This window comes from Quercus robur, chromosome 7, assembly GCF_932294415.1.
Source record: "Quercus robur chromosome 7, dhQueRobu3.1, whole genome shotgun sequence".
Lineage (NCBI taxonomy): Eukaryota > Viridiplantae > Streptophyta > Magnoliopsida > Fagales > Fagaceae > Quercus > Quercus robur.
In genome coordinates this window covers 33,856,425-34,144,782 of record NC_065540.1, presented here as the reverse complement: position 1 = coordinate 34,144,782, position 288,358 = coordinate 33,856,425, and the positions used below count along the sequence as shown (strand labels likewise).

At 36.4% G+C, this 288,358-nt stretch overlaps 7 protein-coding genes and 2 long non-coding RNA genes across 19 annotated transcripts; 4 read left to right on the top strand and 5 right to left on the bottom strand.

The window, feature by feature from the left end:
- Positions 1-1,879: 1,879 nt before the first annotated feature.
- Positions 1,880-4,842, bottom strand: LOC126693166 (uncharacterized). 2 transcript variants are annotated; one of them, XR_007645223.1, is made up of 2 exons: positions 4,514-4,842; positions 1,880-3,440 (listed from the first exon to the last, which is right to left on the bottom strand). It is a non-coding gene; the product is annotated as an uncharacterized LOC126693166 (long non-coding RNA). The 2 variants fall into 2 exon arrangements; XR_007645222.1 differs by having other exon boundaries at positions 1,880-2,104.
- A 3,898-nt stretch (positions 4,843-8,740) lies between these two features.
- LOC126693164 (uncharacterized) lies at positions 8,741-16,721 on the top strand. Of its 3 annotated transcripts, none has more exons than XM_050389052.1 (7): positions 8,741-8,887; positions 9,114-9,175; positions 10,187-10,285; positions 11,834-12,010; positions 13,984-14,082; positions 14,223-14,465; positions 16,044-16,721. In XM_050389052.1, the coding sequence occupies exons 3-7, from the start codon at positions 10,217-10,219 to the stop codon at positions 16,476-16,478; spliced, it is 1,023 nt and encodes a 340-aa protein (XP_050245009.1). In that variant the 5' UTR covers positions 8,741-8,887; positions 9,114-9,175; positions 10,187-10,216; the 3' UTR covers positions 16,479-16,721. The 3 variants fall into 3 exon arrangements, with proteins under 3 accessions (XP_050245009.1, XP_050245011.1, XP_050245010.1); XM_050389053.1 differs by lacking the exon at positions 8,741-8,887 and adding an exon at positions 8,915-9,012; XM_050389054.1 differs by lacking the exon at positions 9,114-9,175 and having other exon boundaries at positions 8,764-8,887.
- A 14,439-nt stretch (positions 16,722-31,160) lies between these two features.
- Positions 31,161-37,482, top strand: LOC126693163 (uncharacterized). 3 transcript variants are annotated; one of them, XM_050389050.1, is made up of 4 exons: positions 31,162-31,306; positions 31,411-31,462; positions 31,664-35,099; positions 35,931-37,482. In XM_050389050.1, the coding sequence occupies exons 3-4, from the start codon at positions 31,710-31,712 to the stop codon at positions 37,095-37,097; spliced, it is 4,557 nt and encodes a 1,518-aa protein (XP_050245007.1). In that variant the 5' UTR covers positions 31,162-31,306; positions 31,411-31,462; positions 31,664-31,709; the 3' UTR covers positions 37,098-37,482. The 3 variants fall into 3 exon arrangements, with proteins under 3 accessions (XP_050245006.1, XP_050245007.1, XP_050245008.1); XM_050389051.1 differs by having other exon boundaries at positions 31,162-31,462; positions 31,664-33,906; positions 34,021-35,099; XM_050389049.1 differs by having other exon boundaries at positions 31,161-31,462.
- A 19,901-nt stretch (positions 37,483-57,383) lies between these two features.
- On the bottom strand, positions 57,384-69,348 carry LOC126693160 (uncharacterized). 4 transcript variants are annotated; one of them, XM_050389045.1, is made up of 6 exons: positions 69,074-69,348; positions 68,636-68,806; positions 68,285-68,506; positions 67,697-67,786; positions 64,672-64,791; positions 57,384-57,794 (listed from the first exon to the last, which is right to left on the bottom strand). In XM_050389045.1, the coding sequence occupies exons 1-6, from the start codon at positions 69,251-69,253 to the stop codon at positions 57,399-57,401; spliced, it is 1,179 nt and encodes a 392-aa protein (XP_050245002.1). In that variant the 5' UTR covers positions 69,254-69,348; the 3' UTR covers positions 57,384-57,398. The 4 variants fall into 4 exon arrangements, with proteins under 4 accessions (XP_050245002.1, XP_050245003.1, XP_050245005.1 ...); XM_050389046.1 differs by lacking the exon at positions 57,384-57,794 and adding an exon at positions 58,977-59,329 and having other exon boundaries at positions 69,074-69,338; XM_050389047.1 differs by lacking the exon at positions 57,384-57,794 and adding an exon at positions 61,026-63,515 and having other exon boundaries at positions 69,074-69,339.
- Positions 69,349-85,721: 16,373 nt separating this feature from the next.
- LOC126693159 (uncharacterized) lies at positions 85,722-120,779 on the top strand. 2 transcript variants are annotated; one of them, XM_050389043.1, is made up of 9 exons: positions 85,722-85,900; positions 88,648-88,728; positions 89,781-89,899; positions 102,290-102,537; positions 105,708-105,863; positions 105,955-106,111; positions 113,508-113,647; positions 113,748-113,783; positions 119,278-120,779. In XM_050389043.1, the coding sequence occupies exons 3-9, from the start codon at positions 89,821-89,823 to the stop codon at positions 120,091-120,093; spliced, it is 1,632 nt and encodes a 543-aa protein (XP_050245000.1). In that variant the 5' UTR covers positions 85,722-85,900; positions 88,648-88,728; positions 89,781-89,820; the 3' UTR covers positions 120,094-120,779. The 2 variants fall into 2 exon arrangements, with proteins under 2 accessions (XP_050245000.1, XP_050245001.1); XM_050389044.1 differs by having other exon boundaries at positions 89,775-89,899.
- A 3,015-nt stretch (positions 120,780-123,794) lies between these two features.
- LOC126693158 (uncharacterized) lies at positions 123,795-137,865 on the top strand. 2 transcript variants are annotated; one of them, XM_050389042.1, is made up of 10 exons: positions 123,795-124,011; positions 124,734-124,898; positions 124,992-125,094; positions 125,894-126,006; positions 131,773-131,841; positions 132,595-132,710; positions 132,824-132,878; positions 136,815-136,935; positions 137,269-137,411; positions 137,521-137,865. In XM_050389042.1, exons 2-10 carry the CDS (start codon positions 124,755-124,757, stop codon positions 137,620-137,622), a joined length of 966 nt encoding a protein of 321 aa, XP_050244999.1. In that variant the 5' UTR covers positions 123,795-124,011; positions 124,734-124,754; the 3' UTR covers positions 137,623-137,865. The 2 variants fall into 2 exon arrangements, with proteins under 2 accessions (XP_050244999.1, XP_050244998.1); XM_050389041.1 differs by having other exon boundaries at positions 124,713-124,898.
- Positions 137,866-138,142: 277 nt separating this feature from the next.
- Positions 138,143-145,310, bottom strand: LOC126693156 (protein DETOXIFICATION 24-like). The gene is made up of 9 exons (XM_050389039.1): positions 145,048-145,310; positions 141,597-141,845; positions 139,865-140,406; positions 139,477-139,563; positions 139,334-139,390; positions 138,996-139,234; positions 138,730-138,848; positions 138,447-138,533; positions 138,143-138,322 (listed from the first exon to the last, which is right to left on the bottom strand). Exons 2-9 carry the CDS (start codon positions 141,828-141,830, stop codon positions 138,239-138,241), a joined length of 1,449 nt encoding a protein of 482 aa, XP_050244996.1. The 5' UTR covers positions 141,831-141,845; positions 145,048-145,310; the 3' UTR covers positions 138,143-138,238.
- Positions 145,311-150,516: 5,206 nt separating this feature from the next.
- On the bottom strand, positions 150,517-189,478 carry LOC126693157 (protein DETOXIFICATION 24-like). The gene is made up of 10 exons (XM_050389040.1): positions 189,262-189,478; positions 189,026-189,124; positions 163,432-163,681; positions 162,746-163,287; positions 153,513-153,599; positions 153,367-153,423; positions 153,021-153,259; positions 152,753-152,871; positions 151,648-151,734; positions 150,517-150,687 (listed from the first exon to the last, which is right to left on the bottom strand). Exons 3-10 carry the CDS (start codon positions 163,675-163,677, stop codon positions 150,625-150,627), a joined length of 1,440 nt encoding a protein of 479 aa, XP_050244997.1. The 5' UTR covers positions 163,678-163,681; positions 189,026-189,124; positions 189,262-189,478; the 3' UTR covers positions 150,517-150,624.
- A 59,637-nt stretch (positions 189,479-249,115) lies between these two features.
- Positions 249,116-249,856, bottom strand: LOC126690898 (uncharacterized). Its single transcript, XR_007644766.1, has 2 exons — positions 249,536-249,856; positions 249,116-249,352 (listed from the first exon to the last, which is right to left on the bottom strand). It is a non-coding gene; the product is annotated as an uncharacterized LOC126690898 (long non-coding RNA).
- Between the last annotated feature and the right edge of the window lie 38,502 nt (positions 249,857-288,358).

Sequence of the window (288,358 nt, the reverse complement as noted above, 5' to 3'; positions counted from 1 at the left end):
GATTTCATCCTCACATTATGTAGTTCCAATATCACATGTGACTTTTCTTTTGTCACATTTGGTGGTTCCCTTCTTTTTTTTTTTTTTTCTCACATTCGATGGTTCCATTATCACATTCGACAATCCAACATCACATTTGATAGTACTTTTATCACATTTAATGGTTCCCTTTTTTTTTTTTTTTTCTCACATTTGACTATTCCATCATCACATTAGGTAATACCAATATCATATCTGACCGTACTTTTACATTTGGGCCCACCATTGAAGTCACTTTTTTACTTACTTATTTCTTTTTATATATGTTTGTAGCAAAAAATAAGGATAAAGATGACAATCCCACATTGAAATGGTTTAAAATACATATAGGGACGATGACAAGTATATGTCAAAATTGATGGTTCCTTTTTTTTTTCACTGATTACCATAATACCCTGGAAACCTTAAAAAAAATTATCATAATACCTTTAGAACCTAAAAAATAACCGAAATAACCACGAAACCTAAAAAATGACCAATATACCCTTTAGAACAAAAAAAAAAATGACTGAATGACCTTGAAACTTAAAAAAAGACCAAAATTACCATAAAACCTAAAAAATGACCGAATTAACGATGAAATCTAAAAATGACCAAAATACCCTTAAGACAAAAAAAAATGACCACATGACCTTGAAACTTAAAAAATTACCAAAATTACCATAAAACCTAAAAAATGACTAAAATAACCATGAAACCTAAAACATGACCAAAATGCCCTTAGAAAAGAAAATGACCTTAATGCCCCCTATACCTAGAGAATATCTAAAAATACCCTTAGAAACTTAAAAAAGACTGAAATACCCTTAGTACCTAAAAAATGACCAAAATGACCCCAAAAACCTTAGAAATGATTGAAATTCCCTCAAAACCTAAAAAATGACCGAAATTCCCCCAATTCCCTCTAAAATTATCAAAATACCCTTAGAACCTATAAAATGATCAAAATACCCTTAAAACCTATAAAATGACTATAATGCCCCTGAAACCTAAGAATGACCAAAATACCATTGAAAGTCTATCGAAAGTGACAGGGGTGAACCAACCAAGAACTCTCCGACGGTTAAGCCAGTATTTCTTCCAATGACTTAAGTATGAAAAGTGGATGAATACCCTCCTTAGCTTGGTGAAACTTGGTCCCTTTTTATAGAAAGTTTAGAGTGGGTTTACTTGTTAGGTGCCACTAATATAATGGGAGATGGGTGGACTTAGTGGGGAGAATGGAGCGAATTTCGGGGAATTCACCCCATATCTCGGAATAATGGATGGTGCAACCGTTCTTGTTTTGTAAAAAACATCTTAGAACTTACTAAGTGCTGATCATCCATGGTCTTTTTGTCCATCGATGACTTGTCTCTTATCCTAGACGACATTCCTCCTTTTTGGTGTTACTTCTTTCCTATTTCCTTTCTGGACGTGGATATTTGGACCGACTCCTATGGACAATATATGTACTTTTTAATTACCCATCATCCTTAAAACCTAAAAAATAACTGAAATACTCTCTAAACCTAAAAAATAACTGAAATACCTTTAGAACATAAAAAATGATTGAAATGACAACTGAGAAAGTGACTGAAATACCCATAGAACACCTTGGTGAACTCTAGTTTTATAGGCTCAGGTTCTACTGATTTGTATATATTTTTATTTTTATCCTAGTGGAATTGGAATTTATAGACTCAAGTTCTTTTTTCTTTTTCTTTTTTTTAAGTTTTTGTTTAAACAACTAACATCTTAGTAAATCTCCTATAGCAGCATTTTAAGATATAATATAGACCAAAAATTAATTGTTTCAATGGAAATGTCATTCTTTTAACACACGGATAAAGTCTATGCATAAATGAATTAAGTTTCGCCTAATAACTTTTTTTTGGCTAAAACTCTATAATATCACATTAGAATCAATACCATTGTAGCTACATTTTTCCAACAACTAATACTTTATAACAACTAAAAGTAATTTGCTCTTTCACAAGTTGTATATGCTTAACAACAGTCCGCAAATATCTTGCCGATGGATGGCATCCACCTTTTCCTTAAACGTTCCAGCTTTGGCAGATGACTGGCTTCATTGTCTATTTACAAGTGTAGAAAATGTATTAGAAATCAATAATATGCCAATTAACATAATAGTTCAAAAACTAAGGCGCTAAAAAGCCAAGATTTTCAGGTGTACAACATATGGAGCAGTAAGATTCTGAGGGGGTAATATATTTAGCAGATTATAAAATTGGGGGTGAAAAATATTTGATGAATTAACTCTCCCAAGACTACAAATCTAAAATAATGAACCATGAACCAAGTGCTCCGTGTATGACAAATTACAATTACAAGGAAAAAAGAATTCATTTGTAGATAGGACCATCAAAGCACATAATAAGCTCATGAAAGGCTCTATTCCAGACCTTCACTCATCTGACCATTCCCTCATCCTACTCATTAGCTCTTAACAACTTAATAAGTTTATTAGAAAGGGGAAGAATGGTAAAATAAGAATTTAAGTTTATATAACATTGTACTGTACTTAATCAGCTTGACTACTCAATCTAAAAAAAATCTCAAGTGTCAACAAATAAATATAGAAGGAAAGGCTTTCCACTGATAACTTTATTTTTATTTTTTTGAGAAAGCACTAATAACTAAGTAAATACTAACTGAAATGTGGTCTTACAAATTTCTTTAACCTTGATATCCTTGAATATAGTTGATTCCCAATATCTCGTATTAGTTCAAAACATCACCAGTATTCATCATACCAATTTAGTGTAGATGTCACCTGACTATATTGGAAATAGAGCAACTATAAAGAGGTTTGAGTATATTTTCTTAAAAGTTTAAATGAATCAGACCTAATTATATTAAGGTAAACAGTAAACTACTGAATATAAAATTAGAGACATTAACATATCTATTTAGCAAGTCATTCTATTGGCAAACAAAGCAACTAGGTTACCCACTTGAAAACACAGCTTAAAGTGTTTCCTGCTATAGCTTTCTCAGTTTGGATGGTACAGTTTGAAGCATAGAACCCACTCTGATGACAATGACTGCCAAGCCAACATAGTATTGCAAATTACCTACTAATTGACAATTATTCAAAGAGCACCTAGCTTTAAAACCTTGAAAATGATTTCATCCAGAATAGTTCATCTGAGAAAGGCTTTGCAAAAATAATAACTTTGTCACCATGATCCTCATACAGCATATGCTCACCCTTAAATCTTGAATCAATGGTAGCAACTAATCCTCTCCAAATGCTATTAAACATTTAGGAGCATGCCAAGAACTTGCAAATAGACTTCAAATTCATAACCCCAGTTGACACACAAGTTCCATACAAGCTAGTCAAATAAACAAGTAGGCTGCCCGTGTGCATCCCTAAACATTTTTTAGGGTACCTATCACAACAAAAAATACTATTTGTTGAAATTGTAATTGCCTCATTTTGCATCTCCATTTAAAGAAGTCCATTGTGAATATACATGCCTATTCTACTACTGAACTGTTCACATGCATACTGAAGACCCTTCAAACAGATCAAATAGCAACACAGTGAATGTACACAAATCTTGTGACTTAATTGGACGTGTCCTTATTCCAATTACTAGTCAAAAATAAAAATAAAAATAAAAATTGAAGTTTGGCATACAAAAATTGTATATCACATTTAAGTAATTTTCTTTTTCTTTTACAGTATATCAAGTACCATAAAATGATTGGGTTATGAATATGTATGTTAATGACATAAGATCAATAATACAAATTAAAAGCAAGAAACATTATGTGATAAAAAAGTTTAAGATTGCTACTCCTGTTTCTTTATTGCAATAATCAAGCAGAATCTTTATTAAGAAATACACTCATTGGTTGTTGATCCTATAAATAACACAACAAACAAAATTTCTCTACAACTTGTAATTGTTCCATGGAGGAATATAAACAAAAAAATTTAGTTCACAGCAACATAAAGAGACGATAGAACAAGAGAGATCAATAGAAAAATCCCAGACCCAATGAAAACCCACTGACCCACAGAAAATAGAAAGACCCATTGAATAACCACGGCTCATCAGAAAAATCAGATACCCAAAGACCCACTGAAAAGCCCTCTAAAATTCATAACCACAAAAACCCAGGATAACACCCAAAGAACTCATTGAAATTGAACCCACAAACCGAAACAACACAAACATAGGGCAATAGAACCGGAGTGAATGAAATACAGAGAAAATACAATAAAACAACACAAACTGCATGAAGAAGATTGAGGATTCCACCTCACCCAGCCCATACACAATACCCACAAGAAAATCAATGAAATAAAGAGTTCATGTATCTACATTTTCAAATGGGTAATCCTAAAAATAAAGAAAAAAGGAAACAAAACAACGACATTGAAATTAGAATTTTATTGTTTTGATCCTTGCCTTTAAGATATCAAAACGATTTTCATCTTTGAAGAAACCTTCACCTGAGAATGCAAGAAGAAACAATCTGAGAGGAATGGAGAACATGAGAGAGAAACAAAGATGCAAAGAACGCGAGAGAAACTAGAGAGCGGCGCTGACGAGTTGGATTGGATGAGAAGAAGCACCGCCAATTTGAGGTTGTGGGTGTGCGGCTACGGCTGTCTGGTTCCTGTATGGTTTTAGCTGTGATTTGAGGGTTTTGTTTAGAGAGGCAAACTGAGACAGAGCAAGCAGACGAAAGAGAAGCAAACGTGAGAGAGAAAAGTTTGATGAATGTTATAATTTTTGGTTTATATATAAAACCTGTTTAACCGGTAACCAAAACCCATTAAAATTACATCAACGGTCAAGATTAAAACAACACTAAATGGAGGGTGCAGATTTAGGGGGTACCGTACCCCCCTTTTTTTTGGAGGGGTACGGTAGAACGACCCGTGTTGAAATGTCAAATATCGCCACTCTTGCAATGAACTTCATCTGCTTCATCTCTATAGAAATAATAAAGAACCAGTTGTCTTATTTCCTAATATAGATGCAAAATACAAAGCACACGAGGTAGAAATTTATGTGAACAGTTATGATTTGCTACATAATTGGCCAACTCTATTTTATTATGGAGGATAACATGAGAGAGACAATTAGAAGTAAAATTCTTCAATGAAAATAGAACAATTTTTTAGACTTCCTTTTTCTTTTTTGGGATAGAACACAGAATGGAGAATCAGACACTACTACTTTTGAGTCTGATAGCGGCTAGACCATATGGGTGGTAGAAGTTCAGTAGTGAATGAACTGAGATCGAGCTAGTGTCCTTTCTAAGATCTTTCACTCTGAATTATTTTCGCATATTTGAAACTTATTGAGTCTTATTCATAATTTTTTTTTTTATCAATAAGTAATGGTATTTAATTAATGGTAAAACTTAGATATAATACCCTCTATTTCTTAATTAAAGTCAAACACTAAACCCTATTGAGTACGTGCATTGTTCTTTTCTGTGTGAATATCAAAGAAGGTGATTGAGAGAAAATCTTTCAGAGAAACACTTACCCTTCTTCACAAAGAGATAAACTGAATTGGCCTGGGAGAATTTATAGTTATCATAACAGCATCAACACATAAGTTGTGTAATTGTCCAATGGTTGAATAACGTGTGCAAAATAATTTGCGTTTGTTTTGGCTTTTAGAAGGCAAAATGCGCTTTTTGAGGCCAAAAATATAAAATAATCGTTTGGTAATGGTTTCAAAAAGTGCTTTCCCAAAAAAGTTGCATTTTGAAATGTAAATGATGAATCGCTATCGTGTGGACAATCAGGGACTGCTTTTGCAAAAGTCAAAGTACTTTAATAAATATTACCGTTGTAATGATAGGATCAATTACCAAATTGTCCACATATTTTATTTAAAACCTAATTTAATCCTTTGATAAATCAACTGATAACACCATCTCTGTAGCTCACGCCAGAACAAATCTCATCTTAATCAGTGATCTGAAACAATCAAAATTATCTCTACCATAAGTTCTTGTTACAGCTTGTTGGGGCTTTATTTTGAAATGTAAATGATGAATCGCTATCGTGTGGACAATCAGGGACTGCTTTTGCAAAAGTCAAAGTACTTTAATAAATATTACCGTTGTAATGATAGGATCAATTACCAAATTGTCCACATATTTTATTTAAAACCTAATTTAATCCTTTGATAAATCAACTGATAACACCATCTCTGTAGCTCACGCCAGAACAAATCTCATCTTAATCAGTGATCTGAAACAATCAAAATTATCTCTACCATAAGTTCTTGTTACAGCTTGTTGGGGCTTTGATAGAGTGAAGTCATGAGCTTTCAAAACTTGATCCGTGAACTGAAAGAGGTTTGGGCATTTGGACCCAATTTGTGGAGTGATCGATTATGGGCTTTTCAACCTATTTGGTGTAGTGTAGGTTCTCCCAAAAAAGCAATAACAACACTTGTGGGCTATGGGCCCAATCAGTTTGGTGAGGACGTTTGGGCTTTTGGACCCAACCTGTAAGCATAAAATACAAAATACAAAGCACAACGAATCCAGGAAACTTATTTGAATAAGTTATGATTTGCTACATAACTACCTCACTCTATTATATTATGGAGGATAACGTGAGAGACAATCAGAAGTTGATTTCTTCAATAAAAATAGAACAGTGTTTTTAGATTTCATTTTATATTTTTGGGATAGATAGGATAGGATATGAAATTTATGGAATCTAGGTCATAACAATTTTTTCAATAAGTAATGATATTTTCCTTCAGTGGTGGTGGAGCAGTATGATGAGATTCAAATCACAGACATTAACTTAGTTAATTTTTATCTTTTTATCATCTCAAAAAACCATTGGTGTCCTTTTATTAGTAGATCTTGGTCTATTATTCTACCATATGACATTTTAGCCATTGAACGGTATAAATGAGTTAATTTTGGCAAATCGAGTTCGGGTTAAAAATAAGTTGTTCTAAATAGGTTGCAAGAAAGTTGGGTCAATCAAGTTACAAGTTAGATTGATCGGGTATATTTTCACAAGGATTAAAAATTAAAAATTAAAAATATATATCTATGACGACAATGACAATGACGACAACAACAACAAGGTATTTTTTTGCAAGCATAACAAATTAAAAAAAAAAAATATATATATATATATATATATATATACAACAACAACAACAATAACAATAATAATAAGGGTAAACTATATATTTAGTATCTATCATTTATATCATATTTTAATTTAGTCTCTAAACTTTTAATCGTGTCAATTTGGTCTCTAAATTTTCAGTGTTATGTCAATTTAGTCTCTGCCGTTATCTCATTGGCAGAAATTGATATGGCTAATGGCCAAAATTAAAAATTAGTTTATTGCCACATCAATGGAAACTAATTTTTTATTTTGGCCGTTAGCCACATCAGCAATTTTCATCCAAGAGATAACGATAAGAGCTAAATTAGCACGACACTAAAAGGTCAGAAATAGAATTAACACAATTAAAAGTTTAGAGACCAAATTGAAATATGCTGTGAAGGATAGAGATTAAATATGTAATTTACCTTAACAACAACAACAACAACAATAATTATAATAATAATAAAAGTATTACTTGTCTTTGTCTTTTTTTCAATACAAATAAAAGAAAAAGATTACAAATTACTCAAAAATAAAGACTTAAATAATACATAAATTCTTAAGTTGCACAATCCATTGTATACTTGTTTAAAATTTTGCCTATCTTGTCCATAGCTAAAATAGCCGTCATTTTGTCTAAAATTATGTCTATCTTGTCCACAGTTAAAGTAGCCATGTAAATGACTAAATGCATGTAAATTTACATGAGTATTGTTTATGTGTAAAGACATATTTTATTTTCTTCTCAATTGACTTTTTTGATTGGTGTTTGTATGAGTTTTAAAAAAGTGATGCGAAATTGCAAATAAAGAATACACACTTTATTGAAATAATTTTTAGAAAAAATAATGTCATGTATTTTAAAAAAGTAATTGTGCAAAATAAAAAAATAATAATAAATTTTTATACTAAAATAAACAAAAATAATTTTTCATGCCAATGCTCTAATTAATTAAAAAAACAAAAAAAATGTGCTAGAAAAACCATGAGGCAGAGACGAAATCCAAATAATTTGTGTTTTGCTTATATCATTCTTTCCTTAATTGAATGTGGGTATTCTTTTATAGTCAAGTCCTATTAGAGTAATGGTTAACAAACTAAAAAATAGAAAAAATTGTCAAATTATTAATTTTTTTTTCATTTTCATAAAAAAAAAAAAAAAAAAATTGTTTACTAACAAATGCCCTTACATAATTTGTTAACATTTCCCCTATTTTATAAAAGTTAGGACATTTTTAGCCGTTAGAGGAAAAAAAAAATGTTAAGACCCGGACAAAGTTCACAACTTTTATGACAAGTTGCCACTTGAATGTGCATCTACACCTTGACCTCTTACAACGTTCTAGGTTGTTACCAAAATATATGTAAATAGTGGTGGTAGTAGTAGCGTAGGGAAAAGTATGGATAATTGGATTGGAGGGAAGTAATTTACGTGTAAAACAAGAAACAAATAAATTACTCTACCCATCAAAAATAAAAAAATAAATTACTCTACTGTGATTGGTAGAGTAATAGCTGCCACAGCCACACGTGTCCCTCTCCCGTACCCGCTTTTTGGTCTAAGCCCACCCTTATTTTTCCTAGACTTCTGGTAAAAAAAAACTCCACAATCAAGATCACGATCAAAATCATAATCAACATAAAATAAAATTAAAAAAATTTTGAGGCTCTGAAATTTTTTTTTTTTCTGGATTCAAATAACTCAGCGGCAGATTTTGGGTATTCCCTCCTTAACTTTTAGATATTTTTCGATTGATTATTTATTATTATTCCACTCACCTCTCTCTTTCTACTAACTACACACACGGTCTACAATTATAACTCTCTTAATTCTAATTCTTCACGTAACCATTTTTATTAACATCTCTCCCTCTGTTTTTTCAATTTTATTTATGTTGTTTATTTTTAGAATCTAAAATTCTGTGTATATGTGTTTTTTATTTAGAAAATAAACGGTGTTCGTGGCAAATTGTCGTTGTGCAAAAGAGCAAGAGATAACACTGAAAAGTAAGTCAGTTATTAGAATGAATGAATTATGGTTTATATGCTTTTTTTCCTAAAATTTGATATAGAACAGAACAGAACAGAATAAATTACATTGAGAAGGTCTCTTGTTGTTTTGGTGTAAACAATCGCCTGAGGTTCTAAGAAGCATGTAGAGAATAGAAGACCCTTTTGCATCTTGAATTGATGCAAGTCAGGAGTCTAGTGTAGAGCTAGAAGGATTGGATACATCGAACAAAGAATGATTCCCATTATTAATTAATTTGATATATATACTATAGTTTTGTGATTCTCAGAAAAATGCAGTTTTGGTACTTTGTTTTAGAGTATTTTGTTACTGTATGCAAAATTTATAAGTAATCGCGCTTCCTTGTTATAAAGAATCTCTTTTAATTTGATGATATTTATTTTAAGATTTTTCAAGTTTTTCCTATCTATAACCCAGCCACCTTGCACTTTAATCTTTACATTTTGCTGGTAAAATTGAGACTGATGAATCTTTAGCTTTTCCTTTCTCTTTGAGTCCAAGTCTTGAATGAAATGGCCCTACGAATCTATTCTGTCAACAGAACATAAAACCTGGGAGAAATTTTTTTAAATACGTTGAGATCATTTTTTTGGTATGTATACTGGAAATGTTATTAGTTTCATCCCATTGTATTTTATTTCTGAAGAACCAGGCATGCTTGCTAATTGTCTTGTATTAAATCTATTTAGTGAGGACAAATAATTTGGTGGTGATCCATGATTACCGATGCTGAATTTCTTAACAATTATGGATTTTTTTTTTTTTTTTTTTTTTTTTTTTCATATGGTAATAGGTCTATTTAATGAGGAAAATTAGTTTGGTGATGCATTCCATCATCACTGAAGTGATATTGAATTTTGTAAATTACAAGTTTTGTTCACTTCAGTCTATGAACATGATATATATTATGCTATTAACCTTGCCATTACAAGCCATCAAAAATAAAACAGATGTGCAATTGATTTGATTCTCTAAAATTCTTTCAGCCTCCTGTGGACTCATTGAAATTTGAAAAGATGTCTTCCAAAAAGTGGCGGGGAAGTTTAACTGAGAAAACGTTGTCTCCCGAAGAACAGCATGCCAAGGTATTATTTGACTTTAATTTTCAATTTATTGTTGTTTACTCTGCTGTAGTACTCATGAATTGGAAACCTGCTGTTGAAGCAGTGAATAGTGGATATCACTGCAAAAATGCAAACCTCTCCATTTATCTTTTACATATCACACTTGGGAATCAAAATAAAAAATTGGGGCAGTTTAATAACAGTGTTGCTTCTTGGGTGTCTTATGGATTTGGCCATAACTATGTCTCAACTGGTTTTCCATATTAAACTATCGTCATTAGATTAAGCCCTCCTTAGTTCAGGATTAGACAATATGGCTGAGTTTCATGTTGTCATGGCCATGCATGTTTATCTTGTTCCACGAGTGTTTCATTTGTGATTAGCTTCTTGGTCTGCGGTTTTCTTCCTAATGTGATTATTTGGTTTGTGAGAGTTGGCCATTCAGTATCCCTCTACCTCTTGTCACTTCCAACTTGAAATTCTCATAAGTGCTCTAATTGGTCTCCATTGCACATCGCCAACCATCTTAAGCAACTCTCCCTTATCGTTTCACCAATAAGAGGCACCCTTATCTTTGAACAAAGAACTTCATTCTTTATGTTATCTTTCCTAGTATTCCCACCCAACCGTTTAATCTTCTCATTTCAGCTACATTCATCTTGTGCTTATGTTGCTTCCTAACAACCCAACATTTTGTATCATAGAACATAGTTTTATAGCAACCCCATAGAATTTTCCTTCTTAGCAGGTATTCCACAATCACTCAATACTTCTTATGCACTTCTCCACTTTACCCATTCTATTCTTTTCTATAAGCTACATCTTCCATATCCCTATCCTTATGGATTATTGATATTAAAAGAAAATAATATATATGTATATACACACACCCCAAAAGTAGTCATTCTTTGACCTCTCTTGACTATCATGTTTTACTAACCCTCCATTCCTAGTTTTTATTTTATCAAACATTCACTCTCCATAAACTCATTTTTAGTCCTACTTAGTATAAAACTTCTAAAGTCTAAAAATTCCCTCCAAACTTCCAACTTAGCCTGAACTCCCATTTTAGTATCATCTACTAAAATGATATCATTTGCAAAAGGCATACAACAGTCAACATGGGACCTCATCCTGAATTGATCTTGTAATTTCACACATAGATAACCTTTCTTCATTTAGAAATGTTAAACAATTCAGACACAAAAACCATTACCTTGCATATCTGGTAGGCTGTCAACGGCTGCTGGAGGCAAGGCATTCTAGTTTTCCCAAGACTGACTCCTATGCAAGGAATAATGATTGCCTAGACCATCTAGGTTTTTGTGCTATAGATTGAAGCTTGTTTTCAAGAATTTTTTTATTATGCCTCCTTCCTTATAATTAGCTCATATATGTTTGTTTATGCTTAAATTGAATTTCAAACGTTGCATCATGGACTTCAATTTCTCTTTCACCATGGAGGAAGGTAGAAATAATATCTTAGCATGATAAATGAATTAGTGAGAAAAAAATATTTTGTGAGGGAATAGGTGAAGTCAGAAATAATTGTTTCTCTTTCTCCTTCAGATCAATGAAATCAGAAAAATGATTGGTCCAATTGCCGATAAGCTTCCAACTCTGTGTTCGGATGCATCAATATTGAGGTTTCTTAGAGCTCGAAACTGGAATACAAAGAAGGCAGTGAAGATGTTGAAAGAAGCCTTGAAATGGAGGCTCGAGTACAAGCCAGAGAAGATCCGATGGGTATTCATGTGTTCTATAATTTTCTGTTTTGGTTTAAAGGGTACATTTATGTATCATCCACTCTATCTTAAAAACTTATGCATCGTCTTTAAACACTAAAACAGATTATTATACATCCAAAAAAATGCTATAAGATCCAACTGAGTATTATAAATGTGTCATGAGGAGACTCTTCATGCACATATCTTGCAGAGCTGCTACTTGTCATAACAAAACTAGTAGGATCAGTTCAGTAGGGTTGCCCCTTCCCTGTCCTTCCCTCCCTCTCATTTTTCATTCTGGTGTATAAGTAAATGGTTTTGGATGATGTATGGCATTGCATGTGGAGCGTCGGGGGGAGGTGGCTTGGGGACTAGCACTTAGGGATAGCAGCTTGGGTTTCCTGATGGGGATTTCACAATTGAGCTTATGATGCTGCTATTGGGTGGATTTGGTGGACTGGTCATGGGGGTTTTGTGCAATTTGAGTGTTGGCTGACTGTAGGGGTGTGTGGATTTTGGTGCGGCAATGCTTGGGCTGGAAATTGGGACCTGGTGGCTGTGGGGTATTGTTTGTGGTTTTTTATGACTGAATTCACATGGGGGCTGTGCACACTGAATCTATCCTCAATGATGATGACAGTCTTTTTCCCTTTTTCCTGGATTGTTCTATTCACATTCAAGGTGGAATGTGGTGGTTTGATTGTTGTTGTGGTTGAGGTTTGGGGCTGAAAGGGTGACCCGGGTGGTGAGATCTGGGTAGCTTGGGGTGATTTCAGGTTTTTGGGCATGGGTTCAAATTGGTTTATATCATATCATTGTTGTTGGTGATGTTGTCCTGGTTGGTGGTGTTGGAGAGAGGTGAGTAATGGATCAATGTTTGATTTGATACCAAATTTGATGCAGGACAATAAACTCTAAATTGGCTGATGTCATATTTTTTTGGTAACAATGTCTTCATTGTTGGTGTTGGAGAGAGGTGGCTAATGGATTGATGTAGAACAAGAAGATTGGTATTGGATTTGATGCAGGACAATAAGTTCTAGAGGAGACTTACATTTGAAAAAATAAAGGAAGAATAAAACAAAGGGATGGAAGTTACGAATCAACACCTAGGGTTTGCTTGAAAAAGAAAAATAGAACCTAGAAATCAGTATCTAGGGCTGTTTGGAATTAGCACTAAGCATGATAGAAACCCAGGAATCAACACCTAAGCTTGCTTGGAATCAATTGAATGGAAATGCAACTCCCAAATTGGACACCTTTTACTCCATGTCTCCATCCCCTACAGCTTTGCTCCTCTAAATGTTGATGAGTTATGACCTAAGAAGCACTAACACTCCAAAATCTCCATTGTGTTTATATTAAACATGTGTACGCATCTGACACACCAAGGACACTCCTACATGCGTGTCCTCATTGTGTTGGGAGAAAAAAAAAAATTTCAAAAAATTTCTTTGATTTTGGATATGTTTTGTAAGATTATGATATTTATTTTTGAAATTTTAAAATAAACATAAAATATGCATATAAATAAACAAACTATACCCAAAAATATATTTATTAATGGTTGTGTCTCCACACAGTGTTGTGTCCTAATTTCTTAAGAATTGCCATATCCATGTCGTGTTGTGTCTATGTCAATATCACATTTTCATGCTTCTTAGGTTATGACCACATCAAGGGGTAGATGGTATGATTTGGAATTGGACAAATTGCTGAAAGAATTGTTTTTATTTATTTATTTAGGGGGGGGGAGGGGGGGGTGATTTTGGCATGTATTTTAAGTAAGAATTTGTAACTCCGTATTTTTTTTCTTCGTTTTTGTGCTTCATCCATTTTAGAGTTTGATTTTACCTAATATGTTGTGAGTGATTGGGCGATGCCACTTATGCACTAGTGTTACTCTCCCAGATGCACTTGCAAATTAGAATAGTATATAAGCTTTGTTGCCCATTATGTGCTTATTGGAGGTGGTATTATTAATGCTTTTAGGAGGATGTTGCTCATGAAGCTGAGACAGGAAAAATATACAGAGCTAATTACTTTGACAAGCTTGGGAGGACTGTTCTTGTCATGCGACCTGGTTGTCAGGTAGTTTAAATAGCATGACAGGAATTCTCGGACATCTGTGTTAGTGTTATTGTTGTTTCTCTTTTTCTTTCTCATTTTGGCCTCTACAGTTGAATGTATCTTGTTCTATTTGATTGCACCTTTTTCTTTTACCATGTCAGAATACAAACTCAACAAGTGGGCAGATCAGGTACCTGGTTTATTGTATGGAAAATGCCATACTAAGCCTGAACTCAGATCAGGAGCAGATGGTGTGGCTAATTGATTTTCAAGGGTGGAAAACATCAAGCATATCAATTAAGGTGACTCGGGAAACAGCTCATATCCTGCAGGATTTTTACCCCGAGAGACTGGGACTTGGAATTCTCTATAATCCACCAAAAGTATTTGAGTCTTTTTGGACGGTATGTCATGATGTACCTCCTTTTTTTTTTATCATTTCAATTGCTTCTAAGCTGTCGGTCTTAGCTATATGTTTATATTGAAAGCTGAACATCTGACTCTTTTCGTCTATTTACCATGCAAAAAGGGAAAGTTCTAGACTCTTTATGTATTTATTATTTGGATGAGTTTGTTTTTAACTTCAACTTTTGTGCTTCTTAATGATTCTCAAGCTTAAGAGAAATCCCTTACCATATCAGAAATAAAGCAATGGGTTAGTTTTCATGTATATGCACATACTCTAATTTTTTTTATTTAAGAAACAATACTGAAATAAGTACCAGATTGTTAGAGGAAAGTCTTCTGATTTATAAGCTAAAAGATAATATGTGAGTATGGCATTAGCATGAGCATTTGTAGGAAAGAATAGTTTTATTTATTCAGTGGAAAAGTGAAAAGATATTATAGTTTGCAACTGGTTGGTGGACGATCTTATTTCTAGTAATGCGATGATGAAATCAGGAAAATAACTTTCAAGTAGGGATGGCATGCTTTATTATGGTTCTCAACTTTTTGGTTGGGAGGATTGTCAGGTTTGTTTATAACATTTTGTTTAACATTTGAAGAGGATAAGGATCTACTGTTTGAAATTTACATGGAATGGTCAGGAAAGAAGAGACTTTGAATCCAAGGTTTACTTGAGCTTTCAATGATAGAGAGTTGAGAATATGATTTCTTTGCTTAGCTGTGTTAGGAGCTTTTTCCCACATTATTGCTAAGAGAAACTGTAAAGATGCTCCTTGTGTGCAAATTGGTGCATCATGGTAAAGTTTATCAAGGGGACAATGATCCTTGTGCAAAACATTTAAAGCATTACAGACAGGCTATCAGTTTTTTGCTGGTTTGTTTATTTGAATATTTTAAAAAATTGTAGAAGTCAAGGATTTGTTGGTAATTTTTTATTTGATGACTCAAGCTATTGTAGTGGTCCACAGGTCTTTTCTCTAGTTGCATTTGATTGCTTATGGTTGGTTGTTAGAACTTAGAACCTATAAGCTTGAATTTAGTGAACTGGTGTTGTATGTGTAACTTCAGTGAGGAAACAGCTGATATATTCCATTTCATTGGTTAGATGCTCATGAGTTGCAACTTTTGTCTTCTATAATTAATTTGTACTTTGGTTGGAAAGGATCGTTTGGGCAATTTAAAGCATAGCTTGGTGTATCACAACTTTCTCTTTCTAATGTGGATCAATAGGGGGGGAGGAATATCTATTTCAATGCTGTTGAGCTTTATACTCTTGAGGTTAAAAAAAATATGTTATGGAACTTGTATGACTGGATGTGAGCTTATAGTGGTGTCCATGATTTTTTTTTTTTTTTTTTTTTCCCCTTGAAATTCTAGACCATGAATTCCTTTTTACATTTTCAAATGTACTATTTGTATGCTTCTTGTATTTATAATGATTTAATAAATTTTTTACTTCTTCGTTTCCTATGCTTAACTTGATTTCTAAAGAAAGCCATCATTTGGATTTCAATATCATCAACTTACTTTACTGCATGAAATTTAAAAAACTAATGAATTTCCCTTTGAAATAGATGGTAAAACCTTTTATTGAGCCCAAAACCTTCAAGAAAGTGAAGTTTGTCTACTCCAACCCTGAGAGCCTGAAGATAATGGAAGAGTTCTTTGACCTTGACAAGTTGGAATCAGCATTTGGTGGGCGAAACTCAGATGGCTTTAACTACCAAGCTTATGCTCAAAGAATGAGGGAAGACGACAAGAAAATTTCCGACTTGATTAACCCTAGTTCATCATTTCCTTCTTTATCATCTGTTTTGACCGAATCACTGCAATCAGACTCGTTGGTTTCTGATCATGGTTGTGAGGCCTCTGATGAAGTGGGTTCATCATCTGCTGATGAAGCAGCTTCTTCGAACTTGGAGGATGTTGATGAGAAAATACAAGGCCAGCCATCTAGCTGCAAAGATGTTGCAAATGATGATGCCTTGAAGCAGCCAATTAGTAATTAAAATTTGCAATTTTTTTTCTATTAAATTCCAACTTATATGGTTACTCCTAAATAGAATGGTAGCATGAATCCAAAATTCAGTGATATTTTTCATTTTCTCAGTCCGAAAGCAAATACTGCAGTTAGGACATTTCACTTTTTTCTTTTTTTTCTTTTTTTTTAATATTCTTGTACAGTTACAAGCGGCTATGTAAGGCTAAGAATAATGATGTTTTTATAATCCATATTCAATTTTTGAAGTGTATTCTAGCTTGCTCTATACTAATTTGATATGCAGGAAGTATTGATTAACATTGAGATAATTGCTAAACGGGTATAAATCATGAGGTCTTGCACAAAAATCTATCTTTATTGAATGTTCCTTCATCCTGCCTTGCAAAGATTATTACGAGGAGGGGGGAAGAAAATTGGTCTCTTTAATGAAATTGTTAGGTTCTAAATATTTAGGAATAAATGTTTAGGTTATAATTTTATGTAAGTTGGCAAACCGAGAACAAAAACATGTCTAGTTTAAATGTTAAACATTGCTCATGATGATTTAAATCAAGATTCAAGAATAGTTAAGCTGTAAAAAGAAGAATTGAAAATTTGCAAGGCTCAATCGATCCAAAGATAGGCTTGACCGATCGAAGATCATATTTTGCATAATTTTATTTAGGCCCAAAGCCTGCGAAAACACTTAGGATTTGTGTCCAACACTACCTAGTATAAAAGGAAAACCCTAAGTATGTTTCAGTAGTTCTTGGAAGTCTTGTGAGTTATTCTTGGGAGATTTGTGAGGTTTTTGTTGCCTTCTAACTCAATAAGCCTCTATTGGAAAGAAGATCCATATACAAGAATTGGTGGAGATAAGTTGTTGCATACAAGATCATACATAGCTGATAATTTAAAGCTTTGAGTGGGATCTCAAAGTCACAAACATGGGTGTTTGTGTTCAGCAAAATTAGATAGAAGAGTTCGTGGATTCGAAACTATGTGTTGTCACATGAGTAAGTACTACTAAAGATAGTTTTAAATTTACGGGAAAATCTGTTATAAAACTTCCATTTTATCATAATGAATTTTTTGCCTTAAGAATAGTTTAGATTAAATCCTCTCCAGGTTTTTTACCTTAAAACTGTTGGTTTCATTGGTTTTCTCGAGTCATCATATCGCTATCTTCTTTACTTTTCTGCACTTAGTAAAATGATTGTATGTGTTTAACCCATATCTGAGTAATAAACCTAAGTAACAACTTGGTTAATTAATTAAGTTAAACAATCTAAGTATACAAGGGTCTAAATGAACTAACAAGTGGTATCAGAGCAGGTTAGCTCTTGATTAGGTAGTTTTACCTTAAGTTGATCCTTGACCCCTACTGTCATGGAACATGGTCACTCACTAGTGATCCCTCTCCACTTTGATGGGAATAACTATGCCTACTAGAAGGTGAGGATGAAAGCCTTCCTAAAATATCTGGATGAAAGGGTGTGGATGCCTGTGGAAAGTAGTTGGGAAAGACCTGCCACTCCTATGGCTCAATGAACTGATGCTCAAAAGGAAGCAACTAGCTTTAATAGAAAGGCTATGAATGTGATATTCAATGTTGTTTCTATAGAAGAATTCAAAAGGATTTCTAATGTGGAGATAGCCTATACTGCTTGGAATATCCTGCAAACTGTGCATGAAGGTACCAAGGCAATAAAAATTAATAAACTGCAATAGTTGACTTCTAGGTTTAGAAGCATTAGAATGGCAGATGATAAGACTTTTGATGAGTTCTATGCCAAACTGAATGACATAGTAAACTCAGCTTTTAATCTAGGTGAAGTATATAAGTAGCTTAAGATAGTCAGGAAAATCTTAAGATCTTTAATTGAAGACTTTAGACCCAAAGTTACTGCCATAACTGAGAACAAGGATGTGGACACCAGCCCTGTTGATGAATTTGTAGGATCCCTTCAATCTTATGAGTCTAGCCTACCTAAGACTAACAAGTCAAAATTCATGGCCTTGAAATCTATAGATGATGTAGATGATTGTGAGTTTGATAATGAGATCACATCTACAGAGATTGCTTACCTTGCCAAAAATTTTCAAAATTTTTTGAGAAACAATCATAGAAGGGCAAGAAATCGAAATAGTGCTGACCCTAAGAATGTGAAGAAGAATGAACCAACTAAAAACAACTTTTCTGAAAAATCCAAAGATAAAGTTGTTCAATCTTGTAACAATTTTTTAGGCCAACAATGTTTTGGTTGTCAAGGGTATGGACATGTAAGGTCTGAATGTCCCGCATACTTGAAATCAAAGGGTAAAGTTATGACTGTTACTCTTAGTGATGATGAAGAATCTGGTTACAAGTCTGAAAGTGATTAAGAAGGAAATTTCATAACTTTCACTGCTACTGCTGTAGTTGGTGAACCTAAAATTGTTAAGGAGAACCCTTTTAATGGGGAACTTTTTGAGAATGCTGACTTGAAAGAAACTTACAACAAGCTATACTAGATTGCAGCAAAAGATGCAATGAATGTTGACCTAGGATTGAAAAAGATAGACACTCTTGAACATGAAAAGAAAAATCTTTTGGTCAAACTGTATGATGCTAATGAACTTTTAATTGTTGTTAAGATTGAGAACATGTCCTTGATTGAAAAAAATTAAATGTTTAGAATGTGAATTACTTGTTGCTAGAGAACAAATTGGTAGGACTTCTAGTTCTAAACTTGATAACATGCTGAGTGTTTAAAAATCTGTATCTAATAAGACTAGGTTAGGCTATGTTGAGAGTGGTTTGTCTTCTGTGGTGACTCCCACCAAGTTTGTTCCTTCTATGTATATGCCTAAACTTGAAGTTAGGATTCATAAGGAAGAGGTCCTAGCTACTAGGAAAGTTAGGGTAGATCTAAGTGACACCAAACTCAAGAAATCTACTCATCCTGTAGGTAAGAAATAGCACAAGCCTCAATGGTTTTGTCACTTCTGTGGTAGAGCAGGGCATACTCACCCAAACTGCTTCAAGTTGCAAGCTAGCAAGCAAGCAACTAAACCAAAAATGTCTATGCCAAAAGCACAAGATCTCATGACATTTATTCATGAATTGGTAAAAGCTCTTAACCTCTATGCCAATACTAGAGTAAATCAAAAATCTCATTTGTGTAGAAACTCCAACTTCAGGTCTGCATCTAAGAAAGTGTGGATGCAAAAGACTCACCATAAATGAGTCTATTTGACATGGTCCTCATGCTTAAACTCTCGATCCTTTGGACAAAATATTTTTGCTTAGGATTTTATTTTCTACATTTCATTCATACATTTCATTCTAAGGTTGTTTGGGATGTCTTTAAGTTTTTTTTTTTTTTTAATTTAAAAAAATAGAAAATTCAAAAAAGAAAATCTAAAAAAAATTGTATTGCACATCACCAAGTGTGTAATTAAGGTTGACCAATAAAATTTACATTTCATTTTTGTGTACCTTAGCATTGATGAGCTACCTTTTGCACTTTGGTAGTTTGCGTTATGTAGTGCTTAATTGTATGAGTTATTTATAGACTTTGAACAAACAATCTTGATTTTGATGTCACATATTTTGATCGTAAGAACTAGAAAATTCTAGGAGAAATGCATAAATAATCATCTCGCCACTGTTACTCACCAATCATGAACACTAGTGTGCAAATCATAAAAGCCGTACTCAGTAAGGTGTAGTACTTACACAGTAAGATAAAACGAGGTGTTATTAAAAAAATGTGTGTAACAATGGTATTTCTTTTCTATCTTCTATATGCCCATGTATGATTTCTTTGATTGTGCTTAAGAGAGAAAAAAAGGAAATCAAAAGAAAAGGAAAAGGCAAAAAGAATCAAAATTCTTTTACATGATTGCAAGCATGTTTTCTAGGAGATGTGAGAGTTATATGATGTAACTCTTTAGGTGATAGTCACTTTCAAACTTATGTAATTGATGATGTAGAAAAATTGTTCAATTGCTATCTATACATCACATTTTCCACACTATGTACACGTACTAGTTGCACACACTACATGCAAATCAATGCTAAATTATGTACAAATGATTGTGTGTTGACTAATTTGGCCATCTCTGATAACTCATAAAGTGATGTATAATAATTTGGCGTAAATGCACTTTTAGTCCCTACATTTTGACTTTTTTTCCATTTTAGTCCCTACATTTTATTTTTAGGTGATAGTCACTTTCAAACTTATGTAATTGATGATGTAGAAAAATTGTTCAATTGCTATCTATACATCACATTTTCCACACTATGTACACGTACTAGTTGCACACACTACACGCAAATCAATGCTAAATTCTGTACAAATGATTGTGTGTTGACTAATTTGGCCATCTCTGATTACTCATAAAGTGATGTATAATAATTTGGCGTAAATGCACTTTTAGTCCCTACATTTTGACTTTTTTTCCATTTTAGTCCCTACATTTTATTTTTACTACTTTTAGTCCCTAAACCAATTAACGCAGGACATTTAAGTCCTTGAAACACCATTCCGTCACCAAACTAACGCAGAAAGCTGATGTGGCTGATAGATCAATAAAATAATGATTTTTTTTACACATAGATCAATAAAAAAAGGACTTAATTAAAAAAATGAAGTGATATGAGAAAAAAAAAAACGTTTTGACTGGCTTAAAAAACACTCTGTTTCAAGACCAAGAAACAGAGAATAGCTCCTAACATGAAAGGCAATTTACCCCACCCTTTAAAACAGTAGGTAGATGATAAATTAATTGACCTTTTTAACATGTAGATCAATTTAAAAGCCAACTTACTAAACGAAAAAGGTTGATTGACTATTTTGTGAGTTTACTGATCAAGTCCAATGATTGAAATAAATAGTTAAAACGCTTAATAGTAATAAACGTCAAGTACAACAAAACACAAGTTCGTCTACAAATATAAATGGATAGTAATTAATATAACCAACAAATATTTGGAAAATAACAAAATAACTATAGGTATTTTTTGGGCAGGCCGGGGGGGAGGAGGGGGGGACTGCCCCCCCTCGACCCCCTGGCTCCGCCCCTGCTCTACATATAAGGTCGACATAACTCTTCCCTCTTTGTCTACCCAAATTTCAGTCTCAGACAGGTCCAAAACTAGGAAAAGTAAGGACTTCAATCTTGTAGCGTGCAAGAAAAATCAATCAGATGTGAAACTAAAAAACTAGAGGTTTTAATCTTATCATCTTCCATTGTTCAATAACTAAGCTAGCCACAAAAGAAAATGTGTTCTTGCAAATAGAAAGGGATACCTGAGAAGCCATATTGTCCTCATTAGGCAATGACATGATTCTTAAAAGCAGAGCTACTAGTTCCAATATGATGCCCACGAAGAACTTCAATTAAAGCCAAAAACACTTCGCCATATTGCAGCAAATAGAAGACAATATTAACAATGCAATCAATTATTTGACACAAGCAGCTGATATTGAAGGTTAGAAAGATAAGTAAAAGATTCTACTGTTTTGCTAAATGTAATACTAAGATTTTATTAAGTACGAAAGAGATTTTAGCCCAAGTGCAAGGATGATGTATACAAGATATAATAAGTAGAAAGAAAGACTAATATCAAAATTGCACATAGAACTCAGAATTATCCAGAGATATAAACAAAGAAAAGCAAAGTCACCAAATCCAAATCATTAGGTAAAAGCCTTTGCCATAAATCATTAGGTAAAACTTCACCCCCTGTTTCATATATTCCAAAACAGAGTTCAACCATTCACCCAAATGGCCCCCTCATCTGACCAAGATTCCACGACACCCACGCCAACCGACCCGGACCTCTAGCTCTCACTATCACCAATGAGAAGTCCTCATCACCCATCCCTCAATCCCATGCCCATGCAACTCTCCCCTCCCCACAACCACCTACTCCCTCTGGACCATCTCAACCAATTGATGAGTTGCCTCTCCATCAAAACTACCAACGACGAGGAAGTGACCTATGTCCGAATTCCTATCCATCCACGGACTTTGGTTGCTTGGAACCAAATGACCAAAACTCCCAGTTTACCATTTCAGCTAGACTCATCCACTCACTGCCGTCACAAGAGGAATTTCAAGGGACATGCACAAGCCTGACGAGCTTCATGCCAAATTGCTTGGTAAGTGCTTCACATGAGCTTTTCCCATTATTTTATTGATCCATATGTTAAAAAAAAAAAAAAAAAAAAAAAAAAAATCATTATTTTATTGATCCATTAGCCACATTAGCTTTTCCCGTTAGTTTGGTGACGGAATAGTGCTTCAAGGACTTAAATGTCCCGCGTTAATTGGTGTTAGGAACTAAAAGTGGTAAAAATAAAATGTAGGTACTAAAATGGACAAAAGTCAAAATGTAGAGACTAAAAGTGCATTTACGCCTAATAATTTTTCTTTGGTTTGAGTTGAATTTGAAGAAAAGAGTTTTAAAAGTTATTGAATCAATTGAGTTTTGCCTCTTTTGTGTGAAAATTTGAGAGAAAAATGCTTTTAAAAACTTCTGGAAGTGCTCATGTGCATTACATATCATAAAAACTGGTTTTCAGCAAAATTTCTAGGTGTTTAAAATCTTAAAATTTTTTCATTGGTTCGATCGATCAAAGTTGATCCTCAACCGATCAAAAATGTTCAGTTTTTAGGCCAAAAGTCTCTATCTCTCTCGATTCCTATTCGATTACTCTTCGATTAGTTGAAAATTTTTAAAACACCCTTTCAATTGCTGCTCAATTCCTCTCAATCGATAAAAATTTGAAATTTCAAATTTTTAAGAGTTTGACAGATAAGTTTTTGCCTTATTCTCTTCTTTTCTTCGATTCCTCTCAATCCCATCTTAGAAAAAAAAAATGTCTTTTTTGAGTTAAAACTTCAAGGGTTTTCTTCTACATATTAGGTATGACTCTTTTACCCTTTTCTTTTTGATGAAATTACATACATTTCATGCATAAATCTTTCAAATTTATGAAATTTTCAAGCTTGAGAAATTTTGGGTTTTTGAGTGTTCTTTTTAAATGATCATTGGGTTTTTGTCTAAGCATGATATATACATGATTCCTCTACTTTAATTTGAAAATATTCATGGATTGTGAAAAGTTTCGAAGTTAGGGTTCATGCGTTTTCGAGAAATTTGGGGATTTTGTTCAATTGAGTAAAATTGGGTAAAACTGACCATTGCTATTGATTAATTGTTTGATTATAACATTTTTTTTAACTTGTTGTGATAATCAATTTGTCAATTTGTGTGTTTTTGAAAAATTAGGGTTTATGTTCTTCATAAATTGGGGATTTTTCATAAAATTTGATTTTTTTGGATTAATTTTTCAAAATTGTGAAAATTTGAACACCTCAATGCATTAGTTCATGCATCATTTGAGTCTGTGTTTCATGCATTATGTAGATTTTAAATATTGCATATATATCTTGTTCATCTCTCTTTCTAATGCAGTCTGCCCTTAGTTTTGTGTTTCTATTTTGTTTTCCCCTCTCTTTAGATCTTAGCAATGGCCCAAAAGAGTTGTAAGGTCCACTTCTACCTCTAATGAGGGTTTTGATCGAATTAGGTTTTGTACTCTCCAAAATGCTCAAAATTTTGGGACATTGGTAAAATATAGGTCTATCTGTGGTGAAAAGCAGATTAACCTAGATATGTTAGACTCTTCTGTCAAACACAATCTAGAGTTTAGAAATTAGTTACCTTTGTGTTCCAATCTTATACCCCCTCATGCTGCCTTGATTAGAGAAGTCTACTCAAATCTCTCTACCCATTCTACTTCATCTGGTGGTCATTACTTGACTACTTGGATTTAAGGTGAAGAATTTTAGATTACGAAACAGATAGTATCTAAAACTCTTTCAATGCCTCTTGTTCAGAGACCTACTTACCCATACACTGAGTCTCCTTCCTTGGATGATGTCATGTCTTTTCTCTGTGGAAGAGCTGTCACTTGGGGATCTGAGCCTAGACTCCATTCTTGTGAGTTAGCTGAGGTTAACTATTTGTTGTTTAGGATAGCATGCCATAACATCTTTTCTATTTCTCATGTGCATACCATTCCTATAGATAGGTGTATCTTTTTGTACGCTCTCATCATTGGTGATTCCATTTGCTTTCCATCTCTCTTTATTCAAACCATTGATGAGGTACATAGGATCAAATCTAGGAAACAACATCTATTCTTTCTAGTATTTATCCTTAGGATCTTAGACTACTTAGATTTAGAGCATTTTCCTTCCCTAGATTTGGTTCATCTCACTACACCTATAGGAGCTACCTTTCTCAAACACCGTTTTGCACAGAAGAAGACTATTGAACCAAGTGCTGGTACAACAAAGAGACCGAGAGTAGAGTCTACAACTGAGGATGTTCCTACTGATCCTCCTACTGAGGAAGTACCTATTGACCCCACAATTGCTATTCTTAAAGATGATGATGAGGATGATGCTAATTTGGATGCTGATGTTGGCAGTCCTTCTAGCACCCCTCATTCTCTTTATGAAATGATGGAGACATTTATGATGACTTAGGTAGCTCAAGCACAATTATTAGATGACCTTATATCAGATGTAGCTGCCTTAAAAGTTGATTTTGCTGAGTATAGGAGATCTTTTCCACCTCCTCCACTCTCGGATTCTTGATGGTTGCCTATGGCAAGGTGTAACGAAAAGGGAGAGTAGATTTGTGAGCTCTTATACTTAGGGGAAAGAAGTTTTTGTATCTAGGGGGAGTTGTTTCTGTTTTTTTTTTTTTTTTTTGGTTATGTACTTGTTTCACAAACTGTGATTATTCTTATTGATACTATGATTATTCTCTTGGATATCTTGTGTTTAATTTGCTTTGTGAAATCAAGTTTAAATTATTTTTCATACTGTATTTTCTACACATGCATTTATGGTTTCTTTTCAGTATTTCAGGAATTTACAGGTTAATTCTTTCATTATGCTGCTACCTATTCTTGCAACTTATAGATAGTAGATTTTGATTGAATTGTAGTAGGACAATAACAGGTATTGAGTTAGTTCTTGAATTGAGCAATTCATGTTTATGTATGTTTTATCATGGATTGCCAAGGGGGGAGATTATTAGGTTCTAAATATTCAAGAATAAATGTTTAGGTTCTAATTTTATGTAAGTTGGCAAATCGAGAACAAAAACATGTCTAGTTTAAGTGTTAGACATTGTTCATGATGATTCAAGTCAAGATTTAAGAACAATCAAGCTGCAGGAAGAAGAATTCAAAATCTGCAAGGCTAAACCAATTGAAGATCGTATTCTATAGAATTTTATTCAAGCCCAAAGCCTGCAAAATTTTTTAGGGTTTGTGTCTAACACTACCTAGTATAAAAGGAAAACCCTAAATACGTTTCAATAATTCTTGATAGTCTTGTGAGTTACTCTTGTGAGATTTGTGAGGTTTATGTAGCATTTTAACTCAACAAGCCTCTATCAAAAAGAAGATCCATATACAAGAACTTGTGGAGATAAGTTGCTGCATACAAGATCATACATAGCTGATGATTTAAAGTTTTGAGTGGGATCTTAAAGTCACAAATGTGGATGTTTCTGTTCAGCAAATTCAAATAGAAGAGTTCGTGGATTTAGAGTTGCGTGTGGCCACGTAAGTAAGTACTACAAGAGGTAGCTTTAGATTTAGGGAAAAATCTATTGTAAAACTTGCATTTTATCATAGTGAATTTGTTCTCTTGAGGATAATTTAGGTTAAATCCTCCCCAAGTTTTTTACCTTAAAGATGTTGATTTTATTAGTTTTCTTGAGTCATCATATTACTGTCTTCTTTACTTTTTCGCATTTAGTGATATGATTTATGTGTTTAACCTAGATCTAAATAATAAACCTAAGTAACAACTTGGTTAATTAATTAGGTTAAACAATCTAAGTATACATGGGTCTATATGAACTAACAGAAATAGAACATAACATAGTGATGCTTAAATCCTCTTTGTAGAGAATGTTGATGGTGGGTATAAGAAGCAGTTCTTCAAATTGAATGAGCTTTAGATTGTAAAATTCATTAAGGAATCTATTGCACATTATTATACCCAATGTCCATGACCTTAGCTTATGATCTAGGGTTGTGAGAGCTATGTTGTGCCATTGTGTAACTGTGTTTTGAATTGTGATAATTATATATGTTGCTAGCTATGAGAGCCTAGCTTAAGTCTATGCATTTTAGATTTTCATAATAAATTCTATTGCCTTCGCCATTGTTAACATTACTCATATGCTTACCCCCTTTTTTTCAAGCAAAACCTACTACCTTATTTTTATGTCTATGTCTAAGAAGTAGATCATTAGCAACTTCAAATATATATGTTGATGAATATATGGCAACAGAAAGGATCATTAAATCAAAATATACATTATGATAGAATAATAGAGGGAAAAAAATAGTGATATATTGATTTTAAAGTTTATAAATTGACATGTCAACAATCACTAAAATATCGAAATAAATTTATTTCTTTGGTTTTTATTCTTCACCATGTATGGCAAGTTAATATTGTAACTAAATTAGTTATATTCACTTCATAAATTTCTCATTTAAATTTCAATGTATTTATTGTGGGTACCCGAGAATCAAGGATGAAGTTGAAAAGTTGCAGTATAAGTGTGGGGATGCCGTGGTCCACGGGCCCAAGGAGGGAAGTCACCCGAGGAGAGGAAGGAATGAGTCAAAGGACTCTGAGGCATTCCAAGTGGAAAGAAGGATATGAAGAGAAAGAATCAGTGATCATAAGGGAAGTTTCTAGTTTGCAGTAGCCTATTGCCTCCGCATTAAATGGAGGGTAACAGTTTTATCAACTACATTGACGAGGAAGTGACCTAAACAGTGTAAGTCACAGCTAAGCAGACTCCTTCCGCCACCTTCTTTAGATGTAGAAAGAGACAAGTATCATGAGACGAGGTTTGTTAGGTAATGATGGATGGTTGAGATATAAGGGAAGGAGAAGTATATAAGAAAATGAAGGTTTACAGAGAAAATGTCGAGACACAAGTACCAAGATATAGAGAAGAAACGAGAAGAACACTGAGAGGAAAGAGAGTGGACAATAACGTTTCTTAGGTAAATGTGGCCTCCTCGGGCCAGCTTGTAGTAAGAAAGTGGTTCATCCTGTTGATGCCCCATTTTGCAACCCTCATTTAACCTCACATGGAGGGTAAAAGGGTAATTTTACCTTGAAAATATGCATCTTGATTCTGATCATTAGATCCTTAATCTCGTTTCACCAAAATGATCTTAATGTTGTAACGATCAAATTGACTGGTCGTTAACCCTAATCGGACCACCAGATTGAAAGTTATCATCAAATCAAGTTTTAATGGTTGAAATACACTATCACAAATTGAGTCCGATTATATGTGATTATGAATAATTGATTTCAATTGATTATAAGTATAATCAATTTAAGATCGATGATGTATCATAATGATTGGTTAGGAATACATTTTATGGTAGAGTTGCACACATCTAATTAACTAGATAGTTAAACATTAATCATTCAATGAGTAATTTGTGCAATTATCTTTTAATTATGGTAAATTTGGAACTAATTTGGTCTGAAATGGGAGTAATTGGAGCCTATTAGTGTTAATTGGAAACTAATTTGGGACCTATTAATGCTAATTGTGCTGAAATTGTTTTCTAACAAATGACCTATGCTCACCATTTCGTTGATATCTCTCAGGCTATTTTGAATCTGTGAATGAGGTTAATTTTCCCAGAAACTAGACATCTGAAGCTTCAATTTGAGCACAAGAACGAGATAATTTCAATCAAAATTGAGTCAGATATGATTTTTCGAAATTGGCTCTACAGGCTGTTACAGCAGCTATAGGAAAACTGAATTTTGGATTGCTCCTCACTCCTACCAATCTTTCCATTTAATGCACCAGATTTCCCCAAATGCTAAAATGAGGTCTAGATTCATGATTCTTTATCAACCCTCATTAAATGACCTTCCATTCATATTTCCTCAACCACTACTATATAAACCCCCATCTCCTCCATTCCAAGACAAAAAAAAAAAAAAAAAAAAAAAAAAAAAAAAAACCCTCTCTTCTCCTCTCTTGAGTTCTAATGAAGTTGAGTAATCTTATCATATCTTGGTTTTCTTGAAACTCAAGGTACTGAGTGAGACTCACTTTCCCTTTCCAAACTCTTATTTTCCTCCACCCTTAGGACCTCCCTCAATAGTCTCCTCCTCCACCATATGAATCTTACATGAAGGTATAATCCCTTTCCCTAATTGTTTTTTGTGTTGACATGATGAGAGTTTAAGATTAAAACATGATAATAATTATTTAAATTCTCTTGAATATGTTTAAATGTTCTTAATTGTTCTTATATGTTCTTCACATATTCTTGGTTGTTCATCACATGTTCATGTATAACACTAATTTTAATCTTAAATCTACATAAAAAAATATGAAAAACATGTTTGTTTAATAATTCTTTCAAATCCTTGAATCTAGGATATCACCATCCACACACATTCACTAGAATTTATTTTTCAATCCAAATATCATGCTTAATAAATGGAATTAGGGTTTATCACATGCACACACGATGAATTCAACATGCAAATTGATGGATGACATATTGGATGATGTGATATGAATGTTGGCCACCATAGTCGAGAAGACCGGTTTCACCGAGTAAGGTGGGTGCCTAACACCTTCCCACCTTGTAACATAGCCTCCAAACTTAGATCAAGAGTTGATAGACCAATGCTTATCATTGTAATTTTCAATTTATAAATTGTAACTAGGAAACAAAACTATGTACTTTATATTAGATTATATCTAGGACCAAAGCCATGTAATTTTCTTATAATCAATGTAAATTCAATTGAAAATTAATAAAATGAGGAATTTTTCAATTTTGGTTTTCTTATTTATCCCAATAATTAAATAAGTGGTGACTCCATTGTAAAACCCTTAATCTAAAGGGGAAAACATAACTAGTCAAACCTCCATTTTGAGAGGCAATAACACGACTCCACCCATTCACGTGGGTTTGGCCCAATATCTTATAAAACGGGTCGGGGGCGTGGTCTCTTACACATCCATTTAATAATATCTGCCTTTTATTCCTTATTTTCCTCCTCGGGCGGAGCCCCCCTTTAGTTGTTTGTTACCTTCTCTTACAAATTCATTGTTTTGGGCCACGGTTGGACTGATCCAGCCACTATTTTAAATGGGTTTGGGCTGCTAGTTTTTCTAGTCCCTACATTTATTATATTGACATAAAGGGCTTACAAATACATGTTTACCTTTTTTATTACAAAAGCTCGTGACTTAACAATTTAAACTTAAGATTTTTTTTTTTCTTTAGGATAATTTGATAATTACAATTTAAGATTTTTTTTTTATTATTATTCACCTGTTATTTTCATGTAAATTTTGATTAAGGACTTAACATTATTAAAAGAAAGGGTCTCCCATTGTGAAAACGTAGATGCTCAGTAGCCATGAGGAGGAACCCATCTAGTGCCAAAACTCCAACCTTGAGATCCAAACATTTTGGTACAACGTAGCTTAGATTCGAACTTGTTCAAGCTAGATCTGGACTGATCCAACCCAAAATGGTTTTTAAGGGTAGCATGACTGTCACCCACACGGGGGACATAGCCCTACAACACCGACTTGAGATCCAATCCACATAGGGATTTTGAGAGCAGCATGATTGTCACCGACATGGGATACATAGCCCTACAAAGTCAACTTGAGATCTACATAGGGGACAAGGAAAAAACCCATAAGAGAGGTAGAAAAACCTTCATATACGGTGGAAAGAGGCTCATGTCTAGCAAATAGATGTTGACATGCATCGAGAGTTTATTTATTTATTAATTCAATAGTTACAATGGGGGAAGGAGGTGTTTAATTTTAGATATCTTGAAAACACTAGAATGTATCAATCAATTGAGTTATAAAGCTCTTAATACATGAAGAGAGAAAAAGAGAGAAGAAGAGAGAGGAGGGTTCAAAAATTATATGATTCGATATGAATATATAATTATATAGTATGAAATATGGTGTGAGTGGCTTACTGCTGGATTAGATTAGATCAAATTATAAAGCTTCCTACTTGGGATGGCCAGCCATAAAGGTGAGAGACAATAATCTGTAGTTTACAACCGCCAACTTGTGAAGAAAGCAAAGTTGAGAATAAATGTCCTTGCCCGAGGAAGTCATCATCATTCCCACGCCATACCAGTCACCACCCCCCATATATATAATTAACTATTTTAAGTTTTAACTAATAACTAAACCATCCCCATTGAGACTAATGTGCTCCATCATGCACACGTGTCATTCTTATCTCACTTCCATCTTTAAGCATTCCAACATTGACACACAATCATGTGGCTAATATTAAAGTTAATAACGAACAAATATCATAAAGTATGAAATTTAATGGCATTGATTGAGTGAGTAGGAGACTTACTAAATTATGATTTTTTTTTTGCTAAATACTAAATTATGATGATAGCATGGTCAAAAAAAAAAAAAAAAAAAAAATTATGATGATAGCAAAGCATTGCATGTTAATATCGACGAGTCTCTGTCTGCCAACAGGAAAAGTAGTTAAATAAAGTCGGACGATGATATAAAAAATACATAGAAATAGTAAAGTGAAAACATGCCTTTCTCAATCTCTTTCTCACTCATTCCAACTTCTTTTCGTGCCGTCCCTATATTTATCTCTCAAACACACGATCAAATATCATAACATATATGCACACATACACCTCTCCATACCAAATTCTTTGTTGTTGTAAAGTCATTGAGAAGAAAAAAAAAAGGTAAAGGAAAAGGAGAAAAGATCAAAGATCAAAAAAAAGCAGAGGATTCCCATTGCCTTTGCTTCCTAAATCTCCAAGCTGCTCACTCTTTTCCTCTTTTACAGATTCAAACCTCTAACTAACGCGTCACTTTCTCTGAATTTCTGGCTCTCTCAGGTATTGAATTTGATCTTCATCTAACTCCTATGAATTTTTCATTTACTTTAACAATGTCAGGTGGGGTTATGCTTTAGATTGTTTCCCAAGTTTTTTTTTTTTTTTTTTTTTTTTTTTTTTTTTTTTGTGGGGGCGGGGGGTGGGGGGGGCGCCTTGGTTTTCATGATCTAATGAATGCCCATTTGTTTGTTTATGGTATAGTTTGTGCAGAAACAGATTGGAATTGGAAAGAACATCAGAGAGAGAAATGAGATCAAAATTGGAAATTCCAGTTCAAATGAGGAAAATTGTGATCATGTCAATCAAAACATGTTATAGATCAGTTTGTAATCATCCATTCCTTGTGGGTTTGCTTTGTTTCTTGTTATTTCTGTATAGATCTTTTCCTTTTGTATTTTCCATTTTGGTCTCTGCATCCCCTGTTTTGTTCTGCACTGCTGTTCTCCTTGGAACCCTTTTGAGTTTTGGGCAACCCCACATACCTGAAATTGAAAAAGATGATTACTTTAGCCATGCCCATGATAATATTTCATCTCTTAAGGCTGGGGTTTCTGGGGATACCAGTGTTGTTGTTGATAATAAAAATGAGAGCTTTGTTGTAGAGAGATACACAGGAAAAGGGAGGGATATAGTAGAGGAGGAGGCTATTGAGGGTGCTTGCTCTGTGGAAGATAAAGTTGGTAAAGCTGAATTTGATGATGGTTTTGTTGATTATGTGCCATTGCTTGATGATAATGGTTCGTTGGGAATTCAGTCAGAGAAGCAAGTAATCGAGGGAGTTGATAGAGAGTTTCATGGTTTGGAGTTGGGAAAGAAGAGGGAAATATATGAGAAGTCGGAGGTTGAAGGTTTGTTAAGCGAGGGGGAATCTCTTGAGAATCAGTATTTTGTGGTTCCAAATGTGGGTGACGAGATTCTTGAATTGGGAGGTGATAAGACTCAGGAAGAGTTAGTTGATGCTCATAAGCGAGGTCATTTGGACTTATCTCCTAATGATGGTGATGGTGATGGTGATGATGATGATGATGATGGTGATGATGGATCTTCGGATTTAGGGTCTGATCTAGCGGAGAGTTCATCGCCAGATGCTTCAATGGCTGATTTCATGCCAATGCTTGATGAGCTCCACCCACTTTTGGATTTGGAAGCTCCACAACCCATTCATACATCCCATGATGAGTCAGATGTTGCCTCGGAGAGGTCTCATAAGAATAATAATGTCAGTGTTGAGTCAGAGGAAGAATTGGAAAATCATGGAGAAGTAGAAGATGGTGTTGATGAAAACGAAGATGAGGAGGAAGAAGAAGCACAGGGAGGCAAAGAGGATGAGAGTAAATCAGCGATCAAGTGGACAGAGGATGATGAAAAGAATCTCATGGATCTGGGGACTTCAGAGCTTGAGAGGAACCAACGCTTGGAGAATCTCATTTCAAGGAGGAGAGCACGGAAAAATACGAGATTGGTAGCTGAGAAGAATTTGATAGACTTAGATGGTGCTGATCTTCCCTTTAATGTTCCACATATTTCGACAGTAAGAAGCAATCCTTTTGATCTCCCTTACGATTCCTATACCCCACCTGGTTCTGCACCATCAAGATTGGTGCCAAGACGAAATCCTTTTGATCTTCCTTATGACCCAAATGAAGAAAAACCTGATCTCAAGGGAGACAGTTTTCAACATGAGTTTATGACATTTCACCAGAAAGATACTCTGTTCTTCCGTAGGCATGAAAGTTTCAGTTTGGGGCCATCAGTCTTAGGGAGTCACAGGCAAGAGAGGCATGATATTAGGTTCAGACCCTATTTTGTACCGGAACATTTTGCTTCAGAGGGAACAAGCTATCCCTTATTCGAGAGACAGTCAAGTGAAATCAGTGAATCAAAGTTGAGTTCCATTCCTGATACTGAATCTGTAATTTCTGCTGCTGATCAAGATGACAAGAAGATTAATGAAAAAGACTTTGGCCAAGAAACAGAACTCATATACAGCATGGCCCATGTTTCTGATCATGCTGAACGTGGAAGTCAATCCTCTGAAGATGTTGATTCTCTGGAGATTGATCCAGTTGAGCAGAGAAACCATGATGAGGTTGAGATTATATTAGGACAGGTGGAAAATCATTCTGAAATGGATCCCAGCTCAGTTGAAACAGGAGGGACAGCTACTCCTCTGGAACTCAATATTGATGAAATTCATTTCAAAACAGAACCAGCTGGAGAGGCATACAGCAGCAGATCAAGTCTTTCATCATTGTCAGAAATAGATGAGAAAATACCTGATGTGATAAGAGAAGCATCGACAAATTTTGAGCCTAGAAGTGATGATATTGAAGAATCTGGCAGTTCAATGCAACCTTCACTGGAGGTGCCAGATTTCCGCTTTATGAGTGGGGAGGTAGATGAAAATCAACATGAGCCCGTTTATGATTCAAGCCCCCCTGCAGGTGAAAAAAATAAAAAGATCCTCTCTTTTTCATCCATTTCTTCTGATTTGCAACTCGAGATATCTGAAATGGGTTCACCTCCAGCATGCATTGAAACAACTGTTCCTATTGCAGATAAGGAACCTGAATTGCACAGTGCAAGCATAGGGAATGATGTTCCTAATCATGAAGACATGCATGCAGCTTCCTCTCAAGCACATCCATTGGATGAAAAGGAACCAAGGTCAAGTGAATTACAAGAGTTAGGTAAGGATGATGTTTTGCAGGTTGAGTCTTCAGGAGTTAACGTAAGTGATCAAAATGGATCTGTGGTGCCTCAATCTGTGGTTAAGCATGTTCCTGTTGATTCAAGTTCATCTTTGCCTGATATTGGATCAATAGAGGAGGAGGGTATGGCGTATGAGAAAGAAAGTTTGCCTCGTGAACAGGATCAAGTAAGCTCCTTGAGTGTTGATTCCGAGATTCCTGTTGGGTTCCATCAAGATGTGCATGAGAGCTATGTGGCTTCTGAAAATTTAATTTCATCTAGAATAGAAAAACAACAGCCTCAGCCGTCAGTGGTGGTTGAGCATGTGTCAGTGATTTTGACAGAAACTGAACCTGCTGAGCGACATGCAATAGGTAAGGAAGAAACTCTGCAGCTTGAGCAGGATCAAATTTACTCATCAAGTTCATTAGATTATGAATCTGTAGGGGAAGGCTCTATGCATAAAGATGTAGTCCTTCAGCCTGAACAGGATCAAGTTCAGTCATCAAGTTTTGATGATGCAGAGATCCACATTGGGGGACAGAGAGATGGGGGTGAGAAGTTGGATTCAGTGGTTGCTCCTTCCCAACATATTCCTTTCAATTATTTATCTTCCTCTGTCTCAGAGGAACAGCCTTCTTTGGCAACCGAGCAAGTAACAGTTTCACGGGCTCTTTCCAATCATTCTACTTCAGAAACTGAGTGTGTGAAGGACCATTCTTCTAATGAGGAAATTATTCAGTTCAAACAGGACAAAGTCCAGTCCTTAAGTCCTGTTTCAGATATTGATGCTGGTCCCCACCAAGATTTGGATGTGAAGTTTTCTTTGGGTTGCAGTGCTCAGTATGTGCCTTCTGAAGAGAATCCTCAATCTGAGCTGGAGAAACATTTACCTTATTCAGATAAATCTATGGTTGAGGCTTTTGTTGATCGTGATGAGTGCAGGGTAAGTCATCCTAATAATATGCTTCTTGTTATTTTGCCGTTCAATTCTTTTTTCCTTATATTTCTTGTGATGCTTCGTCTGGAATGATTGGTATTGTTGATTGAAATTTTAAATCTTCACTTCAGTAATGAATTGAAAATTTGAAATATTTATTATTATGTTTATCAATTTGCCATTATTAAGTGTGTTTTACTTTGTAACTTGCTGTAGTATGGAATAGTTAGATTTGTTACCTGACTTGCTCAAGTCATTTAGACACACCCAACGTTACAAAAATAAAATGACCTTCCTATCTATTCAGGCCTTGGTGCCTTTTTTTAAAAAGTTGTTTCCTACTTATTTGATGGTTCTGCAGAAGGGTATATTTGTACCAGATAAACTACCATAAGGGACACGGCAAGTGGAAAAGAAAGGTGCTCATTTTTAAAATCAGAAGCAGGAATGTTTAATTGATTTATTGGACATATGGGTGCACAATGCTTATATATCTATGCCAAACTTTTGTGTGCAGTTAATATACCCTTACAGGAGAGATTCTTGTTATACCTGGTGCCAACTTGGAACATTTTTTTCCCCTTAAAATTTCTCTCGTGCTTAATTCTGATGATCTATCTACATTTCTTGCATTGTAATACTTGCATGTTTGTTTGAACTATACATGTGTGATACATGGCACTTTGATTGTCTCCATTTTATTCGTCCTCTTCATCTCATATTAGTCAGAAAACCAAGTTCGTTTGATCAGTTGATCTCAATGCTACGGTCATCGCTAGAGCACAATTATACAGAGTAGTTGATATATGAAACTAGGGCTGCTTTGACATCTTGCAGGAGTCATCTAGCATCCTGGCAAAATCTATTGAGGTTGTGAGAATCATAGACAATGGAGATGTGCCAGAAGTCCATGATACTGAGGATAAATCTCTGCCAGATATGTCTCCCTTGGTTTCTGATTCCACCCAAATGCATATCCCAGCTGAGAGTCCTGATTCTAATTCACACACTGGTGGAGTGGATTTGAAAGCTGATATCCTTGAGGGAATTGTAAATGAGGACCAGATTAAGGTCTCAGAAGACTTCAGCTATTTGGCAGAAGCTTATGGTTCTCTCGTTTCCGAGCACAAAATCAATGAAGAGGCTGATGAAATAAAAGAGATTGATGAAGGATTGTTGTCAGAATTGGATACAGTTGGAGACTTTAGTGTCAAAGAAGTTGTTGGTGAATCCCTCCATTCTAAGCTGATACCAGAGGAAACTAACGTTGGGAGTACGGACTTTGATTTGTTGCCCAAAGATTCAAAATCAACTTTGACTGAGCTGGACCCCCCTGTTCTTGAAGCAAGATCACTTCTAGATATTGACTTGGCTTTTAAGCAACTTCGTGAAGGAGTAGATGTTGAGGAAGTTATCCTTCCCAGCATGATTGATGATTGGCTAGTTGTGGAAGAATCCAATGATCTTGTGGAAACAAATTCGAACTTGAAAGTTGTTGATGCAAGATCTCTGGAAGATATTGATATTGCTCTCAAGCAAGTCTCAGATGTTAATCTTCATGAGCTGCCAGAAGTGTCAAATTCAAAGGATCAATCAGCATCAGTTGAAACATATGAAGTGGGTTCTGCCAAGGAGACTAAATTAAGTGATACAGGATTTGGTGTGGAAGAAACTAGTGCAGTTGCTGCTGATAATGATCATGTGGAAACAAATTCAAACTTGAAAGTTGTTGACGCAAAATCCCTGGAAGATATTCATATTGCGCTCAAGCAAGTCTCTGAAATTAATCTTCGTGAGCTGCCTGAGGTCTCAGATTCAAAGGATCAATCGGCATCTGTAGAAACATTTGAAGTGGGTTCTGCCAAGGAGATTGAATCAAGCGATGTAGGATCTGGTGTTGAAGAAATTAGTGCAGTTGCTGCTGATAAACTAGAACTTGGATCTGATGAAACCCCTCAGAATTCCAGTTCGAACATACACAATATATTGAATACAAAAAAATGAGGCCAAATCTCATAGATCAAGATCAAGTTCCGATTCCAGCTCTAGCTCGAGCAATTCTGATTGAAAATGAGGATTTAAGAAGAGAAAGACAAGGAAAGAGTTTTGTGGTTTTCCTCATGGTTTCCTTTTGTGATAATGGACTTTTGATTGTGTAGCTTGGTACCATCCTGGTTTGGTTAGTCGTAGTTGCGTTCTCTGTTTTTATATTTTGTTGATGCATTGCTTTCTTCAAGAATGAGTTTTGGCTTGAGTGTTCTTGAAGTGTGAAGTCCTACCTTCTGAGATTGAGTAGTTTGAGGCTTATTGTGAGGGAGATTGTTTTAAGAATTGCATACTGTAAATTATTTTTTGGATGTAAAATTAATGATGTGATGGTTTTTAGATATATATAGATTCTGCTATGTTTTTTTTCCCCCATTTTTCCTTTCCATACTCCCCAGCTTTGATCAGCACTAAGTCCTAATTACCTTGAACCCTAGTAAATGATTTGATTTTATTTGGGGTTTGTGTTTCATTTTTCTTTATTGTTTTATGCTAAAAGAGAATGCTGTGTTTTTGTAGTTGAAAGTGAGCTTTGCTATTTTTTTCTTTTGTCAAATTACTAACAGCTGGTTATATATGGTTTGTGAATTGTGATTTTGAATCGGAGAAATTACATTTTCTAAGCTTCCACATCGTATAAAATTTTCCCCAAACTATCAATTTTCATGATGACCATCCCAATTTGAAATAATTATATCAATGTGCCCCCTGCACTTAAACTTACACCAACTTTTTAAACAGTTGTGAACAATGTATACCCATTGTTGGAGAAAATATTCACTTGTTCCTCCCATTACCGGCTTTAACATTATTCCTTTTATCTGTAGTATTATTCAATGTAACGTAAAATTTAACCAGGTAAATTATATTTTTTCACCCTATACTTTTAGTCTTCTACCACATTTAGAATACCCCAAATTATCAATTTGCTTGATAGACACCCTAATTTGAGAGGGTTGTATCAATATACCACTTATTGTCTAAATTAAAAGTAATATTAGACAATAAAAATCATGAATATTCATTGTAACCATTGAGGATAATTTTGAAATGAGACAAAATTTGGTATAATTATTTTGTAGGTGATTTGAATCCGAATATTGATTTGACACAACTTACCTGTGATAGTCATAGCACCAACAAAATTATCCTCAATGGATACAATGAATATTCATAATTTTTTTGTCTAATATTACTTTTAATTTAGACAATAAGTGGTATATTGATACAACCCTCTCAAATTAGGGTGTCTATCAAGCAAATTGATAATTTGGGGTATTCTAAATATGGTAGAAGACTAAAAGTATAGGGTGAAAAAATATAATTTACCTGGTTAAATTTTAAGTTACATTGAGGAATACTGTAGATAAAAGGAATAATTGTTAATGCCGGTAATGGGAGGAACAAGTGAATATTTTCTCCAACAATGGGTATACATTGCTCACAACTGTTTAAAAAGTTGGTCTAAGTTTAAGTGATAAAGGGAATATGAAATGGTAGAATCTAAGGCTTGTCATTAATGGTTACTGTAGGGACGGGATTTGTAACGACCCGTGAATGACGTTGGGCTCGTATGCAAAAGGCCCCAACAATATGATTTGTAGAGAGTGGGCTTCAAAGACATGACCTTGGGCACAGGTGGGCGGTTTAATCGTGGCTTTTATGGAAGCTCTTATATGGGTGGGCTTGGCTTGACTAGCTAAGCCCTCCATTAGTGCGGGTTGTAGGACTTGAGTCCTCGAACGTCATCCGAGGAGCCTTGCGTCCTCCCTTTTCTCCCTTTTGCAGGGCCTCCTTTCTTCTAGGGGTTTTTTTCCTTTTATACTAGTGTTTGTTTCCCCCTTTAGAGTCCACGCGTAAGTTTTACTTTCTGGGTTGCAGACTTGTCCTATCAACCCATACCTAGAGTGGGTTGGGGTCGTTGAGAAAGTTAAAGGGCATGGTTTAGAGGATAGGCTTGTCAGATACAGGATTTGGTATTATGATGTTGGCAACTTTTTCCCTTGCCTTGCCTCTACACCCAGTTTGCCCCTTTCTTCAAGCATTTCGTGAGGTGCTGAGCATGAGGCCGTCCTCGGCAAAGACTCTCTTCGGCTTGGGCCTTGGGCCCTAATGTAGAATGGGCCTGGGTCGTGAATTCCTTGGCCCCACAATAGCCCCTCAAAATCCTGTTGCCCGACTTTTAGTTGGAGAGGAGGGTTTTGGTAATATTGGGCCTACATCATAGCTTGCTCAGATTCTGTACTCTATCAATATTTGTGCTTTTCCACTTACATGGGAGGCGTGCCAAATTAAGAGGCACTCCTTTACCCACTCACCTGGAGTCCTTTGACGCCACAATACTCGAGGCGCGCCTTCATGAGGATCTTCAGATCCTACGGTTGCGAATGGCGTTGGAAATTGAGCCAACTCTTCCTTGTCAGTAGCATTCCTTGGAAACTTGCATGGATTAAATGCCACCGGTTCGCTCTCTGTATGAATAGGATAGGGGGTCACTCCCCTTGCATATAAACCCTTTTGCTTCCTTCAGAATCACAAACCTTCCGCCATACCCACTATCTCCATTTCCAGTGCCATTCTGCCTCAGAGCAATATGTTTGAGGCATGGGTGGGGGTGAAAGGTTTTCACCCGCTTCAGAGGCACCGAATCCTTCCGATACTCAAGGTGATGTGGTCCGGACAAGGGAGGCACAGATTCAAAACAATCCTTAGTTTGACAAGGGGGAGATGGTATTTCTCCCTCTTTCAGTCAAAATCCGAAGCAGGTACTGGTCGCACCAGATTCTTGGTGCGTCAGAAGCAAGATTTTCCGCCATCAGCGCCGTCTGCTTTATCGCAGGCGTGATTACGTGGAGGCTCATCAACTTCCGGCTCTTGGCACCTTTTCTTCAACGGTGCTGGCCGCAAGTTGGGTTCCCTGCACCTTTTCTTCAGCAGCACTAGCCCGAAGTCGAGCTCTCTGCACCTTTTCTTCAACAGTACAAACCCCGAGTTGGGCTCTTTGGCTGCCTGAGTTACAGGCATGTAAAAGTATTGAGGAATGGCTCCCTTAGACGAGATTTTGAAACGGCAGCACGTCTCTTCTCTGCACCTCCTCTTCGGCTTTTTTCTTCATTCCCTTGTATCTTTTCTTTTCGCTTGTGTAGTTAGTTTCAGTATGAGCTTATTTAAGCTCTTTCATTGTACGCTGTACTGTTTCTTTGTCTTAATAAAAGATGAATTCATTTCTTTTTAAATACTTTTCTTTTCTGCAACAATTATATTGTGAATGGGTGTGTTGCATGTGTGTTTCCTTCAATGACACTTAGAGTAGGAAACCTTGAAACAGAACCCTACTAATTCTAATTTATCGGCATTACCAAGCATCATAATGATAATTCCCAGTAGACTAAACTCATGAAACTAACCGAGATAACAGCTGAATACTCCGTAATGCATGCGAGGAGTCCGTCCGAGAACGATAAACTCTAGAGAATTCACCCGAGAGGGTAGCCGAGCAGTGAGGGACTCTGACTGTGTTTTTGACAACGTATGGCTCGATATTGCAGTTGCACCAATTCCCTTGGCCCTTAGAATCCGAGGGTAGGCTGGGGAATCCATGCAGTTTTGGGATTAGCACAACTATCAAATGAGGAACTCTTTCTCGGGATAGATTCTAAGCGCCATATAACGTCCATGTTGTGTCCAAAACTTGTATTTTTCTTCTAAGTAGTTGGTTTCCCCATAGGCTTGAGTCCGAGGACCATACAAGGCCTTGGTTCTGTCCAAAACTTGTATTTTTCTTCCAAGTAGTTGGTTTCCCCATAGGCTTGAGTCCGAGGACTATACAAGGCCTTGGTTCTGTCCAAAACTTGTATTTTTCTTCTAAGTAGTTGGTTTCCCCATAGGCTTGAGTCTGAGGACCATACAAGGCCTTGGTTCTGTCCAAAACTTGTATTTTTCTTATAAGTAGTTGGTTTCCCCATAGGCTTGAGTCCGAGGACCATACAAGGCCTTGGTTCTGTCCAAAACTTGTATTTCTCTTCTAAGTAGTTGGTTTCCCCACAGGCTTGAGTTCGAGGACCATACAAGGCCTTGGTTCTGTCCAAAACTTGTATTTTTCTTCTAAGTAGTTGGTTTCCCCATAGACTTGAGTCCGAGGACCATACAAGGCCTTCGTTCTGTCCAAAACTTGTATTTTTCTTCTAAGTAGTTGGTTTCCCCATAGGCTTGAGTCCGAAGACCATACAAGGCCTTGGTTCTATCCAAAACTTGTATTTTTCTTCTACGTAGTTGGTTTCCCCATAGGCTTGAGTCCGAGGACCATACAAGGCCTTGGTTCTGTCCAAAGCTTGTATTTTTCTTCTAAGTAGTTGGTTTCCCCATAGGCTTGAGTCCGAGGACCATACAAGACCTTGGTTCTGTCCAAAACTTGTATTTTTTATTGATTTATTTTCCAAGAGTTAGCCCCTTGACCAAGGTGGGTAGGGGTTAGCTTGATGTTGGAAGCCCCTAGAATTGCCCGTGCCCTTGGCACTGCCAGACATAGCTCCTAGTGGAAACTTATGTTGGAACAACAACAACATGTCGCTGGAAATGAAGGCACCCTCGCAGACTTTTGCTTGACAAAGGCTTAACTTAGCCGCCGCCGCCTGAGCCAACGCGCAAGCCTTTCCCACAGACGGCGCCAATTGTAGGGACGGGATTTGTAACGACTCGTGAATGACGTTGGGCTCGTATGCAAAAGGCCCCAACAATATGATTTGTAGAAAGTGGGCTTGAAAGGCATGACCTTGGGCACAGGTGGGCGGTTTAATCGTGGCTTTTATGGAAGCTCTTATATGGGCGGGCTTGGCTTGACTAGCTAAGCCCTCCATTAGTGCGGGTTGTAGGACTTGAGTCCTCGGACGTCATCCGAGGAGCCTTGCGTCCTCCCTTTTCTCCCTTTTGCAGGGCCTCCTTTCTTCTAGGGGGGGTTTTCCTTTTATACTAGTGTTCATTTCCCCCTTTAAAGTCCACGTGTAAGTTTTACTTTCTGGGGTGCAGACTTGTCCTGTTAACCCATACCTAGAGTGGGTTGGGGTCGTTGAGAAAGTTAAAGGGTTTAGAGCATGGGCTTGCCAGATACAGGGTTTGGTATTACGATGTTGGCAGCTTTTTCCCTTGCCTTGCCCTTACACTCGGTTTGCCCCTTTCTTTAGGCATTTCGTGAGGTGCCGAGCATGAGGCCGTCCTCGGCAAAGGCTCTCTTCGGCTTGGGCCTTGGGCCCTAATGTAGAATGGGCCTGGGCCGTGAATTCCTTGGCCCCACAGTTACAAAATTACAATGTTCATTAATAATTTAATGGGTCAATAATGGTTACAATGTTCCTATTCTAGGTTTTTTTTTTTTTTAATAATAATTTCAGTAATTAGGGTGGGTGATTTGAATTTTGAATGACTATTAAAAACATTAGAGAAGCCAACCAATTGAGTTACAAAACTTTTGACAATGTTTCTATTTCAGTTGCTAAAAACTCTTTGGTCACCATACCCTTATTTCCATTGAACTTGATTTTTAAACATTTGGGTTACTATTTGGTCATTGCTTTATATATATATATATATATATATATATGGGGGGACAATTTTTGCCTAGACCAAGTGTTGCACTTGTAGTCATTTTTCGCTTGGAGAGTCCCACATTGGAAGGAAAGCCTTCCTCTTCATGCCATATAAGGGATGACCAATGATGATAGAGTACCACTAGTTTGGTTTTGGCTTGGAGAGTCTCACATTGGAAGGAAAGTCTTCCTCTTTATGCCATATAAGGGATGACCAATGATGATAGAGTACCACTACTCTTTCTCATTGGTTCATGCCTTATAAGGTAGAAGGAGGAAAGTCATCTTTCCAATGTGAGACAAAAGAATTCAAGGCAAGGCAATCAAGCCAAAAAGCCAAAGCCAAAGCCAAAAATTCTTGAGTACCTACAATAAAAGGATCCTTTTATTGTAGGTACTCAAGAATTTTTGGCTTTGGCTTTTTGGCTTGATTGCCTTGTTAACCAAACTAGTGGTACTCTTTCTCATTGGTTCATGCCTTATAAAGTAGAATGAGGAAAGTCATCTTTCCAATTTGGGACAAAAGAATTCAAGGCAAGGCAATCAAGCCAAAAAGCCAAAGCCAAAGCCAAAGCCAAAAATTCTTGAGTACCTACAATATATATATATATATATATATATATAATTACAATAAGGAAGGCCAAATTTGAAACATAGATGTTTTGTTGGAAGCATCAGCAAATATCAGTTGAGTTACATGACTCTTTAACTCTATTTGATCATTCTTACGACAATATTTAGAAGTGTAATTTTTTTTTTTTAAATCATTGGTAAATCCAAATTCAACCAAGCTTGCCAAAAATCTATCCAACTCTACTTACCAAAAAGATACATAGAACATTGTGCAAATGGAATGTCAACAAGTACTTATTTTATCCATTTTTTAAAATATTGCTTTTAGTGGAGACTCATATCATGAAATTATTCATTGGACACATCAATACAATTTGGCTAATTATTTTACACTTCAAATAACAATAATTTCAATTTTGGGAAAATTACAAATACCACACATAGTATGCATACTTTAGAATTGAAACTGATGGTACTTAAATTTTCACTCTTATTGTCAAATTTGTTTTTATGAAAAGGGATGGTGTCCTAAAGTTCGTTTGGCTGGGAGATGGAAAATGAGAGGATAAAAAATGGTAATAGAATAAAAAAAAATTAGTTTTCTCTTATGTGTGTTTGGTTTGAGAGATGAAAAACTCTTTTGTTTGTTTAAGGAGAAAACTTGGACGATAGAAAATAGAGTTTGTATAAATTTACTCTCATGCCCTTATTAGATTAAAAATAAATAAAAAACTGCACATTATATTTTTATTAAAAATTTGTATATAGATACACTTCATTAAAAAAAAAAAAAAAAAAAAAAAAAAAAAAAAAAAAAAGAAGAAGAAGAAGAAGAGAGAGAGAGAGTTGAGCACAAGAACTCAAAAAAAAAAAAAAAAGTAATGAATGAGAATTCTTTTTTTAAAAAAATGTGAAGGAAAAAATGATGAACGCTAAAAATAAAAACTAAACTGAACGATAAGAAGAAACAAAGCAAAAAAAAAAAAATGTATGAGAAAAAAGAGGAGAAAAAGACAAAAACCAAAACACTTTGAAATTTGAAGACATTTTTGTCTAAAATGATCGATCCTTTTTATTCCCACTTTGCTCTCCATTTTGGAGGGTTCAATTTTTAGTTGGATAGGAGAGAAAATACTTGAATCCCACCAAAAACCTCTCACTTTTCCCTAATTATCAAACAACCTCAAAACCTATTTTATCTTATTTCTTTTCTATCTTTCCTATTTCACCTCCAACCAAATACAACCTTAGCATCAAATTCCTTAAATAATGAATCACAATAGTCTTACTAGAGTTTATGATTATTACACTCAACAGTGCACATCTTCGAACACTAGACACACAATCAATGTGAGATAAACATCCTTTTTTTTTTTTTGAGTAAACAAGCACGAAAATAGTAATATTAGTGTTTTAAACCGGGTTTATAATACATTACATAACCAGAGTATAACTACAAAAGAATCTAACCTTTGTAGTTGTAAACTGGAATTATAAACAGCGGACACTAAACACACACAACCAATGTGAGATAAACATCCCTATTTTTTTTTTTTTTTTTAGTAAACAGTAATACTTATTAGAACACATATGAAAATAATAATATTATTGTTTTAAACCGGGTTTATAATACATTACATAACCAGAGTACAACTACAAAATGGTCTAACCTTTATAATTTATAACCCTAGTTTATAACTACAAATGTTAGGCCCTTTTATGATTGTACTCTGGTTATGTAATGTATTATAAACCCGGTTTAAAACACTAATATTATTATTTTCGTGTGTGTTCTAATAAGTATTACTATTTACTAAAAAATAAAAATAAAATAAAATAGTGCACATCTTGAACCATGCTTTTAAATGAAAATGATTAGACTTACAGGGATTAAAAAAAAAGGGTTGTATCTCTATTAACTCTTTTGGGGCTGTATTAATGTGATGTTCACTCCCATCTTTCTTGGATCCTCAGGAAACTTAAAATGATGGTTGTGGGGGCCGGTTAAACAATAAATATTAAAACCGTGTTAAACTGGGCCTGGGGCCCATCCGAGGACGTTAAACCATCCGAGGAGGCCCATATAAGATTATAAGGGGAACCAAATGAAAAGAGGAGTAGATATCACATGAGATGGGTCTAGTATGCATCCGAGGACAAAATCCTTCTCAGCAATATGTGTCCGAGGACGACCTGGAGGCCATATTGTTGCAAACACACTTCGAAACTACATTACCACTAAAGGTGGGACATGGGACCAAGGGTAAGAAAGAAAAGATAAACAAATATCTTTAACAACTGCTGCCACCGTATTAATTGCCTCTCAACCAACTCTCTGGCCGCATTAATATGGAGGTGATGCCTGAACAGTGATGAAGCAGCCTTACAGCTGCTGGTTGAAGGTTCTAGGAAGTGTTAGATGGGACAGGAAGGGATCCCCCGAATCCAACCTACACGTGTGTGGTGAAGATGACACCAAGAGGGCAGTATATAACATGGAAGAATGCATTGAGAGAGGGATCGGAACTTCTAAACGAGTAGTGTCTAGAAGAAAATATTATGAAATAAAGAACTTAGCTTGTTTCAAGGAAAAATTGATCGTAATATTTGTGTTAATCCATCTAGAAACGTTAAGTTTAATCATTTTTCTTTTGAATTTAATCTAGTTCTTTTATATCCACACTCTACAAATTTATTGTTTGGGCCTTTAGCGATCGAACCCAATACGAGTTTGGGATCGTTACAAATTGAGTCCTTACAATTGGCGCCGTCTGTGGGAAGAGCTTGATCTAAATTAAAAGAAATCTGGTTCAACGTTCATGATGGAAGAAGCAGGTCCACATCACTACGCAGCAGGACCACACCAGGTAGATGCCAATCCACACCAAGTAGAGTCAAGAGGTTCTCAGCATGGTAATCCGCACCGGAGTCTCGAACGGAGAGAAGGCCATGAGGAGAGTATGCACACAACTCATACCACCAAAAATCACTCTCGTGGGAAGAGTCATGTTTCCCATGCAAAAAATGACAAGAACCTGCAACGTGAAATTGACGAGTTGAAAAGAGAGTTGCGCCATGCCCGGCGAGAACGTTCCCCACCTTGCTCTGAACCATCATCCGAGGAGACAGATGGAGCTAGTTATAGGCGGAGATCCAGAACTCCGCCTAGTGAGACTTTTTCCTATGAAGAGGAGCACAGCCATCAACATAGGTACAAAAGCCCAGCTTGCAGGGGCTTGGGGAACAACGCCATGAACAAAGCGTTAAGCCAAGTCTCCAAATCACCCTTCACAAGGAATATAGAAGACGCGATTCTTCCTCGGCAATTCCATCAGCCTACATTTACCCTATATGACGGTCGGACAGACCCAGTAGAACACGTTAGCCATTTTAGCCAAAAGATAGCTATCTACTCCAGAGATGAGGCCTTGATGTGCAAGGTCTTTCCATCAAGTTTGGGTTCGGTGGCGATAAGATGGTTTAACGGTTTAAAAGCAAACTCTATTGAATCCTTCAAAAAGCTTACCAGGGCTTTTGGCGCTCGCTTTATCACTGGCAGTAGGGTTCCTCGGCCTTTCAGATCCTTGCTGTCTATGTCCATGCGAGAAGGCGAAACTCTCAAAACTTATTCAAATAGATACTGGGAAATGTTTAATGAAATAGAGGGAAAGCATGATGATGTGGCTATAAGTACTTTCAAGGCTGGTCTTCCAGCCGAGCATGATTTAAGGAAATCTCTAACTGGTAAACCTGTTACCAGTGTACACCAATTGATGGATAGGATTGACAAGTACAGAAGAGTAGAAGAAGACCAACTTCAGGGAAAAGGAAAGGCTAAGGTAATCCCTCAAGAGAGGAGGGATTTCAGGTCGAATCGTTACAATAGTAACCGACCTTGGAAAGACTTCGTTGGGTAATCAGGTTCTGCTGACACCTAGGTGGTTAATGTAGTGTTTCAGGAGCCAGTGCAGTAGGTATTGGAGAAGATAAAGAATGAGCCCTTTTTAAAATGGCCAAACAAAATGGCAGGAGAGCCTAAGAGACGCAACCCGAACCTTTATTGCCACTATCATCAGGATCATGGGCACACAACAGAGGATTGCAGGAATTTATGGGACCATTTGGAGCAGCTGGTATGAGAGGGGAAATTGAAGCAACTCTTGCATCATTCCAGTGGTAGGGTAGGCCAGGCAGGCTCAGAGATGCGTGGGGACGCTTCTTCAAGACTCCCCCTTGGCACAATAAACATTATTTTTGCCGCCCTAGGAAGGACTGGATCTTGCCCTTCCAGGGTACTGTTGGTGTTCCGACCTCCGGCCAAGGAGTATTGCCAAGCGTCAAAAAGAGCCAGGGCAGACATCCCCCTGATTTTGGGCTTTTCGGATGAGGACAAGGTTGGAACCATACAGCCCCATGATGATGCTCTGGTGGTCACGCTGAGAATTGGTAGGTATGATGCAAGAAAAGGTGATGATTGATCAAGGTAGTGTTGTTGATATAATGTACCCAAATTTGTATAAAGGGCTAGGTTTGAAGCCTGAAGACTTGGCAGCCTACAATTCCCCTCTGGTGAGTTTTGAGGGAAGGATGGTCGTTCCAAAAGGACAGATCAAACTACCTGTGCAAACCGGTATGAATGTGGTGGAGGTGGACTTCATTGTTGTAGATGTTTTCTCTCCATATATGGCTATTATGGGCAGACCTTGGCTTCATACCCTGAGAGCAGTCTCATCTACTCTACATCAGAAAGTAAAGTACCCATCTGGGGGCCAAGTATTGGAGATAGTAGGAAGCCAGGTTGTAGCTCGGCAATGCCTGGTAGCTGCTATACAACATCGGCCAGAGGCAGAGACCTCGGCTACTGCCGATAATGGATTATAGCAATTAAAACCCCCAGCATTACCCTTAGACGGACCAGCCGACAAGGTAAAGTGTGAAGATTTGGAAAGGGTAATTGTTGCTGATGATCCGGAAAGATTTTTCCAGGTTGAGGCTAAACTGCCTTTGCAAGAGAAGAAGCGATTGCTGGGATTCCTTAAAGAAAATGTAGATGTGTTCGCATGGAGCCTATATGAAGCCCTAGGTGTAGATTCGAATTTCATTTGTCATCGACTCAATGTGAATCCTTCCGTTATTCCCAAAAGACAGCCACCTCGGCGACCATTAAAAGAGCACGCCAAAGCTGTCAGAAGTGAGGTGGCCAAGCTCAAGCAGGCTGGGGCTATCAAAGAAGTTTTTTACCCTCAATGGTTAGCCAATACGGTGGTGGTAAAGAAGAAGACAGGAAAGTGGCGAGTGTGCGTGAACTTCACGGACCTCAATAAGGCATGTCCCAAGGATCCTTTTCCCATGCCGAAGATAGACCAGCTGGTGGATGCAACCGTTGGTCATCCTCGGATGAGTTTTTTGGATGCCTTTCAAGGATATCACCAAATACCGCTAGCATTGGACAATCAAGAGAAGACAACTTTCGTCACCCCTATTGGAAACTATCATTATAAAGTGATGCCCTTTAGTTTGAAAAATGCAGGATCTACCTATCAACGGATGATGACTAAAATGTTCGAACCACAACTGGGCAAGAACATTGAAGTCTATATCGATGACATGGTAGTGAAGAGTAAAGTGGTGTCCGAGCATGTGGAAGATCTTATGAACATCTTTGGAATACTGAGAAAGCATAAGCTACGTCTGAATGCTTCAAAGTGTTCCTTTGGCGTAGGCTCCAGGAGGTTCTTGGGATACATGGTGACTCATAGAGGAATTGAAGTGAACCCAGATCAGATTAAGGCCATCAACGATTTACAAGCACCTCGAAATCCAAAAGAGGTGCAAAAACTGATTGGAATGACTTCTACTTTAAACCAATTTATCTCCAGGTCGGCCGAGAGGTGTCGTCCCTTTTTCCTTCTACTGCATAAGTGGAAAGGATTTGAATAGACCGAGGAGTGTGCTGTGGCGTTTCAGCAGTTGAAGGAGTACCTGTCCAGGCCGCCTATCATGTCTAGTCCTGAGGTGGATGAGGTCCTGTTTGATTATCTAGTAGTTGCCCCTCATGCAGTTAGTTTTGTCTTAATACGAGAGGATAGTGGCATCCAAAGACCAGTTTATTACGTAAGTAAGTCCCTTCATGAAGCCGAGGTGAGATACTTATCATTGGAAAAGGCCATCTTAGCGGTGGTCCATGCAATATGCAAACTTCCACATTACTTTCAGGCTCATACTGTGGTTGTCTTAACTCAGTTACCTCTCAAGTCCATACTTAGAAGTGCAGATTATACTGGGAGAATTGCTAAGTGGGGCACAATCCTAGGTGCTTTCGACATCAAGTATATGTCTCGCACCTCTGTGAAAGGCCAAGTTCTTGCCGATCTAGTAGCTGAGTTCGCCGAGTGTCCAAAAGAAGCTAATATGAAGCAAAGTGACATGGATGAAAAATCGGTTGGTCTGATCTCCACACGAGGCGGTTCCTCCTAGAGAGTATATGTGGTCGGAGCAGCAAACCAACGGGAGGCAAGATTGGGGCTAGTTTTGATATCCCCTAAAGAGATCATCATTGAGAAATCCTTGTGGTTGGGATTCTCGGCTACTAACAACGAAGCAGAATACGAAACTTTGTTGATGGGAATGAGTATGGTCCAGAAAATGGGTGGAAAGGTAGCAGAATTATTCTCGGATTCAAGATTGGTAGTCGACCAAGTGAAAGGAGAACTGGAAGCCCGAGATCTCAGAATGCAGGGATATTTGAATCAAGTTAGGCGTATGCAAACGAAATTTGAATCTTTCGACTTGTCGCATATCCCCCAAGGTGAGAATACCCACGCTGATTCCCTGGCAACTCTTGCCACCTATTCAACACGGAGTTTTCCTCGGGTGATAATCATCGAAGATTTGTATACCCCCACCCCATCAGAAACGGACGTACGTCAAGTTCATCAAGTCAATCTAGCGCCGAGCTGCATGGACCCCATATTGAAATTCCTCGAAAGTGACATCTTGCCCAGAGAGAAAATAGAAGCTGAGAAAATACGGAAGAAAGCTCCTCGGTTTTGGTTATTTGAGGACAAAAAGTTATACAAACGGTCATTTTCTGGGCCGTACCTACTTTGTATACATCCCGAGATGTCAGAGTCACTCCTAGAGGAGCTGCATGAAGGCATTTGTGGAAGTCATACAGGGGGAAGGTCCCTGTCACACCGGGCCATTACTCAAGGATATTGGTGCCCAGATATGCAGAAGGAAGCGCAGGAGTATGTTAGAAAATGTGACCAATGTCAAAAGTTCGCTCCAAACATCCACCAGCCTGGAGGAATTCTTAACCCTCTATCCAAGCCCTTGGCTTTTTGCTCAATGGGGGCTAGATATTGTCGGCCATTTTCCTAAAGCCTTAGGAAACAAAAAGTATCTGCTGGTCGGCACGGATTATTTTACTAAATGGGTCGAAGCTGAACCTTTGGCTAACATCAGAGACGTAGATGTTAAGAGGTTTATTTGGAAGAATATTGTTACGCAATTTGGAACTCCGCGCACTCTTGTCTCGGATAATGGCCTTCAATTTGATAGTAAGGCCTTCAGGCAATACTGTTCAGACTTAGGTATAAAGAATAGATATTCCACTCCGGCCTATTCTCAAGGGAATGGGCAAGCTGAAGGTGTTAACAAAGTAATAGTCAATGGACTTAAGAAGAGACTGGATGATGCAAAAGAAAAATAGGTGGAGGAATTGCCACATGTTCTTTGGACCTATCGAACCACGCCTCGACGATCAACAGGAGAGACTCCTTTTTCCATGACCTATGGAGCCGAGGTCGTCATCCCTCTAGAAACTGGATTCCCAACGTTAAGGACTAGTACATTTTCCTCGGACAGTAACGATGGGCTGTTGGGAAAAAGTTTAGATTTGATTGAAAAGTGAAGGGAGAGTGCAATGGTCCAATTGGCTTACTTCCAGCATAAACTCAAGTAAGGATATGATACTAATGTAAAGCTGAGACCGTTAGCGGTAGGAGATCTGGTGCTGAGGAAAGTTCTAGGAACCACCAAGAATCCAACTTGGGGTAAATTGGGGCCCAATTGGGAAGGGCCTTATTGGATTACTTCAGTAGCCGGAATAGGAGCCTATTATCTGGAAGACCTGGATGAGAGAGCTGTACTCCATCCTTGGAATGTAAATAATTTTAAGAGGTATTATTATTAATAAAAGTAATCTAGTTTGGGTTTTCTTTTAATTTATGCTGATCATGCATCTTGTGTTTCCACATCTAATGGCATCTTATGAAGTATTAAACAGAAATTAAGTTATGTCAGGTCCTCGGACCACAAGTTTAGTGGAAATTAATACCCTATGACATCTATTGAAGTATTAAACAGAAACTAAGTTATGTCAGGTTCTCGGACCACGAGCTTAGTGGAAATTAATACCCTATGACATCTATTGAAGTATTAAACAGAAACTAAGTTATGTCAGGTCCTCGGACTACGAGCTTAGTGGAAATTAATACCCTATGACATCTATTGAAGTATTAAACAAAAACTAAGTTATGTCAGGTCCTCGGACCACAAGCTTAGAAACTAAGTTATGTTAGGTCCTCGAACCACAAACTTAGTGGAAATTAATACCCTGTGAAATCTATTGGGTCACTAAGTGGGTTCCTTGGAAACTAATACAGCCTCTTGCTATTAAAATGCTAGTGCCAATTGGGCTTATGCATTCCAGAATAAAAATTCTCAAATATCGTCCTAAGATCACAGGATTTTTAATTATCTGTTGAAGATATAAACCCCAATAAGCCTATGAACATCATCTAATGTATAACTGAAGTACTATAGACCCAACTCTATCCAACTTTTGAACATTCCCTTAAGTTTCAATTTATTAGAAAGAATACATATGTATCCAAAATGTCTCCCTGAGACCTCATAGTATTAATGTTTATCACCCATTTTTAATCGCCAACAGTTAATGTTTATAAGTAATTTTTTCTCTTGCAAACGAAAGATAGTCAAAATGAATCCATACAAGTTAAGATAACACAATGAACAAGTACAAAAATAAGATAAAACGGCAACAACAATAAGCAAATAGATATAAATATCCTTACAAAAGTCCTAATCAAATTGTAAAATAAATCCTATTTTTTCAACTTAATTTGGAGCTTGGGAGCTTGGTTGGCTGATTTATCTGCCTCCGAGGTAGTGACTACCTCTTTGTCCTCGGACGCATACTGGACCCATCTCATGTGATATCTACTCCTCTTTTCATTTGGTTCCCCTTATAATCTTATATGGGCCTCTTCGGATGGTTTAACGTCCTCGGATGGGCCCCAGGCCTAGTATAACACGATTTTAATATTTATTGATTAACCAGCCCCCACAATAGCCCCTCAAAATCTTGCTTTTCAACTCCTCGGGCGAAAATGCTGATTTTGATATCACAAGCCCATATCCTTTTATGTTTTGGCATGCTCCTGACGTTTCAGCGTCCCAAGCACGACAGCATAAAATTTTGGCGACGCCCTTGTCTCCTACGTTCAATGGTAAGATGTAAATCGAACAGTGGGGGGTCTGTCTCGTTTTGCGAGTGGGAACTTTCCCGCTCATAACTTCTGCACGACTATAAAGGAATTCTCAAATCAATTCTCTTTCTTACCTTTAGCGATCACACAATTCTAAAGCTCATACATTGAACCTGTCTTTCTCCTTTTTCGTCGTTTTCCTGGGCATCTACAAATACTAAAATCTTGTCCGAGGACCATCTTTCAAACTTGTAAGTCTTCTTAAAACCTTTACAGCTTTCATCTCAAACTCGTTAATTTCTCTACTAAACCCTTTAGGAAAATGGGGAAAGAGAGTAAGTTCCGATGTCTGGTTGAGTCCGAGGAGGGTATGAGAAATTTCCGCACTAAGTACAGGATCCCCTCAACAGTGGGTGTGAGGTACGCAGCTCAAGGGGAATGGGCCGGTGCTAGAAGAACCGGGGAAGTGGTTATTCCCATGATTGTCTACATAGAAGGCGAGATGACCATCCCCATGGGTAAGATTACTAGGAACTACCTTAGGTTCTTTAAGTCATCTCCAACTCAGTGTGCCCCAAACATGTTTAGGGTCCTGGGAAGTATAGAAGTCTTGAATGAGAGAATGGAGCTAAACCTGACCCATCATGACGTGAATTGGGTGTACAACCTCCACCATTTGAAGGGGCAAGGATATTATCTCAAGTCGAGGTATCCCGTGGTGAGGCTAATTCAGTGCCTTCCCACTTCAAACAAGAACTTAAAAGAGGATTTCCTTATCTTTTCTAGGGAATGGCATGATGGTCTGCCATGCCGCACGGAGGAAGGAGAACCAGGTGGGAATGCAGTCATAGATTCATAACGTTCGGTTTATACATATATATTTTCCCCTTTCTTTTTTTTGTTTTGTTTTGAGTCTCAGTATTCTTATCCTTAATGACGCTTCATTTCAATTCAATGATTCTGCAGATAGACGTTCTACTAAGCCCAGACTTAGTTTAGTCAACAAAGCAAGTTTGGACAGGGTATTGAAAGCCGAGATATACGTGAACGAAGCTGACGGCCAACTCCGGGCAGCCCATTTAATCCTCGGATACACCCCCCTCTCGTTTGCTTTCCAAGCGCCGAGGTGCGTGATCAGAGCCCGCGATCCTCAGCTTCACCATATTAGCGTTGTCTACAAGGGGTTCGTCGTTCCAGAAGGTATTCCACTTCCTAAGAATACCTCCCGCACTAAGCCCCTTTTTGTGGCCGCTATCTCAACAGGAGCCTCTTCATCCCAACCTGTCCTCAGGGAAGAGGAAGTAGAAGAGAAAGAGGAAGAAGAAGAAGAAGAGGAAGAATAAGAAGAAGTTGTAGAACTCTCAGACTCCTCGGACGATTTTGGGATTTTTAATCAGCCTATACGCTCCGAGGAAGATTTTGACGAGATGGGAATACAAAGGAAGCCCTAAAAAAGTCTAATGGAGCTGATAGAGAATCAACCTGGGAAGAGTGCGCCAGGAAAATCAACGCAATCCCAGATTCCTCTTTTTCCCACCAAGTCTCCTTCTCCTGCTCCTCCTCAACCTTCTCATCAACCTCCCCAGCCAGTCAGAGCTGATGCTGCCGAATTGAAAAGGCGTAGGGAGCAGAAAGGGAAAGATGTGGTAGATACAGGAAAGACCCGTCCGACCCGCGAAGAAGATGCCCAACGAGCTGCAAAGCAGCAGAAGATCAGCCATACTCTTCAGTGGGGCCAGGAGAGGTCTGACACTCAACCTCTTGAGCCTCAAGCCTGGCTACCAGCACCCATGCATGGTGGGGAGCCCCTACGAGATGATGCATCTATTAGGGACTTCAACGGTGGCATTGGGTGTCACATAGCCTCGGCTATAGAGGAGGCTTTGTTACTCCCAAAGGACATGGCCGAAATAAAGAATGCAAGGAAGAATGAACTCACCCTCAACAATAAAAGATATTTGGGAATGGTATAGTGCTAACTCTCTTCTTTTTCCTTTTGCGATCATTACTCACTGATGTGTACTCTTTACTGACTACAGTGTTAATTTCTTCCTTTTAGGTTATCCAAAACACTTTTAGGCTGGATGAGATGCTCAATAACTGCTACAATCAGCTAGACGATGAAAGGAAGAGACGGGCGTCAGCTGTACAAACTTTGACAATATCCGAGCAAGACTTGGCGGATACGAAGAAGAAATTAATTGCTGAGGAGCAAGCTTGCAAAAGCTCTGACTCGACCTTGGAGGGCTTCCAAAAGCAAGCCGAGGACCAGAGAAAGCGCTTGCGCGAAGCAAATGAAGAATTAAAGGCTGCCCGGGAGCAAGTGGTAGTCTTTAAAAAGCACTTGGAGGAAAACCCAAAAATTGAGGGAGCAAGCTAAAAAATCCAAGGAGAAAGCCGAGAGGGCTAAAGTTGAGGTCGAACAGGCAACGAACGATGCCGAACAGAGAGGTTACGACCTCAGGGTGGCTGAGACGGAGGGGAACCTAAGGGCAGAGGTGCCAATGGTGTGCCGCATTTACTGCGCCCAAACCTGGAATGAAGCCCTTAACCGAGCTGGGGTTGAGGCTTCATCCAAGTTAAGGAAGGCAGAAAATGTGTTCTATCCTACAGCAATCCGCGCTTCAGATCCTCCATCCAGTTAAGCCGAAGACACTCCCTCAACCACTAATCCTAATCAGGAGGTTTTGCCTCAAAATCTTCCTTTCCCTGGCCCCCCAGAAACAGCTAAAGAGACTAATGCCCCTCCAGAAGCCTCCTTAGACAAGACTACAGCAGCTTCTAAGGCAGAGGTAGCCTCTCAAGGCTTTGAACGTAGGAGACAGGGGCGTCGCCAAAATTTAATGCTGTCGCACTCGGGACGCTGAAGCGTCAGGAGCATGCCCAAAACATAAAAGGATATGGGCTTGTGATATCAAAATCAGCCTTTTCTCCCGAGGAGTCGAAAATTAAGATTTTGAGGGGCTATTGTGGGGGCCGGTTAATCAATAAATATTAAAACCGTGTTAAACTGGGCCTGGGGCCCATCCGAGGACGTTAAACCATCCGAGGAGGCCCATATAAGATTATAAGGGGAACCAAATGAAAAGAGGAGTAGATATCACATGAGATGGGTCCAGTATGCGTCCGAGGACAAAATCCTTCTTGGCAATATGTGTCCGAGGACGACCTGGAGGTCATATTGTTGCAAACATACTTCGAAACTACATTACCACTAAAGGTGGGACATGGGACCAAAGGTAAGAAAGAAAAGATAAACAAATATCTTTAACAGCTGCTGCCTCCGCATTAATTGCCTCTCAACCAACTCTCTGGCCGCATTAATATGGAGGCGATGCCTGAACAGTGATGAAGCAGCCTTACAGCTGCTGGTTGAAGGTTCCAGGAAGGGATCCCCCGAATTCAACCTACACGTGTGTGGTAAAGATGACACCAAGAGGGCAGTATATAACATGGAAGAATGCATTGAGAGAGGGATCGGAACTTCTAAACGAGTAGTGCCTAGAAGAAAATCTTATGAAATAAAGAACTTAGCTTGTTTCAAGGAGAAATTGATCGTAATATTTGTGTTAATCCATCTAGAAACGTTAAGTTTAATCGTTTTTCTTTTGAATTTAATCTAGTTCTTTTATATCCACGCTCTACAAATTTATTGTTTAAGCCTTTAGCGATCGAACCCAATACAAGTTTGGGATCGTTACAAATTGAGTCCTTACAATGGTTGATTACCATTTGTCATTATGTTTAATTATTAATTAAAATGTACATTGTTAGCAAATGGAGGCAAACGCTTCTAGATCCCTCCCCATCGTTTTGACATAAATAATTGAAATCATGTAAGACAATTTAAGTATCTTTAACATTCTTAATAAATTGTTTATCAAAAATTAAAAAAACATTCATAAGATGCACTAGTAATTCTGAAGGTACAAAATGATAAAATTACCTGATCATTTTGTAGTTGTTTCTTTGGTGTAAATTACCATAAAACTCACCATTATAAACAAGGATGAGATTACATCAACTTTAATGGGATGCTGTCATATCATAGTTACTCAATTGAACAAATAATTCTTGAAAAGAGTAAGAAATAAAAGCATGCATCTGACTTTCTTCTTCTTCTTGGGCATTGTTAGTAGCTCATGGCTTTAATAAATGCATAAAAACAAACAATAATGATAAAGCCCACATGGTTTCCCGCATCCCAAAGTTAATGTCCAAGTATAACTGAAATATGAAAGCCCATTTGGTACATATGTTTAAAAACTTAAAATTGTTGTTTGAAAACATAGGGCTGTAATCGGTTCGATTCTGTCGGTTTTTTTTATCCGGCCAACCGAAATCGAAATTTTCGGTTTGTAAAAGTCTCAACCAAAATAGTTGAAAAACTGTCGGTTTCGGTTTGTATCGGTTTTGGTCGGTTCCGGTTTTTGGGCCCGGAGTTTGGGCCTTTGGTTTTTTCCTACCAATTTTTCACATTTTTCCGCATTTTTCTAGCCATTTTCTCAACTCCCAAACAAATTTTATAACAGAAAAATTCAAAATATACCCTTAACACAACCAAAAATCAAAATAAAAACATCTTTTATTCACAAACTCAATGAGAGGAGGAAGAAAGGGTGAGAGATTGAGGGAAAGCGAGGATCCAAGTGGATGGAGCGGCGGCGGCTAAATCGGTTTCCCTGCATGTGGCTCGTCCGTGCTTTCTGAGGCACTGCCTGTGACTCAGTATGGGAGAAGCGCGGCCAGATCGACGATCGGTGGTGGTGGCCTGGGTCGGTTGTCAAGATCGGAGCTCGTCCATGCATGGCTGGCGATCGGAGAGGTGGATCGGTGATGAGGGAAGGGTGGGCTAAGATCTGGGTGGACCGGTGTTTGTGGGTCTTGGGTGTTTGGCCGACGCTTGATCTGGGCGATCGGCGATGTGTGGAGGCAGCGACAGAGGGAGATTCGGCGTGAGACTGTGGAGTGAGGTTGTCTGAAGCCTGAACGTGAGAAAGAGGAAAGTGTGAGACCGTGAGAGTGAAATCTGAAAAATGTGGTAATGTAGGGTTGGGTTTTCTAACCTTTGATTTTATACTCTAATTAGTTTTAGTTTAATTACAAGTGATTAATTTAATGGATTTTAAAATGCTATATTTACTTAGTTTACTTGGCCGGATGATTTGAATTTTGAAATGAAATGAGGAAAGCCACTGTCAGTTGTGAATCATTGAGTTGTATTAAAATGAAAGGATGGTTGATGGAAAGGTCCACTGCCCAACACAAAGCTGCCAGCCAATATTTACAAAATATTATATATTTAATATAAAATATAATATAATATAATATAATAATAAATTTCGGTTCGGTGTATTAAAATTGCAACCAAAAACTGAACCAAACTTTTCGGTTTTTTACATAATAAAACCAAAACCGAACCGAACCAAAACAAAGTCGAAATTTCGGTTCGATTTCGATCGGTTTGAAGCAGTTTTTTCGGTTCTTCGGTTTTTTGCACACCCCTATAAAAACATTTGTGAAAATACGTGTGGGTGAAAAAGTAAATCATTGAGTTGTGAAATGAGGGAAGCCACTATCAGTTGTGAATCATTGAGTTGTATTAAAATGAAAGGATGGTTGATGGAAAGGTCTATTGCCCAACACAAAGCTGCCAACCAATATTTACAAAATATTATATATTTAATATAAAATATAATATAATATAATAATATATTTCGGTTCGGTGTATTAAAATTGCAACCAAAAACTGAACTGAACTTTTTGGTTTTTTACATAATAAAACCAAAACCGAACCGAACCGAAACAAAATCGAAATTTCGGTTCGGTTTCAGTCGGTTTGAAGCAGTTTTTTCGGTTCTTCGGTTTTTTGCACACCCCTATGAAAACATTTGTGAAAATACGTGTTGATGAAAAGTGTACGAAAATACGTGTAATGTTGTTTTAAAACTGAAAATTGTTATTTGAAACCACAAACTAAACACCCCCAAAACTTCTCTTTTTGATTAGTAAATTTGCAAAGGTGCTGAAGTGAGAAAAATAAAACTTTTTAGGATGCATAAGAGAAGCCTCATCACTCATCAGTTCATTACAAGGATGACCAAGATCCTCCACATATTAACTTGCCAAAGGAGAAGGAAAAGGGGGGGGGGGGGGGGGGGAACCAATAAATTAAATATAGCACCAAAATAAACAAATATCAAGTATAAAGTAATTCCATCACCTATACTTTTGCAATGCCAGCCCCCAACCACCAAAATAATAATAAAGGTAATAAGAGTGCACGAGCAAGGTGGAGGGGATTCTGGCTGACTTGAATCAGATTTGGTATTTGCTAATCTAAGACATGGATGGCATTATAAATTAGAAAGTCATTAGAAAACTATTAAGTACAGATAGGGCATGGATGGCATTGCCAATTAAGGAAAAATAAAAAGGGGGGGGGGGGGAGATGAGAGTCAGGAGACAACGTAATTTATTGCCTTTGCTTCTTATGTGCTGGCATTGATGAACTCCCAACCTGCCAAAGACATTTGTCCACAAGACAAGCTCAGACTTACTGCTTTCGACTTTAAAATGGGTACAAAACAGAACAATTAAGCAGACCTTGATGCATGTGCCTTAAATAATCCATTTTTCAATAACTAAATCAAAGAATCCCTTAGTCTTACTATCTATCATTATAATAGAAGTTTAACCAATGATGTCGCTTCAATACTAAAATAATTTCCACAAGAACCTTGAGAAAAATCAGTACAATAGAAGTACGAAAAACAAAGTTTGAAAAAAACAAAGTTTGAATTAATCAAGTGTTGCACCCACATAAGATATATGCAAAGCATGCAAGAACTTTGCATGCATTGTTTACCGTCAACATCAGACGACTAAAAATATATGTTACAAGACATCAAGACCGGATTAGAAGGCTCCCAGGCTGGAAACAAAAACCACTTATCAACCTTGAAGCCAATACCAATATTTCCATAATAAAGTAAAAATGTTCTACTCAGAGTAAAGTCTCACCAAAAAGAGGATTTAAACATCAACAGTTTTACTTGGCAACCTAATAGGGTATAAAAGCTTTACATATTATATATCCAACTGTCACCACCCCTCAAATTAGCATGGCTGAACTTTAATCCAACTATGTTGTTTTCAGTTGGTACCCCTTGAAAACTCATAATCAAAAAATCTAATGAATATCTCAACAGTAAAATCAAGGAGTCGGTTCCAAGAGTCATTAGTATTGAAAAGACATGACCATGTGAATTGGTATTGTGTTATTTACTTATTGGGAAAATTTTTCTTTGGAGATAAAAGGAAGAGATAGATAGTTTCTCATATTTCCATAGTTAGATTCTTAGTTCTAGTTAATGGCACCCTTCTAGATTTTTTAATAGCTTTAGGATTGAGGCAGGGGGACCTATTCCCTCCCCAATTGTTCAATGTGGTTATGGAGATCTTTAGCCAGATTCTTTCTGGTTTCCAAGTGAAGGGCAGTACTAGAGGCGTATTGACAATTTCTCACCTCTTTCTTACAGATAAGACCATCTTGTTGAGGAGTGGCGGCATTATTGTGCTATAAGGTGGGATCTCTACCCATGACCTCTCTCAATTTGCTCTTGGGCTCTCCTTCAAGGCTACTTGAGTATGGATCACAGCTTTAGAAAGGATAGAAACAATATAAGTTGGATGGAAGAAATTTTACTTGTATAATGGTGGTAGGCTCACACTTCTTTAGAGTACTTTGTCTAGTCAACCCACCTGTTTTCCATCTCTATTCATCATTTCCTACTCGTGTGAATAATACAGTCAAGAAGCTCCACAATAATTTTTATGGGGTGAATCCAATGAAGAATTTAAGTTTCATTTGTTGGATTGGAATACAGTTGGGTATTCTATGAAATATGAGGGGTTGGGGATTAGGAAATCCTCCTCTTTCTAATCAAGTTATGTTGGGTGAAAGGTTCTAGTGCTTTTTTAAGAACGAATTGTTTTCGAAGACAGCTTGTTGCTGTAGAATATTGAGAGGCACATGATAATTGGAATTATAACTTATAAGTGCAGAGGCCTCATGGGTGTTGTCTCCGAAGAAGTATCATAGGTGGTTAGGATAGACTAACTTTTTTTGTTTCATTTTTTTTTTTTTTTTTTGATAAATAACGGAATTGTATTAAAAAGAAGCCCGGGTACACCGGGGGTGAACAAGGAAAACAGTACATCAAACACATAAATTACAAAGATCAAGCATTTCTAAAAAATTAGAACAAGGGAAAAGATTAAAGGAAGAACTCCACTCTAGCAAGGTATGAAGAAGAAGAGATTTAAGATCTGAAGTAGACCACTCCTTCCCTTCGAAACATCTTGAGTTTCGCTCTCGCCAAATACACCATAGGACACAATGAGGGACAGCCCTCCATACATCAATGCTCCGATGCCCACCGAAGGAACCTTGCCAACTTGAAAATAAATCAGAGACACCATGCAGCATAACCCATTGAAGACCAAAAAGAGCCCACACCATAGACCATAAATCATAAGCAATAGTACAATGAAGGAGAAGGTGATTCACCGATTCCCCACTCTTTTTACACATAAAGCACCAATCGACAACTACAACACCCTTATACCATAAATTTTCAGTAGTCAAAATCTTACCTAATGAGGCAGTCCATGAGAAGAAAACAGCTCTAGGAGGGACCTCTGAACACCACACAGGCTTCCAAGGGAAAGAAATGTCAAGAGTAGAGGAAAGGGAGAGATAGAACTCACTCACTTTAAAATTCTTATTCCCTTTTGGTTTCCAACAAATTTTGTCCTAACTTTCACCATTAATGAGCAAAGAATTGATTAGATCTAAAAAAGTGTAGAAATGTTCAGATTCCCAATCTTGGGGAGCTCTAGAAAAAAGAAGATCCCAATAAAGCCTCTGGTTAGGAAAGTGCATAACATCTGCAATGGAAGACTCCTTATTACAACTAATATTATAGAGTTCTGGAAAAGCCTCCCGGAGAGTACAGCTTCCACACCACACATGATGCCAAAATTTAATTTTGTCGCCAACGCCAACCTCGAACTAAATGGACCTTTAGAACTTGACTTAAGCTCTCTCTTCTGAGAGCATTCTACCTGCATTTTAGCTTTCTTCCTAGCCTTCAAAGCTAAAAAAATCCCAGTAATTTTCGCTTTGAAGCCTTCCAAGGAAGTACCCACAGATTTCCTAAAGGCTTTAATACGTTTCTCAACCCAAGGAGATAATTGAGAGGAGGCAACTGCCACTTCTACAAGTGGAGCAACTGGGTTAGCCATGACCAAAGGTTGCACAACCAGTGGTTCTTTAAAATTTTCCCAGTTTACAAGACCCTCATCAGAGTCCCCCAACTCACAATCTGACCTAGAAACATTATTCAAAGCACCAACACAATCATCCGCCCAACTAACAAGATGCCCTTCTTCCTTAAAAGTGTTGTTACCCTGTCCCATAGCTCCCTCGAGATCAGAAAAATCCGACATGCTCCCAGGTGAGTGGTATAGCGAGAGAGGAATAGTAATCTGCCTCCCCCACGAAGCTCTAAGACCCATTTCTCTGAATTACCACAGGTGTGCTCCAAATCTTCAACGAAATTCTTAATGGAGGGGTGAGGCTCAACAAGACAATCCTCAGCAATAACTAGCACCGGAGCAACAGGAGTGCTCGACTGAGAAATGCCGTTGGACAACAGTGGAGGATTAATGCCTGACACAAACCCAAATTCTAAAGAATCAGCCCGTGGCAGAGAAGAGCTGCTGCAGATGGAGGTGGGGCTGTTCTTCACTGGTAGGGAGATAACGTTGCCGATCACCAGTTGGGAAGAGGTGTCGTTAAAGATGGTGGTCATCAATGGAGGAGTGAGACTGTTCATCACTGGAGGGGAGATGACGATGTTAGACAACAGAAGGGAAGTGGCGTCTTTGATGATGGTGGGTGTCAAAGGCAAGTCGGTATCGTTACTAGTGGTGCTCCTCAGTGGGTTAGAAGTGCCGTTGGTGGTGATGATAGATGGAGGATGCATGGAGGGGGAGATGAGCTTCATCGGCAATGAGTTGGTGGTCTGATGAGAGTGGGTGGCTTTTGAATTAGAACTAATGAGTTGCTGAGAGACGGTTTGGGCTTTAGGCTTAGGTTTGGGAGTCCAGTTTTGGGTGTGCTTGTTACGGCCCTTGAAAGTGTTGGGCCTCATTCCATGGCTATTTTGATTGGAGCTCACATCTTTAATAAAAGAAGAAACTACAGCCCACTGCCCCTCTATCCCACGCTCCACACATAAAGAGATCTCTAGAGTCAGCAAATCTCTTTTGGCAATCACATCAATATTAGACAAAAAATCTGCCCCAAGTTGTGCCATATCTTTCCCAGAAAAACTGCTGCCATGATCATGGTATGGGTTTTTGGGAGTTGAAGAATTCAAATTTTGAGTAGGAGATGCAAGGAGGATCCAATTTGGGTAGGAGATGCAAGGAGGATCCAATTTGGCATGATGTCTGGCGTGGGGAACAAACTTAAAGGAAATGTTCCTTGGTTTGTGTTCAATTGCTGAGAGGACTGAGAATAAGGAGATGCTTCCTTGTTCTCTTATTAGGAATCCTACGGGGTTGATGGGCTTCATGTGTGGAACCCACCCCTAGCTTATTCATGCATTTCATGATTGAGAGTTGCACCTTGTTACCTATAAAAAGAAAAGAGCTGCACCTTGTTGATACTCTTATAAACATGTTGTATTCTAAGTACTATGTTGGCTAATGAAGCTTGTTGTATGAAATGGAAGCTTAAACCATAACAAAAAAATTCAGTGTTCACTCTTACTACGAAGCATTAAAATTTTATAATAAAGTGCAGTTTCCAGGGACAAGTATTTGGTGTAACAAAGTTTCAAAAAAATTGTGTAGAAAGTCAATGTGTGTCTTAGCTGTAGATAATATTAGATGGAATTTTATTATTGTCAAGGTGTTGCTTATGTAAATGTAGTGGTGAATTTGTTGATCATCTATTGCTACATTGCTTTTAGCAAGAGAGTTATGGTTCCTTGTTTCTTCTATCTTTGGAGTTCAATGGGTGATGTTGAACAAGGTAGCTGACAGTTTATTTTAGCTAGAAAGGTTTATTTCGTTGACATAAGTATAATTTTATCTGGAATGTAGCTCTTCTATACCTCATGTGGATCATATGGAAAGAACACACACACACATATTAAAAAAAATATTAATTTTACATTAATATTTTAAAAATACATATATATTAATTTTATCATACTTTTGAGGGTGTTGAGAAGACTATTTGTTAAGATTAAACCTCACACAATCTGCTTACAAATGGTAAATTGTGATTGGTGAGGCTTCTCATCCTTCTTTTACTAATTTTCTAGATCAAATTTATATTGGATTGAAATTCTTGAGGGGAATGCATATTCATCATGTAATTGAGGGTTTTTTTTTTTTCATTTTTAATAATTAATTACTTATTTAAAATAAATAATAAAAATAAAATAAAAAACTATTTGAACTCAAATAGGGAGTCAAAAGAATGAGATCTTGAATTTCCTTGACATTATTATTATTATTATTATTATTTTATTTTTTTATTTTTTGGGAGGGGGTTGTTCAACACCTCAAACATACTAGAGGTCCCCCAAAAAAGAACAACTTAATTACCCTGATTTCTACATATTGATGGTTAAATTTTATGGGCTAAACTACATTTTTTGTCCAAGAAGTTGTTCTTAATTCCAAAGTGTTTCATATAGTTACAATTTCAGCAATCAAGTCCTTTCGTGTGTCAATGTGATCCAATTACGATTTTAATTCTATGATAAAGAAAATGCTTACCATGTTTGAGAGTTGTTCACTAATGTAGGTCATTGATCTCAACATAGCTTCAAGTGTGTCTCTAGTTAGCTGAAACTTCACCTCCATTTCACCTAAAGGAGACTTGCTGAAGTCTTGCAACTGCAAACAATTTGAAAATAAAATTACAAAAAAAAAAAAAAAAAATGTGGGCCCTTGAATTTAACAACTTGAAAAATATTGTAATGCTTCTCTCAAATGTAGCCCCAATCCTTTCTTCAATAAATGGGGTCCAACATGTGGAATATTTAACTTAATGAGAACTATTGAGTGAAAGACAAGCTTTTTTAATAATTTAATAGTTGAGGGTGGAAGGATTTGAACCTTGGATGTCTCCATTGGAAACACCAGGAGATGCCAACCAGTTGAGCTACAAGGCTCTTGGCTGAGTGAAAGACAAGTTTTGAACTCAAAACCTCTTATTTTGATACAACACCTCTTATTTTGATACAATGATAATTTACTAGTTACCCTAAAAGCCTTAACTAATTGGAAAATGTGAATTTAATCACTTAATATATGAATTTGAATAATGTGATTTAAGGAGGCTAGGTTTAAAGAACCTTTTAATCTAAGTTTTTAATTTACAAGTTATGGTTAGTTTTTTAGAAACTGAGGAGAAGATTTGCAATTTTTTACAACTCCTACCAATTTAGGAATTTTTTTTTTTTTTGGGGATAAATAATTAAATTTTATTGAACCAAAAAAATCAGTCACCCAAGTATACAAAATGTATACAGCTAAGATCTAAAAACAATCAAACACTCAAATTACAAACATCTATCAAATCACAAATCCAAAATAAAGAGTGACTTCCTATAACTGACATCCAATCTATTAAAGTTCTAAAGAAAAGCAGTTTCAAATCCAATAAACTGATAAAGTCCTTTCCAAATCCTGATCTGGTTATTCCTCTCCCACCAAACATTCCATATCAAACAATGAGAGATAGCCTTCCAAATAACACCATTATAATAACACCCAAACTTTCCTTACCAACAAGCCAATAGGTCAACTACAATCCCAGGCATCACCAAATGGATTCCAAACAAGAACCATTGACCATAACTCAATAGCAATAGGACAATGAAGTAATAGATGGTCTACGGATTCCCCACTACCTTTACACATATAGCACCAGTCCAAAATCCAAACAATCCTTTTTTATAAATTATCAATCGTCAATATATTCCGCAAAGCTACAGTCCAGACAAAGAAGCAACTCTAGACAGGACCTTTGGCTTTCAAAATTTTAAACGCTCTTCCAAGGGAAGGAGTGATCACTAACACAATTCAAAACCCAGTAAAATGTACTAACCTCAAAACCCCTTCTCTTAATGGGCTACCAACACATCCTATCCTCCCCACCTACCAATTTAGGATATTTTGGCAATTGAGTCGAATATAGAACTTTTTAATAATTTTTAAATGTTTTGGATTTATTTTCCCCAATTCCAAGTTAGTCTTCTGTTGGCATTTTATTAGATCTTTTTCTCTCTTTTTTTTCTTTTTTTCTTTTTTTTAATGTGCTGAATAAAGCATTTTATTAGAAGAAACAAAAGTTGGACAAGGACCAGCCCATCTCTGATTACACAGCCATACACCAAACTAGGAATATAACAGATGGGCAGGGTTCAATAAAATTTAATTATTTATCCCAAAAAAAAAAAAAAATCCTAAATTGGTAGGAGTTGTAAAAAATTGCAAATCTTCTCCTCAGTTTCTAAAAAACTAACCATAACTTGTAAATTAAAAACTTAGATTAAAAGGTTCTTTAAACCTAGCCTCCTTAAATCACATTATTCAAATTCATATATTAAGTGATTAAATTCACATTTTCCAATTAGTTAAGGCTTTTAGGGTAACTAGTAAATTATCATTGTATCAAAATAAGAGGTGTTGTATCAAAATAAGAGGTTTTGAGTTCAAAACTTGTCTTTCACTCAGCCAAGAGCCTTGTAGCTCAACTGGTTGGCATCTCCTGGTGTTTCCAATGGAGACATCCAAGGTTCAAATCCTTCCACCCTCAACTATTAAATTATTAAAAAAGCTTGTCTTTCACTCAATAGTTCTTGTTAAGTTAAATATTCCAGTTATTGGCCTCTTTCAGTGGCTCTCTGTTTGACTGATCTAGGGCCTGGGGACTCACCTCTAGTGATTCCCTCCCTTTGTTCCTTAGTTCTCTCCTGTATAATTAGTCTCCTCTCCTTTCTCTCTTTTTTCTTTTTTCTCTATCTGTCCAATTGTACTTTTCTATTTGCCTTATGTTTTTCTGCATAAGGTAGTTTCTTCAATATATATCTTTATTACTTATCAAAAAAAAACGAAAGGCCAAAAATATAGGCTGTGAAAGGCTACATTTAACTCTCTTTTGACAAAATACATTCCAAAATGAAAAAAGACTCCCATGCTTTAGCATGTCCTCCACTATTGCCCTGATAGCCAAGGAATAGAAGCTTTTGTATACTTTAGTGCATTAATGACAATCAAACACCTTTTTATCTCTAAAACCCTGATAACTTGACAAAGATAAGTGCAAATAGGCTACCTTTGCCTCCCCACCCACTCCAGGCTGTCTACTTTCCCCACCGACTACCTGCCTACCTCAAAAGCACCTCCTTGTGGCAAGTACAGGCCTCTCTACACACACACAACCACACACTACAAATATAGGACATATAGGATCTTCCTTACATGAATAGGATAAATTCATATATTTTTCAAGTAATCCTATAGTATATGATGATAGAGAAAAGTTTAGATTTCTTAAATAGTAGCACAAGCTTCAATGAGAGGCATGTTTTTTCATTCTTTTAACAAACTTCCACATTCTAGTGAAAATAAACACTTCAATCAGTTGAAGCAAAATTAGAATTTTGATGGTATAATTTGCTACTACCAAACGACAAACTAAGGTATGATGGAATTCAAAAGTCAATGGGTGCACCCACCATAATCTCACTTGGCTTCTAGATCAAAGAAAGAATGCTACTTTTGATCTGCATACCTTAAGGCTGATGACAGCTATTCTATTAGCTGGTGCTGAGCTGCAATTCTGCATCGTCCAAGTCATTGACTTAAGGCGGGGTAGAGTTCCCTAGAAATCAATAACCAGTTATAAAAGGAATGAGACAAACCAACATTAACATTTTAATAGAATTACAATTTTCACTCAACTCTCTATGTATGCTGATTGCTTTCTGAACATGCATATTTTCATTGCAGCCCTTAAAAGTACGAATCAAGTCATGCATGTTTATCACAACAACAAATCAAATTACAAATGTCATTAAGAAATTTAGCTTTTACATTACTTTGGAAATTTGTAATCTACAAGACTACGCCAATATGTCGAAGTTTTACAACAAAAACTCGATGAAAAAGTTCTTCCCTATCTCTCATTATGATATCAATCTTTTCTAGACTGATTTTGACCACATGCGCACATATACTCAAGCTCTAATACATTTTCCTATTGCAATTCTTCTATGATATCCTTTCAAAGAACACTTGCACAAATTATGACATTAACAAGAAAACCACATACAAGAATTGAATGTCAAACAAAACAACCCGAAAAATTCAAAATACACACCAGGTTGTCCAGAAGAGTGGCAGAGGCATTCGTGTCAACAACAAGTGGTGCCAAAGCCCCAAGATCATCCCGATTGAGTCGAGCAACGGGATCATCTTGCCGAGGCCATAGTGAAGTAACAGTAGAAGTAGTAGAAATCTCCGAAGATGGCAAGCAAGCGAAAGAAGGAGGAACACTTGTTCTCACTTGATAGGAAACACTATTATTCCTTGGCAACGGATCCTAGGAATTGCAAAACACAAACTGAGAAAAAAAAATTATAAAACCAAACCAAAAGAGAACATAAATTAAGTACACTTTTTGGCTCTTAAAATTTGGATGATTGTTTTCATATTGTAAAAAAGAAACAACCTGCTGAGTGGATAAATCCTGTTTCCACTGATTGTGAAACTTCTGGAAAGACAAGACAAGAGTGGTTTGGAGATCAATAGGAAGGTCCGGTGGGAACAGCTTCAGAAGTTCGTCGCCAGTTACGTTGTCATGTGCACATTTTCTGATAAGTGAACGAAGACACGCCAACAACTGAAATTTATTCATTCAATTCAAAACTACTATATTATATCAAATAAAATAATAATAATCTTCTACACTAGAAGATAACTTTTCTTTTGCCTGAACACAATCCCAATATATATATTTTTTTTTTCCAATCATTCACATTCTACCAGTTCAGCAAGTGATCATTCACAGTGACCACTTCAGCAAGAAGTCTCAAAAGTTGTGTCCTAGGCTATATAAAAAGAAATTGAGTAGTGGGTATTTTAATTTTGGGTACAAAACAAAACATACTGGATCGAGTTCGGGGAGAGAAGGAAGATTGAGGAGAGAGTGAAGGTGGGACTTTTCGGAAGGGCGGAGACCGGTTCGTCTGCTGTTCCAAAGAGTGGAAAGTAAGTGATGAAGTGCTTCTTCTGATTTTATCCCACTTAGCTTGTGCAATTGTTGGTATAGTGTTGTGTCTTCCACCATTTCTTTCTATCTGCTTCTGCTTCTGCTTCGGGCTTTTTTCTTCGAGGGTTTTGTAGCATTATTTATGAAATGAAATTAGGAGGGCGTTTGGCTACTGTGTTTTCCTGCGTCTACGTTTCCGTTCTGCGTTTTCTTTTTTTTTTCTTTTTTTTTTTTCTTTTGCCCGCATATGTTGACTTTGGTGCACAAAAATTACTGTTTTGCAATATAGCAGTACTATTCATGTACTGTAGCAACACTGTTTATGTATTAAAAAATATTAAAAATGGGTCCTACGGTATTTTTCACATATTTAAAAATTATTTTGCTACAGTGTTTTTAGTTTTCAGTTTTCAGTTTCAGCAACAATAAGCTCAATCCAAACGGACCCTAGGGGTGTCACTGTGTCAGTGTCAGACTAGGGGTGTCAATTCGGATTAGCGTGTCGGGTTCGTGTCGTGTCGAGGTAGGGGTATTCGACTAAATGGCTCAACCCTAACCCGACCCATTTAATAATCGTGTCATGATCCTTCAACCCTAACCCGACCTGTTAATAAAGCGAGTTGACCTGACCCAACTCATTTGACACGCTTAATAAACGAGTCGTGTTGGGTTAAACAAATGTAACACAACCTATTTCAACTTACATAATATTAAATATAACATCCATCTATAAATAATTTTTTTTACATCCCAAAAAGCAGTGTATGCACTTCAAGTTTTCAACCCATATTCAAAATAATATAATTCAATAAAAATATAATATTCATCTAGAATATAAGTTCTTTACACTCCAAAATAAGTGCATACACTTTAACCCAAATTCAAAATAACAAAGTTTAATAAAAATAAAATAATATAGTTCAACAAAAATATAATATCCTTGAAACTCGCCAAATGCTAAGAATCAATATTGAAAGAATTTGAGCAAACAGTAGACTAATCCTGACTATGACCATGATTATCATCCATAGATTCCTTGTTGATGTCCAAATTCACAACATCTTCCACAAGCTCATCCATTTTTATTTGTGCAAGTTTTATGCCCAAAAAAAAAAAAGTATTAGTAGCTCTAGGGTCTATAAAGTTTCAATTTCAAATTATATCCCTTGTAAATTTTTGTAATTACTCACTTTTCTTTTTAAATTTAAAATATATGTTGGATATAAAAGGTATTTGACAAATTTAAAATAAAATAAATATTATTTGTTATACGAGTTAAATAGATTGTGTTAAGTGAGTTATTTCGAGTTGACACAAATAAATTGACGGGTCAAACGTGTCTATTGTGGGTTATGCGGGTTGACCCGCTTATGGCACGTTTCTTATTATGTCGCTTTCAGGTCGACCCGTTTATGACCCAAACCCATTAAGGTCCAACCCTAACCCGAAAAAACCCGTGTCGGGTTCGTGTCGTGTTCGTGGGTTGGGTCGAACATTGACACCCCTACTGTCAGACCCTGTGTAATGTTTATGCTTTGCATCAGACTTAAAGTCGATTTTCTTGGCCCAATACCATGTCTAGCCCCATTATATATGTTTTCTTTTTAATATCTTTCTCTTTTGAGAAAAATAAAAATAAATGTATCTGTTTGTTTTTTTTTTAATTATACCTTAAAAAATATGAAGTTTAGAAATAAAAAAAAAAATTAATTTAAAATAGTATTTTGAAAAATTGGCAGTTTGAAACTACTTTACCAAATGTTTAAAACTTTTTACCGGTTATTAAAATATTTATTAAAAAAAAATAAAACATTTTTGAGCTTAAGTAAGAAGATCTCTTAAATCTAACATATGCATTCTCTCTCTCGAATTGCGTGGATAGCATAGCTATGGGTTGCACACAATATAGAAAAAGATAATGCATGTATTTGATTCATGAAATAATTATTGCTACATGAGAGCTTTTGTTGTATGTACTATATATAAGTACATATACATGTGTAAGTTGCAATATGTGTTTGTGATATTACTTTGAAAGTAAAATAATGAAGAGAAAATTTGAGGAGGGGGGAGGGGGGAGGGAGGACAAAGTTTTAAGCTCGCTCAAGTGAGACCATTGGGCAAGCAACAATACGGTCAATGAACAAGAAGATCGTATTGGAACTCAGCCAAGCCCACTTGAACAAAATTTAAGCAAAGCATGAGCATCATACAAGCAAGGATAAGTGGGTACAAGTGAGGTCAAGCGAACTCTCGCTTGATGCTCACCTTAGATCCATCTGCGCAATTTCGTAAAGTTCGCTCAAATGAGAGAGTTACAAAATGCCCAATAACTATTTAAGTACTCCTTTGGTTCGGTGTTTTGGACAAAATTTCATGATGACGTTTTCAAATAGGGTTTTTTTTTTGGGATGGCAATTCGTGTTTACGGGTCGGGTTTGTGTCGTGTCAAGCCATGAGTATTCGACTATATGGGTTGACCCGAACCCAACCTGTTTAATAAACGTGTCTAAAATTCTCAACCCCAACACGACCTGCTTATTAAACAAATCAATCCGATACAACACGTTTAACTCATTTAATTAACAAGTCGTGTAAAGGTGAATACAAATGACTCGTTTAATAACATGTTTGATTAATAGGTCATACCTAACCTGAATAACTTGTATCAATTCTCATATATTTAAAATTAAAATACAATTACAACCATAAAATAGTGATAAAAATATAATTACAAGCAACAATAACAAAAGTTAATACCTTTACAAACTAAACGGGTTTGCCTGTTGAACACAAACTCGACCCATTTATTAAACGGGTTAGCCGTGTCGTCTTGGATATGACCCAAATCCCTTTAACCTCAGCCCATAACCTGTTTATAAACAGGTTAGTCGTATCAGGTTCGCAGGTCATGTCAAATTTTGCCACCCTTAATTTTTTGGCGTTTGTCGTGACTTTCGAATTGTGCATTTTGGGTTCCTAAGTGAGTTTCACTGCATTTTCACATTGGACCTTTGGAACTATAATACCAAAATGCATAAAAACACAACATGGTTACCGTTGGAAAGTTTCTATCTTCTTCTTTTATTACCTTTACATATTTTCTAAAAACCCAACAATAAAACACAAAATTCTATAATTTTAATACGTCATTGTCGGCCGCAAATCTTACAATCAGTGCATTAAAACCCTTAGTTCCTCCAAGTACAAACAACAAATTAATTTAAAGAAATTCCAAATGATCACAATTATAAAAATAAAAATTTAAAATTAAAAAAAAAAAACTCTTCTAAATCAATACTCCTTTAAAATCAAAATTCCTTAACAAGATAAAAATAAATAAATAAATAAATAAAATAAAATAAAAAATCTTTGATATGTATATATAAATTGACTATAGGAATATTTTTTTGGTTAAGAGAGGTACTTATATTAAAAAAACAACACAAAAGTTACAGAGCCATATTAGGCATTGTACTGGCACAGCGCCTTACATAATACATTCCAGCAGCATCAAGGTTAACAAAAGAAGAAATTTCAGGCATTGGGGGATTGTTAAAAACTACAAAATTATCCTGCTGCAAGCACCGATTCTTGCCATAGCATCAGCACAACTATTCACTTCCCGATAGGAATGGTTCACTTTGATTTGCTGAAATCTAGTGAGAACGGACCTGCAGTCAAGTAACAGGGGAGTATAAGTTCTGTTAGGCAGCAAGTTAGAGAGCAATAGGTCTATTACTATCTTGGCATCACACTCAATTTCAAGGAGATGAATGCCCATTTGGGCAGCTAAGAGAAGGCCATCTCATATAGCCCAAAACTCAGCAACTACACTGGTGGTACTACCAATTCCCCTGCTAAATCCTTTCAGCCATTCTCCCCTATGATCATGGATTACTCCTCCACCGCCTGCTTTTCCCGGATTCCCTAACGATGCTCCATCTGTGTTTAGTTTACACCAACCCGCGCCTGGTTTAGTCTATTGAACCTGAATTGAACTCCATCTTTTGGCATAAATAGACTTCCCAATACAGTAATAATAATCAACAGCTTGCTTGATGCAAGTATAGTGCAGCCTAGGATTTATATAGTTGTCATTTACTCCCCAAAAAATTTGAATATAATATATATATATATATATATAAATAAAAATAAATTGCCCTTACGCCCTCAGGCCTCAGCCTTAATACTTCAACTGCTACTTCAATTTAAATTCATATCCTCAATGAACTCCACTCCAATGAACGATCAAAACTAGATTCTACTGAACAACCAGTCTCTCTCTCTCTCTCTCCATGTAAATGATTGGCAGTGAATTTTTTGGACAACAACAATGAGGTGTTACTTAATGTTTGATAAAATATCTTGTTTTAAACAATATTATTTTAATACCTGGTTATGTATTTTTCTACATAAATGAGTGGTTGTAGTTTGAATTTTTTTTTTTTTTTAGAGAGTTTCAATCTATGGGTTTCTGATGATAAATCTTTATCATTAGACCAAAACACTAATTGGTTTTTGGTGTAGGCGATTATTAAACTTCAGATCTTTTATTCAACCATCAGAGATGTTACCAATTGTCGTTTGATATAAATTGTACATTGCATGAGTGGTTTACAACACTTCAATTCTTTTTCCTCTTAAAAAAATTATGATATCTTTTTGAGATAAATATTATATTTTATATTTAAATTTGATAAGAATAATGCTTAGGACACACCAAAATCCACGACATGTTTAAGTGTCATATTATGATTGGTACATCTATTTTTTTCCTAGTAAGTATTAGCGGTAGGAGTGTGTGTGGTTCGGTCGGCTCGATTTTTTCTCAAATTTGTTACCGAACCAAAGGGATCGGTTTTTTCATAATAAAAACCGATGCATACCGCTTAGGGTCAGTTTTTCGACCTATAGCGATGCGGTTTCTTGCAGTCGGTCTAATTGGTTTGGTCGGTTTGAAACATTAAAAATTCTATTTGTTTTTTTTCTTATAAAAAAAATCTATTCAACCTGTTTACACATAAAATCTCTTCAAAAATCTGTTTAATCTATTCAAAAAATAGCAACAAAATCTGTTCAGATTTCATAGAAATTTCATAAAAAAATATGTTCAACTTGTTCACACAAAATCTATTCAATTTGTTCACACATAAAATTTATTCAAAAAGCTGTTCAATCTATTCAAAATCTGTTCAATATGTTCAAACTATTCAAATCTGTTCACACATAAACAAACTTCCTAAATTTCATCATTTCATTCACACATAAACAATTTATCCAAACTTTATCATAAACTTGTCCAACCTATTCACAGTTTTACAGATGACAAACTATCCAAATTTTTTCATTTCATTCACCATGCAAAAATGTTTTGAAATTGCCTCAATAAGAGTTCAACTCCCAAAACACTACCATGTAGCATATAATATCATTAGTGTCACTGTGTGTGTTAGTATCAATAACAATAAGCGTTAATGTATCCACTTAATAACGTATTACGAAACCATTTGTTGTTGTCCACAAATGCCAAAATAAAGATATACATATTAAATTAGCATTTAGGCAAAAGAATATTAATTGCTTGTACCCCCAATGATAATCCCACCAATGAGTAACTAAATAACTACCATTAGTGAAAAGTCCACCACCAATAACATATACAAATATAATTAGCATATAGACAAAAAAATTGCTAATTCCCATAATACTAAAAAAAAAAAAAAAGTGTTAATAACAATAAAACGTTTATGAGCAATCAAATATTTAAAATTAGCACAAACAAATGATAATAATAAGTATACTTACATAGTACTAACTACTAACTAACTCTAAGTAAAGAGTAGCACATCACTCATCATCATCCAACACAACGATGTTTGGATCCTGTTGGGAAATTTAGACCCCGGTTGATAGAATTAATAAGTTTTAAACTCAAGTTGTTAATTAGATTTACTATGAATAAAACTCGTTAAAACAAACAAACAAACATCAATATCATGTCAAAATCATGCAGCGGAAAAATAAATAAGACAAGATATGATGACCCATGAAAACTAATAAAACAAACTAGTTTCACAATTAAAAAACCTAGGGGGAAACCTTCCCAAAAAGCAATCCACTATAGAAAAAAGAAGTTTCAGATCTAGTACAAAACTTTTGTCCCTAGACTCTACAATCCCCATAGATGAACTTATAGCAGAAACCTTCAACCGCTTCAAAACCTTTGAACTCTTCAATATATGACCGTCACCCTTTTTGTTGCACGGATCCCAGTATATGATTAACCAATGATGTACGGCTCCCAATACGTGACTAACACACTAACTAGAAGAAGATGTTGGCTACAAAATTCTTCACTTCATCAACAATGAAGATCAAGAAGCACTTGGTTACAAAACCCTAAGGCACAAAAATACAGTAGCTTCTGTCAGAGAGAATAAGGCATCGATCACCTTTTGCATATGTTCTCCTTGTATTCTCTTACGTAACAACCTCTAAAATAAGCCTTATATAGGTATAGGGTTGTGAGAAAAGAAACCCTACACATACATGTCAGCATTGGTCGAAAATCAAATTTGAAAATCTGAATTCCCATAACCTCGATCGATCGAGAGATGTCGAAGAGGTGTCGAGCTTTAAACTTCGACAAATACAGCTATTAAGGAGACAGGAGATTTCTCAATCGATCCACCTAACTATCGAAAGGTGTCGAGATTGCGATAAGAAGTAATTGAAGAGCTTGACAGATAAGCCAGGTGTTGAGAGGCGTTGAGCAGCTATCGAGCTTTAAAATTCAGCACTTTCTCACTTGATTCTTGGACAAACTTGCATGACTTTAACACTTGAACTTGAAACAAGGTTTCTTAAAGTATTAAACATATCCTAAATCTACCAAAATACAAGTAAAATGCGTTTTGTCAAAGATCAGTCAATTACATAAAATAGTGATATATGTTTCTAACAAGTGAATCACATATGTCCTAACAGATCCTCCTCCATAGGCATTGGGCAAACCGATGCAATTTCTACAATCTCATTCAAAACAAAATTATTCTTTAGCATTGAGCAAATAAATAAACAATTGATGCATATAACAAACAAAATGAACATATATATTTCTACCAGTGTTAATCTTAAAACCATCAATATCATTTACATTATCCATGCACTCCCGAAACTTTTTGGTCTTTTCTTCTTTGCATCCTTCACCCAATTCTTGGTACAAATAAGGGTTTCAACTATGTTAGAAGATAGTGAACTACGGAACGAATCCAAAACACACCCCCTGTACTAAAAGCAGACTCGGATGCAACTGTAGAGACAAGAATAGCCAACACATCAAAGGCAATTTGGGAAATAACTCGATATCTAGAAGAATTCATTTTCCACCACATCAAAATGTCAAAATCTTCCACATCAAGGTCCTTAGTAGATTCCAACAAATACCTTTCCAACTCAAATTTGCATTCCACACTGTCCTCATCCGTTAAGTGTTGCTTAAACCTATTATTATAGCTTCTAATGTGATTAGACAATGAAGCATTACCAATACTTGGCCTGGAGTCTCTAGACAATGAAGCATTACTACTGTAAGGTTGAATTTTATCAACCATCTTATTGGTTTTATTCCGAGCCAAATTTACTTGTATTTTAGCAATTAGTAACCCTGTATTTAGGTGTGAATCATATAAGGGTAGTGAGTGAGAGAGTATGAAGAAATGCTCAAGATTGTGCAAAGATGCAGAGACTCGCGGCTAACTTGCGACTGACAAGCCGCCAAGGCTGGCACACATGTGAAGCATGCAGGGGAGCTGAAGAGTCATACCAGCTGTTGCACTACAGAATAAAAGTCCCAAGCTGGCCAGGCCGTTAGCTCGCGACTTGAACTAGCGACTCAGTCCAATCGCGAGGCCAAGTCGCCAGACCACCCTGTTTGGGAAAAACTAACTCTTCGCATTCCTTTCTCACTTCACTATATATAGACCATTATACCCACGAAATATAGAGAGCTTCCAGAGAGAATTTTGAGAGAGAAATTCTAGAGAAAAACGAGATTGACTCATTCACAATTTTCACATAGAAACTCTTCAAATTCCTTTACTCTCTTCCTCTCCATTGTTATATCTTTGAGATGTACATTACCAAAACATTTTCTCACTATACCCATATTTGTGAGAAGACCATTTGGTGCTTTGGGAAGCAGTTAAATAGGGACCAATTTCATATTGGTTGATGCTATGGTCAAGTAGCGGAATTTGGTAAGCTAAAAAAGAAATAGGTTCAGCGTAACCTCGTTGGAGTAGGAGCTTGGAGGGCTTAGATACACTGGGTAGATTAGGTTTGGAGGGTCTTCTACTATTCATGTATCTCAATTACATTCTTTAGTGGATTATTTACCGCTTGGAGGGCGGCGGAGAGGTTTTACGCCGAGAGCTTCGGTTTCCTCTTCGATAACACATAATTGTGTTATCCTTGTATTTGCATCTCTCTTCCCTCGATCTTTGTCATTTAATTTCTGTTGTGGATGTGTTTTTATTTGATTTAGATTGTTTATCAATTTTGTATTAAGCTTATGTTCATATTCCACATATTAATTGTTTGATATTAAGTTTGAATTGGTAATTTGTTAATTGGGGGTCTAAATGTTCATAGTGTTTTATACACTAATTGAACTTTCAACTACCACTACCACTAGAACTCGAAACTCCATTTTGACCCACTCTCTCCATATATAATCTCTTCAATGCATCCCGAATCTTAGAGCTCATCACATCCCCCTTGTCCCTTTCATACCATTCCCTGAACCAAAACTTGACATACTTCAATCTATATCTTGGGTCAAAAAAACAGCAACAAAAAATATTAAATTGATATTATCTATACTTCCCCAATACTTATCATTTTTTTTTTCATATTTATCGTCACACTCCTCAAAAGTGAATCCTCATCAACATTACACAATTGTTGCAATTGATCTTCAATGCTAATTAGCTTATGGAAGTATGTATTAAAAATGACAAACAATGACCCAAAAAATCTAAATGTTGTCTTATAAATATGCCAAGAAATTTCACAAAGGTCTTAATATTTTCTCAATCAAGATAGTTAGGAGGACCAATGAGGTTTTCCCCTTTTCCATCTACTTCACAAAAATAAAATTTGTAATGCTCAGCCTCCTCTTCCAACCTATTAAATGCTCTCATGAATTTCAAAGCACAATACAACATGAGATAAGTCGAATTCCACCTTGTTGGCACATTAAGGGACAACAAACATTTGACTTTAATTTTCTCATTTTCAACACATTCTTAAAACTTCTCAAACCTTGCAAGAGAAACTCTCACATATCATACCGCATTCTGAACCTTGACAATTAATTTATGAATAGACTTCAACCCACTTTACACTATTAAATTCAAGATATACGCACAACAACGCATATGCATGAACTTACCATCCAATATACTACTATCTCTTTCTTTTATTTTCTTTTTCACATAATTAATTGTCACATCATTAGAATTAGCATTGTTTGCTGTAATTGTAAACAACCGGTTTATATCCCATTTCAACAAACATGACTCAATCGCTCTACCTATGGTGTCCCCTTTGTGATTAGCTATAGGGTAAAAGTTCAAGATTTTCTTTTAGTAAATCCAATTCCCATCAATGAAATGTGCGGTGACTACCATGTAGTTCAATTTTTGTATGAACGTCCAAATATCCATTATCACACAAACCCGTTACCCAACAAAAACCTTTCTCAAAATATCCACCTCACTAGAATAAATCTCCATAGAAGCCCTTGCAATGGTAGTGCGATGGGGAATAGGAAACCTAGGCTAAACTATTTTCATAAATTCTTGAAAGTCTTGACGCTTCACAAATTTAAAAGGTAATTCATCGATAATGATCATCCTTGCCAACGCCAACCTTATCATCTCTTCACTATAGTTTGCAACCATTAACACATTTGAACCACTTTCCCCTTTCCTCTTAGCTTGGAAAGACAAAGTTTTTTGCTTATCATCATAGGAAAAAGGCCACTTCTTACACACCTTCATGTGTTGTAACATGCCCGAAGTACCATTTTTCTTACCATGACAATTATATTGATTTTTACAATTCTTGCATTCAGACCTTGGCTTCTTGAGATCAGGACCAGCCAACTTAATGAAGTACTGCTATACTATAGATGGATCCTTACTACCTTGTTTAGGGGACAGTGGGAGAAGTGATGCACCAAGTCCAATTGGTGCTACAGGTTTAAGTGGGTTAGGGTTAGCACTACTAGGAGGAGGTGGGTTAGGGTCCCCAAGGGCACCAAATCTAGGTAGAGCATCAACATCCATCTAATAAAAAAATTTCCAACCAACCAAAAAACAAAGTTTCCATAACAATGTCAAATTATAATTTTTCTAGCAAATACAATATCAAATAGCTCACTCTCAATCAATGAATGTCACAACCAGATTCAATAATAGCAATAACTAATTAGTTTAGTTACAACAAGGCAACAATAACAGATTAACAATCATTAGTCATTACTTAACAATTCATGTCACTAAAAAGTCATTATAAATTCAGTCAATAAGTTTCTTCTCAAGAGCAAATTTATTTTTTCATAATCAGCCAACTAATGTATCATCCCAAATTCAATAATTAAATAAAACAATTAAAAAAATCAAAAGCAGAGTAAAACTGAATATTAAAATCCCTATAAAATTTTCTTAATATTAACAAGGAATTCATTATCTTATTCTCAATATAAATATAAAATAAAAACTAATTATATATATATATATATATATATAAACTTAAAGTAGTTGTTACTAAATACTACAAATTTAAAATCAAAATGTTGAATATAGTGAGTGATTAGTGATTACCTCTTGGTGAAGGATTGAAAGCGAGAACTTTCTCAATCTCTATATCCCTCAAAAATTGAAATGCTAAAGAAAAAAAAAAGGTTAGTACTTAGTACTTAGTAGACTATAACACATCGAGTCACTGATTAGCTAGCTCATACAATGCAACTATGAAAGTAAGTTACTTAAAGAATTAAGTGGGACTAAAGTAACAATGTAACACTCCAAAGTCCAAACAAGTGCTGAACAAATGATAAAAAAGATGATAAATATTACTAACTTTATAGTTTATACTATTACTATTACCACCAAGTCCAAACAACTTAAACAAGTGCTGAAAAATGATAAAAAAAAAACATAATAAGTTTTACTCAATGATCATCAATTTCGTAGTAATAGTATAAACTATAAGCTTAATTTGGACTTTTTGCTGAGAGGTGAGAAAGGAGAGGGGCTTAATGGCTTACTAGTGGTTTGCCGCGATGACTGGTGAGTGCCGGTTGCAAAGGCCAGCTGAGCCGAGCTGAGCGGCGAGAGCTTAGAGGCGAGGCATCAAGCGAGAGGCGAGAGCAAGAGAGAGAGAGTTAAGGGTTATGAGAGAGAATAGAATGAATTTATACTAGGGTAGAAATCTGAAAACCTAGCATAAAACGGCACCGTTTTGTTGTTGTTTTTTTTTTTTTTTAATAACACCCAATATGACGATGTTTTATTAAAAAAAATTAAAATGAATACCCGGTAAAACAACGTCATATCAAAACATCTCAAAACTATATACAAGTATCAGTTTGGTTCAACTGTCTCGGTTTCAGATTTTCTGCTCCTGTGACTGCACCGCACCGGCATCGAAACTCCCTTTGCTCTTCGATTGTTGAGATTGGCTCCGTCGGTCGGTTGCAGTGGCGGTGTGGGAAGATCGGCGTCGATCAATTGGATCGGTGACGGTGACTTTCTGCACACCTCTAATTAGCAGTTGTCCCTTATGTAACTATTGAAATCTAATCACAAGTAGACACTCAAACATGTTATGAAACTATCTCATTTTCTAGAAATTGAGTCATAAGTATTTTCCATAAAACTATCTCATTTTGCTATGTTTGGAAATTACTTTAAATGATTTGAAAAACAATCATTTAACTTCCCTTATTTAGCTTGCTGTAAGACAGAGTTGTTTTCCCAAAAAAATTAATGGAAAATAATCACTAAAAATAAGTCATACTTTTTCTGTTGACCAAAGATAGTTTTCCTTTGATTTTTTTTTTTAATAAAATTTTTTATATCACCAAACACTGGAAAATACGAAAAACTATCTTTATAGAAGGTTTTTCATTAGACAAAAATATTTTCTAGAAAATGAGTAATTTTCTAAAAAGTATTTTCCGTAAAATTATCTCATTTTCCTATGTTTGGTAATTACTTTAAATGAGTTGAAAAACAATATTTTAACTTCTCTTATTTAGCATGTTGTAAGATAGAGTTGTTTTTCAAAAAAAATTAATGGAAAACAATCACTAAAAATAAGTTATACTTTTTTTTTCTTTGTTGACCAAAGATAATTTCCTTTGACTCATTTTATTTTATACTACCAAATACTGAAAAATATGAAAAACTATCTTTACAAAAGGTTTTCTATCGAAACAAACATAGCATAAGCAAATTGATTAAAGTATTGTTATATACATATTTATTATCTAGTCTTTTATGATAGTATTCAATAGACTCCAACGTTTTATTTTTTTGAGGGGGTAATAGACTCCAATGGTGGTTCTTCATGATTGCATTGTTGATTCCATTTTGGAAAATGATCATTGGTAGTTATATTTTTTGTTTTGTTTTGTATTTTGTTTTAAATATTATGTAGTTCAAATCAAACTTAGATTATTGGTATGTATTTTTTATCATCTTTTTTGCATTATTATTTTGTGCTCCATGATCACGAAAAAAAAAATATTATCAATAAGAAGCCATTAATAGTAATGACAAATAATTATGACACTAATAAAAATAATAAACAATACAAAAACTATAACAATAACAATAACTAGGCGCGTGTTAGGTCCTTTACAAGTTGTTTTAATAAATTGCTTTACTCTCATGGAAAGAGAGAAGGCAATAAGTTTGCCCATAATCTAGCTAGACATGCTATTTACAGTTCAGATTATGTAGTGTGGATGAAATTTGTTTCTCTGCCTTCTTTTATTGTCTTTTCAAGTTGATTTAGTCAGTATTTCTTAATGCAAAGCTTCATAGGATGGTTTAAAAAAAAAAAAAAAAACTAAGCGTGCTTGCATGGGTTTTTTTTTTTTTTTTTTTTTTTTAGTGTCATAATTTTCTATTCATCATAATTTAAGGTTTAAGTGTTTATATTCAATTGTGGGTTCCAGTTAGCTCAATTGGTAAAATCTTTGATGATTGAATAAGAAATTTGAGATTTAACCCCTGCCTACACAAAAAACTGATTGATATCTTGGTCCAATGATAAATAGCATAATCATTAGAAGCGGACGTCATAGGTTAAAAATCTATAAAAAAAAATGTGAGTTCAATAATTTTATGCATTTGAGAACTAATGATACAATTCAATTTAACACCACTTTGAGTGATTTTACTTATTTTTACAGGAATTGAAAGAAGTTCAACAAGTGAGCAAAGGAGGAGTTAAAGACTAAGAAAATAAAATGACTTTGGTTTCGATTTGATTTCATATTGAGCTCTTGGTTACATTGTGGAAGATAATATAGATGTAATTGTGAATAAAATACTCATAGCGGTTAATGCGGAGAGTGATCCTAAAATGTTTGGTGAAGTTATGGTTTTAATATATGATTTTTTTTTTTTTTTGGAAAAATGTTGTGGATGATGAAATTGACTTGATATTATCTAAAAATACCCTTAGGTTAAAATCAATGTGTTGTAAATGGGTGTTTAGATGGAAGGATAACACCAATGGGTCTAAATACTGAAATCTTTAAAGTAACGTAAGTGGCACATATGGCTATGGTCACATATAATGATATAAATAAATGTCATTTTTAGCTAACATAAATTTGAATTATAAATACAATGGAGAAGTTAAAAGAATTTTATTAGTTATATTGATTAATTATTCATAAAAAGTTGAAGTCCTTAACATTTTTACCCAAAACAAGGGAAAAAATCAACTCTATTTTTACTTTATTTTTCTTAGATTGTCTATTGAATGAGTTGAAATGGATCATGTCATGTATTGCTTAGGGTTAAAGGGATTTGAAACGATGATTAAATAAGATGGGTTTGTGTTAAACTATGTATTCAAATACCCTTATCTCAACACGATATAAACATGAAAACTATGTACGCTATAGATTGAAATTATCTCAAAAATATTATATATATATATATAAACACGAACATGGCATACTAACACGAATTGTCACTCCTAAATCTAGCTACTCTATCCCAATTCTATACAAAAGCAGACTCATAGGAATTGTTAATGGTAATTGGATGTTTTCAATAAAGTGACCACATGGGAACCATTGGACAATGACCAATTATGACTCAAACAAACTCAGCCTCATCACACTTAGCATTTGGATTGCGTCTAACAGCCCTACGTTTTGTGTTTTAGCCTTTTTTTTTGGACCAGCGCTTGGTGCACTATTCATGGAACATGAATAGTATATCAAGACATATGAACAGTGTTTTTTAGTGTGAACAGTAACCGAAAAATATTTTTTAATTGTTTTCAATTTTCAGCAAAATAAATAGTATTCAAACGTACTCTTAAAAAAAGAAAAATAGATATAAAGGGAAAGAAAAGAAAAACAAATTTGAAGGATAATAGAATAAAGCAAGGAATTAATCATAAAGAAAAATAGATCTGAAAGAAAAAAGAAAAAATAAAACCACATAGACGAGTAGGAAAAAAAAAGGAATATAAAAGAAAAAAGAAAACAAATAACAAAATTCTTTACTTGTCAAATAAGCATGGAAAGCTATTTTTTTTTCCTCTCTTTTTAATTAGAGATCTACAAAGAGTCGAACTCTATTTTTTTGGATTTTGAAGAGATGACTTTGATGAAAATTATTGGTAGAGATACCCGAGTATTGAAGTTGAGAGAGGATTGGTTATGGGATGCTTAGTGCAGTTTCAGAGATGTAACCACTATTAATCACCATTAAACAACCACATAAAGAGATAAATAGCCTTAAATGTTTCATATTACAAGAAAATTAAAGTGTTATTATTATTTTTTTAAAAGGGGAAATTACACATTTATATCCCTAAATTATACTTTATTTTACACTTTGCATTGTAAACTATCGAAATGCACAGTTGACCCCCTAAAGTTATAAATTTGTAACATACATTAACCCACCTTCGTCTTTTTTGGGTTAAGTCTAATGAAATTTAACATTAAAAAACTAATATACCCATTCCTCCACAACCGATGTATTGATATTTTAAAATTTAATGTTACATTTTGTTATACTTAATTGAGAAAGTGACAAGGCTGAGTAAATTGTTATATGAGTTTTAGTTTAAGGGGTTGATTGTGCATTCTTGTAGTTTAAGGGGCAATTGTAAAATATGGTATGGTTTGGGGTGGAAAAATAAAATTTTCCATAATTTTTAAAATAGAGATAAAACTTAGATATAATACTTTTTTTTTAGGGAATATGTATAATACCTTAAGTGCTATACTTAGTTTCACCAATTCAATTCAACCAATAAGACACAAATAACATTGTACATAAATTTTACTAAGTAGATAGTGAGGATGGGTTTGAGTGTGTGTTTGACATGAATTAATTTGCCAACTTATTTTACTATTTAGCTTATTTTTGCTACTATTTATGGGTTCCATTGCACTTTTTGGTACTAATCATGGGTCCCACTATACTATTTCAGTTAATTTTTACCTTTATTTATAGTAGTTTCAGCAAAAAAGTTCCAAAACGGACACTTTAATCACTACAAATATTGAACACCACAGTTAATGATGATACATTGTCTTTCTTCTAAAAAAAAAAACAAAAAAATCTACAAATATTAAACACCAATACCATTTCTACTTTAGCTCTAAAAAAAAAAAAATACCATTACTACCGGACATCATTTGAAACTAAAAAAAAATTGAATTATTTATTTTATTGTAATGAACGAAGTATTTAAAAAAAAAAAGTATTTCAAAAAAAAATTAATTATAAAAAAGGTTTTTTTTTTTTTTTTTTTTTTTTTCCAAAATAACTATAAAAGCCAAATTATTTTATTAGTTAACCAAGATTTTGAAACTATTTTAGTATCTAACAAATCGAGTGCAGAGAACTCGATTTTGCTCTATGAAATTGCACTTGGAATCGAGTGTCCAAGTGCAATTTCATAGAGCAAAATCGAGTTCTCTACACTCGATTTGTTAGATACCAAAATAGTTTCAAAACTTTGACACTCGATTCCAAGTGTAATTTCATAGAGCAAAATCGAGTTTTCTGCACTCGATTTGTTAGATACCAAAATAGTTTCAAAATCTTGGCTAACTAATAAAATAGTTCGAGAGATTTGATTATTTTGGGAAAAAAATCATAAAAGAAGCCCAAACAGTGCCAAGCCCTACTTGTGTCTCTGCTTACATCATGTGCCACGTTTGCACCTCTTATTTCTCAAAATTCATTTTCCTGAACACTATCGATTCAATATATATTTTTTCCACTTTCAAAAACAAAAACCAAAACCAAAAGAAAAGTAATTGGGTTTTCTTCTCTTCTCTAGGGTTTTTGGTTCGAACAGGTCTGTGTATTCAAATTCAATCTCAAAGTTGGAGGAGCTCAAAGCTTAGCTTTTCAATTCATCTCTCTCGCACCTCTTTCATTGGTATAACTCTCTCTAAATTTCTTTAATTATTTATTCGCTTTTTCAAAGCCCTAAGCTAAAGCCTCTGTTTTTATTTATAGTGGGAAATTTAAATTTACGAAAAAGATATGAATTTGAACTACTCGTTTCAGGCAGAGTTGGTTGCGTTATTTTTCTTTTTCTAAAGTTATTTCCTTTTAGTTTAGATAATTAAGAATTTACGATTATAGTTCAATTTTTAAATTTTTTTTCCTCATTTTTTTTTGAAATTTTATAAAAAAATTTGTTTTTATGCTGCTGTGGTTCATTGAAAAAAACTGTATTTCATTATTAATTATTAATCATAATAATCACTATGTTTTAGTCGTTTTTTATTTTATTTTTTATCATATATATATATATTATTGTTATTATTATTATTATTAGTGTTGGATTCGGTGGTCTCATTATTTGATTTGTCAAAAACAGTTCTCATTAAATAGCTAAAACCAGAAGAAGAGAATTTAAAGTACAGGTTAAAAGAATAGTGATCATGGGGAAATGGGTATCTTTTAAAATTTAACTACAAGTATAATTACATTGCAATAATTTGACAAAGTAGAAACCCTCTTTCTGAGTACATGCAAAAGGGCTTGTAATTTATATTTAACTCTCAATGTCAGGTTTCTATGAGAATTGATACCATTATTATAACCAAATAATAATAATAATAATAATCTATATTATTATTATTATTTTATTATAATGGGTGTTGGATTTGGTGGTGTTATTATTTGATTTGTCAAAGAAGTCCGCATTAAATGGCTAAAACCAAAAAACTGAATTTAAATTACAGGTTAAAATTGACTTGTCAAAAATAAAATAAAATTACAGGTTAAAATTAGGAAATTGAGAGAGAAAAAAGAAAAGAAAAGAGATAATGGGGAAGTGGTTATCTTTTAAAATCTAACCATCTATAGCTACAAGTATGATGACGGTTGCAATAATTAGAAAATAGAGACTCTCTTTCTGAGTACATACAAAAAGGCTTGTAATTTATATTTAAGTTTCAAATGTTGGGTTTCTATGGGAAATGTAGTGAAGTTTTTTGATTTGAGTTGAAATACAAAGTTACTGGCATTCTGTCTTTTTTGATGTGAAAAAGAACGTGCATTGCGCTTGGTTTGTCATAGTTTGCGTGTCGATAATGTTTACACGTGTAAGATGATGGACATGTGAGAACGTTGTTTTTCTGTCTCAATGCCTCTGCCTTCATTCTCTCCTCAAGCTAGTACTTCATAACATGTCTTGATTTGTATTAGAACAATTGCCAATCACGTATATTGAAAGCACCCACCTTTTTCTCGTGTCTTGCATCAAGATAACTACTTCTTTCTATGTTTCTCCTCAATTAGTTTGAATACAAGTTTTTATATGCTCGCATTACTTTGAGTTCTCTTGTTTGACATTTGCAACTGTTTCAAACCCCTACTTTTGGTGTCTGCATTCCTCGAGAGTTGAGACATTCCTTCCCCCACCTCCGTCTCCCATTAATTTTTAGAGTTAGATGCAATCTAGAATTAATTATGGTTATGGAGTCTTACTTATCAAAAAAAAAAAAAAATTATGTTTATGGAGTCTTGTTGCTCAAGTTTAATAATGCTAAAATATGGGGTGAAGGGGGGTGGCTAGGTAATGAAGCTGGTGTGTAGCACTCATGGTTGTAGTCTCTGGAAGGTATTTGGGTAGGGTGGGACTGTTTTACCAATAATGTATACTTCAAGGTGGGGGCTGGAGATAGGGTTCGCTTTTGGCATTATAGTTGGTTTGGGGAGCAGTTTTTGGAAGAGCAGTACCACGCCTTGTATTCAATAGCAGCTGATTTAGATGCTTTTGTTGCTTTTGTTTTTTCTCATTTGATATATGTGGTTGAGGTGTGGGTGAGTGACATTAGACTGTCCAGTTCAATTAATCTTTCAATGATTGGGAATTAGAGTCTATTGAGTCCTTGCTAGGACCTCTGTATTCTTATATGCCAAGAATTTTACAGGCCTTGGTAGATTGAGATGGTGTGGTGTTTGCTTGGAAATGGGTTGTTTCTTGTTTGATGTTAGGTATTATTATAGGACGTTGTGTGCCCCTAGGGTTGCCAGTTTTGTGTGGAGAGGCATTTGGTGCGTCAATGCCCTGAAAAGGGTTGCTTTCTTTGTGTAGACGACAACATGGTGGATGATCTTGACTAATGATAATCAAAGAAAAAGAGGAATCATTTTAGTAGATTGGTGCTGTTTGTGTAGGCAAAGGGGAGAGACAATGGATCACTTGCTACTACATTACAATTATGCTCATGCAATGTGGGGCTGTGTTTGGGTTCTTTGGGTGATGCCAAAAACAGTGATGTACCTACTGGTTGGTTGGTGAAACTGGTTTGGTAAATGGTCTTTTGCTGTGTGGAATGGCACCCTTGTGTCTAATGTGGACTTTGTGGAGGGATTGAAATTGTTGCATTTTTTAAGATGTGAAAGTATCGGAGATTCATTAGAGTGTAATGGGTCTTAGTGTTAGTAGCACTGTTCCAGAGTTCTTTCGTTTGCATGTAATTCTTGATGTATTTTTTAGGCTACCTTGTGTTCTTTTATACTTGAGGTAGACACACACACACACACACACACATGTATAAGCATACACAAGAAATTTCTGTTATATTAATGGACTATTTGTAATTGCAATTTGGAATTAATTGCCTACCTCTGGGATTTCTCATAATTTGTTTTTATGCTTTTGTCAAGGTGTGGGACATCTCTGTCAGGCAGCTCAGGCTATTCAGAGGGAAGAAAAAGCTAAGACGGGTTAAGGAATGTTTTTTAGAAGTATGTTTGGGCTATCATATTGAAAGCACTTGTCTAACGCTTTGCTTTTTTTCCCTTCTTAGTGTGTGTTTGGATTAGTCCTTTAGTTTATTAACTTCTGTAAAGCTTTATGGAACCTTACTTTTTTCTAGGAACCGCTGTACTTTTACCAAATTTCAGCAAATGAACAAATAAGCTTTCAATAAAAAGCTTATCCAATTGCACACTTAGTTTAAGAACATAGAATTCTGATGCAAAACACTAGTAGGAAATTAGGAAATAAAGAGTGACAACATGAACAACAGTACAAACCCTAGGCTTCACCACCTAGAATCTACCTGCAAACCATAGGCATCAGTCACCACCTAAGGGCATTTGGCGTCACCACCAACCAAAGAGAACAAAGGAGGAGACATATTCTTAACTCATCATAAAATTCTATTTATCTTTCACCATTACAAAAGTACCAATTAAATGGGTTTTAGGGATTATACTAACATGGAAAATGCCTAATCAAATCCCTTAAAACCCTCAACATTAAAAACTAAATTCAAAAATAATTTCAAATTTAGAAACAAAATCTTAAATGGATTTGGTGCTCCCTGCATCAAATTCTTTTGTTGTATGATGGAGACGGTTATCCTGAACTTGATCTGGATTATAATATAAACTTGGTGTACACTATATGGCAAGATCTGGATTCTACATAACAACTTTGTATTTTCAGTCAATTATGATTTTCATTCTTCAATTTTAGTTCGTAAGATGGTACCTTATGCATGTACAATAAACTTTTTTTTTTTTTTTTTTAATTCATATAAAAAAGGAAGTATGTGTGCTTTCAATTTGACATGGTAGGTTCTGAAACATATGTAACTCATTCTGGGTTAAACAATTAGTTTTCTAGTATTGTAAAGATTTGTACCTGTATCCATTTGGAAAGATGAGGAAATCCCTGTGGCATTTTCATAAGTTAAAATTTAACCTTTTTTTGTTTCTGCCTTTATTTTTTGCTAAAGCCTTGATTACTCTGTCATTTCAGAATACTAATATTTTCTTCTTGTAAGATATAGGGCTTCCTGCGTGGCATGTAAAATCTCGTTAAATAGCAGGATGAGCAACGACGAATTTAATGGACAGATATTAGCTGAGAAATTATCGAAACTCAACAATTCGCAACAAAGCATTGAGTGTATCCTGCAATGAAATTCTGATGTTTGTATCTGATTCATGCTCATAACAACTTTAATGGTTGATGGCTTTTTGTTTGTTGTATGCTGTTTGGTTATAGATTCTCCATATATATGGAATTCTAATGTAATTCCAAATTTTATTTGAGGAAGCGTGACCTTTTTTTGTGTGGCAGAGTTAGCAATACCACACTTTTGAAACTGTTTTCATGCATGATTATGAAATAATAAATATCTTGTTTTACTCACTGGAATTGCTTGTCTCCTTGCTATTAGATGCACCTGATACATTTCCCTTCTTTGTTGGGGTTTAGGGTTTAGATGAGTATTGTGTTTTGGTTGTTACCTCTGACCTGGATCTATGTTTCAGCTAATTTCTGTTTTCTTTTTCTTCTAAAGCATGCTGCATTTAAATTTGTTGTGATTTCCTATTTAATATCTTGAGTATGGTTTGTTTTTGGTCTATTGGAGGCCCATAGAGTCTATGGGCTTCACTATGAGAAGTAACCCTTTCATCTCTCTTAAATCCCCATTCCCCAAAGTAGGCGGATCCCATGTCTTTTAAAACCCATGTTTCATGGGCATTGTTTTTGTTGAGAATATTGTAATATTATTTTAACATGCAATAATTCCTCATGTCAAGCCACTTCTTTTATTTTTATGGGAAGCATGAATTTGTCTCACAAGATGCTTGAAAATGCTCCAAGACTACTCTATGTTTATAGCTCATGGAGATATTTCTTGAACCCTTTAGCTAACATTATGAATGGTTTTTTTACTTAACATTAGAAAAAATAAAGTTATGATCAATTAGTTATATTATTCCTGCTAGTGCTGATCATCTAATGGAGTTTCTAACTCTCAGTCCCTTCATCATTGTCATAACTTACATAAGCTTATAGTATATTTTGTACTATTAGGCTTACATTTTTGATAAATTGCTGCACCCTGTCGTAGCGCATGAATATAATGTTTACAACCCACTGGGCTTTGTTTGTTTGATTGGAAATGAAGGTGTTACAACCTGAGGAAGCACTAGACACATCTATGCTATACCCTAAAAGGACTAGTCAAGTTACAATTGGGCCTTGAATCGCTTATAGAGCCTAGTTCGCCCAGTAAACATCTAATGTGGGACTCAACATATGCCTGCCCAACACATTTATCCAATTCAATCCACATAATCTGGGGTATCTCAATTTTCCCCACTTAAATTCTTGATGACTTTGTCAGGTCCTATGTTGTGTTGTAGATTCTCGTGCTACTAGGAATTACTAGGTTGGGTCTGATACCATTTGTTACGATCCAAGGAAGTGCAAGCCACGTGTGACCTATACTTTGTTGTAAGATACAAGGAAATAAGTTTTATGTTTTTATTGAGCCTTTTAAAATATATATAAATTAACACAATTTCTTTTGTTTCTATAAGATCTTTTAAAATATGCTGATTTTTAATACTACTCTTTTCTGCCATTTCTTGGCCTTTGTTGTGGGATAAAAGAACTATAGCAAAAGTGGAGGAAGCAGTGGGAATTTCTTTGTTTCCTGCAAATTCAAAGACGTGTCTTATGGTTTTGAATGAGTGTTCATTGGGGTGTATGGGCTGAATAATGATAGTATTAGGACATTGCTCTGGGAGGAGTTATCGGGGATGATCGGCTGGTGGGAATTGCCGTGGTGGGAGGCGATTTTAATGTGGTACAATATCTTGAATAAAGGTTGGGAGTGGAGAACATGACCATACTAAGCTAGAATTTTCGGGCTTCATTTATGCTAATGGCTTGTTGGATGATCAAATGGAGGGAGTTATTTTCACATGGTCTAACAATCTATCATGATCCAAGATAGATTTTTGTTCACTCCGTCTATGGAGGAGCATCACTCCTAGATTGTGCAAAGATGCCTCTTGAGGTTGTTATCAATCACTTTTCCATTCTTTGGAGTGTGGGTTTATGTGAAGGAGATTAAGCCCATTTAGGTTTGGAAATGTGGTTAAAAGCTAATGGGTTCATTGAAAGGGTGAGCTCGTGGTGGGATTCTTATTAGTTCCTCCGTTCGCCTAGCTTTTTATGTTCACCAAAAGCTAAAAGCATTCAAGGGGTGACGTAGGACAAGGGGGAACAACAAAATCTGATTTAGAACACCAGGGGCTGATCTGATATAGCTTGGGTTTTGAAGAATTAGGGTTAGGTTTTGGTGGGGAATAGGCTAGAAAATAATAGGGATTATAGGGTTTCCAAAGGGGACAAGGATTAGTAGGGTTTGGGAATGAAAACAAAGGTGAAAATGAAGATTTGGGTTGCTGTGAACAGTGATATGAATAGTAACCGTGAATAGTAAAATTAAAGAAAATAGATAAATTCTACGCATCACACCTAGATTTCCTAAGCATCACACCTAGGGTTCCTTGGCATCACACCTCGGAGAAGGTTGCATCACACAAACCATAAAGAAAGCTTCATAGCTATTAAATTTTGAAAACATTCACCGTCTCAATAGAAAGCATTGCAACTCTTTAAATTGAAGTCTAATACCTATTCCTATTTGAACTAGGATTTCTTAATAGTTAAAACTCTAATAAGACATGGATTTGGACTCCTTAGGTTTTTACTACTAAGCCCAACTAAATAACCAAACTTAAATAAAACGCAAAAGAATATCTAATGGACTGTTAGCACGGCCCATTCCAGAATATTATGAAATTTCAAAATTGCCCTTGATGCATAAAATAAAATAAAATATAATAAATCTGTCTTCCCATTGCCTCTTGCATCAAGGGGGATTTGAAACAGAGGAATGAAGAGGAGTTTGGCAATGTGACTAGAAGGAAGAACACATTGATGGCTACTATTCATTTTTTTGATGAGATTGGGGAGACTAGAGCTCTTGCAGATGAGGAGAGGGTGCAACGAGAGCAGGTTACTTCAAAACTTGAAATGGCCATGTTGTTGGAGGAAATAAGCTTGAGGCAAAAGTCTTGCTCTTGCATGCTCTGGCTTAAAGGAGTGGACAAGAATGCAAAGTTCTTTCACAATTTGGCAAACTCACATCATTGAAGCAGTACTATAGGTCGGTTATATGTGAATGACAAAAGCATAATAGCTTTCTATTAGCAATTATTCACCAAAGATGGAGTTTGGCGTCCCTTGCTGGATGAATTGCCTTTCTTTGATATTGAGGGAGAGAAGGTCAGTTGGCTGGACATATGCTTCATTGAGGATGAGGTTTTTGATGAGGTAAACAACACGAGTGATGATAAAGCCCTAAGACTAGATGATTTCTCAATGGCCTTCTTCCAGGCTTGATGGAGCATTTTAAAGGACTTTACAAAGATATTTTGCTATTTCCATGAGTATTGTACGTTGGAGAAAGCATCAATGCCACATTTATTACTCTCATTCCAAGAAAACCTAGGGCCTTGGAGATTTAAGGATTCTTGAGATATTAGTCTAATCTTGGGGTCTACATGGTCTTAGCCAAATTATTAGCAAATAGGTTGAAGATGCTGTTGGAGAAAGTGGTGTGTAACTCTCAGAACCCTTTTGTTAAAGGAAGCCAGATCTTGGATTCAGTACTTATTGTTAATGAATGTTTAGATAGTAGATTGAAATCTAGTTTTGGGGGGGGGGGGGGTGTGTAAGCTGAGTTTGGAGAAAGATTATGATTACATGCATTGGAGTTTTCTTATTTATATGTTAAGATGATTGCCTTCCACCAAAAGCAATAGGTTGCAGGTTCGATTTCGGGAATCAACCTCTTCAAAAAAAAGAAAGGGTTATGGCTGCCTACCATGACCTCTCTAGAATATGCAAAAGTGGGAATTTTGTGCATTGGGTATGACATTTTTTTATATGTTAAGATAATGTGGGCTTAATCCTTGGGGGAGGAAGTGGATTTATGCATGCATCTCCATTGTTTGGTTTTGAGTTTTGGTGAATGGTAGTCCAAGTGGTTTCTTTCAAATCTCTAGGGATTGAGATGGGCATTTGTTGTCCCCGTTGTTGTTTATCATCGTGATGGAGGCCTTGAGTAGGTTGTTAGAGAGGGCTGTTGGAGGGGCTTTTCGGGGTTTACAATTGGGCATTATGCAATTACGTTATCTAATCTACTTTTTTTAGATGATATGCTGAATTTTTGTGCGGCCAACTCAGAACAAATGTGGTACTAGATAGGTGTTTTCTTTTTTTTGGTGGTTTCAGGTATTTCTAGTCTTAAGATTAACTTGGGAAAATCCAAGATAGTTTTGGTAGGTTATGTGTTAAATGTAGAAACATTGGTGTGTATTTTGGGCTGTAAGGTATCTAAGCTTCCGATGACTTATTTTGGTCTTCCTTTAGGGCCAGCCTTCAAAGAGAAAATTTTGTGGAATTCAGTGATAGAGAAAGAAAACTGTGGAATTCAGTGATAGAGAAAATGGAATGACAACTGGCTGGTTGGAAGTGCATGTACTTCTCCAAGGGAGACCAAATGACGCTTATAAAGAGCAACTTATCCAACCCTTCAACCTATTATTTATCCTTGTTTCCCATTCCCAAGGGGGTTGCTAATCGTCTAGAGAAGCTACAAAGGGATTTCTTGTGGGGCATACTTAATAATGGTTAGTTGGAGATGTGTGTGAGCCTCTTTGAATTGATGGTTTGGGGATCGAAAACTTAGTCTTGTTCAATCTGGCTCTGTTGGGGATGTAGCTTTGGAGGTTTGCATTTGAGAGAGAGGCTCTTTGGAGGAGGGTGGGGGAGCTTAGATATGGAAGCTTGTGAGGAGGATGGTGCTCAAACGTATCTCATGGTCTGTATGGGGTACTTTGAAGATCATCAGGAAGGGTTGGAAGGGTTTTCACTGGTTTACAAGCTTCAAGGTAGGTGATGGCTCATTGATTAAGTTTTGTCATGACTTGTGGTGTGACGGACCACCACTGCGAAATGGGTTATGCCTTTTCTTTTGTTGTTACATTGTGGGAAGGCTTATCGGCTGCAGTGTTTTGTTTTTAGGATTTTTGGGATCTCTTGGGTTCCCTCTTGTACGGTGAGAGATTTTCTATTTAGTTGGTGGAATTGGCTGGGGAAGCATTCATCCTCCATTTGGAACCTAGTTCCGCTGTGTTTGATGTGGTGTATTTGGAGGGAACGAAATCGGCGGATGTTTGAGGATTTAGATAGATTTGAGTACCAATTGCTTGCTCTCTTCTCTAGTTCCCTTTTTGATTGGGCTAGGGCTTGGGGACTCACAACTAGTGACTCTATTCCTTTATTCCTTAGCTCTCTTCTTCTTTGTATTTTTTGACTTTTTATGTTTTTGCTTTTTCTTCTCTTTTGTAATTCTGTTCTGCTGGTGCTTTTTTGCATCTAGTAGTTTTTTTAATATACTTTTTCTTACCTATCAAAAAAAAAAAAAAATAATGAAATATTAACGTATTCCAAAAAAAAGGAAATCTGAAGTGATATTTAAATGCCAAGTGAAAGGTGTCACAAAGTGTTGGAAAAATTTAATAAAATGATATTTTAGGTGATAATAGCATTAGTTTTTATCATAGACGTCTAAATTCTTTGGAAGTTATGTTTGATTTTTTTTTTTTTTTTTTTCATTTTAATAAAGGGTAGAAAAAATTGTTGACAAGAAATTAAAGGTAAAGAATCAGCGACATAGAATACCTTTTTATTTTTAGAAACAAAATGAGTAGTGCTTAGGATGGATAATAAGGTGTGAAATAAATTATCTGAGTAATTTTATTTTCTGAGAAATTGCACCACCTGACACATCTGACAGAACTGTCAGATGTGTCAGGTGGTGCAATTTTATTTGTCCTTGTATCAAGAAACATAGAGTTAGAGACCTTTGATTTGATGGATTAGATTTTGCTACTATTGGAGAGAATGAAAGATATTTGCTTGAGAGGAGGTTTGAGAAGGAGGAAGATTATTAAGGTGTTGAAGGAGTTACAAAGAGATAAAGCCCCATGGTTGGATGTTTTCACAATGTCTTTCTTTTAACAGTGTTGGCAGGTGGTTGAAGTGGATGTTATGACATTTTTTTGAGGAGTTGCATGAGCACGGTAATTTTGAAAAAAATTCCCCCCATACATCTTTTGTTACCTTAATTCCAAAGAAATGCCACAAATGATAAGAATTTTTAAGCTATTAGTTTGGTTGGGAGTTTATATAAGCTATTGGCAAAGGTGTTGGATAGATCATGGAAGTCAAAGGCGAGGCGCCTTTATTGGGGGGCTTGGCGGCTTGCCTTTAGAACCTAGGCGAGCAAGGCTAGCGCCTTAAACCATAAAAAAGGCACTAAGGCGAACACCTTGTTTTATTTTATTATTATCAGTATTATTTTTAACATTTTAAAAATGAATTATTTATTTAGGAAGCTTGTTGTAAAACCTATTGTTAGATTATTAATTTACAAAAGCTTATTGTAAAACCTATTGTTAGATTATTTAGTCTATAGAAGCTTGTTGTAGTACCTTGTTTCCTCATGCAACATATAAAAAAAAGCACTATAATATTTCAATACATTCTACTCATATGATTTAAGTTTAGTATGTATAATAATTATATTTAAAATTCACCTCCCCACTCTAATTGGGCTAGCGCCTTTTTGTTGCCTCACGCCTTGGTCGATACAAGGCTTTGGCACCTTAAGGTTACACTCTTTCCTTTGACCACCGTGGGATAGATTGAAAGTGATATTTGTTTAGCTAATATTTGAGTCACAAATTGCATTTGTGGGAGTAGGAAAATTTTGGAATTGGTTTTTATTATTAATGAGTGTTTAGGTAGTAGAGTGAAAAGTCATATCCCATGTGTAATTTGAAATTTGGACTTTGAGAAAGCTTATGACCATATGAACTAGGAGACCGTACATTATCCAAAGGAAAGGTTGGATTTGAATGTGTATCTCTATGGCTTACTTCTCAATCTTAGTGAATGGTTCCCCTTCTGGTTTATTTAGTAGCTCAAGAGGACTGAGACAAGGTGATCTGTTGTTCTCATTGCTGTATAAACTGGTAATGGAGGTATTGAGTAGGTTGTTGAGGAGAGAGGCTTCACTAGGGGTTTTACGGTGGGCTCTTGTGCATGAAATGGGTTGTGTGTCTCTCATATCTTATTTGCTGATGATACAATTTTCTTTAGCAATGCAATGTTGAATAAGTTCTTTATATTAGAATGATGCTGACTTGTTTTGAAGCTGTGACAACACTAAAAGTAAATATGAGTAAGAGTGAAATGATTCTAGTCGGAGTGGTTGGTATTGGTAACATGACAGAGCTTGCAATCCTCTGTTGTAAGATTGGGTGTTTTCCTATGACCTATCTTGGTATGCCATTGGGGGCATTTCTGGCAGACAAAATTGAGAGATTACGAAGGAATATTTTGGGTGTTATGGGTGTTGAGTTCAAATATTGCCAAATGTGACCTGGGTGTTATGAACTAGGAAGCACAGACATGGATACAGTTACGGATATGACACAATGACGAGTGATTTTTGAAAAATTATAACATGAAATGGCCGGTACGACATCGGTATGACATGGATACGATATGGATATGACACCCTAAATGAAGTGTCCATGCTTCCTAGGTTATGAATATAGGAACCTTTAACCAAGCTCTATTGGGAAAATGATTGGCACTTTGGGATGGAAGGTACACATTATAGAGGAGGGTAGTAGTTGCAAAGTATGATGAGGAATGGCGGGGATTGAGATCGAAATCTGGTCAAGGGACTCATGGTTGGGGCTTATGGAAAAACATTAGTATGGGGTGGGACAAATTTTTACATTATATGCACTTCGATGTAAGAGACTATTGTTGTATTCTGTTTTGGCATGACATGTGGTGTGGGGATCTTTGAAGGAGGTATTTCCCTATCTTGAATGAGTGAGAGGTTTAAAGGGAGTGAAAACTTTGATGAACGTTCTTTTAATATGCCTTAAGGGGTCTAGCGTTGCATCTTTCCCATGAAGAGTGTTTGGTGCGTTAAGGCCCGAGGGAGGGTCTCCTTTGTATGGGCAGTAAGATGGAGGAATATCTTCCTCACGGGACAATCTCATTAAGAGAGACTATAGTCTACACACTAATAAGTTGGTGTTGTATGTGTTGGTGTAGCGAAGAGATGGTGGATCATCTATTGTTAAACTGCATTGTTGCATTTGATTTGTGGAATTTCACCTTTAGATCTTTTGGGATGAATGGGTGCTACTGAGAAAGGTCATTTGTCTGTTGCTTGGCTAGAAGAATTGGATTGGTAAACACTCCTTGGAAATTTGGAACATGGTTTGAACAATATACCCATTATGTTTAATGTGGATAGTGTGGGAAACAAAATTGTTGTACGTTTGAGGATATAGGAGGTTTCAGTGTTGTTAAAAGCACGCTTAAGCTCGAAGCCCCAAGCTCTCAATGCTTTGCTAGGCCAAAAAAAACTTATTTAATGAAGCGCACTTTAGGCCCACTTTTTTGAAGCTTTTTGAAGAAGCACAAAGCACTCCTAGGTGCGCCTTTTAATTTTATTGCTAAAAAAATATATGAATCATCAAAACTAATTGCTTGATCTTGAAAGAATGGACATGGACCAAAGATTTACTATACAACCACTATCCATAGGGTTTTGTGTTACGTATACTATTTTTTTATTTATGTGTCATAAGATACGAACAAGGTTAATTTACATTTCTTGTGCTTTTATGTTTAAACGTTCTATGACTAGATTATTATGATATTGACCATTGATAATTGTTTTCAATTTACTATTATAAAAATTTTAAGAATTGAAATAACTTAGGTAGAATTGAACTTACAAACATTATAAAATTGACTTTTGGGAATCGAGGCCCGGAGAAGTTGGAAGGTTCTCCTTCTTAGAAATCCGAATGATTGGGAGTCGGGTGTTGTGGATGATTTCCTTCATTCCCTGGATTCTAATTTACCTCTTTCTGAGCAAAGAGACCGTATGATTTGGAATCTGTCAAAGAAGGGGGTTTTTGATGTTCGATCGTTCTATGGTAAGCTTCGATGTCCCTTGCCTATTATGTTTCCTTGGAAAGGTGTTTGGAAGGTTAAGGCTCCTATGCATGTCTCCTTCTTTGTATGGTCTGCAGCTTGGGAAAAGATTCTTACAGGGGACATTCTGCGGTGTAGAGGCTTCGATTTTGTTGATTGGTGTATTTTGTGCCGTAGTAATGGGGAGACGGCGAATCACTTGCTTCTTCATTGTGGAAAAGCTTTTCAGTTGTGGAGCCTGGTGTATAGATCTTTTGGGATTTCTTGGGTCTTGCCAAAATCGATTGCAGATACGCTTTTCGGCTGGTGGAACTGGCTCGGAAAGCACTCTTCTAGAGTTTGGAATCTAGCTCCGTTGTGCCTAATGTGGTGCATTTGGAGGGAGCGAAACTGGCGTACTTTTGAGGACAGGGACAAGACTGATGACCAACTGCTCGCTTACTTTAGTAGCTCGCTTTTTGATTGGTCTAGGGCTTGGGGACTCACCTCTAGTGATTCTATCCCTATGTTTCTTAGTTCTCTTCTTTGTAATTAGTTCTTTGTTGGCTTTGCTTGTTTTCTTGTTTTCTACTTTTCTTTTCTTTTGTTTCCTCCTCTGTATTCTCTGTTTGTCCTTTTGTTTCCCTGAGGTTTTAATATAATTCTCTTACTTATCAAAAAAAAAAAAAAAAATTGACTTCGCTAATAGGTAAAATATAGAAATTTTGAATTATTATTATTTTTATTATTATATGTTATGAATATTTCTATTAGAAGTTATGAGATATTATATTTGAAAATTATGCGCTTTACTTCAATCAGGCGTGCGCTTTACTTCCCTAATAGGTAAAATATAGAAATTTTGAGTTATTATTATTTTTATTATTATATGTTACAAATATTCTTATTAGATATTATATTTGAAAACTATGTGCTTTACTTCAATATGGTGCGCGCTTTGTGCCCAGGCTCCAAGAGGCCTATGTGCTTTAAGTGCATTTGACGCTTTTACCAATACTGGGAGGTTTGGTGACTTAATTTATAGCATTGTTTTCGAGATCTTTGTTTGACTAGTCTTGTGATTGGGGCTTTACTAATAGAAATTTCATCATTGAATTTATAGGGTATAGGGTCGTTACCCCTCTGTACATAATACCTTTCTTTATAATTCTTTGGACTCCTTCTGTGCCATCACACATGTACATGAAGTAGTCTTCTTTCAATAAAATATTTCTTCTCAAAAAAGAAAAAAAAATCATTAATATTTTGGAGCTGGAAGTTGTATTTCATTGTGTTATCAATCAGTGTTTTAAAATCGGATTTGACTGGCTAGTTAAATTGATTTGTGAACTGGCCTCATTACTGGAAAATGGTTCAGCTTATTAAACTGTTCTTCAGTTGAACTGGTTTGAACAGGTTGGTTCAGTGGCTGAACTGTATTTAAACTGATCAAAGAACTAGCGATATGGTAAACTTTTTATCAAATTGGTAATTAATATATATTTTTTTGCTAGATTAAAGCCTTTTTAGGTGATTCAATTCTGGGATGTGAACCACCACTGGGATGGATGTGCTGGTTGGCGCAAAGGTTGTTGGTCTTTTGCTTTTTTGGCTGAATAACATGAATATCATTAACAGAAGGTAGAGAACAAAAATCCTGAGGGGTCCAACCCATCTCACTCCTTATCCAAGACAGCCTAGCTAGCCTAATCAGGGATGGAGACGGGGGTTGCTCCCTATGAAGTACAATTGGCTCCCCAAGTTTCTTGTACTTCGTTAATCCAAAATATTTATTATTTAATATGCACATCAAGTTAATAAATATGTTTGATGTGGATGTAAGTTGCAAAGTTATGAACCAAATAATTGGCCTGCCTTGGGTATAACAGAAATCCCACCCATAAATCTTGTACTTTGTTAATCCAAAATTTTATTATTTAATATGCACATCAAGTTAATAAATATGTTTGATGTGGATGTTGTGGAAGGAATCAAATAGCTGCACTTATGAAGATGCAGATAAATCAATAGCTCAGTTGGAGTAATTTTTGTTTTTTGAATAAATAGCAGCTCAGTTGGAATCATTGTTGATTCAAATTCTGTTTAATTGGTCTCGTGCGTGGGGTCTTACAAATAGTAATTCTCTTTTAGACTTCAAATAATCACTTTACTTTTGTGCATTTTTTTTTCGTAATTATTTTAAGTTACTTTATGTTCATTATTGTGTGCATGAAGTAATATTCTCATAATAAATACCATTACTTGTAAAAAAGAGATAAATAATATAAATTACATTATACCATTATCTTTATAGTATACACACACACACACACATATATATATATTGTTTTAGTTAATTATGGTAAATGTATTTTTTGATAAGTATATATGGCAAAATGTATTTCTCATCAAAACAGGTTGAACCGGTGAACAGACTCCTTTCTGGTTCACGCAGAGGCTCGGATTTTAAATATTGATATAAAATATGTAATGAGATATATCTGCAATATCTTTACTATGCTGATTAACATATTGATGATGAGTTATCTTGTGATTTATTTGTTAGATATTTTGGTCAAATTTATGTTTATTTTAAGACATCATTTAAAATGTGTATTGTAACCATGAGTAGAATACATGTGGTAGATCCTGAGTAGTTTGGAAAAGGACTTGTTCATTTGGGATTATGTCAGCTGCGTATTCATACCCATGAGTTTGTGATTTATCTACTAGTTAATGGATATCAGAATACTTGCTACTAAATTGAATGGGTCTTTGCCTGCCCATGACCTCTATCTTAATAGTAGGGGTGGCTCTTGTTCATCCACCCAAACGGACATTGTTTGTCTGCTGCTCAAATACAAATCCAAGATCTCTTTTCTTAGATAGAGAGCCTGCAGAGAGCATGTTGAAAAAAAGCAGCCTTATCATTTAGTATAAGCCAGGAAATGGGTTTTGAGTCCCCGTGAGTTAATTGTTTATCATTTTTCACACAAACCTACAAGCTTTCATGATAGCTCCAATGTATTGTATAAGGCCCTTTTGAGTTTGAATGTGCATTTGCACACTTTTGTGTTAAATACACGTTTTTCCCTTCTTAACACTAGATATGTGTTTCTTTGAAATAACAAGAAACCTATTATCTTTTCAAGAGCCACTGTAGAGCAATTTTGGTTTATGTCTTATCAAACACTAGGTTGTAGGTACTTAATGTTGCGTACACTGCAGATTTCTCTATTCAGCAATTGAATACTTTCATTGCAAATGTTCAATATTTTATGATAAATGGTTTATAAATTGATTTGCATTGAAATGATTAGTTGTATTTTTTTCTAAAAATAGAGTTTTGTTTTCCTCTTTGATACCGTAACTTGGACATCGTGGTATGTTTCCCTTAAAAGATTTGATCAGCTTTGTCCCGTTGGTGTGTTACTCACCGGAAGAAGGCAAAACAAATTGTTGAAACATGGGATAAGCTTTTCAACTCTTCTCAGAGAGAGCAGCGTGTTTCTTTTCTGTATTTGGCTAATGACATTTTGCAAAATAGTAGGCGAAAGGGCAGTGAGTTTGTGAATGAATTTTGGAAAGTTCTTCCTGCCGCTCTCAAGCTTGTTTACGAAAATGGTGATGAGCATGGAAAGAAAGTGGTAACCAGACTGGTAAATCCTTTATTCATTATATGAATTGTCATCTCGTAATTTCTTGTCTTACATATTGCATTAGGTAATAATTGAGAAGTCAGAAGTTACTATTTATATGCGTGCTCAGGAAAAAAAGTGTTAAGATCTCAATTGATCTTACTGAATTAAGGGATGGTTGTATAATGTGTAAGTGGGTAGGTCACATCGAGGGGACCTGAACCTCCTAAGAAACGAGAGGGAAGAAGATAGAACTTGAACAAATTAGACTTAGCCCTTTTTAATCCCATTACTCAACCCTCTAAATACCAGATTACTCAGTTGGTTAACAACCTAACAACCTAAGCAACTCAATCTAACCAACTTGTAATTAATCCATGTGATGAATTCCAATTTGTCACATGGTTAATCCAGTTGGCACAATGACTAACTCTAGTGTACATACTACAGATAGTACAGTCAGCTACTGCACAATGCCTACAGCACCATTATCTTGCTTGCTACACATTCAGCTAGATACATACTGATACACAGGATTCAAGCCTTGCAGTAACTCATATTGCCACTATAGCAGTGTAGCTGCCCTTGACAATGCAGCTTAACATTCCTTATGAACTTAAGCACAATACAGCTAACTCATAGCATTAGGGTCTTAGCAGTGTGTGTGTGTGTGTATTATTTATGTATGTGCATGCATGCCTATGTAATTAACTTGGGGCTCAGGTAATTAATTTTACTTGGTCTGTTATGGATGGTGCTTTTCTTTCTTTTTGTTATGGTGGCGTTCAACCACTTGTGGTTTGTATGTGAACTATTTCTGTTTTCCACTGAATGCCTAGGGGCTTGTTTGGTTAGAGAGTTTAAACAACAGTTTTTAGTGTTTAAACGTTGAAAACTGTGGGCAAAAAAAAAAAAAAAAACATATTTGGTAGGAGAGTTTAACAAAGAGTGTTTGAGTCATAGTTCTCAATTTAGAGTGTTTAAACACTGTATTTTGAGAAAACCTCGAGGAGTTTTCAGTTTTCACATCATTTTGAAAACCAATACCAACTCTCTTACCAAACGGGCCCCAGTCCTCTTTATCCTATTTCTTCTTCTTTTAAGAGTATTATTTTTATCATCTAGTTTCCATATATGAGATCTTCTTTCACTTGCACTGAAATAGAACCAGATATTTCCTGGTAGAAGTTGTTAGGTCTCGGATCAGTCTTTCTAAAGGTCAACTGATATCCTGAAATTTGGTCTGTGGTTGTCAGTTTTTAATATGAATTGATTCTATCAAAATGGTGCCAAAAAATGGTATGCAACTGATATCTTTGACATTGATTCACACTTTGCCCTAGAGTGCTTGTGACACGGTAGCCAGAACCCTGTCCATAATAAAATTAAAGGGATATATATTATATTATTATAATTATGAGTGTATTCATAAAATGAGTAGCTGAAACGAGAATATTAAGATGGTTAAGTTGAAATACACTGAAAGATAGGATTTGAAATGGGGAAATTTGCTTAAAGATAGGGGTCACCCCTATCGATTAAAAGGTGAGGGAGAGTCGCGTGAGATGATTAGATCATGTTTAGAGGAGGGTGATTAATGCACCTATGAGAAAGAGTGAGTTAATTCATTGAGGGAATTGAAAAAGGTAAAGGAAGTCCAAAAATAACATTAGTAAGTAAAAAAGTACATGTCAATTAACTGAATTAAGGAAATAATAGAGAATGACTTTGGATAAGAATAAAATGGTGGAAAATAATACATGTGGCCGACCCTGACTCATCTATTGAGGATCCATATGTGGGCCAAAAAAATTTAGGATCAACGCTTGGTTGTTGCTACTGTTATTGTGTGGGCACACACATATAATGTGTATATGATATGTATATTTTTATACATTCAATATATATGGGGTTAGTCCCATTATGTTTGATGTGTACAATCTGGCAGGACTGAAATTTTCGTACATTTGAGGATACGGAGACAACAGGAACCCGATTGTTAGCTTTGTTCAGTGGTTATTTATTTGATTGGTCTCGAGCATGGGGATTCACTCATACCAGTTCCCTTCCTGAATTTATGGAGTCAATTGTCTCTCTATTTAAAATTTTCCTTTTGTATTCTTTAGACTGGTCCATTGTACATTGAGTAGTCTTTTTGCTATAAAACATATCTTACTTTTATATATTTATATAAATGGGTTGAGAAACTGTGACATAGCCTAAGTTCTGTCAAAAAGACCTTAGATGTAATGGGGCCCGTAGCTGTTGTCTGCTACATCACATTGCAGTTGGTGCCAGCTAAGTCTGAATTTTCCTCTTTTTTTTTTTTTTTTTTTTTTTTAAAATTTTTTTTAAAATGTTTTTAATCTATTTGATGTAAGGATATTATAAAGTGAAAATTCGGGTTCTTTGACTTTTACAAAAGTACACTCTTTTTGGGATGCACAGAAACAGAAAGAGCATCTCTCCATTTAGGATGGATGGAGTAATATTTACACACACACACACACATATATAGACACAAACCCATGCATACACCCCTCCCAGCTTTTGCTAACATTTTCAGTTGATTAATTTCACTCTTATAGTTGATGTTATTATGCTGGACTTCAGATTTTAACCTGTAAAAAGATTCTAGCCAAAAGAGTATTTTGATCAGGATGCCACAATCTATGGTATCCATCATGATAGGGTATCATGCTGATGTGATTTAGATTTGAATCCCTTAATTTTTTTTTTTTTTTTAATTTCTTATTTTTCTTAAATTTTGAGTTAAGACACCATCACAACAGGGTATCATGCTGATGTGATTTAGATCTGAATCCCTTAAAATTTTTATTCTTATTTTTCTTAAATTTTTAATCAGACACCAGATCCTTGAACCCACCCGAGCCACCCACAATTGCAAGACTTATTTTTCAGTTTAATAGTTTTAGGAGAGAAGCTCTTTTGGCTGCACATTTTCTTTCATAAATGCTGCTCTAATTGCACCCTAACAACTGTCTTGTAGTCATGCCAAAATGTTTGGCAAGTATTGATGTCGTACAACGGAATATCTCAGTTAAGCATCCATTCATCTATATTTATGCTGCTTCATATTTGTGTATGTTACTTTCATTATGCTTTTAGTCCCATTACTTTGTTCATTCGCCAATTTTCTTTTTCTGTTGGGGTTTGGTTTCTTTGTTCAGGTTGACATATGGGAAGAAAGGAAGGTTTTTGGTTCTCGAGGGCGGAGTCTTAAAGATGAAATGCTGGCTAAGAACCCTCCTCCTCTGTCTGTGAGCAATGGAAAGAGTTCAAATCTTATCAAGATAGTGAAGAGGGATGCAAACTCTGTTAGAATTGTAAGCACTTAGTAGACAATCCTAATTTGTTGACTTTTCTTTTGTATTTGTATTTTGATATTGGGTATGCCTTTTTGGTATTTAACTTCAGAAATTGGCTGTTGGAGGTCTTCCAGAGAAAATACTGACCGCATTTCAATCTGTACTTGATGAACATTCAACTGAAGAAGCTACGTTTAGCAAGTGTAGTGCTTCTATACGTCATGTGGGTAAAATTGAGGAAGTTGTTGAAAGTAACTTAATACAAGGTAAGAGTTCTACTCTGGTGTTTGATGTTTTCTATATGCAACTTCTGTCTAGAATGAAACTCTAACTTCCTTATCTTACATAACGATGATTGACATCAACCTATGTTGTACGGATACCGACATGATATGGAGTACGACATGATACATAGTACAGTGAACACAACATTTCTTGAAAATCTATGACACGACACAGTGGGGTTATGACAATTAATTAATTCATATTTTCAGTTCTCAGGCTTCTCTGTAGGTAATACGGCTGATAACTCGGTGATGGTGTCTCATCTTTTATTTGCTGATGATACTCTTATTTTTTGTGATGCTGATCCTACGCAAATAGCGAGTTTGAGAGCAATTCTGGCTAGATTTGAGGAGGTCTCAGGTTTAAGGATTAACTTGGGGAAATCTGAGTTGGTTCCTATAGGGGTGGTGCACAATATGGATGTTCTGGTGGAGATGTTGGGGTGTAGGCAATCATCTCTTCCATTGAGATATTTGGGGTTACCATTAGGAGCTAAATATAAGGAGTTATCAATTTGGAATCCTATTTTGGAGAAGATGGAAAGGAGATTAGCAGGGTGGAAGAGGTTGTATCTATCTAAGGGGGGTAAGGTAACTCTTATCAAAAGTACTCTTTCCTCCTTACCTACATACTTCCTTTCCCTATTGCCTTTACCTGGGAAGGTGGCAAATCGTATGGAGAAGTTACAACGTGATTTTCTGTGGAGTGGTATAAATGGTGACTCTAAATTACATTTAGTCAGCTGGGCTCAGGTTTGTAAGCCGCTTTAGGTTGGAGGGTTGGGTATTAGACGATTGAGGAGTTTTAATTCTACTTTGTTAGGAAAATGGTTATGGAGGTATGGCATGGAGACCGATGCTCTTTGGAGGAGGGTTATTGAGGTGAAATATGGGAATGATTGGGGTGGTTGGTGCACGAAAAAGGTGACTAGTGCTTATGGTGTTAGTTTGTGGAGACATATTAGGAGTGGTTGGATGAGTTTTTCTAAACTACTTCTGTATGATGTGGGGGATGGTACTAGAGTGAAGTTTTGGAAGCATGTGCGGTGTGGAGATTGTACTCTCCAAGAGGCTTTTCCGGAACTCTATTGTATTAGTAGAAGAAAGGATTCTTCAGTGGCGGAGGTTATGTGTTGGTCTGGAGGGAGGATTCATTGGGATGCCAAATTTCGTCGTCCTCCACAAGATTGGGAACAAGAATCCTTTGATCTGTTCATGGATATGGTCTACTCTTTGATGGTACAGGGTTTGGGTCCGGATCGGGTGTGTTGGAAGCCAGCAAGGAGTAGAGGTTTTGAGGTTAGAGGATTCTATCTTTCCTTCTACCCTCCTACCATCTTATCCTTCCCTTGGAAGATGATTTGGAAATTGAAGATTCCTCCAAGGGTAGCTTTCTTTTCATGGTCTGCTTCCTTAGGTAAGATTTTAACAACAGATAACCTTCGCAAATGACGTGTGCTAGTTCTTGATTGGTGTTATATGTGCAAGAATTGTGGGGAGTCTGTGGATCATCTTCTTCTTCATTGCCCCATTGCTTGTGAGTTGTGGTCGTTGGTGTTTTGTTTGTTTGGAATTCATTGGGTTATGCCTCAGAAGGTTATTGGGTTGTTTGAATCTTGGCAGGGTAAGTTTGGACGACATAGAAATATAGAGTTGTGGAGAATTGTGCCTCATTGCTTGTTATGGTGTATTTGGCACGAAAGGAATGCTAGAAGCTTTGAGGGATGTGAACGCTCTACGTTAGAGATTAAGTCTTTTTTTCTACACACTCTCCTTGATTGGAGTGTGGTCTTTTGTCATTTTTATTGTTCTTCCCTTCCTGTTTTACTTGATTGTTGTAATCTTGGTTTTTGATTTTTGCCCCCATAGTACATTCCCAATGTACTCGGGTTGGCTGTTTTTAGTTTTTTAATAAAATTTTCGTTACTTATCAAAAAAAAAAAAAAATTTCATAATATTTAAGTATAATTCAGGTTTATTTAAGTTTTAAAAAGTATTATTTTATTTTAGTTTTTCTTTCTCGTGACTAACATATGTTTATTTTAGTTTTTCTTTCTCGTGGAGATAGGGTTCGAATTCAGGACCACTTGCAATATTAAATGAGGACTACTATTGATTTGACTAAAGTACACATTAAAAAAAATAAGGTTGTAAATTTTTTTTTGATAAATAATGTAAGAAATTTTATTAGAAAGAAAGCCAAACCTAGACCTAGTACATTGGAAATGTACTATAGTGGCAAAAATCAAGGGCCCAGATATATGGTTTCAAATTTTAAACCATTATTAATGGACAATACGACAATGAAGTGATCAACTTTCATATAATATTTAAATATAGCATCTTATATAGTTGTCTTGTGCTTTACAAAATATACACAAATATGATATTTGATAGCCATGACAAAATGAAGTACATGGACAAATAAAGAGCTAGAATGTTGAGTAGTGACTTCCATGCCCAATTTAAGCAGTAAAATGCAATCCTCAAGCATATCATTATCATCCTCATTAAGCTGAGGAGCATCATTATTGTCATCATAAAATTTGTAACCCAATCCTATTCGTCATCTAAATTGGTCTTTATATAATAAATTTAAGGTTCCATGTCAGTATCATTAATTTCTAACACTTCAATTTAATAATTGATTTTTTTTAAATACAAAAGCTTAAAGAAGTGAGTTTTGCGCTTATTGAAAAAGCTCAAAGAAGCATGCAACTTTAGGTGCAAAAAAAATCTCAAATGCGCTCTAGTTCAAATGACACCTCCTCTTGTTAGACCAAGGTGGAGGGTGAAGTCGTGGTGTGTAATAATAATAATAACAGTAATAATAACTCTACATTTACTGACATGACTGTAGTTGAGAAAGGAAGAGAGCATAATTTATGTTAAATTTTTTATTCTACCCTATTTGGATTCATCAAATACTTCTGCATGTGCTGACATACTAATCAAAAAAGAAATGAACTTTTACATTTACTGACTTGACAATTGAGTTGTGCTCTAACTTTATTTGTTTGGTCAACATGAAAAACACTGTGGTTAGTGTGAGTGAGTGTGTGTGTGTGTGTATTATTTACTTTTGGGACTCAATAGTGCTAATCATGAATATCCAACTCTCTTGACTTGTGCAAATGTAAGTGTTTTCTAAGTCTGATTAAATGGTTGGGTCACACTTTTTTGTATAGTTAGTTACAGATTTACGTTTGGATCTGTCATAGTGAACTAGCCAATGTGCACACGTGTCTTGTATCAATTAATATATGTGGTTTCAATTTGTACTATGTTTTTCTTTCTGACAGTCCATTTAGCAGCACACAATTTGTGGTTAATCATTTCTACTGAATTTCCTTTTCTACTTCCATAGCCTAAGATCATAATTTGTTGTTGACACTCCTTTCAAATCTATTATGTGGAATGTTTGAAGTATTGGATATTGAGAGGTTATATTTATGAGATGAGGGCAAGAAAGGGTGTGGACTGTGGAGTAGACTTGTGGTTTTGTTGTTATGTTTACAAGTTGTCGTTATGGGAACATGAACTTTGTTGGACTCTAAAAGTATGGTTTAAAGATATTGTTGAGGCCATTACTGTTAATGGCTAAATATATGCATGGTGTTGTGAGGAAATTATTGTTGACTTGCTTTTAGTGTTAATGGATGTTTAACAGTCAACACTAGGGATGGCAATTTAAATCCGACCCGCGGACACCCGGTCCGATCCGACCCTAATGGGTCGGATTTTATCCGGCCCGATAAAGAATAGGGTCGGGTATGGGTTTTTTTAAAAAAACCCGAAGTGGGTCCGGGTCGGGTTTGGATTTTATTAAAAAAACCTGGAACCCGACCCAAAACCCGGCCCGAAACCCGGTTATATATAATTACTAAAATACCCTCATATATATATATATATATATATATACATAGTTATAAACCCTAATATTTCCCATTCCTCATTTCATTTCAGCATTCAGCTCCCTCGCCTCTCTTCTCTTCAGCTCACACCTCCGCCTCTCATTTCTTCAGCTCACAATCTCACTCACTCCCAATCTCACCGCCGGCCCAACTGCCCTACCTCTCTCCGCCGCTCTAGCTCTCACCGCCGTCCCAAGCTGTCTTAGCTCTCTCATTCACCGTCTCACACGGCCGCTTCTCCCTCTTCATCTCTCAGTTCTCTCACTCACACGGCCACAAGCCCACAAGCAGTCAAGCACAGGCACAGCTCCGTTTCGTCCTCGCCGTTGCTGATCTCACTCCACCTCGTTCTCCATTTTTTTTCTTTTTTTTTCCTTTTTTTTTTTTCTAGGTTCAGTTCGTCTCAAATTCTCAATCTTGTGAGTTTGTGTTTGTGATTATGGCAGGGAAAATCATAGATCTAAAATTTGTGTTTGATTTGTGATTTTGAAAGGGAAAATCGAAGCTTCTCGCCGCAATTTTGTGGTTTTTGATCATTGGCTTCATTGGTGGGTCTCTCTCATAATTTTTTTTTTTTTTTTGATTAAAATATGTGAAACCCATTTTGTATTTGGGGACCTTCAGATTTGTGTTTGTATTTTTTTTTTTAATTAAAATATGTGAGTTCTCACCGCAGTTTTTGGTTGTTGATGGTTGCAAGGAAACGTTTTTCTCGGCTTTGTTTGTTTATTTATTCTTTTGTTTAGCTGTTGGGTTAAGGATCTTTTGTTCAGATCATTTTGGTTGATTGCCATTTGTTTTGGTTTTTGGGTAGTTTCTATTTTTTGGGTTACATGTTTTGCAAAAGAATCCCATTATTCCATTCCATTTTGGTTAGGAATGAACAGTCTATAATGAGGAAAACCATTTCATTCTTTTCCGGGTTGTTTTGAATCTTTTGATTGTCCATATGATTCAGAATCTTGCCTCCAATATTTTGTTGCAAGCATATGCATTGATTCTTTTTTCTCAGGAAAACAATTTTTTTTTTAATTGATTGGGCCACGGATTGGGCCACTGTTAGGGGCTGAAGATTGGGCCATGAAGTGGCCTGGCTGAGCGGGGCCCGGCGGGGGCGGGTCCAGGCCCCGGGACAAAAATCCGTTTAGTAAACGGGTCGGGTTTGGGCTGCAGGTTAAGACCTGTGGGTTGGGTCCGGTTATGGAAAAACCCGGCCCGAACCCGACCTGTTGCCATTCCTAGTCAACACTAGGCTAAATTGTTATCTTGGATCGTTACAGACAGCCTACACTATGCTAAATTGTTGTCTTAGATCATTACAGCTGTTAATTTACTTAGCTTTGATGTCTGGTTTTTGGCTCCTCTCAACAATATGTGAAATTGAAGGTTCTTAGGGACATCTCTTGCGTGTGAAGCATGACTTTCTTTTTATTTTTCTCTCTAGAGGATGGTAATGGAGAATAATTATTTGGTATGCATAAGATAAGTTTTTCTCGTTGCTTTTATGTGTGTGCTATTTCCTGAATGTGCATGTAATCTATGCACATTTTTTAAGGCTGCCAAGTTTGAGCTCTGAATCGGCTATATAAAAAAATAAATAAATCTTGTGAACAGAATCTTGAGTTCAGAAGATTTGAGACTGTTTTGATTGAATTCTTCTCCAACAATTTGGCATCTGAACTGCTTATTTGTACTGGGAGTTTCATGCTTCTAAATATTTTAGAAGGATCATAAGTTAACATCAAGATCAACACATGTCATTAGCATGGTATGGTGAGATCTTGCTTATATATATACCACCTCAATGTTCTAAATCATTTGGCTCTTTTTTTTAGGTTGTTATTTTTAGTTTTCTTATTCTATATTCTATATTTATGTTTTTGAAGTTATTAGTAAGTTTTATTTATCTATTTATTAGTAAGTTATTAGCAAGGTGGAAGAAAATGTATCTTTCTAAGGGGGGTTGTCTAACTTTGCTTAAGAGTATGCTTTTGAGCATTCCCACTTATTTCTTATCTTTGTTTACTATTCCTACTAGGGTGGCTAATAGGATTGAGAAGCTATAGTGGGATTTTCTTTGGGGTGGTTTGGCGGGGGGGGGTGGGGTGCGGGTAGGGGTTCACACGGGTGTGGTTTATGATGGGGCATATGGAAAGGTTGAGAGATTTTTAGCAAGTTTATTTACTTTTAGATTGGAATGGGGAGTATAGTCTGGTTCTGGCATGATCATTGTTGTGGAGATCAGCCATTGGAAGGAACATTACTGGATTTATTTGAGTTGGCTACTTATAGGGGGCATCTGTGGCGGATATGGTAGTGAGCCACACTCTGGAGGAAGGGTGGAGTTGGGATATACGGTTCCAACGTGGTTTTAATGATTGGGAATTGGAGTTGGTGGGGACCTTTTTTCATACTTTGGAGTCACTATGTCCTCCTATTGAGGATGGAGATAAGATGAGGTGGTGTTTGGGGTCGAAGGGGGAGTTTATATAAAATCCTTCTATGGTGCATTTAGGGGATCTAGTTCTATTACTTTTCCTAGGAAGAGTATTTGGGGTGTGAAGGCTCCACATCGTGTATTTTTTTTGTTTGGACAGCTGCATGGGGGAAAATTCTCACAATTGACCATTTGAGGAGAAGAGGCTTCATAGTATGGATTGGTGTGTGGTGTTGCCTTTGTAGATGTAGTGGGGAGAGTGTTGATCATCTGCTATTACATTGTGGTGAGGTATCTTGGTTATGGTGCTTTGCTTTTAGATTGTTTGGTATTTGTTGGGTTTAACCTAAGAGGGTTATCGATATTTTGGCCAGTTGGAGGAATTGGTTGGGGGGAAGCATTCTTCAAATATTTGGAATTTGGTCTGACATTGTGTGATGTGGATTATTTGGAGGGGAGAAATAATTGCATATTTGAAGATTTAGTGCTTTTTTGGGGATAAGCTCGTGGCTTTATTTGTGACAACTTTGTTTGATTGGTCATGCTTGTGGGGATTTACTTCTAGGGAATCCATTCAGCTGTTTTTAGATTCCCTTTCTTCTTGTTCGTAGTTTTTTTTTTCTTTGTTTCTTGTACATATCTTCTTTGTCTACTTCATTTCTTTGATGGAGTAGTTTTTTTTAATACAACTTTTCTTACCTATCAAAAAAAAAAATATATATGTATTTTTGATGGTTCATGCTTCTTGAGGAACATGGGTCACCTGAAATAGTTGGGTGCTTGAGTTTTATGGAGGATATTTAAAAATTTGACGTGTGGTAGATTTTATTAAATTGGTAAAAGAAGGGCCAATACATCAATATCTTCTTGATTTATTAAATGCTATAAAAGGTGTTTTGGTACAACACCTGGTACTCTATATGGTTTGTGACAGGCTGCTTGTAGTTCCACATTCACGACAGTGATGAATTCATTTATAATGGTTTGTTGATCTTTTTTTTGGTCCTTTTCTGGTTAATGAAATCAGGAAATCAGCAAGGAGCTTCTGTGGTGGATGAGCTGCAAGAACAGGAAAATATACTTCAGCAATGTGTTGGACAACTTGAGAGTGCAGAGGCAACTAGGACTGCCTTGATTTCCCAACTTAAAGAAGCACTTCAGGACCAAGTATGGCCCTGTTATTTTATACATATAATCTTAATTTTGCAAGTATAGTTAAAGTCTGCATCATTTATAAGTGCTTACTAATCTATATATATTTTTTCAGGAATCAATGCTGGAGTATATTCGCAGTCAGTTGCAAGTAAGAATAAGCATCATCTCTCTTTCTGCTCCTCAGAATTATTTGCTGCTACAAAATGCTTCTTGGCAAACAAATATTTGATGTTGAATTGCTATTTTATTTGCTATGGCACTTATAATCATCTTGTCAAAGATGATGGGCGCGTTGAACTAGTCTGTGGAATTTGGTTCTTAACTTCTGTCAGCCATGTGGTGCTGGAGGATTATTAAGAATCTCTCTCTCCAAGCAAACAATTTGCTTATAGGTCCCCATTATTCGAAAAATTATCTTCAGAAAATTCATACTCTTTTGATAAGTGTTTTCCATAATATTTTAACTTCTTATTTGTATATTCTTAAATAAAGTATATATTTTTAGTTTATGTAATACTTATAATATTTAAAGCGCTGGAAATTTATAATTATACCGAGTGAAAGATATAATATGTTATATTAATTTTTATGTTATTTATTAATCTATAATATACATTGCCAATGGTTTACAACAATGAGATCTAGCTCAAACACTAGGAAGCATGGACATGGACAAGACATGACACGTGACAACAATTTTTGATAAGTAAGACATGATATGGTGGGATACGACAATTAATTATATATATAAACTTTAGGTGTACTTTGGTTTAAGTTTTCAAAATAAATAACAACTATCAAAATCTTTAAAAAAATGTACCTAAAATAAAGAATTTTATATTTGGCGTAATTCTTTGTGATGTTGCACCAAACCACAATGTTTTAAAGGCATAATATTCTAAAAATCTATTGAAATTCTGATTGTTGGATTACATATTTTTGGTACTCTTAATATGCACATCAAATTTTGTGTTAATCGGATGGTTTTTACTCTTTGATCCACAAACTCATGATGTTTTGTATTAAAAACTGAAATTTAAACATTCTATGATGAGATAGTTATTGATTTCCCATCATCTTGATACTTTGCAAGTATTGATGGAGGGTATGGGGAGAGAGTGTAATTCAAGGTTGATTTGTCAAAATATTCTTTCAATGAAAGTTATGAAGTGATGTAGCATCACATAGACTTCACATTGGATGTCTGGTAATATTTTTGTGTGTATATATTATTTATTAATTAATGGCTGATAACTTTAAGTAATCTGTAGAAAGTCAAATACTTTTGTAGTTCTAAGGGTAGGAATTTTTGATAGGGTGTGACACTAGTAGACTCCTAGAAAAGGCTCTTTCCAACCATTCTTCTCTTGGAAACTACAAGCCAAAAAATGCCTGTTGCCCTTTTTGTTTATTTTCTGAACAATAATTCACCCTCAACCCTTTTCTTTTTTTTGATGAACTGTTCACCCTCTGTTCCACAATGAGTCCGTTTTCTCCATTTTTGTTTGTACCATTATAAAAGCTAAAAAGTTTTTCTACAAAGGGAAAAAAAAGTTAATATTCTAATGAGCCTCTAGGAGCTAAGAATTTTTCTCAAACTATGCATGAGTTTTCTGACTTCATTTCAGCTCATTTTTTGATGGATTTACCCTTGGAAGTGGGCTCTTTTACAGATTTAGAATAATTTCTTGGAATGTTAGGGGGTTGAATGATAATGACAAATAAATTTGGGTAAGGAATATGATCAAGTCTTGGATGCATGCATTGTTTTCTTATTGGAAACTAAAATGGATATAATAAACAGAAGTGTGATTCGGAGTTTGTGGGGCTGCCAGCATTTGGACTGGTTATTTCTAGGGTCTATTGGGTTCTTTTGGTGGTGTCTTAGTGATGTGGGATAGAAGGGTAGCAGACAAAATGGAGGAAGCAGTAGGTCGTTTTTCTATGTCCTGTAAGTTCAAGAATGTGGTTGACAATTTTGAGTGGGCCTAATTCTGATAGAGGCAAAGACTTCTGTGGGATGCATTGGCTGGAATTAGAAGTTGGTAGAATGTGCCATGGTCCTTGGTGATGAGTATTTTACCCTGCTATGCATGAGTTTTCAGACTTCATTGCAAATCTTTGCTTAATAGATTTACCTATGGAAGGGGGTGCTTTCACTTGGTCTAATTCATGTGAGAATGCTTCGAGATCTAGGCTCGATAGATTTCTCGTCACATGATTGGGAGGAGAAATTTCTGAATGTATGACAATGCCAAATGGCAAGGCTACTCTCGGATCATTTCCTGGCTATGTTAGAAGAAGGGTGTAATTTTCAAAGGGGTAGTAGGCCATTAAAATTTGAGAACGCGTGGCTGAAGGCAGAGGGGTTGGTGGAGAAAGTGAGTTCTTGGTGGGAATCTGATGGAGTCATGGAAGATTAATTGCTCTTGCTTTGCAAATTCGCCTATTCAAGAATTATTTTATTCGGTCCTTGTGTGAAGTCCAATTGAAGTGAAAGTCGTGCCATTTTAATGGTCTAAGTACGAGTCCTTTTTGGGTTAAAACAGTTTTTAATTTGGGTTTTTATTTTATTAGTTATGGTCAGTTTCATATTGAGTGGCAAATCTGTAATTTCTGCAATTCCTGTGAATTAAGGGTATTTTGGTAATTTAGTTGTGTCTAGAATCTTCTAAGGTATTCTAAATATCTTAGGTTTATTTACTTTGGGTTCAAGTTAATATTTATTAGTAGGAATCCTATTACTACTAGTACAAGTAAGAGTCTTTATATATATTGTGCTCAATGTATTCAAAGAAAAGATAATGGGTTGATTAATAAAATTGAGTATTTTGAGCAATAGGCACGTTGGCCTTTGTTGTTCATTTCTCCTTCCCTCTTCTCTTTCTTTTGTCTTCTTTCTTTCTTTTGTCTTCTTTCATTCTTTCTCTCTAATTCTTCTTCTTTCCTAACCCTAAACCCACCACAACTGAATGTAGGGAAATCCCTAATTTGTCCTACATCAGAATCCTATCAATTTCAGGGATCTCCTAGTTATAGAATTGCTAACCAACTGAGAGCCCTGAAAAATGATATGAAGAAATGGAATGAGGAAGAAATTGGAAATGTGGAGAGAAAAAAATTTATTGAAGGCCCTTAGTGAGTTGGATTCTGCTGAGGAAACTTGTTCTCTATCTGATTAGGAGAAATTAGAAAAGGACTGACTCAGAAGTGAGCTGGAAAAGACAATCCTTATGGAGGAAATTTGTTGGAGGATGGCAGAAATGCTAAAATTTTCCATCACATTGTGAATTCTCATAGAAGGTTTAACACCATAGATAATCTTTTGGTGGATGGTGTATTGACTTTATAGTGCATTTCTCAGTTCTATGAGGAGGTGTACACTGAAAATGGAGTGTGACGACTTGTGCTAGAAGATGTGGAGTTCTATAGGATAGCAGTGGAGGAAGCAGCTTGGTTGGATAGGCCATTTGACGATGACGAGGTGCTTGGAGTGATTCAAGGTTATAATGGTGATAAGCTTCCATGCCCAGATGGTTTGTCTATGGCTTTCTTTTAGTCTTGCTGGCATATCTTAAAAGTGGATATTATGGAGTTATTTCAAAATTTCCATACACATGCTGTTTTTGAGAAGAGTGTGAATGTGTATTTCCTTACTCTCATTCCCAAGAAAGTTAATGCTTTGGATGTGAGAGATTTCAAACTTCTTAGTCTGGTGGGTGTATTTTATAAAATCATTGCTAAGGTGTTGGCTAATAGGCTTAGGAGGGTGTTGCTTAGAATTATTTTGGAGTCCCAAAATGCCTTTGTGATAGATAGGCAGATCTTTGACTCGGTCTTATTGCAAATGAATGTTTAGACAGTAGGCTGAAGGTAGGGTTCCCAGGAGTGCTGTGTAAATTGGATGTAGAGAAAGCCTTTAATCCTGTGTGGTGGGATTTCCTTATTATATGCTTCAGCAGTGTGGATTTTCTGAAAAATGGAGGAAGTGGATCATGTTTTGTATATCCACTATGCGCTTTTCCATATTGATTAATGGTAGTCCTAGCGGTTTCTTTAGGAGCTATATAGGGCTATGTCAAGGAGACTTTCTTTCCCCTCTTTCCCCGATGTTATTTGGCATAGTGATGGAGGCTTGTAGTCGCATGTTGGATGCAGCTGTTAGAGATGGGCTTATATCGGGCTTTTCAATAGGCACTGCAGCTAATACCTCTATGATGGTGTCTCATCTTTTTTTTGCAGATGACACCTTAATTTTTTGTGATGCCAACTTGAGTCGATTAGTAAAATTGCATGGCATTCTATCAATGTTTGAGGTAGTATCAGGGTTGAAGATTAATTTGGGCAAATCAGAGTTGGTTCTAGTTGGGGACGTGAACAATATGGGAGAGCTAGTAGCTTTGCCGGGATGTAGACAAGCATTGCTTCCGGTGAAATATTTGGGTCTTCCCTTGGGAGCTAAATTCAAGGAGAGGACGATTAGGAACCCCTTACTTGAGAAACTGGAGTGAAGATTAGCAGGTTGGAAGCTGTCATACTTGTCTAAGGGGTTAGTTAACACTAATTAAAAGTACTCTCTCAAGTTTACCTACTTATTTCCTCTCTCTTTCCTATTCCGGTGGAGGTGGCTAATCGCATTGAAAAGCTACAGAGAGACTTCTTATGGAGTGGGATTGGTGAGGATCCTAAACTCCATTTAGTTAATTTCTCAAATTTGTGAGCCTGTTCAGAATGGGGGAAAGAGAAAAGGGGGGGGGGGGGGATATGGTTGGGTATAGAAACTTGAGAAGATTCAATTTAGGGAAATGGTTGTGGAGATATGGGACTGAGAGGGAGTTGCTTTGGAGGAGAGTTATAGAGGTGAAGTATGGGAGTGATTGGGGTTGGGGGGGGGGGGATGATGCACTAAAGGTGTGTCAGGTCCTTGTGGTATTAGTCTTTGGAAATCCATAAGACAGGAATGGTTTACTTCTTCTCATTTTCTACAGTTTGACGTGGGGGATGGTACTAGAGTGAAGTTCTGGCAAGATCTGTGGTGTGGAGATTGCCCACTTAAAGTGGCTTTCTTGGAGTTATATAGTATCAGTTGTGATAAAGATTCCTTAGTAGCAGAGGTTATGCAACACTCTACTGGGGTGATTCATTGGGATGCCCACTTCTCTAGACCCATCCATGATTGGGAGTTGGAATCGTTGGTTGGTTTTATGGAACTAATCTATTCCAGGCCTGTGAGGGATGCAGGGTTTGATAAACTTTGTTTTACTTTTTTAGATATGTTGGAACATTGTAATTTGAGGTCTTGATTGTATTGCTTCCTAAGTACACACCAGGTGCACTTCAGTTTATTTTCTTTCAATAAAATTTTTGTTATCTGTCCCAAAAAAAAAAAAAAAAAAAAAAAAAGGGATTGGGAAAATCACTTCCCAAATATTTTTTAACAAAGGCTTGCCTAGACTACTTTTGGACCACTTTCAGAACTTAAAGGGTGCAATCTATAGTTTAGACAAGTTGTTATATAATTTATTTGAGTTTAATATTGTGCAGCATTTAAATGTTTCTTCTATATATTTAGTAGATACATCATAAATTTATATTTAGCAACTACTTTGCTGCTATGAAATTGACTGTTTCTAGCTCTGCAGGTTGCCCGGGGCCAGATTGAGCAGGCAAGTAATGTGAGGAAGAGGCTAGCATCACCCCCTATTCCTAGTACTCTGACCAGCACCATGAACGCTACAACAGAGGCAACAAGGGTTGTAGAGCACAATATGCCTCAGCCTGTGGCTCCTTTTGTGCCACTCAGAAATTCTGAAGATGAGAACAAGAAAGCAGCTGCTGCCGCTGTTGCTGCTAAGCTTGCTGCCTCTGCATCCTCTGCACAGATGCTTACATCTGTTCTTTCTTCCCTTGTTGCAGAAGAAGCTGCCTCCATGAATGGAAGCATAATTTCAACTGGATTTAGTTCAGGGCTACCAATGTTCTCTCCAGAAAAACGGCCCAAACTTGAGAAATCACTGCCTGTTTCTGATGTTAGCAGTTCTGATGTCAGCAGCACAACCTATTTTACCCCTCTACAACAACAATCTCTGACTAATGTGCCACCAGCACCATCTACTAGCATGCAACCCATTTCCCAAGCCAACCAGATGCAAAGTCCCTTTGCTGCTCTACCACCACCGCCACCTCCACCACCACCTTTATCTCCTGCAACACCACCTACGAGTCAGTATGTCCAATCTGCTGGTATGGTTGTGATGCCTTATGGGTATGGAGCAAATACTCTACCACCTCCACCTCCTCTTCCTCCACATGTTTCAATGAGTATGGCAAGGCCTGGTCCCCAGCCATCAGGACAGCAACAGCAACAGTCAGCTACTGGAGGATTTTATCGGCCACCAGGTATTGGGTTCTATGGGCAAGGTCATCAGCCAACAACACCTCCAGTTCATCGACAGTGAGTTTCCATTAAAATCATTGGACTAGAGGTATGGTATTCTGTGGGGCCTCTGGAAACGTGTATTATGGGCACAGGCATCAGTGCCAAAACCTTGGCTGTAAGTTCCTCCTGAAATCACATAGGCTATAGTGTCTTTGCAGAGGCACTGTGTTATTATGTAAAGTATTAGAAATTTAGTGATTTTTCTAGATTTTATTTGAATGCCTGCTGAACTCATTTCCCCAATCCCATTAGTGCATGGGATCCTTTGATGCCTCCCATACTGGTAAAGAAGTTATGTGACAGCGATACTTCAATTGTAGATGTTTTCTAGTACTTGCTGCAGTGTACCTTCTCTGACTGCATAAGCAGCGAGGCTATGAGCAACAAAGAACCTGACTGGAGTTTCACTAATGTGTGCATGCTAAACAAAATTGCATGGGCTTTTGTACTCTTATTGGGATGGGACCTATTTAAGCTGCGTCCAGGAAGCTGTGACTAATTAAATGTTCCTATCGACCCTTGTCAGTCATCAGCTTTCTTGGATGGAGCCTCTGGGAAATTATCTTGTAGACTTCATCTTTGATATGAGCATGCTCAGTTTGGCTGCATCAAGAGAAATTGATATGAGTAAAATGGTAGCTACTGTAATTATAATGCTAAATTTTCTCTTAAAAGGGGAAGAAAAACTATACTTTTTTTAGTGCATTTGATCTCAACTAATGTCTCCTAGTAGAGAAAGTACTATGATTCTACTGTCCCCACTTCAGTTATCAGAAGATTCTTATGAATCTCTCAGTTAAGTTGTATTTCTGGTAATTCGTTCCTTAAAAGAGGCGCAAGTTAATCTTTGTCTATCACTGTTTTCGGCCTCTCTGTTGCCAAAAAAAAAAAGAAAAAAAAAAAAACTAATTCCTCAGCACATCAGCACGATCAAAAAATAGAAAGGGAGGTACTTTGCCCCCCACAAAAAAAGTGGTAGACCAAAGAAACTTGGCCTTGTGATCTTTCAAAGGGTTTTGAATTCATCTTCTACTGTCCGATTCTCAAAATGCTGGAATAGGATTAAATGAAACAATTTGCATGAAGTTGACAAAGTAGGACACCTTTAATTTTAGGCGAATATTGGTCCTTCAAGTTTATCATGTGTACGCAATCGGTCCCTCAAGTTTGAAACGTGCGCAATTGGTCCCTCAAGTTTTTAAAATAAGCAATATAAGTCATTTTACTAATTGTCATTAACGGTATTTATTATATGGCTAACAGACAATGACTTGGCATTTTATTTAAATGATATGGCATATTTTAATTAAAAAATTACAAATTAAAAATACAGAAACAAGTCTTAGCATTTTTTTTTTTGGCATAAACTAGGATTATATTAAATATAAACAGAAACACACTTTAAAAAGTCTTACAACACCACATACTTCACAGCCCAACTGGGCTGATAAAGATACACACACTAACAAGACATATATTAACACAACAACTACATAAAACTGCAACAAAATACAGAAACAGAGTAAACTAAAATAACTAAACATTTGCAGACACTCCACAGAATGAAACAAAATCCATGGAATCTCAGTAGAGGCATAACAGCAAAAAAGCAGGGCATGTATCATATAGCACTTCGTAGCATCTTTGCTTCTCTTTTGTTGTTTCTTTCTTTTATTTTCTCTAAATGTTTGATTTGGTTTGTGTTTTGTGGGTGAGGGTTAAACTCAAATGGGTTTTGTTTTCTGGGTTTGAGATTCTATTTTTATGAATTTTGTTTTGTTAGTGGGGTTAAATTCAACTAGGTTTTATTTTATTTGAAACAAGAAGACCACCAAAACAGCAAAACAGTAAACACCAAAACAAAAAAAAAAAAAAAATGAAGAAGAAGACCTTAGACCACCAGTGTATGGGTTCGTGCAAGAGAGATAGGAAATAAAAAGAAAAAGAAGAAAGAAGAAGACAATCAATGGGTTTCGTGCAAGAGCCGGAAGAAAAAAAATGTCATTTAGAAGAGAAGAAGAAGTTGTATTTGTTCACATAAGTGGGTCCCATGAATTTTGATATATTTACATTTGGGTAAAAAAAAGTTTTTTTATTTTTTTTTATTTTTTTATTTTTTTTTTTAATTTGGCACCATTGTAAAAAAGGTTTCTCATGTGTACTTTTAATTTGTAATTTTTTAATTAAAATATGTCACATCATTAAAATAAAATATCAAGTCATTGTCCGTTAGCTACATAAGTAATACCATTAATGGCAATTAGTAAAATGACTTATATTGCTTATTTTACAAACTTGAGGGACCAATTGCGCACGCTTCAAACTTGAAGGACCAATTGCGTACATAGGGTAAACTTGAGGGACCAATATTGTAGTTTCACCTTAATTTTACTAGGACAAGTCTCGTGGTCCAGTAGGTCTTAAATTTAAACATTATTGGGGACTGATATGATATTTGTTCAGCTCAAGGACTATGAGTAATGGTTATTTGCTCAAGTGAATCTTATGATCCGTTTGTTTCAGTAGAAAACATAAGTCAATGGACAATGTTTCTATGTTCCATGGAAAACAAGCTCAATGTAATGGAAAATGTAATTCAAATTTTAAAAGCAGAAAGCGTTTATTTATTTATAAACGTCACATAATATATTCCATAGATCACCCACAAATAAACTTCACAACAGAATCTGATAAAAAAAAAAAAAAAAAAATTCACACCACAAAAAAGTTCTCCCAATGGTAATTTCTCACTCTTAGCCTTAACTCTCTTCACGAACCAATCAATGATAAATTATTGACTATTTTTCAACGATCCCTTTTACTTGATTTATTTTTATTCACACATTCTTTTGTGAGGATTTTGAATTTTGGGTATATTTTGCCATTATTCTCCTCAAATATTTAGCTAAATTAATTCAAAAAACCTTACTTTTTCTAGTTTAGCAATCTATTATTTTCATACACATACATTAGCTTCAATACTTTATCAATATTAAAATTATATATTATTTCCTCCCATTCACATTTGCTCTATGTACTTATGGGTTGGAGTAGTCAACAGTCCTGTATAGAATTTAATATGTTAGTATTTTGGGTCATATACTTAACTCAATAGGATGTAACATTAATGTTATGTACACTACCTTAATTGCAACCTTACTAAGATCTTAATTTTTTTAATAATTATTTAATATTTTAAGGGTGTAAATTATAATTTAGTCTAAATAATATTTGACGTGTCTTTAATAAAGTTCAAAACAACATAATATATTTTGAACAAAAAAAGAAGGTATTTTTTCAACTTAATTTTAAGTGACAACGCATTAATATTAACAGAAGACTTAATTCGAAATAATATGTAACATATCTGCATCAAAACTACCTTAAATTTTAATTTTAAACGTGTAATTGTAATTTAGTAAAATATAAAAAAATATTGTATAGTTTATAAAAATATAAAACAAAGACATATATATATATATATATATATATATAAAATTTAAAAATTGGGGACTTCCTTACAGTTGAAAAAAAAAAAAAAAATCATTGAACGGGTGAAATTTTTTATGATTAATTAAGTGATTTGAAGTTCAACCATAATCTACGCTAAAAATTGGTCCGTGTCCTAATTTGATTTGATGGTAGATAGTTATTATCTGAAGTCGGCATAGAAAAGACGTGAGCTCGAACTTGGAGTCTCGACCTGAGAGGGTGGGAGGGAGGGAAGAGAAGTATTTTGTTTTCTGAAACAAAAAGTCCTTAAAAAGGAAGCGAGAGAGAGAGAGAGAGAGGTTTCTTTCTCTTTCTTTATTTAGTACTACTCCCATTCTCATATTTGCTTAATAATTAAGATATATATAAAGACGAAAAAGAAAACTGATCCTCTGAAATTGGCGGTTGCTCTAGTTTTGGCATTTCTCACAAATCCCATTCTCAGGTAACCTAAATTTCCATTTACTTCATTTGAATGAAATACTAATAGTCGTCCCTCCCTCTTTTTCTTGGATCCCGACCCTAATTCTTTTATCTTTTTTACGTTTTCAATTTTGGCTTTAATTTCACAATTTGTTTTGCTTACAACTACGAATACGAACTGGGTTTTTTTTTTTTTTTTTTTTTTTTTTTTGAATTATTAATGTTTGATTAGTCAATTGTAAATGAACGTTCGTATGCTTTTAGTTTCATATGTATTGATCGTTAAACACAAGCTGATTTGTATTGTATGAGCTAATTTTGCTTATCTAACTAACTATATGCTGAATAATTTAAAAAAGTTGATAAATATCTGGGACAAGATAATACCCACTTTTTTTTTTTTTTCCTTGTTTTTGATGGGCAGCAAAATGTCATGATTTGACCTTATTTAGCTGATTTATAAAGGTCTTACTTGTACCCAGTCCACAAAACTCCCACTTTTTTGGAGAGGTTGATTCTTGGATCAGAACCTGTGACTTGTTATTTTTTGGTGGAAGGCACTTGCCATCATACCAAGGCTACCTTATTTAGCCGATTTATCTATTGAAACTTTACATGGGTGTGTTCAGTTCAGGTTTACTTTAAAATGTTGCTGATGTTTTGTATCAATGTTGTTGGATGATCTGTATTTATGTTGTTTTATGCTGTTTGGGCCCTTGGAAGTGAATGTGTTTAGATATTCAGGCTCGCGTAATTCGTACGTTAATGACGTCAAGAACTTTGAGGAGAAGGCTTCATCATGGGGATGTTGATGGAAAAAAGCAGGAGCATATGGAGGCATCATCGGGGTTGGATGGTTTGGATGAGCCTCTGCTAGGATATTATGAGCACGATGATAGGCATTCCGAGGTGACGCATTGTTAGTCATTTTAGTTATCTTCCATTCTGGTGGTTCATTTTAGCTATCTTGTGTTATGTGATCAATATTTGGCTTTATTGTAGGGAGACACTAATGAAGATCTTTGGGAAGAGGAAAGGAGGAAGGAACACCTCCATTGGACGCGTCTATTCTCACAGTTGATTGCCCAATGGGCTCAATGGTTTGGTATGCTGTTTTTCTGTTTTTGGAATTGCTTTGTAGTTATATGCTTCATGCTTTTCAGATGCTATCAGTGTCAATTAAGCTTGTTTATTTGATTGGGTGGCTTTGTTGGTATGTCTGGCCTATTATCCATCAAGATTTTTATCAACTGATGAATTTTCCACCCTTTTTCCTTCTTATTGCTAGTTGTTAAAGTTAGATATATTAACATGGTCACCAAGAGCCTTGTAACTCAACTGACACCTGCTAAAGTATGCTTGAAGTTTGTTTTTCGTCCCTAAGCTATTGAAAACATTACACTCTATGTTCTTCTGTCTACTCTTGTTAACTTTTAATCTACTTGTCTAATTAGGTGGCACTATTTTTTGTATTAGAGAATTTGACATGTTTGACCTGAACCATTAAATCTAATGAAAATATAAAACACACACATCAGGTGAACAAGTGGCATGAAACTATTAGTCATATATGTAGAATGAATAACCTTTTTAAAGTTGAGGGATGAAAAAAGATTTTTTGAATTTTAAGGACAGAAAGTGTAAAGTTTCAATAGTTTAGGGACGAAAGAACTTTTTAAAGTTTGGGGACAAAAATAGAACTTCATGTGAACTTTAGGGACAAAACAATATTTTAATCTACCTTCTACATTTAACTGATTTCTTTTCCCAGTTAACTACCTCAAAAATCATGCTATAAGCCTGAAGATGTCTCGTTCTTTGTGTGCATTGACTATTTGACTTCATCCTAGATGTTGGGAATATTATTGGTTCATTGACTGATAATTTCATCTTGGTTTTTCTAGCAAATATTGTCCTTGGATCCGGATCTCTAATTGGACGCCTTTTACCCTTTTCATCCTACACACAAAGAGGACAAAGCAATAAGCTGCTTCCACTTTCCCTTAGTCCTTTGCAGGTATGTCTAGTGACATAATATATTTAAATTATAGCAATTTATTGAACTTTCTACATCCTCTGAGTAAAGGAAGGTTTTCAATATAATTGTTGTCATCTCAAACTTTTTGATAAGGATTGAACAGTATTGATTTATTTTCCGCAGTTTTTATACTCCCTGTATAATTTCTATCTTGTTGAGTAGTCATGTTTTCTTATTCTTTGAGGCAATTTTAACTGATGCTCAAATTGGTCTGAAGAATGATATTCTTGCTAGTTGGAGTCTAGGATTGAGAACATGTTTCAGGAAGGTGATTTGCAGGTCCTCTCCCTTGTTCTTACCATTGTTAAAGGATCGAATTCTAATTTAAATTTTGGCTTAGGGAGAAAGGTTTTGTAGGACAAATTGTTATGCGTGGTTGTCGTTGGTTTAAGGTTAGGAATTGCGAATCTTAAGGTTTAGAATTGTTTTGAAGAAAGAGTTATGGGGCTGTGACAGGCATTAAATTTGGTTTGATGAATTATTTGATGCCTATTTGGTACTAAGTAGTTTTGGATATGTAAAAGAAAGGGTTTGACTTGGGGTATGTAAGGAAGAAGAAAATAGAGAATTTTTATAGTGTTTAGAGTTTGTATGTATAGCACCCGTGATTAGTTAACATAAAAGAGAAGAAGGAAAGAGAGAATAGAAAGGTTGAAAGAACACACAAAGGGGATCCCCGGCTTGTATTACTTCTGTCCGTTTTTCAGTCCTGGTAAATGGTTCCCTGAAAGGTTTCTTTGGTAGTTCTCGTGGATTGAGACAAGGGGATCCACTATCCCCGCTTCTGTTTCTTTTGATAATGGAGGTTTTGAATAGACTTTTGAAGAAGACAGAGGAGTGTAATTTTATTCGGGGGTTTCATGTGGGCTCTGTGAACTTTGTTGGTGTGCGTATCTCCCATCTATTATTTGCTGATAACACTATCTTATTTTGTGATGCCTCTAGGGAATAGCTACTGTCCATTAGGTTGGTGTTGTCTTGTTTTCAAGTTTTTACTGGTTTGATGGTCAATGTTAGGAAAAGTGAGATTGTCCCTGTAGGGGAGGTGAATAATCTAGATGCATTGGCTAATATTCTTCAATGTAGAGAGGGAAGTTTGCCTATGAAATATTTGGGGATGCCGTTGGGGACTTCTTTTAAGACTGCTTCGATTTGGAATCCTATTTTGGAGAAAATGGAGAAGAAGCTATTTGGGTGGAAGCGTCTCTATTTATCTAAGGGTGGTAGGCTTATGTTAATAAAGAGTACGCTCTCAAGCTTTCCAACGTACTTTTTATCTCTTTTTACTATTCCTAATCTGTGGCTGCTAGAATAGAATGTATTTAGAGGAATTTTCTTTGGGGATCTTCTGAGGGGAGTTTCAAATATCCTTTGGTGACTTGGGAAAAAGTGTGTTTACCTGTCGAGATGGGTGGTTTGGGGATAAGAAGTGTGGTGTCTTTTAATCAAGCTTTATTAGGAAAATGGTTGTGGAGATATGGTCATGAACAAGGTAGTCAAAGGCGAAAGGCGACCTTAAGGCGCCAAGGCCTTGTATCGCCCGAGGCGTGAGGCGACAAAAAGGCGCTAGCCCGAGTAAAGCGAGGCGCCAAATTCTTAATATATTTATTATACATATAGAACTTAAATCATATGTACCTAGTGCATTATAATATTATAATGAAGTGTTTTTCAATGTGTAGCATGAAGAAATTAGGTCTATCAAATTATTTCAATATAGGATTAACATGGTTTAGGCTCTATTAGTTAGTTCTAACAATACGTTTTACAATAAGCTTCTATATAACAATAAGTCTTACAAAACAAATTTGTAAATTAATTTAACTAACAATAGGTTTTATAACATGCCTTTTGAAATTAATAGTCTAAAAATAGGTTTCACAACAAACATCTATAAAAAAAATTTAAAAAAAAAAAAAAAAAACTTGAGGCTCTCGCCTTAGCGCCTTTTTCAGGGCTTAAGGCGCTCGCCTTGCTCGCCTAGGCTCTAAAGGCGAGCGCCTCACTAAAGGCGCCTCGCCTTAGAGCCTTTGAGGCGCTTTAGTGGCGCCTCGCCTCGCCCAGGCGCCTAGGCGAGCGCTCGGCTCGCCTTTGACTACACTGGTCATGAAATTACCCACCTTTGGCGGCGAGTTATCTCCACAAAATATGGTGTGGGTCAAGGGGGGTAGTGTACTAAAGTGTGCAGGAGGACTCATGGGTGTGGCCTGTGGAGAAGCATCAATGAAGGGTGGGTGAGCTTCTCTAAGCATCTGTCTTTTGTAGTAGGTGAAGGCACTCGTATCTGCTTTTGACATGATAGGTGGATTGGTGATAATACTCTAAAAGATCTCTATCCTGAGCTTTTTGTGTGTTCAGCAGCTAAGGATGCTTGTATCTCTGAGGTTTTGTGGTTTCTAGAAGGGGGTACTGTTAGAGTTTGGGATTTAAGGTTTTATAGAGCTTTTGAAGATTGGGAGTTAACTGCATCTTATTCTCTTCTCCAGCTTATCCAATCTCGTATTCCTCGGGGTGATAGGAGGGATACCCTTTGTTGGCAGCTAAAAGGTGATGGTAAGTTTGACACCCGGTCTTATTACCATGCAATTCGGGGTGCTTCAAATTCTTTGTTTCCTTGGAAGGGTGTTTGGAAACCGAAGATTCCTAGGCGAGTGGCGTTCTTTTTGTGGACAGCTGCTCATAGTCGGATCCTCACTTTGGATAATCTAATGCTTAGGGGTCGCCCTTTGGCTTCTTGGTGTTGTATGTGTTGTTGTGATGGGGAGTCAGTAGACCACCTTCTCCTTCATTGTCCTGTTACTCATTCCCTATGGACTTTTATGATTCAGGCTTTTGGTATTCATTGGATTATGCCAGGATCAGTGGCGGGTTTGTTATCTTGTTGGCATCAGTGGCTTGGGAATCTTAATTCGGACATTTGGAATTTGGTTCTAGGATGCTTAATGTGGATTATGTGGTTGGAACAAAATCGTCATTCCGTTGAGGATAATGAGAAGATGTTGGATGAGCTAAAGGTGTTATGCCAATGTAGTCTATTTGAGCGGTCTCGTTGTTGGGGTTTTACGGATTGCTCTACTCTCTTTGAGTTTATGGCTTCCCTTAGCTTAGTTTCCTAATTTCTCTTTTTGTTGTGCTGTTTGCTCTTTTATTTCTTGTTGTTCATCATCATGAACAACTTGTACTTTTCCTTTTTTACTCATTTATAATAGATTTCTGTTTACCTATCAAAAAAAAAAAAAAAAAAAAAAGAACACACAAAGGCCAATATGCACCAAAACACTCATTGCTCAAAACACTCATTATTTTAATTAATCAACCCCATCTCCTCCTTGAATATATATATATATATATATATATATATATATAAAAGGACTCTTTCTTGTGCTAGGAGTATTAGGTCTCCTAGTTTTACTAGTAAACTAAAAACCTAATAAAAGACTAACTTGTACTTAAAGAAAATAAAACCAAAGATACTTAGGATCTCCTAGAAAATTCTAGATTCAACTAAACTACCAAAATACCTTTAATTCACAAGAATTGCAGACTTTATAGATTTGCTTGTGATTACAACATTGATCATAAGTAATTAAAAAAAAAAAGCTAGTAAAAGACTATTTTAACCCTAGAACACACATAACTAGACCTTTAAGACCACACAATTTTCACTTCAATTGGATTTCACATAGGTATCCCATAAAATATATTGAATCGATGAATTTTTTAAGTTCTTATAAATAAAAAAATAAAAGAAAAAGGAATTTGTGAAGTAGTAACAACTTAATCTTCCATGGCGGCATCAAAATGTCTTGCTGGGGTGAGATTCAATTTCCAAATTTAGGTGTGTAGTTTTGTAGATATGGGACAGGAGTGCCACTTTTAGATTATAAGTACCCAAAGATTCACTCACTCGCAACCGCATTTACTTGAGGTAAAGTCCACGGGTTAGTACAAGTAAATTATTATCATGACTAACAATGGGGAGTAATTATCATTGGTAAATTATTACTTGTCCCAAAAGTGTAACCTATTAGGAAAGGGAGAATTCAATCATTTAAGGGGAAATTGCAAATTACACCCCTAAAGTTTGGGGGTGTTTGGATTTTTTTTTTTTTTTTTTTGATAAGTAATAAGAGAATATTATTAAAAAAAGGAAAACAAGAGAAACACAAAGAGTTGACGGTAGTGAACAATGGAAAAAAATAAACAACAAGACAAAAGCAGCCCCTATTCTATTCTAATAGAAGAAATAAAATCCGTAAGGGTAGAACAATCTGAGAAACTCCAACATCGAGACCAATCAATGAGGGTTCTCTAGCAAAACTCTAATAACTGAACCACAGTTTACACCCTAAAGTTTTAAAATTTGGATTTTACCCCATGAAGTTTGGGGTGTTTGGATTTTATATCTTGACGTTTCAAAATATGGTATAAAATCCAAATACCCTCAAACTTCAGGCGGTAAAATCCAAATTTTGAAACTTTAGGGTATAAAATTTAAACACTCCCAAACTTTAGGGGTGTAATTTGCAATTTACCCATCATTTAACCATTATTGTAACACTACCCTTATGCATGGCCCAAGCCTCCTCCGTAATAAGTGGAACCTAACACATAGGATATTTAACTTTGTTAAGTGATAGGTAGAGTGAAGATAGATTTCGACCTTCAGACTATTTGCTCTGAGACAATGATAAATTTTGGATTGTCCCCAAAACTTAATTTGTTTAGGAAATGGTGAATTTAGATTGTGTTTGGGAAAAGCTAAAAAAGGTAGCTTTTTTTTATTAATCAGTTTATTTTTGCTACTATTCATGGGTCCCATTACACTTTTTGGTATTATTAATTAGTTTTTCTGTACTATTTCAGCTACTTTTAGCTTTATCTACAGTACTTTCAGCAAAATAAGCTGTTCCCAAATGAACTCTTAATCATTATTCTAAAAATCATCAAAGAAATCTGAACCAAGATTATCAATAAACCAATGTATATTGTTGTTCATTTTTGGAAATATGAAGTGAACTTGTTTCCCTAAGAAGCAAATGAACTCTAGCTCATTTGGCAACTCCTTACAACCTTTTAATTTATAGGGGGAGGGTGAGGTCGTGGTGTATATGGAGGGAGAGGAACATTTAGAGCTTTGAGGACGCAAAGAGAACTATGCCAACCCTCAAATTCATTTTCTTTAGAACTTTGTTGGATTGGATGTCAGTTTTGCATAGTTTGTCTTTATGTTCTATTATTGATTTGATAGATTTATGTAATTTGCGTAATCGATTGTTTGATCCCCAGTTGTATACTCCTTATGTATTTAGGTGACTCTATTTTTTGATATCAATTAGAATTTTTTTACTTATTAAAAAAGAAGGGGTGGGGGGTGGGGGGAAGTTTGAGGTCGTGGGTTCAAGACGTATGGGGTGCATGCATTATTATTATTCTCCCTCCTTCTAGGTTGAAATTGAAAGTAAGTTGATGGAATTTCCTTTTGAAATAGTCAATCTAATATTTTTTAACAAAAATCTATGTAAGTATACATTTTTGGTCTTTCTAGGACGATTAATCACAGGAATTGTTTACTCATTATGCTCTATAATCTGATGTGGAAAGTTTTATTTTTATTTTTAAACTGTTCATTTTATAAAATATTCATTAATTTACTTCAGTATTTTTATTATTTTTTTAATATATGAGGGTACTTGTTATTGTTACTTTACTTATCTTTGCTGCTTAAAATTTGTTTCATTTTAGGAAGAAAGACTCCAGAATCTACGGCAAAGGCTTGAAGTCCCCTTTGATGGTTCTCGTGTTGAGCATCAAGTAGGCTTCTTTTTTTGGTTTTGTTTTGCTTCTTTCTATTTGTTTTATTTTATTTTATGTTTTAGTAACATTTGTTACCTGTCCTTGTTTTTTATTTTCTTTGAGATTTTATTGTTGGATGCCTTCAATCAACTTGTAGAATCCAGACTTTATCGTATATTTATTTCTTTAGTATCTATTTTTCATTGATATGTAGTACTTTTGAGTCTGTGTATTATAGTAATCATATAATTATTGTGTCTGGTTCATGTTGCCTTATTATACTTTATTGTAATGACAATTCACTCACTGTTGCATGCAAGACATGGATGCTAAACATTCATCATCTCAAACTATGGGCTGACCAACCTACTTGTCTAGGAAATTATTCCAATAGAAAGTCATTTCAATTTTTTGTGTTCTCTATGATTATGTCTCAACATATAGTTTCATGCTTTTTTTAAAGGGAAGGTAATTTGGATTACCTGGATTTAGAGACATGTCAATTTATTGAAAACAAGTCAAAACATAATTCTCAAGTTTATGTTGTTCAATTAAAAGACATCTATGCACATATCTTAATTGTAATCCAGTACAAATTTGATACTCAAATAGAGATGGGTTTATGAACTGAGAGCCACAAAAGCAGAAGACTTGCTAGAGAAAGAAGGATCTTTTATTTAAAATATAATTTTTTAAAGTAAATATAAACTGAATATTACTTATAAAAAAAAAAGTAAATATAAACTGAATATTTGGGACTTTGGGTTGCAGGATGCACTTAAACAATTATGGAGGTTGGCTTACCCTGAAAGGGAGCTCCCATCTCTTAAATCTGAGCTTTGGAAGGAAATGGGTTGGCAGGGTTCTGACCCTTCAACAGATTTTAGGTAAATAGGAGAACTTATATGAGGACTAATTTTTAGACAATGAAATTTGGTTTTCATTGTGATTTCTCCTTCATAAAAATACTTCAACATGAAGTTTTCAATGCAATTTGCAGGGGTGGGGGATTTATATCATTGGAGAATCTTATCTTTTTTGCTCAGAGATATCCGGTATGTTTACTTCGCTATATTTATATATGTACTACTTGCATAAATCTCAACTGTCATTGTAATCAGCTGTATTGTTGCCTTCAATGTACATTAAATATTTATTTCATTCTTTTGGTTGAGTAAGTTTATACTGCCCCCTTTTTCTTAAGCCTCATTGTTCATTTGTTTGTATGATTTATTTAATTATATCTTGTCTTGGAAATGCATTCTCCATATGTAAGGAAGATGATTTTGATAAAATTCTAGCTTTATGCTTTGAGAATGTGTTTTGTGTTTCCTTCTCCTACCTAAGTGTAATTGCTTCTTGTTCTATTCAATGTCCAACACCAAACAACCATCAAAATTATTCAAGATCCCATGAAGTTACTTAACTTTCTAAACCTTTTTAATGAAGCTTGTTAGGAAAATGGTTCTGGTGGTATGGTTTGGAGAGAGATGCTCTTTAAAGAAGAGTGATAATGACATTAGTGGCTTGGGAAACATAATTCAGACATTTGGAATTTGGTTCCAGGGTGCTTAATGTGGATTGTGTAGTTGGAACGTAATCATCGTTCCTTTGAGGATAATGAGAAGACATTGGATGAGTTAAAGGTTTTCTGCCAACATAGTCTTTTGGAGTGGTCTCATTGTTGGGGTTTTACTGATTGTTTCTCTCTCTCTGAATTTATGCTTTCCCTTAGCTTAGTTTCTTGATTACTCTTTTTGTTGTGTTGTTGTTGTTGTTGTTGTTGTTGTTGTTGTTGTTTTTTTTTTTTTTTTTTTTTTTTTTTTTTTTTTTTTCTGGATTGTTCATCATCATGAACAACTTGTACTTTTCCTTATTTTCTCATTAATAATTACCTATCAAAAAAAGAAAAAGAAAAGAAGAGTGATAGAGGTGAAATATGGTAGTGATTTGTTTTTTTTTTTTTTTTTTGGGGGGGGGTGTGGGGGGTGTACAGTACATATGGTGTTAGTCTATGGAGAACTATTAGACAGGGCTGGCCGTCTTTGTCTTCTTACATTCACTATGAGGTTGGGGATGGAACACTGATCAAATTTTGGCAAGACCAATGGTGTGGCCAGACTTCTCTTTCTGTTTGTTACCCCGAGTTATTTAGACTTAGCAGTAATAAGGATGCCAGTGTGGCAGATTTTATGCATTTCACTAATGTGGTTCTTCACTGGGATCTCCACTTTGTGCGGGCAATACAAGATTGGGAATTACAGTCCTTGATGACTTTCATGGGTGCCATTTATGATTCGGAAATTAGGGGGATTGGAAAGGATAAGATGTACTAGCAACTGAATAATAAAAAGGGCTTTAAGGTAGGTGTTTTTACCTACTTTTGGACTCTAATACTGATGTTGCTACTATTGATCTCTTTTGCCTTGGAAAATCATTTGGAGATTCAAGGTCCCTTTGAGAGTAGCTTTATTTTTATGGACTACAGCTTTGGGTAATATTTTGACTATTGACAATTTAAGGAAGAGAAAGGTAAAGATCATAGATTGGTGTTATATGTGCAAATGTAATGGTGAATTTGCTGACCACCTTTTGCTACATTGCCCCATCATTTCAGATTTGTAGTCCATTATTTTTGATTTGTTTGGGAAGTTTTTTGGGTGATGCCAAAATTTGTAGTTGAGCTTCTAGTTTGCTGGCAAGGTCAATTTGGTTGTCATCGAAATGGTCACATTTGGATGATTATCCCACATTGTTGGATGTGGTGCATTTGGAGGGAAAGGAATAGCAAAAGTTTTGAAGATACTGAGCATTTTATTCCTGATCTCAAGTTTTTCTTTTTCTGAACTTTATTGGACTGGCTGACTGCCTTGAGAAACCTTTCTTTCTTTTCTATTGTTGATTTATTAGACTTATGCAATTTTTGTAATTGATTGTTTCACCCTGGTATCATTCCGGTATACTTGGGTGACTCTTGATATATATATTTTTATTACTTATCAAAAAGAAAAAAGAAAAAAAAAAATCAAACCATATACAAGACTCCCTCAAAATCTTGTCAAGAACCCTCATTAAGTGCTGAATTCCTAAAGAATCTACCTCAAAACAGGAAAATTTGGATCTTCTTCGTTCATATTGTACTTTGTTTTTCCTGATATCAGTAGTATTTATATTTTATTTTGCGTTTCATCACATGACACAGTTCCAGTTACCTTCTCTATTTGGGTGTAGCGTTCTGTTAAGGCAGATCTTGGCATTACTTTGTTTGGAATTAACCTTTAGTTTATACCAAAACTTGTGATTTTGGAAGTATGGTGGTCTATGGTGTATCCGTCATTTTCATATCTTAGCGAACATTTATTGGTATTTTTTTTATTGGTAAGTTGAACATGCACTTAGTAGGTCTTGAACTCTTAACCTCACAGACCTAGCACTTACAAGGGGAGGAGGTGTTAGTTGAGCTAGATCTCATTCACCCGAATGAAATATGCAGTGTATGGCACAAATATGCATTCAAAGTTCTTGTTTATAGGGAATCCTAAAGGAATAAGAGTTTTACTGGACATGGTCTATAGATTGATCCTTCTACTTATTGGTTCTGTGCGTCCCCTGCTTTGAAGTTTGGCATTAAAGGGCATCTTTACTTGTATTTGTCTACTTAATGTTGGTTTTTGTTTTTATCAGACTAGTCTCCCGCACATACTGTAAGATGCTCTATAAATAGTAGGCACACAAACAAGAGAAATCATTTCAAAAGCAAAAAAGGAAAAATTATGCAAAACTTTAGAGAAAAAAGAAAAGGAGAGCTGGCACACTGGGACATGACTACAAATGCTCAATGCTCCCAAAACTAAAGAATCCTGCATCTTGGATTGAAAAGATAGCATAGAAAACTACTCTCTTAGTCATAATTTTTTTGTTGATCTTCCATACACTTGAAGTTGTAGGAGTGTAAAACCCAAACTTCAATTTAGAGAGGTCAAGAGAAGAGAGTTTATTGTGGAATAAATTTTGTGGGTTTAATTTAGTAATTGATCCAGAAAAGAGTAAGAAAGATGAAATGGTTTAGAAGTTGGAATTTCACTGGGGAAAAGTGGGTGCTAACGTGTATGAATTCTAGGAATCTTACTTTGATCCTAGCAGCAAAAGAAGCCTGAGAAGCAGTTAAGAGTTGTAGAAAGAATTGTGCTAATATTAAGGGAGTAAAAGGGTTATCAGTTTTCTATTTTAACATCATATACCACTGTTTCAATATTGCTTTGGGATCTATGTATCAGGCGTATTTTTGGACAATTACGAAGGGCAATGCCTTTCACATAGTTGCTTTGGTGCTTTTAACAATAATAATCACTTTGCTTGCTTATGTGTCTGCATGAGAACTGAGAACATTTCTCTGTGTACATTTATATTTTGGGGAGTAGTGTACTTTCTGTATGAATTCATATGTACATATAGATGGTGATTTTGGTTAATGCAAAAATATATGTAAAGGCTTAACTGAAAACAGAGGGGCTTGTGAAGGCTATTAGAGATGATGTTAGAGCATGTGTTGGAAGTCCTCGGAACATTCCTAATACTATTATATAGAATTTTATGTAGTAGATGGAGAGTTTCTGTGTGTGTTGGAGTTATCTCCTTTGTTTCTGTATTGCGTGTGCAACTCATCAGCTGCTTGCGTCTGGAGGTTGTTTGAACTGATTGTAATCTCTTTTTGTTGGCTATGAAATTATTTCGATCATAAAAAATTAGGCCAAATGGCACAGCTGGTTTCTAAACTTAAGCTTATGAGAAATTGTAGTCCTTGAAGTTTAAAGTGATAATTTTTAGTCCCTAAAAACTTAAAGTGATCGCTATTAATCCGTATGGAGTGATGATCTAAGGGACTAAAAGTGATCGCTTTAAATTTCAGAGACTAAAATTGCTCATGGGTTAAACTTTAGGGACCAACAATGGAATTAAGCTAAAAAATATCACGATATTTCCTTCTACAGGAATCGTTCCAAAGATTGTTACACAAACAAGATGGAACTAGAGCTGAGTGGGAATATCCCTTTGCTGTAGCTGGGATCAATATTTCTTTTATGTTGGCACAAATGTTGGATCTTCAATCAGGTAATATGCATTTCTCAAATGAAGAATATTCACATGTTGTCTAACAGCTGTGCTCCTCTCATGACTGACCAGATGCTGAAAAAATGTTTCAGCTGCAATAGGTTATTTATTACAAAGCCTACCCCAAACACATTTTGTTGTTGAGCATGACACTTATTTTTAGTTGTCTGATGCCAAACAGACTTAACATCTTAGATTAGGAATTCTTCTAAACACTTGATTTGAAAGCTCCATTTATGAAAAATTAACATCTTAGATTAGGAATTCTTCAAAACATTTGATTCTAATGCTCCATTTATGAAGTATTTGGGGTTATGTTTTTTTCTTTTGCAGGAAAGCCAACTTCTCTAGCAGGAATTCGCTTTTTGGAACTGCTTGGGGAAGATGAAATGGCATTTGATAATCTCTATTGTGTAGCCTTTTATATGATGGATGCTCAGTGGCTTGCAAAGCGTGCTTCTTATATGGAATTCAATGTAAATCATTTTAGCAAGTTATATCCTGTCCATTTGATTTGATGTATGAATTGTGTTCTCCCCCTAATCAAATCTACTGTTGGTTGTAAATTTTATTTTGGATTTCCAGGACGTTTTGAAGTCTACAAGAACTCAGTTAGAGCGTGAGCTTGCACTTGAAGATGTCATCAACGTGAGAGATTTACCAGCATACAACCTTTTGAAAAGATAGTGTACTTTAGTTTCATTAGTTCACTGACCCTTCCCATTTTTTTCTATTTTCTGCTTTTTTTTTTAATTATTTTTTTTATACATAAGTTGTTCTATCATATTTCCAAAAACCACACCGAAGATTCTGTTCTTCAAATAGCCATGGCATATAAAAACATTGCCATCTTAATAGTGCAAATGTCAAATGTTAAAAAGAGTACAAGCTTTAAGTGCCTCAGATTCATATGCGGCTGCATTTTGTGTATATTTTTTCCAGCCCTTTCCTTTTGCTTACCTTTTATGTTTTTTGATAGCTCCTTTCCAGTCTGTATTGTATTGTATTGTATTATTTTATTTTTGTGTTGGTTTTTGTTTTTAAAGCAGCAAGAAGTCATATGAATAGGGTTTTGAAGAGCAATTTCTTTAATCACTCTTTGTTACAATTAAGAATGTTATTTTCCAGAGGTTTATGTCAAGGGAAAACACAGGGCAAAAAGATGATTGGTTTGCTAATGCAGTTAAATGTTGTATCAGCTGGCAGGGATGAAAAATCAAGATTTTATCAAATACTTTCAAATGAACTACTTTCAGTGGTTCAATCTCAATCAACCGATTACAATTTAGAGAAATTGAACTGTTCATCCATTTAGTGGTTCTTCAATAGAACTTTCTTCGGTAGGTTTCAAGAACAACTTATTCAAACGTTCTGATGCTTTATTCACCTAGAAGAACACCAAAAAAAAAAAAAAGGGGGTTACGAAATGCATTCGTCATTCTGATGATATTCATTTAAATCAAAATAATTGATGCTGATCATGGCTCCTGCAATATATACATTTGAATTACCTGGTCATTCCAATCAGTGTTAAAGGTTATGTAACCAAGCACGAGTGATTGCATTACCACACCGAGGATCATTCCAATCCATAGGCCCTGCATAATTTATTAAGAACAGATAAGAATATATTCCTCCATCAATTAGCTAAGAATAATTCAAAATGATTATGTAAACTGACATTATTAAAATCCCATATTATAAAACTAAGCTCAATTTTCACGAGGGAAAAGAATCTCATGGGAACTGATGGTTGATGACTCGGAGTTTGAAAACTAGATACAGGTTTCTTACCTCTACTTCTAGTTTGGCCACATATCCAAGAATAGCTCCTACTGGGATCCCAATCAGATAATAGCAACCTATGTTAATATATGCAACCACAGCTTGCCGACCGGCACCCACAGCCACCCCTGCAAAACAGAAGTTATAGATTAAAAAAAAATTGGAGTGGAAGGAGCACCCATGTTTACACTTATAAAGAACTTGCCAGTCTATAAGGTGTATAAACAATAGTTTGACCTTTCACTATCATCATAGTAATAAATTGAAATACATGCCTGAAAGTACTGCCTGGACACAGTTGAGTAAGATTGACAAACTTAGCAGGATATAGAGGCTCGACACATATGCTACAACTTCCTCATCACTTGTGAACAAGTAAGCGAGTTTATGACCAAAAATTAAACATAGAATCCAAAAGAACACTCCAAGAATAACTGAAGTACTGGAGATGATTTTAACGGAGAACTCTGCAGCTTTAGCATCTCCTTTCCCTAGTTCATTTGAAACCCGGACGCTATACAAAGGAAATATATTTATCTATCAGTTAAAGAGAAACTGGATTACAATGTCAGTCATCAAACAAGAAAAAAGGGTAATAAAAGCAAAGCAATACCTTGCAGCAGTTAGGAAGCCAAGGAAAACCATAAATTCCCAAGCAATGATATTGAGGCTGCAACAATGTCGGTTCAATTAAGGACATTTCTAGTATACCAAAATCTAGTAAGAAACTTAAAATGAGAATCAATGTGGCCTTACCAAATGGAAAATGCAGATATTGCAACCGTAGCGTTTTGCACATATCCCGCCAATAAGATTAAAACAGCATTGTACCAAAACTCCAAGCTATTGGAAAGTGAAGAAAAAGAAAAGAAAAGAGAAAGGGGATGATTATAACAGTATGATAAAAGAGTTACAAAGGAAAATGTGAAAGGAATGAGAAAGGAACTAGCATAGAGTGAATATAAAAATGCTCAAGAATGTTAAAATTTTGTTGTGCCATACAAGGAATGATGCAATAAAATGCATTCCTCTTAACATTGTCTGCTCCTCTATTGTTCTAACTATTGAATTTAAAAATTAAAAAAAAAAAGGTGGGCAAAAAAAGAATTGAGATGAAGTAATTTAGTGAAGGACATGGAGTTACCAAAGCATGACACCTGAGGATAGTGAGAGCTTCAATACTGGTAGTAAATCTCGAAAAGCAGCTAGTGAGAAACCTGTCCATGTGTTGGGACACCAACCTCCAAAGACATACACGAATGTTCCAATTAACACTAACCAATAAGATATAATCATCGCACTCATTGCACCAGGAATCCCCCAGTTCAGTTTGCTCACAAAAATCCATGACAAAAGAACATGAAGTACAAATGTAATAGCAGATAGCCATCCGACAATTCTGTTTTTGAGCTGCGTTTGTAAATACTTCTGGACGCTAAAGCCAAAAGCGAAATAGTAGAGAATTGGAATGAACCATAAAGAGATATATCCAGCAACTTCTGATGTTTCATCTTCCTCTCCTAGTAGCTTGAAGATGGAAGCTGAGTAGATAAAGACAGGGAGCAAGATAGTTGCAATAACGATATTGATAAGCCATGACCTTTGCAAGTAGATGCTCATCATGTGGTATTGCCTTGCTCCAAATGCTTGCCCACAAAGAGTCTCAGTTGCACTTGACATGCCCAACTAAAATATGAAAATTAAAATGGAGGCAAAATTGTGTTACAGATTGATAGAATCATTCTTTCATAAATCCATCGGCAAATAATAAAGCCTTAATTCCAAAATTTTAGAGTTGGTTCTAGAAATTCTCAATTGACTATTACAAAGAAATTAAAAAAAAAAAAAAAATTTCAAAAAAGCATATTCCATATTTTAGAAACATGTCTCTATTGGTCTAATTTTATTTGTATGTGAGGCAAGAATGAATATGTCTGGTTACTCTTCTTTCTCCTTTTACTAGTAGTATGCTCGAGTCATGCACGGATTGATTAATTAAAATTTATTTGTATTGAAGAAAATATTTGACTAATAATATCCTGAAATTGAAAATTAAAAAAAAAAAAAAAATCTTAAGTTATATGATGGAAAGATATCGTGTAAGACCAAATTTTTTATTAGAACCACCCTCAACATTTTTTTTTTATTAGAACCAAAAATTATGGTAGATGATTGAATAATTAAAAATAATTCACGAAAATTCCTTTAAATCTTTAGATTTTAGTAATATAATTTAAATTGGAGCAGCATCTTAATTTTTTGAATAATGTTGAGAACAGAATTAAAATTTCACTTATGGTAAACTGTCTCAATATTATGAAAGTATAATATTCATGATGCAACGGTCAAAAAAAGAAGAAGAAAAGAGTACCCGTCACTATGTTATGAAAGTATTGAATAATTAATCTTATAGTATCATTTTAGGAGATATGATTTAAAATTTTGAGAAAAGATTGGTGCCAAAAATATATTAGGGTGATATATATATATATATATTTTGAAAGTTTTTTTTTTTTGACTGAAAAATTAGACTCTAATTTTTTTTTTTTTTGAAAAAATTTCAACTTATGTGTCCACTACTGATGATATATATATATATATTTATATATCATTAGATCAAGACATCAATCGGCTTTTGGCGTAGGCATTGGTGTAGGCGTGGATTGAACTCCAAATCTCTTATTTAACTATCAGAGACTTTACCAGTTGAGTTAATATATAAAAGCTATATAGTTTGAAAATTAGTTAAAAGTATACTGATACCAAAAAAAAAAAAAAAAAAAAAAGTTGGTACAAATATAATCTTTCCAAATATCAAACAAAAGATGAAAAAAAAAAGAAAAAAGAAAAAAAGAAAGTATGATAAAGATACTCACCAGTATCCCATTTACAAATCGTACAGTTAGAATTTGAATGAGTGCATAAGCCGCAAGATCCACTTCACCAAGATGCCCTATAAATGCCTGTGTTACCACAAACATTCCAAATTGAGTAACCCTGGCTAACATAGCAGGAAATGCAACCCTCCATATTTTTTTCGATTCCACCCAAATTCTCCTTGGCAGATTTCTAATATTTTCTGGTTCTGCTCCAAGTAATCTCTCATCCATCCTGTTGTTAATCACCTGTAAGAGGAATATATATTATACATAAATATTTGGTTAGACTATGATTTTCAAGTTGGATTCACCACTTTGCTCATTTATACATATAAATCGATATGGCCAATATCCAAAACAAGTTTGCACCATTTGGACATTATAATTAATGTCCAAATGTTAAATATATGTGGAAACAATATTGTACCAAGTCTAATCTGTCTACGGCTCTACATTCTAAATTTATAATACATCATGAATATGTAATGGGTATATGTTAAAATATTAACCCCCATAAAATCAAGCTAGATATGATAAAATCATTTTAATTATTAATTTTTTTTTCTAGAGCTCCAACCTTGTGGTAAATTTTTGTATTTATATAGTATTTTAGAGCTCCAAACTTGTAGTAAAAATTTTCATTGGAAACATTAGAAAATGCCAATCAATTAAGTTACACAATTCCAAACTTACATGTTTCGTTGTAAACAAAACATGGGAATTGATATTCACTTTAACCTTTTACTTTAGTCATTCAAAAGTCTTTTTTATTCTTTATGTAATATGAATAACCAATATGTATAACATTTTTATAATAAATCTTAAATAACAAGTTGTTTGCGGTAAGTAAATAAAAAAAATAGCAACATTGCCCAAATTAATAATTTCTGGTCAAGGCTTTGTTGTGAAACTTTGGTGTATCTATGTTGTATGAGATTCCTATCTTTCCCAACAAACTAGTTTCTGGTCAATGCACAACTTTAATTGTTAAGATCCTGAACTAAATTGACAAAAGCATGCACCTAGACTGACAGTTGAGGGGTTCTCCACATATCCACATGCCAACAAATCCTGGTAAAATGATTGTTTTTTAAAGCATGCACTTGGACTCTATCACATATCCGATTCGATCTCTGAAATATGGAACTGATTTTCCCTAAAAGCAACCTTTTTGTTTCTTTTATATTGCATGGATTCTACTTTTTCGAATATTGTCGTACATCCTCTAAAACTGCTGACCTTAATAATGATTCACCACCATACATTCCTGTCAAGTACAACACTTCGGAGGCTGCAAAGGCTCACCCAAAATAGCATATATTTTATTTTGTTTTGTTTTGTTTTGTTTTTTTTTTTTTTAAATTTTTTATTTTTAAAAGTAAGCTTTCATAATTTTAGCATAATTTTAAGCTTTCATAATTTTAGCATAATTTTGTTATAAAATGACTCATGAGAGGTGAAATTATAGACTTATTTAAGCTCATCATTTATTTTCACTACTTACAAATCACTATATAGGTAAATTGTGGTAAAAATTGTGAAAATTGTTGTGATAGTAGATTGTAATTTTTATTTATTTATTTTAGAGTTGAGAATATTTTTATTTTACTTTCCCAGGAGCTAATGAAATATAAAATAAATTTTATATATATAGAAAGAGAGATGATTATCTTATAATATAATAAAAGTTATGCCTTACCCTTTAAAGTTCATTGAGTAGACGCTCAGAACTTATCAAAAAAAAAAGTAGACGTTCGCAATATGGTTTTTTCCCCTTCTACTAGTAATTTGCTTGCACGTGCAATATGCACAAATCAATTGAATTGAAAACAAATATAATGAAGAATAAGATAGTTAATAAAAAAGGGTTACCTTATAAGTTATATAATGGAAGCATGTTATGGACCAAATCTTTGTGTAAATAGATAGAGAGAAAAAAAAATAAAAAACCCTATCCATGTGGTTTATCGAGAAAAAAAAAAAATGGAGAGGACGATTACTTGACACAATCACATGTAGGATACTACTTTTATTATATATTATATATTTTTGTTTAATATTTTTTTTTCCTTTTTTCATGTGGGACATCAAAACTGCTTAAAATTATTAAGAATAATTTGGTCTAATTATGGTTTCGACAAACACTATTTTTTTTTTTTCCTTGAGAATCGACAAACACAAGATTTACACCATGTGAATTCGTCACATAACTCACAAGTATTTTTTTTTGAAACAAACTCACAAGTATTTTTATTTAAATAGAACTTCATTATAAATATTACAGTACTACAATTAAAATTCAAATACCAAAATTTTTAAAGAAGCTAGAACAAGTTTTATTATTAATTTTAAATATTTTTTAGTTACTTATTATAATGTTTGGTTTCAACAAAACCCCTAATTTTGCACATTTTATTTTCGTAACAGAACTTAAAAGTAATTTTTGTTTCTTTATTTATACTATCTATATGGCACGGTTATGCATTATCTTATCCACTTCTTATCCAAAAAAAAAAAAAAAAAAATTATCTACTTCTTATCTATTCTATTGACTGGTAATTCCAATTTACAAAGAGGAACCACGGTTAGCACCCACCTTGAGTGAGGAGTTCATGATTTGTCCACGTGATGATTCTTTTAACTTTGTGTTTTATCACTATAATTAATCTTTTTACATATTGCAAATGCACATTCTTACATGAGTCAGATCTTTTTATTGTGTGATTGCCTATTTCAAAAGGGTTCACTTTTTAAATTCTAAATATTTTGACAACCATCCGTTACAACTGGTAGTCTATTTATCTTCCTTTCTTAGTTAGACAGGTAGGTGTACGAACCACAATAATTTTTTATGATATCTTCACCATTCATAGAATTCTAGAATAAGAAGAAGAAGAAAAAAAAAAAAAAAAAAAAACTAGTAGGTATCTAGTCTATTTTTCAGCAGTAGACTTTGACCATCATCAAGAGGTTGTGTTTCTAGCTAGCTTAGTATTCGTATTACTTGTATGTGTGTGTTTTTTTATTCAGATGGAAGAAATTGAAAGGAAAAAACAAAGGGTTAGACAATAAGCAAGTCAGTAAAAACTTTATACCAGAGATCAGAAAGCAAAAAAAGAAAAAGAAAAAGAAAAAGAATCAGAATATAAGATAAGACCCTGCAGTATCATGTTCAACTGTATAGTCTCTGTGATGCTATTTGACCTTATTAGAATGGATGTATACGTGGTCTTCCGCGTGCCATTATAGATTTGTAGATTTGTGCGTTCTATTTGCTAATATGACAGCTAGTAGAGTGTTAGATTACAGAGTTACTCCTAGTTCTATCTATCTCTGTGGCTTAAGGATATTATTATTCATATTGTGCAAACACACGGAAGTTTTGTAAACACACATACAGATAACATCAAAGCTAAAACAGGTAACAGTGAGGATAGACTTTACTTACTTGGTCTTACAGTTGCTCTTAGGCTATATGGATCGCCTTGGGGTTACTCTTACTTTGATTATATATGACTCGTCTCTTCTAGCAGCAGACACCAATAATAGGGAGAGAGAGAGAGAGAGAGCGAGAAAAAGGGGAGATTCTATATTGAAGAGAGAGAGAGAGAGAGAGAGAGAGAGAGAGAGAGAAGGCTTTCTCCACTTTGCGTTCCTTTCCATTAGATTTGCCTCCTATAAATACCTCAATATTATAACTACGAGACATTCCGAAAAAGAAAAGAACCTCCCCCCACCCAAATTAACAAATTGAACTACGAGTTTTAATGGAGACAGACGAGGATATACATTATTTTAATTTATAAAGTATATGATTTAAAATGTTGAAGTTAAACTACTTAAGTACTTTTCAAGTGAAAGATTTCAAAAATTAATATGAGGGAAGTCTAAGGGCCCGTTTGGATTAAGGAATGAAGGAGGGAGAGTGCAAGGGAGTAGAATAGAATTGACTGAAAATATACTAGTTTTGGTCCACATCTACTTTACGCTCCCTCATTTCCTCTCAATCTAAATGGACTATAATTATTTTCTGCTAGCAATATGCAAATGAGAGATGTTAGAAATATTAGGCCAATCTAAACCTAAAGAATGCATGCACAATCCAACTCATTGCTAAAGAGTTGCATCTCTTAGTCGAATTAAATTGTTGGATATACTTCAACAATTAATTTATTTTTGTGATTATGTAAACAATAATAACACACAAATCTAATTATAAATAATAAGACTCAATACATAAGAAGAAATTTGTACAATAATTAAATAACTCACAGACCAAAAGCGTGAAGAATGAATGATGCAGAACTGATTAAGTCTTATGTTTAGCATAATCTCCTTAAAACAAATTTCGCCTCTCACACATTCAGTGGTGTTTAGAGATTTGCAGACTTTTGTCTTGTAGGATAAAATGATCAACAACATGAAGAAGAAGTACTGCAAGGTTTGTGCTCAATGAACTAAACTATCTTTCTCTCTCTCTTTGATTCTATGTTTATGCACAAAAACATTTTCTCTTTGAAAGTTTTCTTAGTCAAAAGTTGTTTTTACGATTGAGGGATTATGAATATATACATTAGTAAATAGATACATTGTTTAGGAAAAACTACCATACACAAACTTACTGACTCGAAAAAAAAAAAAAAAAAAATTATTTGGACAAGAGGGCTTAGTCCACACATGCCTAAGCCGAACCCAATGTTTAGCCCATGAGCATATAAACTTATATTATCTCTTTTCTTTCTTTTGTGGACTCAATGAGTTTCACTACTTAAATCTGTGTTCAAGTGGACACATTATGAATCAATTTCTCATTTACTCAACATTTTTCTAATAGCATATATTTTACTTATCTATATAAAGGGAGCAAGTGCTCATTTGTGTAATGATTGAACAAATTTATTAATGTATGATGTAATCACATAAAGAAAAATCACTCTTTTCTCATTAATTTTATTGTAGCATTTAGATAGTGAATATTGTGTATTTTGTTCTTGTAACAAATACCACTGTTTAAGCTTCAATTTGTAAGAGACATTTTTTTTCAACACCTCCTTTGTCTTATGTGGCTTGGATGGTAAAATTGGAGTGCAACTTTTCAAACATGAGTAGTTCTAGGACCACGAACTTTATCACGCAACTTCTTGTTACAACTCTAACGTGGTAGATTGAGAGTAGTTTGCCTATCACTAACATATGGCCCACCAATTTTGCTCTGCCACTCACACTTTGCCACATGACAGTTGTGGCAAGAAGTTATGAAAAAATTTGTGGTTATAGATTTTTTCTTCAAACATTGTGAAATACCTCACCTGGTCTAATTTGTCCAAACTTGGTGTCATTGCTAATATAATTTCACAAGTATTTCAAACCTGATATGTTGAATTTTGAGTCCTAGAAGGCCTCCAAAACATACTTCAAAGTTAGAGATAGTGTTTGTCGATATCGTATTTTGTCCGTTCTCATTTTGCATGTCAAGGTCCCAATTTTTGCACAAAAATTGCAAAATTATCGTTTTGACTCTAGGATTAAAGGAATTCTAAAGATAATTCAATTTATCCAAATTTTGGAAGTGGGAGGTCAAAATGACTAGAATGCCCCTGTTGACCAAATCTTGACCAAGTTGACGTGTAGTCAAACGAAGTAAAAAATTCACCCAAATGATAAATTTCTTACTTTTAAGTCAAAATAAACATTTCCGAAATTTTTTCAAAAGTTTGATTGCAATCAACTCATATAAAACTACAATTTGACCAAAAAATCTAACCATCTGATCTGGATAAATTTTAGCCCCCATGATAATTAAATTCCCTTTAATTTGATAGCTCATGATCCCTGATCGTATTTTAAACAAGCAAGCCATCACAAAATATAAAAAACAAAAAAACAGTGCGTGATGATTAAATTTTCAGACATGTCATTAAAGTTTGATTGTAACTTAATTTTATTGAACTATAATCAAATGATCACATATTGGCCCAAATAAGAATTCGTTGGAAATGTCTTGTGACGAGTTTCAATTTAAAGAGCTTAATTTGCTAAAATTTATTCTAATTAAAATGAAATTATTAAAAAAGAAAGTATTTTTCCAATTAAAGTTTGTTTTTCATCTCATTTTCTAAAGCATCAAGCTTCCTCAATTTGAAAATTGGAGACAAAAAGCAAGGATATTTATAAAGTAAACCCCAAAAACTTTCCGAGGACACCTCGTTTGATCAAAATGGAGGTTGGAAAGTCCAAAAAGATTTAATGGAAAAATATGCCAAAATCATGAAAACCCTTAAAATTCAGTTTTGGCACTCACTTTGCCCATGAGAATTGGACGCAAAACCACGTGGTTTTTTGAACTAGAAGTATTCCTCAACATCTTGGAACAAACGGCTCGACAAAAGGATCTTCAGATTGAGAGAAATCAAATTGGGAAAATTGAAAAAATGGCTCGACAAAAATCTTCAAATTGAGAGAATCAAATCAGGAAAATTGACAAAAACATGACAAATAGTGTGGACTAGCCTACTTTGGAGGCTAATAACTTTCAGCACGGTGCTCCAAATGACGCGAGACCAGATCCAGTGGAAAGTATGCTGCGAGATCTTTCTGTGAACAGAAAGAACAATAAAGCTGGATTCAAGCAAGGCCTCCAAATCAACGTGCAAATTCAGTGCATCAAAATAGGGAAAGCGAGCGAAGGAACAGCCAAAACTGGCCTAGAATAACTAGGCTCAGCTTAAAGCTGCATTTGTTCCTCCAGAAAACATTTTCCTAAAATCATCCTTTGATTTTACGATATCTTACATATTTGTGGTCTAATTTTAGTCCATAAACTATTGATTCCGTGCTCTTAATTTGCTTCAATCAAACAATTGGATTTTTGGTTAAAATTCGGTCAAATTTACTCCACTTTAAGGCTTGGCCATAAATTGATCGAGTTTGTCATTTACAAGTGTTCTTCACAAAAACGGATGTGTTTTGAACTTGGTTTACCTTGGTTGATTGTGAACTTGAATATGGGTTTCATCTATGAATTTATTGAAACAAATTAGTCTTTGGTTAACTCTTGAAATCTGATTGATTTAGAAAAGGCATTTTTAGGCGTCTCAATTTTTACAAAAGAATTCTAAAAAATTCTAGAGGGTCAAAATTGGACGATGATACAAAGTATATAAATAGGTAAACAAGCTTTTTTATTTTATAGTTTTTACTCTAAAATGGAACAATAAATAATAAACAATTTGCATACTCTATCAAATGATACACTAACAAGATTTTTTCAAGAGAGTTGACAAAAATTTAAAAACAAGTATTGGTAGTTATAATTTAGGAATAAATGTTCAAAATGTATCTTACTGTATGTATTCTTAAATAAGCATGTGTCTATGTAGTGGTTACAAACTAATTTGTAATGGCATGTATGTTAATAATATTTTTAAAATCAATTCACCAGATAAGGAGAAGTGGGGTAAATATACAATATTCTCAGAGTATCATAAATGCATACTCCTTCCTTTCACATAATTGTGGATTTCACTAATTAAATTCATGGTGAGATTTACAATTCTTATGAGAGGGGATAATACGCATTTATAATATAGTACTTTCAGAGTATACAATAATTTTATGAAGAAGTAGTATAAGGAAATGCCAGCTAACACTACAAGAAATGTGAAGATGAGGTGACGGCTATAACATTGTAATTGTAGTAATAAAACAGAATAGGAGCATTTATTAATTAAGAAGATTGGTACGGTTGAGAAAGGAGTAGCATGCATGCATGCATGTGGCAACAATAAATCACCGTCGAGGATGTGAGAATTTGATGAAAATTGTATTGCATTAATTGAATGAAAATGTACAATAAGAGGTATATATAAAAGCTCAAGATGTAACTGACTTTCTAACTAACTCCAACTTATACGGATCTATTCCCTCGAAAACAAACAATATGAAATACACCTATCAGTTACTTACACGTGTCCATAAATATCACTACCACTTACTACTAACACTAAACTACTAGTAGCATAAGAAACTAGAGGACTGAACTGCAGGTCGTTTATGTAGAATTAATAATACTCTTGTGTTACTACCGCTGCTCTTTGTGCTTGTTCTGTTCAATTCAATTCTTCAGACAAGGACCTTGATTCATCCTCAAGTTGAAGCTTGTAGCTGACCCTTCTGATAGAGGAGGACTCAAACACACATCAAAGACAGTAGACAAAATCTACTTGTTATTTAACTTGTCAATTCATTTTAGCTCTATATATGCTTTAGGATTCATTATTTTGATTTTATTACTGATTAGTTAGTGGAGTAGTTGATTATCAGTGGCGTCCTTTTTTGTAGCCTAGCTAGCTCCAACTTGTATTGGAGCTAGCCTAGAGAAGCTAATATAGTAGCTCATCAGCTAGCTTTTAAAATATTAATGCTTTACAGTTTTTTTTATTATTTTATTTTAAACTTCGTGTCCTTTATGGTGATTTTCTCGCATGTAATTAGATATGGTGTTAGAGTTGTTATTTATGTTTGAAAAAAAAAATTCATGTAATTTGTGTGGTAGAGAATCAAATGAACGAGAAGAAGAAGAAAATTACATCCCTATTCTCTTTCACTTGTTCAGAAAATACTTGCTGCCCTCTTAGAAAAAATTTCTCTTTGATATCAAATCTTAGAGAAACTTGTAAAAAATCATTGTTCCCTACTATTGCAAAACCAACACTAGCCAGATATGCTCAACATGTTTATGAACTAACAGTGCGGATAAAGGAAGTTCCTTCTTTTGTTCACTTCTATATGCCTAATTTGGCTTATGATATTAAATGAAATTTTGTTCAATAAAAAAAAAAAAAATTTGAGTGTAAGGCATTAATGCAATTAAGTATTTCAATTCATGTTAGTTGTTACTCCTTGATTAATTCACTACTGTTATTAAAAAGTACTTTTCATTAAGGCAAAACGAATAGATATCCTTGTCAAAACAAAATCAAATTACAAGATAAAAAGCCTTTAAAAAGGCCATCGACGCTTTACTCTAATTAGTTTCCTCAGGCGAATCCAAATACCACCGATTCAGACGTTCAGATGCCTTTTTAACCTATTGAAAAGATGGCAAAAATAAATTGTTGATCACATATTATAGCATATATATATATATATATATAATAGACCTTAAATTAACACCAGATATGCATTGAACAGTTACTGTTAGAATTCATACAACAATGATAATTGGAAACTACTGTTGACTTCAAGCTATGAAGCACGGTGCAGATTCGGATTCGGATGTGAGTGTAGGACTTGGCAATTTTCGAAAAAATAGGGTGCGGGTGTGGTGGGATACGTTTTTAATAAATTATTATATATATTTTTATATAGTGAATTTAATATTTTTTATATAAAAAAATTCAAATAAAGGGGTAAGTTTATTATTAAAAAACAATTATTTATGATTTGTTTTTAATAAAGTCAATATTTTTGGTAATTGTAAATAAAAAACCACCTTCCAAGAAGGTTCCTTTGCTCATTTTTCAATTCCCAAGCCCACCCACGTGAAACAATTGACTTTCTCACCTACTTAATTTATATTCTTTTGTTATAAACTTTTATTCTTTTTCCTCACCTCTTCTAAGTTCTAACAATTTCTTTGTGTCTTCTCATCTTCTTCTTCCTTCTCTCTCTCTCTCTCTCTCTCTCTTTTTCACAAGGCCACATGAAGCTGAAGAATGGCAGGCTTGGCAGCCAGCAGCCCATTTTGGCCTGTTTTAGCGGCCGTATTGGTTGGAATCAGGCCGTATCGGTCTGATTTGATGGCTGTTTTGGCCTGAATTGGACCATATCGACTGTTTCAGCTCTCGTTTCTGCTGGAATTGGCCCGAATCGGAGCGAATCGGTCAATTTTGGCCCGAATTGAAAAGAAAAGGCGAATTGGCGCGTCGCACGCCACATCAGGGCGAGTCTGGTACGGGTGCAGCGGCCCTGGAGCCGCACCCGTGCTTTCTAGACTTCAAGTCTTAATTAGTATAACTTTATTTAATACTTTCACAGTTTAACTTACCTCGTTGTCCCAGTTTGTTCTCCATATAATGAAGGAAAGAACAATTGTCTGCATCAGCTCTCCACATAACAACCCAATCCATAGACCCTATAAATTAAACAAAGAAAAGTGAACTTTAAGCATAGGAAATAGAAAGTAGAAAAAACAAATTGTATTTATTATTTTGTTCTCTAATTTCCGAAAAAAAAGAAAAAAGAAAATTTTATCTTAGTTTTAAATCATAGTATTTATTAAATTCTGTTTAAAATGTGACATCATTAGGATTTAGTCGAAAAAACCTTAACCACTTCATTTTAATCTAAACGTTAGGAGGAAAATTTTAATAATTTATAAAAAGTTTATTAAACTAAATTATGATAGGGTAAACTCACAAAAGGGTAAATTGTAATTGAAAGTTTGTTAGCAAAATGTAAAATCTGTCATCTTAGGTGTGTCAAGGGCGGTTTTGTGACAAAGGCCGAAATACAAAAAGGGCCAAATCTACTCTCGAAGTTTTTAAAAATGTGATTATTTTAAGGGTTCAAGTCCAAAATTCCAAATATATAATAAATAAAGGATAAGGGTGCTTCAAAAAGACAAAAATCAAAATGAGAATAACAAAAATGCAGAAATAGTGACTGGAACACTAGGAAGGTAGATTGTAATTTTCTTTAAATCAAATATTGAAATATTTTAGCATATAACTAAAGAGAAATTAAGGGGAAACATTAAACATGTTAATAAAAATGAAATAAATAAATAAATAAATAAATAAATGTAGAGAGATTAATTAAAAGATGATGAGAAACCATTGTCGTTGTTCTTTTCAAATTTCAATCGATCAACAATTAATGGTGTTTCAGTTACTATACATTTTATGTTCTTTTCTCATGGTTTAATAATACAGATAGAATAAGTTTTTATCTCTAAGATTAATTTCCTTTTTTCCATTAAGCAAGCATATACAATTATAATTTACAATATATCTACCATTGACACGATTAATTAATATTTGTAAAAATATATTGTGCTTTTTGATATATGAAAATTACTAAATCAGTTGAGGAAAATTATTTTACGTCATGTGATGATCTAACATTCTCTAGGTGCACTAATCACTTCTTACCTGCACTTCAAGATCGGCCACATAAGCAAGCAGAATTCCAATTGGCACGCCAACCACATAATAGCTGCAAATGTTAGCAATTGCAACAATACCTTGTAAACCAGCACCCACGGCCACACCTGATGACAAGAACCTAAACGTGAGTAAAAGTTGAAAACATGTTTACATATATCAATGTATATATGTATATATGCTTGCTAAAAGTTCAATATGATGAAACAATAGAAAACGCTATTGCTCTCAGCTAATCAGAAGACGAAACACTCACCTGAAAGTACTGGTTGAACACTGTTTAGTAAGACTGAGAAAGCAAGTAGAGTAGAGAGACTTGACACAGCTTCGGCAACCTCTTCATCACTTGTAAACCAGTAAGAAATTTTATTCCCAAAAGCTAAAAACAAGGCCCAAAAAGTCACTCCAATAGTTATTGAAGTACAAAGAATAACTTTAATGGAAAATTTTGCAGCTTTAGCATTTCCTTTGCCAATCTCGTTTGATACGCGCACACTGTACAAGTTACATAACAAGAGGATTGAGTTTGGAGACAAAAAGTGGCAGCTTCACAATTGAGAGAGAGAGAGAGAGAGAGAGAGATGAAATCATGAAAGCCTTACCAAGCAGCACCTAAGAATCCAAGGTACATCATGAATTCCCATGCAACGATATTAACGCTACAAAAAGGAGTTAAAAGTTGAATTCTATTTTTCAAGTAAATTGAATAGAAAAAGAAGATCAATATGGAAAATGAGATAAATCTTACCAGATAGAGAAAGCTGATATGCTTACAGTTGCATTTGTCAGATATCCAGCCAACAAAACCAAGACAGCATTGTACCAAAGCTCTAAGCTGTTGAAGATAAAATAAAAATCATTGAAAGGCATTAGATATTACTGCCTGAACCACACAACTGTGTGTTTGTTTGCACAGCAACCTCATAATCTGTTGGTTCCCAAAAGTCCTCAATAATTGAGGCCCAATACATGAAATTTTCAAATTTTAAATGGGATAGAGTAGAGATGTGGAGGTTTGATCTGAGAATCACCTACTATGATATGATAAACTATATTTATTTTAAAATTTTAAACTATTAAAACAGATGTAATATTTAATCATTAACCATTATTTGAGTATTTTATATACTTGGAAGGCAAGAATTTTAGATTAACTTTTGAGTATGGGACAACATTGTATATGATCCCATTGTTATTGCGTTTCCTGATTGTTATGCCTTGTTTTATTGTTTAAAGATGATTGATGCATTGGATATCGCTTAAGTGAAATGCAAGCCAATTTGATCGCGGATAAGAGTTTCAGTTCTAGATATGATTAGGTCTTGGTCATGACATTAATAATTGTTAAAAAAGTGATGTAAAATCCAGAAAACCCCCCAAATGAAGTGGAGAAAATATACTCATTTTGTATAAGTATGTGTAATAGTACAAGTAATATAGGTAAAAGACGAGTACGTTATAGTGGGCCTAAAACTGAGGCTTATACATCAACAGTCTCTCTCAAACTCAAGGATGATGAGAGAATAGCTTAAATTTGGAAACAATAGATCACGAAAATTTTCTATAAGATGTCACTTAGTAAAGATGTCGACAAGCTGATCTTGAGAGGAAGTAGAGACCATTCAGAGAGAACCTTGAAGGGGTGATGCCAGACAAAATGACAATCAATTTCAATGTGCGTAGTATGTTCGTGAAAGACATCATTATGAGCAATCTAAATGGCATTTCAGTTGTCACAATAGATAGAAGTGGTAAAAGAAGTAGTGACACCTAAATCCTTGAGTAAGCAACATAACCAAAGGAGTTCATATGTGGTATTAGTTAAGGCATGATATTCTTCCTTGATACTGGAATGGGCCACAACATAATGTTCCTTACTTTGCCAATGAGATTAGAGAGGAGCCAAGGAGAAAGTAATAACCAATTATGGACCATCCCTTGTCCAATCAACATTAAAGTTGACTCATAGAGCGAAAGGAGATTGGACAAAGAAGTATAGACCATGGAAAAGAGCGCCTTTGAAATATCAAAGAATGCACAAGACTGCAACATAGTGATTTAATTGTGGAGTAGACAAGAACTAGCTCACTTGGTGTACAACATAGAAGATGCTTGGACGAGTGACTAAGATATAATAGACTACAAACCAATTGCTGATAAAGGGTGAAATTAGGCAGTGGTTCTCCAATGGAAAGTTGCGCATTAAGTTCGAGATCATTATTGTTGAGGTCATCACTGATAATTATCATATCATCAGCATAATGAAGAAATCAAATGGCGCCTTTATCAGTGCAACGAAGGAATATAGCAAAAAGAAAATAGCAAAGTCATAAGAACTAGTAAAATAACTCAAATGAGAAACCATGGAGTTGAACTTAGCAAACCAAGCACGGTGAGCTTACTTAAGACTATAAAGTGCACAAAAGAGTTAACCGTCCTTGTTTGAGGATGAAAGAGACTACATGGAGGTTGCATATAGATTTCTTCATCCAAATCCCCCATTAAGAAAGATATCTTTAACATCATTCTTGAAGAGGAGCCACTGTCGAGCGGCTACAACAACCAATAGTGTGCAAAAGAATAAGGGACAAGCAACCAGAGCAAAGGTTTATTATAGTCAATGCCATACTCTGGTGTGAAACCTTTGGCAACCAGACTGTTAGGAACCTATATTTCCATTGTAGTGTAATTGTACATGTGGACCTTACTGATTGTAACAGGTAGGTAGTTATTAGTTAGTTACTTTGGGGTTAAGGGTTACCACACTAGTTAATAAGGTAAAGAGTGGTTAAGAGGGTGAGTTAGTTAGGATTACACCACGGGTATAAGGGAAGCACTGTGTAACTGAACATATTCATTCTCTCTCTCTCTCTCTCTCTCTCTCTCTCTCTCTCTCTCTCTCTCTCTCTCTCTCTCTCTCTCTCTCTCTCTCTCTCTCTCTCTCTCCATGGAGGTCAGGTTCCCTTGAAGTGACCAATCCATTTCCCATTCTATGCACTAACAGAGCCTTAACATTTGGTATCAAAGCATTTGATCCTTCCATACCACCATGACAGAAACTCGTTCCACTTCCCAAAATTCCAATTCACAAAACTCCGAGAAACAGAATTAAGAGAAAATTGTAGCTTTAGCTAAGGTTTCTGAAAATCATGAACATGCATTACAAGAAATCTAGAAGCAATTACAGACCATTACTGGGTTCATGCAAAAAATTGCTGAAGCAAAGGATAAGCGCCAAATTTCCAATTCAAGTTCTCGAGCTCTTCTCATCAACAGTAATGAAGGAAACCTAGAGTCTTCACCTCTCAATTCCCTTAAGAATCTGAAATTGGACTTTCCAAGGTTTTGTGGAGAGGATCCAACTTGTTGGGTTTATAAAGCTAACCAATTCTTTTCCTATCACAATACCCCTAAACATTAGAAGGTAATGATGGCTTTGTATCATCTTGAGGAAGAAGCTCACTTGGTTCCAAGATGCAGAGCAAGTAGGTGATTTTCCTAGCTGGGAGGTCTTCATCAAAGCATTGCAGACTTGTTTTGGTGTCATGGCTTATGATGATCCTATAGGGTCACTCACCAAACTTAAGCAAACGTCCACTGTGATTGCTTACAAAGGTAACTTTGAAATCTTGTCTAATAGAATTTTTGGGTTATCTAAGTCACACAAATTGAGTTGTTTTCTAAGTGGATTGAATGATGAAATTAGACTACCAGTTAGAATGTTTGTCCCTAAAACTCTTAATGAAGCTTTTGGGTTGGGAAAAATTCAAGAAGAATACCTATCTAATGGTAGGAAGGGGTTTAGGAATTTAATGGATACTGGTAAGGTTTCAGTTTTGGGTACACCTAAGTTGGAGGCTAGAGTGGAGTCTAGGACTAAAGTTCCTTTGTAGTGGTTGACTGGAGCACAAATGGAGGAAAGAAGAAAATTGGGGCTTTGTTACAATTGTGATGAGAAGTGGCAGATGGGGCATAAATGTAAAAGTGCTAAATTGTTTTTGTTGGAAGAAGTAATGGAGGTGGAACCTAAACCTTCTGGGGTACAATTGGTGGAGATTAATAAGGATAAAGTGTTGCTTGATAACCAGGATGTCAGTTTAAGGGGTGGAGTGGACCCTGTTGAGATTACACTATATGCATTAGTAGGGAATCCTACTTCTAATACCATGAGGATAAAAGGTTGGATTCAAAATCATGATGCGGTATCTCTCATTGACTCTGGGAGCACCCATAATTTCTTGGATGTTGCTGTGTTACCAGTTTTACATTTACAGCTGGATACTTCTCAAATATTGGAGGTTAGAGTAGCTGATGGCACAGTTCTTAAGACCTTAGGGAGCTGTCATGGGGTTACTATCACCTTACAAGGGCATAGGTTTGTTGTAGATTTTAATATCTTGCATTTGGGTGGCTGTGAGGTGGTTTTGGGTACACAATAGTTGAGTACTTTGGGGGTAATCAGCTGGGACTTTCACTTGTTGACTATGAGGTTCCTATATAGGGGTAAGAGTGTATTTCTCCAAGGATTACAGCTTGTTGCTTCTTCAACTATTTTTGATGCTAATAAGTTTTTTGGTGGGTCAACTAGAAAGGGCTTGGTGTTGCAAATCACTACTATAGATTCTATTGCTTCTGTCCCAATCATCTCTTCCACCAGAGTTGGCTGCCTTGTTGGGTGAGTTCTCTTAGGTTTTTGCTGTCCTTACTGGCCTGCCTCCCATTAGAGGTCATTAGCACAACATCGATCTCAAGGAAGGCACACAACTTGTGTGTGAGAGACCATACTGGTACCTTTATTTCCAAAAGTCTGAAATTGAAAAGATAGTGAATGAATTGTTGGAAGTAGGGGTAATACAGCCTAGCCAGAGTCCATTTTCTTCACTTGTTTTGCTTGTAAGGAAGGTTGATGGTAGTTGTCGCATGTGTATAGATTATATGGCTCTTAATAAGACCACTATTAAAGATAAATTTCCTATACCTGTTGTGGATGAGTTGTAGGATGAATTGGCAGGTGCTTCAGTGTTTTCTAAGTTGGACCTTAGGTCAAGTTATCATCAAATTAGGATGAGGAGTGAGGATGTTCCTAAAATAGCTTTTAGAACTCATGAAGGGCATTATGAGTTTTTAATCATGCCCTTTGGGTTGACTAATGCACCATCCACTTTTCAGGCTTTAATGAATTCCATCTTTAGACCTTATCTAAGGAAATTTGTCCTGGTGTTCTTTGATGACATTTTGGTTTACAGCCAATCCTTAGATGCTCATTTATCTCATCTTAGGACTGTTTTGGAGGTTTTATTGTCACACCAAATATTTGCTAAGCAGTCTAAGTTTGTGTTTGGGTGTTCTGAGGTGGAGTATTTGGGTCATATCATTTCTGGTGAGGGTGTTAAGGAAGACCCCAAGAAAATATCAACTATGGTGCAATGGCCAATACATGATTTTGTCAAGGCTTTGAGAGGTTTCCTAAACTGGCTATTACAGGAAATTTATAAAGGGTTATGGTTCCATTACACAACCCTTAACTGATCTCCTCAAGAAGGATTCTTTCCTCAAGAAGGATTCTTTCCTTTGGAGTGATAAGGCTTTGGAAGCTTTTACAAGGTTGAAGGAGGCTATGACTCATCCTCCTGTGTTGGCTCTTCTTGATTTTTCAAAGCCATTCATTATTGAGTGTGATGCTTTAGGGAAGGGTTTAGGGGCTGTACTTATGTAGGATTAGAGACCTATTGCTTTCCATAGTCAAGCATTGAAAGCCAAATACCTTCATTTATTCACTTATGAGATTGAATTGATGGCTTTAGCTTCTGCAGTAAAAAATGGAGATCTTATCTATTGGGAAGGCCTTTTGTGGTTAAAATCGACCACTAGAGCCTTAAGTTTCTTCTTGAACAAAGAATTGCTACCCCATCTCAGTAGAAGTGGCTTGCTAAACTCTTGGGATATGCTTTTGTTGTGGAATATAAAAGGGGTTGTGATAATAGGGTAGCTGATGCCTTGTCCAGACAGTTTGGGGTTGATTTTGACTTGCCTGCTTCTAGTTCTGATTCCAGGACAAGTTGCTTGATGCTCTTGACTGTCCCTAACCCAACTTGGTTGGATGAATTGAAAGCTAGCTATTCATTAGATGCTTTTGTCCAACAACTTATTGTTGTTGTCCAAGCTGGTTCTCCTCCTAAAGGCTTCACTTTTCAGAATGGGTTATTGTTTTACAAGGGCAGGTTCTTTGTTGGTCCATCTTGTCCCTTAAGCTTCGATTTTTGCATCATGTTCATAGCAGCCCCTTGGCTGGCCACTCTGGGTTCCTGAAGTCTTACTAGAGGGCTAAGAGTGACTTTTATTGGCATGGAATGAAGTCTGACCTCAAGAGGTTCATTAGGGAGTGTGACATCTGCCAAAGGATCAAGTCTGATACATCTTCCCCTTCTAGCCTACTTCAACCACTGTCTATCCCTATTACTCCTTGGACTGATGTGAGTTTGGACTTTGTAGAGGGTCTTCCTAAATCTATGGGGTATGAGGTTATCTTGGTGGTGGTGGATAGGGTGACCAAGTATGTGCATTTTTTTCCTGTTTCACATCCATATAATGCAGCAAGGATTGCCTCTCTTTACGTGCATCATATCTTTAAATTACATGGCATGCCTTCTTCTACTGTGAGTGATAGGGATGCCACCTTCACTTCATTGTTTTGGTCTGAATTGTTTAGATTGCAAGACACTGTTTTGGCTATGTCCATTTAGATTGCAAGGCACTGTTTTGGCCATGTCCATTGCCTATCACCCTCAGACAGATGGGCAGATTGAAATTGTTAATAGGAGTTTGGAGCAATATCTAAGGGTTTTCACTAGTGATAAACCTCATCAGTGGGCTTCTTGGCTACCATTAGCTGAATTTTGGTTTAATTCCTCATTTTATACTAGTTTGCAGCTAACTCCTTTTGAAGCTTTGTATGGCTTTCCTCCCCTTAAGCTCCAAGGTTATATGCTTGGTACTACTAGGGTGGATGCATTGGATTCATTGTTAAGTCAAAGGCAGGCTGTTTTGGACACCTTAAAGGTTCATTTGGCTGTTGCTCAAGCTAGAATGAAGACCCAAGCTAATAGGCACAAGCAGGAGAGGTCTTTTGCAGTGGGGGATTGGGTTTTTCTGAGATTGCAGCCCTATAGACAGCAGTCTTTGGCTTCCAAGGGCAGATGGAAGTTATCTCCAAGATATTTTGGGCCATTTTAGGTACTGAAGAAGATTGGTAGTGTGTCTTACAAGCTGGATTTGCCATCTAAGTCAAGAATCCACCCTGTTTTTCATGTGTCATGTTTGAAGCTAAAGCTGGGTCAGCATGTCACACCCTTACCTACTCTACCTCTTGTTGATGAATTTGGTCAAGTGTTTACTGAACCAGTGGTTGTTCTGCAGAAAAGGACTAAATCTTTGAGGTCTAGGGTCATCACAGAAGTCTTGGTGCAGTGGTCAGGTGCTTCTCTTGATGATGTAACATGGGAATCCCTTCATCAGCTACAGCTCTCCTTCCCTCACCTTATGGACAAGGTGCTTTGAAAGGGAGGGGTAATGTTAGGAACCTATATTTCCATTGTAGTGTAATTGTACATGTGGACCTTACTGATTGTAATAGGTAGGTAGTTATTAGTTAGTTACTTTGGGGTTAAGGGTTACCACACTAGTTAATAAGGTGAAGAGTGGTTAAGAGGGTGAGTTAGTTGTATTGTGAGGGTGAGTTAGTTGTACTAGAGTTAGTTAGGATTACACCATGGGTATAAGGGAAGCACTGTGTAACAGAATAGATTCATTGTCTTGTGAATAATACATTGTTCATTCTTTCTCTCTCTCTCTCTCTCTCTAATCTTCCATGGAGGTCAGGTCCCCTTGAAGTGACCAATCCATTTCCCTTTCTATGCACTAACAGAGCCTTAACATAGACAAGCATTGTATCTCTCAATAGACCCATTGGATCAAGTATTGATCTTCAAAACCGACTTATAACTAACCATAGACTTGTTAAGAGGTAGATAATATTAATAAGATCTCAAGTATGGTCTTTAGCTAATGCATCAAGTTCCTCTTTCATTATAGTATATCATAGAAGGTTAGTGGTTGCCTCAGCTTGTGCAATGTAGCAAGAGTTGTTTAGCAATGGGAATCGGAAAGAAAGGATCATACCCAAGAAGAGCAATGAAGTGTAGTTTTGACATAGGAGGGGACCCAATAGTAGTGTGAGGCAGCTCTCGGAGGGTAGTCTAGGAAAGTGCTCAAATGTTCAAAGAGTGATCAGGTGTAGCACTCGAAGGGTTGAATAAAAACACAGCTAGAGAAATCAGAGGACTCGTATGGAAAAAGGTATAAAAAGAAGAAAGTTAAAAGGAGGGACAAAATTTAAATACCTTAGTAAAAAGTCAATGTTGTTAGAAGACATGTCAACAATGAGTAACTGGATCAGAATAACAATAGACCTTCTAAGTTTCGCCGTTCCTAAGGAAGTAGGAAAGACTAGAGTGAGGTTCAAGTTTGGTATGCCTAAAAGCCTTTAGCCAGTGCTTTTGGTAGCTCATGTTGGATTAATTGGTTTCATTCTCGCAATGTTGAGTTGATTGGCTTGAGATTGTTCCAACAATACGATTGAAGATGTGATTGGATGTTGGAAGATGATGGTTTTGGAATAGACAATGATCTTGGTAGTAGTGAGTAGCTTTTGATAGCAACAGAAGCACTAGAAATGTCTAACAACTATGAAGTGACGTTAAACAGCTTTGATGGTGGCAATGGTGACCAGAGAAGGTAGGGGTGTCAGAGGAATGCCTAGGAAGACAAGACTATTCCTGAAAACCAAAATGTTAAGAGTGATCGCTTTGATACCATGTTAGAATTGTAAATCAATTATATTGTATTCAATGTGTAAAAGTATACAAAGGACTATCTTTATATAGGTAGACATAGTAGTGTAGTGCAAGTATGAAGTATGTGTTCAATACAAATAATATGAGTGTGAGACATGTAAAATATGGTATGCCTAAAACCAGTTGGACTTGTATCCTAGAAGTTACGGTAAATTAATATATTCCTTTAGGAACTGTTTTTTTTTTTTTTTTTTTTTTTTTGGCTAGAGAATGTCATGTACCTTAGCAAGGGAGTAATAAAAAAAGGGCAGATAGTGAAATAAATTTAACTCTATAAGAGCATTAGCATTGATGGAGCTAAAATTTTTAGCTTTTAGCATTTCAAAAATCCATTTGATCTATTTTAATACACCTAACATCAATGATTCTATTTTTTTTACTACTTCGATTAAAATAATATAAAGAACTCATTAAAATTAAAAAAAAAAAATCTACCACAAAAAATTTAGGAACCAGCCACAACAACCTCCACCACCACTTAATCAGCCATAGCCATAGCCATAACCACCATTGTAGCAACCACAACCAACGGTAAAAAAAAAAAAAAAAAAGACAAAAAAAAAACAAAAACACAACCCATCACCAACAACTACTGCCACCACTAGCCACAACCCACCATCTCAACCACAACTCACTGCCACAACCAAATTCACTACCACCACCACCACCACCACCAACTCTGCCACACCGACCCACAATGACCCACACTAATCCACCCAACACTGGCTCACACCAATTCACCCAACACTGATCCACCCACTACCACCACGAACCTAAATGAAGAGGTAGGCAAAAGAAAGGAGAAGACCGGAGAGAGAGAGAAAAAAAGAGAAGGAAAAAAGAGAGAAGGAAAAAAAAAAAAAAAAAATAGAAGACCAGAGAGAGAAAAAAAGAACAAAGAGAGAAATTTTTATTTTTATTTTTTTTATTTTATACCTTTGTTGAATTTTTTAACAATAACACTATTGATGTAGCTTAGTTTTTGTTGTTTGTGGTACTAAAAATAGCAATTTGGCAATATATCTTGATCAATGCTAATGCTCTAATGTGAAAAACAACTTGTAATTACCAAAGCATCACGCCAGAGGAAATTGACAGCTTTACTACAGGCCATAGATCGATGAAGGCAGCAGTAGAGAATCCTTTCCATGTATTTGGACACCAACCTCCGAAAATGTACACAAACTCTCCACCGATTGGTAACCAACAAGCTATGTTGAACGCACCCATGGCACCAGCAACCCCCAAGTCAAGTATGCTCACGAATATCCAAGATAAAAGGATATGAAGTATAAACGAGAAAGAAGATAGCCATCCAATAATCGAGTTTTTAAGTTGTGCTTGTAAGTACATTTGGATGGTACAGGAAAAAACAAAGGAATAGAATATAGGAATGAACCATAAGGAGATTTCTTCAGATGCTACTGCTATTGCTTCATCCTCACCAAGTAGCCTAAATAAGGGAGTTGTGAAGATGAAGAATGGTACCATGATTGTTGCTGTAACAGCATCAACGATCCATGAACGTTGCAAGTAAATACCCATCATATGATACTGTCCTGCCCCAAATGCTTGCCCACATAAAGTCTCAGTCGCACTTGACATGCCCAACTTCAAAAAAGAAAATAAAAAATTATAATAATAGAAAAAAAGAATTTTGTTTTTATTGTATATGACTATACAAATTGATTATATCTACGCTCAATGGTAGCTCTTAAGTAAAGGTAAAACAAAATCAACAGCTAACTAGCTTACCAGTATCCCATTTACAAATCTTAAAAGAATACTCTGCACAAGTGCATATGCAGCAAGGTCCAGTTCAGAAACATGTCCAAGAAACACTTGTGTAACCACTATCATTCCAAATGAAGTCACTCTAGACAATATGGATGGAAATGCTATCCTCCATATGAGCTTTGATTCAACCCAAATCCTTCTTTTAAGATCAGTTGGCACTTCTGATTCTGATCCAAGAAGCCTCTCCTCCACTGCATTATCCATTGTTCTGTATAATAAAATAAAAAATGAAACAGTTTTGAGTACACTTGGGTTTTCAACTTCTTAACAATTGACCCCATTAAAAAAAATAAATAAATGAGAGCATGCCTGATTTTGTGCAGGATAATTGTCAATTGAAAAATGAAAAAAAAAATGCACAAACTAGTATTAATTTTACTATAAAAGACTTACAATGAATGTTGTTAGAATTATGGTTAAATGAATAAATTTACTTTTTTTTTTTTAACAATTTAAACTTTTTGGACAACTAATAATTTATCATAATATTAGAGTAGGTAATCTTAAATTCAAAACTTTATATCAACATAACGAATAAAATAGGGATGTTTATCCCACATTGATTGTGTGTGTCTAGTGTCCGTTGTTTATAAACCCAGTCTACAACTATAAAAGTTAGGCCCTTTTGTAGTTGTACTCTAGTTATATAATGTATTATAAACTCGGTTTAAAATACTAATAAGTAGTATTATTATTTTCATGTATATTCTAATAAGTATTACTATTTACTAAAAAAAAAAAACATAATGAATACTTGAAATACATTTAGTAATTATTGACAAATAAGTTTTTAATATTTTTATAGTAATATGTGTACTATCCCAACATCATTCTTAAACAATTTGTTTATTTTACTAATACGATTCATATAAAAATGTTAAGACAGGAGGCTATCCCCATATCGAAAATCGAAATTTAGTCCTATCATACCAATAATATAATATATAGACAATGAAGAAGAAATATTAGACCTCTCTACCTCTGAAAATATAAAGTTAGCTAAGTTATAACTTATAAGGGCTACTGGGCTAGTATTTCGTTTTCCCTTTTCCAAGCCCGAGGGATTACAGAATTAAAAATGGAGCCCAAGCAAAACGAGTTTTCCAAAATTGTCTCCAGTTATAAAGAATCTCAGTGGATTACAATAAATCATAAAATAAAAAAGAAAAGTGCAAAAACTTGTAATTTAACGGGTTGACATATCCTAATTTTCTTAAGAGATATATTTAAAGTTCAAAATTCCTACCTGTGGGGCCCGAAATCTGAGGTCCCAGCCCACTTTGTATTAAGGGCCCAAAGCCCAGGTCGAGGAGCCCTACTGCCGAGGACGTATGATGAAAGCCCTTTTAAGGCCCAAGGATGTGGCCGAGGACGATCTCACGCTCAACACCTCACAAAACGCCTGAAGAAAAGGACAAACTCAGTACAAGAGCAGTACAAGGGAGAAAGCTGCCAACACCGTAATGTGGAGCCCTGCACCTGACAAGCCCATACTCCAGACCATGCTATTTAACTGTTCCTAACCACCCCCAACCACTCTGACGTATGGATTGATAGGACGAGTCATTACCCCAAAAAGGAAAAACTGACACGTAGATGAGGAACAGGAAGTAAGCACTAGTATAAAAGGAAAAGAGAGCTGAGAGAGAAAGGGGGGGGGGGGGGGACCGAAAGAAACTACAAAAGGAAGAATGGGAAGATTGTGATGCTCCTCGGACTAAGTCCGAGGAGTCAAACCCTTCAGGCAACATCGATGTAAGGCTTAGCTATTTAGGCCAAACCTACCTTTGTATGAGCTCCCATAAAATCAGGACCAGACCGCTGCCCGGCGACTAAGGGCAAGCCTTTCAAGCCCACTCTCTACAAATTATATTGTTCGGGCCTATTACACACGAACCTGATATCATTCTTGGGTCGTTAAAAATCGTGTCCCTACAATTGGCGCCGTCTGTGGGAAGGCTTGCGCGTTGGCACAAGTGGTGGTGGAGTTGAGCCTTTGTCGAGCAAAGGTCTGTGAAGGTTCCTACATTTCCAGTGACGTGCTGTTGTTTCTCCGACATAAATTTCCGCTAGGGGCTACGCCTCGCAATGCCAATGGCACGGGCAATCCTAGGGGCTTCTAACATCAAGCTAACTCCCCTCACCTTGATCAAGGGGCTAACCTTTGGAAAATAAATCAATAAATAAATGAATACAAGTTTTGGACAGAACCAAGGCCTTGTATGGTCCTCGGACTCAAGCCTATGGGGAAACCAACTACTTAGAAGAAAAAATACAAGTTTTGGACAGAACCAAGGCCTTGTATGGTCCTCGGACTCAAGCCTATGGGGAAACCAACTACTTAAAAGAAAAAATGCAAGTTTTGGACAGAACCAAGGCCTTGTATGGTTCTCGGACTCAAGCCTATGGGGAAACCAACTACTTAAAAGAAAAAATGCAAGTTTTGGACAGAACCAAGGTCTTTTATGGTTCTCGGACTCAAGCCTATGGAGAAACCAACTACTTAAAAGAAAAAATGCAAGTTTTGGACAGAACCAAGGCCTTGTATGGTCCTCGGACTCAAGTTTATGGGGAAACCAACTACTTAAAAGAAAAAATGCAAGTTTTGGATAGAACCAAGGCCTTGTATGGTCCTCAGACTCAAGCCTATGGGGAAACCAACTATTTAAAAGAAAAAATGCAAGTTTTGGACAGAACCAAGGCCTTGTATGGTTCTCGGACTCAAGCCTATGGGGAAACCAACTACTTAAAAGAAAAAATGCAAGTTTTGGACAGAACCAAGGCCTTGTATGGTCCTCGGACTCAAGCCTATGGGGAAACCAACTACTTAAAAGAAAAAATGCAAGTTTTGGACAAAACCAAGGTCTTGTATGGTCCTCGGACTCAAGCCTATGGGGAAACCAACTACTTAAAAGAAAAAATGCAAGTTTTGGACAAAACCAAGGCCTTGTATGGTCCTCGGACTCAAGCCTATGGGAAAACCAACTACTTAAAAGAAAAAATACAAGTTTTGGACAGAATCAAGGCCTTGTATGGTCCTCAGACTCAAGCCTATGGGGAAACCAACTACTTAAATAAAAAATAAATGATGCAAGTTTTGGGCACAACCCGGTACAATCAAACCTCGGTCCTCGGAGCAGAGGCCAGGTGTTATCGAAAACACGGCCAAAGTTCCACACTACTCGGCAACCCTCTCGGATGGATTATTTTGGGTTCCTCATTCTCGGGCACCTACCTCACGCGCGTTGCGGTACACTCAACCGTTATCTCGGTTAGTCTCATAAGTTTAATTTGCTATTGATTGGTGTTATTACATTTGATAGTTTCAATAGGTTCGAATTGGTAGTTTTTTGTCACAAGGTTTCCTGTCCTAACTATCATTAAAGGAAAATATACCTGTAGCATACTCATTCACAAAGTAATTGCCGCAGAAAAGAAAAATATTTAGAGGGAAACAAATTCATCTTTTATTAGCACAAAGAAACAGTACAACGTACAATGAAAAAGCTTGAATAAGCTTATACTAAAAGCTAACTACATAAGCGGAAAGAAAAGATACAAGAGAGTGAAGAAAAAGCCGAAGAAGAGGTGCAGAGAAGAGGGATGCTACCGTTCCAAAATGTTGTCTAAGGAGACCATTCCTTAATACTTTTACATACCTATGACTCAGGCAGCAAAAGAACCCAACTTGGGGCTTGCACCGTAGAAGAAAAGGTGCAGAGAGCCCAACTTCGGGCTAGCACCATTGAAGAAAAGGTGCAGGGAACCGGAAGTTGATGAGCCTCCGTATAACCATGCCTGCGATAGAGCAGATGGCGGAAAACCTTACTTCTGACGCACCAAGAATCTGATGCGACCGGTACCTGCTTCGGATTTTGACTAAAAGAGGGAGAAATACCATTTCCCCCTTGTCAAAACGGAGGATTATCTTGAATCTGTGCCTCCCCTGTCTAGACCATATCACCTTGAGTCTCGGAAGGATTCGGTGCCTCTGAAGCGGGTGAAGATCCTTCATCTCCACCCATGCCTCAAACATATTGCTCTGAGGCTGGATGGCACTGGAAATGGAGATTGTGAGTATGGCGGAAGGATTATGATTCTGAAGGGAGCAGAAGGGTTTATATGTAAGGGAGTGACCCCCTATCCTATTTATATAGAGAGCAAACCGGTGGCATTTAATCCATGCAAGTTTCCAATAAGCGCTACAGACAAGACGGTCCTGGCACAATTTCCAACACCATCTGCAACCGCAAGGTTTGAATAACCTCGTGAAGGAAACGTATTAATGGCGCGCCTTGAACACTGAAACGTTGAGGACGCCGCGCGAGAAAACCTAGAGGGATGTCTCACAAATTTGGTGCGCCCCCCATGCAAACGAAAAAACCCCAACATTAAAGAAATGTTGAACTGGGCCAATCATGGTTTGGGCTTAACATTATCAAAACCCTCCTCCCCAACAACAAGGCCGGGCAGTAGGATTTTGAGGGGCTATTGTGGGGCCCGAAATCTGAGGTCCCAGCCCACTTTGTATTAAGGGCCCAAAGCCCAGGCCGAGGAGCCCTACTACCGAGGATGTATGATGAAAGCCCCTTTAAGGCCCAAGGATGTGGTCGAGGACGATCTCACGCTTAACACCTCACAAAATGCCTGAAGAAAAGGACAAACTCAGTACAAGAGCAGTACAAGGGAGAAAGTTGCCAACACTGTAATGTGGAGCCTTGCACCTGACAAGCCCATACTCCAAACCATGCTATTTAACTTTTCCCAACCACCCCCAACCACTCTGACGTATGGATTGATAGGACGAGTCATTACCCCAACAAGGAAAAACTGACACGTAGATGAGGAACGGGAAGTAAGCACTAGTATAAAAGGAAAAGAGAGCTGAGAGAGAAAGGGGGGGGGGGGGACAAAAAGAAACTACAAAAGGAAGAATGGGAAGATTGTGATGCTCCTCGGACTAAGTCCGAGGAGTCAAACCCTTCAGGCAACATCGATGTAAGGCTTAGCTATTCAGGCCAAACCTACCTTTGTATGAGCTCCCATAAAATCAGGATCAGACCGCTGCCCGGCGACTAAGGGCAAGCCTTTCAAGCCCACTCTCTACAAATTATATTGTTCGGGCCTATTACACACGAACCCAATATCATTCTTGGGTCGTTAAAAATCGTGTCCCTACACTACCTTTAAAAAAAAAAAAAAAAAAAAACTTGTTTTAAAAAAACTAATAATGTAAGAAATTGTTCCCCTTACCAATAATGTGGAGCAACCAATGCAGGTCCAATTCATCAGAAAAAAAAAAGGGGAAATGTTACCCATAGGAACATGCAATTTAATGATAAAATAATAAATGTTATTGACAGCTTTTTATATTTCCTATAAAAGTAATATCAAAACTTTCTTATTATATTTTATGAGAAATGCTAACAAGTACCCTTAGGGTACTGGTTAAGAATCCAGTTAAAGAAAGTTTTTATAGGAAAATAAAAAAATTAATTAATATTTTGACAGCTTTTTTCATTTTCCATAAAAGTGATGTCAAAACTTTCTTTAATTGGATACCCATATTTTATTAACAGTTTTTTTATTTATTGATATTTTATTAATAGTTGTCCTAAGAGTATCATGCAAGTTCCTAAATTTAGTAAATGTTCCCTTTAATAATGTGGAGCAACCAACGCAAGTCCCAAAATTTTTTGATGCAAGTCCTTAAATGTGTCCAACTACCTTTCTAAAAAGTGGTAGGATAAAAAATATTTTATTTTCTTTCATTTTTGTTTGGTTTGGAGTGGAAAAGTTGAGGGAAGGAAAAAAAATGAGTTTAAATAAATTTACTCATAAACCCTTGTTAAAGAATGATGTCCAATTAAAACAAAAAAAAATTACAAATAATCACAAAAAAAGAGCAATCACCCAAATTTTATATATATAAAAAAATCATGTCCAAAAAAAAAAATCACGTCTAGTTAAAAAAAAAAAAAAAAACCAACTATCACACCCAAGCCCTAGAAAATCAAAAGAAAAAAGAAAAAGAAAAAAAGAAGAGGCAACGTTACTGCCCAGAAGAAGAAAAAGAAAAAAAAGAAAAAGAAAAAGAAAGAAGAAAGAAGGCACACCCAAGCCTAGAAAATCAAAAGGAAAAAAAAGAATAGAAAAAAAGAAAATGAAAAAAGAAAAGGCAACATTAATGTTGCTGCCCAGAAGAAGAAAAAAAAAAAAAAAACGGAGAAAGAAGGCACGCCCAGGCTTAGAAAATCAAAAGAAAAAAAAAAGAATAGAAAAAAATAAAATAAAAAGAAGAGGCAACGTTGCCTAGAAGAAAAAAAGAAAAGAAAAAGGCAACGTAATTGCCCAGGAGAGAGAGAAAAAAAAATATAGGCAACTTGAAGAAGACCATGTGCACATGGGTATTTTTGTCAATCAAGAAAAAATTCATCTCCACTAAGTTTTCTATCTATTTTGGAGAGAACATTTTGGTGGGCAAGGTGTTTTCTTTCTGGACCCTATTATTTATTTTTATTTTTCTTTACCCAACTAAACACACTCTAAAAAAGTTTTCCTTTCTATTTTTTCTTCAAAGTTTTTCATATACTCTGTTTCACATTCAAACAAACACACCCTTAGTATCACGAATAAATTTACAATTTTTTTTTTCATTTGAATAATAATTCACAAATTGATTATTAGGTTAATAGTTAATACTCTTCCTTCTAAAAAAAGGTGAATACTCTTTATAATAATAATAATAATAATAATAATAATAATAATACAAATAATGCACCTACATTGTATATGAAAATTATTCAATGATTTATATAGGACAAGGAGAAATCTTTCAAATTCCTCTTATATTTTTTTGATTGAATGTGAATTTTGAAATTTTAACTATTAGATTTCATGCTCTTTATTTTTTTAACACGCATGTCAAATTTCATTAAATTGGGTATTATTTACTATTCGATCAATAAACTTGTTTTTTACCACAAAAACTTGAAGTTCAAAGATTTTCCTGAAATTTTGCAAGCATAAAAAAATATCATAAGAACATGCAATTTAATAGTTAAATTTTCAAAATTCACAACCAAGAAAAAGATAGAGTAGGAGTTTGAATGATTTCTCCCTAAATTAGTTTGGAGAGAAACCTTTTTCCATTTATACAACTTTTTAAAATCATTATTGAATTTTTGAAAATTCAATCTAGCTTTAAGGAGTTGATATTTTTATATAGTAATATTGATTCTCTTGTTATATTAAATACTTCAAAGTATTATAATAATTGAAGGGTCGGGTTTAAGTGATAACTCAATACTAATAGCATCATTTATGATGTCTCATATCTATAATTTGAACCCTATCTCCTCCTCTCCCATTAAGTGTGTGTGTGTCAAAGAGTCCTAGGCTATTGTCGTCTAACTCTTTATAAACTCTCACTAATAGACAAAATAATAATAAACTAACAAAACTCTTTATAAACTCCTTTATTGCAATATAGGTTACTATTTTGGCACAAAAATGATAATTTTATAATTTAGAAAAAAAAAATGTAATAAGTCCTTAAGCTACCATAATAGAGTAAAATGGTAAATGCACTATATGGTGTTGGAAAATTTTAGTGCCAAAACATGTCAAAAATGGCTTTTGTAGGTTTCTATTTGTTTAAAGATGAGAAGTTGTTGCCCTTTGGTTAATATTTACTTGACCAACAAATAAATTTATGAGTGATGTTTCTTTAACCCAATTTCAATTTGAAACGAGCGAGGTATAGTCAATTGAAGTTGATATAGCAACGATGTCCCTGAGAGTCCACTCATAACTCCCTTAAGTGAAAACAGTAAAGTTCTAAATTTTTAGTTCTAATACTATTGTTTGTACTAATGTAAAGCACTTTTTGCACAAATTTTAGAGGGGCCAAGTGCAGCCTTACCAAAGCTAAAAACTTTAGATCTTAAAATCTTCTTCCTAAGCCTAAATAAAGAAAAATCAACCTTGTACCAAGAGCAAAAACAAGAAAAACAAAGTGTGTTCTTGATAACGCCATGAGTTCTAAACCTTTCTTTAAACCATAGAGATCTTTTATATTGAATTTGCTGCAACAAATCTTCAAGGAGGTTCCCTGTAGTGCTAGAGATTTTGGTTCATGTGGACGAGAAATTTATAGAAGAAATCACTATACAAGGAGTACAGAAGTTCTAAGACTACTGTGGTAAAAAGACAAACAAATGCGTTTGCAGAGTTTGAACTTACAATAGAGAGTCTAAATGTGCAAAGGTTTTATAAATATTCAATTGTAATTATTCTTTTTTAGTATATTTTTTACAACATTGCGACCCCAGAGTAGTTTTTCTATTGAAGATATTTTTTTTAGTTGGTGTTCTACTTTGTTATGGATAAGAGCTAACTCACAGATTCTTAGAGTTCAGGTTGTTGTGATAGGTGATAACTATAATATGAAATGCTAAGAACCTGGGTTGTTGTAATTTTCTTAAAAATTCTATATGGACTCTGGTTCCTCCACATGTTGCTCGCAATGTTATCAGCTGCAAATGGGTATTCCGGCTAGTGGCCAAGGGCTTTCATTAATTACCTGGAGTTGATTTTGGTAAGACTTTTAGCCCAATTGTTAAACCCACTACGGTACGTATAGTTTTATGTATTGCGGTTTCTAAGGGTTGGGTTATACGACAAATTGATGTTCAAAATGCATTCTTGGACGGTCATCTCTCTAAAGCTGTTTATATGACTCAGCCCCCGAGTTTTACTCATCCCCAATTTTCCAAGCATGTTTGCAAATTGCAGAAGGCCCTATATGGCCTAAAATAGGCTCTCATGCCTGGTTCTCACGACTCTCTGGTCATTTGCTTAATTTTGGTTTCAAAGGCTCAAGATCAGATTCTTCTATGTTCATTTATCATGGTACTGCATTCACCATATTCTTTCTCATTTACGTGGATGATATAATTATTTACCAGCTCCAAACCCTCTGCTATTGATGATCTTCTTTGGAATTTGCATTTGGATTTCGCTATTAATGATTTGGGGAATCTCAATTTCTTATTTGGTTTTGAGGTTGTGCCTATTTTGCTGGCATTTTCTTGTCTCAAAAACACTATATTCTTGCTCTTCTTCAAAAGTCCAAGATTTGGAGGCTACGCCAGTAAGCTCCCTTATGGCACAATCAACTAGTCTCTTTGCCTTTGAGGGTGATCCTCTTGATGATGTCACCATTTATAGAAGCACTGTTGGCACCTTGAAGTACCTCTCCCTTGCTCGCCCCAATATTAATTTCAAAGTTAACAAGCTCTCTCAATACATGCATTGCCCCACATCTATTCACTGGCACTATGTCAAGCGTCTTTTGTGTTATCTTAAACAAACACTACACTTTGGTTTGCAACTCAGATGCTCTATATTCCATTCTTTTCAAGCCTTTTATGATGCAGATTGGGCTAGATGTCGATCAGGATGATCATCGATCTATTGGAGATTTCTACATTTTTCTAGGTGATAATCTCATTTCATGGGGCTGTAAGAACCAAGTCACTGTGGTCGCTCCAGTACAGAAGGTGAGTACAAAACCCTTGCTAATACTGTTGTAGAGGTCAAATGGCTACGAGTTCTTTTATCCAAATTTGGTACTCTTGTGTCACAGTCTCCTATTCTGTGGTGTGGCAGCATTGGAGCTACCTATCTATCTTCAAAACCTATTTTCCATGCTTGCACAAAGCATGTGGAAATTGATTTTCACTTTGTTCATGATATGGTTGCTGATGGCTCTCTGTGGTGGGCCTTTTGTGTTGTTGGGCTTTAACCTTCTTCTGCTATACCACGGCCCTTGATTCTGGGGTAGGAGAGCTAGGGCTAGCCTAAGTGAAACACACCTTAGACCATTTTGCGCACAAGTTGGGCCATCCTAATACAGACACACCTCGGCTTGAGTATTGAGTATGCGGCGTGCCCATGACAGAAACAACTGATACAAATATTACAACAGGAACAATATGGCAAAATAACTATAACATCTGACAAGTAATACTAACGCTTAAATAAAAAGAAAACCTAACGGGGTCCTGGTAGAATAATATAACCGCAGGGAACAATGCTACAGTAAACAATTCAATAATAAGGTAACAAGCTAATCATTCCTTAATCATGAAAGTAAAACTCATTTTCCAGAGGAATGAACCTATTCTTCTCAACAAATGCAAGTCCAAAGAGGGAACCGATCCCCAATGCGAGTAATCTCAAAGAAGGCTTCTGCCATAGAGATTGCACATTTTGGAAAAAGGACCTAGATAGCTTAAATTTTAACTCTTAAGTCCTCAAAGAGAGGGTTTGTCAAGAGGGAAAGAAATGGGTAGCCTATTGATGCATGCCTCTATTCCTATCACTTATGCTTTTTTCTAGTTTGCTTTGTTTTCTTTTCTTTTCTCTCTTCTTTTTCCTTGTTCTACCTCTATTTATTTCCGTGATGATGATACCTCTTTTCTGATGATCCTTTACTGTTCACAGCTACCACCCTTCATATTGTCTGCCATAAAAGGATTTGCCGCTTTTACCCCTCAATTGCTTTTAGCTCCTTGTGGGTGTCCTTCCAAGACTGCCCACTGGCCTGCCGGTTGCCCAACTACTACAATTACACTGAATGTGTTGGTTGCACCATTCCTTATTCCCAAACAAAATGGGTTGTCTTGTTTCTTACCTTCCTCTTTTCTCACTACTCTTACCTGGATCAGGATTAAGCCTCTCCCTCACCTACCTCTATGGCATGCATTAAGTGGTCCCAACTCGTTCTTACTTCTTTTGGGTGAGATGCCATCCTAGTAGGACATTTCTCCCAAAGAAGTTTGAGTGGGAACCTCAAAATAGACCCCTTGTTTCTCCCCACTGCCAAACCACACCCTCTGATACCCTTGACCTGTGGCCCACCTCCCATGTATTGGCTGGGTACAAGTAGGTGGTACTTGGGCCCTTTGTATAGGCTCCACTTCCGTCTGAATCCATCCCTTTTTGGCCTTCACGCCATTTCTGTTGCCTCCGCGTTTGTCTGATTCTATTGTACATTTTGGTGGGTGTTTTTAACTCTTGCGGCATGAAGGACATATGGGCTTTTGGGCTTGTGTTCCCTGCCTTTCACTCCTTCCCTGGACTAGGTATTGCTTGGGTGAAGGCCTTCTCCATCTTGCCTAGCCCATGTTTTTTTCTTTCTTATGTCCCTGGGCTTCTTGGCTAGGGATCCTGCCATGCCACTTCATTGTTCCTGCTATATCATTACCTCTTTTTTATTTCTTGTTACTTGTGGGCTTATGGGTTAATGCTCCTGCCATGCTAGTCCACTTTCCACATCTTTACCTCTTTTGAAATTTATTGGCCAACATTCCTATCGTGCTAACTCATTTCATTCCTCGGGCTTTCTCAGCCCATTTACTTCTTTTTTACCTCTTTTATACCCATAGGCTTTTTGCTAAATCCTTTAGGCTTCCTTGGCCCAATTACCATATCTTTACCTCTTATTACTTTTCGGGCTTATTGGCTTTTAGGCCAACTCAATGAATTTACTAATTCATTTCTTGGGCTTCCCCGACCCATTTACTTTCTCTTTACCTCTTACTGTTCCCATGGGTTTACAACTTCATTCCTTGGGCTTCCTTGGCCCATTTACTTTCTCTTTACCTCTTATTATTCTTGTGGGCCTGCTGCCCATTATTCCTGCCATTTCGGCCTACTGGGCTTGCTTTACTATTTTCTCTTCTCACTTTCTTCATATTGTTGGGCTTTTTTTTGCTATTGGGCTTTTTGTCAAAAGTGGGCATCAATATTTAGCCCCTTGAGCATACGAATTGCTCCTGTAATTCATATGCGAATACTTACGTAATAATTTTTTTCGCAGGTTTTTTAAACAGTGGACCCCGTCTTATTTCCTTTCCTGCCATGAATAGGCTTATCTCTTCGAATTTCTCAGTTTAGCAGTTATTCTGGAATACAGCCTCTGCTTCATTAATACGATGCGTCTTTTGATGATTGACCTGTTGCTTCCTTTCAAGTCACTTTTATTTTCCTTAGTCCTTGCGCTTTTTTCTTTCTCATCATTCTCTCATAACTCTTCTTTTCCTTTCCCTTCACCGTCTCATCTTCCCTAAAACCTCATTACCCATCTTCTCCGTTCAAACAATCCATCATGTCGCCTGCAAAAGGTGATGGTTCTCCCTGCCGTAAGGGGAAAGAGGTTACCACTGATGATTTGCCTACCAAGACCATGGGTGAAGAGGCTCCCTACTTTGAATCGGACCATTTCGAGGAGGAGGAGGGGGGTCGCGATTCAGGTAATGAATGTCCTCCTCTCATTGACCTATGATACGACACTCATATCCATTTCCTCGTAGTACTACTCTTATGCTGTGGCCCTCCTCTGAGACCCCCTTGCATATCGCAAGTGGGTCTTGCGTACCTTCATAATTTGTATACTATCCTACTGTTAGGTGTTCGGACCCTGACACATCGTGGCATACCGCTTAGCTCCAAAGTTGGCGCTTCTTTCCTTTTCTTCTTCTACATCAGTAATTCTCTCAAGTTAGGCTCTAGATCATCCTAAATGTCCTCCCACTTGGGGACAAAAGTGCCTTGTGGTTTGGATATTGAGCTTTCTCCAGAAGGTGCCCATTCGTCGTAGAACATGATTTCTACTAGATGGGCCTCTACTTGCTCGAATGGTGATGGGTTTGTTGTTATCCGCATCATCCTGTCATTCAATCTTCCCTTCATATATTGGTGATAGGTAGATAGAATCAGGTGATGCTTGTGTAACCATGGTCTTTCTAGTAATATATGATAGAAAACTTCTGTCTTTACCACATGAAAATGAGTTGAGAAGGATATTGGACCCACCTTCAGCCATAGCAGTGGCCTACGGTATACTCACCTCTTCCTCCGAACTATTGGGCATCCCTGAATCTTGCTTTCTGGGATTCCTACTGCTTGCAACGTGTTGTGTGGGATGAGATTCACTGAGGCGCTCGTATCAACTAGGGCTCTCTTAATGGGGATTTGGATTATGGAGGCTGCCAAGTAGAGGGGTCTTCTGTGGTTTGAGTACCCCACCTCTATATCTTCGTCATTGAAAGTAATCTTGTTGGTGTCTTGTAGGAAAGCTTTGTTAGCTTTGGTTTTTTCTATAAGACATTCTACTCTGTCTTCTTGTGACTGTATATTATATGATAATTATGACAGAATTTTAAATTTTTTTGCTTCTGTTCTATAATAATAATATTATTTTATTATTAGTTCCAGACACTAACACCCTACAAAATTTTTGCATAATTAAAGGGGCAAAAACTATCATTTTTTTGATAGTTTAATTTGATTAAATTTGTATATACAACCTCATTTCATAATTTTATAAAATAATTTGATAATTACAATGATTATAGGGGAGATTTGAACCCTAATTCTTAATAAATGAGAACAAATTATTTATTGAATCATAAAATCTCAACATTTCATCTTATTAATTGAGTATTAAAATGATTTAAAATACTATAATTTTATCCTTTAAACTATTCATTTAACTTGTCATGTTTGTAATTTTTTTAAGGAATTCTTTTATGGGCATAATAAATTCAAAACTATTACATAACAAGTTGAATTGATGATCTATCATAGGTTAAAATAAAATGATATATATATATATATACACACACATACATATATATACATATACATATTTGGACTTACCATATATAATTCAAAATAAGGGCGTTGTAAAAATGTTATGAGATTTTATTGTGTCCGTAAATTTTTTTCTTTTTTGAATAACTGATGGAAATTACAATGAAATCTGATGGTATCGAAAACAATACCACCAATGAGTCGCACGCTCCTCACTCGATCGCAAATGGCACCTGCACAACGAAAAGGAATAACCTAGCAGAGAGCACCGGTGTGGTACCGGCCAAACACCCTCCGAAGGTCAAGTTAGAACTATTCTCACTGCTCTAGAGTGCTAGAGAGGGTAAAATTACGCGTACCTCGGATCACGAGGGTGTTAAGGTTTTTATAGTAGCAAGGGTCATCCCCTTTTCCCTTGGAGTAGAAGTCTTTTCCTTATAGGAGTCCTTTTGGGCGTATTTTTCGGGATCCTTTCCTTATAGGGGTTTCTTGAATATTCTATAACGTGGAAAACAAGCCAATCCCTTACTCGTAGCGTGGGGAACAAGTCATATTACCTGGTCCGTCAGCATTAATTCATTTCTTTCAGTTTTTAGGGCGTCAACAATTAAGACCGTCACACTTGGAGACCGTCTGCTAGGGCTCCGTTTGCTTATGTATGGAAGGTCGCGCAGAACCGTCAGTCTGAGGCTAGACTCTTTTTATCCTTATCAGTCGCCCCCTACTCTACATGTTCGACGCTTACAACCGTCAGCATGTTGAGTTATTTTTGAAAGAGAAAACGGATTATGAATGCCTCCTCGAGCCGCGAGCTATTTTATGCAAGGTCACGTGGCGAGCGGTCGTTGGCCTCGTTTCTGGGCACGGACGTCTCCTCGCATTCCGTGCGTTTTTTCCCTTATATAAATATCACGCCTTGCTTCATTTTGTCATTTTAACTTCGCAGATCTTTTTGAGAGAGAACCCGTCGCTTTTACTCACGATTCGCTCCGTCAGCTCTTACCAATACCGTCACACTTTGTTTCATTTATTCAAGATCTATTTCACCTATAAGTTCCTTTTCCTTTCTGCTTCCTTTTTATTTTTATTTTTGCCCAAGAATTTTTTTCTTTTATTGAGAACGTCAGTCTAGGAACTTAGGGTGTATCCGTCACTTGTAGGTAGTCAGATGTCAAGTGACGCGTCGAGTGATCAGTCGTCAGTCCGCGATGGAGCGGGCTACGACGAAGTCTTTGGCTCAGGTCAAGAGTCCGACGGCTTTTTGGAGTCGTCAGGAAGAGAAACGTCCGCCCAATCCCTTAGTATTGACGTAGAGGACCGTGTTGAGGGAGTCAGGGAAGAGGTGTTAAGTGAGGTTGAGGTCGAGAGGATCGACAAGGAAGTTGTTGACGACGGGAACTGGGAGGAAGGTGACGTAGAGATCGATAGTGACGAAGATAGGGATGACGGTAGCGAGGTTAGTAGTGACGGTAATGAGGATGAGGATGACGAAGAGTCCAGTGAGGGAACTTCAGGGAGTTCTGGAGGTAACCGTCCCTTCATCCTTCCAGAGGAGTGGGCCGTCAATAAATTTCTCCCAAAGATGAGCAACAGAGTTTTTTCTGAGTTGCGTATTCGTTTCCAGATCCCAGATCACATTCCCCTCCTTCTCCCTAAAAAGAATGAGAAGTGTTATACAGGGAGGACGGCTGATGTGGGGATGTATGACGCCATGTTAGCAGCTGGCCTTAGGCTCCCACTGACGGCTTTACACCGTCAGCTGGCGGATTTCTTAGGATTGTCCGTCAGCCAGATCTCTCCGAATGCCTGGAGGATCTTTATTGGAGCTGAGGTTCTTTGGGGTCGCTTGAGTGGGGGGAACCGTCAACTTTCGCTAGACGAGTTCTTTTACTGCTACAGACCCCAGCATAAAGTATCCGCCAAGGGGACATATCACTTTGCACCTCGTGAAAAGAACTTAAGATTGGTGTTTGATATGCCGGATTCAAATAGGAATTGGAAGAATAGATTTTTCTTTGTTAAAGGGACGGACTGGGTGTGTCGCCCGGATGAATGGGATAAGTTGCCCGGGGGTTATTTTGATAACACTTGGGCTTATATTAGGGAGTCAGGTTGCCCCCGTCTCTTTCTTTTTACCGTCGCTTTTCATTTTCACCGTCTCTTTTTAACACCGTCTGTTTCCTTTTGTTTCAGCCATCACTCGTCCGGAGGTGTCTGACGAACAGAGGGATTTCATCCGTCGGATACTCACCATCTCACTTGAGCAACGTAGGTGTAGGGACTTGATAACCCTAGACACTCTACATTTGTATTGTGGTGGTCCTGAGCCGACGGTCGAAGCACGGAAGTTGGAAGAATTTTCAAGAAAACGTAAGTAAATGCGTTATTTAATCCGTCTGCTACTATTCATCCGTCAGATTACTTATCCGTTAGTTTTCTTTGTGCAGAGATGGAGGCTGCGAAGCAAAGGGTGAGGGCCGCTGCCGCCCGTAAGAAGGAAGAAGATAAAGCTAAGGGGAAGGATGGAGCGTCAACTCCTCATTCCTCCTTGAAGGGCTCAATCAAGAGGAAATCTGACGGAAAGGATGATCCTCCTTCTAAGAAGGTGGCCGTCACTCCTACGGACGTGCCCTCCCAGAAGTCACCCTTCAAGCTTAGTCACGGTGCTGGGAAAGGAGTGATGACTTCCTCTGGTCCCGTCATTGAGGGGCCCCGTTGCTTGCTGACTCACAAGGATTACGCTGTCGAGAGTTTGGAGTCTCTTATCAAACAGACGGATCTGGATCCTTGTGCTCAGCTTGGGACGGATGACCTGGGGGCGTCAGCCTTCTTTGATATTGCACGGGTATGCTTCCTTACTTTGGTTAATCTGATCTTTACCTTGCTCAATAGCTGACGGTTGTATTTCCTTCAGGCCTTGGTTCGTGTTAAAGCACTTCAAGACCGATGCGTGGCCAAAGAAGGCGTCGTCTCTCGGGTGAGGAGGCACAATTCCACCCTGATGGATCAGCAGGCGCAATACAAGGAGGCCGTCCGTCTCTTAAACACAGATCTGAAGGACGTGAAGGAGAAGTTAGGAGAAGCAGAGGGTGAGCAGAAGAAGCTTGAGGAGGAGGTTTCATCTTTACGTGCGCAAGTGGTGACGGCTGGGACTGACGCAGTTGAAAAATTTAAGACAACTCAGTCCTTCATCGACTCCTGTGCTGATTACTATGGCGCAGGTTTCGATGATTGTCTGAAGCAAGTGTCGTTAGCTTATCCAGAGCTGGATCTGTCTGGAATCACCATGGATACTTCCGTTCCGATGACTCCTGCCGCTGATAGAGATGACGAACCCCTCAGCTTGGATTCTTTGCTTAATGATGCTGGGGTTGTTTTGGCCCAGCCTGCTGTCGCTACCCCTGCTGGGCCTTCAGATCAGATTGTGAAGGATAAAGCTGACGGGGTCTCCAAGGACGCTCCTGTCGCTTAATCCTTTATTAATTGTAATTTTTGAACAATGTCTTCAAGTGCCCGTATGTTTGTTGGGCTTTTTGCTTGTAATTCCATCTACCCCCTGTTGTCCGTTACTTTGATCATATACACTGACTTTTATTGTTTGACTAATTTAAATGAGATCGCCTATTATTTTTATATTTAGCCTTTTTTGATTAGCTCGTCATCTTTACAGGCTTTGTTGGTTGGAGAAACTTATTTGTAAGTAGTCTCATTTTTTGGTAAGACCGTTAATAATTTGACTGTCTACCATATAAATTTTTCATCCATTGGACCGTCAGTTTTGAGGGCCCGATCCATATGATAACTCTATTTATTGGACCGTCAGCTTTTAGCTTTAGCCTTTTTGGTCTGTTATTTTGATGGCCATTGGCCTCGATGTCTTTTGACATCTCCGTTGGTCCGTCGGTTTTGAAGGCTCGATCCATATGATAACTCTATCTATTGGACCGTCAACTTTTAGCTTTAGCCTTCTCGGACCATTGTTTTTATGGCCATTAGCCTCGATGTCTTTTGACATCTCCGTTGGTCCGTCGGTTTTGAAGGCTCGATCCATATGATAACTCTATCTATTGGACCGTCAGCTTTTAGCTTTAGCCTTCTCGGACCATTGTTTTTCTTTGGCTTTTTTAGCCTTGATGCCTTGACATCTTTCATTAGTCCGTCACGTTTTTCCTTAGTCCGTGAGTTATGGACTTAGTCGTTTTTTTTTGGGTCATAAACTTAGTGGACCGTCGGAGGAAAAATATACTTCAGCAATTTCTGAATAAAACTCCTCTTATTGCCATGCATTTAAATAAAAGTAATTAAAACCAAATCCTGCCCCTTGGGCTAAAAAAAAGTATTGTTGCGAAAAAACTAAAGTAAACGATAAATCTGAGGAGTTAAACTATAATTTGCTGAAAAATAAAAGAAGTTGGTCTTCATGCTGCTGCTTCTATTGGTAGTACTTCCGTAGGTGCTCGGTGTTCCATGGATGTGGTAGTTTCTGTCCCTCCAATGTTTCAAGGTGGTAAGTACCTTTTCTCTGCCACGACAAGACTCGGTAAGGGCCTTCCCAATCGGGGCCGAGTTTCCCTTGGGTAGGGTCCCTAGCGGCGCCCATGACCTTCCTAAGAACAAGGTCTCCGACTTGGAAGTCTCTGTGTCGGACCCGAGAGTTGTAGTATTTGGCCATGCGATCCTGGTACCTAGCGAGCCTTTGTTCTGCTGCTGCCCTGATCTCATCCACTAGGTCGAGCTGTAGTCGCATAGCTTCATCGTTTTTGTCCTCATCATGGTTGTGTACCCTATAGCTTGCGAGTCCGACTTCTGCCGGGATGACTGCTTCGGCTCCGTACGCCAGGCGGAACGGTGTCTCTCCTGTGGGTGTTCTTGCCGTCGTCCTGTATGCCCATAGTATACTCGGCAATTCTTCAGGCCATATACCCTTCGCCCCCTCGAGCCGAGTCTTGATGATCTTGAGCAAGGATCGGTTTGTGACTTCGACCTGTCCATTAGCTTGAGGGTGGGCGGGGGAGGAGTAGTGGTTCTTTATTCCCAACTGTGAGCAAAAATCCCGGAAATGGTCGTTGTCGAACTGTCTCCCGTTATCCGAGACAAAGACTCTAGGAATGCCAAACCTGCATACGATGCATCTCCAGACGAAGCTCCGAACGTTTTTCTCCGTAATCGTGGCTAAAGCTTCAGCTTCCACCCATTTCGTGAAATAGTCGATGCCTACTACCAAGAATTTCAGCTGCCGCATAGCTGTAGGGAACGGTCCCATAATGTCTAATCCCCATTGTGCGAACGGCCATGGGGCTGTCATTGGGGTCAGCTCTTCGGTTGGTTGTCTAATAATATTGCTGAACCGTTGGCATTTGTCGCAGGCCCTGACATAGGCTTCGGCGTCCTTCTGCATGGTGGGCCAATAATACCCTGCTCGTACAAGCTTGTGTACCAATGATCTGGACCCTGAGTGGTTTCCGCAGATTCCTTCATGTACTTCTCTCATGACGTAGTCTGCCTCTTCCGCACCCAAGCATCTCAGATACGGTCGGGAGAAACCTCTCTTGTATAGGACGTCTTTTATCAGGACGAACCTTGCCGCCTGGACTTTAAGTTTCCTTGCAGCTTCCTTCTCGTCCGGTAAGACCCCGTTTTTTAGGTACGAAACCAACGGCGCTGCCCAGCCGCTGTCGGAGCATATTTCCTGCATATTGTTGAGATCTATTAGCGGGGAAAGCTGTACAAAGGAGAGTACATTACCAGGGACGACCATTCGTTCTGCTGAGGCGGCCTTCGCGAGACGGTCTGCTCGCTCGTTTTCCTCTCTGGGAATCTGGATGATTTTGGCTTCTAGGTCGCCCACTCTTGTGCTTACTTCGTCAAGGTAGTTCTTCATCTTTTCGCTCTTGCATTCGTAGTCTCCATTTATCTGGTTGGTGATGACCTGTGAATCGCAGTAGACGACTACCCTTGCGGCTCCTGCTGCTTTGGCGAGGTCGAGTCCTGCTATCAAAGCCTCATATTCTGATTCATTGTTGGTGGCGGGAAAGTTTAGACGGACCATACATTCAATGGTGTCTCCTTCAGGCGATAGTAACACAATGCCGGCCCCTGCGGCTTGCCTGTTGGATGATCCGTCCGTATGTATGCTCCATTGAGGGGACTCTCCTGCCCCCTGGTCCTCGTCATGGGTGAACTCAGCTATAAAGTCGGCGACAGCCTGTCCCTTGATGGCGGTCCGCGGACGATACTGAATGTCAAATTCGCTCAGCTCGATCGCCCATAATGCCAGTTGGCTCGTGGCCTCGGGGCTGCTCATTGCTCGCCGTAAAGGCCTGTCAGTCAGGACATTTACCGTATGAGCTTGGAAGTACGGTTTGAGCTTTCGGGCTGCCGTAACCAAAGCGAAGGCAAGTTTTTCCATCGGCGGGTATCTTTCCTCGGCACCGCGAAGCGCTCGGCTTGCATAGTATACGGGTTTTTGCACTCTTTCTTCTTCTCTCATCAAGGCTGCGCTAACAGCTGCGGGGGAGACGGCCAGATAGAGAAAAAGCTCTTCTCCCGGCTGCGACGGGCTCAACAACGGTGGAGAGGAGAGGTAAATCTTCAATTCTTCGAACGCTTGCTGGCATTCGTTGGTCCATTCAAAGGATTTTTTCAATGTCCGGAAGAAGGGCAAACACTTGTCCGTTGCTCTCAACACGAACCTGTTAAGTGCCGTTATTTTTCCATTTAGGCTCTGTACCTCCTTTATACTTCTTGGCGGTGTCATTTCCACAATGGCTCGGATCTTATCCGGGTTCGCCTCGATTCCCCTTTGAGACACCATGAATCCCAAGAATTTTCCTGCCGTTACTCCAAAGGCGCACTTCCCTGGGTTGAGCTTCATATTGTAGGAGCGGAGTGTATCAAATGTTTCTTTGAGATCTCCTAGATGATCTTCCTCCTCCGGCTCTTAACTAGCATGTCGTCCACGTAGACCTGGACATTCCTCCCAATCTGTTGTGCGAACATTTTGTTCATGAGCCTTTGGTACGTTGCGCCTGCGTTCTTTAGGCCGAAGGGCATGACCTTGTAACAGAATAGGCCTTGGCTGGTTACGAACGACGTTTTCTCCTGGTCGGCTTCGTGCATTCGGATTTGGTTGTATCCCGAGAAAGCGTCCATGAAGCTCAGCAACTGGTGTCGGGCCGTGGAGTCTACTAGGACATCGACCCTGGGTAGGGGGTAGCTATCCTTGGGGCAAGCTTTGTTAAGGTCGGTGAAGTCCACACACATCCGCCATTTCCCGCTCGCTTTCTTCACCATTACTACATTTGCTAACCAGTCGGGATAGTACACTTCCCTGATGAAGCTTGCTTCCCGTAGCTTTCTGACTTCCTCTGCTATGGCTCGGTCTCGCTCCGGGGCAAACACCCTCTTCTTTTGTCTGACGGGTAAAAAGGCGGGCGACACATTCAGCTTATGCACCATGATTGAAGGATCTATTCCTGGCATATCTTCATGACCCTATGCGAATACGTCTTGATTTTGCCTAAGGAATGTTATGAGCTCTTGACGGGTCGTGGGGTTAGCGAGTGTTCCAATTTTGGTCGTTCGGCCAGGATCAGAACTGTCAAGGGGTATTTCTTCTAGCTTCTCAACCGGCTCCGTTACCGTCCGGTGCTCTTCTATACTTAAAGTCTGAACCTGATCCTCCATTTCCACCATGGCTATGTAACATTCGCGCACGGCCATCTGACTCCCGCGCAACTCCCCTACTCCGTAGTCAGTTGGGAACTTAATCATCAGGTGGTAGGTGGAGGTTACTGCCTTCCATGAGTTGAGCATGGGTCGCCCGAGGATAGCGTTGTAGGCTGATGAGCAATCAACAACCAAGAATGTCACGTCCCTGGCTATTTGTTGGGGGTAATCACCCACAATTACGGATAAGGTGACTGCGCCCAGTGGGAATACTCGGCTCCCGCCGAAGCCGACGAGCGGGGCATTTGTTGGGATCAGTCGCCCCCTGTCGATCCTCATCTGCTGGAACGCGGTGTAGTATAAGATATCTGCTGAACTGCCATTGTCGACGAGCACCCGGTGCATATTGTAATCTCCTACACGCAAGCTGATGACGAGTGCGTCGTCATGTGGATGGTGAAGGCGTCGTGCGTCTTCTTCTGAGAATCCGATTACGGGACCTTCTCTTCTTGTTATCTTCGGCACGGCTCCCGTCAGTTGAACATTCTGTATCATCCGAAGATAGGTCTTACGGGCCTTCTTGGATGACCCGGCGGCGGTCATCCCTTCTACGATCATCCTTATATCCCCAATTGGGGGCCTTGGTCGCTCATTGTCCCGTCGGGGGTGCTGGTCTTGAGCGGGGGGATCCGCTCTCTCCTTGCTAACGAATCTCTGCAGCTTTCCTTGTCTAATAAGGGCTTCAATCTGCTGCTTGAGGTCATAGCAATCAGCTGTGTCGTGGCCGTGGTCGCGGTGGAATCGGCAGTACTTATCTCGGGAACGTTTGTTGGGGTCACTCTTCAGCTTTCCTGGGAACGTCAGTGATTCCTCGTCCTTGATCTGCATAAGGACTTGATCTATCGGGGCTGTTAGCGGAGTGAAGCTCGTGAACCTTCCCCCCAGGGGCTTAGGGCGTCTTTCGTCCCTTCGGTCCGCGGTTCTTGCCTTCTTTCGGCTTTGGTCTTGCCGACTGTCTTCCTGCCGTTCTCTTTTTCTAGGCCTCTCTTCCCGAGCTAAGAGTGCATCTTCAGCGTTCATATATTTTGTGGCACGATAAAGCACTTCTGACATGGTTTTTGGGTCGTTTTTGTATATGGAAAACAAAAACTTGCCCTTCTTCAAACCATTTGTAAATGCCGCGACAAGTATCTTGTCGTCAGCTTCGTCGATCGAGAGCGCCTCTTTATTGAAGCAGGAGATGTAGGCTCTTAGAGTTTCGTCTTCTCGCTGCTTCATACTCATCAAGCAAGCCGTAGACTTCTTGTACCGATGGCCTCCAATAAAGTGTGCGGTAAACTGAGCGCTGAGTTCTTTGAAGGTGCTGATGGAGTTTGGGGCCAGTCGACTGAACCAAATTCTTGCTGCGCCCTTTAGCGTTGTAGGGAAGGCCCTACACATGATGGCGTCCGCTACTCCTTGAAGGTGCATTAGGGTTTTGAAGGTCTCCAGGTGGTCCAGTGGGTCCTTGACCCCGTCATAACTGTCTATCTGCGGCATGCGGAACTTACTTGGCAACGGGTAGGAGTTGACGGTAGTGGTGAACGGTGAGTCCGTTCGGTTGACAAGGTCGTCAAGGTCGCTCGATACTCGTCCCTTGAGAGCATTCATCATAACCTCCATTTGTTCCTTCATGGCTTGCATCTCCGCGAGAACGAGGGGCGGAGTGGTTTCCGCGAGGGAGGGGATGCTCGTGTTCTGTCGTTCAGGTTTGCTCGGGGCGTTGCTGGCCTGGGGTCCTTCTTGGTTTCTCCTGTCAGCGCTGGTTCCTTCTTGCTCTGCTCCTTGGTTGTTGGGAGCTGCATTCTTCTGTCTCAGTTGCTCTTCTAGGTCGTGATTTTGCTTTGTGAGGCGCTCCACGGCGGCGGCGAGCGTCCTCACCTGTCTTTCAAGCGCGGTTGTAGGAGTTTCTTCTTCTTGAATGTCGTTGTTGGTCGCCATTGAGCGAGTGAGTACCATGTAACTCTCTTGTCTTGAAAGCGAGAACGTGCTAAAGCGCTTCCCACAGATGGCGCCAACTGATGGTACCGAAAACAATACCACCAATGAGTCGCACGCTCCTCACTCGATCGCAAATGGCACCTGCACAACGAAAAGGAATAACCTAGCAGAGAGCACCGGTGTGGTACCGGCCAAACACCCTCCGAAGGTCAAGTTAGAACTATTCTCACTGCTCTAGAGTGCTAGAGAGGGTAAAATTACGCGTACCTCGGATCATGAGGGTGTTAAGGTTTTTATAGTAGCAAGGGTCATCCCCTTTTCCCTTGGAGTAGAAGTCTTTTCCTTATAGGAGTCCTTTTGGGCGTATTTTTCGGGATCCTTTCCTTATAGGGGTTTCTTGAATATTCTATAACGTGGAAAACAAGCCAATCCCTTACTCGTAGCGTGGGGAACAAGTCATATTACCTGGTCCGTCAGCATTAATTCATTTCTTTCAGTTTTTAGGGCGTCAACAATTAAGACCGTCACACTTGGAGACCGTCTGCTAGGGCTCCGTCTGCTTATGTATGGAAGGTTGCGCAGAACCGTCAGTCTGAGGCTAGACTCTTTTTATCCTTATCAAAATCTATGTGTTTTAAAATTCTAAGGTGAGATTATAAGTTTAAAATTTTGGAATACAAAAAGGGAATATAAATTATTTATGTGCTTCTTTCAAAAAAAAAAAAAAATATATATATATATATATATACACACACATACATACATATAATGATATACATATAAATACTTGGACTTACCATATATAATTCAAAATAAGGGCGTTGTAAAAATGTTATGAGATTTTGTTGTGTCCATAAATTTTTTTCTTTTTTGAATAATTGATGGATATTACAATGAAATCTATGTGTTTTAAAATTTTTAGGTTGAAATTATAAGTTTAAAATTTTGGAATACAAAAAGGGAATATAAATTATTTATGTGCTTCTTTCAAAAAAAAAAAAAAAATATACATACATACATATACATACTTGAACAGTTGAACTTACTATATATAATTCAAAATAAGGGCGTTGTAAAAATGTTATGAGATTTTGTTGTGTTCATAAATTTTTTTCTTTTTTGAATAATTGATGGAAATTACAATGAAATCTATGTGTTTTAAAATTTTTAGGTTGAAATTATAAGTTTAAAATTTTGGAATACAAAAAGGAAATATAAATTATTTATGCGCTTCTTTCAAAAAAAAAAAATATTATGCGCTTAATTTGGTATTTGTTTATGCATGTTTTAAAATCATATATATATATATATATTTTTTTTTTTTCAAATTCAATTGTACTCTCTTCCTAAAAAAAAATCAATTGTACTTTTTTGACTTTTTACAATTTATTTTCTAAACAAAATAAAATATAAAAATTAAGTTATATCAAACCAAAAGGATGTAATGAAATAAATAAAGTGAAATGAAACGTGGATGTGGTTCATTACCCAAAGGAAAAAGAAATCGAAGTCTAATCAAGTCTCAAGACTCTCAACTACCAGCCCTGGGTCTCTATGATTGGTAGTTACAAATTGAATAAAGAAAAAGAATATATATATTTTTTTGTTGACCTATACTTTCTAGTTTCTACTAGGCCAGAAGCCAGAACATTAAAATCAACCACTGTATTATTCATCCAAAAAAAAAAAAAAAAAAAAAAATCAACCACTGTACGGCTTAGAAAATAAGAGAAAACTGTGTGTGTAGGTGTAGCCACCTTAATAAGCTTTTATTTATTTATTTTTATTTTTATTTTTTATAATATTTTTTTATTAGAATCTTAATAAGCTAAGTACAGCTTTTCCTACCTTATTTGTAAGTAAATGAGGATGGACAATAGGCAAAGGAATAATATTCACTAAATTAAACAACTTAAATGACATAAATATAGTATGATTAAGATGTGGAATTAAAAAGATTCATAAAAAAAAGATGCAGAATTAAAAAGGGGGTCTTGTTCTAAAATCAATCTTAATGTGGTAGCTGCAGTGTTTTTTCAATAATCAATCTTGATTGTTTAGCTACCATATATATAGATACTACTATTATATATTCTTCAACTAAGCAAGGTATTGTGCTCTGATTGAATCCTTACAACTTAGAGCAGTACAGTGAGTTCAAACGTTCACTTGAACTTCAGAGATATAGCAGTGCAACATTGTAACTTGTAAACTAAAAGAAGAGAGACAATAGATAGCATACCTTGGCCTTATATATAGATTGCTGCCTTTAGAGAGAGTGAACCGAAGTTGACTTCAAGTGCCGTGCAAATGTTCCAACCTTAGAGGGAATGAGAGACTACTGTCATGCGAAGAAAGATGTAATCGTTAAGGAAAAGAACTGGGGTTTTTTTTATTTATTATTATCAAGATCTGTCTTACAAATCTTTCGTGAGCAATATCAAAAGAGAGAGAGAGAGAGAGAGAGAGAAGCTTTACTCTGTGTTTTTGAAAGAACAAAGATCCTATCAAACTCTGGCCACAATGTTTCTATGATCGTGAAACTTTATGACCTCTTCCGTTAGCATGCCTAGTGATACTGACAATGTCAAGTATACGGAAAATGTCAAAAATTATGGACACTTGGTACCCGTTAGGTTATACTCATGAAAAGCAGCGACTTGCGTGCGTGTTCTTCTTTCTTTCTTTTTAGTATGCGCGTTTTGTGGCTGTGTATTGTTTTCAGTTAGTACACAGTTTACGCGACTTATTAATTTCTTTTTTCAAAAATTTTTTTATTAAAAATTGATCTACGGTACTATTTATTTATTTAAAAATTATTTTACTACAGTATTTTCAGTTTTCAGTAAAATAAGTAATATCCAAACACACCCTTGGTCTGTTTGGGATTCACTTATTTTGATAAAACTTTTTTTTTTTTTTTTTTTTTTTTTTTTTTTTTTTTTTTTTTTCTGTAAGTACTATAGATAAAGGTAAAAGTTAGTTGAAATATTACTGTGAGACTCATGAATAGTACCAAAAAGTGTAGTGGGGATCATGAATAATAGCAAAAATAAATAAATAGTAAAATAAGTTGGCTTTTTAATTTTTGCCAAATACACATCTTAACATGGCGTTTTGTACATGGTAATATTTTAGGATTTTCAAGAATGTTTAAAAATTCCTATATTTAGTTGCAAATTACGCTAGGAAATCAAATGTTAGGGGAATCTGGATTCCCCTTTAAACCCCTATCAGTAGGAATGTGGATTCCCTTTAAAACAGGTGGGTATCCAGATTCTCAAGTTTAAAGGAAATTGTATTTTTTATAAATTGATAATTTTAACTCTTTTTCCTTATCATTTAAGCAATTAAAATAAAATATAAACAAATTATCAATATCTTTCCTCTTGTCTTATAAACCGAAACGTTGTCAAGTTGTTTTGTTATGGATTAAGCTCTTTTATAAATTATTATTAAGAATAAAAAATTTGAGAATTTAAATAGTTATTTTTGTATTGTACTTGTCATTTTAAAATGTTAGACTACAATTTTAATGAATTTGTCATAATTAATAATTTATATATTTTTTTTCATTATTTATTTAGAGGAATTTTTTTTTTAAAAGACTTGATAGTTCACATTCAAATCTAAGGATAGAATGAGAAAAATAAATAATTCATTTAAGATTTTAGGAATAAACCAAATATTATTATTTCACATTCCTAGGAATCTTAAGAGATTCCTAATGAAACCAAACATAGAAATAGCTATATTCCTAGGCATCTAGATTGTAAGAAATCACATTCCTAGGAATGTGGATTCCTCTGTACCAAACGCCACATAAGTGTTGTTTTTTAGGTTTTTTTCTTAAAATTCTATCATGTGGCTTTTTTCTCATGAGATAGAAGTGTATTTTTTAGTTACTCTCATAAGATAGAAGTGTATTTTTTAGTTAAGTAGTTACATGGCAGAATCTTAAGAGGGTAACCTAAGGAACAGTACCTAAGTACTGTATCTAAGTCTTGCCCTATGGAAAAAATTAATAGATACTCTAATGCATTGGTTTAGAAAGTATTTTTTGAAATTTTTTTAGTGAAACTACATTATTGGTTCCTAAAATTTACCTTGTAAGCATAATCGGTCCCTCAAGTTTTAAGCGAGCGCTATTAATCCCACAAGTTTAAAAAATGAATGGTACTAGTTCTTTGATGTCATTTTTTTAATGACGTGGCATTTTTAATAAAAAAGATTACAAAATTATTTACAACCGGTACATCTTTTACAGTTTACAAGTGCTTTTACAAAATTATGAGTTGCATGTGAGTCATTTTTTTTTAATTATTTTGCTAAAAAAATCTTAAACTCTCCAATATCTTCCTATGACACTTCATCTTCCTCTCCTACCATTCTCCCAACCATTGTGGCTGCAGCTGCTGTCGCTATCATCACCGCTTTTCTTCTACCGTATCGACTCCTCCAAATGGTCTTTGTTGTCACTGCATTAGCCAACACAAGCTCTGCCCTTCGCCAATCTCCATGAATGTCCATCAACTACTAATCTCCTAAAGATCTTTATGTTTCTGAATGTTCAATTAGTGTAAAAACACCCTTGAACGTTTAGACCCTCAAATTACAAATTAACCAATTCAAGCTTTATGTCAAACAACTAGTGTGCGGAAAATGAACAAAAGCTATAAAACAGAATTGGAAAACAATCTAAGCCAATTTAAAATCACAACCTACAGCAGATAATAAAAGGCAAAGATAAAAGGGAAGGAAGATGCACACACAAGGACAACACGCGATGTGTTATCGAAGAGGAAATCGAAGCCCTCGGCGTAAAACCTCTCCGCCGCCCTCCAAGCGGTAAACAATCCACTAGAAAATGTAGTTGGGATACATGGACATCAATAGACCCTCCAAGCCTAATCTACCCAGTGCACCTAAGCCCTCCAAGCTTCTTGCTCCAACGAGGTTGCATCGAACCTATTTCTTTTCTAGCTTCCTGGATTCCGCTACTTGACCATAGCATCAACTAATGTAGATTGGTTCCTTCCTAACTGCTTCCCAGAACACCAAACAGCCCTCTCACAGTAATGGATATGGTGAGAACAGGTTTTGGTAGAATGCCTCTCAAGGGTTTAACAATGGAGAGGAAGAGAGTTGAGGAATTTGAAGAGATTCTTATGTAAAGATTGTAGATGAATCAATCTTGTTTTACTCTAGGGTTTCTCTCTCAAAATTCTTTCTGGAAGCCCTCTTCTTTTGTGGGTATAAGGGGTATTTATACTGGGGTGAGAAAAGAATGTGAAACGTCAGGTTTTTCAAAACAGGGGTGGCTCGTGGCTTGGACTCGCGGCTTGACTGAGTCGTGAGATCTAGCCGCGCAATAACAGAACGGCCAGTTGTCCTATTTTGTCATGTAGTGCTCTGGCTAGCATGACGCTTCAACTTCTGGCATGCTTGGCACGTGTGCTGCTTCTGGTGGCTTGCAGTCGCGAGTCACCCGCGAGATCCAGCCGCGAGACTCTGTTTTCTTGCACATTCTTGAGCATTCAATCACTCTATCTCACTCACTACCCTTACAACAAACCCACCTAAATACAAGGTTACTAATTGCTGAATTACAACCAAATTTGGCACGGAATAAAGCCAACAAGATGGTTGATTAAATTCAACCTTACAATCTCCCCCTTTGGCTATTCCGTGACAAAACCCTAAAACAGACTCTAGACTTAACATGTGAGTTGGGAACAGTTGAGCAAAACTCACTCACACCGAATTCTAGAAATTGTGAGGCACTTGAATCGTATAAGCATGAATCTCCTGAAACACAATAATATACCATGATCATTGTATGCAGAAAACATGAAATGCATATGAAACAGGCATAAGGTGATCAAGCAAGGATGAAGATAAGAAACAAACCATGGCTTGATCAAACAAGTAATCACTACAAGGTAGTGATCACAATGCTCATTCACACTTGGAATGAACACTTGAACATACAAGCAAACAAGAACAATGCAAGTTACTTGTATGCCCAACACTCAACCAATGCATAATACACTAAGTATATGCATCTAGGAACAATCCTACAAGGGCACAAGAGTGACAGTACTTAACCAGAAAATGCATGACATTTGGATAGAAGTACTGATTTAACAAAAACATAGAGGCTGCATGAAGCATGGTACAAACCATAAAGCCTACAAGAAATGCATAAAACATAACCCTAAAAGTTTACAGAAGCAACATGGGTACAAAACACAATATATACTGAATAACATCAACAATATATATATATATATATATATATATAAAGAGTAAACCAAGTTTCAAAACCATCCATGTGTTAAGAGTTAGAAACACAACATACACTGAAACCACAGTGTATCAAACCTATAGCAACAATAAATATCCAAAAATATAAACAAAGATAACAAGATGGACACAGTTTTTGACTGCTCCCCTTCAACATATTACTCCCCCTTAAGAGTTGCTTCTCTGCTTCTCAACAAAAACTTTATATATCAACCTTACAATTTCCCCCTTTTTGACCGGAATGACCAAAGGGTCACTGTCCATGCTGGGTGGTGAAGCTATCAAATTTTGCTGACAAAATATCAATTTGGTCTTGCATGGCTGCTATCCTCTCAGAGTGCTCGGTCTGGACCCCTCTGATTCCATCAAGTCATTCCAGAATGATCTAAAATGCATCTGGAGGTGTATCTGAAGAAGTTGATGCTCTAGTCCTTTTGCCACTCCTCCTGGGTGTTGAGGTTGATGCCTGGCCTGCTGCCTCTGCCTCAGTCTTCGTTGGGACACCCTCTCTTTCATCACCTTCATCTTCTTCACCTGGAAGCCGAACACTTATCCTTTTGAAGGTTAGCTTGTTAATTGCAGAAGGTGTGGACATGGGACTGATGTCTCGAGGGATTGTAACACCCTTCTTTCTAAAGATCCTCATGAGCAGACTAGGGAAGATCAATTTAGGCCTAGAAGTGGTTCTAGTCTCATCCACAATAGTGTCAAATATGTGGGAACTGATGTCAATGAATTTTTTTTCCTTGAGCTCCATCAGAAAAATTGCTCTTACACTGTTAATTGTAGTCAACTTCCTTATGGGATATAGGTTGAACATCATTATAATAGTGAGACACCTCATGTCCATTGGAAAAGTTGTGGTATTTAGGCACTTCCCTTCTCTTTGTCCACCTATCCTCTGTTGTATAGTTTCAATAGAGAGAATCCTATCCTTGTAGTTGACAAACTCTTGATCTTCTAACCCCTCAAGACCTAGCACATCATCAATGTCATGTGCATCTAAAGTGAATTCTTTACCTCTAACCCAGCAGCTTAGTTCATCTTCCCTTATCATAGCATTGGAATAAAACTCCCTAATCAGGGGTTCACACACAACTGGGAGATCACATAGAAGCTTTTCCTATCCTCTCCCTTCAAAACAGCTAGGAATAAAAGTGTCTCTCAAATCCTCCAAATCCACAAACCATTCTTGAATGATTCCTGCCTTTAAGAAGAAATCCTTGTATCTTTCAAAATGGGAAACAGACCTGAACAGGTTAGGGTCCATTTTCATTCTCTTATTTTCTTTCTTTGTAGGAGTTTTCTTCTTTGGGGATGAAGGAGCCATTTGTGAACAATTAGAAAAGGCCACAACAACATAGTACAATACATGTGTAGAACAAATCAATACTTTGTTAGTAACAAAGACAAACATAAAAGGACAAGCCTCATAACTTAAATCAACCACACAGATGAATGAACCTAAAGGTAGATACTCAAGAACAACTAGCATTATGCAGGAGAGTATTAAAGCAGCAGAGATTGAAATCACCCAAAAGACAAATATATGTCAATGAGACATACATTTTGATGAGTATGAAATGACCCAGAGAACATAAGACAAATGCACACACTAGATGAACAGGCACATAGTCAACACAGTAAACCCAACAAACAAAACAAGAACATTTTGAATCAACACATCAAAATAAGATCAGACAGGATGGGTAAACGACAGATAACAAACCCTAGCTAAGCACATGATGAAGACCAAAACCAACAACTTAAACAAGTTCAAAATAAATCAATAGCCTCCACTAGCTAAGCACGGACAAAGAGCAATAGCCGAAACAAAAACCCAACTCAAATCAGACAAAAATGCGAATATTTAAGAGGGAAAAACATAAAATCAAGAAAAACAGAGTTTGAGAAAGAAAACCCATACCTGTTACTTGAAGATTTTGAGTTGAAAAGAAGCAACAATGGAGTTCAAAATGGGTTACACGGAGCATTTGGGAAGGAGACAGTTGAGAGAGAAGATGAACAGTCACAAAAAGTTCGAGGGAAAACTGAAAAAGATTTTAAAAACTGCCCTCACTGTGCAAAATACGCGTTTTTCGCGGCTGAGGTAAGTCGCCAGATAGTCGCTAGATCCACCCACCAAAACACTTCAAGACAAAAGTTTTGAAAAATTTTCTAAGTGTTTTTCGCGACTGGAAGTTTCACTCGCGAGTGAGTCGCGAGCTAAGTCGCGAAAATCTTTGTGTATCCCTCGTGACTGGACCTTCCACTCGTGAACAAGTCGCCAAAATTGACCCGCGAGCTCGTGACTGTGGCATGCAACTTGACTTACGCGCGACTGAGTTGCCAAAATAGGGCAAAAATGTTTTTTGAAAATTTCAGTGTTTTGAAGAACAAAATACTTTCCAAAAACACCTAAAACACTTAAAAATCTTTTTGTGATTGAATCAACAAAGATTGAGCATGTGAAAACACATTTCATCATGTACAATCACAGAAATGAATATGGCATTTATTGAACATAAACTTGTGTGTTGTGTGTGGATATCAACAATGAGATAGTCCTTAGTCTAATGTGAAGCTTCAATGATCAATTCAACCAAGGCATACACAATTAGCACTAGATCATGTGATCCATCTCAATTATAGAAGTATGCATATATGACCTCTCACAAAACTTGATGACATACACTACAACAAAATGTATTTTTAGTGACGAAAATTAGTGAGGAAATATTTTTCGTCGCTAAAAATACAGCTTTAGCGACGAAATATGAATTTCGTCACTAATAATAAAAAAAATTATAACATTTAGTGACGAAAAATAAATTTCGTCACTATTGTGATCTGAAAAATGGGCACTAGTGGAGGGAAATTTTGGCGCGAATTTAATTAATTTATAGTGACGAAATATTTCGTCGCTAAAAGTTGAAATTTTTAGTGACGAAATATTTCGTCACTGTAGGTATTACTATGGATAGTATTAGTGACGAAAGGATTTTCGTCACTATAAGAAAGGATTAGTGGCGAAAAATATTCGTCACTAAAAATAATAATAGTTTTACACTTATATGTTTTTAGTGACGAAATATAAATTTCGTCTCTAAAAATCTTAACAAAGCCCAATCTTTAGTGACGAAACTGGAATTCCTCACTAAAGACATAAAAGCCACATTTCAATACCCACAAACATTTCAAGACCCAAACTCTCAGACAACCAAAGAGCCATTTCAAGAGCCATTTCGGTAAAAAAAAAAAAAAAACAAAGAGCCACTCCAAAAAAACCCAAACCACTGTCGCCGTTGAGCTCAGCCGTCGCCGATGAAGCTCTGTTAAGAGCCAACCGTCGCCGATTAAGCTCAACGGTGACGCTTCATCTTGCCGTTGCAAATAAACACACTAATACCCACTCCAAATTGCACTGGCGACCCTTCGACTTCCCGGCGACCCTTCGACTTCCTTCGAACCGGCGACCCTTCGCATTCCCGGTGACCGTTCGCCTTCCTTCGAATCGGCGACCGTTTGCATTCCCGGCGACCGTTCGCCTTCCTTCGAACCGGCGACCGTTCGCCTTCCTTTGAATCGGCGACCCTTCGCCTTCCTTCGAACCGGCGACCCTTCGCATTCCCGGCGACCATTTGCCTTCCTTCGAACCGGCGACCGTTCGCCTTCCTTCGAATTGATGAGTCCAGCGATTCCAGGTTTCTCAGACTTCGTGCTTACTCGCTCGAGATTTCGCTCTTCGTTCCGAGATTGGTCTGTCACTTTTCCACATTCTTGTCTTGTTTTCTTTGCGATTCAAGGTTTGGTTTTTTTTTTTTTTTGTTTTTGTTTTTGTTTTTTTTTTTTAAATTTTAATTTTAGTTTTAGTTTTGTTTTTCAATAGGGAGTTTGGAAAATCATATTCTTAGTGTTTGATTTTTTTTTTTTTTTTTTTTTAAATATGCTATATGAATTGTGTGTGAGGTTCTCTTTTGTTTATGTATTATTTTTAATTTATGAATGAACTTTGAGCCATGCATGTGTGAGCTATTGAATCAGATGGGGTACTTTTTATGCTGTTTATGCTTTTGTCACTTGGCTTTTCTCATTGGAAAGATTCAATGGTAGTAATTGAGATCCAATTACTTAAGCCTCAGATTCTTCTGGAACGCAGTTTTTTTTTTTGGGACCAAAGTGATGTTGTATGAGATGCAGCCACGCAGTTTTAGTTTTAGTGTAGTTTTATTTTCTTTTTTTGTTATTTTATTAGGCATGGGGAATTATATCTTTTATTGACATTTTGTATCTTTTACTTGCAGGTTGGATTGCTTAGTGCATACATAATAAAGAAGTTGTACTTTGGCAGGTAGCGAAGGGCAAGAATTGTGATTTGCTTATTATTTAATTCAATTGATCTGTTGTATTATTTGATGTATAAAAAAGTTATGCTTTAGTTTGATTGGGTAACTTTAGGTGTAGTTCAGTATTATTATATTGATTGATGTGGTGCACCTTGGATTATAACAGCTATTTGGCAATATTTGGCTATAGAGAACAATTTAGATATGGAATTAGTATTCTAAATATTATTATGATCAATTTGGAACATAAAATCTATAATTTATTTTCTATGAAAAATTGAATAATGTGGGATGAATTAAAATTTTATATGTGTAGCAATTGTCTGGAATGGCCCATGAATTTTAGCATGTGAAGTTTTTAAAACTATTTTTTTTCATTACCAGTGTACTGGATGTGCTGGTATTTCATTGTTGTGATTCTCTTTTGAAAAAAAGGAAGAAAAAAATGAACTTCTTATCTTCTGTTGTGTCAAAAAAAAAAACTGTATACAATATGTTCCTATTCTTTTACTTATTTATTTATTTACTTGAAATTGAAGTCATTAAAATTTTTTGGTAGGCACTCCATTGATCGTGAAGTTGCTCTAATGATGCTAATGGCTTACCTTTCGTATATGATGGCTGAAGTAAGATTTTTAATCTTGAGCTGAAACTTTTGTTTCAGGTCTAGTTATTGGGTTTTATGTCATTGACCTTTGTATTCTAATGATTGTTAATACTTGTATTCCAGCTATTCTATTTAAGTGGCATTCTTACCGTGTTCTTTTGTGGGATTGTCATGTCGCATTACACCTGGCATAATGTGACTGAAAGTTCAAGAATCACAACTAAGTATGTTAACTCTGTAAATAGTTTCTTAAACTTTTGAGACCCACAAACCCCCCCCCCCCCCTCTCTCCTTCATCTCCCGTCATATGATATGTTTTTTCTGAACATCATTAAAACACTTATTTTTCCTTTCCTATTTATGTGTAGGCATTCTTTTGCAACATTGTCATTTGTCTTAGAGGTTTTCATCTTCCTATATGTTGGTATGGATGCCTTGGACATGGAGAAGTGGGAATTTGCTTACAAGAGGTAATATATACAAGTGTTCAAAAGGATAATGCAAGCAAACTTATTCTTCTCTTGTTTAATCTAAATATGTTGTTCCCCTTGTTTTTAGGATCATAAAAATGTTAATTTTTTTTTTTTATATTTATCACAATGCTTTTCAATGTAACTTGTTTTTTTCTTTTTTGTAACTGGATCTTCATTCTAATTTTCATAGTCCTAAGACATCGGTTGGGGTGAGTTCAATATTGCGTTCTGATTGGTGCATTTTTCACCCTACTACACTATATATTCTCATTGGTCCTACTATTTTCAATACATAGAACTAAATTAATGATGCATGGGATGAGATCCCCTCTCATTGAATCCTCCAATTCCTTCCAATTTTTATTTAGATGTAAGATATGTGGCATTTAAAAATCAAATGAATGCCAAGTGTTGCTTATCTGGCTAAAAATGAGAGGAAATTAGAGGGGATCCTTTACCATGATACAAAATGTCATCTTTGTTTATTTGTGGTGGTTTTTACATTTGATGAAGTCTGTATTATGATGTGTGCATTTTGCTAGTTCAGGGCATACTCAATTGCCAGGGAATGCAATCATGATCACCAGCACCATTACGATCGTTCTCTTCACTACTGTGGTAAGAGATCTCATTCCACTGAGGTTAAAAAGTCCTAAACTTTGGACTGCTCTCTAGTACTTGCATAATTTCCAATTTATGTTATTTAAACACGGTGATTTCCACTACTGGGTTAATGTGGTTAACTTTTAATAGACATTAAGTGGCAGTCTCACTCCCAAAGGGATCCCCATAGGGTTGAGTGGTGCTTGGTTTAGGGAATTATTACCACCATGCTCCAAAGGTTTTTTTTTTTTTTTTTTCTTTTGGTGAAAAGGAACTTGTATAAAAGAAAGAGCAGAGGCTGAAGCCAGCAGAGGCCAAAGCCCATCCAGTTTTCCTGTTTAGTTCCCTGGATTGGACTTGCTTCTATTTAGAACATCATAAAGGCTAGTTGCAGCCCTAGCCCATCCAGCAAGTTATTTGTTGTGTGCAATTGTGACCATTGTATTGGCATGTCGTTTGTAGTCTCTGAAAGATGATAGCAATCATAGGATTTTCTTTGTTAGATTTATTTATCATGTTCATTCTCCAAGTTATCATTGATTTGTGGACATTTCAGGTGGGTGGATTATTGACAAAGGCTATTGTAAGGTTCTTGCTACCACAACAGAAACACTCGAGCAGCATAATATCCCCTGATTTGTCATCGTCAAAGTCTTTGAATCTTCCACTTCTTGGCATCAATGGGCAAGAACCAGAAGGTAACTTAAGTACCAACGTTACCCGTCCATCTAGTTTACGAATGCTCTTTTGTCATACATTAGGAATTGGGGTTTTTTGGGTTTCTTTGAAAGTCTAGGTATTTTTTATGAATCGGGGTCATGCCCATGTGGTCTCTAGCTAGTTTGTATGGTTCTAGTGTTCTAATTTTAACTTTTTCAACAAAAATACACACACACTTCAAGTTAAAATACTTTTTGGTTAGTACTTTATTTGCTTTCTACAACTTATACATTAGGAGTTGTAATTTTAATTTATTGGTGTGGTTACTCTTAATGCATTGTTAGAAATATTTCTTATAACATAATTAATGTTTTTACTTTACAATTTTAACGAAGTATTGTTTTTATATTTGTGCAGATTTCTTATTGGTGGCTTTTAGGGGATTTACTTTTGGCATTACTTGAAGACATATGAGAACAACTTTCGTTAGTTCTAAAATAGGGTTTAGGTAGAGTTATTGTATGTATTGCAAACAATTATTGTATAGAAGGAGTTTGAATTGGATACTTGTTTTATTTTTTACTTATGGAATGTATGAATCTTTTTTTATAAATGTGTTGTTGAAATAAATGTGTTATTCAAATGTGAGGTTTTAATAATGTAATGACAGGTTACAGGTTAATATCAAAGCCATGAAAAAAATAAAAACAGAAAATAAGTTTTAGTGACGAATTTTTTCATCACAAATATAGCAACAAAAAATTGTTTTAGTGACGAAAATTTGGTCACTATATATAACAAAATTTTGTAAAAAATGGTTTCAGTGACGAAAATTTTCATCACTATATGTGCTTGGATTTTCTTAAAAATAGTTTTAGTGACAAATTTTTTCGTCACTATATGTATCCAAACATAGTTTTAGTGACGAAATTATTCGTCACTAAATATGATTTAGTAAACTAAAGTGTTTTTAGTGACAAAATATTTTCCTCACTGAATAGTGTTTTTAGTGAGGAAAACATTTAGTGACGAAACATTTTCGTCACTAAAAGTTAAAAAAAAAAAAATCAAATCGGACTTTTAGTGACGAAATTTTTCGTCACCAGGACTTTTAGTGACGGGGCTACAGTGACGAAATGAGTTTCGTCACTAAAAGTCCAATTTCGTCACTAATGGTCCTTAGTGACGAAAAACTGGACTTTTAGTGACGAATTTTTTCGTCACTGAAAATACATTTTGTTGTAGTGATAACTTGGAGCTTTACATTTGACTCCACATTCAATCATAACATTTGATCTTTTTGGCCCTTTTAAGACAATTACCTTTCATTGTAAGAGTGATATTTGATATTTCACCTTGAGGAGATAGCCTTTGGCTTTTTGAATAAACATTCACATAAATTTTTGGTCGCTTTCCCTTTTTCCTAGTCAAATACTAGTATGTGCGACAGGCTTTTGCAGCTCAATATCTCTTTTCATTTGGAGATTTACATTTGGTGAGCTCTTTTTAGCAAAGAAATAAAGAGTGGGAAGATAAATAGGCACAAGTCTATGCAAGTCTCAAGATTAAGATAACCATTCACAAATCATTCATGATAAGTTTGAAGATCTATTTACAACAGTCACATAGATTTCAAGATTTCTTCCACAGTGATAAGAGTGTAAAGAAACAAGCTACGCTCGAAAATGCACAAAGCCATTAGCACAAAGGTACAAGGCAAAACAAGTTTTTGAGACAAAACTCAACAATGTCAATCAAACTTTTTGATTTTCTATTTTTTATGTGATTTTTGGATTTTTGACACATAAAAAGAAAAAGATTGATCAAAAACAAAAATGAACAAAAGTATGCATAAATAGACAAACAAACAACCACCAACATAATCAATAAGCAAACAATCAAACACCGTCACAAAGCATAGGAAGTATTGATGCATGGACATGTCGTAATGCTTATGCATGAGTACCCTTTTTCACCCACACGTCACTTGCGTTTGGGGTGATTTCCTTATAGGATTGGGTATGGGAGTTAGGGCTTTCAAACCTTCGTGTGTTCCAAGCAGTTGGTGAATGCACCAATCATCTTCATCGCGTTCATCATTCCGGGATCACCGTTTTGATCTCTTAATGGTTCACCAGCCCAATTTCTCCTATCATTTCTAGGTCCTCGTGACCTTTGAGGAGTTACACTGTTTATTGTTCTCAGCTTTTGACAATTTGGTCGAGTATGCCTTTAAAGTCCGATGTGATGACACACATAGTTTGATCTAGGACCTCTTTGTGGTCGTGGACGAGACTTGGCTCAGGATTCAGACCTGCCCACGAATTGATTACGTGGTTTCAACAACCGTTCGTTCTCCACGTTCCTCTTCTCCTCTATCATGGGCTTCTTAGCAATAGGGCCAACTTCAACTGGCTCTTTGGCCGGTATAAACTTCACTTCTTTAGTGATATTGCCAGATGAGCTACTTCCTCCGGTATATCCCAATCCGGATTTGTCTAAAAAGCTCTTTTGAGATGAAATAACATCATCTAGTTTCTTGGTGGTGACCCTCTCTATTTTAGCATTTGCTTGCACAACCTCTTGCTCAAGAAATCTCACTTTTGTGTAAACTTTTGACAGCTCACCGTTCAGTATTTCTATCTCACATTTGGCCTCCCTATATCGAATTAGGAGACTTTTATAGTCCTCCTCTGCCTTCTTCATTTTTCTCACAACTGCCTTGGCCACCCTTGTGTACTCACCCGACTTCTCCAGGAGTGAGTTATAATTCTCTTGAAGATTGGTTGTGCTTTCATCTTCTTCAGCATTTGATTCTTCAACAACTCCCAATGATTCTTCATCACTATGTTCTCCAAGTTCTCGTACAAGCAGATTCAACTCATCTGAAGACTCAACATGGGCAATAGTCATAAAAGCTAAATAATTCCCTTCTCCGTCACAGCTTTCCTCAGAATCTGAGTCGGATGAATCCGAGTCACTCAATGTCGTGGCATACACTTTGCCTTTCGATTTTAAATAATTTGGACATTCTTTCTTAAAGTGTCCATGCCCGTTGCATTCGAAACAAGTGACACCTTGTGTAGATTGAGATTCTTTTCCATCTTTCTTTTTGAATTCCCTTTTCTCCCTTCCTGAACTTTGGAATTTTCCTTTATCACCAAATTTGCCATTATTCTTGAATTTCAAGAATTTTTGAAAATTTTTTACAAGGTATGCGATATCTTTGTCAACAACATCTTCTTCCGATGAGTCATGGACTTCCACCTTCTTATTAATGGTCTTAAGAGCAAGAGATTTGCTCTTTCGTTGATTGGGCAACGACATTTCATAAGTCTGAAGAGAACCAATCAGCTCTTGGACTTTGATGTCATCAAGGTCCTTACTCTCTTCAATCGTTGTCACTTTGGCATAAAAACTTTCCGGCAATGATCGAAGGATCTTCTTTACAATTTTAGAATCCTTCGTTTTCTCTCCCAGATTGAACTTGCTTACAATCACCTCATTCAGCTTGCTATAAAAAGAGTCAAAGGATTCATCCTCACTCATTTTTAGCTCCTTAAACCGAGTGGTTAGCATCTGCAGTTTGGTATCTTTTACTTTCTTCGTGCCTTCGTAAGTGGTCTCCAATATCTCCCACGCTTCTTTGGCAACGGTAATGTGAGAGATCCTGTGAAATTCATCTGAAGACACACCACAGAAAATAGCATTGAGTGCTTTACTGTTAGCATTAGATGCGGCGAGTGCTGCCTTATCCCATGTGGATTTGGCTGCCTCAGGTCTGGTCCAACCTATCTCAACAACATCCCAAACAAATTCATCAATGGAACACAGAAATGCTCTTATGCGAACCTTCCAAAAAGCATAATTACTACCATCAAAATATGGAGGTGCATTTAGGGATTGAGACCGATCCATCTCAAAAGGGAGTCAAGGATCACACTATGGTAATGAAACCACTAGAAGTGTACCCGCTCTGATACGAATTGAAAGTTCAATTAGTGTAAAAACACCCTTGAACGTTTAGACTCCCAAATTACAAATTAACCAATTCAAGCTTTATGTCAAACAACTAGTGTGCGGAAAATGAACAAAAGCTATAAAACAGAATTGGAAAACAATCTAAGCCAATTTAAAATCACAACCCACAGCAGATAATAAAAGGCAAAGATAAAAGGGAAGGAAGATGCACACACAAGGACAACACGCGATGTTTTATCAAAGAGGAAACCGAAACCCTCGGCGTAAAACCTCTTCACCGCCCTTCAAGCGGTAAACAATCCACTAGAAAATGTAGTTGGGATACATGGACAGCAATAGACCCTCCAAGCCTAATCTACCTAGTGCACCTAAGCCCTTCAAGCTTCTTGCTCCAACGAGGTTGCGCTGAACCTATTTCTTTTCTAGCTTCCTGGATTCCGCTACTTGACCATAGCATCAACCAATGTAGATTGGTTCCTTCCTAATTGCTTCCCAGAACACCAAACAGCCCTCTCACAGTAATGGATATGGTGAGAACAGGTTTTGGTAGAATGCCTCTCAAGGGTTTAACAATGGAGATGAAGAGAGTTGAGGAATTTGAAGAGACTTTTATGTAAAGATTATAGATGAATCAATCTTGTTTTACTCTAGGGTTTCTCTCTCAAAATTCTCTCCGGAAGCCCTCTTCTTTTGTGGGTATAAGGGGTATTTATACTGGGGTGAGAAAAGAATGTGAAACGTCAGGTTTTTCAAAACAGGGGTGACTCGTGGCTTGGACTCGCGGCTTGATTGAGTCGCGAGATCCAGCCGTGCGATAACAGAACGACCAGTTGTCCTATTTTGTCCTGTAGTGCTCCAGCTAGCATGACGCTTCAACTTCTGGCATGCTTGGTACGTGTGCTGCTTCTGGCGGCTTGTAGCTGCGAGTCACCCATGAGATCCAGCCGCGAGACTCTGTTTTCTTGCACACTCTTGAGCATTCAATCACTCTATCTCACTCACTACCCTTACAACAAACCCACCTAAATACAGGATTACTAATTGCTGAATTACAAGCAAATTTGGCACGGAATAAAGCCAACAAGATGGTTGATTAAATTCAATCTTACAGTTTCTTTGTTCAGATTTGTTTCCAATGGTTCCATAAATAGCATGAAAAAATGTTTAAATTGGTTTCATTATAAATCTTCAAATATTTGAAGTATTGTATTAAAATTTTTTTTTCCTAAAAAAAAATTGAAAAAAAAATTTGGTCATTTTTCTTTCTCCACCATGAACCAATGGTAGTCACTGTGGGAATCTTTGTTGCCTATCACTTTTGTTGCACTCAAAATATTTGTTGGTTTCTTACTCCTGACATTAGACTACTCCTGACATTAGACTACTCTCGTTAACAAGAGAGGATTTGTACCCAAGCAATTTAGATTAGAGAGAGAGAGAGTTACGTAAAAGACTTTGTATCCTCAAAGGTGGTTCTCTTCAACTCATATCTGGATTTTTGTTAAGAGAGTTTCCAGTAAATTATTGTTGGTTTTGAGGTGGTACGACCACTTGATTAGAAAACTGGAAAATGGGCAAATGCCCTTTTTGGGCAAAATAAGCAGCATTGTGCCCTATTTCTCAAACTAATTAGGGAAATGCCCCTGTTTTGTAACTCGATAATTGTAAAATCGAGTTATCTTCAGCTTTTTGCCACACTGGTTGTCCAGTGTGGCATTTGCTTTCTTTAATCCCTACATAACTCGATTATAAGGAAAACGAGTTATGTAGATCTCGAGTTATGCTCTTGTTAAAGCTGTTTCGCATTGTCTTGGTGTTAGGTGTATGGGTTCAAGTCATTTAATATAACTCGATTAAATGCATGTCGAGTTATAAAGCATACTCGAACTCCGTAAAATCGAGTTATTCTCGTATATTTCTTCTCCTCCCATTCACAGTGTCTTGCTTTCTGTCTGAACTGAGTTCCACTTTGCTCCGCACAGCTGCTTCCGGACTGAACTAAAATTTGTATCACCTCAGGTAAAAAACTCACACCAAAATTTTATGGCAATGGTATTTTCATTTGATATTGTACTGAATTTTTATTTTTTTGGTTGAATGAGTGTGAAGTAAGTACATTGGTGTGATTTTGGTTGTTTGTTGTAGTTACTGATTTTTTTTTTTTTTTTTAGTTAAATGAGTGTGAAGCAAGTACATTGGTGTGATTTTGGTTGTTTGTTGTAGTAAACGTTGGTCACAAGAGAATGAAATCTTTGCTATAGCAACATTTTGTATTGCACATAATCATCATTGGTCATAATCATATAGGCAGTGTACATAATCATCATTGGTTAGACATTAACAACAACATTTTGTATTGCACACAACGTGTAGACATTAACAACAACGTCTAATGTATATGGTCAAATGTTAGTGTTAGTATTTCATTTTTAGCATGTAATAGTACACAAATTTATGACTGTCTTTGTCATGTACCATTTTATGCAACATCACATTATTTACCAACAGTTGACGCACACTGTTATCTTGATCATTTGTTGTTATTGTATTTAGCGTCAATGTCTGGTTCTGGCAACCCACAACTCTATAGGCCTCACGATGTGTTCACTGCTATGGGTCGTTGCTGGGTATTGGAAGATGAGTTTCAGCTATCCAATCAATCCGAATTTGCAAAATAGTGCTTACGTTCACAATACCATGAAATAGGAGTGAGATTGGGTATTTCATGAACAACAAATGTTTTATGATGAGTTGGTTGGTTTTAAGTTGCCAGTGCCTCGACGACTCGCATCGCAAATGCCCAGAGACACGATTGACGAACTTCGTAAAGTATTGAACTGCATAAGAGAAGAAAATAATCGAATGAAGATACGTCTTAATTGATATCGGACCTAAGTCGAGATTCGACAGTCAGTGGAGGGAGGGTGGTACGAGCACGCACAATTCATGCAATTACTTCTTACTGATCCCATTTATCAGTCAGACGTGGAGATGTCAGATGAAGAGTAATCGTGTCGTGGTGTAATTAGACTTTGTTGTTAAAATATTTTGTTTAACTATGTTTTAAATGTATGCGTGTCACTGTTGTTGCATTTGTACTATGTAAACCTTATGAGCATGCATGTTATTCGTAAACTAGTTTATTCCCACATAACGTATAAAAGTTAAATATTCCCACACATGATGTTTTTCAATAAGCACCTACAACATAACACAGAAAACTTAAAATAACTTACACGATGTCACCAATATGCATGCATTGCATATTGAACACTAACGCTACTAACATTATTAACTTAACCCTAGACATAACACACATACCACATAGGCATTTACTCTGATAGGTAGTCCTCGTAGTTGAAGACATTGTTACGTTTTGCTGGAGTGAGTTGCCTATTCGTTGCGGCGGCTAGCTCTTCCGCCAGCTGTAGCATGTGATACTTGGACCTACGGAGTATCATCGGATTGTTCTTTTTTTTTTTTATTGTTGTCACTGCATGCTCATATTGGTGCATGTTTCGCCGCGATAGTGTAAGCGAGACACGATCAACAAGAGGCACTCCGAGTCGCATGAGATCATCGTGCAGAGCGTTGGACTCGTTCACATGAAAATCCCACTCTCGTCGCAGTCCGGCATAGTATTCCCTCTCGTTGGAATCTGTCTCCCTTCTATAGTTATCTGAAAAACAAGGTAGCATCCAATTGCGCATTGACATTGGAAAATGTGACTTTTGATCGGTATGTGTAGATGTTTTGCAAGGGTAGATGTGTAGATGTTTTGCAAGGGTAGATGTAAATGGGACTTTATATAGGAGTTTTGCAAGGGCAAATATTCATGTGGATGTGACTATATGTAAGGGTAAGTATTCACGTGAAAAAAGATGATATGACTCGATAGTGTATTGTTCAGTGAGGTGTTGAGGAGCATATGCAAAACCGCGAACATGACTTGGGTATACAATGGCACCTATTGGTGCATGTGGTTCATTGAGGCAGCTGTTTGATATGGCTATAGCTTGTGCTACAGCAGCGGGTTGGTGATGTCTACTGCAAAGAAGGTTGTGTATTTATTCACGTGAAGACTATTCAGCATTCTTATGCTTTATTTGACATGATTTGACGAGACAGTGCTGAGCTCTGTTAAATGTATCATAAATTTTTCAGGGATTCTTTGCATCCTTGAAAGTGTTGCATTGCAAAATGATGCATACTGTGTATTGACATACGTGTAGGTGATATGATTGGACAGGGTTCAACAGTGCGAAGCTGTTGAGTAGCACATGCAGTACTGCGAACATCAGTGTAGCAATGGTGGACAGCTCACTCCCAAAATTGATGCATAAACTTTCTAGGGATGCTCTGTGTATTCATGTGAGTGTGGATGGGTACTTGTGGTCAGGGTTTAACAGTGCTGAGCTATCCACTGTCACTACAGTCAGAGATAAGTTTGTTACGGAAATATTTTATAGCATGTCTAGAGGAAGAGAGAGCAATCCAGGCAGTCGAAAAGTTCAAGCCTAAAAATCATTCTTTCACGGATATCTCGCGGCCGCATAATGTGGTGAGCCTTTATACATAATGTGAGCATGATGTTCTCTTAAGTATGGCCTTGAAACATATATGCTTTAATGCTTAGTTGTTTCTCTTTCTTGTGCAGTATGTACTTGCTGAATTTTCTACCAAGTATATTATTGGGAAGCAATTTGTCACACTTCAATGTCTTGTGCTATTACCCCTATCAAAACTTATTCAGCAATGAGTTTCGAGAAGGGATGGGTTGCATTTTTGAAAGACAATCATTTAGAAGAAGGAGATGTCGGTGTCTTTGAGGTGATCGAGAGGAAGCCTGTTGTGCTTAGTGTCTCAATATTTCACGTGGTCGACCATCAGAGTTCGTACTAGGATAACCTGTTTAAATTTTAAACTAGTGATGTTTATGCTTATATCTGATGGATGTGGTTTTAAGATTTTTCTCTTATGAGTTTGGTATGTCTTGTTGAAGACTATTCAGCATTCCTGTACTTCATCTGACATGACTTGACGAGATAGTGCCGAGCTGTGTTAAATGTATCATAAAATTTTCAGGGATGCTCTGCATCCTTGAAGACGGTGCATTGCAAAAGAATGCATATATGTGTATTGACATGCGTGTAGGTGATATGACTGGACAGGGTTCAACAGTGTGAAGCTGTTGAGCAACACATGTAACACTGCAAACATCAGTGTAGCAACGGTGGACAGCTCACCCCCAAAATTATAATGAATCAGTTCAGGGATGCTCTGCCTCCTTGAAAATGGTGCATTGCAAAGGATTGCACATCTGTGTATTCACGTGAGCGGGGATGGGTACTTGTGGTCAGGGTTCAACAGTGCCGAGCTATTGAGCATCACGTGTAGAACTACGAACATCAGTGTAGCAATGGTAGATAGCTCACCCCCAAAATTTTGCTTACACTTTTGAGGGATCCTCTACATCATTGAAAATAGTAAATTGCAAAAGGTTGCATATTTGTGTATTCACGTGAGCATCGATGATATGACTGAACAGGCTTCAACAGTGCCGAGCTGTTGAGTAGCACATGCAGAACTGCGAACATGACTTGGCTAAACAGTGCTGAGTTATGTCAGCCTTCTCCAACCTCACTTAACCATTGTATTGTATTACGATCAGCGAGTGTAGCAACACTGGAGAGTTTTATCCCTATATTCCCTTACAAACTTTTCAGCGAGTCTTTGCGGGTATAAGATGTAGTTACATTTTCTCAACATCAATGTAAAATTACACGAGTGCAACTATGCTTCCAAGGTTTACATTAATGGCTTCCGATTATAAAAATTGCAACATTAGGGACCTGTGGAGCAATGCTACAACAAACCAATAAGTTGAATGAAACATTTTAGAGGTTGATTAGGCTTTTAGGCATTTGCCCTATTTTTAGTAAGCCAAATATCGTCATAATGATGACCTTGTGTGAGACATATGGATTTTCAGTGAGTGAGTGGTTAGTCTAGTTTGGATGAGTCTGTATGTAATGTATCTATATAAAGTAGTACACTAGCAGAAGTAAGATACATGGATATGTGTATATGATACAGCGACTCAAACAACTCATATAAATGAATTATTCATATTATTGAATCATATGTGTGGTTGGTCTGTGTGGTTTGGATGAGTTTGTATGTATTTAATCTATTAAATTTTCCTACAAGTAATGTGCAATAAATCCAATTTGGGTGAAAGGAATTTATGTGTGTAACATTTCAAGTTACATAGACAGAATATTGGAACTGGAGGCATTTCACTTCCTAAGATTTTTCCTACATTACAAAGCAGAGGATATTGTCCAACTAAAGCAGAAGAATCATATGTAGCAACAAAGAACAGCAGGGAAAACAAGAGAAATTGATTTCATATAAACTTAGCCAAGACTAATGAACAGTTAATCTATAGAGTTGCAAAAGTTGAATGTACATAATCATCATTTGTCAAATATTAACAACAACATTCTGTATTGCACAGAATGTGTAGACATTAACAACAACGTCTAATGTTCGTAGATAGAAATTTTTGGAAATCATCATTGCTTGAATCTGAGAAGTCTGAAATATCTCTTTCATCATCTAACACAGTAATTTCATTAATAGACTTGATGGCTTGCTCTTGTGCCTTCCTCTTTAGTTGCTTCCTAGCTTTTTGGATTGCATGAAACGGTCTAGTCGCCTTTGCATTTGATTGTTCTTTTGTTCAAGACGAGCAAGAATGTTGGCAGGTTCATCTCTAGGTAACTCGGCTGAGCGTGCCTTAGGAACTCGTAACCCGTGCTATCGACAATACACCTCTAACTCACACCTCTTCTCGTATAGGGTTGACCATGGTGGTTCTGCTACGGTGAACTCTATTGCGGTGGTATCTGTACTTAGTTTTGGAGGTTTGCCGACCATGATGTGCCTGACGCTTCCAAGACTCTCGTACGTGTATATTGACATATTAATGAAATGTCTCTTTTTTCCAACCCATTTCCCTCCATAGTGGTCTGTGTATGTCTGTAGTTGTTGATCTGTTGGAACTTGTGATGATTCATTTGTTGAAGTAGATCCAAACTTGTTTCGTATTGTACGATTTGATGTTGAGGCGTTGCGGTTCATAGCTGAATCAATCTACGAAGTTAGCGGGGTAGACAGAAGATCATTATTGTGGTGCATTTATAACCTAATTTCATGGTCCAAGCATTACAATTTCAGTTATTAAGGCTTGTCAATGAACAACTAGGCTGGAAAAACACTATATCAACAGGATTTTAAATGTTCCCAATGTCACATCAAAGGTGGGCAGTAGTTGCAATATTAAATGTAAATGGGACATTTGTGCATCCAATTTGACAATTGTGTATTCACGTGAGTGTCGGTGTGAAATAGTGCTGAGCCGTTGAGCAGCACGTGTAGAATTACGAACATGACTTCGCTAAACAGCCGCGTCTATTGGCTCATGTGCTGCGATTGAAGGAATTTGAGTTGACTACAGTTGGTGCTACAACAACAGGCTGGTGATGTGCCCTCAAAGTTCGAACTTGGTCATCTTGAAACTTCACTATATTAATTGTGTTTCTTCTGTCATGCTAAAATTACACTATATTAATTTATTAATTGTGTTTGGTATTTCAGAAAATAGATCCTGAAGATCACAGTGTTTATTATTTTTGGTCATTTTCAAGGTGTTTAAACATCACGGTGTGAAACATCACGATGTTTATTATCTTTGGTCATTAAACATTTAGAGGTTAAAAGCATCACTTTGCTCTTAGAACCATCACTCTTACAAATTATGCAACCCTACAGCCTGAAACACTGACATATCTCTTATAATCGTAGCCAATTAATGTGACACTGCAAATTTGGAATTCACATTTACTCGACTGTTCGATCAAAGATCGTGGTCATATACATTCGATTACGGCAGCTAAATCAAAGACTCGCCAGTTTCATGTGCAGCCCAACTGGAACTGACTTTGAAAAGTGTTTTAGCTTTGATGTTGGTGGCTTGAGGTCACTGTTATATCTGTTTAATTGTGCTTGGTCCTTTACAAAACATTAAACTTCACGGTATTTATTATCACGGTGTTTATTATCTTCAGCTCACTGTTATCTATACTATTATGTATACAACCTCCCCTTGTTTGGATTCCTCATATTTTAGTTCAAAAATGCCTTCACAGTCTTATGTTTAAGTAGAGACAAAACTAAGAGACAATCTGGTAACAATGCAACTGTAACTCTCACAAATACATTGCCCAAAATACCCTCATCATACTCACCTACAAGTTTTCAAGTAATGTGGATAAATATGTGAATTAAAATTCCTACACTTTAAGACCCACAAACTCACGTATACTACTAGTTTCTATCTCACTTTCTATCTCTCACTCTTCTTCAGATTGAATACATTTAATTTAGCTCTACATCCTCCTTTATTTTTGTTTAGATTGAAGACATTTATTGTCAAAGGCTTCAACAAGTTTTTAGGTTCTATCTTTTCACGGTGGCCAATTATCATGGTTGACTTCAAGATTTTAAATAGGAGGGTTTGTGCCTGAAATGGCTTCTTGAAAAATAATACTGGTAAAGTAATTTTTGTAGTGTTTTTTAATTTTTTTTGGAATTTACGGTATTTTATTAAGGGAATTAAGCTACTTGGATGAGAATTAAGACTGCTTGGTTTTGCATTTACGTGTGTAGCTCATTGTGCATGATTTGATTCAACAAGACTCTCTCTACTTATGCGTGCAGGTACTTATATATTATTTTTATCTATTTTGGTCCAATAACGTAATATTTAATGTAATTTTAGATTGCTAACACTTTTTCTGGTTTTTGGGTTCTAGATTTGGTGAACAATTTGGGTGTAATTGCGAGGTCTGGGACCAAGTAATTTATCCAGGCATTGTAGGCCGGAGCGAGGAATGCGTGCACGATTGGTCAATTTGGGGTTGGGCTTTAAGGGAATTAAGCTGCTTGAAGTGGTAATTTATGCTACTTTCTTTCTACTGTAATTTACGCTAATTCTTTTTCGAGGGTATTATGTAAACAAGTTTTTCCATGTTATTTATGCTATTTTTGTAAATGTAATTTATGCCACTTTTTTTTATAGGGTATTATTATATATTTGATGTATCGTGTTAATAGTTACCCAATTGAAATGTCACATGAAGTGGTTGTTATCTATCATCCTTGTAAACAAATTTCTATTGTATCATAAATTATAGGGTTTTTATTTTTATTTTTATTTATAATTATTGATTTACATCTCTATAAACGTGGGATAATTTTTGAAATAGTACATGTAGTTTTCATGTGATTCCATTATCTAATATGACTCGAATTGGGGCAATAGTAACGGATTGATGAGGGTACTGTGAGAAAATTTGCGTACATATTCACTTGAAGCAGTTTGATAGAACTAGACTTGGCGCAATAGAGTAGCTGGCGTATCCAGTTACTCTTTTTTTTTTTTTTTTTTTTTTTTTTTTTTTTTTTTTTTTCCTGGGAATGACTTGGCGCCCGTTGTAGTTATTATTGCTATTTTAGTTATTATGACTATTACTGGTCGCTAACTCGTGTGATGCATGGAGCAATTGAACAACACGATGAAGATTAACATTCTATAAGATTAACATTCGTATACTCCATTGCAGTAGCGCGAAATCAATACACTCAATATTTGATTAAAAAAAAAAAACCGTTAGACTTAATATGGGAGTGCATGATGTCGTGCCAAGTGTCACTTTTTTTCTTTTTGGATGAGTTTGCATTGCAAGGTTTCATCAATAAATTTTGTAATGAAAATATGATGCATGAGGTATAGTCTAGACGGGGACCAAATTCATAATAATATAACTGCTGATTTAAAAGCGACAACAATATACAATTAGTGGAAAATACATGATACCATGTTCTTCAAACTGCCACTAAAATAACAAAATATACAACTGGCTGAAAGCCACTTATTAGAACTGTCATACAATTCTCCAAATACGCTACAGAAACTAATACAAATTCGGTACAATGGCCAATGGCAATCATCAAGAGTCAGATGGTGGAGAAGGTGGAACAACACGTCTATAGTCAGCAAAGTCTGCTCGCAGAGCTACAACCTTGGCAAAAAGACCATATAGAAGTTGCCCATGGGCTACTTGAGTCATCATAATGGTCTCTATCATAGCACGAAGAGAGGGAGGAGGAGGGCCTATATGCGCTGCAGCAGCAGTGTCAACATCTACCTCATCATCACCATCCTCGGCGGATGCAACTATGGGATCCCTATCCATGTCCTCATGTGGAACATCTCCAATAGTAGACTGTACTCGTGTTCTCTTGGATGAACCAACACTGGGGTCGACAAATTTCTTTTGGGCACTTCGCTGTTTCAGAAATTTGGCTTCTATGGGGGCTTGGATGTGAACCAATTCTTGGGAAGGAAAGTTCTTTAATCCTAAATATTTGAGGACCCTATGGATGAGAACTGGAAAAAACAAACCATGCCTCTTATAGTTGCTCCTACGCACCTCCACAATAGTTTCAATGAAAAGGGAAGGAAAACAAATGGAACTATTGGTGACAAGGGCGTAAAGAAAGAAACACCTGTCTACAGGGATTGTATGGATATGAGAGATAGGGAAAATGTTGTGACAAGCTATCCTAAAGAAGATATAATTAAGCTCATTCAACTCATCGGTCCTAATACTTCGGTCAGAACCCCGAGTGACAGATCGTCCACAAAGGACATCTATAACATCATCAATACGAGGAGACCTAGAGTATGGATAAGTAGGTGTATGAATTATAGGTACATCAAGAGCTTTAGATACGCACTCCCTAGTTATTGTAAACGGTACACCACGTATGCACGATGCCACTTTGTGACCACCGAGCTCCTCATGCACTGAGAGATTTGAATAGAATTCTCTAATTAAGTCAGTTAGAGGGGATGTAGACTGTAGATTCTCCAATGCCTAGACTGTAGATTCTCATGGACAGAAGGATGTAGTTCATGTAGATTGATTTTCCTTTCTCCCCAAATACGCCTACACTTAATCAAGGTTTCAAAGGTTTACTCATTTTCGGGCGTGAGGAACCTTAATTGATCAAACACCACTTCAGGTTCGGATGTAGCTTTGGATTTTCCCCTCTTAGCCCTCTTCGGAGCCATAACTAATTGATGGTTAGCAGTGGAAACACGATCAGGGATAAAAAGAACAGAACCAAAAACCGCATTACGAAGAGATAAACACAACATTCATACTACCTAACCCATTCATATTTTCATAGCCAAACAGATCATTTCATCATAATCTACATAGACAATGAAGTTTGAAGCAGAGAACAACAATTGGAGAATAACGCACTACCATGTGTAGAAAATCATCCATACAATGTACTGTCTAGAGCAGTTTACAACAATACAATGAAAAAACAATATTCTTATGATCAATCAACAAGTTTAGTTGGTGAAATAATAAAAATGCATTTTGGTCCAAGTCAATAATTTGAAGATAGAGACCTAGAGTATATAAACTTTGGTTGAACTCAAAGAGCCAACATATTTGTTAACATGTTAAATTTTGTGAAAATGATCAATAATGTCACGCATCGATAGCAAGCATTCTAACAGCAATAATATTGTACAGGAAACATCTTTAGCAGTAGGATGTAGGACCTGGCACATTTTCGAAATTCCTAGCTACATGTAGTAAGTTTCACAAACAAATAAAAAACCTTAAATTGCACAATGTACAGTTCAGACATACAAACAGCATAAGGAGTACCACACAGTTACATCATGGAGCCACTGGCAAGTTCACCCCCAAGGAAGGAGACTACTCGAAGACAACCTACAAGATAAGCAAGTAACCTTACTAACAACAAAGCATTTGACTAGCCAAACACCCAATTTCATCACAATCTACATAGACAATGAAGTTTGAAGCATCATCCAAAAATGAATAGAGAATAATGCACCACCAATGTTTAATTTTAAAGACAATAAAGGTTAAAAGAGTCTTACTATGTAAAATCTTCGAAGAATTTGCGCGGGAAATTGTCGATTCTAGCCGGATGCAGCTCAGAGCAATCGAAGATGTAACTTCGGACTGCTGCAAATTCTGCAGAACTGGGGGAGAGTTTATAATGGTGGGTAATCACGTATCTCAATTTCCTAATAATCGAGTTATAAAGATACTCGATAATACGTAAATCGAGTTATGTGTAGCGTGGTCCCAGACCCAGCCCAAATATTTGGACTAATCCAGATGCAGTCCAAGAGGAATCCAAGTGCCCAGAAGGGTCTTCCACATAACTGGATTATTCATAAATCGAGTTATGTGTAGTGTAACACAAACAAGTCCTTTAGGTCATGCTCTTTTTGGTCCATTTCGGTCCACTTCAGTCCCTTAGGTCTACTTTAGTCCATTTGGTCCATTCAATCCACTTTGTTCAATCGCTCTTGCTGGTCCATTTTGGTCCACTTCCGTCCCTTAGGTACACTTTAGTCCATTCGGTCCACTTCGGTCTATTAGGTCCATTTTGTTGAATCCGGTCCAGTTTGGTCCAATTCAAACCATTTGCTAGAGATGTGCAGCGTGGTCCTAAACCTAGCCCAGATATTTGGACTGATCCAGATGCAGTCCAAGAGCAATCCAAGTGCCCAGAAGGGTCTTCCACATAACCCGATTATTCATAAATCGAGTTATGTGCAGTGTAACACAAACAAGTCCACTTTGGTCATTTGCTCTTTTCGGTCCACTTCGGTCCACTTCAGTCCCTTAGGTCTACTTTAGTCCATTTGGTCCATTCAGTCCACTTTGTTGAATCGCTCTTGCTGGTCCATTTTGGTCCACTTCCGTCCCTTAGGTACACTTTAGTCCATTCGGTCCTTTTGGTCCACTTCAGTCTATTAGGTCCATTTTGTTGAATCCGGTCCAGTTCGGTCCAATTCAGACCATTTGCTAGAGAACTCGGTCCTCTTGGTCTAGTTTAGTCCATTTTGTCCACTTCAGTCTATTGTTCCCAAACAGAGACTTAGCTGGTTTAAGCATGCCTAACTTAAGTTGAGTCTAGAACAATTTGATTGAATTAGTAAATGAACTGAATTTTGTGTTATTTCATCCTTATTAATAATAAAAACAAAGGGTGCATAACATATCCAATTTCATTCGTAAATTTTGAAGTAAGGTGCTAGTAAAAGTCATGTTAAAACTATTACTAAAATCTCAAAATTTATGTTAATATAGATCATAACTCAACTAAATTAAAATAAAGGATGTTACATTCTTTATTAATTGTTAAAAATAAGTTTGACACTTCAGATAAAAATTATCTAGAAATAAATAGAAAGTTAGAATGTGTACTGTTTTGAATAAATTTCAAAAAAAATGAAGGATGAGAAGTGGGTGTTGTTTCATCCCTTTTTTTTTTTTTTTTTTTTTTTTTTTTTTTTTTATGAACTAGAAACTTTATTAAAGAAGGGAAAAACAGAGTTACAAGGCCCTCCTGGACTCTTCCAAAATGATGGAAGAGAAACAAGCAGGGCAATTCCCAAAATCAAAAGGACCAAAGAAATTACAAGAAAGAGACCATTTTGCTAAAGTGTGGGCTGCTGCATTACACTGCCTAGGCACCCACTTCACAAAAACCTTATCTGAGACAGACGAAAACAATCTCAATTCAGAGCACAAGGACCAGAACCTCCAAGGGGGGTTATGCTAATTTCATTTCAGTTAGTGATCAATTTGGATTATTATTCTTTGAACCATTCGGACACTCCCAATATTAAGACAAAAGCATCGAATGGCCATGTAAGTATAGCATCTGTAGCAAACAAAAGTTTAAGTAAACCATTTTAATCCCAGCCGGATTGGTTTTGAGAAACTCTTTGCACAGGAATTTGCAATCAAGTTTACATTTCAAAAGAGAAATTAAACTTCACTAATTGCATATTTGCATGTATTAACCAGATTGGTTTTGATTATTTAAAAAATCATAATCTAGAACAACTGAAATCATATGGAAAAATAACAAAGAACCCCGCAACTATAGACTGCCAATGCCTCAGATTATCTGCATTACCTGCAAAAAAAATCTCATAAATTAAGTTAATATAGACCATAACTCATAAATACCAACACAGAAATCACAAATAATGAATAATCATAAATACCAGTAAATACTAACAACTTAACAAATATCAAATCTTCACAAAACTATTGTTTGTTAATCGAATAGAGTAGTTGCAAAATAATAAGCTCCCAGAATAATAGAACATATCCAACATTTGATTTACAATGCAAAGTTAGTAAGCACTTAATCAAGATCAGCCCTGAAAATGTGGACTTTGAACACAACATCGTCCCTCATACTCAGCTCAAATATGCAAACATCTCCTACTTGCAATCCATTTTCCCTCACAAATGCAGACCAACCAGCAGATATGACACATGATGAGTATTTTCCTTCATAAACGTATAACTTGACAGGCCATAATTGGTCCACAACTTGGAGCTTCACAGGTACAATACTTCCTTTGGTGTAGTCCTTGCTAAAGCCTTTACTCGGTAAGTAGTTGATAATGCCATGGGGTAAGCTCTGTACAAAAAATATTAAGACATATTTCAAAAATAGTTGAACCCATTTGAATGAAAAGCAGTTTTGAGGCAATACTATTGTTTGTTATGCTAATGGTTGGATGGCAATTATGTGGATGTCAGTTTGATTTGATCATGATGTTCATAATGACTTTACATTCTTATGTGATTTCCTTCTACCACCTAAGATGATACAATTTGAACTAACAACACAATGAAGCAAATCATTACCAAGTTATGTACAACAACAACTCTCTGCTACATGCTTTCTAATTGATCTATGGAAAATCAAAGTTAATGGGAGTTGCATTTCTAAAACCCAACAATATTACAAAGCTGAAAGCTTACCGTACGATCCTTGCCATTAACGTATGATGGATGAATGATAACCGTGAAAAGGGGATTTTCTGATTTAAAAGCATTGGCTCTCACAAGATTTTCGGCTTCACCACCATCTTTCTTAGGACATTGGTCATTTGAGAAAGACACATCATCGAGTGAGCAATCAAATTCAAGTTTAACTAACGGGCCACTTGTGCATCCTACTCGATTTCCTCCAACCCCATAAGTTGATCCTGAAATGACATGAAAATATGAAGTCATGCACATGAAATTAATAGTAAACAGGCTTACAAAATCAACCTTCAGCAAACAAAAGTGTAAGATTCAAACCTAAACCCTCTCCCCTAGTAAAATATACCCCAAACACCATTTTTGATTTCTTTAACATTGACCCATTAGATTTCGGTCCTTCAGGTTTGAAATGTGTATCCCCTGCTCGCTTTGGATTGGTTTTTGCCCTTTTATGAGGTAGAAGGCTTGGCATAAAGGCATCCATGATTTCAATGGAGTTATCATCACTCTCATTGTCTTCCATCCTATGAACTTGTGGTTGGTCATCTAAAGGATACTCTACTTCTGTTGCAGTGGCATCAAATACGAGTACAGAAAATGCTGAATTTCCTTCATATCTGAAAACTACCAAGTGCCCCATGGTTAGAGCATGACAGCTTGCAAATTCGCACCACTCATTTTCAAACCAAACCTCTCCATCACGTTTTGTCAACTTCACTTTCCATTTTCTACCATTTGGAATCGTAAGAAAGGCCATATCTGACAGATCAACTCCATATTTGCTTATAAACTTCTTTGGAATCCGCTGTAAAGAGACGAACTTCAACATAAATGCAAGCTTTGTAAATAAACACATGCAATCAATCAAGGTCTATTCTCGTGTTATGTCAGTACCATTACAGGAAAAATAAATTTAGTCTTTTTTTTTTATAATAATACTTTCATAATTGTTCAAGGAAGATACTTGTTGGATGAAAAAAACCTAGGCAAACCCCATATAATAGTGGCAGAAAGATGCAATTAAGAAAATAACTTGATACTGATGGGATATGTATACAACATTGCAGTTTATAAGCAAGTTCACAGATTATAACATGGAACCAAGTTCACAGATTTTTTTGAACTTGGTCATCAACAAATGTAAATTTTTTCATCAATCACAAATAAAAAAGAACAGTGGCAGAAAGATGCAATTAAGAAAACCACATACTGATGGGATATGTATACAGCATTGCAGTAACCTACGCATATGACTACATGTAACATGAAACCAAGTTCAAAGATTTTCTTGAACTTGGTCATCAACAACTGTAAATTTTTTCATCAATCACAAATACAAAAAAGAACAGTGGCAGAAAGATGCAATTAAGAAAATAGATACTGATGGGATATGTATACAGCATTGCAGTAACCTATGCATATGACTACATGTAACATGGAACCAAGTTCAAAGATTTTCTTGAACTTGGTCATCAACAACTGTAAATTTTTTCATCAATCACAAATACAAAAAAGAACAATGGCAGAAAGATGCAATTAAGAAAATAGATACTAATGGGATATGTATACAGCATTGCAGTAACTAACGCATATGACTACATGTAACATGGAACCAAGTTCACAGATTTTCTTGAACTTGGTCATCAACAAATGTAAATTTTTTCATCAATCACAAATAAAAAAGATCAAGTGGACGACGTTAATTACCATATGATTTTCAGAGAGAAAAAGATCATGAAATTAAGTATACTTACAAGCTTTCCTTCTTCAAGACTTTCAGGCATAGTAATCTTGAAAAAGTGTGGGACCTCGGCTGGTAAGAAGTCATAGTTCTGGTTCTCCAAACTATTTTTTGCTGAGAATATCGTAACTATTGATGCCACAGGTCTGAGTACTATAAAATAGGAGAATGTCCAGAATGGTGGTTGGCCTTCCACATAACCCGATTATTAATCAATCGAGTTATGTGTAGTGTAACTATAACCAATCCATGTTGTGTGCACTGTAACTAAAAGGAATCCATGATGTGTTGGCCGGCTCATACGTAACTCGATTCTATAAAAAGCGAGTTATTCGTAACATTACTCGATAATACATTAATCGAGTTATGTGAACTGTTCCCACTCAGCCTAGATATTTTGGACTGATCCCGATGTAGTCCAAAAGGAATCCAGGTGTACTTGCACATAACCCGATTACTTGGTAATCGAGTTACGTGCACGTCAATCCATACTAAAGTGGGTTATTTGCAATTTAACTCGATAGTATACATATCGAGTTATGTGCAAAACCCAGCCCATATATTTGGACTGATCCAGATGCAGTCCAAGAGGAATCGAGGTGTCCAGAAGGGTCTTCCACATAACCCGATTACTATTTAATCGAGTTATGTGGGCCTCACTTTAATGACCAAATAACAGAAATTATTTATTTGCAATTTAACTTGATAATATAAATATCGAGTTATGTGCAAAGCCCAACCCATATATTTGGACTGATCCAGATGCAGTCCAAGAGGAATCGAGGTGTCCACAAGGGTCTTGCACATAACCCGATTACTAGTTAATCGAGTTATGTGGGCCTCACTTTAACGACCAAATAACAGAAATTGGTTTATTTGCAATTTAACTCGATAATATACATATCGAGTTATGTGCAAAGCCCAGCCTATACATTTGGACTGATCCAGATGCAGTCCAAGAGGAATCGAGGTGTCTAGAAGGGTCTTCCACATAACCCGATTACTTGTTAATCGAGTTATGTGGACCTCACTTTAACAACCAAATAACAGAAATTGGGTTATTTGCAATTTAACTCGATATTAAACATATCGAGTTATGTGTAAAGCCCAGCCCATATATTTGGACTAATCCAGATGTAGTCCAAAAGGAATTCAACTGTGCAGAAGGGTCTTCCACATAACCCGATAATGAAAATATCGAGTTATGTGCTGTGTAACTAAACCAAATCAAATTTCTGGTAGCACTTATTGCACATAACTCGATAAATGTGAGATCGAGTTATTTGGGAATACACTTCCTACATTGAGTAAGAAGTCATGCAGCACTGTTCACACCCATACGAATTTGCAATGTTTAATCATCATACAACTGGACCTGTTCACAACCACTTCCATCAATAACTTATCCATATAGTGTCCAACTACTTCCATAATCAAATCATCCATACAATTCCTACCACATCCATAACCAAATCACTTCATTAAACAACTACTTCCATAATCAAATCATCCATACAATTCCTACCACATCCATAACCAAATCACTTCATTAAACAACCACGTGAATAAGAAAATCATCCATACAATCTATGCGCTGGGGGGTAAGGAGCCATTATACATTTAAAACCATTGAACCAAGTTGTTCACAATGTAAGTACAACCATTTACATATAAATTTTGATTTCTCATATTTACAAGAAGAGATTTGAGTTCAATTTGCGCCACACCAACTGCCTCTTTGCAACGAATCCCATATCTGCACAAGTACAACGAAAAATACATCAATACTGCATCTTTTACTCATCTTTTAAAACCATGTTTTACTATCATGGTTACAATCTACAAATTAGTACAGGACTTGTAAGAATAACATATGATTAGTAAGAATAATTGACAACACTAAATAAGAATAACTTATGATATATCCCCCCTTGTTACTAGGACGTGTAATTGTTACTTGCTATGTACCACCGTGGCTTGTTGATTCCACATTTTGAGTTGGACATCTATGACGGTTATGACCCTCTTGGCGACACAACCCACACTCTGACTTTGGTCCGTTCTCAATCCACAACTAGGTTGGCAACTCCCTATCCTCGTCATCCATCTCATTGCGGATTCTTGTGGACTTAGGCCGACCTTTCTCACAGATCAACCTTGTGTTTGGCATCACTATTCTCCTTTCTCGCAGCTCCAGCCATTCTAACCTATCTTTCAGTGGTTGGAATATCGGCTCGTAGCTGTGATATCGTTCTTCCACGCGGTAGAAACGATCCATAAACTCCGTGGCATCGTGCTTGTACTTGGCACAAACTGCTATCAAGTGTGAACAAGGGATCTTGTATGCTTCCCATTTCCCACACGTGCATGTCCTGTCCATGAGGGAAACCCTATGGGTGTGAGCTCCCCCGCTAATGTTCAATAGTGAAGACTGTGTCTCCACTGTATATAAGCGCTGTTGTGCGCTCATCCTTCTAACCATATGGAACTTCGCCTTCTCTTGATTTGCCTCAAACTTGTCATAGGCATATTTGCACCACTCTTGCCCCTCTTCCAACTGCTCTAGTGTTTTGTTTCGACGATCGTCAAAGTATGAGTTCACCATGTAACATGTGAACTGAACCATTGCAGTTATGGGCAAGCTACGTGCGCCCTTAAGTACCCCCATTGAAGCACTCTGAAAGGTTGGTTGTCATTGCCCCATATCGGTGCCCATGGTTATGTACAAGTGTCCACTTTTCTTAAGGTACCTCCTTAAGATATTCGTACGCATCCGGGTTGACATTCTTGATGCAATCCATGGTGTTTTCAAACTTCCTAACTTGATTTACAGTTGCTGCCTTCCATACCAAGTTCTTGAATGCCACATTATTGAAGTTAGTGTTAACATTGCTTACTAAATGGAGGAGGCAATACCGGTGATGGACTAAGGGCGGTTGCAAGTAGCCCTAATGTTCAGTGTCATCGAATCATGATTGTATCCCACGATGCCTATCGGATATTATACACAAATTGGTTCGGTCCATAACATAGGTCAGCAGGCATGCCAAGAACCATCCCCAGGACTCCGTGATCTCGCTTTCAACAACGGTAAATGCAAGTGGATAAACCTCGTTGTTACCATTTGTTGCCATTGCTATCAACAACTTTCCTTTGTACTTGCCATAGAGGTGCATTGCATCTATGCTTATCATCGGCTTGCAATGCCTGAACCCTTTAATACACGGACCTAAAGCCCAAAACGCGGAGTTGAATATACAAGTCCCTGGGACACGGGGGTCACACTTTAACGTGGTTACAGTGTCTGGATCTGCATCAGATAATGCCTCTAGAAACCATGGCAATTTCGTGTACGACTCGTCAAAATCCCCGAAAATACATGCAACTGCCTTCTGTTTAGCTTCCCAAACCTTGTACATAGTTACATCATGCCCGTGCTTCGCATGCAGAATACTACGTAAGTCCTTTACAGATCGGGTTAGGTCCTCCCGTACATACTTCTCAAGTGCAATGGAAATGAACTTTGAATCCATCATCCACCCATCGGTCGCTACTTGGAGGGATGTATAGCTGTGGGGACCATTACATTTACTGATCACCCACATCTTGTGCTTCTTGCTGCAAATAGCCCGAATTGACCACGGACATGCCTTATGTATGCACTGCATTACCAACCCATTGGTGTCAGACTTAATGACCTTGTATTGCTTATTATGCTCCACAGAGTAGAGGGTCAACATATAATGAATGGAGGCTTTATTCTGGAATAGCATCCCTTTCGTCGGCTGGTCATCTTTATGCCAACTTGTAAGCTGTCCTGTACCTAATGCAGGTGATGGGTCATTAATATTGTCCCATGTGTTTGATGTGAACCATTCTGGGTTAGAAACTGTAGAAGGGCAATCCTTCTCATTGTTTTCGATTTGTGTTCCATCTAAGACCTCTACTTCGTGGTCCGGTCCATCAGTATCAATGAACTCTTCGTACACATCTCGGCTGGCATCAATATCAATTCCCTTTTCCATATAGGCTTGGACATGTTCATATGCGTGACTAGACCCTCCCACATCAAGTGTCTGGGTGGCGCCCAACACTTCGGTGTTGTCTAAATCATCAACCGCACTGCATGGTTGAGTATTGTAGGGCAAAGGCATGGCATTGGCAAAGGAAGGCTGCACGTCAAGCGGTAATGAGTGTGGCTCTTCCACCCCATTGCCATGTTGCGAACTTGCACCAACATGGAACCCAACAGCCACAACAGGTACATATAAGTCGGACGCTATGAACTGGGAGGTCCGCTTAATCACTGTCCACATCATGTCCACGACAACATCACAACCCAACGGATTTGAGTTGTAGACAACCTAAGTATTCACAAGTAGCTGAGGGGCACGGTACACAATGGATATCTTATGTGACTCGTTATCCAACCCTAGAGCTTGCATTATCTTCCGGTGCATTTTTCTCAAGTGTGTTCCAGATTTCAAGTCAATGAACTTCTGCTTCATTGACTCGCCTTTATAGGACAGCCCATGCAACTCATGGAAATACTGCTCCCCATTATAGTAAATGTAGAAGCAATGACGACCCATGGCAGACTTGGATAAGGACAATTAATTGTGGTTATCATGCAAAAGATAGGGGGTTATGTTAAGCCATGGTGTAATTAATCTTTACCTCACATGAACGTACAATAAAACTTTTATAGACGCACTATAATGATATCCTAAGTATTTTTAACAGATGAACTTGTTCACCTCTCAAGCTTTCATTTTCAGAACCCACACACTGAAGCTTTTTAGATCTAAAAGAGCCAGACAATTTAAACCCATGATTACTTGTATAAATGAATTTGTGTACCTCTATGGATGAATGCATATATCATCATCATAGGAATTCGCATGTATGTTTGTTCATATATATGTTCATACGTATCTATACATACATTACTATATATGTATATAGTGTCACTATCGCACACACACACACACACACACATATATATATATATAGGATTTTGCTAATGTGTGCCCTAAGAGCATACAATAATTAATCATAAATATGTGTGTGTGTGCATCTACATATATGTGTGTGTGTGTGTGTATATATATACATATACAACCACATACTGACATACAAATATTCATTAAAATGCTATCAACATATATATATATATATATATCTACATAATCCAAGTGTGAGAATCATAGCAAGAACTTGCACCATTAATACTAAAGAGCCAATCCAAGTGTAATGGGTGTTGAGATATACCTGTCAGGAGAGATGTGCCACAACGAATAATAAGGGGGCCACAGTTGTATATATGTAGATATGAGGATGCAATCCAAGAGGAAAACGCCAAGAACTTGTTCACTCTCAAGCTTTCTTTTTTAGAACCCGCACAGTGAAGCTGTTTAGAACTGAAAGAGGCAGACACGTGCATGGGCACTGATATGTGGGTAGTCAATAATAACTCGATATACAAGAGATCGAGTTAATTTAAAACTCGATTTCTAAGTGGCCGAGTTATATCTCCAAAAATCTATTGATGTGATGGTGGTTCAGAAACTCGGCAATTTAAGAATCGAGTTACTCAATAACTCGACTTCTCAAAATGAATGGGAATAAATAATTTTGTTCAAAATAAAGGTTCACACATTTCATCTAAAAGTTATCGACTAAAACAAATGAGTTAATACATGAAAGAAACATTTCTATAAAGGAATTTACATGTGTTGGAAAGGCTTGCAAGTGCATGCTTGTAAAGGTTCTCAAATTGCTAGAGGAACATAATAATATTGAATTTTCTTGATAGATTCTCCAAAAAAGAAAGACTCATTTCATATGTCTTAATATTTTCAATCTTTCCATGGTATATTTGAAAGGACAAAGTTTAGCTATAAGGTTATAGCTTAAAACTACAACTAATTTTGTAGTTAAACTTTGTCCTATTTGAAAATAAAAATCCAAATGTGTAAATGTTCCTCCTTTTTTGTTCAGACAACACTTTAATAGTACAAATACACAATATATACAACTTTTAACTACAATACTTGTAAAAACTTAAAGCAGAAACCTAATGCAAAAAATATACAATTTCATAGAGGCAATAACACAAAAATAATACATATAAATTTTCATAAACTTAGAAGAGTAGGTGTTATCCGTCACATAAACACAAGTTGTACATTTCTTGTAAAAACACTCCGTATCATATCTATCATTGTGACAGCCACCCTCAACTATATAGATTTTCGTCCATTTGCATCCATTGTGTCATTGTAGCAGCCATCATTAACAGTTTAACATCTATACATATAAATATATATATATATATATATATATATATAATGAAACTAATAGTAACCAATTAATAAAACAAAAAAAAAAAGCACCTTAAAGATGCTTGAATCCCAAACATACTAACTAAAAACCCAAAATTATTCATAATTTGATTCCTACAATTTCTCAGTAACCAAACAAAAATCATTATTATTATTATCTAATTTTTTTTTTAAAAAAAAAACCAAAGGAATGACACAAAAAGAGAGAGATGGGATGGAATTTAAATTTAAACATCTTGTTTGGGCTACATTTTTTATGTTAATTTAAAATTTCCAAGATTCTTTGAATTTCATATAAAAAGTTGCTAGTCTCACATCAAGGAAATTAGAATTTTGAACATAATGTTGTAACAATGTACAGAAAAGAGAAATGATGAGAATGAAGAAAGCCTTACCCTACATAATTAGCTAACATTACAATAACCCTATTGAGCTTGGCTGGAAAGAAATTGAATTTTCACTAATGAAATCTTGGCAATAGAGTATAAACTATTAAAATAGCAACAACTAAAAGTCCACTGCTTTGAAATTTTGAGTTAGAAGATTGCATAGCAAAGATCACTTGCTAAACATCTGTTTCGAAAACAATTTTGAATGAAAGACGATTTGACTTTCTTGGCTTTGCATACCTTCTAACAAAAAAGTTCTTCACCGTGTTTTCATCACTTTGTGTTATTACTTAAAAGAAAAACTTCTCTTTAATTTCTTGAAAGCAACTTAAGATTGGAAATATTAATGGAACTATACATATAACTTAGGAAAGAAATTTTAATAGACAAAAAAGAATAAAACTTTCAAAAGACAAAATTTTAGATAAAGGTGATGATGGGTCAAGCTTAAGCATCTTAAAAAAAAAAAAAAAAAAAAAAAAAAAAAAAAAAAAAAAAAAAAAAAAAAACACAACCATAATGAATATGTGGAAGGAAAGCATCTAATGTGGTTGTAGTCTTTTCTGTTTAAGGCAGTAATTTACAATGCGGCCGACAGTGGTATTCCACCAAGATATGGCTAAAGTGTTGGCCGTGGCCATGGCTGTGGATTGGGGATTCTCACGGCTGTGGTTGCGGCTGCATGGCTAGGGTATTCTTCTTACTAACATGGAGAAGAGGAGGTAGGTTTTATATAGGGATGAGATCATGAGAGGGGTGTGTAAGGTTGAATTTATTCAACCATCTAATTGGCTTTATTCCGTGCCAAATTTGCTTGTAATTCAGCATTTAGTAACCCTGTATTTAGGTGGGTTTGTTGTAAGGGTAGTGAGTGAGATAGAGTGAAGTTTGCTCAAGAGTGTGCAAGAAAACAGAGTGTCGCGGCTGGGACTCGCGGGTGGACTCGTGGCTGCACGTCGCCAGAAGCTACACACGTGCCAAGCATGCTGGAAGATGAACAGTCATGCTAGCTGGAGCACTACAGGACAAAACAGGACAACTGGCCATACGGTTAACTCGCGACTGGATCTCGGGACTTGGTCAAGCCGCGAGGTCAAGCCGCGAGCCACCCTTGTTTTGGAAAAACCTGACGTTTCACATTCCTCTTCACTCCAGTATAAATACCCTTTTAACCCACGATTGAAAGAGAGCTTCCAGAGAGAATTTTGAGAGAGAAACCCTAAAGAAAAACAAGATTGTTTCACACACAATCCCTACCTTAGAGTCTCATCAAATTCCCTCACTCTCTTCCTCTCCATTGTTAAATCCTTGAGAGGCATTATACCAAACCTGGTTCTCACCATTATCATCTCTGTGAGACAGTCGTTTGGAGTTCTGGGAAGCAGTTAGGAAGGAGCCAATCTTCATTGGTTGATGCTACGGTGTAGTAGCGGAATCCGGAAAGCTAGAAAAGAAAAAGGTTCGGCGCAACCTCGTTGGAGCAAGAAGCTTGGAGGGCTTAGGTGCACTGGGTAGATTAGGCTTGGAGGGTCTATTGCTGTCCTTGTATCCCAACTGTATTTTCTAGTGGATTGATTACCGCTTGGAGGGCGGCGGAGAGGTTTTTCGCCGAGGTCTTCGGTTTCCTCTTCGATAACACATCGGGTGTTATCTTTGTGTTTGCATCTTCCTTCCTCTCTATCTCTGCCTTTACATTATCTGCTGTGGTTTATTTTGTTATGGCTTAGATAGTTGTTTAACCAATTTCATATTATAGCATATGTTAAGTTTCCGCACACTTGTTGTTTGACATATTGCTTGTGTTGGTTAAGTTGGTTTTTGGGGGTCTAAACGTTCAAAAGTGTTTTTGTACACGTTTTTGAACTTTCAGGGTGGATGAGTATTGATGTTTTATACAATTACAATGCAGAGTTCAAGCTCAAATCAACCTCAACGTCAACGTTGAAGATAAAGATAATATTAATTATCTTTTATCAACACAGATATATAAATTAAAGATAAAATCCATTTGATGGATTTTATAACTATTTAATTTCAAATTCTCTGATGTACATGGCTTTATGAAAACGTATTTTAATATGTGAAAGACTATACTAATAAATGAAATCTAACGTATGGAAAATTGTAAAAATAGTATGCTATTCTTTGAATAGTATAGAAAGATATTTTATTGTAAATAGGTAACTATACTATTCTTTGTTTAGTTACCTATTTAATACAAAGAGCTATATATATATATATATATATATATAAAATTTTATTTTTAATAAAATAATAAATGCTAATGTGGAAAATTGTGAGAGTTTCAAAAGCTTCGGTTATATATATATATATATATATATATAGATGACATGGATAAGCAATGGTGCTATCATGCTTTATTTTAATTTAAGTGGACCTTCTTATGCCTTAAACCTCGTAAACCCATTACCATAGCCATTATTGTCGTGAAGTTAATTATATAAAAAACACCACTGTCAAATCCATTCAACTATAAGACATGCATATGGATTGTGACTTTCATGAGCACTATAATTTTACCTTTGAAACCATATATGATAGATGCAACCCTCATGAAAACCTAAAAACATAGGGGATGGGTTCGAAGGCTAAGTCACCTACAGAAGGTGGCATTATTAACACAAACAATAGCATTTATTTGCGTGACTAGGCCAGGTAGAGAAATTGCCACGTTCTCAATCCCTTATATTCTACAAATTTTCAGAATGCAATACACGTCTTATCTATGCTAACCACTTGCATATTGCAACCATGGAAGTTATTTCTCAGAGCAGAAACAATGCACAAAAGACCTTATAAGTCAAAACATACTGACATACTAACTACTTCTTAACCATGAAGCTTATTTCTCAGAGAGCAAAATAAATTTTTCTTTTATTAGGTTTTTAGTTCGTACAAAAAAAAAGTATATGCATATAGCACAAATATTGAAAGGAACTGGAAATAAAAAACAAAAATGAGTGATAGAGTATAGGGCACATTCACCTTATTGTTCTTCTTTGTTCTCCTCCCTTTCTTCTTCCCTTTCTTGTCTCTCTTTTGTTGAAAATATTGTGGTACTGTTCATAGGTACAATATTTTTTTGATAAGTACATTTTTTTTTTAATAAGTACATTACATTATAATTTTTAATAAGTTGTTCAACGGTACTGTTTATACAGCCCCTAAACATATCCATATTGCCTCTTTTGTCTTCTTTCTTACAAACCCCAAATTAAGTCCTTCCTATTACCTATCAAAACCCTAACTTTCTTCTACCAAATAGCCATAAAAAAACTCATGAAACTATCTTTTAATTCCTAATAGAACCCCATAACCTTCTCCTCAACAATGATAAATCAAAACCTATAAATGAATCCTAACCCTTAACCCACGACAAGCACACGTACGCAAATTCCTCAATTTTGTCCTGCATCAAGAAGAAGATAATGAGTATCAGAGTTTGTTTCCACAAGAAATGTGTCAAACATGCTTGCTATCGAGTTCAAAAAAAAAAAAAAAAAAAAAACATAATGCATACTGCGAAGATAATAGTAGGATAATTTCCCATCATTTTGGTCTCTCTAACTTCTACATCTGATATACGAAGTATGGAATCAAAATAAACTGATATTGTACCAATTATAATTGCTCACTCTAATAAATTGTGAAAAAATTGAAAATATTTTTTACTGGTAATACCATTTTTTCCACCATATATGAGTGCTAAAAAAATCACTACTACTTTAAAAGAAAAGTGAAACGGAAATATCCAATCACCTATCATTAGGAAGTATAAGCGCACACAGGCATTTAATGATCTTTTCATTTCTGCCCATATGCCCTCACAGGTCTAATCTTACCTGTTTCATCAGACACAACAGCATAATTAAATTAACATATTCAATCAAATGCACAGTATAAGTAGCTCAAGAAGATGGGAAGTGTAGACGAGGTACATACCATCACCGGTCCTACAATCAGGAGCATGCGTAGGAGGGCGTCGTGATCTCTGCAAACCCACCACCGGCTCAATGTCCTCAGTCGGTATCTGCTCAATCTGTACAGCCTCTTCGTGGGGGGTTGGAGATGAAGTTGACATGGTGGGCTTCACAAGCACTAGAGGTGGGGTGGGCATGCTTGGTGTGGAGACAAATATGCATCCACCATCATGCGTAGATCCACTGAAAACTGGGGGTGACATACGGGGAGGGTCCTCATAGTCCATGCTAGCACCACGGGCCGTAGTCTGGGCTGGAATAGTGTCCTCATAACCGACGGTGTGGGATGGCTCAGCACCAGCATCAAACGTGCATCGCGGTGTCCTGCCATCATCGTTAGACAGTACCCAATCAGTGCCAAGCCATGACTCTTCTACACTCGAGTCATCCCCTTCCTCATAGATGGGATTCGGCTCGGTTGTACGGCCGTGACCAGCTCGACCACCTCCACGACGTCCACCCCCTCGAGACCCACCACTTCGCCCGCCGTGACTTGGGGCCTGTGGACCAATGTCGGCTGCTTCTGCGAGCACATTCGCCAATTTAAGTTGGCCCAGCTCCTTAACATATTCTAGTGTTAGCTTAAGGTCACTGTGAATGTTAGAACCTTCGTTGTAGCTCTATAGAGACCTAAGCATCGTCTGAACCTGCAAAACAAGGGTGTCATAAATGATAATTTTCGAGACTATGTCTTTAATTTAAGGCATGAGTCAATGCTGCAGATGAAGAGTACCCTATGAAGAAACTTACACATATGGCAATTGATTAAAAAAATTGGGCCATGCTTGGCAAGTCAGGGAGAAATATATAAGGTAATAGTGCACTAGAGTGGTCATTCAACCAGCTTTCTTTGATGTTTTCCAAAGCATTTGCACAAATTATCAAGTCTTAAAAAAAAATATTTTTCAGTTACTCCTTTTGCAATTAACAAGTTCATGGAAAATATACTATTGCAGTAGGTTTAATCCAAGGTAGACTAAAAACAATTAAACTATTGTACTAGGTCCAAGGACCAGGTATATCAACATATAGAACAACCTACCTATCCACCTAAGGTAACGCTTTGTAAACCATATTAACAAAAGCATATGGTCTTAAAAGTAAAGGTGAGGGAAAAATAAGATTTTTCATTATTTTACAAATAAAAGAGTATAGATGACAACTTTCACTCAAATGTGCATAATAAAACAATTAGGCCTAGTAGTGAAAAGTTTGTTATGCTTTTTTACCAAAACAACATCAAAAAGAACATTGAAAACTATATTTATTTCTGACAAATTCTACAGCACCAGAAAATTATGAAAATACCAAAACAAAAACCTCCAAGTTCACTGGGACTTTACAGTGTTTCTTGAGAAATTTTAGTCCTTAAATTGAGAACAACCATAATACAATAATGCACTATGCAGGTAATATCTATCATAAAATATGTAATTAGCTTTCAGTCCTGGAGGTAAGGCTATCTAGTGTGACTGTAAACTATCATGAAATGTCTAATTATCACTACTAAAAAGAGTTGCACCATCCATTTGAAATTACAAGCCAACCAAAAAAAAAAAAAAAAAAAAACAAAAAATACAAATAAAAGAAGAAAACCCAACCCACCCTTTTTAAAATTTTAATGTAATTATATGGACAAAGGTGTGGTCTTTCTTGTCATTGCCAATTAACCATTCCGCACGCAAACAAATTTGATAAAGACAAATTTGTAAGGTTGAATTTATTCAACCATCTAATTGGCTTTATTCCGTGCCAAATTTGCTTGTAATTCAGCATTTAGTAACCCTGTATTTAGGTGAGATTGTTGTAAGGGTAGTGAGTGAGATAGAGTGAAGATTGCTCAAGAGTGTGCAAGAAAACAGAGTGTCGCGGCTGGGACTCGCGGGTGGACTCGCGGCTGCAAGTCGCCAGAAGCTGCACACGTGCCAAGCATGCTGGAAGATGAACAGTCATGCTAGCTGGAGCACTACAGGACAAAATAGGACAACTGGCCATACGGTTAACTCGCGACTGGAACTCGCGACTTAGTCAAGCCGCGAGGTCAAGCCGCGAGCCACCCCTGTTTTGGAAAAACCTGACGTTTCGCATTCCTCTTCACTCCAGTATAAATACCCTTTTAACCCACGATTGAAAGAGAGCTTTCAGAGAGAATTTTGAGAGAGAAACCCTAAAGAAAAACCAGATTGTTTCACCCACAATCTCTACCTTAGAGTCTCATCAAATTCCCTCACTCTCTTCCTCTCCATTGCCAAATCCTTGAGAGGCATTATACCAAACCTGGTTCTCACCATTATCATCTCTGTGAGACAGACGTTTGGAGTTCTGGGAAGCAGTTAGGAAGGAGCCAATCTTCATTGGTTGATGCTACGGTGTAGTAGCGGAATCCTGAAAGCTAGAAAAGAAAAAGGTTCGGCGCAACCTCGTTGGAGCAAGAAGCTTGGAGGGCTTAGGTGCATTGGGTAGATTAGGCTTGGAGGGTCTATTGCTGTCCTTGTATCCCAACTGTATTTTCTAGTGGATTGATTACCGCTTGGAGGGCGGCGGAGAGGTTTTTCGCTGAGGTCTTCGGTTTCCTCTTCGATAACACATCTGGTGTTATCTCTGTATTTGCATCTTCCTTCCTCTCTATCTCTGCCTTTACATTATCTGCTGTGGTTTATTTTGTTATGGCTTAGATAGTTGTTTAACCAATTTCTTATTATAGCATATGTTAAGTTTCCGCACACTAGTTGTTTGACATATTGCTTGTGTTGGTTAAGTTGGTTTTTGGGGGTCTAAACGTTCAAAAGTGTTTTTGTACACGTTTTGAACTTTCAAAATTCACTTATTTATGAAGAACTTAAATCACAATATGTTTTGACTTTAAAATATAATGAAAGATAAACTCACCATGAGATGTAACGACTTCAAGAATTGTGGAGTTTTGCATTTTGATAAACATGCAGAAGATATTTTATCGAACAATGATTTCAACAAAGGGGAAGGAATTTTTGCCTCACCATGAGTTTCCAGTACGCAGACTCTGGTGTTATGTACCGCCTTGTGCTACGATCATACCACATCATGTATTGAATGAGGTACGTATCATCACCGTCCAGGAGAGGGGCATCACAAACTTCATGCCCTCGGTTGGCCCATTGCTAAATATGGACATGATGTTCTACCTCCCAGTCCTTCTCCCATTTACCTTGGAGGGATATTCTGTGAAGGTTAGTCGACGTATCCACGACAAGTGGAATTGGTTGCTTCATCCCAAATTGACGGAAGACCCGATCGAGATGATGCCCCTCCACTATCCAAAAGTAGATCAATGGCACCTTGGCCCTCCAAATATGCTGCCCGGCGGTGCAATACGCAGGAAGGGAGCCCAACGTATGCGTGTACAGCTCCCATACAATCTGCATAAGTGGATTATGTTTGTGATAGTGAGACATCATACTAATTTAAGATTATGATTGTGATATGTAATATGGAAAGCATGTAATTGCTTGCTTCTATTCGTACACAAAATCTTCAAGGATTATTGGGTAGAAAGTAAAATAACAGCAACATTGTGTTCAAAATATTAACAAAATTAAGTCAACAAGCAATTGAAACAATGACTAGGATTCAGCCCTATGTGCATCGCGGTGTTGGTCATGTTAATGCCACTGTACAAGAAACAATGTACAGTTCAGGCATTTAAATTGCACAATGTACAGTAAAAGATCTAGGTTGACCGAGATCCACATTCCAATTTCAGCCCCATGTTCATATGTATAACATTCAAAGCTAAGCGACACCATCAGAGACTAGGGTTTTCAGGATTTTTTTTGGTTGGTTATGTTATGGTTTTATGGTGGGGGAGAGTTTTGTTGTAATTGGATTAAGTTAGCATTGAACTTTGAATGAGTTGAAACATGATGCGAGAATGAGCTTTCGTATGAAATTTGTTGTGACAACATCTCTTATACTGAATCTAACCATGTAATTATGCATTTTACTGAATATTTTGTAAAAAAATATATTATTTTTGGTTAGGAATGCTTAGGGGTTTCAACTTAGAGTGAGTTCAAGGATGTGCAAACGCAGGAGGCAATATGGGAAAGACAACATGAACATATGCTAGGTACATGAAACTTTTCCTTCTAATTTCAAAATTGCTTTTGTTTTTGTTTTTTTTCCTTTTTTTGTGCTCCCTACTTTATTTTTTTTAAACTTATTTATTTATTTTTTTTGATAACTAACATAAGATCTTCATTAACACTCCACCCAGTACATAGGGAATATACAAAAAAGGAAAAAACATCAAGAAACCAAAGTACAATGATCAATTAACATAGGTAGATTTAGAAAATGTCTTCCAGGATTCAATTTCCTAAAATTAGTAGTAAGTTATTTTACTAGAGTTCAAATTACCACTAATAGGTCTAATTGTTTTTAAAATACTTGTAGGCTTTTAATTCTGACCTTCACAGTGTGTTCCCCTCATAATTTTCATGTTCTAAATTGCAAAGAATGATGAGCTAGTGCAGCATTATGGCTGCATCAATCAAGTGTTGCTATTGTAGTTAGTGTTGAAATACTCATTGTCATACTGTAATAATTAATTAGTAGTTGGTAGCATCCTATGAATGCCCATTGTATTGTACTAGGGACTACGTTTGTAAAGTCTTAGGTTTTCTTAGATGATTCACAAGTCACATTCTGTCCTAAATGCCTTACCAGCTTCTACCATGGTTAATTAGGTGTTTGTTTGGTCTTTCTTTTTTGCTGAATGGATGTTTGGTCAATGAATTATATTTCTTTCTCATGTATCATATAGTTTGTGGTACATGTTATGGATAAAGTTAGAGAGATATATAAGAAATACAACAATGTAACTGTTAGAGCTTAGAAATACACATTAACAGTAACAAAGGAGCCCCAACAGAGGAAACAAAACACATTTAATCCTACGCAGCACAAAACTAAATGAAATTTTATTCAGTTCAAGCCTGAGACAGAGTTGGCAGTGTATGAAAATTGGGGAAGAAAAAGAGAAGATTGTGTGCATGATTAGAATAATCTTCTAAGTCATATTTAGTGTGTGTTTGGGAAGCGCGTTTTGTGCTTCCCACGTCCACGTATTGCGTTTTTCTTTTCCTTTTTTTTTTTTTTTTTTTTTTCAACCCGTGATTGTTGACTTTTCTCTCGTGAACAGTGCACGCACTGTTAACGGGACCCACAAACTTTACTGTTCAGTAACTTTTTCATAAAAAAATTGGTCCCACGATACTATTTACACATTGTAAAAAATATTTGCTACAGTGTTTTCAGTTTTCAACTGTATCCAAAAGGACCCTTAATAGCTTTCCCGTACATGGCACGGGTGTCAGGGGCGAAAAAGTTTCTTTACCGACAAATAAGATTTAAGTTGGGTCAGAGGGTCTAAACCGAAACTCGACAATGGGCTTGATGCACAGCCCAAAGGCTATCGGTGAAAATTCATGAGGTCCACTATATTTTATGCCTTGGGCTTAGATTGGAACTGTCAAGAGTGGTCCATGAACAATCCCTACAGGGAACACGTCAGCATGGTTGAAAAACATACTGTAAGAAATAACCCAGCAGTAAAATATTTCTGCAGGAAATAGCCTAACGGTAAAAATATTTCTGTAGAAAAGGGCCCAACTGTTAAGGTACTCCTGCAGAAAATAGCCCAGCAGTAAAGTAAAACAAAATTAGTTACTTTACAGACTAAAGGAAACATCTATGTTTTCAAACTCATCATCCATTAACTCTGGAGAGGAATCTTCTAATACAACAATATGAGGGAAAAACTTTATAGTAACATTCACATCATAACCATTGATAGTAAATGAGTAGATAAATATCATCGGTTCCATAATAACAAATAATGGAGAAGACTTAGTGTGAGATGAAGGGAGAGAGAGAGATCCCAACTAGCGCAGCAAGATCATTATGGTGCCATGGCATGCTCATGAATATAATATATGTAGTGAGTAGAGAGAATCATTTGTGAGTAGTATGAGTAATGAGTGAGAGTGTACAGCAGTACTGCTGGAATGTTCTGCTGGGGCAAGTAAGTATTTAAGAGTAGAGCTATGAGAAAGTATTTTTGAGTTAGGAGCTGGGAGACTTAGTTTTTATGCTTGAAACTAAGAACTCAGAGGCTTTTTCAGAGCTTAGAGAAAGCTTAAATAGAGAGGTTAAGGCAGAAACTTTTCTGGTGTAAGTCTTAGTGCCTTGTTGGTTGTTGAAGCATTAATGGAGAGCTCCATTTATATTAAGGTTTTCAGGAGGTGATTAGCAAATAATCTTTGCTGAATCTTCCTCAATCTCCAGAAAATCCTTAGAAAATCGTTCTTCAGATTTTTAGCTAAGAGTAGTAAGCTTCACTTTAGGACGTTCTTGCTGTTTTGGGTAACAATCAGCTGGGTTTCTGGCTTTAGCATTAAATGCTGATTAGCCTTGGCTGATGGATTAGAGCATGTTTTTGGCTAATGATCTTGGATATGCTACAACTAGAATTAGAGTTCCCTAGGGCAGATTGGACCACCCCAAGCCAGGTGTCAACCTTGGAGCACTTGCTGAGAACTCTGCTGGGATCCACTTTGATGCCCTCCAAACCACATTTCCCTAAGTTTTCCCATTTGGGGTTCATGTGCTTGGTTCATGAACCAGAGAATACATATTTTTAGTATGAAAATGAGCTGATTTTGTGTCCTTTCAGGAGCTTCATTGGTCTGGTCATGGCAGTTTTGGTTTCTTGACTGAATGAGCTGAAGGAGAAAGAAGTAACAGCTGGCTGAAGCTTTCCCAGCTTTTTTGTCACATCACCTTCAGCTTTATGTCACTTGAGAGATGATGGGATTTCAGCTTGTGGAGAAAGGATTCATGCCCTGGTGGACACGTGTCTGTTTTCTGATCTGATTAGACATGTTGGGACCTGATGGGAAGGGGCTCCAGCTATTTAATCATTGCTGAAATTTGGCTGACCAATTCACGTGTTCTTCAATTGTTGAGATTTGTGTGTGGGCTGGCCTGACCCAGCTGGGCTTTGTTGATAAGTTTGCTTGGGCTTTGTTAACCCTACAAAATGAGTAGTTTTGCCATTGGTGATATTCATGGGCTTTATAGTTTGATCATGGAAATAACAGACATAGTTCCCATAAAATTTTGTGAAAAATATATTCTTTTAAGAAATGAGTAATTTGTATTTCCCATGAGTTGGGGATTTAACAAATAATATTTGAATTTACTAAATATGTGCCAAAATAGCATTTGGGCTTCATGAAATAGTTGCCAAAAGATTATTTGGGCTTTGCAAAAATAAGTGCCAAATTAACATTTGGGCTTTGAGTATAAAGTAATTGTTTTTGCCAAAATGTCATTTTGGGCTTTGTAAGATAATTGCTAGAATGGTTTTAGGCTTTGTAAAATGGATGTCAAATTAGCATTTGGGCTTTTATAAAAATAGTGTAAAGATAATTGCCAAATTAGTATTTGGGCTTTATGAAAGAATTGCCAAAATAATATTTGGGCTTTATAAAGTAGTGCCAAATTAGTATTTGGGTTTTGTAAAATAGTGCCAAATATGAATTTGGGCTTTGTAAAAATGATTTTGAGATTTTGTAAAGTATTGCTGTGTAGCAACGGGCTTTAAGGTGCCGTGTAGCAACGGACTTTGTAAATAGTGTCGCATCATAGCGGTTTTTGTAAATAGTGCTGCGTTGTAGCGGGCTTTGTAAATAGTGCCGCATCGTAGCGGGCTTTGAATTTGCCACATCGTAGTGGGACTTTTGGAATTAAGCTGTGTTTGGTTCCCGTAAAATATTTTCCGGAAAATAAATATTTTCCGGAAATGCTATTTTCGGGAAAGGAAAATATTTTCAAGTGTTTGGTTGCATTATGAAAATTGTTTTAGAAAATATTTTCTGGTGTTTGGTTGTATTCTTGAAAATAATAGAGAAAACACATTTTCTACTTGATGCTCACATTTTCTTAGCTTCCAAACAAAACCCAACGAAAAAAATTCATCAATGGCGCGATTTGAGTGAAAGAAAACCCATTCATCGGAGTGGTGGGTTTGACGAATGGGTTTGTCGGAGTGGTGGGTTCATCGGCGCGATGTGATCTGGTGCAATCAGCACGGTGCGAGTGGGTTCGTCGGCGATCTAGTGTGAGTGGGTTTGAGAACGATGGCGAGACGATCTTGCCTGTGTTGCGACGATCTCTCTACTCTCTCTTCTTTCTCTCTCTGTCTCTCTCTTTGCGCGTGGTCCGGAAATGGCGAGACGATCTCGATGATCGGTGACTGGGTTTGACGAGGGTGGGTTTGAACGATCGGAGTGGTGCGATCGTCTTGCTCCAATGCGATCTAGTTGTATTCTTGCTCCGACAAGGCGATCTTCTTGCTCTTTCTCTCTCTTTCTCTCTTCTATTTTCCAAGGCCGGAAATCATTTGAAGTGAAAATGAAAACGGAAATCATTTTCCATCGTTTTGGCTATATTTTACTGTCAACCCGAAAATGCTTTTCAGTTTGACCAACTTTGAAGTAACAACCAAACACCCACTTTTCCAAAAAATCATTTTCGGACTCATTTTGAAGCCAAAACAAACGGAGCCTTAGTCACATCGTAGTGGGACTTTGGAATTAACCACATCGTAGTGGGACTTTTGGAATTAGCCACATCGTAGTGAGACTTTTGAAATTTGGGCTTTCTTTGAGTTTTGCCCACAAGCCAAATGATGTTGGGTTTTGTGTGGGGATAGTGTAATTTTGCGGCTCAATTTTGGTAGTGATATGATGAGCATATTTTGTGGAGAATTTAAGTTGGATAATATGTGGGATATAATAGGTAATATTTGTGAGAGGGCCCATGGCAATTTATTGGCTTGTGTACGGTGTATTTGTGAAGGCCCAATAACATGGAGAATATTTGGGTAATATATATATGGGATATTTATGTGGGTTTAGAATAATGTGTGGGCTCATGTGGGTATTTTGTGAGTGGGCTAATAAAATCAAGGCCTGAAAATTTGTACCTCAACAACGGGTTAGCGACTAGTTAATAATAATCTTAACTATTAAGCTTCTTAACATAGCACTACAACAGTATTCTTCATCAATACAACTCCTTAATCGGGGATAAGAGCCTTGAATCACCATAGTCAATTCCTTACCTCTGTTTTGTTTTTTGTTTTTTTGTTTTTTTTTTTTTTTTTTTTTTGTCTATTGTTAATAGGTAATCTAGGGTGTAGGAGTAGAATTTAAAGGCAGCATTCACCAATACAAAACTTGATGACAATCAACACCATGATTCAAAATAATCTAACAAAGCATCAATACCAAGCATAGATCCTAAATAAACCAGAAGGCTTCAATAAAAGCGTAACCAACCAAGAAAAGAACCAATATTCTTAAATCAACTCATTCCTACAACAATCCAAGATTTCAAACAAAAATTAAAAAACGTGGTCATGCAATTGAGGGAAATGAAAATGAAAAACTCAAAATTGAGGACGTCAATTAACCGAATACCTGCTCCGCTCGTAATGTAGCTAGCGACGTCCGGTACGCAGCAAGGATGTGTGTGGCATGCTCTGTGGTGATCTTTGGCCTGCTCCACCTAGCAAACATGGGGTTTCGACAAATGCTTATTACTGAACTTTACATTTAACAAACTTTGCTTTATATTTCACATCCATATACTAAGCATTGATAAGTTTCTTTTGTTTGTTAGTTTGACATATTTTTAATTATAACAAAGAGACAAATAAAATCTAATATACTATTACACATAAATAATTATTCCTAAGAGACACTTAGCTTGAATAACTGGAACTCAATGAACGTACCTAATGGCAAGGGGCCCTGAGTGCATTGGCAGTAGAGGCGGCCTCGTAATAGGGCATATTCGTGGGAACCTTGAATAGGCCCATAGCTGCACCAACAAGAGTGCTCCTCTAATCTGTATCGCATCCTTCTTCGATGCACTACAAAGTTGCCTGTAGAGCTAGGCCAATGCTGCATTACCCCAACTGTACCGTCTCGCATTGTTGATTGGGTTTAACAATGGTAGAGTAAACAGTGAGACCTAGTCCGCCGACTTGTTCATGAACAACAGGGCCCCCATCCATACAAGTAAGTGGTAGCGGGCATGTTGCTGCACAACTTTGTCACCGGCGTTCGCGGCTGGGGGAGCAACAAACTGTTCATCAAGCCACTTGTATTTTATCCTCGCCCTAACAAGGGTAGACTTGTTTGAGTTCGGTATCATGGGCGGAGGATCATGGCCCAACAAGTCTTGGCACACCACGCTCCATTTCAGGTCTGTCCTCCCAGTGATAGGCAACCCATCCACCGAAATCCCCAGCATCACCTCTAAATCTTGCAAGGTGATACCCATTTCTCCATGGGGTAAGTGGAACGTGTGCATCTCCAGACGCCACCGCTCGACCAAGGCCGTGATCAAAGCATGGCCGACCTCCATATCAGGAACCTTGAATAACCCGGTCAAACCGGCTGCATCTATGTATTGCATGATACGTGGGTTTAGCTGACCTTGCGGTAATACACATGTATGACGTCGAACGTTTATGATGCCAGGCACCTCCTAAACACGGACAAGCATTGTGTTAGGTAGTGCACATAAGGTAATTATAAAACGGACAGGTATTAATAATACAACTACATACCTTGTCAGCGGCACGCCTCCAAAGCGGAGTTGACCGATGATTCAGCTGCCGGGTCAACTGGGTCTGATTGTTGGGTCCAGGCAGCACTCTATCTAGTGCCTGCATATCTGACATGGCAGCAAATAGATTGTTAGCAATTATCTGACAAGTAAACCACAATTAATATAAAATAAAAGCATGGACACAGTAAGACATATTATGATCCCAACAAAATTGTCAACATCACTTCTTGCCCTCACTTAACATGCAACCCAAAAGCAATCAAATTAAAGCTTAAATAAATAAAATAAGAACTTGCCATAATTTTACATAAAAACACTTTTTCTTTTTCTATTATCTGTAATTGAAGTAAAAATACAAACAAATGACTAATTAATGTGCTAGAAACTTGATTGACACCTAGATGTTCAACATCTAAGCAATATTTAAATGTGATAGTTCTTTTTGGTTTATGATGTCTTTGAGAGAGATTTTAACAGGGAAAATATCAATTACAATTATTAGAAGCTACATATTGGGTTTCCAATTAAATTTAACCATGCAACACACAATATGTGATCTTCCTCGAAAAACATTTAAATTCAACTCTATGGCTTATGACCAATGCAGTGACATAGTAAATATAAATTGCAACAACTCAATGTTTAGGTTTTCTGTTCTCAGAACTGTTCAATCAACCTTGGTCTTTTCAACAAAGTAACACTCTCTACAAGGTCATCCTTGACAGCTCCCCACTTTATGTCCTATGTAATTGCCCATTTACAATGGACCACTAAGATCCCTACAGCTACAGGTCATTTGGTGTCAAGTTCTCAACTTAATATCTAGAAACCTATACTAATTATTCTACATTTCTACTCACTAGATATGTAAGCATACCATGACTCAGTCAGCCCACTTCCCTGCTTGTTAGGTCTATTTTCAACATTTTAGGAGTTAATTCTACTCAATTTCCTGCTTGGTGAGTCGTTTTCAACTTTTAGGAGTTAGTTCTAGATCCATTTATATGAGTATGACTCTATCAGACTCAAAACTATACCCAGGTCTAGTATTAGCTATAAGCAATAGTCAGGATTCTACATTAGACCATAAGGCTTAAATTTCATCAAATAAAAACTAGGTACAACAAAATCCAATGAAGCATACAGGATGTATACCCTAAGTTTCTAGTACAAACTACAAATTACAAATACTATGAGAACAGAAAGCTTTGGAGGTCTAGGCGCATTCAATAACATCCAATAATACAAAAACCCTATTAATTGAAATTTTAGACTCTATATGGACAACTCTATTCAAAATATCCTTCTATTCCTCTCTCTCTCTCTCTCTCTCTCTCTCTCTCTCTCTCTCTCTCTCTCTCTCTCTCCATAAAAGGAACATAAAACAAGATAGTACAGAATTCCAAAACACTAACGAAAGCGTGAAAATTGTTTGGTTTTGGCAATAAAGAAAGCATACTTGAAAGATTAATCTTAATTTGTGGGACAACACACTGATGAATTCATACAAAAGCAATTCAATTAACATTAACAGAAACTAACAAAAAGGTACCAAAGTGTCTTACTATTTTAAAAGAGATTTTCTCATTTGGTTCAAGATTCAAATGAATGATGGAAGATTTGAGAACTAGCATTTAACAAAAAGATATAAAAGTATATGATTCACAGTCAACATGAAACAAAAAACAAAGATAGATTGAAGTAACAGTCAACATATTATAACTCACACATTAAAGAGAATGAAAGACAAAGATAGATTAATCCCCCTCTGATAATCATAAAACAAATGAAAAACATTGAAGATTAATATAAACAATTGAAGATTAATAATCATAAAACAAAAGTTACAAACTTTGATGTGCATTTAGTCTCTATTTTCAATGTCAGTGCATAGATTAATATAAGAAACTTCACAAAATGGAAATCATGAAATTCATGTCATGGCTTGAACTCTAATGACAGCAGCAATATATTCTCTATTTTCAATGTCAGTGCATACACTCATACTATTTGCAGCAAATACAAATTCCACAATAAATGATGAAAGGAAATGATATCAACATGAAGTTCAATGTCCACACCTATTGCAGAAATGGAAAATATTTATATAAACTATACTTTCGTATATTAATAAATAAATTTTATTAATAGAACAGATTACTTCATGTTCATTTTTCTTATGATAAATAATGATAATTTATTAATAGAACAGGTTACTTCATGTTCATGATGATAAGCACACCATAACCTAAAAGAATTATGTACAAAGCTAAGTGATTATGTGAAATCAAGAAAGGGGTTGCTATTTGTAAGCACCCCAGGCACGAGACCAATCAACCAAAGTTCTAATCAACAATGATTCCAACCGAGTGTTTAATCAATTTGTATCTTAAAAAAAACAGCTACTTTGCTCCTTCCACAGTAGCCATTTGTTTTGGCAAAATGAAACAGAACTTTTTCAACAACCCATTTTCAAATAGTAAAAAATTTAACTAGCACTTATTATCATCTTTTCTTCCCTATGCAAAATTTGAACCAGCGTCTTACCCATAAAACAAATGAAAAAAATTGAAGATTTTGGTAATGTGAGATCCCCCTCTGATAAACATCCATTTCCCACAAAACAAATGTAGCACAAAACAGTAAAATGGCAGAGCAACGCACTTGTAATCAACGGCGGCGGGTACGGTGAGGGTTCGAAAAGGGTACCGGTAGAGCACTAGGGTACCGGCAATGGTGACTGAACGAAAAGGGTGAGGGAGACTGATGGAGGGTGGGGAAGACTGAGGAAGCATGATCATAGAGAGCGGGGGAGAGTGTAGCAGGAGAGTGATGGTAGAGAGCGAGGAAGAGTGAACAGGGAAAGAGTGAATAGGCGTTGTGAGACGTTGGTTTTGAAAAATGTAAAGGAAACTCGATTTTCTAATTATCGAGTTATGCGTTTATAAGCAACCATTTTTTTATTGGAAAAGGCCACGTATGCTTTGACAGCGTGGCACAAGGCTGAAGCTAACTCGACTATAACATAATCGAGTTCTTCAATAAATCTCGACTTCCGTACTATCGAGTTACAAAAGAGGGGCATCTTCCTAATTAGTTTAGGAAATAGGGTAGAATGTTGCTTTTTTTGCCCAAAAAGGGCATTTGCCAATTTTTTTTTCTGGAAAATGGTGAAGCAAAGAAAAGGAAAATAGGGAAGGAGAGAGTGAGAGGCTGAAGCCAATCCTATCCTTTTTTTTTGGCACAAGAATAAATAAAATCCAGATTAAAGATTACTTGGCAATTTTATAATTAAATAGCTGATATGGCATAGCACACTTAAGTTGCCACATTAGTTTGTAAGTGCTTGCAGTAAAATTACAAATGCCATATCACTTTTCTGCTAGCCTCATAAGCAATAATTTTAACAGAAGTTAGCTGAAGGACTAGTATCGCTCATTTTTTAAATTTTAGGGACCAATTGTGCTCATAGGTAAAATTCAGGAACCAATAGTGTAGTTTCGCCAAATTTTTTATATGGGAAAAAAAGTAATTGACTTTTTAAACAATTTTTTATCTTTCACATGAAAACGGTATCAAAACTTTCTTATAATATTCCATTAACAAATGTCTTAATGGCACCCGCTAATAGGACGCTATGTGTATATATCTATATATACGCACACCTTTCACACACATAATATAGGTCCCCAACACACACACACACACACACGTGAAAGGTCAAACCATGTAAATATAAATTAAATGTCCAAAATCCTTTACGATCATATTTAATTTTGTAACTTTTTGTTCTAGACCAAGCAGAGATAGTTTGTCACTTGACATTTATAGACACTTCATTTCGTTTCGGACTATATATCCAAAATTTTCAATCCCAATTATAAGAAATTAGAATCGCTACCAAAATAATCAGTATCGTGTATGAGACCTAATGACCCAAAAGCAAAAACCTTGGCCCAAAATTCCCATTTTAAACTCATTTTTCAAAATGATTACTAAAGTGGCATAAGCTAGATTTTAGTTGCATATGCACCCATTTTGTGGCACACGACACTCTAGCATAAAACTCTAAAATTACTTTATTTTCATTCTGGTGAGATCTCTGGCCAATTAGCCCGATCAATTAGTTGGTCAAAACGTCCCACATCTACAACCATTTTAAGAATTCGAAAGTTCACATATCAAACTTCTGTTAAAATATTGTTAGAAGCCTTTTCTTCTGAGTCTAATTTGAGAGGTCATATTTTGTGAGAGATTGATTGAGTTTCTTGGTATTCCATTACTAGGAAACTAATCTGCCACTCACATTTCAATCAGACCACCCACCCATCTTAACAGATTTTTTAGGGTACCACACCAAAATATCCAGTTCAAAAATTTATTTCAAGTTGTTGATCCAAACACACACACATTGCTATGTGTTGAAGCCCATTTTTGAAAAAAGGTCCAACATCAGAAGAAGCCCAACAATATAGAGAAGGTGAGAAGGGGAAAATGGTAAAGGAATGAGAAAACAAGGCTAGTAGGCTGAAATGGCAAGATTAATGGCTAGTAAGCCCATAAGAATAAAAAAAAGTTAAAGAAGAAGTAAATGGGCCGAGGAAGCCTAAAGAATAAAGTAGTAAGCCTATGAGAATAAAAAGAGGTAAAGAAGAAGTAAATGGGTTGTGGAAGCTTGGGAAATGAATTAGTAAACTCAATGGGTCAGCTTAAAGGCCAATAAGCCTGAAAAGTAATAAGAGGTAAAGATGTGGTAATTGGGCTGAGGAAGCCCAAAAGATCTAGTAAAAAGCCCGTGGGAGTAAAAGAGGTAAAGAGGAAGTAAATGGGCCGAGAAAACTCGAGGAATGAAGTAATGAAATAGGCTGGCACAGTAGGAATGTTGGCCAACAAAGCCCAAAAGAGGTAAAGATGTGAAAAGTGGGCCTAGAAAGCCCTAAGCAAAAGATTGATAAAGAAATGGGTTGGCATGGCAGGAACATTAGCCCGCAAGTCCACGTGTAACAAGAAATAAAAGGAGAGGTAAAGCGATAGCAGACATGATGAAGTGATATGGCAAGATCAATAGCCAAAAGTCTCACGGACACAGAAAAGGAAAACATGGGCTCAGCAAGAAGATGAGAGCTTTTACCAAGCAACGCCCAGTTCAAAAAGGGGTAAAAGGCAGAGAATATGAGCCCAAAAGTTCACACATCCTTCATGCCACAAAAGATAAACACCAACCAACACGTACAGTAGAATCAAACAAACACGGAGGCAGCAGAAATTGTGTGAAGGCTAGAAAGAAACAAAATTCAGATGGAGTGGAGCATGCACAAAGGGCTTGGGCACCACCTACTTGTACCTAGTCAATACATGGGAGGTGGGCTATGGGTTAAGGCTTTTAGAGGGTTTGGTTTGGTGGTGGGTCTATTTTGTGATTCCCGCTCAAGTTTCTTTAGGGAGAGATGTCCTGCTGGAATGATATTTCACCCAAAAGAGGTAAGTATGGGCTAGAACCACTTGATGCATGCTATAGAGGTAGGTGATAAGAGAGAGCTAGATCCGAAGGAGTGAAATGAAAGCGAAGAGAGGTAAAAACAAGACAATCAATTTTGTCTAGGAATAGAGAGTGGTGTAACCAACACACTCTAAGCAGAGGTAGTGGTTGGGAAGCCAGCAAGCCAGTGGGCAGTCCTGGAAGGACACCTATAATGAGCCAAAAGCAATTAAAGGGTAAAAATGGCAAATCCCACCATGGTAGAAGGTATAAAAAGGGGTAGCTATGAACAAAGAGAAGAGGGGGGACAGAAGGGAAGTGAGGTAGAAAGAAAAGAAAAGAAAAACAAAGAAAGAGAAAGAATACATAGAAAAACCAGAGAGATAAGTGGTAGGAATAGATACATGTATCAATGGACCACATTTTTCTCTCCCTCTTGACAGACACACTCTCTAAAGAATTGAAATTTGAAGCTTAAACCATTTAAGCATTTTTTCGAAAGTGTGTAACTTCTATTGCAGAAGCCTTCCTTGAGGTTACCTATGTTGGAGATTGGCTCCCTTCTTGGGTCCATTTCTGTTGAAAGGCTAAGCCTACTTTTATGGCATACAAGCTTTCCTTTTACTGTTCATGCTTATTGGGTGATTAGTTTACCATTCAGTTATTAAACTGTTTGCTGTAGCATTATTTCCATTTTTGGTATTATTCTGCCATAACCTTAGTAGCTACCTTTCTTCTCGGTGTTAGTCTCATTTATTTCATTTAGTATTATAGTTATTCTACCATACTGTATTCCTGCTATAACATTTGTAACAGTTGTTCTTGTTGTTAGTCTCATTTATTTCATTTAGTATTATAGTTATTCTACCATATTGTATTCCTGCTATAACATTTGTAACAGTTGTTCTTGTTGTGGTTGCATCATACACTTAGCCTGAGATGCCTCTGCTAGAACGCATATATATTGGGATGGCTCGACTTGTGCACAAGCTGGCTTAAAGTGTAGCCCCATTTAGGCTAGTCCCAACTCTCTTACCTTAGACCCACGGGCTGCAGTATAGTAGGAGGGATCGAAGCCCAACAACACAAAAAGGTCCACCACACTATGGTAGTTGGTTTAAACCAAGGGACTAGTCATCTACTTAACTGTAAAGTGCCAAATAGGTGAGGTATGATTCTTTTCTGTGATCTATATATTTTCCCTTAATATTTAATAGTTTTTATGTTGTTTTTTCATTCTTTCATATTTTGTTCTTAACATGAGGCATGATGCATGATGCTATTGATTTGCGTGACATGATATCAATACAAAAAATTGGGCCTATAGTGGCGTTTGTAAAACGCCACTATAGGTACTAAAAATGCCACTATAGACCCATTTGGGCTATAGTGGCGTTTGCTAGAGTGGCGTTTGTAAAGGCCACTATTGTACCGCCACTATAGGTCTATCCTATAGTGGCGTTTGCAAACGCCACTATAGACCAATATTTTTTATTTTTAAAAATGCTATAGCAGCGTTTTAGAACGCCACTATAGGTCTATCAACAAACGCCACTATAGCATTTTTTTAAATTTAAAAAAATTGGTCTATAGTGACGGTACAATAGCGGCATTCTACAAACGCCACTATAGCCCAAAACCACCTAAAAAAAAATTGATTACCAAAAATTAATTTTTGGTAATCAAATGTTTTTTTTAATTGAATTAAAATTGTAATTAAATTAAAAGATACAAAACAAAACAAAGAACATAAATAAAACAAAATACGTTTAGCAAAATACAAATCCAAAAAACTAAAAATTCAAAAAAATACAAAATACAAACACTATAGCCCAGCAAATTCAAAATGAAACACAAACCCACCAAAAAAAAAAAAAATTCAAAATCAAACACAATATGCTCACGTTCAAAAAAAAAAAAAAAAATAGCAACTCCACCCCAACACATTCAGCCGCCATAGACCAACCTGCAATAAGAAATCATCAAATAGATTTTGAATTTTTCACTACTATTTTGGTTCTATTAACAAAGATATTATCACACTTGAGATCTCTATACCTATCAATAATAAAAAGCCAAAGAATTCACAAAAATTAATCCAGGAAAAGACCAAAACAATCATTAAAATTTTTTTAAAAAAATTACTTACTTGCAACTATACAACCAATGGCATCAAACACAATAGCACTCTTTCTTCAATCACAAATCCCATAATAGTAGCACCATTTACAAATTTAAACAAAATTAACAAGTTGCAACACCATCTTCAAATCCAAAACCCACTAACATTAACACCACGACAAATAAAATAGGGGAAATAAAATCAAAATGGAGAGGAAGACAAAAGAATAAATCCAGGAGTGTAGTGAAAGAAGGAAAAAAAAAAGAAACAAAAAAGAAGAGAAAGAAAGAAAGAACTCTAAAGAAGTGGAGATAAGGGAGAAAAAGAAAGAAAAAAAAAAAGAAGAGAAAGAAGAACTCTGAAGAAGTGGGTTAAGGGAGAAAAAGAAAGAAAAAAAAGAAAAAGAAAAAAAGAAAGAAGAAGTCTGAAGAAAGTGGAGACAAGGCATTGATAAGGTGAGTGGGGGTAGGTTGGGTTAGGTGGGTTTTGAATTTTGAATTTTGAATTTTTTTTTTTGTTTAGTTTTGAATTATGAAAATAATATATTCACAACATTTTCACAATAGTTTTACAACAAATCTTAAGTGGTAGGTTGTTATTAGTTGTTATTGTTGAGGCAAAAAAGTAATCTTAGTGTTAAGTTCAAATTTGAACCAATAACAACTAGCCATTTATGATTTATTGTGAAAATGTTGTTAAAATGTTGTGGACGTAGCATCTTTCACCACTTATGATTTGTTATGAAAATATTGTAAAAATGTTGTAAACATAACACCTCTCATACATATATTTATTTATTTAAATAGAGAAATGATATGTTCACAACATTTTAATAACAAATCTTAAGTGGTAGGTTGTCACTGTCTGGGTAAAAAAATAATCTTAGTGTCAAGTTTAAATTTAAACCAATAACAACTAATCACTTATGATTTTTTTGTGAAAATATTGTAAAAATGTTGTGAACGTAACATCATTCATTTAAACATAAACATATAAAATATATACATTTTAGTTTTGTTATGCTGAAACCCATTAAGTTTCTTTCTTCTTCTTCTTTTTTATTTATTTTTTATTTTTTATTTTTTAAGGAATATTGTAAAATATATTCGTAGAATTTGTTTAAGCCTACTGAACCAATTTGGTTTTTTTTTTTTTTTTTTTTTTTTTTTTTGAATATGCACTTTCGCACCTGTTAAACGCCACTACAGACCCTTTTAAAATGCCACTATAGGTCTTTTTCCTCTAACTCTATTAAAGAACCCCTACTGAAATTTAAAAAAAAAAAGTAAAATAAAAATTTCCTATAGTGGCGTTTTTTACAAACGCCACTGTAGGACCAGTTTTTTGTAGTGTATTTGATTACACTTTACTACAATTTTCTGGAAATCAGATGAATCTAAAAATATGCCTAGAAATGCGTATGCCTAAAATAATAAATGAACGCACCTTCTTGAATGGCATACACCATTCTAGGCCAACAATGATCTTCGTGTGCTCTTCTTTTAGTCAATAACTAGTTGTTGAACTGCTTCGCATGAATTATTCTATCTTATTTTTATAATTTATAAATTAATTGCTAACTCATATAATGGGTGTGCATGTATCTTATTTTTTTGAGAAACTACTTGTATCTTATTTGAGTAGTGTTAATTTTGCTTCTTCTTCTTCTTTCTTTCTATTTTTTTTTTTTTTTCATTTTTTGAGATTGGATGAACTTGCGTGAGAATTTTCTTTTCAATATATTTGTTTCTTTTACTCTCAACTTTTTTTTTTTTCAAAGTTCTGTATATATAAGTAATATCTTTTGAAATAGACAATGAAAAAGTTATGTATTTGAAAGGTCATTCAATCAGCACTCTCTCTTCTTCTTCTCTTCTTTTTTTTTTTTTTTTTTTTTTTTTTTTTTTTTTTTTTTTTTTTTAAATTATGTTCACTACAACAAAAGTGGGCTATAGTGATGAAACTTTTTGTCAAAATATGTGCTTATTTATTACAAAGTCATTATTTTTATAATGATTTATATGTAATTAATTAAGTGAGAAAAAATATATATGTTTAAATATTTTAACACTATAAAGTTTATTACATTGTTTTGTACAAGTGTATTTCACAATTTTGTTTTTTGGGTGGTTTTATGACCAGTGATAGTATAACAATATTTCTATTATGACCAATTATGTATAAGACTCAACCATTTCTTATATATCTAATCTAATATCTAACATAAGTCAAGCAAAAGGCTCTTCTAAAACTCTACTATTTTTGTTCATGGATCACCCACTACTACTGCATCATATGGCAAACAATTATTGGGGCATGTTTATATATTTTCCATGTCTCAATAATTTATTCAAAGTAGCCAAAAAATTGTAATTGAGTTGACTTGGAAATTCTAATCATGTAAGATAATTACAGGAACAAATTTTTACATTAATTCAATGCTTCATCTAAAGTACATTTGATGTATCATTAAGTTATCATTTTTCTAAAGGGATGAAATAGGGTCTTTAAATTGCAGTATATTTTGATAGCTACAACATAGGAGAGGGATAAAAAAAAAATCACCATAATTAAATCTTGTTTCTTCCTTCAAGTTATACTATGTTTGGAGTAACCCAAAGCAATCCCAATTACCAATATATATATATATATATATATATTTGTAGAAAATCCCAAAATAGAGATTTAAAATTAAAATTTTGTACTATATATATTTGGAGAGAATACACCATTCACCAAGTTCTTCTACATCTCACTATATATTATGGCTGCTCACTTTCTTGAGCATTTCACAAATGGGTTGAATCAATTTCTAACCATAAGTGCCCTTTGTAATGTTCATGGATTATGGTTCATGTAACATTTTAAATCCATAGATAAAAGAAATAAGTTTATATAGCACGTCAAGTTAAATGTTGAATTACCATGGGCCTTGTAGCTAAGTAGGAATCTTTGTGCATGGGGCTATAGGGGTCTAGGGAAGAAAGGGTTTGAGTTGTGATATATATTTCTACCTTTCACTAAATGGAACCACTATAAAACAAAAACAAAAACAAAAACAAAAACAAAAACAAAAACAAAAAAAAAAAAAAAACAAAAAAAAAAAAAAAAAAACAAAATACAGCAAACAAATGATTTACATTTGTCATACCATAGGGCTTGAGCAACTTCCCCAATAAAGTCAATGGTGAAAAATGGCTATCTACCTATTATGATACAGCTCCTACTCACCTAATTGAACACTGCATCCATTCTCTCATATCTGCCAAGAGCTTATGGATGTCCCAAGAGCTTGCTCGATGTAGCCATAGACTTCATTTCCAAGCTCCATCTACCATGACTTTTTATGGTGGTGTTGATGAACGAAGTTTTGGATATATGCTAGAATGGAAATTAGATATTTATACTGTTTTTAGTTATCTTAGTGATATGGGAAGAGGAGAAGGCGTGCAGATTTTAGGAGTTGAAAGAAATGTAACGGCTAATAAATCATATGAGTGCAATAAATATGTAGATTGAATAATAAAAAAATGAAGACGTATAAGGGAGAAAAAACAAATCAAAATTTTTTTTTTTTCAAGAAAACAAATCAAAGTTGGGTTAATAGATTCCATTTAAGTTGCATTTAAGTTGTATTTATTGCATTTTCTCCCCCACTTGAATTGTATAATGGCCATACCCATACTCATAGATACGGACAACTAATTTTTATTGCAGTCAATTTTCGGAGTTGAAGGGAATGTAACGGCTAAGGGTTGTGCAAACTCAAAATACCAGTCCCAAATCCAATCCGGTGGAGGGTAAGGGTAATGTTACAGAAAATCCGGTGTTGGTTGACGTACTGAAGACGGCGGCTATGATGGAGGAAAGTCCAGAAAATTCTAAGGCGGTGGATGAAGGTGAGGTCGTGAATCCAGGGGAGATAATTTCGCATATGGAAGCTTACGTGGAGGGAAAGGACTCTACTGAGGTCACGAAAATCATGATAACAGATAAGGAAGATAATTATTTGCCCAAGAATCTCGGTGATGCCATATTTTCAGCGGATGAGGGAAGTAAAAATCGCATGACAGATGCAGCTCACAATCACGTGCTACTTAATGATCTCAATACTCCTACGATCTTGGAGGTTCCTGGGCCATCATTTGTTAAGCCCAAGAGCACGTGGGCTAGGATAAATAGAATGGACTTTGGGCTTGGTGGTCTAGCTAGGGCCATTGCAATTTCTGGATTGGGTAAACGTGACTTGAGTGATGGGGACTTTGAGCAGTATGAAGAACAGAGGAATAAAAGAAGTAAACAAGATGAGGTGGAAGGAACTTCAAGGAAGTTTTGTTGATACATTGGCGGGGGTGGACAGCCACCCCTGCCAGGAGCAATGAGGCTGATTAGTTGGAACTGTCAAGGGCTTGGGATCCCTTGGACAGGTCGAAGCCTTCGCAAGCTTGTGAGGGAAAAGGATCCCACAGTTTGTTTCCTTATGGAGACTAGACTAGACAATGATGGTTTTGAAAATTTAAACAGCAATCTACATTTTCAGAATAAGGTTATTGTTAAACATCCTAATGTAGGTGGTGGGTTAGCCTTTTTGTGGAAGAACACTATTAAACTGGAGATCATCAATTATACTGTAAATCATGTATTGGCTCTTGTAACGGAGGATGGATGGATTTAAATGGTATCTGACTGGGTTTTATGGGTGGCCGGAGACACAACAGAAGGAAAAATCATGGCAATTGCTACAATATTTGAAGACATTTGTAGAGGGTTCGTGGATGGTCATTGGAGATTTTAATGCATTCTTACATGCATTGGAGAAGCAAAGCACAAGACCACCTCAATATGCGCAGGTTGAAGCTTTTAGGGAGGCATTGGATTCTTGTCAACTTTAGGATCTAGGTTACATGGGATATCCATTTACTTGGAGCAATAAAAGGCCGGGTGATGCAAATACAAAAATTGGACTGGATAAAGGAGTTACAAATGAAGAGTGGAGAGTGAAATTTCAAATGAGCACAATTACTCATTTATCAACACATGCTTCAGATCACCTACCAATTATGTTGCAAGTCCAATCTTTTCAGCAGCAAAGATAGCAACGTGGAAGGTCTTTTAAATTCGAGGAAGCTTGGTTACTCTCTAATGAGTATGAAGAAGTTGTTCAAGAGGCGTGGGGAAGGTCTGTGGATGAATCACATGGGCTGCTATCTATTAAAAATAAAATTCAGGCATGTGGGCTAGAATTGTCAAGTTAGGGTTCGGCTAGACTTGAAGAGGCAACCATTAAGGAGCTCCAAAAATGGCTGGATAGGTTGAATGAAGTCGAAAATACTGAAGAAAATAAAGCTGAATTCCTTGATGTGAGCAAACATATGGATGATCTGTTATAAAAACAAGAAATTTACTGGGCACAAAGGTCTAGAATTTCATGGATGAAGCATGGGGATAGGAATATGAAGTTTTTTCACTCTAAAGCAACACAAAGGAGGAAGAAAAATCACATTAGTGGTGTATGATTTTAGACACCTTAAAAACACAATTGGATTAACCTAGTTAACTGGCCAAGTTATTACTTAATCCAAATCCCAGATCTAGGTTATCACAATCAAACAATCATATCATGCAAAGCAGCGGAAAGATAAATAACATAATGATATGATGACCTAGGAAACCAAATCGGTAAAAACCTGGGGAAGATTTAACCTAGCTATCCTCAAGGTAAACCTGAATCCACTATGAAAGAATCGAAGTTTTAAAATAGGACTTAGACCACTAACATCCTATTACTACCCACCAGTAGAAACTTACTGACACGACCACGTGCAAGCTCCGAGACCATGAACTCCTTCTTTCTTAGATTCTCTAACAAGTACAAGCACACCCACTTGTGTTTCTTTAAGCTTCCATGGCAGCAATTGAATGATCATCAAGTTCTTGAACAAATCTCCTTCTTGATAATCCTAAGCTTGTGTAAAAGAAAGCTCCTCACAGATCTCACAAGAGATTTACACAAACAGCAATATGAGCAACATCTAAAACGTGGCTAAGGTTTTTCTTATATACCTAGGGTAAAAACATAAAACCCTAAAAGTTTTAATGAACTAGGGTTGAGTTGGAATTCTGCAGAAAAACGCATTCTGCCCGATTTTCGATTGATCGAGCCTAAGTTTCGATCGATCGAACCAGGCCGAAATGCACTATTAATTTTACATCAGCTTGAATCCAACTTTACATAAAAGACATAACTTTGAGTAAGTCTAAACAAGACTAAACAACTTGTTTTGATCATGATTTGTCAACAATACACATTAGAGTTCTAATACATTAGTTCCTAAGTACTTAGAACCTACAAACTCCCCCTTTGGCAGTCCGTGACCAAAAACAACTAAAAGCTTAAGTTTACAAAGAAAAGCCCTTTACAAAAAAAAATGCTCATTGTAACAAATCCAATCCTAACTATTATCCATCAGTTGCAAGTGTAGACAACAGCTCAATTGAATCAACTTGTATATTTCTTGAAACACTAAACAAAATGCATAACCGCATGTGTGGAAAATACAAGTAAACAAAATAAATTCTTGATTTCACTCAACACAAAATAAAGACATATATCAATGAATAACTCATAAATATAAATCAATAAGCAGTGAAACAAGAAACATATAAAACAAAAAAAAGTATCTCCCCCTAGCATGAATAATCTAACAAAAATATAACAAGAGCTAAAAAGGTAAATACAAAGTGAAGCACCTAGATACAATCTAATCTCCACAAGCTCCAACAAACAAAAACTCTCCCCCTGAAAACAAAAACCTTTACAAGTGTCTCAAAACCCTAAAAGTACTCCCCCTTTTTGTGACGGAATGCCAAAGGGCAATCAAAATCCATCATCAAAAGGAGGTGGCGGTGAGGATCATCAAAACTGTGCCAACTCGGCTCGCAAGGCACGGATCTCATCGAGCACGTCCACCAAAATCTGTCCATGAGCCACCTGAACGGTTAAGACATGATCCAACATACGTCGAATGTCTAAATCATCCGAAGTAGTTGGCGGAGGAACATCAGCATTAGCAGCAGCAACACCAAATGCCTCAGCCGTATCAGCACCTGTAGAAGAGGGAGGAGGGGGTACAGCACCAGAAGACTCACCTTTAGGACGTGTAGAGACAACTCTCAAGTGAGCAACCCTCTGCCTAAGGAAGGTGGCACCTATGGGAGCTATAACATGAACGGGCTCACCAGCAGGAAAATCAACAAAACTGAGAAACAACAAAATCTTTTGAATGAAAATAGGATGGATAAGAGCATGAGCTACAGCAGAACTCCTATGAACTTCGTTCAAAGAACGAAAAAACAGATGAGGAAAACTAATAGACGCACTAGATATAAAGGCGTACAAAAACACACATCGCTCAAGAGGGATGGTGTAGAGATGAGAAATAGGCCACAAAGAATGACACGCTATCCTAAAGAAAAGATAAGTGGTCTCAGTAAGCTTAGCAGACGTGATCCGAGGATTAGAACCCCATTGGATAGAAGACCTAGTGATGTATGACATAACGTCATCAAAAGGCGGAGACTCCTTATAAGGATAGACAGGCTCCCTAACGACCGGAACCCCAAGAGTTTTAGCCATTACCCTAGGGGTAATGGTGAACTCAACACCTCGTATCCAACTTCTAACAAGGGTGTTGGAATTATAGACGTGGCAAGAGAGATTCAAGAAGAACTCTCTAATCAGGGCGGTCGGAGGTGGATGATCTACCTCCAACAAAGACAACCAGCCTCTACTCTCAAAGTTTGCCCTAATGGCAGGATCAACCTCATCTAACACAACAGAACGCTCAGCCCAAATCTTTCTCTTACAGTTCAGTTTCTCATAAACCTCTCTGCTTTTGTCATTCCTAAACAACTCACTCCTACAGGGAGACTTAGAGGAAGTGGAAGATGTCCTATGGGCTCTAGTCTTCCTAGGCATGGTGCTAGGATAAGGACAAAGACACAAAGCAGAATGAAAGAAAAAAAAAAAAAAAAAACCAAGGGCAGGCTGCAAGTTAGCACAAAACAAATATAGAACAAAAAAAAATCTATATGATGCATGAACAGTTAAATGTCATGATGCATGCTCTAATGTAGTGAAATTAAGTTCAAATTCATAAAAGTGGCTTGAGAATAGAGTTTCTAACAAAAACCCCAAAAATTATAGAGAACCACTTGTTCAATTTGAAAAAATTGATCAATTGATCATCACACAGGATAGAATACAATTTATAATGATCAAATATATCAATCCAACAAGCCAATTTTATCAATTTGGACCTAATTGAACAAAATCCCCAATTCAGATAAATACAAGCCCTAGAATTTTCAATTTCTCACAAAACACCAAATTGATCAAATTAAACATCATAGATCATGTTTATAACATTATAGGAACAAAACCCAATGATCAATTTCAGAAAAAGTGGCTTGAATCATCAAAAACCCCAATTCGAATAGTTTCGAAAATCCCAATGAAATGCATGAAAACATGAAATAAAATGCAAAAGGAAGGGTATAATGGACTTACCGGCTTAGAGAGAGGAAAACCTTGCAAAAAGAATGGACGAAAACAACAAAAAATTGAGATTGAGCCTTGACTAAGTCGTATGGAGAGAGAAAAGTTAAAAAAGTTTTTGAAAAAGTGTTTGACTGAACTGAAAATTAGTTTTTAAAAACTTCTCATACGATTTTTGATTGATCGAAATCTTAGATTCGATCGATCGAAACAAATAGAGGCTCACCTAAAATTTTGAACCAATTTTGATTGATCGAAAAACAAACTCGATCAATCGAAACAGACATAAACTCACAAAATTTAAACACAGTTTTTTTTTTTTTTTTTTTTTTAAAGAACAAAACAAAACACATTTTAGGAACACCTCAAATCATTGAAATTGATGAACAAAATGCATGAGTATGTGATAAAATGTTTTTCAAAAACAAAAGTTTTAAACCCAGTTTTCCCAAAATTAAGATTTTCAAACATTCTTCATAAGTTCTCAAGCATCAAACCTGTTTTGCATAAAAACTCAAAGTATTTGCAAACTCGGTTAGTCAGACCAAAGACACACACAATAACATGTACAATGTTTAACAAAGAGTAACCTGTGTAGTGTGTGCAACTAGTAAAAGCTTGAGATACATGTGAAGTTATATGTGAATAGCAATTAAACACAAAGTCTACAAAATTCATCACATAGAATTTGAAAGAGACTATCCCCTAAAGAGTTACATCATATAACTCCCACATCTCCTAGATCATAAGCTTGCAATCATGTAAGTTTCTTGATTTTGCCTCATATTGTATACACAAATTTTAATTGTTTAGAAACTTATTAAAATAGCTGGGATAATGTACACACCAATTTTAACATTTATTTGATTTAGCTTTAAGTCCAATAATGTACACACCAATTTTAGCATTTAAACCGAGGCTACACCTTATGATCTTTTTGTGCATGTGTTACACTTTCTCGAGTACAAAATCTTACGATATGCACTAAGGTGTTCATGATTGGCTAGTGAACAGTGGTGAGATGATTATTTATGCCTTTCTCAAAAGGTTCAAGTCCGACAGTCAAAGACATGTGATTTCAAGATCAAGACAAAGTGACCAAAACCATAAACATCTTTTTCACACAACATGCACTACAAAACTTCAACTAGTAAAGTGCAATAAGTAAGCTCATGAATGCTAAACAAAGTACAAAAGACATGTTATGTGAAAATAAATTGACCAACCTTGTTTTCAAAACCAAGAAAATAGTGCAAAAACACAATTTGCTTCCTTTTTTTTTTTTTTTTTTATTTTTAATTTGGAAAAAAATAAACAAAAACAACCTAGAATGAAATGTATGAATGTTTATGCAATGCAAATCCTAGAAACAAAGAAAACAAAAAACCAAAGAACAATAGTCATAAAGAATAGCAATGAAGCACAAGAACCATGACAGAAGGACTCAATTAGATTGAGCCTTTTGCATCCAAAACTTTTTAGATGCACCACGAGCATTGGAGTTCTTATTCTCATGAGAATGATTTCCAACTCTAGGATTGGAATAAAGGTTTAGAGCCTTTACCAATTCACCAATGAGTACCATAGGATCTTGTGCTTGAGACACAGTTACTTTTGGTTTGTTTGCTCTCTTAGCAGTTTGCAGCTTGTAACAGTTTGGATGAATGTGTCCAGACTTTCCACAAAAATGACAAACCCATGCAGGCTTATCATGTGACTTGTTCTTAGAAAGGGTAGACTTCTTAGGTTTAGACTCTTTCAGTTCAACCCTAATCTTCCTAGAAGGTGTAACTTCTAAGGGTTTAACAACCTCACTCACAAGGGGGTTCAGATGAAGATGAAGGAACAAAGATAGTGGAATTGGGTGTAGACACATTGATGCTTTCTATAAAACGTAATCCAGTTTTGTCAGAAGGAGACTTTTGAACACTAAGCATATGATTAAGTTTGGAACTAGCAGATCTATTAGTTTGTTCTCTAGCAGCAGAAAGCTCATGTTCCAAATTCTTAACTTTATCAAGCAGGGCATTCAGATTTCATGTGACCATACCCTTGACATCCAAAACACTGAGGACCCATAGAATTATTAGAAGATTAACCTACTTTTTCTCTAGGTTTATCAGTGTTGTTAACCTTAGTGGGATCATTCTTCCTAAAGTTTCTAGGTTTAGTAGCGTTCTTATCTCTTGCCCTTTTGTTGTTGTTTCTAAGGAAATTCCTAAAGTTTTTGGTAAGGTAAGCAATCTTTGTAGCAGAGAGCTCATCATCAAATCCACCAACATCAACATCATCAACTGACTTAAGAGCTATTGATTTGGATTTGCTAGTCTTAGGTAGGTCCAACTCATAGGATTGAAGAGATCCTACAAGTTCATCAACAGTAATAGAGTCCATATCCTTGCTCTCAGTGATGACAATCACTTTTGGTCTAAAATCTTCAGTCAAAGATCTAAGGATCTTCCTAACAATTTTAGATTGATCATAGATTTCACCCAAGTTATATGCAGAATTAACAATATCATTAAGTTTAGCATAGAATTCATCAAAAGATTCATCATTAGACATCCTAATGCTTTCAAATTTAGAAGTTAATTGCTGCAATTTATTGATTTTAACTGCCTTTGTGCCTTCATGCACAATCTGGAGGATATTCCAAGCAGTATGAGCAACATCAACATTAGAGATTCTCTTAAATTCTTCCATAGAAACAGCATTAAGGATAGCATTCATAGCTTCGCTATTGAGCGCAGCTGCTTCTTTTTGAGAAGTTTGCCACTCACTAGCAGGAGTAGTGGGCTTCTCCTATCCGTATTCAATGGAGTTCCAGACTCTCTCATCAATTGATTTTAGGAATGCTTTCATTCTTACTTTCCAATAAGCATAATTATTCCCATCAAAGTAAGGAGGAATAACAAGAGAATGTCTGTGTTCCATGATAACAGGGGTCAAGGATCAGCTCAGTGATCAAAAGATAAATAACAAGAGAGCTACCTGCTTTGATACCACTTGTATGTTTTTAGACCCCTTAAAAATACAATTGGATTAACCTAGTTAACTAGCCAAGTTATTACTTAGTCCAAATCCTAGATCTAGGTTATCATAATCAAATAATCATATCATGCAAAGCAGCGGAAAGATAAATAATATAATGATATGATGAACTAGGAAACCAAACCGGTAAAAACCTGGGGAGGATTTAACCTAGCTATCCTCAAGGTAAACCTGAATCCACTATGAAAGAATCAAAGTTTTACAATAGGACTTAGACCACTAATATCTTATTGCTACCCACCAGTAAAAAATTACTGACACGACCACGTGCAAACTCCGAGACCACGAACTCCTTCTTTCTTGGATTCTTCAGCAAGTACAAGCATACCCGCTTGTGTTTCTTTAAGCTTCTATGGCAGCAACTGAACGATCATCAAGTTCTTGAACGAATCTCCTTCTTGATAATCTTAAGTTTGTGTAAAGGAAAGCTCCTCACAGATCTCACAAGAGATTTACACAAACAGCAATATGAGCAACATCTAAAATGTGGCTAGAGTTTTTCTTATATACCTAGGGCAAAAACATAAAACCCTAAACGTTTTAATGAACTAAGGCTGAGTTGGAATTCTGTAGAAAATTGCATTATGCCCGATTTTTGATTGATCGAGCCTAAGCTTTGATCGATCGAACCAGGCCGAAATGCACTATTAATTCTGCATCAGCTTGAATCCAACTTTACATAAAAGACACAACTTTGAGTAAGTCTAAATAAGACTAAACAACCTGTTTTGATCATGGTTTGCCAACAATATACATTAAAGTTCTAATACATTATTTCCTAAGTACTTAGAACCTAACAAGTGGTATACAAAATTCACAAGGGCAGTGGGTGGAGGAGTTAGAGGAGGTTGTTGAAGTAGCTTCAGATTATTTTGACAATCTTTTTAGTGCAGGTGTAGCTGATCAAATGGAGGAATGTCTGAATGCATTTTCAAATAAAGTGACTGATAACATGTAGGAGGTCTTGTTGGGTGAGTTTACTACTGAGGAGGTTAAGGTGGCTCTATTCCAGGTGGGGCCTACAAAGGCTCCAAGATCTGATGGTATGAATGCTCTATTCTATCAGAAATTTTGGCACATAGTGGGTGATGATGTAGTTTCTACTGTTTTGGATTTTTTAAAGAATGGAAATATGCTACTTGAGATAAATCACACAAACATTGTACTTATTCCTAAAGTGAAATCCACAAAAAATGTCTGAGTTTAGACCTATCAGTCTATGTAATGTGATTTATAAAATTATTTCCAAAGTGCTAGCAAATAGATTGAAACAAGGACTTCCAAATATTATCTCCCCTACCCAGAGTGCTTTTGTTCCGGGCAGATTGATTACAGATAACGTGTTGGTGGCTTATGAGACTATACATACCATGCATGTGAGGAAGAAGGGCAAGAAAGGGACTATGGCATTGAAGCTAGACATTAGCAAGGCGTATGACCAAGTTGAATGGCCATTCTTGCAAAAAATTATGGAGAAGTTGGGTTTCCCAACAAGGTGGATAGAAAGAGTGATGAGCTGCGTTACTACTCCATCTTCTTCTATTTTGGTGAACGGAAGACCTCATGGCATGATACATCCATTTAGAGGAATACGTCAAGGAGATCCATTGTCACCATACTTGTTTCTCTTATGTGTAGAAGGCTTCACTGCTCTGCTGGCTAAAGCTGAACTAGCAGGGAGGATTACAAGTGTGTCAATCTGTAGAGGAGCTCTTAGAGTTTCTAATTTATTATTTGCAGATGACTCTTTGCTGTTTTGTCAAGCAACACCAAAGGAAGGGGAAGTGGTAGCAGAAATTCTTCAAACTTATGAACGAGCTTCAGGTCAAAGTATTAATCTGTAGAAGTCTTTAGCTTTCTTCAGTAACAATATGACAGATACTCAGAAACAACAGATGTTGCAGATTTTATGGGTCAAGGAGGTGGTGAAGTTTGAATCCTATCTAGGGTTGCCAACTTTGATTGGAAGGGATAAATATCACACTTTTGCTTATTTGAAGGATAGAGTATGGAAAAAACTGCAAGGATATAAAGGTATGCTTTTATCTAGAGCTGGCAAAGAAATTCTTATAAAGGCTGTAGCTTAATCTATACCCACATATACGATGAGTGTATTTCTACTCCCTTTGAAACTGTGTGATGAATTGAATAATTTGTGTGCTAAGTTTTGGTGGGGACAAGTGGGCAATGAAAGAAAAATTCATTGGAAGAGTTGGGATAAATTATCAACTTCTAAAATGGAGGGTGGTATGGGATTTTGGGATCTAAGGCCGTTTAATTTAGCTATGTTGGCTAAACAAGGGTAGAGGATGATTCAAGGTAATGATTCCTTACTACATATGTGTTTCAAAGCGCGGTATTTTCCCCGATCCTCTTTCCTTGATGCTAAGGAATCACCGAGTTGCTCTCATGTTTGGAGGAGTTTGGTGGTTGCCTTGCCTATTCTAAAGGCTGGTTATTGTTGGAGGGTCGGCAATGGGAGCTCAACTAGAGTGCTTGGAGATAGGTGGCTCCCAAATCATCCTACAAATAAGGAATTACATCCTAACCATGATTTATTGGGCGAGATGGCTATCTCGGATTAAATTAACTCGGAGATACATGTGTGGAGGAGTGAATTGATTCATTCAATTTTCCATCGGGATGATGCTGAAGCAATATGTAGAATTTAGCTTAGCAGAAGACACGTGGCTAATTCTATCATCTGGAGCTATAATAAAAATGGGAATTTTTCTATTAAGTCAGCTTACAAGGTTGCAAGGAGGATACAAGGGGAGGATAGGGCCGAATCATTGGCTAGTAGTGCAGTGTGGAGAAGAGTATTAACTGATGATAAATGTCCAATCTGCCTAAGGGAGCCCGAGAATACAATCCATGCAATCTGGGAATGTGTTGTGGTGCAAGATATTTGGGCTGGAAGTTGTCGAAAATTGCAGAAAAAGATGTTCAGGTATAACTGACTTGATGAAGCTCATGGAGTATCTCAGTGACAGGTTGACGAGAGAGGAGTTGGAGCTGTTTTAGGTTCAGGCTTGGCTTACATGGAACCAGCGGAATCAAGTGGTGTTTGGTGGTAATCTAATGGACCTGAGGAACCTGAATAACAGAGCAGAGGAGTGTTTGATAGATTACAGAATAGCCCATGTGTAGCTGACTATGACACGAATGGAGCAACAGTGTAATGAAACTTGGAAGCCTCCACCATCATCAATTTATAAATTAAACTTTGATGCAGCTATTTTTGCAGACATGGATAGAACTGGAGTGGGTGCAATTATTCGGAATGAGCATGGTCAGGTTATGGCAGCAATGACAACAACTGGTCTGAAGGTGAGTTCTAGTGAGGAAGCAGAGCTGTTGGCACGTAGAAGATCAATGGAATTTGCTGTGGATGCTGGATTCACCAAGCTGATAATAGAGGGAGATAATGTAAATGTTATGCAAGCCATTTCATCGTCACAGATTAATTGCTCTCTACTAGGCTATGTAGTGGATGACATTCGTCACTTGGTTCATTGTTTAGAGTGGGCTAGAATTAGCATTACTAGAAGGGGTGGGAATAAGGTTGCACATGCTTTTGCTCAACATGCTAGGAATTCTTTAGATAATGATGTGTATTGGATGGAGGATTCTCCTCCCCTGGCTGTGGAGGCCTTGATTCAGGATGTTTTGTTATTATGATTATATGAATGAATGATTCGTTTTCAAAAAAAAAAAAAAAAAAAAAAATCATATGAGTGCAATAACGAAATATGTAGAATGAAAAAAAGAAATGTAAATGAAAAAAAAAAGGTGAGAAAAAGAAATCAGAGGTGGGTAACGAGGGTTAATAGCATCTAATTAAGTTGTATTTATTGCATTTTTTCCCCCACTTGAATTGTATAATCTCCATACTCATGGACAACTAATTATTTTATTTTTTATTTTTTATTTTTATTTTTTTTCCAACATTGTAATTGCAGTGTCCCCTCAATTGATGAACGTTGTTCAAGGCATGCACTATAGAATGTTAATTTTATTCTCCTCTCAACCGTTCTAACTTGTAACATACTAACACTCACTTAAATATTTTCAATTTTCCCTTACATATTGAAGTGAGGACATGTAGATTTTAATTAAATGGTGGGCTGTTATCAAATTGATAGTTTTAATTAGATTGGCCTTTGGGTTTATTTTATTCACATTGATCTTCTTGCATTGTTCAATACGTTTTTTTTTTTGAATCATTGTTGCTCAATGTGTGAACATAAAAACATGATTTTGAAACCCGGACCGGATTGTACGGTCCAACCGGTTAACCGTGAATGCCTCATTTTTGCAGTTCTTTTAACCTTAAGAACCTCTTTATGCCAAAAAAGTATGGACCCGTATGAACTGCGGTTCAATCGCACAGTTCTTAGAGACGTGAACGGTTCTTGTGGTTCTCATGGTTCCTTTTTGTTTCGGCCCATGCCGGCCCAAATTAAAGATTTGGCCAACATGCACTTTAGATTTTTTATTTTTTATTTTTTATTTTTTATTTTCCAGATCTTGAACAAAAGAATTTGTAAGAAAAAAAAATAGAGAAGATGAAGACAACAAAGCAGGTTGCCAACATAGTTGCTGGTCATGCCTTTGTCTTCCTCTTTTTCTCCTTCTCTTTCTTTTGTTCTTTTCCATCACTCTGTAATTTACTCTCTTTTTAGCTGAATACTACTGTGTTTCTACTTTCTCTTTCTTTCTTTTCTTTTGTATTCTTTTTGAATTCTTTTTTTTTTTTTTTTTTTTTTTTTTTTTTTGGGTTAAAAGGACATAGATAAAACAAACTAGGAAGCCAAAATGGCTAGGTTCATGGCAGACAACCTACAAAAATTAACCCCATTAACATCAGAGCATAACAACTCCTTAACAAAGTTTGGGGCTGAATCAAAAATACAAAATTCTTCCTCCATTGTGCTACCATTGCTTGCAAGCACATCAGCACTGCGATTTGAATTCCTAAGCCTCTCTTGTGACTTACATTGGAAATGATAAATGCTTCTAATTTTTGAATAAAAGCAAAAAATTTCAGCAGTTAGATTTAGCTTTTTTTCAACTTAGCCCAATATGATGTGAAGTGCATTGATAGATGGAATTTTTAGCTTAGCCCAATATGATGTGACGTGTGCAATAAATATTTTAAGTATTTTTAAGAGTAACGTTGGTACTATAATATTTATACAATTTATGTCATAACTTGCTACATAATCAAACTTCTTAATTGTATAAGTTTTAGGTATTGGTATAGGTGTTTACATTGCAAACACACTCCAACGGCAAACCTAGCTTAGTACAAAAACTCAAAGCACACAAGGTTGCATCAACTTCTCCAAGTATGCATGTATTCTCCTTATAATGACGATTCTAAAAATACTCCAAACCACTATGTGCATATTATAATTTCCAAAATTGTCTTCTTCTTTTTTTTTTTTTTTTTTTTTTTTTAAATTTTAAAAGACGAAATCAAAATTACTCTAAACTAACGCTCTGTTTGTTTCGCTGGAAAACATTCTATAAAGATAGTTTTCCACATTTTCCAGTGTTTGGTAGCACAAAAAAAACTGGTCAACGGAAAACTATCTTTAGTCAATGGAAAGTCTTAATAAAAATAAGGCTTATTTTCTATAGGTTATTTTCCAAATTTTTTTTTTTGGAAAACAATCTCTCTCTCACGGTACGCTCTCTCACTCTTTCTCTCTTCCATTTTCTTTTTCTTTCCTCACACCCTCATTGTCACTAACTCTGGTCTCCCCTCTTCCTTAGATCTCTCTCTCTCTCTCTCTCTCCATGTTTCTCTTCCCCTTTATAACACAGTTCTCTAATTAGATTTTTTTCCCCCTCATTGCTCAATAATTATTTCATTCCTCTTTACCAACTTGCAAAGGAGAACATATTTGCATTGGTAATTACTTCATTCCTTTCTACCAAAATCCCAATTCTTTACTTTGAATTTCAAACTTGATTTTATTTTTTCCTCTAAGAAATTTTTGGTTTGATGGATTCCAGGTAGTTCTTTTTTGCACATAAAAGTGCTAAAAAAATATTAAAAATAAAAAAGAAGAAGAAAGAATGAATGAAGTAAAAGACGCAAATTTTAAACATAGTCCCTATACGGCTCTAAATTGCTTTTACATGAGATAATCTTTACGGTAAATTAATAATATTGTTATATAATGAATGATAATTGTTTAGGAGAATTGTATTTGTTGGTGGATACATTATGCAGATACTACGCAGTGATAATATATTATGTAGATACATTATATAAATACATAATTTTTGAGTAATATTAAAGACTTGTGATTGACCATAGTAGGCAATTAGTGTACTAGCAAAAAGATTAGACAATTAAAAGTTATTGTTATTTGTACTTATTAAAGATGTATTCCCATATCAATTTTATGTATATAGACAAATGGTTGATATATATATATATATATATATATGTATGTATGTATGTATGTATGGACATTACTGTCCATATATATGAGTAAGATGAGTGGTAGAGATCATGAAAATTTGAAAACTAATTTTGATTGTATCTATTGTCAAAATTTTAGTATGAAAACCAAATTCATTCTTGGTTTTTTATTTTATTTTATTTATATTAATTACATTAGTTAGTTTACATAATACACATGTTTTAAATTACACAAGAAATATAAAAAATAAAAATAAAAATTTGTGTACCAAACTCCAGAAAACATTCTCAAACTCATTTTCAAGGTCGTTACCAAACACTGGAAAATGATATAGGTTTCTAGAAAATGCTCTTTGGAAAATGAACAATTTTCCAAAAAAACGTTTATGCTAAAACAGACAGAGCGTAAAGTGCAAGTTATAATTTCCAAGATTTTTTTTTTAATAGAAATAAACACACACAAGATAGATGAAAGATATTCTAATACAAAGGCATACTATAACTCTACTTAAAAGTCACAGTAACTTTACAAGCAAATTACATAATTCATAATTTAATCAATTATAATTAATAACAATTTACCGTATATAATTGAAAATGTTACGAGGCTTCTCTTTCATTTATTATTAAAAAAAGAAAGAAAGAAAGCATTGGCAACGGGTCATCATCAGCGACGCCAAGCTACCGCCATGAAGTGGCGGAGATTGAGAAGGAGAGAATTAGAGGAACACGAGAGAAGAGAAGAAAGAAAGAGGAAAAAGATAAAAACAAAAGAAAAAGAAAAAGAAAAAGAAAAAGAAAAGAGTGGATGTTTTCAGCTGGCGGGGCGGGCTGGGGAATGGAAATCCCCGCAGAAAAAACCCCGCGCTCTTTCTATCAATTTAAACATACTCAGCCACTCAGCTGCCCTTCAATATTCACAACCTTCTCCAGCTCTCTCAGGTCTGCGTTTCTTCTCCTAAACCCACTTTTGAAGTACATTTATCTAAGAATGAATTAGCAGCCAAGGATTACCGTCCAAAGTCTATTTTTCTTTGCACCACCTTCGGTTGTTTTTCTTATTGTGTGATTTTTTTTCATGTGGGTTTGTTTGTATATGTGTTTATCTGCATCTAAAACTTTGTTTGTTTGTTTGTTTTTTTGAGGTTGGGTTTTACAGAATCATAGCATTTGGGATTGTGTGTTTTGTTTTGTTTTACTTATATTTCTATTTTTGATAAAGAATGTAGGAGAATGTCTAATTATTGATTGATATTGCTATTGGGTCCCTCTCTTTTACTCCTTTTCCTTTCCTCTGTTTTTGTTCCTTATCATTTGGATTTCTCAGATTCATGGTTTTGGCAAGAGTATCAATTTCATAATTTTAGTATTTATTCTTTATTTCATAAATATTTTATTGATACTGATTGGTCACCATATATGGTATCTGTTGTGTCCTTCTTTGGTTTCAAATCAGTTTACCTAATTAGTGAATGTACGCTATGGTTTTGTTTGAACCTTTTAAGTCCTTAGCAAGGAGCTAGCCCATCTATACACCAAGGTAGTTTCAAATATTTTCTTTGGGTCTAGCATAAAATGAGCAATGTCTATTTCACACTTGAATTTACGCACGTAGTACACTCACTCACCACTTTACACACAAATTGTGACTTCAAGTCACAATTTTAGTTCAAAAAATTGAGAGTGTGTATTGTGTGGGTAAGTGAGTGTGTGCAATAAACATTTTCTGTGTAAAAAATGTTTTAAGAAGAAATTCCAACAACAAAGTTAAGGATAAAAATGAGATAATAGGATTGAAGTTGGAACAATTCAATATTGATTTCTAAGCTCAGAGAACTTAAGAAATATTCAAATTTGAAATTTCATAAATAGATATGAAAATGTTTATATTGCCTACAATGACTTGAAGGACACTGTTTATATTGCTTAGTAACCCTAAAATTCTACCCCTTTATCTTACTACTAGGACAAGGAAGACTCTTTCTTGTCTTAGTAGTATTAGAACTCCAAGTTTGAGTGAACTAAAAACCTAATAAAAGACTAACTTGGACCTAAAGAAAATAGAACCTCAGATACTTAGATTTCCTAGAAATTTCTAGACTCAACTAGAGTACTAAAATAAACCTTATTTGCATGAATTGTAGAGATTGCAGATTTTTCCCTTTTTGACACTAAAAGACTCATGCCTAGGCCTTTAAAACCTCACTACTTTTACTTCAAATGGAATCTCATTGACCACTATTGGGTTATTTAAGTCAACATGTGTATGCAAACCTTCCATGTCAAAAAGAACACTCTTATGGCTTGCATTGAATACTGTTTGTGCATTCTCTCTTGAATAGTTTCTTTAATATGTACCGAAGTACTTACCTATAAATCACCATCATTAATAGACATCATAGATCGGATAAAAATCCCAGCCTACAACACAATCTCTTTCAAAATTTTAATCTTTAAATTCAACCGCACACATCCTTTAATCCGTCTCATGTTGCAACTTCTACGGATCTGGCATCCAGAAGAATTAAAGGGGTTTTCTTCTTTTATATTATCATTCTTGTTCTCAAGACCTACTTTAGCTATTTTCCAGCATTTGTGGTCACCTTTTGGAATCTCCATTCAGGCTCGAGCTAGTTCCTGTTGTTGCTTGTTCAGTCCACAAAAGATCTTCAATTATACACCTCATCTTAGCCATGGTTGTCTGTTAGCTTGATTTCCTTTGCCCCACACTCTCTACCATGACCAATCATTGACTAGTCATAGCTTAATGTTGCAATCTTTGACTCAAATCTGAGTTTTGTGGCTCAGATTTATGATCTTTTGCTTTGAATCACTTAATATGGTGAGGAGAACATAGTTCTAGATTAAGAAAAAATTCTAACAGAAAATTATATTACAGCAAAGATTAAGATAATAGGATTGGATTTGAAACAATCACATCAATTTCTAGGTTCAAAGAGTTCAAGAAACATTCAAATATGAGAGTTCATATTTTTTTTTTTTGGGTGAAATTTCATATAATAGATAAGAAAAAGCTGCCTATGACTCAAAAGAGACTGTTTATAACAGCCTAGTAACCCTAGAATCCTAGTTGCTTATCTTACATAAAACAATTAGTTTCTGTTCATCCAACTTCATTAAAAGTCTTGACCTTTGAAAATATAAAGACATAACACTAAATTAAACATAACATAGAGAAATAAAAGACAAATGATTAATGGTTCCCCTGGGGCTTATATTCTCCTACATCACATTATCTATGTGCTTGTGTAGTTGGCTCCCACCCCAATAAGTCTTTTCAGTCTATTCTGCCTACAAGTCTTGTTAATGCTTAGTTTATAATTTCATCCACTCATTTGTTATTTTTTAGGTAATGAAAATGCTCAATTTATTTATTTATTTTTTTCTTTTTAATTTTTTCATATGGAAGTATTCACTTACTGAATAATTGTTGCTCCATTGAAGAAATTTATTTATTTTTATTTTCTATTATATGGTTCTTGGTCTTATTTACTACATGATCAATTTTGTTATTTTGCTTATTTAAACTTGTTTGGTTACTAAGAGATTGTAGGAAAATACAAGAAATGAATAGCTTTCTGAGTTAAATTTGAAATGGAAGTTGGATGGTTTGATTTTTTTATTTTATTTTTATATATTTTTTTAAGGTAGTTTTCCGTTTTGGCATGATTTTTCTTAGTGAACAAACAAGGCATTAGGGTCTGAATATGAGAGGTTTTGAGCTGAGATTCTTGTCTATACAGATACGATTTTGTATGATTTGTTATTAATAGTTAAATTTGAAATGGAAATTAGATGGTTTGATTTTAAAATGGGTAAAATACAAAAACCACGCGTAAGGTTTCCACTAGTGCTAAGCACTATCCAGACTTTTCAAAAATATCCAATTTTCACTCTACGCACAAACCGCACTTAACACTTTTTGTACTTATTTTCCCAAAAATTTAGTTTAATTGCCACAATGCAGTCCCATATAGTAACTGTATTGTGACTTATATGCAAAATGGAGTGTTTGTGTAGTAAATAGTAGATGGATAATAGCCAGAGATGGAGAAAGAAACAGAAAAAAGGCTTGGAGGAGCAGCGAAACTTTCAAATGGTGTTTGTGTTCAGGGATAAAATTAGATATTTTTGAACAATTTAAATAGTACCAGGCATTAGCCCAAATCCCAGGGGTAATTTTGTAATTTACCCTTTTAAAATTTTTGTGACCATATAGAGTTCAAAATTTTGTAGTATCCAGTATTCATTCAATTTTCTTATAAAGGACAAGGAATTTGTCTAAGCCTCATTTGTTGCAACAGAGATCATTTCCTGGCTGAAAAATACAATACTAAGGTTTATCTTGCAACATAACATATGAATGGTTCAAAAGAAAAAAAATTTCCATAGCCTTTCCTAGGACCCCAAAGTTTACGCATGGTTTTCTTAAAAATTAATAGTCATATGATTTTGAAGCTTGTTTGTAATTAGTTCTCTTATCATTCTAGCTGTTGCACGCACGGATATTAATCCCACATGGATCAAAGTGAAGAGATGAGAGATGACGAGTGCTTGTTTGGCTCAGCCTTGCCATTGTTTTCTCCCAGCGAAGGGTAAGTGTCTAGATGAGTATTTCTTTTTAAATTAAATTGCTTGAATTGTGATGTTTAGATAATTTTTTGGCAAAAATTGGTTGCCAAAACTAGTGAAGAGAAATTGTTATGTTGACTTGTGATTATTGATTTGAGTTTATTTAATAGTAAAAAGTAATTTCTGAAGATCTAAAGTCTTTTAAGAATTCTATTTTTGTCATTGCCAATAGAATGAATCTATTCTATTTTTTTGGTTTTTATTATTATTATTAGTAATTCATATATTTATTTGATAACTTTTGTGATGATGTTAGAAATGATAGCTCTAAACATTTGCTACCAATTTGGAGTAGTCCATCTCTGGAGTTGGTAGATGATTTGTCATCTACCCAGGATGTTGATTCAACACCTTGTTCTAGTCCAACTGAAATTCCGTCAGATGGTAGTAAAGGAAAGAGAATATCGGTTGTATGGAATCATTGTAAGAAACGAAAAGTTGAAGAGAAGGACTTGGTTGGTGAGTCTAAACAACAAGTGAGCATACACTATTATCATTTTGATCCAAACTTAGTGAGGAGGAAGCTTGCGAACATGGTCATCTTCCATGAGTACCCTCTAAACATAGTTGAACACATTGGTTTTAGGAAAATTATTAGGTACTTTCGGAATACCATAAATGTGTACTCCTTCCTCCCACATGAATGGTGGGTTCCATTATGAATTTAATTAGTAAGACCTATCATTCATTTGAGAGGAGGGAGTACGCATTTATGGTATTCTGGAAGTACACTATAATTTCTCTTGGTTTTAGAGAATTTTCACATTCTCTTCAACCATTATTTAAGATGGTTTGTAGAAACACATTTAAGAGAGACCTATCATTCATGTGAGAGGAGGGAGTAGACGTGGCAAAACGGGCGGGTCGGGTCGGGTTCGGGTCGGGTCAAACGGGTCACGGGTCAGAACGGGTCATTTTTAAAACGGGTCAATCGGGTTGCGGGTCAAACGGGTCGCGGGTTGAGTCGGGTCGTGAGTCGGGTCGAGTTGACCCGTATTTTTCAAACAATTTTTTTTTTTTTTTTGGAAATAGATGCAATCTGTCAATTGTTTATGAGTTCCTTAATTGTGATTAGATTCTCACTAGTGATATTGTTACCAATTACCACTAAACACTTAAATTGATACCCAAATTTGGTGCAACTCCTGTTCCAGCTTTCTAGAAACTAATCTTGGTATAATCTTCAATCTATTTAAAGTAGGAAGAGAAAATAAAGGTGGCAAGTAAAAAATAACAAACTATAATGGAGTACATAACATATTAAGTAAAAAAAAATAAGTAAATATTTTATAAAAATTACACCTCAATCTAAATCTACTCAACATTGGTAAACGTGGCAAAATGTGCGGGTCGGGTTCGGGTTCGGGTCGGGTCAATCGGGTCGCGGGTCAAAACGGGTCACGGGTCAAAACGGGTCATTTTTAAACGGGTCAATCGGGTTACGGGTCAAACGGGTTGCAGGTCAAACGGGTCGGGTCAAAACGGGTCTGACCCGTTTTGCCATGTCTAGGAGGGAGTACGCATTTATGGTACTCCGGGAGTACACTATAATTTCCCTTGATTTTAGAGAATTTTCACATTCTCTTCAACCATTATTTAAGATGGTTTGTAGAAACACATTAAAGAGAGACATTTTGAAAATTTATGATTATGAAAGGGGGAAGACTTTTATGGAGTTGGAGAAGATTCCAAGTAGAATTGCAATCTCAACTTCTATATGGACTTCAAGCAACAAAAGGAGACAGTTTATGCTTGTCAAAGCACATTATATTGATGACTCTTGGACTTTGGAAAGCCGGGTTATGATGTACTTATTTGTTTTATGTGCATTTTTATTTATTAAGCTATTCTATTATATTTATTCCACCATTGGTTATTATATTAATCAAGTTATATAGTAATTATTTGATTTGTTTGTATTAGGTTTATCTATGTACCTTCTCCACACACAAACGAAGTTCTTTCTAATGCCCTTCTAGATTGCTTATTAGAATGGAATGTTAATAGGAAGTTATCTACTATGGTTGTGGATGATTATGGTACAACTAATGCAATTATAAAAATTCTCTTGGACTTTCAAATTAGTTCACTTATATTGCATGGATCATTGTTGCATGTGCGTTGTGCTGCGCTCAAGATGGTTTGACTGTTATTGGTGAAAGTATTGACAAGATTCATGAAAGTGTACTCTTTTGGACAACATCAAAAAAGAGAAATAAAAAATTTGAAGCAATAAGACAATTACATATTTCAAGCATTAAAGAGTTGATTCTTGATTCAAAGACTTGTTGGAACTCTACATAGTTGATGCTTTCTACTGCTTTAGTTTATAAAGAAGTCTTTCTTCACTTGAGACAATGTGATTCATCTTATAATTGCATACCAAGTGAGATTGATTGGAAGGTAGTAAAAGATATTTGTGGTACATTGGAATTATTTTACGGCGTGACGAAGTTTGTTTCTGGTACTACCTACCCTAAAGCTAGCACGTATTTTCAATATATGTGCCAAGTGAAAATGGAGTTATCTGAATGTATCATACCTTCAAATGAGGTGATTAGGAAGATGGCATCAAACATGTTGGAAAAATTTGATAGTTATTGGAATGTGGTTGACCGTATCATGGGTGTCGCCGCTATCTTAGATCCAAGATTTAAGATGAAGTTGTTAGAATGGTGTTTCCCTACAATTTCTAGCGACACAGCTTATGAAGAAATTGAGAAGATTAGGAGAATTTTCTATGACTTGCCTGAGCAGTACCATTCTAAGGAAATGGATAAAGACAACAGTTTTGCTAATTCTTCATTCTGTATGACAAAGGGTTCTCAATCTAAGTCACTTTATGAGTTTGATTTGTTTGTTAGTAGTGAAATAAAATGTAGAATGTGAAATTAGAGTTTGATCATTACATTGAGGATGGAGTGTTGCCAAGAACCCCAAATTTTGATATTTTGTCATGGTGGAAGGGTACTGGTGTGAAGTATCCTACTTTGCAACGCATTGCTAGGGATATTCTAGTTGTTCCGGTGTCAACAGTTGCTTTAAAATCCCCTTTTAGTACTAATGAGCGATTGTTGGGTCCACACCGTAATAGACTTCATCCAAAGACATTGGAGGCATTGATGTGTGCCCAAAATTGGTTGCAAAATGAAATTAAAAGTAACTAAACTAATAGTTCAATTAGTGATCAAATTAAATTTGTATTATATATTTTTCGTTTTAATGATTTGATGAGGTTTATTTTGTTTTGTATGTTTCTTTTCGTATGTAGGGTCTTCATCTAAGCTAGAAGGTGGCACAATCCAAACAATTCTTGATGATTATGATGATCATGGCGAGGAAAGTGATGACACCGAGCCTTTGGAATGGAATAGCTTTAGTTGTTTATGAGTTTGGCTCCTTATTTGGTGTTGTTCACAGTGAGGCAATTCGGGAAAGTTTTATAACATGTTTATAGTGTGAGATGTTTGGTGGTTTGTAGTCTTTCTGATAATTCCTTGGATATCAGTAGGTTAACGAGACTCGAACGATGATCTTTGGGCTATATCCTGTAATACAAAGAACACTGAATCAGAGCGGACCAGTGGGGACCGGCCAAAAGTCCTCCTCCGATGAAGTTAGTTACTTTTAAACTCTCTGTAAAGAAGGAGTATTTTCTCAAAATAAAATTGTCTGAATCTCTTACCTTTCATCAAAGAATCCTTATATAGTACGTGTGGAACGGTTATCTGTTTAGTAACCGTTCCCAATGTCGAGGAGTCTGGAGAATTGGGGGTAACTTCCATAACCGCTTATGGAAGTTACCTAGGTTGGACGGGCCGTTCCATGGTGAACTCGTCCATCTTGGACGGCTTGCCCTTGCTTGAATGATGATGAGTAAGATTCCCATGAGGTATCGTCCGTCCATAGATGGACGAGGTTAGCCAGAACGCTTGGAACATTCACTTCGTCTATTTGATTTATCGTAGCTTGTCTTTCGTTGGATGAGACATATGGACGAGTTATGGAGTTGGATGATTTGTGACACCATCAGTTGCCCCCTCGTCCATGTGGGTCGTCCAATGAGTTGGGTGAACTGCCGACACGTCCTTGGACGTATATATAATTGGTTAATAAATCAATGCACCACGTGTCATTTTTTTATTGGCGACTGATTCCGTCGATTTAGTTTTCTGAGGTAGATGCCACGTGTCGTTTTCGTATTGGTAGAATCGTTTCAAATGCCCAGGTCAGGATCCTATAAATAGTGGAATGCCTCCCTTAACCCTTCTCATTTCAGAGATTTTCTTCCTTGACATCCATCGTCTACAGCCTCGTCTAGGAGTTCCTCTGCGTCTAGAGTCTTCTTCCGTCTAGAGCCAGATATTCTTCTTCTCTCCGTCTTTAGGTTCTAAGTTTCTTGTCAAAGATGTATGTTGCTTCCTCGTCCACTGATAGCCTTAATAAGGCTATAGACGAGTATTATGAGGACAGTAGTGATAGGTCTAGTTCTAGCAGTGCTAGTGATGATAGTGGAGGAAGCACGGATGAGAATTACTCTTCTGGGGCCCCTGGGTTCCCTATTGAGGTCGTCCAAGAACAACTTAGGAGAGCTTTTGGCTCTCAAGCTAGCTCTCCGTCCAATCCTACGGACGAGGTAGAGACCGTCTTTAGTTGCGTTGTAGGAGTCCATTCTAAGACGGATGAACAAAGGTTAAATAGTCTTAAATCTTGGTATCAAATCCCGGACGAGTTTAACCCTAGGCTGCCCGTCCGTGGAGAGTGGTGTTGTGACCCACGTTTTGGAATAGGCGTCTATGAATCTTACTTCCTAGGTGGCCTTAGGTTTCCTTTAAATGCCTTCGCTAGAGAGTTATTAGTCAAGTTAGGTTTAGGTGTTTGTCAATTCAATCCTAATGCGTGGAGATTAGTTATCTCCATGCAAATTTTGTGGAGGGAAGTTTTTGGTGGGGACTGTCCTCTTATAGTGGACAAGTTTCTTTATTGTTATAAACCTTCTACAATAAGTCAATCTGAGGGTTTTTATCAGTTTACTGCTAGGGGGAATGATTGTAGGTTAATCAAGTCCCTAGCTTCGTCTGATAGGAAATGGAAGACGGAATTCATCTTTGTTTCAGGCTTCTGGGCAGGGAACCCTGTGGACATTGGCAAGGATCCCTTTCCTCCTTACACTGGGGACCTAGGGAACTTTAGTCCAGAAGGTACGTCCCTTCCCCTTGTTTATTTTTATTCTTTCTTCTATTTGGTATATTTACAATTTCTAACCTTTGTTTGTTCATTGTGTTGTAGCTGCCAAACGTCCGTCTTTGAGCAAATTTCACTGTGACCGCGTCCACAGGGCTCGTCTTCATACAGATAGGAGCTTTCGTTCTCTTGTTACTCTTAGACGTCTAGCCAAGTGGGGTTTAGGTCCTGAGCCTTCAGACGAAGCTATTGCCCACGAGGTTACTGTGCGCAAAAGTAAGTTTTTAGCTAAGCCTTTTTTTTTTTTTTTTTAATTTTTATGTATACATTCCTGATCTGTTTATCTCGTTTTAGGAATGTCAACAATGAAAGAGAACAAAGGGAAAGAAGTTGTAGGTGAGGGGAAACGTCCTGAGGCTCAGACCCAGGATCGTCCTGAGGTTCAGGTACGTCCAACGGCTGGGGACAAAAGGAAGTTCTTGCCAAAGAACATTGACTTGGAAGGGCTCCCCAATCGTCGAGACAAAAGAGTGAAGCAGGGCTCGTCCAAGGTGGTTAAGTCCAAACCTCCACAGTCTCAGCCTTCCATCCAGGTAGTTGATGTGGACTCGTCCACTCCAGTTGAGTCCACTCCGTCCAAGACTACTCCGCCCAGAACTCCTTTGTCCAAGTCAACTGCGCCTGGCTCGTCCCAGCCTTCTACGAACATCATTGAAAATGAAGATCTGGCTTGGGAATGTTTTCAGTTGGCCGTCCAGGACGAGGACATAAACATGTGTTATAACATGGGCAATGAGTTTGAGCATTCAGGCGTCCATCACCTCTTTAAGGTATGTTAATATCTCTCGTCCTTGTTCAGTTAGCAATTTTCCTCATTTAACCATCCTATGTTGTTTTATCTATTCATAGGCCATGTCAAAGTTTATAGCAGCGTCCAGACAGGCAACAGAACTGGACAAGACGAGAGTCTTGTTGGAGACGAGGATTCAACAGGTGAATGTTGACTGTAAAAAATGGGTTGGGGCTGCTGCAAAAGCTAAGGAGGAGATCAATGAGCATAACAAACTGATCGAGGAGCTAAAGACTGATGCATTGGAGAAGGACACTCGCATTGATCATTTGCAAAAGATGAACAACGAGCTGAATGCTCGTCTCTCCAAGGCAAGAGAGGACGTTGTGGCTGAATTCAAGTTGTCCAAAGTGTATACGGACACTCTGGATAGCAATTATGCAGCTGGTTTTGAGGATTTCAGAATGGACGCTATTGAGAACTTCCCTGAAGTTGACTTTAGCTCAATCAAACTTAACCTTGCTGCTGCCACAAGCTATCTTCTTCAGACCAGCTCTGATGACGTCAATGTGGAAGACGACGCTAGCACTCAGCCACCCCAGGACGAGCCCAATGTCAATGCTCCCCCAGCTTAAGGACGAGACCTTTACACTTAGAGCAGTCTTTATTTGTTTTCTTTTTTGTTTGGTTTTGTTTGGTCCTCTGTTTTAGGACCTTCTCTATGTAACAAGAATACATTAGCTTCGTCCATGGTTTTAGGACGGGGCTTATAGATAACCATTTCAGTTTTTTGAACTAATTAAGGGTTTTTGGACGTAGGACGTCCACCCTTTGAATGAATGAAGTTTTACTTTCTTTGCATGGACGAATGCTGTTATGCTGTTTTAATTCAAACCCCAGTTTTAATTCGTCCATGGCGAAAATACATATTCTTCATATTGTTAGTCTAACTCGTCTTTGCAGGTAGTATTTTTATCCAGCTTGATTCGTCTTAAGATTTACAAGCTGATTTTACATACCATCCTACCCTTTTTTTTTTGTCCAACTCTTTTCCTCGTCCAGAGTTTGGATTGTTTTAGTTGGCTTTTGATTCTCGCCCTTAAGTTGGACGAAAATGTTGACTTTTCTTCGTCCATGAGTTGGACGAGTATATTTATGGTCTTTTTCCTTGCTTTATTCAAGAAAATTTAGACGTTACATCTCTGCGTCCAGAGATTTTATTCGTCTTGGATCTTTCAATCCTCTTGAGAATTGGCTTGGACGAAAATATCATGGAGATGTAAAATTCACACAACATTTTGTACATAACATAGATATTGTTTATAGATAAGGCACATGCATGCTGATGCCTTTTTATTTAATAAGTACATACTTCATAACTTCGTCCATAACCATGACACAACCATAATAAGTAACAAGGTAGTAGTTTCAAACTTCAAACACAAATAGCATCAAACATAGCAGTATCAAACACAAATAGCATTAAACATAAGCAGAAAGTAAGTAGACAGACAAGATCCAGGCTCGTCCATAGATTCACTTTTACTGGTAGTACCTCCTCAGGTGCTCCACATTCCAAGGATGTTCCAACTTTCTCCCGTCCAGGGCCTCCAGGTAGTAGGATCCTTGCCTTTTACAGTTGATAACTCCATAGGGTCCTTCCTAGTTTGGGCCCAACTTCCCATGTTCTAGGTTTTTGGTTGACAAAGAGACCTTTCTCAGGACGAGATCTCCTATGGCGAAACGCCTAGGCTTCACCATCGCATCATACTGCCTAGCCATGAGGTTCTTGTACTTCGCTGCCCTGTGTTCTGCATTTGCCCTTACCTCGTCTATTAGATCGAGGTTCAAACGGAGTTGGTCCTCATTATCCTTGTCTTGATACATCATCACCCTGTGATTAGCCATATGTACTTCTGCGGGTATGACTGCATCGCTTCCATAGGCTAGCTTGAAAGGAGTCTCCCCTGTAGGGGTTCTCACTGTGGTTCTATACGCCCATAAAACTCCTGGTAATTCATCTGGCCATACTCCCTTTGCCCCCTCAAGCCGAGTCTTGATGATTTTCAACAAGGATCGGTTTGCAACTTCAGCTTGGTCGTTGGCTTGGGGATGTGCAGGCGAGGAATAATGGTTCTGAATTCCAAAGTGTAAGCAAAAGTCCCTGAAGAGTGCATTGTCAAATTGTCATCCATTGTCAGACACCAATACCTTCGACACTCCAAATCTGTATACAATGTTTTTCCACACGAAATTTTTCACATTCTGTTGTGTGATATTTGCCAACGGTTCAGCTTCCACCCATTTGCTAAAGTAATCGATGCCCACTACTAAAAACTTCATCTGCCTTGTGCCCAGAGGGAAGGGACCCAAAATGTCCAGTCCCCATTGTGCGAAGGGCCACGGTGCCACTATTGGGGTGAGGTATTCCGATGGTTGCCTGGGGATGTTACTAAACCACTGGCACTGGTCGTAGACCTTAACGTATGCTTTAGCATTAGCTTGCATGTTCGGCCAGTAATACCCTACACGGACGACCATGTGGACAAATGATCTGGCTCCTGAGTGATTGCCACATGCCCCTTCATGAACTTCTCTTAGTACGTAGTTTGCTTCATCCGGAGCTAAGCATCTAAGGTAAGGTTGAGAGAAGCCTCTCTTGTATAACACTTCATTCATAAGGACGTATCTAGCTGATCTCACCCTCACCTTCCTGGCCTCGTCCTTCTCTTCTGGTAGTCGTCTGTCTTTCAAGTATGATATAATGGGGGTCATCCAATTTTCTCTGTTATCCACTTGTTGTACTTCCGGGACATCTATACTTGGCATATATTGAACTTCATTTGACTTGTCTATTGATTCATTTGCTGAGGCTTCTTTTGCTATAGTATCAGCTTCAACGTTCTCCTCCCTTGGGATTTGAACGAAGTCAGCTTTTTCAAATATTTTCACAAGGCGCATCACCCTACTAAGGTATTTCTTCATTCGTTCTTTCTTCGCTTCATACATCCCATTTATTTGCCCCATGATCAGTTGAGAATCCTCCATGACACATATGGACTTGGCTTCAACAGACTTAGCCAATTCTAGCCCTTTGAGGAGGGCTTCATATTTGACTTCATTGTTAGTTGCTTGGTACTGTAGACGGACTTTATATTTCAGTTTATCTCCTTCTGGGATTGTAGGACCACACCAATTCCTCCTGCATGCCGTGTAGACGAACCATCCACATGGACGACCTATCTCTTACTGTCTTCTGTCTCATTATGACTTGGGGTAAACTCCGCAATGAAATCTACTAGGGCTTGAGCTTTTATGGCATGCCTTGGTTGATACCTAATATCGAACTCACTGAGTTCTACAGCCTACTGGACTAATCGTCCTGCAGCTTCCAGTCTATTCATTGCCTTCTTGAGCGGATGATCTGTCATGACATTAATGACATGTGCTTGGAAATAATGCCTCAGCTTCCTAGAAGCAGTGATCAGTACGAAGGCTAATTTCTCCATTTGTGGATACCGTCCTTCCGCTCCTTTCAATGCCTTGCTTGTATAGTACACAGGTCTTTGCACTTTATCTTCCTCTCTTATCAATGCTGAGCTCACGGCATGCGGGGTTACTGCTAGTTATAAATATAATTCCTCTCCCTCCACTGATGGACTCAGCAATGGTGCCATGGTAAGGTATGCCTTCAAATCTTCGAAAGTTCTCTGACACTCGTCGGTCCATTCAAATGCTTTTTTGAGAACCTTAAAAAATGGCAAACATTTATCAGTAGCTTTAGAGACAAACCTGTTAAGCGCGACAACTCGTCCAGTGAGGGATTGGATTTCCTTGGTATTTTGCGGTGGCTTCATGTCCAACATTGCTTGAATTTTATCTGGATTTGCTTCAATTCCCCTGTGGGAGACCATAAAGCCAAGGAATTTCCCTGGCAACACTCCAAAAGCACATTTGCTAGGATTCAGCTTCATGTGATACTGTCTCAGTGTGTCAAATGTCTCCTGCAGGTCGTTTAGATGCCTTCCCTCGTCCTGACTTTTCACTAGCATGTCATCTACATAGACTTCCACATTCCGCCTAATCTACGGACGAAACATGTGGTTGACCAACCTTTGATATGTCGCCCCTGCGTTCTTTAAACCAAATGGCATTACCTTATAGCAGAATAAGCCTTGACTGGTGACAAAAGATGTCTTCTCTTGGTCAGCCTCGTCCATCCTTATCTGATTGTATCCCGAAAAGGCATCCATGAAGCTAAGCAATTTGTGGCTTGCAGTTGAGTCTACTAACTGGTCAATGCGTGGCAGCGGATAACTATCCTTGGGGCAAGCCTTGTTCAGATCAGTGAAATCTACGCACATTCTCCACTTGCCATTTGCCTTTTTTACCATTACTACATTGGCCAACCAATCCGGATAGTACACTTCCCGAATGAACTTCGCTATCATCAGCTTTTGGACCTCGTCCTTGATTGCACCATCTCTTTCAGGGGCAAACACCCTCTTCTTTTGCCGCACAGGCTTGGAGGAAGGACATACATTCAAACGGTGGATAATGATACTAGGGTCTATACCCGGCACATCCTTGTGACTCCACGCAAACACATCAATGTTTTTCTTCAAAAACTGGACGAGGTCCTTTTTAATCTTCTCTTCTAAATCTGCTCCAACCCTGGTACACCTCTCAGGGTTATCTTCATCCAAGGAAATGTCTTCCAATGCTTCAGTAGGCTCTGCTACAACCTTCTTTTCTTCAATATTCATGGCTTGAACTTGTTCATCCATGGCCAACATGACTAGGTAACATTCTCTTGCTGCCAGTTGGTCCCCTTGTACCTGCCCTACCCCGTGTTCTGTTGGAAACTTGACTGATAAGTGGTAAGTAGAAGTAACGGCTTTCCAACTATTCAAAGTTGGTCTCCCAATTATGGCGTTGTAGGAGGATGGACAATCTACCACAAGGAAGTTCACATCCTTGGTGATTTGTCGTGGGTATGCCCCCACTACCACGGATAAGGAAATAGTACCCACTGGTTGCACCTTCATCCCACCAAAGCCTACTAGGGGGGAGTTTACTGGATGGAGCTGGTCTCGTCCTAATCTCATCTACTGAAAGGCTGGATAATACAAAATGTCTGCTGAGCTTTCGTTGTCCACAAGCACTCTTCTAGTTGTGTAGTCTGCAATTAATAAGGAGATGACGAGAGCATCATCATGGGGGTGATGAATTCTGTCAGCGTCTTCGTCCGTGAAAGTGATTGCCTGCTCGTCTGTGGACCTTGCTCTCGGTGATCGTCCAGAAAATTGGACGCTCTGTACTACCTTCAAGTATGCTTTCTTGGACTTGGACGACTGGCCAGTTGAACTTCCCCCAATAATGACTCTTATTTCTCCGAGTGATGGTCGTGATGATTCTTCCATCTTCCCTTTCTGTTTCTCATCCCTGTGGTCTCGTCCAAGGAAACTCCTCAACTTCCCTTGCCTTATAAGATTTTCAATTTGTTGCTTTAAATCGAAACACTCGTTTGTGTCATGACCATGATCCCTATGGAAGCGACAATACTTGTTCCTATTGTGCTTGTTGGGATCCCCCTTCATTTTCTCCAGCCATTTCAGGGAAGGATCATCCTTGATTTGCATGAGGACTTGCTCAAGTGGGGCGTTTAAAGGGGTATATTGTTGGTTCCGTACTGAAGGGCTTGGCTTCTTACTTTCTCCGTCTCTCCTTTCCTCCGTCCGTCCCTTCTTTGGACGAGTACCTTGCTCGTGATGACGACTGGAATTTGCATCCATTCTTTCAGACCTCTTCCTCTTCTTAGCAATGATCGCGTCTTCTGCATTCATAAAATTTTGAGCCGAATGGACGAGTTCGGCCATGGACTGGGGTTCTTTTTCAGAGAGTTTATGTATAAACAGATCCGAATTCACCCCATTATGGAAGACCGCCAATAGGAGCTTATTATCTACTTCATCCACACTAAGGGCTTCTCTGTTGAAACGGGTGATGAATGACCGAAGGCTCTCGTTCTCTCCCTGCTCTATTGTCAACAGACTGGACGAGGAACGCTTGTGCCTTTGTCCCCCAATGAAATTGTTAACAAACAACTTACTCAACTCTTCAAAAGAACTCACCGAATTTGGGGGTATTTTGCTGAACCAAACTCGCGCCGGACCCTTAAGGGTGGTAGGGAAGGCTCTACACATTATCTCGTCAGGCATCCCTTGAAGATGCATGGTGGTCTTGAAAGTGGCTATGTGGTCAAATAGGTCACGTGTTCCATCTTATGAATCCAGAGAAGGCAACTTGAACTTTGATGGTAGGGGGTGACCGTTGATGGAAGCCGTAAAGGGGGAATCAGTTCTGTGAACCAAATCTTCTATCGGATTCGCCTTTCTCATATTCTCTTTCATTTCCTCCATAACTCTCTTCATTTGGTACATTTCTTCCTTCAAGTGTGGTACCATTCGTGAAGTGGTGCCTCTAAACTGACTTCCAATTTTGGTATTCTCTCTACCGCCATGACTCTGTGTTTGTCCTCCTTCACGTTCTTCATGTGTCTGCCTCCTCATATTAATCTCCATATTCTTGGGTTTAAAATAGTCCATTTTGATCTTGTTTTCTTTTTCTTTTTCTTGTTTTGGGATGAGAGAGACATAAAATGAGAGTAAAAAGACTTATTTACCTCTTTTTTAAAAAAAAGTTTAACAGAGGTGGGTTAATAGAGACTAAACAAAAGTAACATCAAGTGGGTAAAGTATCAAAAATGAAACCACAGGTGGTAAGTTAAATTCGGGTTAAACCATAGGTGAGTAATCTGTAATTATCCCTGACGTTAAAATACATGTCATAAACTTTCCAATGATATATGGCACACTCGATTCGGAGTCTAGTAAAGCCTCCATCCAATTCATGTATTTACACCACAACCAATCGAAAAATTTTAATATGTGCTTACTTTTGGAAGCCATAACTTTTTGCGCCCACCTCTAATTTGTCCAAACTTGGTGTCATTGGTAATATAATTTCACAAGTATTTCAAACCTGATATGTTGAATTTTGAGTCCTAGAAGGCCTCCAAAACATACTTCAAAGTTAGAGATAGTGTTTGTCGATATCGTATTTTGTCCATTCTCATTTTGCATGTCAAGGTCCCAATTTTTGCACAAAAATTGCAAAATTATCGTTTTGACTCTTGGATTAAAGGAATTCTAAAGATAATTCAATTTATCCAAATTTTGGAAGTGGGAGGTCAAAATGACTAGAATGCCCCTGTTGACCAAATCTTGACCAAGTTGACGTGTAGTCAAACAAAGTAAAAAATTCACCCAAATGATAAATTTCTTACTTTTTAGTCAAAATAAACATTTCCAAATTTTTTTCAAAAGTTTGATTGCAATCAACTCATATAAAACTACAATTTGACCAAAAAATCTAACCATATGATCTGGATAAATTTTAGCCCCCATGATAATTAAATTCCCTTTAATTTGATAGCTCATGATCCCTGATCGTATTTTAAACAAGCAAGCCATCACAAAATATAAAAAACAAAAAAACAGTGCGTGATGATTAAATTTTCCGACATGTCATTAAAGTTTGATTGTAACTTAATTTTATTGAATTATAATCAAATGATCACATATTGGCCCAAATAAGAATTTGTTGGAAATGTCTTGTGACGAGTTTCAATTTAAAGAGCTTAATTTGCTAAAATTTATTCTAATTAAAATGAAATTATTAAAAAAGAAAGTATTTTTCCAATTAAAGTTTGTTTTTCATCCCATTTTCTAAAGCATCAAGCTTCCCCAATTTGAAAATTGGAGACAAAAAACAAGGATATTTATAAAGTAAACCCCAAAAACTTTCCGAGGACACCTCGTTTGATCAAAATGGAGGTGGGAAAGTCCAAAAAGATTTAATGGAAAAATATGCCAAAATCATGAAAACCCTTAAAATTCAGTTTTGGCACTCACTTTGCCCATGAGAATTGGACGCAAAACCACGTGGTTTTTTGAACTAGAAGTATTCCTCAACATCTTGGAACAAACGGCTCGACAAAAGGATCTTCAGATTGAGAGAAATCAAATTGGGAAAATTGAAAAAATGGCTCGACAAAAATCTTCAAATTGAGAGAATCAAATCAGGAAAATTGACAAAAACATGACAAATAGTGTGGACTAGCCTACTTTGGAGGCTAATAACTTTCAGCACGGTGCTCCAAATGACGCGAGACCAGATCCAGTGGAAAGTATGCTGCGAGATCTTTCTGTGAACAGCAAGAACAATAAAGCTGGATTCAAGCAAGGCCTCCAAATCAATGTGCAAATTCAGTGCATCAAAATAGGGAAAGCGAGCGAAGGAACAGCCAAAACTGGCCTAGAATAACTAGGCTCAGCTTAAAGCTGCATTTGTTCCTTCAGAAAACATTTTCCTAAAATCATCCTTTGATTTTACGATATCTTACATATTTGTGGTCTAATTTTAGTCCATAAACTATTGATTCCGTGCTCTTAATTTGCTTCAATCAAACAATTGGATTTTTGGTTAAAATTCGGTCAAATTTACTCCACTTTAAGGCTTGGCCATAAATTCATCGAGTTTGTCATTTACGAGTGTTCTTCACAAAAACGGATGTGTTTTGAACTTGGTTTACCTTGGTTGATTGTGAACTTGAATCTGGGTTTCATCTCTGAATTTATTGAAACAAATTAGTTTTTGGTTAACTTTTGAAATCTGATTGATTTTGAAAAGGCATTTTTAGGCGTCTCAATTTTTACAAAAGAATTCTAAAAAATTCTAGAGGGTCAAAATGGGACGATGATACAAAGTATATAAATAGGTAAACAAGCTTTTTTATTTTATAGTTTTTACTCTAAAATGGAACAATAAATAATAAACAATTTGCATACTCTATCAAATGATACACTAACAAGATTTTTTCAAGAGAGTTGACAAAAATTAAAGAACAAGTATTGGTAGTTATAATTTAGGTATAAATGTTCAAAATGTATCTTACTGTATATATTCTTAAATAAGCATGTGTCTATGTAGTGGTTACAAACTAATTTGTAATGGCATGTATGTTAAAAATATTTTTAAAATAAATTTGCCAGATAAGGAGAAGTGGGGTAATTATTTTACAATATTCTCAGAGTACCATAAATGTATACTCCTCCCTTTCACATAATTGTGGGTCCTACTAATTAAATTCATGATAAGACTTACAATTTATGTGAGAGGGGATAATACACATTTATGGTATTCTTATAGTATACAATAATTTTAAGAAGAAGTGGTGTAAGGAAATGCAAGCTAACACTACAAGAGATGTGGAGATGAGGTGACGGCTATAACATTGTAATTGTAGTAATAAAACAGAATAGGAGCATTAATTAATTAAGAAGATTGGCACGGTTGAGGAAGGAGTAGCATGCATGCATGCATGTGGCAACAATAAATCACCGTCGAGGATGTGAGAATTTGATGAAAACTGTATTGCATTAATTGAATGAAAATGTACAATCAGAGGTATATATACAAGCTCAAGATGTAACTGACTTTCTAACTAACTCCAACTTATACGGATCTATTCCCTCCAAAACAAACAATATGAAATACACCTATCAGTTACTTACACGTGTCCATAAATATCACTACCACTTACTACTAACACTAAACTACTAGTAGCATAAGAAACTAGAGGACTGAACTGCAGGTCGTTTATGCAGAATTAATAATACTCTTGTGCTACTACCGCTGCTCTTTGTGCTTGTTCTGTTCAATTCAATTCTTCAGACAAGGACCTTGATTCATCCTCAAGTTGAAGCTTGTAGCTGACCCTTCTGATAGAGGAGGACTCAAACACACATCAAAGACAGTAGACAAAATCTACTTGTTATTTAACTTGTCAATTCATTTTAGCTCTATATATGCTTTAGGATTCATTATTTTGATTTTATTATTGATTAGTTAGTGGAGTAGTTGATTATCAGTGGCGTCCTTTTTTGTAGCCTAGCTAGCTCCAAGTAGAAGGTGTTAAAACATACATACATACATACTTCATTAACTTACTCAAAAACACTATATATCTATCCTGCTACTACTTCTTCACTCACAAAAAGCACTGCTTACTTAACAGTGGCCAGCCCATGCCAGCACCCACTGTCTTTTCTC

Bases quoted from the DNA above. Each gene is read 5' to 3' on its own strand.
- LOC126693157 (XM_050389040.1), bottom strand. From the start codon at position 163,677: ATGGATAATGCAGTGGAGGAGAGGCTTCTTGGATCAGAATCAGAAGTG. The intron at 163,288-163,431 runs GTAAGCTAGTTA...TCTTTTTTGAAG, and splicing joins GATTTGTAAATGGGATACTG to TTGGGCATGTCAAGTGCGAC. The intron at 150,688-151,647 runs GTAAGTTAAACT...TCTTTTCAATAG, and splicing joins GAACAAACTGGGACAACGAG to GTTAAAAAGGCATCTGAACG.
- LOC126693163 (XM_050389049.1), top strand. From the start codon at position 31,710: ATGAGATCAAAATTGGAAATTCCAGTTCAAATGAGGAAAATTGTGATC. The intron at 35,100-35,930 runs GTAAGTCATCCT...GACATCTTGCAG, and splicing joins TTGATCGTGATGAGTGCAGG to GAGTCATCTAGCATCCTGGC.
- LOC126693156 (XM_050389039.1), bottom strand. From the start codon at position 141,830: ATGGATGAGAGATTACTTGGAGCAGAACCAGAAAATATTAGAAATCTG. The intron at 139,564-139,864 runs GTAACTCCATGT...ACTTTCCAATAG, and splicing joins TCCTCAGGTGTCATGCTTTG to CTTGGAGTTTTGGTACAATG. The intron at 138,323-138,446 runs GTAATTCAAATG...GTGTTCTTCTAG, and splicing joins ACACTGATTGGAATGACCAG to GTGAATAAAGCATCAGAACG.
- LOC126693158 (XM_050389041.1), top strand. From the start codon at position 124,716: ATGTGTTTAGATATTCAGGCTCGCGTAATTCGTACGTTAATGACGTCA. The intron at 125,095-125,893 runs GTATGCTGTTTT...TGGTTTTTCTAG, and splicing joins CCAATGGGCTCAATGGTTTG to CAAATATTGTCCTTGGATCC. The intron at 136,936-137,268 runs GTAATATGCATT...TTTCTTTTGCAG, and splicing joins AATGTTGGATCTTCAATCAG to GAAAGCCAACTTCTCTAGCA.
- LOC126693164 (XM_050389052.1), top strand. From the start codon at position 10,217: ATGTCTTCCAAAAAGTGGCGGGGAAGTTTAACTGAGAAAACGTTGTCT. The intron at 10,286-11,833 runs GTATTATTTGAC...TTTCTCCTTCAG, and splicing joins CCGAAGAACAGCATGCCAAG to ATCAATGAAATCAGAAAAAT. The intron at 12,011-13,983 runs GTATTCATGTGT...TAATGCTTTTAG, and splicing joins AGCCAGAGAAGATCCGATGG to GAGGATGTTGCTCATGAAGC.
- LOC126693159 (XM_050389043.1), top strand. From the start codon at position 89,821: ATGAGCAACGACGAATTTAATGGACAGATATTAGCTGAGAAATTATCG. The intron at 105,864-105,954 runs GTAAGCACTTAG...ATTTAACTTCAG, and splicing joins ATGCAAACTCTGTTAGAATT to AAATTGGCTGTTGGAGGTCT. The intron at 113,648-113,747 runs GTATGGCCCTGT...ATATTTTTTCAG, and splicing joins AAGAAGCACTTCAGGACCAA to GAATCAATGCTGGAGTATAT.
- LOC126693160 (XM_050389045.1), bottom strand. From the start codon at position 69,253: ATGGTGGAAGACACAACACTATACCAACAATTGCACAAGCTAAGTGGG. The intron at 68,807-69,073 runs GTATGTTTTGTT...AATAAATTTCAG, and splicing joins CTCTCCCCGAACTCGATCCA to TTGTTGGCGTGTCTTCGTTC. The intron at 57,795-64,671 runs GTAAGCATTTTC...TCTCACGTTCAG, and splicing joins GTGAACAACTCTCAAACATG to GCTTCAGACAACCTCACTCC.